Genomic DNA, 233329 nt, shown 5'->3' with positions numbered 1-233329 from the left:
GCCCTCCCTGAAACTTGTACCACGGTTCTTTCCTGACAGGCAGCAGGTCTGAGTTGCCGACTCTCGGCAGAAATTCCTCCCAAGGTGTCCCCGAGGAAAGCTGAAAGCCTTGATGGCTTTGCATTAGACGTCTAATGGCATAAGATGTAATTCTGGGCAATCTTGATATTGGGCTGTGGAAATGGAATGCAGCCTGTGTTTTGATGAATGTTTTGATACAAGCCTCTCCTACCCCAAGTGAGCATGCTGGATCCTGACCCTTAAGCACACACGCAGGTTTATGCAAACACACACCCCAGGGTGGAAAATGCCTTGATAAGGCAAATTATTTATGTTTATCTTTTTAAAATCACCCCCTGTTCCCTGCTCTCCCAAACTTTATTTCTTTTGAAGATTCCTCGACTTTTTACACTAAATATAGGTACATGTATATTCAATGCGAAGCTACAAAATTACCACTATATATAGGGTATCCTACCTTCTATTTTCAACATTTGATGTGTTCACATGTTGTTGGGAATGTATTTGACCATGATCCTCAGACATACATTTGTAATTTTTGTAAGTGTTAAATTCATCTTTTACCTGATTGGTATTGGATATCTTAAAAGAAAGGAGGCAAGGAGCTAACCACCACTATTGGGTTGGGAAACAGAAGAAAACCTACTATTAATACTCTGTCCACTTACTAACGAGAATGAGATTTGTTACTCCAAGGGATGATTATCTCCTACTGGTAGGAGAAATAAACTTAATTGTGATGATTGAAACAGAATTCTTTTTTAATCAAATATATTAAGAAGGGGTTGTTTAGATTTATTTGATGAACTTGCAACAATAATAGAACTCCTGACATAGGATTAAGTTAATGAGATTATTTTTATTATTGGCTATCTGAATACACCACCCTTTGGTTGTCCTCACTCACTGGCTGCTCCTTTGTAGTATTGTTTGCTGGTACCTTGTCCTCTGCTCTATCTGCAGATGATAGTATGTCCCGAAGCTCAATGCTGGCCCCTATTCACTTTTCCATCTAGGCCTATGGCTTCAATATCTATATGGTTTCCCAGTTTGTGACTCCAGGCTTCACCTGACACGTGAATGCCAGGTTCTTAGAAGCTACGGCATATCTGACACATCCACTTGGCTGTCTAATAGACATCTCAAACTTCACATGCCTAAAACCAGACTCTTGTTTCCCCATCCCCAAAGCTGCATCCCATCGCAATAATTGCTACCGCCATTCTCCTAGCTGCACAATCAGGAAGTCATCCCTAATTCTTCTTTTCCCCATATCTCCCTATCCAATCTACCAGCAATTTCTCTTAACTCTACTGCCAACCTACATCCTCCATTTGTCTATCTTTCTCCAACCCCACTGCTACTATCCTAATCGAAGCCGCCATTGTCTTTCACCTGGACTACTGCAGTAGCCCCCATCTGATAGCTCCACTTAGAGGCTTGCACAACTCAAATCTTTCCACACAGAGCAGCTAGAGTGATCTTTTGAAAATGTAAACGGGGACATGTCATTTCCTTACTTAAAGCCCTTCAGTGGCTTCCCATCAAACCTCAGAATAAAATCCAAACACCTCACCTTGACATAGCCCTGCCCCTGATTATGTCTTCTGCATAACATAACCCCCTTTACTCACACACTTTATCCATCTTTCTCTTCTCCAGAGAATGTTTCTCTCCCTAGAACCTCTGCTGAGAATGCTCTTCCCATGGAATTGTATGTCCTTGGCTTCTTTTGATACTCAGGTGTGAGATTAGATCTCACCTTCTAAGAGAAGCCTAGTGCTTTTCTCAATTCTTTCTATCATTGAACTTATCACTACTTGGTGATTTCTTATTTATTTACTTGTTTGTTTTCGTTTCCCTGCAACTGTATCATAAGCTTATGTGAGCTGAGGCCTTGTCTTCATGTCCAATGTTGCAGCCTAGTGCCTAGAAGAGCCCCCCTCTTCTAGTGCAGTGATGCTCAATGACTGTTGAATAAATGACAGAACCAATAAACATACTACTAGGAGCCCTGATCTGTTCTGGGATACCTGGAAAGACTTTCCTGAAGAATGTTGTCTGAGTGGAATTCTGAATGATGCACGGTAATCAATGGGAAGAATTCAGGGAGGAAAACAGGAGAGAAAAGTGTTCTAGACAGAGGAAACAATAAGTGCAAAAACCTGGAGTTGAGAGGAGCAAAGTGCATTGGTTACACCTTCATAGTAAGAAGGTACCATGTTTGGAGTGCAAGAAGGGGGACAGCAGTGTAAGCTGAAACTTACAGAAGTATTCCGGACTTCTAGGCCAAGTTGGGGATTTCAGGCTTTACTTTGAGAACTTCGGAAAACCATTGCACATTTGAACAGGCAGGTGGCATACTATTTGCTCTCCAAAAAGTTGCCTTTGGCTGCAGTGTAAAAAAAGAGGATGGGGTGGAAGTCAGTGTGGCTGTTGTCCTTCCTGCCATTAGACGGCTGCTGCAGTAATTTAGAGGAAAGATTATAGTAATTTGGACTAAACTAGTGGCGAAGGAGATGAAGAAATTAAAATAGATTCCAGAGATATTTAGGAGGTAAAATAAAATAGTGGCGTTTAATTAGATAAAAGTAGAATGATGAAGATGGAGAGAGATGGAGACGTTAAGCTTGAAGCACAGGTTTTTGACTTGGATGGAGGATAGCAACATTCCTGGAGGCAGGGACATGAAAGAGAGTTGGAATGACAAAAAATATCACCAGCTTGGTTTTCTGTATGTTCAGTTTGACTGTCTTTAAGATAGCCAATTGGGGATGTAGAGGCAGACAGTTTGATTCATCAGTAGATGCTCAAAGAAAAAGTATGTTGGGAAGGAGGTATAAATTCAAGAACACGGTGTACAGCCTATGAACACTTTGATAACAAAAACCACTCTGTATAATTTATATTTTCCATAAAGTTCAACACAAAAATATAAGCTACCGTAGCTACTGCAAATAGTAAATATGTATGAAAGGAAATGGTACAGATCATTTTAAAGAAGGAAAATAAATATTCACTGGGAAAGTGTCTTATTTAAAATATAGTTTTTAAAAGTAAATGATAGGAAGATCATATATTTAAAAACATTTTTAAATTTATTTTTTTGAGAGAAAATCTTGCTCTGCCACCCACACATGAGTGCAATGGTGTAATCTTGGCTCACTGCAACCTCCACCTCCCAGGTTCAAACGATTTTCGTGCCTCAGCCTCCCAAGCAGCTTGGACCACAGGCACACACCACCACACTCGGCTAATTTTTTGTATTTTTAGTAGAGATGGGGGTTTCATCATGTTGACCTGGCTAGTCTCAAACTCCCGACCTCAAGTGATCCGCTTGCCTAGGCCTCCCACAGTGCTGGGATTACAGGCATGAGTCACTGTGCATGGTCTATTTTAAGTTTTCTATAAACATTTTTTTTCTGCCAAAATTTGAAATTGGTTAAAAATTGTCACATTAAAAACTCCCCCAAAGCCAGGTGTGGGGGTTCACACCTATAATCCCCGCACTTTAGGAGGCTGATGTGGGCAGATCACTTGAGGTCAGGAGTTCGAGACCAGCCTGGTCAACATGGTGAAACCCTGCCTCCACTAAAAGTACAAAAATTAGCCGTGTGCAGTGGTGCATGCCTGTTGTCCCAGCTACTCAGGAGGCTGAGGCAAGAGAATCACTTGAACCCAGGAGGCAGAGGTTGCAGTGAGCCAAGATCGCACCACTGCACTCCAGCCTAGGCGACACAGCAAGACTCCCACTCAAAAAAAAAAGAAAAAAAAAATCCCCCAAAGACATCTTTGTTCATGGGCAAGTTTACTACAGTATCAAAATTAGGCTAGTAATGAGAAAAATATATGCTAAATAAAAATATTTTCTATAATCTATCACAGCTCTCTCTGGGTTGAAGAATCATAATGAAAGAGAACATTTTCCTTACTTCCAAAGCAGTGCACAAAGTAGTAATTGTCCACCTTGCAATTCTGACTAATCCTCCATGTTACTCAAAACACATACATTGATTACAGTAGGAGAGTAGGAGTGCATGAGCTTATTGTGCTTGAATTTGAATTGTTTTAAGTGAGACAGAAACCTGAGTGTGAAAGTGTGACAGAAGATACAGGAAGGATCATAAGTGTGAGGGTATCTATTTCATGAACGTGAGCTACAGTATTATTTTCCTAGGGTTGCCATACAAAACACCACAAACTGGGTGGCTTAAATATCAGAAATGTATTCTCTCTCTGGTCTGGAGTGTAGAAGTCCAATGTCAAAGTGGTGGCAGGGCCACTCTCCCTCCAAATCCTCTAAGAGAGGATCATTCCTTACCTCTTATACCCCCAGGCATTCCTTGGCTTGTGGCAGCATAACTCCAATGTGTATGCATCATCACACGGCTGTCTTCCCTCTGTGTCTATGTGTCTTTGCGTCTTCATATGGCATTTTCCTCCCTATGTTTCTGCTTTCTCTTTTTATAAGGACACCAGTCATATTGGATTAGGGCCCACCCTAACCAAGTATGACCTCATCTTAATTTATTACATCTGCAAATACCCTATTTCCAAACAAACTCACATTCACAGACACCAGGGTTTAAAACTTTAATATTTCTTTGGGGTGGGTGGCCAAAATTCAACCTGTAACATGAACCATGGATGCCAATGAAAATGTGTGTGTGAAGTTACAAGTGTGGGCTGAGTGTATGAGTGTGTGTGAGTTTTTGTGTGAAGGCGTGTGCACATAGTAAAGAACTATAACCAAGTAACCCATTCGTTGATCTCTAACCTGCTTCCAGGTTCTTGCTTTCAGTGGTTGCTTGGCTAGCTTTTATGCTGTCCCATGACTCCATTCACAATGAGTAATGGATAGTTTCCAGGCCTTCACTCCCACTTTTAATGAATACCAACGCTAATTAACTGACAGTAACATGTAGCTGCTCTTGGCTGCATGCATCTCTCACTGAGGTCATAATGGCTGTTGGTAATGTAATTTATTACTGTGTAAGGCACACTCTGGGACTCTCAATGTGAAGACTATTTTTGCAAGTGCCAAAGCATTGCAAAGCAGGCCTTTCATGGTAAGGTAATATGTTCCATAGCTTCTGGGCCTTGGCATAATGACGCATCAAAGTCACTATGACTTTGGTTCTACAGGAATCCTGTAAAGATTTCCAACCACTGTACCATCTGCTGGGAAGGACAGAAGACCACTGTTTGAAGAAGGACTATTGCTTAGATCCTGGAATCAGAAACAGCAACAGAACGTCCTAAATGATCAGAACACCACATACCATTATTATTGTTGTTGTTTGCCTTAGAATTGTTTTGAGAGTGACAAAATTACATCTCAAGGAGAAAAAACATCAAAGCAATACCAAGAATTTCTGTTTAGGGGAATAGAAGGCACTCAAGCCCTTGTATGTCCTACAATGAGGTCACTCAGGCAGCCTGCTTGAGGACCCAGCTCTGTACTCCCTGTGAACTCTACCAAATTAGCTTTACACGACGCAGCCATCTTGCTTCTCTAGAGGATCAAAGTAACTGGACCCAGGCCCAGTGTTCTGCTGATAACCAGTCACAGGATACGTTTGCACCCTGTTCTGCTCCTAGTACACCATGCTGCAGATTCCTCTGTATTTCCCAGTTTATATCCATACAGGGAACTTGGGTTCACATATTTCCTTCTATTATCTGAACTAATCTGGTGACCTGAGATCATTTATGTACCCTACACTCTTGTTACAATGCTCTGGAACTATGTAACTATTTTTTTCTCATGTATGGGGCTACTGTTCCCAACCAAGTCCTTTTATCCTTCCTATAATAACTTTTGTAATAGTAACAGCACCTCCTTGTAACACTTAAAATGCTTGTCTCACAAGGGCAGCCTGACAAGGGAAAGTATGTCAATATGATTTTTAAATGACAGCTGAATAGTGAAAAATCACAAGACTATCTAGTCAAAGTAATAACTAACAATAACAGTGAGAAAGATATATCACCATAAAAAATAAAAAATTGGAGAGAATAAGATGAGTTAGAATGGAATTTTAGCTGCTCAACAATGGGTGTCACTGGCTGATGTGCCACACTTGGCACGCTATATGAATACATAGTAACTGTGACCATAAAATATAGAAACTGACTTTTAAAAAATGCCAGAGCTTAAATATCCAAATTATTTTCCTCAACCCTGAAATCACGTGGTTTTTCCAGTGCTACTATATTTATCTAAAAGCCTTGTGAAACTACTCTTTTAGAAACACTGTTGAATTGAGTTTGTGAAAACTAAGAACAAAAAGCAGGCTCATTACTTTGTAGTCACATCTTAAATTTGTCATCAAAGTGTTTAATCATCTTGATTACTCATCATATTCAGAGAGTTAGTTCCAAGAAACCTGAAAAATCAAGCCAGATCTCTTTGAATGAACATTTACTGTCACATTTTTAACTTTATCAGATTTTCTTAATAACAAAAGTGATGTAGGCTCAGTAGAAGTCAAAAAAATGTATAAGGAAAAAATAATCTCCATTCTCTTTCCTTTTTCTAATCTTACTCTACTGAGCTAATATAATATCTATGCTAAAGAATAATTAACAGTTATCTGTATTAACCTGGAGGGATGTCAAGATATATTTTAAATAAAAAAGAAAGAATGATATATAGTCAGCACTTCACGTCTACAGGTTCCACATCTGAGGATCCAAGCAACCACAAATAAAAAGTATTTGGAGAAAAAATAAATAAAAATGACAATACAACAATAAAAATAATACAAATAAGAAAAATAAGAAAAACAATATTCTGTAACAACTACTTATAGCATTTACATTGTATTAGTATTATAAGTAATCTACAGATGATTTAAAGTATATGGGTTATATGAAAATACTATGCCATTTTATATCAGGGACTTGAGCATTGCAAACTTTGGTATCACACAGGTCCTGAAACCAATCCCCTGAGGATACCAAAGAATGACTGTATACAGTATGACTCTATGTTTTTAAAAAATTGTATCTATACATGTATAGATCTATAGTATGGATATACCAAATTTTATTCAAACACTGCCCTGTAGATGGTCAGGATATTTGCAATTTATTGCCTCTACAAGAAATGCTGCCAGAGACTTCCTTAATCATGAGCCTTTATGCCTGGGTGCCTTTATTTCTGTAGAAGAGATTCCCTAAGGTAGAATTGCTGGGTCAAAATGTACATATCATTACCCCTAGGAAGAGGAAAAATGCACAGAATTAATAAAGCGTTACTGAAATTTAATTAATAGAAAAATTTAAAGCCCAATCTGTGTTTCCCTGTGCCCATGACCAGAGAATACAAGTCATATAATTTAGTGTCTCCAACCATTCATGAGAGAGAGAATACTCTGAATACTTTGCACAATAAGAAAAGCCAAGGTCATTACTGGAGAAAGGTTCTAGTGGGCTTCATAATGTATACATACTGAGTGCTTCCTCTCTGCCAGGGATAGTCATAGGCATAAGAGACATAGAAATGGATAAACTGGTCCCTGGTCCCAAGGAGGTTAAGGGTCTGATAGAGGAGACAGACCAGGAATCACATTTACAGTACACTGTGAGAAGAGTGATGACAGAGACATGTACAGGTTGCACTGGAAACCCAGACATGGGTCACCCACAGTTCTTAAGATTGTCTAAAATACATGCAGAGTCATCACACATAGCCAAGAAAGCACATACAGCTGAATGTACAATTTGCTAAAAAGCTCAGTGATTAAGTACTAAAAGCTCAATGATTAAGTCAAGTGGCAAGACACGGGCCAATAAATGATCTAATAACAAGTTAAACTTTACAAGGTTATATTTAAGTTCTTTATTTTGAGAGGCCTAAAGACAGACTTACATATATTTATAGTGTAACTTTATAATGCTCATATTGGGGATAGGAACAAACACAACTTTCCAACTTGTAAAATCAATTTATTAAATGAAATTTTTTTTGACCCCCAGTATATCCACATCCATATAATAATAAGACATTGTATAATGGGTTTTGACCATATTTCTACAATCTTAATAAGCAAAAGTCATTGAAAACACAACTCTTACTTTATGATTTGGTTTTTGTTGACAGGAGTGGATTTCCACATGACACAACAATTACTGTTTAATTTAGCTTTAAAGATGAGCTATAAAATAAAAGAATCCAGGGAATATATTTTTAAACTGATGATGTGTTGGCTTCAAGAACATCTGCATAATCCACTTAGAAGGAAATGGTAAATGATGTGAGTGTAAAGAAGCACTTCATAAAACATTTCCATCAATGCTTTTTTTTTTTGAGACAGAGTCTCGCTCTGTTGCCAGCTGGGGTGCAGTGGCGAAATCTCAGCTCACTGCAACCTCCTCCGCCTCCCGGGTTCAAGCGATTCTCCTGCCTCAACCTCCTGAGTAGCTGGGATTACAGGCACACACCACCACGCCCAGCTAATTTTTGTATTTTTAGTAGAGACGGGGTTTCACCATGTTGGCCAGGCTGGTCTCGATCTCTTGACCTCGTGATCCAACTGCCTTGGCCTCCCAAAGTGCTGAGATTACAGGCGTGAGCCACCGTGCACAGCCCATCAATGCTTATTTTTAATCTAAAAATATATAGTGTATAAAAGCAAAAATTTAACACTTGAGCTTTTCTTTGGAAAACTCTGGTTTTCTCAGTCTCCCTGCCTATGCCCAACAGAGGAGAGAGATTTGCTCGTTTTACATTTGTTTCTATAACATAAAGAATTCTTAAATAGTTTGCTTAAGTGAAATATTGTATACCTACACTGAGCACCTTCTCACAAAGGAATTAAAAATCAGATTTTCCCCCCCAAGGTCATTTTGCAAGGACTACAGTATATCAGTGCATAGCACTTATCTACACACCCTCAGACAATTCCTTCTTCCCTCCATCTCTCCCTTTCTTCCCTCCTTCCTTCCTTGCTTCCTCTTTTTTTTCAACAGTATTAAGCAGTAACAATTGAATGCTTATCATGGTGCTATCTACACAGATTCCAAAAGCAATCTATTCCATTAAAGGGTTTCATAACACAGTGCAGTATTAGATTATAAATATACATAATTACGTTTAGAAGAGTTGAACACTTCTGGTTCAGTGTTGTTTAATAATTATATCAATAGTATGAATGATTAAATAGAAGTCTGGTTTCCTAGGAAGCAAAACTGTTCTTCTGCCCTTGAGGATAAGTTCTGAATCCCAAAAGATCATAGTAAATTGGAAATGTGGTTAGATGAAAATAGATTAAAATCAATGAGAAAAACTGCCTGCTAATTTAGAAGTAGGAAAACTATACTATTCGAATGAAATTATTCAGAATAGCTTTTTATGTGAAACAATGACAGAAAAGTATCACTTGCAGTGAATACAAAATGATTATTATAGTCATGTAGAATAGTCACTAGTCACTTTTTCAGGGTGAGCATAATAGTTTGTAGGAGTCCAGAGGTAGTTCTTGCTTGATATTCACTCACAATATTACCAAAGCACACTAATCAGTTGGGATACACTAATTCAAAGAAACACTGACAAGCTTATAGAAGACTCACAGATATGTCTATATTTGTGATATAAATATTAATTTTTTAATAGAGGCATTAAGTAGCCCCTGAGTATATTCACAGCATGACTCCACAGCGCCATTCTCTATCCCCGTTGAGGATGGACAAGGAGGTAAAGGAAACAGACAAGGAATAAAAGCTGCCTCTGTGGTTTGAGATCAGATCAATTCCTCATCTTTCTGAAATGTTTGCATGGTCCTTCCTAGAAATGGAAAGGAGCAAAAATCAAAACACTGACTTTAAAGCTATTTAATAAGCAAGCAGCTTGTCAGGAACTGTGAAAGCATAGCTATATTTCTTCCAACTTTTGATTAGAGAAATCTGTAGATATGGATTACTTACATATAACAGAGGCTTATAATGTACCCGAGGGAGAGTTTTATGTTTTATTTATTCTTTTGTTTTATAATCTTCCTTCCATCACATTGGGTTTTAAACACTTTTCAAGGATTCTGGGTAGCTGCTAGTGAGAGATGTATGGTTTTTAAATATTCTTGAGTCCTCTCATAAAGCACAGGCAGAGCAAGTATGATAGCAAAACCATAATCCCTTGGGCAATGTGCGCAGCAAACAGGTGACAAGATATCCCCTACAAACCCCTAGATACTGGGAGACGAAGCACCCACAGCTGCAAGACCAATGCAAGGTCATCCTCAATGAAGGAAGAAGTAAGGTCAACTGGGAATCGGCATCCCTGAGAATAAGAGAACCCAATGAACACTCCCTGGAGGCCCCGTGCCAGCTGAGAGAGTGGCTTAGGTTACTTTTGTTCCACCAAAGCTCCCTTCCAGGACAAAATCCCACAATGAGGAGAAATTGCTAGGGGAGAATCCAAATTGGGCAGGATGCGGCAAAAGGAACAGAAGAAAGAGAAGGTTCCGATACGTTCCATGAAAACAACAGAAAAGGGGACATTAGAGGCCTCAAATTAGAAAAGCTACCCTAACTACCATCCCACTGGAAATGATGGAAAGCTCATTTTCCTTAAAAATTAACATCCAAAAAAACATGAGAGTTGAACTTATACAAAGATATTACTTGAGACAGAGAGAGGCAAAACACCTAGGCAAACAATTAAAATGTGTCAAAAGGAATACTTACAAAAGATAAAAAGTGTAATATAATATTTAGCAGCCACTTAGATGAAACACAATAGAAGACAATAAAGAATAACAAATCAGAATTAAGAAAAACTAAAAAATGAGATAACTGAAGAAAATGAAAATTTGAAAAGGCGACAGAATTTATAAAAGATTTTAAAATAAAATAAAAATAATATCATAACGTAAGACTAAACTAGAAGGGATACAAGAACAAGTAAATACAACCAATAATACCTTTATGAATTAGATGACTCCACAAACTAGAAATAGAAGGGAACACCCTCAACCTGATGAAAGGCATTGATGAAGAACTCACAGCTAACCATACTTAATGATGAAAGACTGAAGTTTTTCCCCTAAAATAAGAAATAAGGCAAGGACATCTGCTCTTACCACTTCTATTTAACATTGTGCTGGAGGGTCCAGCCTGGAAATTAGGCAAGTGAGTAGACTAAAAGGTATTCTGATTGGACATGAAAAAATAAAACTATCTCTATTTGAAGATGACATAATCTTGTATACAGAAAATCTTAAGGAATCCATTAAAAAATGATAGAACTAATATATGAGCATAGCAAAGTTGTATGATACAAATAAGTATACAAAAATCAATTATATTTCTATAGAGTTGCAAAAAACAATCTAAAAATGAAATTAACCCAGCAATCTCATTTATAATACCATCAAAAGAATAAAATGCTCCCAATCAAAATCCAAATTACATTTTTTACAGAAATAGAAAAAAAATCCTAAATTTCATATGGAAACAAAAAGACCCTGAATAGCCAACATAATCTTGAAAAAGATGAACAAAGCTGGAGACATCACACTTTCTGATTTCAAAATAGATTGCAAAGCTACAGTAATTAAATCAGTATGGTACTAGTATAAAGACAAACATGTAGATCAATAGAACCAAATAGCCCAGAAAAAAACCATGTATATATAGTCAACTAGCCTTTGACGAAAGTACAAAGAATATATAACAAGGAAAAGATAATCTCTTCAACAAATGGTGCTGGGAAAACTGAATATCCACATGTAAAATAACAAAATTAGGCCGGGCGTGGTGGCTCACGCCTGTAATCCTAGCACTTTGGGAGGCCGAGACGGGCGGATCACGAGGTCAGGAGATCGAGACCATCTTGGCTAACACAGTGAAACCCCGTTTCTACTAAAAACACAAAAAATTAGCTGGGCGTGTTGGCGGGCGCCTGTAGTCCCAGCTACTTGGGAGGCTGAGGCAGGAGAATGGCATGAACCTGGGAGGCGGAGCTTGCAGTGAGCCGAGATCGCGCCACTGCACTCCAACCTGGGAGACACAGCGAGACTCCGTCTCAAAAACAAAAAAACAAAAAAAACAAAAAAACAAAAAAAACAAAATTAGATCCTTATCTTAAACCACACACAAAAATCAACTCAAAATGGATTAAAACTTAAATGTAAGACCAGGAATGATAAAACTACTAGAACAAAACATAGGAAAAGTTTCTTGACATTGGTCTTGGCAATGATTTCTTGGATATGACACCAAAAGGACAGACAGACAACAAAAAGCAAAAATAGATAAGCAGGACTACAGCGAAATCAAAAGCTTTGGCAGAGCAAAGGAAACAATCAACAGAATGAAAAGGCAATCTATAGAATAAAAGAAAATATTTACAAATCATATATCTGATAAGAGGTTAATACCCTAAATATATAAGGTACTACTGCAACTCATTGGTAAAAATAAAAAAAATCAAATAATCCAATTTACAAATGGGCAAAGGACGCTAACAGACATTTTTCCAAAGGCATACAAATGGCCAACATGTATGTGGAAAAATGCTCAATATCACTAATCATCAAGGAAATGCAACCCAAAACCATGATGAGATATCACCTCACACCTGTTAGGATGGCTATTATCCAAAAAACACAAGACAACAGTGTTGGTGAGGATGTGGAGAACTTTGAAACCCTGTACACTATTGGTGGGAATGCAAAATAGCCACCACGGAAAACAGTATGAAGGTTCCTCAATAATTTGAGAATAGAACTACCATATGATCCAGCAATCTCACTTCTGGGTATATATTCAAAAGAAATGAAGTTCGGATCTTAAGGAGATATCTGCACTACCATGTTTACTGCAACACTATTTACAATAGCCAGGATGTAGAAATAACCTAAATGTCCACTGATGGATAAAAGGATAAAGAAAGTGTGGTAGATGCATACAACGGAATATTATTCAGCATTAAAAAAGAAGGAAATGCTGAAATATGTGACAACATGGAAAAACCTGGAAGACACTATGCTAAGTGAAGTAAGTCACAGAAGGACAAATATTGCATGACTTCACTTATATAAGGCATCTAAAATAATCAAACTCACAGACGTAGAGAGTAGAACAGTGGTTGCCAGAGGCCGAGGGGAGGAAGAAATGGGGAGTTGCTAACCAATGGATATAGAGTTTCAGTTATGCAAGATGAACAACTTCTAGAGATCTGCTGTGCAACATAGTGTCTATAGTTAGTAATACTGTATTGTACACTTAGAAATCTATTAAGAGGATAGATCTGGTAAGTGTTCCTACCACAATAAAATGAAACTTTTTAAAGTTGCTATATCAGCAGATATTTTGTACTTGAGAATCTAAGTTGAACTCATTAGACACTACTCTCTGTATTTTGCAAAAATATTAACAAATACATATCTGCAAGAAAAAAATACACTTTTCCTAATTTTGCCCACTTGCAAATTCAAAAAAAAAAAAAAAAAGGTTAAACCAGTGTCAATAAGCTTTCTCAGAGCTTTAACTGAGATCTCTAAATACCGTGCCCCACTGAAAATAACCTGTTCTCCCTGGAGAAATGGCCAATTCCAAATCTGTAACAAAAAAGTATGACAAGCCTGGAACACCTTGTCATACCAGAATCAAAGTCATGTCAAAAGATACCAAAATACATCTTAAATAAGCTCCTGCTGACCAAAGATGGGACATTCTAAACATTACTAAAAATAATATCTGTAATACATCAAATATATGTATATTCGTAAGTATATGAGGTATAAAAAAACACTGATGGATAACTTCAGAGCATGTTCAGTAATCAGTTATTATTTTGAAAACTGATGAATAAACAGAAAGAGTCAAGCATTTAAAAGTCAAGCTCTTCCTATATGAATTATACATTAGTTAACCAAATAAGGGGATGTTTTCCTTTACAGAACTATTCCAGCTAAGAAATGATAAAGGAATTCTAGAGTCAGATGAAAATTATGCCAACATTAATAAAGTAATGGATCTAGGAAATAATTATTAATGGTGGCTAGCATAGTGGGAGGGTGGGGTGGATAGAAAGAGAGATTAAGACAGAAAGAGAGAGAGAGAGGGAGAACTGAAATTAAATAACATGGACATACCTATGAAGTAATCTTGCTTAAAAAATAAAACAAATCTGAATAAGCTCTAGATTTAACTATCAATCTATGAAAAATATAAGAAACATAGAAACACACACTAAACAACATTTCATGGATGAAATCAACAAAATCAAGACTGCAGGACACTCTACAGTACAAATGGCCCAATTTGTCAACAGAAAATTGCAAGGAAAAAAAAAGAAGAAAGAAAAGGAGGAGGGGGAACCAAGAAGTCAAAGGAGACTTGAGAGACCTATTAAGCAATCTCTATGTATAGACTGTATTTGGACCTTGAATCAAACAAATTGTTAAATACACACACACACACACACACACACACACACACACACACGGCAATTTGCAAAATGTGAACATTGAATATTTGATAAGAAATTTCTTATTTTTAGGCATGAGAATAATATTGTCATTATATAGTTTTGAGTCCCTATCTTTAGAGAAACATTCTAAAATATTTATAATTTATATAATGTCTAGATTTTGTTTCAAAATAATCAGCATGAGAGTGGAAATGGGGAGATGGCTGAAACATGATTAGCCATGTGTTGATCATTGTTAACACTGGGTGGCCAGCACATGGGCATTTCTCATACTATTGTCTCCACACTCAGATGTGTTTTAATTTTTGTATAATAAAAAAGCTCCCAAAAAATAAAATTACTAGAAAATAAAAAATACATTAAATGCGCAAAAAATTGCTTACAAGGATATACAAATGATGAGAAAGCATATAATAAAGTTAGACAAACAAATGAGGAAAAACAAGAATGACACAGAAAACAAGCAGGAACAAAGCTTAAAATGTATATCATAAGGACCTCCACATAGGCTACTGGTGGGTCACGTATTTGCCCAAAAGTTTTTAGTAGTTAATGTAAAAAGTGAAACTTTTGGCCAGGCATGGTCAGACATGTGCCTGTAATCCCAGCTACTTGGGAGGCTAAAGCGAGAGGATCTCTTGAGACCAGGAGGTCAACGCTGCAGTGAACTATGATTGTGCCACTGCACTCCAGCCTGGGCAACACAGTGAGACACTGTCTCCAGAAAAAAAAAAAAGTGAAATATTTGAGTTACAAAGTTTTTAATGTCAGATAAATATTAATCGCTCCGGAAAAGCTGCTTGCTCAGTAGTTTAAGCATGCTTAAAGTTAAGATTTTACCAGAATTTCTCTGGAAGAAGTCTCTTGAAGGGGACATAGTGTGCTTATTCATTCATACATTCATTCATTTATTCACTCGTTTTTTCAGCAAACATTTTTTGAGCACCTAGCACATACCAAGCTCTGTGTTAGAAGCTGGAGTCATGATGATGAACATGAAGACAAAAGGGACTCCTGCCTTCACAGTGCTCACAGTTCAGTGAAGAAAATGACAAAACAAGGAATTAAGATGAAGCTGTGATGGGCAGAACTCAGCAAGGAGACCTAATCCCAACCAAGGATAAAGGAAGAATTATTCCCTGGAGAAAGCAACAGTTTTCTTAGTTGATATCTGAATTGAGGGGCAGGAATTAACTAGGAAAGGGTAGTAGGAGGGAAGAAGTTCTCAGATGGTGAGAAAAACCAAGATGGATGGAGAAAACAGAGAAGAATAAGTTGGTGGTGATGAGGCTGAGGAGGCAAGCATCAGTCTGAATGTGTCCACAACCAACTCCTGATTTTCTCCAAGAATTTGCTCCACTTCCAGTCTTCTCATGTCAGTAATGACAACTACATCCTTTTAGTTGCTCAGTCCAAAAATCTTGGGGTCATTTTGGTGCCTGTTTTTTTGTGTGGCGGTGTGTGTGTGTGTGTGTGTGTGTGTGTGTGTATGTGTGTTTTACAATGAACATTCAATCCCTCAGCAAACCCTATTTGTTCTCAAGTAAATCCAGAATCCAACCCCTTCCCACCACCTCCACTGCTACAGTCATTGCTTCTCACCTGGATTATTTAAACAGCCCCCTCCCAAGTGATCTTTCTGCTTCTATCCTTGATTATCCACCACAATCCCCTAACCCCAGTGGCTAGTGGGATTTTTTTAAAATAAATATCTTAATTCAAACCTCAATGGCTTCTATGCTCAGAATAAAATCCGAAGTCCTTACAAGGTCCTGTATGTCCCTACACTATTGGGCCCTCACTGACCTGGTTTCCTGCTACTCTTCCCCAGCTCACTAATGGCCTCCTTGCTCTTCTTCAAATGCACCAAGCACATGTGTCCACTAGATATAGCATTTGTTCTTGCTGGTCCCTCTGCTTGGAAGGCTCTTCTCCCGGATACCCCCAAGCTTTCTTTCTCATTTTCTCAGGTGTCTGCTTAAATACTTATTTGCAAGTGACACTTTCTCTGACCATTGCATATGAAATAGTAATACCCCCTTTCCTGAATTTTTCTATATAGCCCTTGAATTAATTGAAGTAGCCATTTGCTATTGCAACAACTTCAAAATTTCAGTAGTTTAATACAACAAAAGCTTATTTCTTACTCATGCAACAGTCCAATAGGATGTTTTTTATCGAACAACATTTCTAAGTAGTTCATCTTTTAGCAATGATTCAGGTCTCAGGCTCCATTCGTCCATGACTCTTCCATCACTTTGGTCCTCTGAGTCCACTGATACTATTTGTTGCATCTGCTATCAGATAGGTGAAGAGGAGGCAATAGAGGATAACAGGGAAGTTCATTTTATGGGCCAAACTTAGGAGTGGCACACATCTCTTCTGCCCATATTCCACTGGCTACAGTCACACAGCTGCATTCACTGCAAAGGAAGCTAGAAAATGTAGCCCAGCTCTGTGCCCAGGGGAGAAAAAAGAGAGTGTGGTGAACACTTAGCCAGTCCTAGCCACAGCCTGTCTTTCATTTATGGACACCAAACACTTGTTTTGCTCATCCTGTGATATGTAGAACACTTTGCCCTTTTTCCATGGGAGGCAATTCTAGTCCCATTGAGTTACTGTATCCAGCTCAAGTCCAGGACTTCTGGGTGATGTGAAGTCCTCTCCATAGGGCTCTGTGAACCACAATTTAAATGACAAGTTACCTATCCTTTCACCTAATATTCACTTGGGAACAGGAATGGGATAATCACAATTTTTTCCTTTTCTTTGGAGAAAGTTGAATTTTAGAGCCTAATTCCTGTTGGTACAAGTATGGGGCCCAAAGATGTTTTCAGTTACAAACAGTCAAAAGTTTTGGTTTTTAATCTAGGATCATGCTTTCTTCGGTTATTAATCTTTTCAAAAACTTAGTAAGTTTTTGGTTCATTTGCTTCGAATGAGTTCCATATGCAAATAAGGACACTCATCGTTCTTTCTTAGGGATCATTCTCAAGCCTGATTTATTCCCAAGCTTTCTCACTCCATGCCTCTATTTTTCAACATGTTGGCAGTGATCCATGGTTATCTGAAACAATAGGTGGGAAAGCCACATTTTAATTTGATCTTTTCTCTAAGTCTAAGTCATTTTGTTTAATCAAGAAGTTTTACTGGTTCTTTATCTCTCAGAGCCTTTTTTGTTTCTACATCTTACTGTTGGGTTATTTAGCAGCAATTGGTCTTTCCAATGTTTCAGCGCACCAAATTTTAGGACTGAGTGTTTCATTTCTGCTTATAAACAGGTCCTTGTCTCATCTATTAATTGCAATACTTTGTCAAAGACAGCCGATGGTAGTCAACATACTTCGAACACTGATATCTTCCAATCACTTTCTCCAGAGCTACCAGTTAAGTAGGCACAAGGTTTGTCTTCCAAGTTTTCTTAGGTAATAGCTTTAACAAATGGTGAACCACTGTATAATATGGGTCATCTTAGCTTCTACCTCCAATATCAATGTTAATATTGCCCAGTAACTGGCTGCTAGGATAATGCTGCACATTCTAGTTTCTTGGTGATAGCAGCCCCCAATTCCTGGTGCTAAGATGTGTATTTGTCAGGGGATATTAACTTTCACAGAAAAAAAAAAAAAAACTCCAAAATTTAAATGGCCTAACAACATAAAAGTTTATTTCTCACTCCTACAGCAGTCTAAGATAAGTGTTTTTGGCTAGATGGCTTTTCTTTAGGGGTGATACAGGGGGTGATACAGGCTCTTTCTGTATCCAAGCTCTGACATTGTACAGAGCCTCGGAGTCCTTCAATACATTTATCCATCTGACTGGCAGAGAGGGAGAGAGAGAGATAGAGAGAGCACAGTGGAGGAGGCTTAGATAGGAGGGTTTATGTGGCCCGGGCTAAAAGTTGTGCATATCACTTTAGCCCATCTTTCAATGGCCTACTACATGGTTTATTATTTAAAATTGAAATTATATATGACAAAACTGCAGAAACTCAATGAAGTGATAGACACAAAATTCCAGATGGAAGCTACCTATGGGGATGGGAATGGAAGTGGATGAGATTTGGAACAACACTCAAGGGTCTTGCTAGGGGTTAATAACATTCCATCTCCAAAGTTTGGTCATGGAGATCCAGATGTTTGTATTGTTCATCTTTGTACCTGTCAAATATACTGAAAATATTCTATCGTGGGTGTGTTCAATATTTCTAAAAGCAATTAAATTGACTAGTACTCTGAGGCAGCATCTAATAAATGTCTAACAAAGAACACAGACAAAGTGGGGAATATTACCCAGCAGTGAGGGTGTGAGTGTTTGAGCAGTGTAATAATGTCTAATAATTGTTGAGTTCTTATATATAGCAGGCAGTATCTAGAGTATCTTATATTTAACTAGTTTAATTTTCTGAATAATCCTATGAGGTAGGCACTATTATTTTGCCCATTTTGCAGATCAAGAACCTAAGGTACAAGGTTCAGTACGCTGTGTAGGGTCACACAGTGGGTTGGTAACAGACTGGAATTTCGATCCAGACCTCCTGGTTTTAGAGTCCATGTCTTTAATTCTCAATATGCCACTCTCTCTGGATCTGCTTAGGCAGGGAATGGCGAGGTTGTGCTGTAGCAAGGTTGGGAGTCATGCCAGCTATTCAGAAGGACCAGAGGGGGGAAGGTCAGAAGTCTCATCATTCTTAACTTTCCACAGCCTCCCATTCTCACGGTAAGGCAAGAGCAGCCTGAGAAGGGCAGCTCAGAGATGAGAGCAAGCAGCTGCAAGAGCAAGAAGAGTATCTCTTGAAACGGGCTTAACACATGCCCTCCTGCTACAATCCCATCTCGGGGGACCAGGTGACACGACTCCTCATGGACAGGGGTTAGGAAGAGAAGGGCTTCCAGCTGCACCTGCAAGCAGAAGCACTATTGCAGTAGTCAAAACATAGGCAATCTAAACCCCAGTTATGGGGGTGGATATGGGAAGGAAGGAAGGACCTGACATGAGATCACAATGACTGACTGGTTATGAAATGAAGGAGCTAAAATCACCAAAAATGAGAGTTTTGAGCCAAAAAAAATAGAATAACAGTACTGAGAGAACTATGAAAACCAGAAAGAGATGTTTGCTTTGAGTAGGGTGCTATTGTGCCCCCTTTTTTTGAGGCATGGTAGTATAGCAAAGCTCACAAAATTTAAATAAAATTTCAAGTTCCTGATGTACCACCTTGAAGGCTTCAATGAAGGCTAATGACTCAATGCACAATTTTCCCTATACATTCATGGGGTTTTTTGTTTGTTTGCTTGCTTGTTTTTTGAGACAGGGTCTTGCTCTGTTGCCCAGGCTGGAGTGCAGTGGTCCAATCTTGGCTCACTGCAACCTCCGCCTCCTAGGCTCAAGCCATCCCCCCACATCAGCCTCTGGAGTAGCTAGGACTATAGGCATGCATCACCATGCCTGGCTAATTTTTGTATTTTCTGTAGAGACAGGGTTTCTCCATGTTGCTCAGGATAGTCTTGAACTCCTGAGTTTAAGCAATCTGACCTCCTCAGCCTCCTATAATGTTGGGATTACAGATGTGAGCTACCATGCCTGGCCCCACCCAGATGCTTTTGAGAGACTTTTATTGCTTTTTGGTATGTGGAAGGGATTGTATATGTAATCTACTCATATACTTTTTCATGGGATGTAATAACTAATGATATGGATTTCTTAATAAAAATAATAGTATTTATTTCTTATTTATTTTGTTCCGAGCATTATGTTAAGCACTTTATACACATTCCAGGAATACATGCTGACCATAGCACTGCACAGGCTACTATTGTTCTCATTTTGCTGATGAGGAAATTTAGACACTGAGGAGTTAAAAATGCTAAGAAACTTGTCCTAAAACACATGACTAGTAAATGGCCAATCCATGCTTTAAGCACAGGTCCCACTCCAACACATCTTATCTGTGGTTACAAATAGTTTACATTGCTTCTGATTTCACTTTTTAGTATCTGTATGAAGCTCTTGCTTTTAACTACAAGTTTTTCTCTAAAAATTAGCAGGTGGCCTTTTAACTCACTCCTGACTCACTGGCTATTTAACTGAATTGCTAATCGACCAGTTTAGCTGGCACCCTGAAGTCCTTCTTTATTTGTGTAAGTCTCTTATTAATTGAACATTTACCACGTGCCAACCTCTTCAATCTGTTGGAGAAATTGAAAACAGGGACTTTCCTTCCATATCCATAGTTCATTAACTGTAGAGAAACATATTTTGAGAAATAAAATATAGCACTCTAAAACGATGTGGACATTTCATTACACAGCAAACCAACTAGACCCATATTACAGTAAAAAATCTATTCTGGAGTCTCCACCCATTTGATTCCAGTTTGGAGAAAAGGCTACACCTTGTACACAAAATGACAGCAAGAACTGGGATGATAATCTAATGTTGTGTATTGTTTCCACCCCCAATACTTGCAAAGAAACTAAGGCAATAAATTTAAAAATAAAAATAAAAATGATATAGCACCTCAATGGATACAAACCAAAAAACAAATAATTGAGATGATTTTTTAGAATTAGTCAGGTAGAAAGCTGTTTTTTAATTGAATAATTCAAGTACTTCAAGTCTCAAATAATCATTTAAGTCTGAATGACACATGTAATTGCCTCAATTGTCTACCTTGCTTCACCCGTGGAGATTTAGAAAGAGAAGAACATTTCAGATGAAAGTTTGGGAAATAAAGGCAGAAAGGAAAAGTTACAGCCTGGGTTACTTCATCTCGAACTAGGAGCAATAATTTAGTAAGTCCTCAAATACACTAGAGGTTGATGACCACCATTCTTCACCTACACAGAGCACAGAACTAGCATATTACTTGGTATGCCGGGGCTGCACAAACGAGGCACAGGGAATGAACTGCCCATTGATAATAACAAGGTTCCTTCCAAACAGGGACAATGTAGCCAAAGGTAACTCGGTGAGAATTGTCTCTTCCCTGAAGTCTTTAAAAACTAAGAATCTAGGCCAGGTGCAGTGGCTTAATCCTAGCACTTTGGGAGGCCAAGGCAGGAGGATCAGTTGAGGCCAGGAGTTCAAGACCAGCCTGGCAACACAGTAAGACCTTATATCTACAAAAAATTTAAAAATTAGCCTGGTGTCATGGCACACGCCTGTAGTCCTAGCTAGTCAGGAGGCTAAGCAAAGAAGATAGCTTCAGCCTAAAAGTTTGAGGCTGCAGTGAGCTGTGATCGTGCCACTGCACTCCAATGTGCGAGACAGAGCCAGACCCTGCCTCTAAAAAAAAAAATAATAATAAATTAAGTAGTTAGAATAGTTTAGATTTAGGCATATTTCTTAAAAGCAGTTAAAGGACTTGAAACTAGAGTTTAAATGCTCCTAAAGTAGCATGGGACTAGAGCTTTCTCCCAGATCACAACGTTAGCCCTCTCCCCACATCCTTTTACTCCATCAGCAGGACTTCTCAAAGGGGAGCCAGTTCTGCTCTCAGCCATACCTTAGGCCCTAAGTACTATTCCCTCATGAACATTTGCCACAACGGTTAGTTACTCCCACCCATTCCATGTTCTGTCATCTCGAGAAATGAATTCACACTCCAAAATCAATTGTCAGATAGGGATTTTAGACCTAAGTGCCACTAAACTCAAAGAGAAAAAGACAGTGATTTCTTAACAGTTCTTAGTATTTTTCTCTCCAGCTTTATCTTAAAAGTGCACCTCTTAATAATTCAGGATGAATATAGAATACTTAGCAAGCCATTTTACGAATGTTCAGACTTTTGGCATTAAAAATAAAATCAATGTGATGAGGTAAATGGCTTGCTAAGAGACACGATGACTTAGAAGTAAGTTCAATGGCTTACATCTGCCTAATCTCAGTCCAGGTAATACTTTAAAAATTGTCTCAAGTTACCAGGAGAACATATCTGGTGACGTTGTCCCACTTAATAGGACATTAAATATCTGAATATCATTATTCAGAAGCATCACTGAACTAAACTCACATCCTACTATAACGGATCCCAATGTAGCTTTCAAATTAGTCATCCAGAGAAATACACTATGGATTGAAACACACCATTTTTTTGCGTGTGTTGTAGAACACAGAAGCTATTTTGTTTCACAAGTACAACATGATGGTTTTTATGGGGGAAGTGAAGAATAATTTATCCAGTGGGGGAGGAATGTAATTAGCTTGAATACAAAGTATGGGAATTTGGCCAGGACAGTAGCCCAGTTATTTTTTCTAAAAGACTCCATTATGGATTATACCAAGAATTAAACTTAAAATAGTGCCCCCTGTAGAAGCTAGTATTCTCATTGTTATTATTTTTTTTCTTTGTCCTGCAAATATAGTAAGGGAACAGATCGGTAATAGCATTTGCTGAGCATTCATTGTGTGCTAGGCACTTTGCTAAACGTTCTCATTGTTCATGGTGTCTATATGCCAGTTTGTACAGCCAAGCTCCTTCTTCATCCTCTACAAAATGCCTGCTCTTTGGTCCTCTCTTGGGCCTATGAGTGGTCCGCCAGTGATGCAAGGCACTTTCAGAACAGAGCTGGCAAAAGACCTGAACAGGTCAGGAATAGACTGGGCTATTTGGCCAGGAAACTCCACAGTCCCTGGTACCTGGACTGTGACCTAAAAGGTAAAGTGGGTGCAGGGAGCACAGGCTCCACCGGATGCTGCCCTAGACCCTGCCTGATTCTAAGCCCACAAGCCGGGAAATGGAGCCTGGTGCAGGTCCTTATGTGCCTTCTCACCTCCTGCCATGGTGAAAGCCTTGTGCTACCAACTTGAGGCTGACTCCAAAGATTTATGCTCTTAACGACTAGGCTAAATAAGCTCCATAGAACACAATAGGAAAACTGCTAACTGAACAAATGATTGCACAGAGACATGGTACTTGTCCTCTTGGAGTTTCATAGCAAAAGACTTGTATATTATCTATGAAACAAAAGTTTAGGCCAGGCACATTGTCTCATGCCTGTAATCCTAGTATTTTGGGAGGCTGAGGTGGGAGGATCACTTGAGCCCAGGAGTTAGAGACAGCACTGAGCTATGATTGCTCTCCAGCCTGGGTGACAGAGTAAGACCCTGACTCAAAAAAATAAAAATTCATTTAATTTAATTTAAAAATAAAAATTTTTAAAATGCTGTTCTAGAGAAGTAAAAGAGCTCTGGCTCTGATTATCACCAGTTTTCATACCTGTGACACTTGATTAGACTTTCCATGAGGAGCACCTGTGGCTTAGCTATTCGGCTAAGACGGCTTTTCACAGTACACAGGCTCCAGCATGCTGGCTTCTCTGCCACAGTTCAGGACTCAGCATTCTATCCATGATAATCTGTCTCAAACAAGCCCATAGGCAATACTGGGATAACAATATACACAAGAGAAGAATAAATCCAGGTTAGGTTACTTAATCTGTTGTACTCTTTCAGGAACTAAAAATCAGTCTAATCAGCATCAAAAATTATCCTCTGATGATCTCAGCAGGGCCTCCTGGTAAAAGGTTAAGGTGTTGAGTCATTGGATTGTGTTTAAGTAAAATAACCGCTACATGTAAGGGAAGTGGAAATTTAGAGTCTTTATTATTCTTTTTACGACAAAAGAAAGAAGTTTTTTTTTCTTTTTTTTTTTTTTTTATTATACTCTAAGTTTTAGGGTACATGTGCACATTGTGCAGGTTAGTTACATATGTATACATGTGCCATGCTGGTGCGCTGCACCCACTAACGTGTCATCTAGCATTAGGTATATCTCCCAATGCTATCCCTCCCCCCTCCCCCGACCCCACCACAGTCCCCAGAGTGTGATATTCCCCTTCCTGTGTCCATGTGATCTCATTGTTCAATTCCCACCTATGAGTGAGAATATGCGGTGTTTGGTTTTTTGTTCTTGCGATAGTTTACTGAGAATGATGGTTTCCAATTTCATCCATGTCCCTACAAAGGATATGAACTCATCATTTTTTATGGCTGCATAGTATTCCATGGTGTATATGTGCCACATTTTCTTAATCTAGTCTATCATTGTTGGACATTTGGGTTGGTTCCAAGTCTTTGCTATTGTGAATAGTGCCGCAATAAACATACGTGTGCATGTGTCTTTATAGCAGCATGATTTATAGTCCTTTGGGTATATACCCAGTAATGGGATGGCTGGGTCAAATGGTATTTCTAGTTCTAGATCCCTGAGGAATCGCCACACTGACTTCCACAATGGTTGAACTAGTTTACAGTCCCACCAACAGTGTAAAAGTGTTCCTATTTCTCCACATCCTCTCCAGCACCTGTTGTTTCCTGACTTTTTAATGATTGCCATTCTAACTGGTGTGAGATGATATCTCATAGTGGTTTTGATTTGCATTTCTCTGATGGCCAGTGATGATGAGCATTTCTTCATGTGTTTTTTGGCTGCATAAATGTCTTCTTTTGAGAAGTGTCTGTTCATGTCCTTCGCCCACTTTTTGATGGGGTTGTTTGTTTTTTTCTTGTAAATTTGTTTGAGTTCATTGTAGATTCTGGATATTAGCCCTTTGTCAGATGAGTAGGTTGTGAAAATTTTCTCCCATGTTGTAGGTTGCCTGTTCACTCTCATGGTAGTTTCTTTTGCTGTGCAGAAGCTCTTTAGTTTAATTAGATCCCATTTGTCAATTTTGGCTTTTGTTGCCATTGCTTTTGGTGTTTTGGACATGAAGTCCTTGCCCACGCCTATGTCCTGAATGGTAATGCCTAGGTTTTCTTCTAGGGTTTTTATGGTTTTAGGTCTAACGTTTAAATCTTTAATCCATCTTGAATTGATTTTTGTATAAGGTGTAAGAAAGGGATCCAGTTTCAGCTTTCTACATATGGCTAGCCAGTTTTCCCAGCACCATTTATTAAATAGGGAATCCTTTCCCCATTGCTTGTTTTTCTCAGGTTTGTCAAAGATCAGATAGTTGTAGATATGCGGCATTATTTCTGAGGGCTCTGTTCTGTTCCATTGATCTATATCTCTGTTTTGGTACCAGTACCATGCTGTTTTGGTTACTGTAGCCTTGTAGTATAGTTTGAAGTCAGGTAGTGTGATGCCTCCAGCTTTGTTCTTTTGGCTTAGGATTGACTTGGCAATGCGGGCTCTTTTTTGGTTCCATATGAACTTTAAAGTAGTTTTTTCCAATTCTGTGAAGAAAGTCATTGGTAGCTTGATGGGGATGGCATTGAATCTGTAAATTACCTTGGGCAGTATGGCCATTTTCACGATATTGATTCTTCCTACCCATGAGCATGGAATGTTCTTCCATTTGTTTGTGTCCTCTTTTATTTCCTTGAGCAGTGGTTTGTAGTTCTCCTTGAAGAGGTCCTTCACATCCCTTGTAAGTTGGATTCCTAGGTATTTTATTCTCTTTGAAGCAATTGTGAATGGGAGTTCACCCATGATTTGGCTCTCTGTTTGTCTGTTGTTGGTGTATAAGAATGCTTGTGATTTTTGTACATCGATTTTGTATCCTGAGACTTTGCTGAAGTTGCTTATCAGCTTAAGGAGATTTTGGGCTGAGACGATGAGGTTTTCTAGATAAACAATCATGTCGTCTGCAAACAGGGACAATTTGACTTCCTCTTTTCCTAATTGAATACCCTTTATTTCCTTCTCCTGCCTGATTGCCCTGGCCAGAACTTCCAACACTATGTTGAATAGGAGCGGTGAGAGAGGGCATCCCTGTCTTGTGCCAGTTTTCAAAGGGAATGCTTCCAGTTTTTGCCCATTCAGTATGATATTGGCTGTGGGTTTGTCATAGATAGCTCTTATTATTTTGAAATACGTCCCATCAATACCTAATTTATTGAGAGTTTTTAGCATGAAGGGTTGTTGAATTTTGTCAAAGGCTTTTTCTGCATCTATTGAGATAATCATGTGGTTTTTGTCTTTGGCTCTGTTTATATGCTGGATTACATTTATTGATTTGCGTATATTGAACCAGCCTTGCATCCCAGGGATGAAGCCCACTTGATCATGGTGGATAAGCTTTTTGATGTGCTGCTGGATTCGGTTTGCCAGTATTTTATTGAGGATTTTTGCATCAATGTTCATCAAGGATATTGGTCTAAAATTCTCTTTTTTGGTTGTGTCTCTGCCCGGCTTTGGTATCAGAATGATGCTGGCCTCATAAAATGAGTTAGGGAGGATTCCCTCTTTTTCTATTGATTGGAATAGTTTCAGAAGGAATGGTACCAATTCCTCCTTGTACCTCTGGTAGAATTCGGCTGTGAATCCATCTGGTCCTGGACTCTTTTTGGTTGGTAAACTATTGATTATTGCCACAATTTCAGAGCCTGTTATTGGTCTATTCAGAGATTCAACTTCTTCCTGGTTTAGTCTTGGGAGAGTGTATGTGTCGAGGAATGTATCCATTTCTTCTAGATTTTCTAGTTTATTTGCGTAGAGGTGTTTGTAGTATTCTCTGATGGTAGTTTGTATTTCTGTGGGATCGGTGGTGATATCCCCTTTATCATTTTTTATTGTGTCTATTTGATTCTTCTCTCTTTTTCTCTTTATTAGTCTTGCTAGCGGTCTATCAATTTTGTTGATCCTTTCAAAAAACCAGCTCCTGGATTCATTGATTTTTTGAAGGGTTTTTTGTGTCTCTATTTCCTTCAGTTCTGCTCTGATTTTAGTTATTTCTTGCCTTCTGCTAGCTTTTGAATGTGTTTGCTCTTGCTTTTCTAGTTCTTTTAATTGTGATGTTAGGGTGTCAATTTTGGATCTTTCCTGCTTTCTCAGAAAGAAGTTTTTTTTTCAACAAAGATTTTATTTTATAATTATAAAAAATGTCATATGCTCTTTGGGAATAACGTTGAAAAATTAATCTCCCAGAGATTTGTTATATCAAATCTCCCTGAGCCCCAAACAATGAAAAATCAACCAAAATTCCACTGACCAAGATCATGACTATAAATATTTTATTGTACTTTTGTAAGCTAAAATCAGTGCCAGCCACTCAATTATAGCTTCTCATTTCAACTAATATTTAAATAATTATTCTCCCTTATTATTAAGAATCTTTGGAAGCATTAATTTTAATAGCTACATAGTATTCAATCATATACATCTACTTGTTAACAATTTACTTAACAGTGACTCTGTTAGTCTCATTTTGTTTGGGGCCTTTGTTTTTTCGTATTCTTTGGCTTTGCTTTTATTTTTGATCTGATGAACTATATTGTATTTATTTTCTTATCTTGCCTGGAATATAATATTATGTATATGTATAGTTAAAACATTTCTATAGGCTGGGCGCGGTGGCTCACGCCTGTAATCCCAGCACTTTGGGAGGCAGAGGCCGGCGGATTACAAGGTCAAGCAACTGAGACCATCCTGGCCAATGTGGTGAAACCCCATCTCTACTAAAATTACAAAAATTAGCTGGGCATGGTGACGCACACCTGTAGTCCCAGCTACTTGGGAGGCTGAGGCAGAAGAATTGCTTGAACCCAGGAGGCGGAGGTTGTAGTGAGCCGAGATCGCGCAACTGCACTCCAGCCTGGACAACAAAGCAAGCAAGACTCCATCTCAAAAAAAAAATTCTATAATTCATATACATACATAAAATATAAGAAGAAGGATATGAAGTCAAAGAGGTAGACCATTATGAAGGTTCTGCTATACTGCTTTCTAAAATTGTGGATCTAGTTGAAACACCATATTCTCATTCCATGTCCCCCACAAGCACGGAATACTATCATTTGTTTGAATATTTGATAACTGAAAAGTAAATGTGGCATCCCATTATTATAACTTGTACTTACAAGGAAAGCAATTTAAATAAATGGAATCATGCCACATTTTTAATTGAAATGTACTAAAAGATCATTTTATCTGATTGTTAAAAATACATCCAGCCTGGCCAACACAGTGAAACCCCGTCTCTACTAAAAATACAAAAAATTAGCCGAGCATTGTGGCAGGCATCTATAATTCCAGCTACTTGGGAGGCTGATGCAGGAGAATCGCTTGAACCTAGGAGGTGGAGGTTGCAGTGAGCCTAGATTGCACCATTGCACTCCAGCCTGGGCAACAAGAGTGGAACTCCGTCTCAAAAAAAAAAAAGAAAAAAAAATACATCCTGACTTTCAATCAGTGGTAAATACATGATACATACCTCTGAATTTCCTTTGTTCTTAAACATTTTATTTTACTTATTGCTACTTTTTTTAAAAACAGAGATGAGGTCCTACCATTTTGCCCAGGCTGCTGTCGAACTCCTAGGCTTAGGCAATAATCCTTTCATCTCAGCCTCCCAAGGTGTATTGCTACTTTTAAAAATTCAGAGTTAGAGATGTCATTGGTTTGGTTCACAGAAAAGGCAGACTTTTGATTGCGTATCTAAAATTGGAAACTGAGTTCAAATAATTCCATTTTATAGTTGAAAACTCCATTTTTAGACACCAAAATTTAATTCTTTAATAGTCACAGTGGTCTCACACTAGCTGGAATTATTATTTTTTATCCTCAAAACTTATCTCAATTTTGCTTTACATTTATGGCATTTTATTTTTATTATACATTGTTTTTCAAAGTATTGTATGCTATATTCTTATTTTTTTAAACTCAAACCTAATTTTTGGTAGGATTCTACGAGCATTTCGCATTATCATTCAAGCTAATTGTACTTAAAAACAAACAAACAAAGAAAACAGGTATGAGGATTACCAGCTTGAAGGCAGACTCGCTCGCTAGAAAAGTGTCCACATAACCAACTTTAGCAGGATGTGGGATTTTTGCCATTGACTTTTTTCCATTCATGGTCTTACTTGTGAACAGTGTAAGTGAAATGAGCTGGTTGGTGGTCTGCGCCTGTCCGGTCATTGCTGGGAAACCGTCAGGATTACAATGGTCCTTTGTTGGCTGGCTTGGCAGCTATGCCAGGAGCTGAATGGGCCACTGAGACTGAACTAGTTACGATGACTGCTCTGTCCTCTCAAACAACCAGAAGCCCTCCCCGTCTCTTAGCCCGGCCACACTGAGATGACAGCATGGATGTGGAGATGCTCCAGTTGCCCCCACCAATATGCTTCACCGAACTGCTTAATGGAAAATTCTGGCTTTCTGATGGTCACTCTCAAATTCAGGAAGAGCGCCAATCTCACCAGAAACTTGCAAAAGAATGTAGAAAAGCAAGATAAAAAGTAAATCACAAAAAAAACTGGTATGATGGTGTGCTAATCAATCTCACTGAAATCGCTTAGTGATTGTTAGCTAAATAGCTGAGAGGAGGGAGAATAAAAGATGAAAAAAAAAATCAGAAAAAATAAAAAATTTAAAAAAAGCTCCTGGAGACAGGCAGCCCAAAAGTCTGATCTGACCAATTTAGGTCATAGTGAATTTTTATTTGTTGGTTTTTGTCATATTAGATCTCCCAGAGTCTAGATTTTTAACTTTATATGCATCCCCTACTGACAGAGAGAAGGAAACTGAAGATTATGAAGCACGTAGGATAAAAAGATGATTAAATATAAAACAAGTTGCTTTCTCTTCTAACAGCTTTCTGCTCACCCAGACTTCTGGTTTTATTTAAAAAGCCACTGCCTTTGGAAACACATAGGGTCTTTTCAATAGGAAAAGATCAAATGATGTTAATCAGGCCATGAGGCCTAATGCTTTAATGCAACTGTCTCTTTACATTATACACATTCCAGCTCTATAAGGGGGAATGATTTTTATCCTAGAATTTCTTTTTTTCTCCTTCTTCTTTTCCTCCCCCTCCTCCTCCTTCTCTGTCTCTCGCTTTAAATCTTGTTTGACCAATCCGTACAGAATATGCTTGCTTCTATAATTCTTCCTTTCCAATCCCCAACAAGGAACAATCTATTGTGTCTTACAATGAAGAAAGACAAGATGATGGGACAATGCATCCCTCTTCTCTTTTCCACGTTCCTCGCATTTTTGGTTGCTCATTTTAGCCTACATTTCAATGCACTGCACGTAGCCCAGGCTTCTGTCTTCTCATCACCTTTTCTCCTCCTCAGCTATTGGTTCTGCCTGATGGATTCAGTTCCATTTAACTACAGATGTAAATGCATTTACAGCTGTTCTCAATAGCTTTTTTTGAGCCAGTCTTTTCTTCAAGAACACAACCATCATAGTTTGAATTCTGTGGCATGTTAAGCCTGAAGATGCAAATATTGAGGGGTTGGGGGAGAAGATGCGTAATAATTGTCTTCAGATATTTGACCTGCCACCCTGTTGATGTAGGATTAAACTTCTATAGGAATATAGAGCCATTGGAGCAGTGATTCTGAAAGAGGGGCATGTGGTAAGTAGAGTCACTTGGGGACTTCCTCAGGTTATAATTCCTTTCTCTGCTGAGATGCTCATGTGCCTGCTGTAGAGTGCCACTGTTACAATGGGAATGTGATCTATTTCCTAGGAGCATTAGGATGGAAAAATTGAGAGAACTAGAGAAGTGTGCTATAAATTCCACAAGATCAGGTAAACTACATATAACTTCCTCACCTTTTTATTTGTAAGCCCTCACAAGGACTGGCACATGGCAGATGCTCAAAAAAATCTTAAAGTATTGTCTTGTTTATGAATTAAAATTTAAAACTTCAGGGAAACAAATTTTGTTTTAATATAAGGATTATCTAATAATTTGAAGCATTGTCCAAGGTGAGTTGTCATGACAGACAGAAACTGGGGGTACTGGTATATCCATGGAGAGTTGACCCGATCTATGGGACTAACAGAAGGGCAGCCAGTTTGTCCCCAGGCCAAGAGAAAACCCTAACATGTTTTATTTCATGGCCGTGAAAAGATTCATGATTCGGAGGGTATAAAGAGATGCATCCTATCATATCATCAGTTTAAATCAGGGAAACAAATCCTTATGCCTTGCTTTCTGAGGATTCTATGTTAATTTGAACTACAGTTTATTAAATTCTAAATTTCAAATTTCTATGTATAACAATTTGGGGTTTATTACTAAGAATAATACTTGTACCTTTGAAAGTCTCTGAGTACTTGGGTCTCTTTCTCTAGAGCTCTACATGAATGCTGGTACATATCAGCACAAAGATGCCTTCTGCCTGCAGACAGCAAAACCTTTTAACCTCACCTCTTTGCCGTAGTAATTTGGAAACCAAATTTGGAAAAAGCTTGATAGTGGCGCACAACAAAGTCCAACATTTTCTTGAAACATTGGAAGTCTTTTGAGGTTTTGCCCTCTTCCTCTTCCTTTTTCCTGCTCCTTTGTAATTCTAAATGAAATTCATCATCCAAGGGAATGGGGTATGGTGATAACAATTTTTGATATCAATGTATTGCACAGTCATTTGCACTGAACATCTGTGGCCTATTATAAGGAAGTCATAAAGTGGGAAGCCTCCACCAGCGTTGATGTGAGGATATTTTGGTCAAGAGCGCCACCTCTCAGCAGCGAATCAAAGTGGCCCCCTGTGGGCCAAAATCAGAGGAACCATTGGCCAGCGGAAGAGTGAATAATCTAGTCACTAGTATTTTCTCACGGCTCTTCACCCAATTACCTTTTTATTAAACAGTGAGAAAGTGCCTGAGACTGTACATCGTGTCGGTTTTAGTGGAAGCACACGGGAGGTGGATAAATCTGGGCTCTGAAAAATAGCCCTGAGTGTTCTGTGTCAATAAAAATCTACTACTAAAAGACGGCAATGGAAAATTCTTAGCTACTTATTTTAAAATGTAGATCCTTACAGAGTAAAACAAGTCTTCAGACTTTATCGAGGTTAAGAATTATTCCTTAGCATTTTAGAGATCTTAGAGTTCTTCTAAGCCCTTTTGTTATAGGTGAGGAATGTGGGGTTCAGAGTGGTGCAATGACTTCTAAGACTCCCCTATTGACTCTCCAGCCACTGACTGCTGCCCTCAGGCCCTTTCTTTTGAACTCTTTTTTTTGGATTCCCAGGATTTTACAGCTTAGAGGGTACCAGAAAATTGAGACTAAATAAAAACTAATTGTGATATCTTAGACTGTATCTGAATAGAGATTTTATCTTTATACATTTGTTGCATGTGGCTAGTGCAAATAAAGTACAAATCTCTCTATCCATAACACACACAAAACACAGATGTTGATTTCTGGATAAACTTATGTAAATCACTACACATGTGTCTGAATTTATTCATGCAAAAATTTTGAAAAAGCAGTTTTAGATTCTCCTTTATAGGGAGCTTTAAAGTGATTTAAAATATACACCTGTACGTATTAATATGATTTGATGTTCATACGATATTTTCTAAGTAACTTGTCTTTGTTTTTTTTCCTGAGACAGGATCTCACTCTGTCACCCAGGCTGGAGTACAGTGGTGCGATCTCAACTTACTGCAACCTCCGCCTCCCGGTTCAAGCGATTCGCCTGCCTCTGCCTTGTGAGTAGCTGGGACTACAGGCATGCACCACCATGCGCAGCTAATTTTTGTATTTTTAGTGGAGATGGGGTTTTATCATGTTAGCCAGGCTGGTCTCAAACTCATAACCTCAAGTGATCCACCCACCTCGGCCTCCCAGTGCTGGGATTACAGGTGTGAGCCACTGCACCTGGCCACTTGCCTAACTTTTAACAGAGACTTTTGGAGATAATGTCATGTTCTGAGTGACATGGAGGAAATTTTACCTCATTTTTTTTTTTTTTTTTTTTTTTTTTTTACTGTGAAGTGGTATTGCTGTCACAGGAAAAAGGCAGTAGGCTAAGGATGAGAACACTTAGGTTCAAGTTCAGGGTCAGCCACTTAGTAGCTCTGTGGTTTAACCCAAGTCACTTAAACTCTCCTGGGGTGTGTGTGTCTGTGTCTGTGTGTGTGCATGTTAGAGGGCGGGTGTGGTAATAAGAAAATCTAAACTGCCTTTCTCATTGGATTGTTCTTAGCATCAAATTCAATAATGTACTTGAAACTTCTTTGAAACATAAATCAAGTTTAAGTTAGTATTACAATGGCCAGAGCATTTGCTCACCACCATGTAGCATGCCAAGTGGAGGCAGTGTATTTAAAGGTTAAAAGCCAAGTTCTTTGATCTGCCAGTTTGGATGGAATCCCAGCTTCACCACTCACTGGCTGTGTGACCTCTGGTGAGTGCTGAACCTGCCTAAGTTCAACATCCTGATGGAATACGAATGTAGTATTACACATATCTTGTTGGGTTGTTATAAGTACAGTGATGCATGCAAGACATGAAGTGGGAGGTCAAGCCCATAACACGTCAATGTTAGTTTGTCTTCACATTATGAGATTCCTGGCTCTTGCTTTTCCTGGGGTTCTGGGGGATAATCAGTCTAGGAGAGTTTGGCCTGTTAGCCTTTGAAACGTTTACTTAGATCTCCTTTACTTATTTACAGAGCTAAGACGTCACCTCAAATAACATAGGACAAATTAATGTGTCATGAAACAAAATCATCTTCAGCAAAGATTCAAGAGTTTGAGGGCTAAACCCGAGAATATATATTTTTTATTCTAACTTCCTCACTCTCATCTTCAGAGCTATGTCCCTTTCAGAAAAATTCTACTTCAAGAGAAGATTTGGTTTCAGGATGTCTCCTGGACTGGAGGCATGTACCTAGTAAGTGTCCCCAATAATTTCAGACCCTTTATAAACTTGATGGATTTCATATATAACTCATTGTTTTGTATTACAAATAATTTGGTTCACTTACTCTATTTTCCCTTTCCAATTTTGAACTTCACGAAGGGTTAGACTTTTTCTGTCTTTTCTCACTATACCTAATATTTAAGTCACATGAATGATTCAAAGATCATTAATGCTCTGACATTATGTAAGCTTAGACTCCTGTTGTGTCTCACTTACCTTCTCATTGGGCATCTTTGAAAAGTTTGCTTTAATTCTCTGAATCTCAGCTTCTTTGCTCACAAAATGAAGGCAACCTTACTGAGTGCTGATGAATTTGGGAAATAATACCTGGAAAGCCCCCAGTACAAAAATAAAAGCCTTCAATTAAAGTTCCCTATTTATTTTTTACAAATAAAAAAAAAATTCAGGCTTTGGGGGATTGTTGCAGAAAAAAAGGGCCAAGTACAGTGGCTCATGCCTGTAATCCCAGGACTTTGGTAGGCTGAGGCAGGATGATCGCTTGCGGCCAGGAATTTGAGACCAGCCTGGAAAACATAGTGGGAACTCATCTCTACAAATTAAAAAGCTCACTATTAGTATTTGTCTTCTTTAAGTTGTCTGTTATGGTTATTACCAGTACGATGGCCTTCATCTCTATGCGTATGCCTAAGTATTGGCTCAGATTCCCAAGAATGAAAGAAACACGTGGGAAAGGAGGAAAAAAAACACAGGAGCATGTTGAAAGCAGATCCCTTTTGCTAAACCCAAATCAGCCAACACAGAACAATAAATGTATTCCGTGGTCCAGAAGAGAAGGCGCAGCAGGTTTCAGGAGTCTGATAAAAGAGAATACTAATGAGATGGTGCCACTTAGTGGTAGTATTCTAATACTACAGGTGGCTGCTTAGTAAAGCAGTGAGGAGTTCATGGCCAAAGATGCCTCCATGTGTTTTCCCTGTTGTCTTTATTGAGTAGGTGGGAAGAGAGGCACAATGTTTCCACACTCTTCTCTCTAACCTGCCCTGAGAGGTGCCATGGACAGCACCCATGATCTGTTTAGCAGTGCTTTGCAGCTTTGCATGCTACTCCTATGTCATAGTTAGATCCTATCTGTGCATATAAATTAGCTCATTAGCAACTCATCAGCAATTAACTAATATATTAATCAATCAAAAATAACCAAGAATGATGAGATTCTTCTTGACATTTGCAAGTTAAAATGTGACCTTGATCACCATTCAGAATTCTCTTTCCCCAGTCTGAAAAGAAAGGCCGGCGGGGTGGGTGGTGGGGAATGCTTATCGTTAATTATGAAAGCATAAGGAACAATGTTTTATCTGATGGTGGCTTCTGCAGCTACTTGCTGACAATTATCTTTTACATTCAATGGTGTGGCATGAGAAGTCCTAAAGTGCTCTACAGACATTATCTGATTCAGTCCTGAATCCCTAGGAAAGAGAAAATGAGCAGATTTAATTATCCTTGTACTTTATAGTAGAATCTATGGAGGGAAACTAAGCCCACAAATAGGGAAAAAATCCAATAGCCCAAGTATAAAGCCGTGTGTCCTTCAACTGTGAGGGAATCTTGTTTTAAAGGTTAGAATTTTAGAATTAGAAGCATTTTTAAAATTAGATGGTCCCGCTCCTTCTTTTATAGATGACAAATAGTTCTATGTTTATCTCACTCAGCTTTTGGTGATTTTGTGTTTTAACACTGATTGCCATGTTTGGTTTTGTTACAGAATGATCTGGCTCTATTAACAAGTCAGGCTATAAAACACCTTCTACAATGTGTCATTTATTGGGAGAGAGTGGGCCTGGGAGAGAATTAGAAACAGCTGAGGGCACATACAGGCCCATTGTGGCTCCTGTTTTAAAGGCAGTTTAAAAGCTCAAATGAAGAGAGAATGGGGAGAAACAGAAAGTTAGAACAGAACAGATGTTGTTCAGCTGTGGCTCTGGCAATAGATGTGCCCGGGCCTTAGAGACAAGGAAGAACCATCTCTGGCAGTATAACATGCTTTCTCCCCAACTCCCTGCCACCCCTAGCCTCACCTGGACATGGGAGAAGACAGGGACAGGAGTGTCACAATTCTGAATATGCTTGCTTTATAGAAATGTCACAACCCAGCTGGACACAGTGGCTCACGCCTGTAATCCCAGCACTTTAAGAGGCCGAGGTGGGCGGATCACGAGGTCAAGAGATCGAGACCATCCTGGCCAACATGGTGAAACCCCGTCTCTACTAAAAATACAAAATTAACCGGGCAAGGTGGTGCATGCCAGCTACTCAGGAGGCTGAGGCAGGAGAATCACTTGAACCTGGGAGGTGGAGGTTGCGGTGAGCCAAGATCGCATCATTGCACTCCAGCCTGGGCAACAAGAGCAAAACTCCATCTTTAAAAAGAAATGTCACAACCCTTGGACCAGCAGCATCTATTTTTATGGAACTTGGGAAACATCTCCCAAATAGATTGGTTTTTTGAGACAGAGTCTCACTCTGTCACCCAGGCTGGAGTCCAATGTTGAGATCTCAGCTCACTGCAACCTCCACCTCCTGGGTTGAAGCAATTCTCCTGCCTCAGCCTCCCAAGTAGCTGGGATTACAGGCGCCTGCCACCATGTCCAGCTAATTTTTTGTATTTTTAGTAGAGACAGGGTTTTGCCATGTTGGCCATGCTGGTCTCAAACTCCTGACCTCAGGTGATCCACCCACCTCGGCCTCCCAAAGTGCTGGGATTTCAGTGTGAGCCATCGCGCTCAGGTAAATGAACAACTTTGAGATCCTGATTTGTGATGCTCTACAAACACCTGATGGTGCACACCTCCTTGCCTTTGGACAAGGTGATTCTGTCCCTGAAACGTGTCTCCTTTCTAAATCCACCACCATCATCACAATTTTCTTATCACCATGTCTAGAGGAGGCCATGCTAGGTTCTATGTTCTGGAGATAAAAGATGGATCAGACACAGTGTCTACCCTTAAGAATCTTTCTGTCTAGTATCACCATCATGATAAAACTGCTTGAGAAATACTCTATGAAATCAGAAATGTACTGCCAAAAAGTGAGAGAATTCTGCAACTTCATGGTTTGTCATTTGGTACTTCCACTTTCTGAAGTCAAGTCAGAAACAAGGGCAGTCATCAAAAAAGAAACTTTACCTAACATATAAGCTAAGAAAATTGTATTTTCAATTAGGATGAACCAAAGACACACATATTTCTTGAGATGCACTTTATATGGAATAACATTTCTGCTCAGTATTCCCTTGCGAGCTCTAAAATATGATTCCTTGGCAAGACAGCCACCTCAGATTCACCCAGTATTTACATGACATGACAACATTCTAGCATAGCTCCTCTCCAATTGAAGTGTTGTCCCCACACAGAAGACCCTAATGATTGCCAGAATCTCCACATTTCAATTTTGGAAAATCCAGGAGACCATGTAGGTACTAGAAAATATATAATCCATGGTGTTAACAAAGTTTAAGTCCTGACACAGGAGTGGAACATTGAGCAAGTTATTTAACCTTTCTGTGCTGTTTCCATACCTGTGGAAAGCAGATAATGCATTCTGCAGGCTTCTGTGGATTCAAATGATATGGTAGAGATCCCAGCAAAGGGCCTGGCACAAATTAGGTGTTGTGTAAAGAAAGATATTATCATTGTCATATAAATACTTCTTGTACTCGCTCCCTGAAACTCTTGGCCACTCCCGCAACTCCTGTCCTTTCATCGACAGTGCCCAACTGTCCTGTACTTTCAGTGAAGCAAAGCATTGCCATTTTAGTAGCTGCCCTTTTATTTAACTTTTTTTCCTTGTGTCAATATCTGTTACTTGCAATATTCCCCACTTGTTGCCTTTGTTGTTTGCCATTCCCCTTTCTTATTTTCTTCTCTTTTCCACCACACTTCTACACTTCGTGGCTTGCATGCTGACGTGGTTTGACTTTTATGACTCTTATAACATTGAAGTGGCTTTATCTTTTCTGGACATCAAACCACGGAAACACTAAGTGTCAAGTGTCATTTGGGCAAAATCCAAATCATGTTTTGGTTTGATGGTTTTACTGCTGGATACTCTAGATTTATTTTTTGTTAGACATACTTTTAACTCTTTTGCCCCTTTAATTTTCTGGTTTCTATGCCCTCCCAGATGCATAATATCACTGGAATTTTGGCCTCTAGGATAACTAAGATTTTGTTGCAAAACGTACATCTACTCTTCACTAGTTAGAAATGCACTAGAACAACAACAATAACAGTATTTCCTTTGGTTAGAAGTAAAGAAGAAATATTCCAAATGATTGGAAACTGAATATTTTCAGAAATTTTTCTTAGTTCTCGTTTCATGTAACTCATTCTGCGTATTACTTAACTTTGCTGCTGTTTTTTAGGAGTAACCATATTCCTTTATATAACAGGAAAATGCTACTACTGAGTGTATGCCATTGTTTCATTTCTTTTTCTCTGCTTGGAGAAGGATTACACCACCAGGTCTAAGACATGTGATGATTCATCACATAGCAGCTGCCAGAGGCAGTGGCAGGTCTCAAAGTCCTCTGTGAAATTCACCTGAAACCCTGCCTTATTCCTTATGATGCATGTAGATAAGCAGAGTCAAACCGTAGCTGTGGTCACTCTGAAAAGATAAAAGTTTGAGTCTATCCCATATGATAAAAATGGGGTTGTAGGGTAGCTAAAGCCTGCTGTATGACTAAGAAAAACTGTAGTCACTTAAGATGGTGATCCATGGAGAAGTTCCGAAGGCTTACTAAAACACTGGTGTAAGAGATTATGGACTCAGAGAATTAAAACAAAACAAAACAGTAACGTTGTTTTTATATATGCAGAACTTCTCCACTCCATAAGTGAGAGGTGTCCAGAGGTGGCTCCAACACATCTGTTAATGGTGATTGGTTTCGAGCCTGAAGGCCAAAGTGTCATTGCTTAGCTTCAAGTTAACTGGAAGGAAGACACGTCTTTTGTAGAGCAAAGTCTTCACCATCACTCTCAGCCATCAGAGACTTGGTTCACTCTGCTGCTGCTCCTTTGAACAGAAAGCCCTCCGTTGGCTCTTTAGTGAATGCCTGATTTTATGGGGAAAGTAGTGTGCACCCTTTGACTTTTTTTTTTTTTTTCTGTGCTGTAATACTTAGCCACAGGCAAGAAAGTGGCAAAACAGAACAAAGCCCAATCTCTTTCCCTTGAACAAACATTCCTTTTGTAATGTTCCTTCGCTCCCAGACTTAATATCCTACATTTATCTTCTTTGAGCTGAATTTCTCTACTATAACCTAATTACATAAATGATCAAAGCCATCCTCTAATTCCTCTCATCTTTCCAGTCTCTGTCAGGGGTAAGCTCGAGAGTTTTTCTACACTAATTAAAAGAGGAGATACTGTGTGAAACTTATTTGCTTACCTTATAACTCATTCACACAGTTACTATATAACTCATAAACATAGCATCAACTTTCTCTGGATTATAATTTATTGATGATGTAAGGAAAGTAAGTTTAGGCATCTCATTTTTAAACATATAGAGTGTAGTCTCCCAATCGTAGCATTATTGATGTTTTGTGCTGGATAACTGTTTGTTGCAGAAGGTTGTCATGTGCTCTGCAAGAATTTTAACAGCAGCCCTGGCCTCTGCCTCTCATTTGCTCCTCTCCTCCTCTGCCTCTTTTCTGCGACAACTAAAAATGTATTCCAATATTGCCAAATGTCCCTTTTGAGTAAAACAACCTGGATTGAGAACAACTGATGTAAACCTTTTTTATCAAGGAATATGCAGCAGGCCGATGCGGCACTTCTTCCTTGAATACCTTAAAGGAACAAATCTCTTTAGTAATCTCCCAGAATGGACTTATGAATATTTTCTGACAAAATTTCTCAGATCAATCTATCACTACCTATTTTCTTGCCCAATTCTTCATATAAATAAGTTTACAAAATCCATTCCAGGCATGTAATCTCATTGAATTTCCACAACATTAAGAATTGGGTACTAATAGCCACTGGGGAGCACCAAGTGCCACAAAAAGAAAGATTTGGAAGGAGACAGGCTAGAGTTTCAGTGCTTGCACCGTTTCCTGGCTCTAAAAACTGAGGCCAATTCTTTAGCTTTGGTGCACCTCAGTTTCCCCATCTGGAATGTGGAATCATTAATACCTTGGAGTGATAATGAGAGAATAAAACAAGATGAGAGATGTAACAATGCTTCACACTAACAGAGGCTCAATTAGCTGTACCTTTGATTATTATCGCTCTGAGTCCAGAGTTTTGTGTACTACATCACAGATACATAGCAGATTTCTCAATAGTGGCAGATTTTGCCCCTGTTCTGGCCACAGACCACTTTAAGAATCTTCTAAACAAAAAAAATTTCATAAGCAACACAAGTTGTAGACAATTTCAGGGTATCCACAGGTTCCCCTGAAATGTATATTGGATCCAAGTAAAGAGTCCCTCTAACGAGAGCCTTCTAATTTCAAACATCTTTCCTTCCAATTGACTCAAGTACATTGTGCCAAATCTCCTTCCTTGCTCACTGCTTTAAAATGGAACCACCTTCTGTGGAAATAAATTGATTCCTATTTCCTCTAACCTAATGCTAGAGGAAGATGCTTGACCAACACATCATTGAAATATGTCTTTGGTTTTGTGAAATAGAAACAGGCTTTCCAATTTCCCTTCTTCAGCAGAAAAGGGGAAGAAGGGTATTTGGTAAAAAGGGATTCAGGACATCCAACATGATTATCCACTGTATTAGTTTCCTATTACTATTGTAACAAATTACCATAAACTTAGCACAAACTTATTATCTTACAGTTCTGGAGGTCAAAATGGGCTGCATTAAGCTAAAATCGAGGGGCGGGCCACACTGCATTTCCTCCTGGAAGCTCTAGGGGAGAATCTAATTTTCCTGTCTTTTTCAGCTTTTAGAGTCTGCCTGCATTCCTTGGCTCATGGCCCCTTCTATCTTCAAAGCCAGCAATGGCCAGTTGAGTCTTTCTCCCATCACATCCCTTTGGCATTCACTCTTCTCCTTCCCTTTTCCATCTTTAAGAACCCTTGAGATTACATCTCACTCATTGGGATAATCCAGGATAATCTCCCTATTTAAAGTTCAGCTGATTAGCAAAGTTAATTCCATTTGCTACCATTCTCCTTTGCCATGTAATATAGAAATATTTGCAAGCTCTGGAAAAATTAGATATCCTTAAGAGGCTACTATTCCACCTTCTAGAGTCAAACATCTTGGTCTTTAATGATATAGTAGGAATAAACCTTGTTACGAACCCTGATGAACATCTTCAGTTTACAAAAGCAAGAAGTCGGCACTATATTTTGAGTTTTCACAGTAACAATTTACTTTTAGATAGTAATGTCCCCTCCAAAAATCCATATCATCTTTAAATAGTGTCCCTCAAAAACTATTTATACTCAATTCATAATTTTTCAGCAACTTGACGTCTTCCAACTTCTGATCACTTAGGAAACTGGAGAAATTCTTTACAGCTCACTACACAAAGTTAAGATAACTCACGTGTATTTTGCAAAGAAAGTTGCAAATACAGACAGAAATACCCATGGAAACTAAATCAAGCCTGCATGAATCAGGAGGAGCTCAAAGGAAATCAATGCATTGTTGGCAAAAGAAGACAAGGCTGCTCAGAAGGAACCGTAAGGGTTACACTGCACATTCACCAGCTAGCTTGCAGCCCCATTGCTTCATGGCACCTATCTCTTGAAAGCCCCTTACTACATCCTTCAGCAAATCCAACATCCTCATCTTCCTTATTCTCCTGGATCTTTTTGGTCATTTGCTTTCGTGTTCCTCCAGTGGACTGTCTGACTTTGCCTCTGATTCTTGATCCTTCTTTTTAAACCTTGATCCCTCCATTTTTTAATTTTTAATTTTTTAGAGACAGGTTCTGTTTCCCAAGCTGGAGTGATCATAACTCACTGCAGCTTCAAACTTCTGGGCTCAAGTGATCCTCCCATCTAAGCCTCCCAAGTAGCTGGGATAAAGGCACAAACCACACCTGGCTTGATATTTCCTTTATTTAGCACCACTTACCATCATAAAAATGGCTTCCAGGTCATTATCCTAACCACGTTTAATACAAGCCCCAATGTCCTTGGCATTTATTTGGTTCTTAGTCATATTTAATCTTGTTGCTGAACCAGTCTTCAAAAAAATTATTTCATGCCTTCTTTCTCCTTGTATTAGTCCATTCTTGCATTGCTATAAAGAACTACTTAAGACTAGGTAATTTATAAAGAAAAGGTATTTCATTGGCTGTACAGGAAGCATGGCTGCAGAAACTCACAATCATGGTAGAAGGTGAAGGGGAAGCAGGCATCGTCTTCACCTGGCAGAGCAGAAGAGAAAGAGAGCAAAGGGGGGAAGTGCTACACACCATTAACCAGATCCCATGAGAACTCACTCACTATCACAAGAACTGCAAGGGGGAAGTCTGCCACCATGATCCAATCACCTCCCACCAGGCCCCTCCTCCAACTTTGAGGATTACAGTTTGACATGATATTTGGGTGGGGTCACAGAGCCAAACTATATCACTCCTTAAACCTCAAATGCCTCCTCCTCTATTCACAAACATTCTAGCCTCCTTTCTTCCCAGAGGCCTAGCAAGATTGCACTCCACAGGCCCCCTTTGAAGTTAGACGTGGCAGTGTTACTTATTTCACCAATGATACGTAGACAAAAGGTCATATATCACTTCCAGAGACAGGCTTTAAGAGCCAGAGTGCCACTTTTCTTTTTTCCAATTTTGGCAAAAGAGAGCAAAGAAAGCCTCCTAGCTCCCTGAGTAAGGTTAGAGCAAGCAGCATCCTCTAGCTGATCTACAATAGACACTTAGCATGAGAGAGAAATAAACCTTTGATGTGTTAAACTGCTGAGATACAGGAAATAAGGAGGTTGTTTGTTATTATAACATCCCAGCCTATACTTTGCTTCCTAATTTGGTGAGAAAATAGAAGCAATCAGAAGAGAACTTCTACAACCTCCCATGACCACATGTGCGACTGATTAGTCACCCTATACTCTGTCCTCCTCCAATATTTGAATGAATTCTCCATATTCCTATCTAAAGCCCATCTTTTATCTTGTACACCAGATGGGAATATTTTTCCTTACTCAAGGCCGACATTCAAATATTTCTCTTCTTTGTCTCTTACATAATCAATGTTTCCCTTTCTACTAGATCCCCTTCATCAGTAAACATACATAATATCTCCTGTTTTGAAACAATCTCTCCACTAGTTAACAGCACCCCAACCCCATCTCCAATGTGCTGTAATACTTGCTCCTATTCTCTTCGGAATTATCTCACTAGGTTCTGCTTGGCCCACTACACTGAAAACTGCTTTTGTCAGGGTAACCAATAATATTGAATTTACTAAGTCTGGAAGTCAAACCTTGGTCCTCACATTGACTTGGTTGACCATATTCCTTCCTTCTTGAAATATTTTTGTACATGGCTTCCAGGACACAACTATCCTACCTACTAATCCTCTTCCTACCTCACTGGCTGTTCCCTCTTGATCTCACAAAGCCTAAATGTTGGGGTTCAGGTCTTGGGTGTCTTTTCTTCTTCATTCACACCCTCTTGCCAGGTGACCTCATCCAGTTTCATGGTTTTACACTGTCAACTGAAGAATAACGAGGTTCATAAATTTAGAAAGGAGAGCTTTATTTTTCATAAAGAGTACTGAGTGTCAAGTATGTGCCAAGCAAGGTGTCTGCCACTGACGGAGCAATGCCCAAGCAGCGGACACCAAGGCCAAGAAGGCGAAGGCTGGACAGAAGGTCCTGAGAAAACCGTGAGAATATGGAGGAGGGGGAGGAGGAATAAGAACAGGAGGAGGAGGGGGAGGAGGAATAAGAACAGGAGGAGGAGGAAGAGGAGGGGGAGAGAGGAAGAGGGGCAGGAGGAAGAGGAAGAGGAGAAAGCGGAAGTGGGGGAGGAGGAGGAGGAGTTGGAAGGGGAGGAGGAAGAGGGGGAGCAGGAAGAGGGGCAGAAGGAAGAAGAAGAGGGGGAGGAGAAAGAGATAGAAGAGTAAGAGGAGGGGGAAGAAAGACAAGGGGAAGGGGAGGAGGAGGAGGACGGGGAGGAGCTTCGCCGCGGCCTGCTCCGCCCAGCCGGGGTCGGTGGCCGCATGGCTTCGGTCTCCTCTGCGACCTTCTCGGGCCACGGGGCTCGGTCCCTACTGCAGTTCCTGCGGCTGGTAGGGCAGCTCAAGGTGAGCGGGCACCAGGCCGGGAGGCCGCGGCCGAGCGGGCGGGACTGTGGGGCGGCGGAGCTTCCGGCCTCCCCGCTCGGCCGGCGGTCTTTGCCCTTCCTGCGCCGCGTCCGCCACGCCGAATTCCGGAAAGGCCCCAGTCCTGCGGATGCGGCCGCGCGTTGCCGACGGTGGACGGAGGAAGCAGCCGGCGGGACAGGCTGGCCAGCTGGGGCGGCCCGGAGTCTGAGCCTAGAGCCTGGCGCCGCGAGGTCCGCACTGCAGCCGCGCCAGTTCCCGGAGAGCAGCCGGCCTGGCCCTGCCTGCACTGAGCTTTTCCGGGGCTCACGACCCCAGAACTCGTGTGTGTGTGTGTGTGTGTGTGTGCTCACGACCCCAGAACTCGTGTGTGTGTGTGTGTGTGTGTAAAGCGCGGCTGCTTCTGAGCACGGGTGGGAAGAACAGAATCTGTCGGCTCCTCAGATTTTAAGTGGAGCTTTTTATGTCTGTCTCACAGTTACTTCCAGAAACAAGACTTTTCTCCCGGCCACCCCCCAAACGGGATTTAATGTAATACACACGAGTTTCATCATGTGCGTCTTCCCCGTCTCTCTCCCAAGTTCAAAGTAAATTATCCGTTTCATGCCACTCTGACTACTATTTATAACATTCCTTAGAGATGTAGAATTCTGAGGAAGAAATGCAGTTTCACAAGATGAAGTTATGATGTGAATAAAAGGAAGAGTCACGGCTGGTAGCATCAAGCAATTAGAAGTGCCCTTATCCCTTGTGCCTCAGAATTTGGAAGCCTATCACTCGTTCACGTTCAGACCCTTCAATACAGTGTTTTCTGCTTGTGTAGGATTATTTGAAGGCAAAAAGCCGCAACTCTTGTTCGGAAAAATGCAGTTTTGTTTTTGTTTAAAGGACTTGCATATGTTCCATAATTATACATCAGTAACAGAATAATTTGACGAATGGACTTTGTGACTTATCTCTCTCTGTCTTCTACCCCTTTCATTCTCTGAGCTCTCTAGTTCATTTGATTCCAGATGTCTATCATTTTAGCTAGTTTAGCAAAACATTTTGTAATAGGTTCTGAAATTATGACCCGGCTTCTGTGTGTTATATCCTGGACATCTCTTGAAGAGCATAGCAGATAGTTAATATTTGTTCTTTAAAACTTCTTTTTCTTCTTCATATTTATCAGAGAGTCCCACGAACTGGCTGGGTATACAGAAATGTCCAGAGGCCGGAGAGCGTTTCAGATCACATGTACCGGATGGCAGTTATGGCTATGGTGATCAAAGATGACCGTCTTAACAAAGACCGGTAAGCTGAGCTGGACTTTGATGCTCGTGAGAGATTCTGGTCTATGGGTGTGCACCCGTTTTTACTACTGAGACCCATGTCAAATCCTTGTAGGTTAGTTTATAGGTCAAGAAAAATTATTTGAAGCAAACCATACAAATTTAGGATGTGGGTTATGTTGCCTCAGTTGTTGTAAACTGCAATCTGGGGTTTCTGTTGGCAAGTGATAGAGCCTGCCTAGGGTATCAGGGGAAACTTAAGTGTGATATTGGGGCCTTGAAGGTGAGTGTGTTATGTCTAAAATTCTAGCATTGTATTAGTACACTGTGTGCTCTTTCCTAGTGCCTTTTATGGATAGTAGTATCCATTCGTGAGGCTTCCTTTTGGAGTTGTGTGTGCAAGACATAGCTGAGAAAGAGGTATCTTCTCCCCCTTCATTTAATCGACAAGTGTTAAAATGCTTTTTGAGCACAGAACAAAAGTTTACTAGCATGTAAGAGAGTAAATAAATCCCAAGTGAATTACGCAGGCCCAAAATAGCTTCTGTAAGAAGTGAAATGTAAGTTATGGTCGAAAATGTTAAGTATTGTAAGAGCAGGGGAGATCACCTGTTCTTGGTTGATCTTAATGGAGGAGGTGCAATCTGAGTTGAGCTCAAAAGGGTTAACGTAGCCAGAGAGGTAGGAGAAGTCACTGCATGCAGAGAGAAGGGCAGATAAACCAAAGCCCTGAGTGTAGGAAAGTAAAGGAGTATTTTGCAAATGAGAAATTAATCAACTTGACTGCAGCAAAGAGTTCATTTGGGAAGCCTGAGGAGTCCTCTGTTACTCAGCAGATGAAGTGGAACTGAGGAGGTTTTTGGCAAATGGTACAAGGTGAAAATGAAGTCCAATAGAGATGCAGTTTGGAGTAGTCTGGGATTTGAACTGGACCAGAAAGAGACTAGAGGCAGGGAAATCTCAGAGGACACTGTTGGGCCTTGTACTGCCTTGGTAGTGTGGGGAGCCTAAAACATACTGGCCCTATGGGGCATTTATCTCATTACTTGACTTCCTGTTTTGATGATGAATTATCACAACCACTATTCCTTAACCGCTAATAATCATAACCACTTATTGAATGATTCACATGTGTCAGGAACATGAAAGTTGTCAAATGTAATCTCGTTTTTTTTTGTTGAGACAGTCTCACTCTGTCGCCCAGGCTGGAGTGCAGTGGTGCAGTGTCAGCCAACTACAACCTCCACCTCCCAGATTCAAATGATTCTCCTGCCTGAGCCTCCTGAGTAGCTGGGATTACAGGTGTGTGCCACCACACCCAGCTAATTTTTGTATTTTTAGTAGAGATGGGGTTTCACCATGTTGCTAGGCTGGTCTCGAACTCCTGACCTCAGGTGATCCGCCACCTCGGCCTCCCAAAGTGCTGGTATGACAGGCGTGAGCCACCGCACCTGGCCTATTAGCCTTTTAAAGTGAGATTTCAGAGATAAACCATTTAAGAAAAAAAATTAATGCTAACAATTTCCCCTATACTCACATGTATTTTATTGAATATGAACTAACAGTTTTGATCAGAACTGTTGTAGGCTGGCAGAATATAACTACTTTAGAAAATACTACATTAAAATACTCTGTGAGGGTGGAGAAAAAATATATATATTATATAACTTTGGAAGAGTATAGAGAAGGAACTTGTAGTAAATATAATTCTGTGTAATTATTCGACATTTCTTGCCTGATCAGATGTGTACGCCTAGCCCTGGTTCATGATATGGCAGAATGCATCGTTGGGGACATAGCACCAGCAGATAACATCCCCAAAGAAGAAAAACATAGGCGAGAAGAGGTCAGTGTTGACTATTGACTGTGCAAAAAACCACCAGAAAAACCTCTTGCTGAAGCAAAGCTAAGTTTATGAGACCTGTTACAGTTAGGGAGAATACCGCCTTGATAGTCTTAGTAGTGTCTTAGGAAGGGGAAGGTCAGGGGAAGATATTTTTAGAGATTCAGGGCCTGGGCTGGAGAATATTAAGATGGATCTGACAAGTTAGGCAACTAGCTGGGATTGCACAGTTTAGGATATAATAGATTTAGATTGGTAAACATGTGAAGGAAGGTCGTAATGAGTTTTGAAGAATAAACTGTTAGTGTTGACCCAGTTTTAGGGGGTTTACAGCCTTATCTTCCAGAAGCAGGGATTTCCTGGAATAAGCAGCAGATTGGATTTTGCTTGTTGTGTTAGTCTGTTCTTTTGTAGCTTTTATAAAGAAATACCCGAGGCTAGGTAATTTTTATTTTATTTTATTTTTGTTAATTTCACCTTTTATTTTAGTTACAGGGTACATGTGTAGATTTGTTACATGGGAATATTGTGTGATGCTGAGGTTTGGAGTACAGATCCTGTCACCCTGATAGTAAGCCAATAGGTAGTTTTTTTAACCCCCCTCTCCCTCCACACTAACTTTCATTAGAATAATGAAAATAGCTGGAATTTAAATGAATTTGTAGGAATTCTCCATGCTAAATAAGCTTTTTGGAGAGAAGTTCTATAAATCACAAATCGAATCATTATTGTAATTATTATTTAGTAAATTTTAAGTTACTCCTTTAACTTAGGGGTTGAAGGTAAAGAAAAGTCAAGTATTTGTATTAGAAAGAAATGAATAACATCAATAATGTATTAAATTAACATCAGTTTGGACTCTAAACCCAAAGCCCAGGGCAAACGAGGAAGATATGTTTGAAGCAGAAGCTGGAAAATGAAGGAAGCCTTTTTTGAATGCTGAGTGGTTGGTTTTCAATTCAAGAGTTATTGCTAGCTACTTTTATTAGAGGCCTAAGAGATTGGTCCTAAATTGCTGAGTAGTAGGAGTCTTTATTGAGATGGTTTAACAGGGCAAGTGTGTTTAAATGTCTATTCTCAGAGCTGGGGAGACTGGAGCTTGTGGGGGAAAAGAAAGAGACATCAGACTGTTACTGTGTCTTTGTAGAAAAGGAAGACATAAGAAACTCCATTTTGATCTGTACACCTGTAGACTAACGGGCTCAGTAGCCAGCAGGATTTTTGCCCTTCAAAGGTAAGAAGAGCCACAAGGAACGAGAGTCCCAGTTTAAGAGTTCCAACCTACCCAAAAGTGTAGGCACAAGGGGAATAGTATAAGGAATGTGTTCTTCCTGCCAAAGTTTAGGTCCAAGATACAGGCTGACCAAGACAGGAAAAGGGGAGGAGTCTAAGGAAATGTTTCTCTATATGAATCTGCACTGCCATGAATAAAGAACTGTTCTGTTGACTGGCAGAATTAATATAAAAAGAAACCAATTAGTTCGAGATTCTTAGTTGCAGAAAGGAATTAGCAGCTGAACCAGAGGATGGTGAGTAATGAAGTATAACACAGAGGGAAAGGAAGGGAAAAAAATTCCTCAATTACACAGCTCATTGTAGGATAGTTTTATTCAAGGGTAAATCTGGACATTGTGGACGAGAAATCATATTCTAAAGTACCAGTGAGTCATTGAAGACCTTAAGGTGAAGAGAAGGCAAGGAAAAATGGGGCCTAGAGGAAAAAGACAGACTTCCCTCTGGAAGCACACAGTGAATTTGAGATTCACTCCGCAGAGGAGCAAGTCAAAACCTTCTGGAGAAGAACCAGTCAGTGTGAACCATCTCCAACAACTGGAAGTGAGGAGGACCTACGACTGTCCCTACAAGAGCTGAGTCCTGGCTGGTGACACCCCATGGACAGGCACAGAGGGGACCTGAGCAATCAGAGAGGATACTGCTGCCTTCTAGGATGCTATATCCTGGCTTTGATGAAAAACCTTTCCAGCCTCATTAAACCTCCTGACTGCTGCCCACTCCTGCTGATTCACAGGGGAATAAATGTCATAAGCAGAAGGCAATGGGGAAACATCTTAAAGAACCACAAGTTCTTGGACAAGAAACCAAAGGCTTGGAGAGCACTGATGTTCTATTGCCTCTTCCTGCTGCTGGTCAGGATTTGGGAAGAGAGAAGAAAATCAGGGAGGTGAACAATTCTTTATGCAGATGGTGTTTATGAACAAGATTTGGATGTCTGAACCATGCATTAAGATAATTAAATGAGGGTTTCTTGGCTCTGAGTGGAATTTGCCTAATGAGAACCAGGAAACCTCATTTGCCCTTGCTGGCTACATCAGTGAGCCTCTAAACTAAAGTAGGAGGGAGAAAAAATACAGTGGTCCCTCAGTATCTATGGGGTATTGGTTCCAGGACCCCCATAGATAACCAAATCTGCAGATGCTGAAGATAAAATGGTGTCGTATTTGTATATCACCTGCACATACCCTTCCATATACTTTGTCATCTCTGTATTACTTATGATACCTAATATAATGCAAATGCTATGTAAATAGTTGATAACACTGTATTGTTTTTTATTTGTATCTTTTTTTTTAATTTTTTTTTTTATCTATGGTTGGTTGAATCCGTTAATGCAAAACCCACAGATATGGAGGACCAACTATACTTGATAAACCTGGAAGGCTGATTGTTTTGGAGAAAAGTAGGTATTAAGATGAAAGGGAGAATGAGGGCATAGAAGAAACAAATTTAGAAAGGAGCCAAAAGCAATACTTGTAGTCTGGCCTCATTCCTAAACATATTAACATACACTTGATATTATGCAGGTTGATAATGCAGGTTGATAAATGATGTCTGATAAGGATCACTGTGATCTAGTGAGGTGGAACTTGAAGCTGGAATATAATGGTGGCAGGTCATATTCCTTTGCAAAGGGGAAACCTTATTGAAACAGAGGGCAGAGTCGTGGTATGCCTGTGTCTGGGAGGGTTAAAGTTGCTAAAGAACTTGGAGATTACAAAGAGAATGGAACTTTATCATAGAGTAAGTATGACAAGAAGGAGAAAATGAAAAACACAGCAAACATTTATAGAGTGCTTATTATGTGGCAGATTTATAAAGTGCTTATTATGTGCCAATAATAAGCACTTTATATGTGTATTAACTGTTTAATCCCTATGATCCCTTTAGGTAGGTACCAATATTTAACCCCACTGTGTAGATGAGAAACCTGAAGGACAAAGAGGTCAAATGACTTGCTCAGGGTTCCACAGCTAGTATTAATAAATGGCGAGCCGGGTTTGAAACCCAGTCTGGATCTGGTCTTCAGTTGACTACTACACTCTTCAGCCTCATCAGTGTCTGAATGATGAATAATACCTTCCAGTTACTTGTCACAAAACTGACACAAAATATTTGCTGAAAGCTTCATTCAGCTCGGCACTTTAGGCAGATTTTTGACATATTTTGCTAACAGAGGAAGAGGCTAGGGAAGCTGTCACTCTAAATCTATGACTGAACAACAAGGTGAAACTCAGTATAGAAGTGGAAGTGTCAGGGCTCATCGCTTGCCAGGAAGGGAAAGGCTGGCATACTCAGCTGTGTACCCTGGACCTCAGCCATGTTGATTTCAGAGGGTTCAATTAAAAAGGCATGATTCTGGCATGTGCTGCCAAACAAAGAATATTAACTCTCTACAAGGTTTCAAAAATGCTATTCTGATTGTGTGATTAACAAATATCAATCAGCCTAGATTCAGAAAATCATAGTTCAGTTTCAGGAAGAGAGCAACAACGTATTTGCTGTTTTGTTTTTTAAAGAATATGGTGATTTTGAACAAAAAGAAGCCTATTAATAACTTAGTAATTGGATGTGATCACCAAAAAGCCAATTCAGTCTTACACTGCACTTAAAGGAATATAGTATCTAGCATGAGGAAGGTGATGATTCCATTTTCTTCCACCTTGGTCAGATCATACATATATCACTGTATTCAGTTCTAGGTGTGTCATTTTAAAGAGAATAAAATAGTCTCCTGTCAGAGCAGGACTTTCATGTTTGCATTCTACAGTTGAGATGTTCATATACCTGTATGTACATATGATTTAGTTCATTCTTTTCAACTGGAAGTAATTGGCAAACTTGTGTTTCTGCAATAGTGTAGAGAAAAGGAATCTATAAAGACACAGTTAATTTGTGAAAATATAAAGTATTTTCTCAAGTATTCTTGCTGAAATTTATGAAAAAGAAACAAGGGAGAATGCATGTACAACATAAGCTAAATTCCTTCCTACTAAGGGTAGTGTGATGCTACCACTCTGTAACTGAACAAGCCATTCAAGATGGTGATGTTATTTATAAGAGTGGATTGTTGACATTGGCAAATGTGGTTTGCTCTGGAAGTGGTTGTATTCTGTAACATTTTTTTTCTCCCAGTAATAAATAAATATACACACAAATGTCCAATTTTATTTTCACTGCTTTCCTGCAACTCACTATTTTATTTTATGTAAGACCTTTATATTGCCAAAAATGGTTTTTATAGCCATATTCCGTTCAAAGAGCCTAACCTCTGTGGTTAGAAGAACTGAGGCTGATTAAAAGGTATGGGATGAAGGTGGTGAAGGAATTTGAAGCTTTTTGAGAGTACTGGAGTAATTCAGAAATAAAGGAAGGATACTGGAGTAACTCATAAATAAAGGAGAAGACTGGAGGATAAGGGTAGCTCCTGGGATCTTTGAGACCAGAAAGTACAGAAAGCCTAGAAGTACAGGACACCCTCTACTCTTATTTTGTCTCTGCTTTTCATTAGGTTTTGGCTAACTCTCAACGCTTCTCCTTGTGGTGGGGAATATGGCTTCTCTCCTAGCCTCTGCTTGACAAATGCAGATGGCCCCTGAATGCCTGGTTTGAATTATAAGATTATCTCTTAGACCAGTCACTGTGGCCACAGATAGTCCAGCCCAGCGGGGTCACTGTCCACCTGTTTGACGTTGTGTTTGTGGGTTAGAGAGGAAAGCAGGAGGGATGGGTTAGGTGTGGTAGAAGAACTACAGGGAAAATTTTCAGCTTGATATAAGAAAATAATTTCTGCCAGTACTGTCTAAGGCAGCCTCTTGAGGTACTAGGCTCCCTACCAATGCACACATTTTTGGAAAGAGGATAGAACTGTTCCATGATGCTATTGAAGGGTTCAGATACTACATGGATGGTTTAGCTAATTGCCGTTTAATATCCCTTTTCAGCCTGTGAGTCTGTGAGCCTACAAAATTCTATCATGTAACTTCGTTTATGTTAATGGCAATAATCGCTCATTTGTATTGTACTTTACATCTTGCAATAAAAACATGTTAACAATAGAAAATGAATATACAAAAAATCTCTTTGAGCTTTGTAATTCAGTATTCCTTTCCCATTCTCCCCACTCAGGTTTGTTTTGAACTCTCATATGCTTATGATTGAAATGTATGTGGGTATGTTGTGATTTATCCACAGATGTAAAATCCTTGAACACCTCTGATATTTCTGTAATTGTCTCATGACCTCCTCATTGTCCTTTTCTATGTCTGTTGTGTTGTAGACCACAAAAGAGGTGCTAAGCGAAGCCCATATGAATGATTACACTTATTTATTTAAGGTATACAACTGCCTGCCTTCCTCACAAGCTATAAATATTGTCCAGTATAGGCCAATTTACTCTGCTGCCCCTGTGAGAGTTGTTTGTAAGAATCCGAACCTATTTGTCTGTTGCAGAGTGGTTGTTAACTGTGATAAATGTCAATATAATTAAAGATAATGGTTTAATATTTCAGGAAGCTATGAAGCAGATAACCCAGCTCCTACCAGAGGACCTCAGAAAGGAGCTCTATGAACTTTGGGAAGTAAGTATATATGGTACGTTACTGTTTTTAATTTGTATCTGAATTTATATGGCTCCCTGATGTTGTACTTGACTTAGATGATCTTAACAAGCGGTCCCTAACTTATTACTGTCTGGTTTGTGTCTGTTTCTCACTTCCCAGCTGCTGCAGAAATTTCTCCTGATGGATAGAAATTTTGTATCTCTCCAAGTTCCCCATTTCCCTCGCCACCCCAACTCCTGGCACTTGACTCAGCCCTTGAGTTCTTGCTGCTTTGCCCACACCCACCCATTTTTGGTCCTTGAAAAGAACATGGACTTGGGGATAGTTCAGAGCTGGGATTGAATCCCACCTCTCCACTTTGAGGTTCTGTGACCTCGGCACGTTTCCCTCACTGAGTCTGTTGCTCATCTGTAAGACCCTGGAGGGTTGCTAGGGTTGGATGAGGTCAAGGTGAAGTGCCACAGAGATGCCTGGCATGGAACAGGGCTCTACCAGTGCTCACTCCCTTCCCAGTGCTGCTCCCTTCCCAGTGCTGCTGACAGTGAAGGGAGGTTAGGCTGGAAGGAAAGGGCAGGTTCAGCTGTTGTTTCCCATTGCTTCCCTCTTCTACTGTTGTCTTTCATTTGTGAAGGGAAAAAAAAATTCCCCTTTCCAATTACAGTTTCTCTCTTCCAGCCAGTCCACAATGGCCCTTCCTTGCTTGAGCCCTAAGCCTCCCCTTATTCATAGATAGCCTTTTCCTCCCACTCTCACTTTTCACATCTTCTTCAAAGTCCATATTCATCCTCCTGTCTTAAAGCTTGATCTTCTACCTTCCCTTTCTACTTCCTTACTCAGGCCCCTTCCTGCTTTGCCTCTGCCAAAGCTGGCAGAGTTTCATGTCTTACTCCCTCATGTGCTGGGTCAGGTTGTCCCTTGTCTTAGGAGTGTGAGGGGAAGTGCCCAGGGTTGAAACCCTGCACAACTCCTTCTAGAAATGCCATGTAACGCTCAGATTCTGTATGGCACTGTCATTTTCTGTGGTTTGGGTTGATGGTGGGATGAAATAGCCATTTTAAGGCATTCAGGTGTGGTGCAAAGACCAGAGCCTTGCAGCCAGAGAGACCTGAGTTTGGATCCAACTCCTATTTACACACCCATGTGTGAGTTACTTGACTCTATTTAACCACATTTTCTCCTCTAGAAAATGAGAATCATACAGGTTCCCACACCCTTATCCCCAGTTATGAAATTCAGAAACCTCAGAGGACCAGTTTTTAGGAAATTTGACCTGACCTGAACTCATTAGGCAGCAAATCTTACCTGAAACAACATCAGGCTATTTAGAGTCCTCATCCATCTCTCTTGGTGTGGAAATGGGTATGCTTTGATGCAGAAATCTTCATCCGGCAACTGAGTGCTGTCCCAGACCTCACTAGAGGCATGACTTAGTGTACACCATATGTACCATATTATTTTTCTAAAATAAGGAAATGCTGAAAGCCAAAAGCTCTGGCCCCAGGGTTTAAGATGAGAGATTATAGGCCTTCAATACCTATCTCGTTGAATAATCATGAAAATTAAACCTGGCAAAGTATGTGTAGTATCTAGCTTGGAGCCTGGCTCAGACAGTACCTGTTACTACCCTGTTACTACACTTTAGAAAAGTGTGCCTCGTCTCAAAGTATATACTTTCAAATGAACTTTCAGAACACTCCTTATATGTTGGGAAATAATGGAGTGGAGTTAGGTTGCATCTCATTCATAAAAGAAAAAACAGTAGCACCTCATGTATTGTCGCCTAAGGGGGAAACACTCTTGTATTATTAATTTGAAAAACTTCTACAATAGTTTGTACCTTTGTGCCTAATTATTGTAGACATGGTGGCAGTTATCTATTAAATTATTTTCTTAGCCATCAGTAACTGGTGAAAAACTTTACTGCAAAATTTACTTGCAGTAGTATCTTCCAAAGATAAATGCTACAAAAGCTATTTAGAACGGCTTTGAATTTGAACAAATATAAAACAGAGAATTAAAACACTTGATAACCCCTAAAGAGGTAATAAGTTTACTATCTTATAAATGTCATTGGTTGAATTAATGAAGCCTGATAAAGATTTCTCTCCAAAAGCAAAAGGAGGATTCTTCCTTGCCTCTTTCTAGCTTTTGGTTATTGCAGTCCTTGGTTCGCAGACACATCACTCCAGTCTCTTCCCTGTAGTCACATGGTATTGGCCCTACGTCAGAACCCATGTCCAAATTTCTCTCTATTGAATAAGGGTCCGCTCTCATCAAGTAAGACCACGTCTTAACTTGATCACTTCTGTCGAGACCCTATTTCCAAATAGGGTCACATTCACAGGTCACATTTACAGGTTGTAGGCGGACATAAATTTTTCAACATAGTATTCAACACAGTACAAGTTTCTGTAATAATTTATGCATTTTATACTTCATGTCTAATGTTGGTACATAAGTTTCAGACTTCCAAGGTTCAAATAGTGGCTCCCCTGTTTACTAGCTGTGAGATCTTGAGCAATTAATCTCTCTGTGCCTCAATTTCCTCATCTGTAAAATGGCAATAATTATAGGGTTGTAGGAATTAAAGTAATTAATATACATAAAGCAATGAGGATACTGCCTGGCACATAGTAAGCTCTATTTTTCTCTGTCTCCAGTCCATGTATCGTGGTTTTTGGTTTAAGAAAGTAGGGTCATTCTGTACTCACTGAGCTTAGAATAGCATTAGTTACATAGAAAATGACAGTTGATTGGTTTTAGAAATGCTAATTACAACTATTTATCACTTTAAAATATTTCTTAGCCCAGAGGATCACATCTATTTGCAGCCATTAAACATCCTTGATTATAATTTATCTTTTATCATAAAAAGTGAAATCACATTTCACCCAGCCAAGAAAAAACATTTTTATTTTATTTTTCTGAAAGTATCACAGAAAGATGTCTTCTCCACCACCTGCATTTTGCCTTAAAGAAATGTCCTTTTGAGCCCCAAGGCGTGAGGGGAGCCTCTCCTGCATGTGAAATGCCTAGTACACCCCACCGTCCTTGGATTGTTTCTAACCCCAAGTTTTCTCTCCACATTGTCAGAAGTTCAGTCAATTGGAGATACAGTTAGGTTAACAAGTACCCTTTTAAAAATGTCTCCCCCCAATTCATTCTTCAAAGTACAGGTGGGGCTTGATGTAGAGCAGCATAAGGACCCCAGAACCCTGGAGGGAGAGTCACTAGGAGGTTGGAGAGGGGAAGATGCAAAAGATAAACTTCCAAGAGATCAGCACTTCACTCAGGGCCAACCTTTTCCCCAGGAAGAAGGAAATGTTTTTTTTTTGTTTTTTTTGTTTTGTTTTGTTTTTTTTAATTTTTTTTTTTTTATTATACTCTAAGTTTTAGGGTACATGTGCACATTGTGCAGGTTAGTTACATATGTATACATGTGCCATGCTGGTGCGCTGCACCCACTAATGTGTCATCTAGCATTAGGTATATCTCCCAATGCTATCCCTCCCCCCTCCCCCGACCCCACCACAGTCCCCAGAGTGTGATATTCCCCTTCCTGTGTCCAAGTGATCTCATTGTTCAATTCCCACCTATGAGTGAGAATATGCAGTGTTTGGTTTTTTGTTCTTGCGATAGTTTACTGAGAATGATGGTTTCCAGTTTCATCCATGTCCCTACAAAGGACATGAACTCATCATTTTTTATGGCTGCATAGTATTCCATGGTGTATATGTGCCACATTTTCTTAATCTAGTCTATCATTGTTGGACATTTGGGTTGGTTCCAAGTCTTTGCTATTGTGAATAGTGCCGCAATAAACATACGTGTGCATGTGTCTTTATAGCAGCATGATTTATAGTCCTTTGGGTATATACCCAGTAATGGGATGGCTGGGTCAAATGGTATTTCTAGTTCTAGATCCCTGAGGAATGGCCACACTGACTTCCACAATGGTTGAACTAGTTTACAGTCCCACCAACAGTGTAAAAGTGTTCCTATTTCTCCACATCCTCTCCAGCACCTGTTGTTTCCTGACTTTTTAATGATTGCCATTCTAACTGGTGTGAGATGATATCTCATAGTGGTTTTGATTTGCATTTCTCTGATGGCCAGTGATGATGAACATTTCTTCATGTGTTTTTTGGCTGCATAAGTGTCTTCTTTTGAGAAGTGTCTGTTCATGTCCTTCGCCCACTTTTTGATGGGGTTGTTTGTTTTTTTCTTGTAAATTTGTTTGAGTTCATTGTAGATTCTGGATATTAGCCCTTTGTCAGATGAGTAGGTTGCGAAATGTTTAATCTTCCTGTTTTCCTTTCCTCTGCCTATTTAGTCCTCCATTTTCAGGACCTAGAATTTGAATCTCCATCCTGCTTGGACTCCTTGTCCCTCTGTTGCTCTTTGAAACCCCAGTCTGAGTCCTCTCCTGTCCTACCAGAAGGCTGCGAAACACTGATTCAGAGACTCTGTGCCGTGGGGACTGGGGTCACAGCCGCCCTGGCCACCAGGCTCTGCAGAGCCTCAGGGCTGCCAGCACCCCATCAGTGGGCCTCGGGTCACCTCCCTGCCCCTTTCTCCCCCTCCCCTGTCTGTGCCCCACATCAGCTGTTCAGCCCTCTCTTCAAGCATCTATCTTGTCACTTCTCCCCTGATTTTATAGCAAGTATTCTTGCCTCTTCCTTCTTTGAGAACATAGACACTGTCAGATAGGAAGTTCTCCAGCTTTTTAGAAGCCTTGCAAATATGTTCACCAACCCTATTTCAGAATAATTTTCCCTGAATGCCACATTTCCCTACTTCTCTTCAGCACTAAACAGGTGAGGAGTTCGCTGCACTCCCCAACTCTACTTCCTCACAGCCACCATGCTGTGACTGACAGGCCCACCAGGCACTGCTCTTGCTAAGGTCACAGCCGGCCTTCGGCCTTCGTGTGGGTGTGGCTGGATCCGGCAACCCCGCTCTGCCTGTGTGCTGCCTGACACTGTGGCGGCATGAGGTGTTGCCACTCTCCTGCTGAAAACCTCATCCCTCCGGTTGTGACATTGCCCTCTCCTGGTTTTCTCTGAGCCTTTCTGGCTGTTTCTTTTTTCAAATGTTCCCCTCCTTCAACCTACATCTTCAGAACCTGTGTCTTCCTCTCGGGGCCATGTCCTCGGCCTTCTTTTCTCTCCACACCCCTCCTGTGCTTCAGCGATCATGTGCTGATTGCTCCATACATTCTCCTGAAAAACCTTCCTCCGAAGCCCCAGACATGTAAATCCAGCAGCCTCCTGAACAGTTACACCTAATTGTCCACAGGAACCTCGACTCAACAGCCTCATGCCTGTGCCAGTTCTCTTCTGCCATTTTTATTATTTTTAAAGCCTTTTATTGAGAAATAAAATACTCAAAACCATGCAAAAGGCCAAGAGTAGCATAATGAGTTATTAGAAAGATAACTTTCTTCTAACTACAACTCAGGTAAAGATTTAGAACTTTTTCATTCACCCCAGAAGCCCTTCTCTTTGCCCCAATCGAAACACCCTCCCCCAACAAAAGTTACCACTACCCTGATTTTCACAGACATCACTAGAATGTCTTTAAGGTTTAATCACTTAACTATTCATTTCTAGATATTTTAGTTTAATCATGCTCACTTTTTTTAAAGCTTAATGTCTTTTAAATCTCCTTTAATCTACGGTCTGCCCCTCCATTTCTTTCTTTTTCTTATAATTTACCTGTTGAATCCAGACCATTTGACCTATAGAGTTTCCCATAGTTTCCCAGTTGCACACTTGTGGTGCAGGTCACGTTCCTCTGTTCTCTTATTTTATACAGATTGGCAGCTAGTTCCACAGGCTAGATCACACTCAGGTTGGAACCTTTTGGCAAAACTATGGGGGCATATTGGGTTCTTTTGTCATGCACCACATAATGACTAGTTTTTCTTCACGCTTATATCCCTTAATACTTTGGGGCTTCAGAATGGTAATATTCTAATATTTTATTTTTGTTTTTATTTATTAGCTGAAATAATTTTGTGCTTCACTCTCATCTACTCTGATTACAGTTCACATAGGAAAAGGGGGGTAAATATGCTTCTTCGATAGCAGAAATGGCAGGGCGTTCCAGCTTCATCTTGAACATGTTCCACCCTGACCTCCTGTTTTGTTTTTTGTTTGTTTATTTTAAAATAGAAAATGGTATTCCAAGACCACATAATGAGCATTATGGATGGTCATTGCACATATAATACCTTGTGAGTTCATACTGATGTTTTCAATTCAAATTCAGTACTACAGAGTTTTTACTTAACCACTTCTCTATTGTGGTGCGTATCCTTTTTTCCACAACAGGAATCCTGGCTACGTAGTACAGAGAAGATGCTAGCATTAGAAAGTTCTATAAATACTCATTTGCTTTATCCCTCTTTACACATGAAGCAGTCTCAGAATGACAGTTGTATATACCACCATCATTAATTCTGATTACTGAAAACAATTTTAAAAATGGTTTTGCCTGTACTATCCGAGTTATTGTATTTTTTTGAATAGTTGGACTATATCTACATTGTTAAAACATTTCACCATTTCACACTATGACCTTTTCCTTTTAACTGCATTTGGTTTTACTTCTACAAGTAACCATATAGTTATGTTTATCACCAGTCCTTATGTCAGTTTCTCAACAGTTTTGTTTTTCTGAGACTTGTTGCCTAGTAGGTTCCTCATGAATGCCTCACAGAACAGTATTCCTTCTTCTTGCATGTTATTAATAGTTTCTCTGTGTTCTTTATACTTGAAAGTCAGTTTCACTGCATGTAAAATCCTTGTTCCCAGTTTCTTTTCTTGAATATCTTAAATCAGATTATTTATATCAAAATGGAACAGATTTAAGATTTAAGGTCCCGGGATCCTTATATTGCTCTACATCAAGCCCCAACTGTACTTTGAGGGACAGATGGGGAGAGACATTTTTAAAAGGGTACTTGTTAAGCCAACTGTATCTCCAGTTGACTGAACTTCTGACAATGTGGAGAAGCTGTTGAAGTCTGATCATAATTTTATTTTCCTTAAATGCCAGATACTCTTTTTACGTGGGTGTCCAAAGGATTTTTTTTCTTTTAAGTCTGGTAATTTTATTAGAATGTATCTTCATGTTGCTTATTCTGGGTTAATATCCTTAGGTATTTAGCATGAATTTTCAATATATACTCTGAATTTTTTTTTTAATTTAATTTTAAGGTTTTCTTGAGGTATAGTTTTCCTTTTGCTTTGCTATTCTTTTTTCTGGGACTCTTCTGTATCTGTATGTTGGTTCTTCTTTGCCTGTCTTCACTATTTGTCACCTTATCTCAAACTCTTTATATCATCTTCATTTCTGCTCAACTTTTAAACTTTCCATTTCTATTTCTCTTAAGGCATTATTTATCATATTTAATTACCCTTGTGTTCCTTGTGTACCCTTGCGTTCCTTATTGCTTAGTTTCTAAAACAACCTTTTATCTTACATTTCACTGTTCTTATATTGTTCTTCTATGTCTTATATCATTTTCTTTTCTTTTTTTTTATACTTTAAGTTCTGGGATACATGTGCAGAACGTGCAGGTTTGTTACCTAGGTATACATGTGGCATGGTGGTTTGCTGCACCCATCAACCTGTCATCTACATTAGGTATTTCTCCTAATGCTATCCCTCCCCTTGCCCCCCACCCCCCGACAGGCCCCAGTGTGTGATGTTCCCCTCCCTGTGCCCGTATGTTCTCATTGTTCCACTCCCACTTATGAGTGAGAACATATGGTGGTTGGTTTTCTGTTCCTGTGTTAGTTTGCTGAGAATGATGGTTTCCAGCTTCATCCATGTCCCTGCAAAGTATATGAACTCATTCTTTTTTATGCGTTCATAGTATTCCATGGTGTATATGTACCACATTTTCTTTTTCCAGTCTAACATTGATGGGCATTTGGGTTGGTTCCAAGTCTTTGCTATAGTGAATAGTGCCCCATTAAACATACGTGTGCATGTGTCTTTATAGCAGAATGATTTATAATCCTTTGGGTGTATACCCGGTAATGGGATTGCTGGGTCAAATGGTATTTCTAGTTCTAGATCCTTGAGGAATCGTCACATTGTCTTCCACAGTGGTTGAACTAATTTGCACTCCCACCAACAGTGTAGAAGCATTCCTATTTCTCCACATCCTCTCCAGCATCTGTTGTTTCCTGACTTTTTAATGATTGCCATTCTAACTGGCGTGAGATGGTATCTCATTGTGGTTTTCATTTGCATTTCTCTAATGACCAGTGATAATGAGCTTTTTTTCATATGTTTGTTGGTCACATAAATGTCTTCTTTTGAAAAGTGTCTGTTCATATCCTTTGCCCACTTTTTGATGGGGTTATTTGTTTTTTTCTTGTAAATTTGGTAAAGTTCCTGGTAGATTCTGGATATTAGCCCTTTGTCAGATGGATAGATTGCAGAAATTTTCTCCCATTCTGTAGGTTGCCTGTTCACTCTGATGATAGTTTCTTTTGCTGTGCAGAAGCTCTTTAGTTTAATTAGATCCCATTTGTCAATTTTGGCTTTTGTTGCAATTGCTTTTGGTATTTTAGTCATGAAGTCTTTGCCTATGCTTATGTCCTGAATGGTATTGCCTAGGTTTTCTTCTAGGGTTTTTATGGTTTTAGGTCTTACGTTTAAATCTTTAATCCATCTTGAGTTAATTTTTGTATAAGGTGTAAGGAAAGGGTCCAGTTTCAGTTTTCTGCATATGACTAGCCAGTTTTCCCATTTATTAAATAGGGAATCCTTTCCCCATTTCTTGTTTTTTGTCAGGTTTGTCAAAGATCAGATGGTTGTAAGTGTGTGTGTTGTTATTTCTGAGGCCTCTGTTCTCTTCCATTGGTCTATATATCTGTTTTGGTACCAGTACCATGCTGTTTTGGTTACTATAGAATTGTAGTATAGTTTGAAGTCAGGTAGTGTGATGCCTTCAGTTTTGTTCTTTTTGGTTAGGATTGTGTTGGCTATGTGGGCTCTTTTTTGGTTCCATATGAAATTTAAAGTAGTTTTTTTCTAATTCTGTGGAGAAAGTCAGTGGTAGCTTAATAGGAATAGCATTGAATATATAAATTACTTTGGGCAGTATGGCCATTTTCACGATATTGATTCTTCCTATCTATGAGCATGGAATGTTTTTCCATTTGTTTGTGTCCTCTTATTTCCTTGAGCAGTGGTTTGTAGTTCTCCTTGAAGAGGTCCTTCACATTCCTTGTAAGTTATATTCCTAGGTATTTTATTCTCTTTCTAGCAATTGTAAATGAGAGTTTGCTCATGATTTGGCTTTCTGTTTGTCTATTATTGGTGTATAGGAATGCTTGTGATTTTTGCACATTGATTTTGTATCCTGAGGCTTTGCTGAAGTTGCTTATCACCTTAAGGAGTTTTGGGGCTGAGACAATGGGGTTTTCTAAATATATAATCATGACATCTGCAAACAGAGGTAATTTGACTTCCTCTCTTCCTATTTGAATACTCTTTATTTCTTTCTCTTGCCTGATTGCCCTGGCCAGAACTTCCAATAACATGTTGAATAGGAGTGGTGAGAGAGGGCATCCTTGTCTTGTGCCGGTTTTCAAAGGGAATGATTCCAGCTTTTGCCCATCCAGTATGATATTGGCTGTGGGTTTGTCATAAATAGCTCTTATTATTTTGAGATATGTTCCATCAGTACCTAGTTTATTGAGAGTCTTTAGCATGAAGAGGTGTTGAATTTTATCGAAGGCCTTTTCTGTATCTTTTGAGATAATCATGTGATTTTTGTCATTGGTTCTGTTTATGTGATGGATTATGTTTATTGATTTGCATATGTTAAACCAGCCTTGCATCCCAAAGATGAAGCCTATATTTAGGATAGTTAGCTCTTCTTGTTGCATTCATCCCTTTACCATTATGTAATGCCCTTCTTTGTCTTTTCTTTATATTTGTTGGTTTAAAGTCTGTTTTATCAGAGACTAGGATTGCAACCCTGCTTTTTTTTGCTTCCCATTTGCTTGGTAAATCTTCCTCCATCCATTTATTTTGAGCCTGTGTGTGTCTTCGCACGTAAGATGGGTCTCCTGAATATAGCACACTAATGGGTCTTGACTCTATCCAATTTGCCAGTCTGTGCCTTTTAATTGGGGCATTTAGCCCATTTACATTTAAGGTTAGTATTGTTACATGTGAATTTGATCCTGTCATTATGATGCTAGCTGGTCATTTTGCCCATTAGTTGATGCAGTTTCTTTATAGTGTCGATGTTCTTTGCATTTTGGTTTGTTTTCACAGTGGCTGATACTGGTTTTTCCTTTCCATATTTAGTGCTTCCTTCAGGAGCTCTTGTAAGGCAGGCCTGGTGGTGACAGAATTCCTCAGCATTTGCTTCTATGTAAAAGATTTTATTTCTCCTTCACTTATGAAGCTTAGTTTGGCTGGTTATGAAATTCTGAGTTGAAAATCTTTTCTTTTTTCTTTTTTCTTTTTTTTTTTTTGAGATGGAGTCTGGCTGTTATTGGCCTGGGCTGGAGTGCAATGGCATACTCTCGGCTCACTGCAACCTCCGCTTCCCGGGTTCCAGCAATTCTCCTGCCTCAACCTCCCGAGTAGCTGAGACTATAGGCGCCCGCCACCATGCCTGCCTAATTTTTGTATTTTTAGTAGAGACAGGGTTTCACCATGTTGGCCAGGCTGGTCTCGAACTCCTGACCTCAGATGATCTGCCCGCCTGGGCCTCCCAAAGTGTTTGGATTACAGGCATGAGCCACCGTGCCCAGCCCTTTTTTAAAGAATGTTGAGTATTGGCCCCCACTCTCTTCTGGCTTGTAGGATTTCTGTAGAGAGATCTGCTGTTAGTCTGATGGGCTTCCCTTTGTGGGTAACCCGACCTTTCTCTCTGGTTGCCCTTAACATTTTTTCCTCTATTTCTACCTTGGTGAATCTGCTGATTATGTGTCTTGGGGTTGCTCTTCTTGAGGAGTATTTTTGTGGTGTTCTCTGTATTTCCTGAATTTGAATGCTGGCCTATCTTGCTAGGTTGGGGAAGTTCTCCTGGATAATATCCTGAAGTGTGTTTACCAACTTGGTTCCATTCTCCCCATCACTTTTTGGTACGCCAGTCAAACATTTGGTCTTTTCACATAGTCCCATATTTCTTGGAGGCTTTGTTCGTTCTTTTTCATTCTGTTTAATCTTGTCTTCACACTTTATTTCATTAAATTGATCTTCAGTCTCTGGTATGCTTTCTTCCCCTTGATTGATTTGGCTACTGATAGTTGTGTGTGCTTCACGAAGTTCTCATGCTGTGTTTTTCAACTCCATCAGGTCATTTTTGCTCTTTTCTAAACTGTTTATTCTGGTTAGCAATTCCTCTAACCTTTTATCAAGATTCTTAGCTTCCTTGCATTGGGTTAGAACATGCTCATTTAGCTCAGAGGAGTTTGTTGTTACCCACCTTCTGAATCCTACTTCTGTCAATTTGTCCAACTCATTCTCCCTCCAGTTTTGTTCCCTTGCTGGTAAGGAATTGTGATTCTTTGTAGGAGAAGGGGCATTCTATTTTTTTGAATTTTCAGCCTTTTTGCGCTGTTTTTTCCTCATCTTTGTGGATTTATCTACCTTTGGTCTTTGCTGTTGGTGACCTTTGGATGGAGTTTTTGTGTGGTTGTCCTTTCTGTTGATGTTGATGCTATTGCTTTCTGTTTCTTAGTTTTCCTTCTAACAGTCAGGCCCCTCTTCTGCAGGTCTGCTGGCGTTTGCTGAGGGTCCACTCCAGACCCTGTTTGCCTGAGTATCACCAGCAGAGGCTGCAGAACAGCAAAGATTGCTGCCTGTTCCTTCCTCTAGAAGCTTCGTCCCAGAGGGGCACCCCCTAGATGCTAGCCAGAGCTCTCCTGTATGAGATGTCTGTCGACCCCTGCTGGGAGGTGTCTCCCAGTCAGGAAGCATGGAGGTCAGGGAGAGAGTCTGTCCCTTAGCAGAGCTTGAGCACTGTGCTAGGAGATCTGCTGCTGTCTTCAGAGCCGGCAGGCAGGAACATTTAAGTGTACTGAAGCTGCACCCACAGCTGCCCCTTCCCTCAGGTGCTCTGTCTCAAGGAGATGGGAGTTTTATCTATAAGCCCCTGATTAGGGCCACGGCCTTTCTTTCAGAGATGCTCTGCCCAGAGAGGAGGAATTTGGGAGGTAGTCTTGCTACGGCGGCTTTGCAGCGATGTGGTGGGCTCCGCCCAGTTGGAACTTCCAGCAGCTTTGTTTACACTCAAGCCTCAGAAATGGCGGACGCCCCTCCCCCTACCAAGCTCGAGTGTCCCAGGTTGACTTCACACTGCTGTGCTGGCTGCCAGAATTTCAAGCCAGTGGATCTTAGCTTGCTGGGCTCTGTGGAGGTGGGATCCACTGATCAAGACCACTTGGCTCCCTGGCTTCAGCCCCCTTTCTAGGGGAGTGAACAGTGTGTCTTGCTGGTATTCCAGGTTCCACTGGGGTATGAAAAAAAAAATTGTAGCTAGCTCGGTGTCTGCCCAAACGGCTGCCCAGTTTTGTGCTTGAAACCTAGGGCCCTTGTGGTGTAAGCACTCAAGGGAATCCCCTGGTCTGTGGGTTGCAAAGACTGTGGGAAAAGCACAGTATCTGGGCCGGAATGCACCCTTCCTCACAGCACAGTCCCTCATGAGTTCCATTGGCTAGGGGAGGGAGTTCCCCAACCCCTTGCGCTTCCTGGGTGAGGCGACACCTCATCCTGCTTTGGCTCGCCCTCCATGGGCTATACCCACTGTCTAACCAGTCCCAGTGAGATGAACCGGATACCCCAGTTGGAAATGCAGAAATCACCCACCTTCTGCCTTGGTCTTGCTGGGAGCTGCAGACCAGAGCTGTTCCTATTCGGCCATCTTGCCCGGGAATCTCATCTTGTATCATTTTCTTAATGTCTTTTATCTCTTTTTGAAATATAGATTCGAGTTCTCTTTTTAAAATGTAATTATCTTTTTGATATGTCTTTTTGACACAAATTGCCTGTGAGATGTTATTTTGCTTCTTATTCTTTTTATCTTATGGGATAGCTGTATAGGATCTGACCTTTGTGCTTTTCTGTTGCTTATTTTGATTGGCAATTAGTTTTACTGAACTTGGAAAGGAAATTTAGTTCAAATTGCTCTTTTTCTTTGTTATTTTTAATTTATTTATTTTTAAATTGACAAATTGTTTATGGCTCACAACATGGTATTTTGAAATATATAAATGTTGTGGAATGGCTAAGCAAGCTAATTAACATGTGCATTACCTCACATACTATATTTTGTGGTGAGAACAAGTTGCATTTTTAACTTCACAGAGCTGCTTCTGCTTTTGTTGTTGTTGTTGTTGTGTTTTTTTTAAATGTAGCATTAAAAAAATATGGTGGCTTTCTTTTAGAGATGTCCTCCTGGTTTCGTTCCCCTTCCCCATTTTTATCTGGGTCTTTTCTTCATCTGTGTTATCTGTATCCCACTCAATTTTGATTTTCTTCCCAGCAGTTTCTCCTCATGTGGGCCCTCTCCTGGAAAGCAGCCCCAGCAGGTCAGATTGGAAAATTCACTAGGGCTGGGCTGTCTTTGATGTAAGCTCCTTGTGCTCATCCACTATTGGAGTGGGCAAGATCCCTCCCAGTGTCAACTACTGTTCTTAAAATGTGAGATTTCTAGAGAATACCTGTTGGCCCTTTTGAGATTCTCCTATTCTCAGGTCCATCAGACATTAATCCTCTCTTACTCCCATGCTGATGGCATGCAGGGCTTATGGCTGGAGGTGGTTTGTCTCTACTTGCACATATTTGGACTTGATGGGAATGTCATGTCTCCCAGTTTTTGTTTGGGTTTTGCTGTTTCTTTGCTGTGTCAGGTTTTGTCTGTTTCTTCTCTTTTGCTCACTATTTTATCATGAACCTAGTTACTCAAACCAGAAACTAGGCAGTCATTTTCACTTTTCCTTCTCATTTACTTTTATATTTTAGTTCACTTCTTTATCCTTAATATTTCTTAAATCCTACCACTTCTTTCCATTTTCACTGCTACTGTCTTAGACCAGATTCCTATAACGTCTCTGCTAGTGCTACAAAGTCTTAGAATCTGATTTCTCTGCTTCCAATCCAGATATTATCCACCTGTAGTTAGAGTGACCTTTCTGAAATGCAAATCTGAACCTAACTCTTCCTGACATTAAAAGCTACTTGCAATAATTTCTCCAAATGCCATGCATTCTTCTCACCCCTAGAGTTCTGTCTGTAGTATTATTTTGTGTGCTTTGCCTTTTTATTGAAGAATGCCTATATCATTAATTTTTGAGGGAAAATTTCAATAATTTATATTTCTTTTAAAAGAAATCTGTAAGTTCATGAGAACTTGTAATAAGATGTATTGTATTTCCTAATGGTCTTTAAATATTTTTCTCACTTTCAACAGAAAAAAAAATTTCTAGACTGCTATGCTTGGAGTATTCCATTTCCTTTTGTGAAATCATGAACTTGAATTTATTAAACATAAATATATAACTGTGAATGTGAATAAACAAATAAAATGAAATTATTTTTAAGTGCCTTTGAGATAAAGCAAAGTGTATTTGGTTCCATATTTAAATGATTCCCCCATACAGTTCTCAGCTTTATCAAATCCAAGTAGCTGCCTTTATAAGAATAAGCGTGTAATAAAAACTAAGAAACCTTTAATTGATTCATATCACATCACCCTGCCAAGAAACCATGACAGGTTTGTTATCTGAACACATCTGGGGTAGAATTACAAACAAGAACTTGGCAGGGAAACCAGTTGGGAGCACTTTGTTCTTAATAGGAGAATGAATCTATATAGTATTAATTGGGACTTGTGGTTGGGTGGCATGCATCATTCTATAAGAAGCAGAACTCCTGGAGCTTCTTGTTCCAAGTCTGCACTGCAGAGGGAGGGACCAGTGGGAAGGGAAAGGTAAAAAAACTGCTCCCCCCACCACATTCACCACCTCCCACCTGCAACACATGCACATACCGGTGCATGTAAAATCCTCAGATCTTGGCTCTATCCTCAATAGTCTTAACTCAGAGGGACTTAATTAAATCTACCCTATGTGGAAAGTAAGCACAGAGATTCCCAGGTAAAGTGGTAACCAAAAGTAAATGATAAAGCTAGAAATACACTTAGAAATGACAAGGAAACCTGACATGAAATGGAGAGGGAAATACAGGTTTGAGAGGCATAAGACGAAATATCAGCTTGATGTTAAAAATATCTAAACTACTTAGGTAGATTAAAGAACAATGGTCTTAAAATGAAGACACGGTATTAAACAGGAAGAAAAGATCTTGAAAGTACCTAAGATGAACATACAAGATTTCCATGGCTTCTGGTAGAATACTTAGAATGGAGAGCACATCTTTCTTGTATAGAGTCCTGGTGTTAGGCTGTGAAATTACAGAAGTGTCTCTGATGGATTTCTAAACAGTAGAGAAATGGGGCCGATACAGAATGTACTTGTAGCTGTCACTCTGATTTCGGGTACCAGAGTCAGAATTTTCCCAGGATACCCTATTATGCAGCGCTAATCATGCTGCTTTAATTGTCCCTTTACTTAGGAGTACGAGACCCAATCTAGTGCAGAAGCCAAATTTGTGAAGCAGCTAGACCAATGTGAAATGATTCTTCAAGCATCTGAATATGAAGACCTTGAACACAAACCTGGGAGACTGCAAGACTTCTATGATTCCACAGCAGGTACTCAACACCATTTTCAACAAGAGTCCATTTTAGTTTGGCTTACTCAGTGTAGTGACTAATGTTAATATTAGGGAAACCCACTGTTGGTACCTTCATCTGACCCTTTCATGTGGAGCATCTAAAAAGAAAGGGAAGGAAACATTCGGGTAAGAGGCTGAGGATAGGAAATAAATGGAATAGAGTTTAATGTGGAATGAACAGTAAGCAACAACAGACACAGGCAAGAAAAGACGGTGAGAGAAGAGATGTTGGGTTGAACAGTCCCCCATGCTAGCCGTCATGGACATACAATAGCTTAGAGCTTGGTTGCTACCAAAGCAGAAATCTGGGGAGGTCTGAGGAGCAGGGATGACAGCACAGATCAGCCAATTGAAGTGTAGAGGTGTTTACAAGAGAGACACCTGCATCCTTGTTTACATCATGAGCCAGCCTAGCCCCTCTGATCTTCCTCCTTGTCTTTTCATATATAGGTGCTTCATTCTCCTTACTTAATTGCAGGTTTGGAATGGGCAGAGATTGTCTTCAGCTTTCTGGGCTCTCACACCTGAGTTTTCCCATAGTTCCTGGTAGAGGCACTGAGGAGCCTGGTGAAGTTTCCCCTACCTCTGCCTAATTGATGATTCCTTGCCTGAGTCTCATCCTTATTCTCAGTTGCACCTGGGGTGACAGAGCGTAAATGCCAAGTGGTCCCCTTCAGCCCCTTCCCAGGACCTGGAATCTCTTTCTGCTTTGGAATGAAGTGTGGGTCAGATCGTAGACTAGAGCCCCCAGTGAACCCTGGGATCAAGCTGGGGAAATGAATATACTCTCTTGTCAATATGGGAATGTATTTTTCCCTGTTCTTTTGCTTTGCAGGAAAATTCAATCACCCTGAGATAGTCCAGCTTGTTTCTGAACTTGAGGCAGAAAGAAGCACTAACATAGCTGCAGCTGCCAGTGAGCCACACTCCTGAGACACTCTCTAAATTGCTGCACTCCTGTAACAAACATTATTTTTCCATTTCATTGTATTGTGTTTTGCCATTGTTGGTCTGTTGATTTCCCTAGATGTGAGTCTGTTTGTTTTCAATTGTCTGAACTTCAGCAAGAAATGTGATACAACTTGGGCACTAAAAGAAGCCACAGAACAGGAAGCGGTCATGAAAGTGCCATGGATGAACACTGGAGGTGGCAGTGCCTGTTTATGAACTAAATAAATAAATATTAAACACCTAAAATATTAGAATATTTATTGGAGATTTAAAATCATCTTATTCTGACTTAATTACCGATATCCCCGAAGGCTAGGTTCATTGAATAATAGAAAATTTCATTATGATTGCTTTTAAGAACAGATTCTTCAGCTGATTTAGTGATAAGAATCCAGAAAAGAAAATGTACTAGTGATGTATTCTCTCCCCAGATGAAATTGCTGCCTTATTCAGATTTACTCTCTTGAGCCAGATTTTGAATTTCACTGCAGACTGCTTCAGACTTCTAATCATAGGCTTGTAAACCTACTAATAGGCTCTGCCCCTCTTCCCAATACTTTTTGTCATTTAGAGATATAAACCGGGGCATATAAAAATGCAACTTGTATTCCTTTGTATATTTTTCCCTGTCTGACTTATAAATCTTGAGACCTTTATTGTAAAAGCATGTATCATCAGGTGAGAAATATAAATAGGAACTGGGGTCATTGAGCCTCAGGTAGGGAATATATCAACCCGATTTCTTCCTCTCTTTTCCCTTTTATAGGATAAATAATCCACCCTGTCTGCCTTTACATTGAATAGTGCAAAAAAGAATACGATTTCTGCAAACCTGCCCAGTGTTTTGGTGTGGAGCAATGATGCTTGTCCCTTTAATTCAAATGTCACTTTCCATTTGAAGGCCTTCGAGGCTGGCATGGTGAAAATTCTAGGCAGTGTTTCTTTGGAAACTCTTTGCGGTATCCATGGATACCCAATCTGCAGGAAGCAAGGTGCATGATCTTTTCAGAAGCAACACACATATGTATGTGTAATTGCTCTGTATCAAAAAGAAGAAAGAGGGTAAAGTCCATTACTGGATATATGGTTAGTAGGAAAACAACTCCATCTATTAGGATTGTGGAGTTTTTCCCTTGGCATGAAAACATACACACAAAATAACCCCAGATAAAGTTCAAGTATTTATAACCAGAAGGTGTTCTGTGGCCCTGCAGTTTTATTTTCAATGTTTTGTCTACCATAATTTTCATAAATAGCTAACAAAACAATTCACAGAGAGACTTTGGAAACTTCTACTGGGTTAGACTTTATAACTAGTCACTTAACCATTATCTCAGTTCATCATCTACCTACGAAATGGGAGTTTTCAGTTAGTCCTAAACCTTCCTTCCTGAGGAAATACATCTTTTAAAGAAAGAAAGAAAAAAATATAATAGTGTTATAAATAAAACATTTGATGATAAGAAAATAACAAAATGAAGATCAACAAAATAACAGCTCCTGAGCCTACCAGCAATGTCTATAAATGAGCATTATTACTTAAAAATGTTAGTCCTTAGAAGATACCTGCCATTTGCCTAGACTTTGTCTTCTGAATGACAACCCTATAATTACAATGCAGAGTAAATAATTATTCATGGTTTGAACTCAAGAAAAAAGAATTATTTGTTACTGTTTGTCAGATTCTAGCCCAAACTGAGGTCCAAAGGGAGTTGGTGGGCTGGTGGCAGGTAGCTGGAAAAACTTGAGGAATCGTAGGCAGTTTTGACATGGCGTTATTCTCTCTCTAGGCGCGAGCCATATGTACAGCATCAGCAGGGTAGTTAAACCTTTTAGAGACAATAATGGATCCCAGCCAAGCACAGGCTCATGTGAATGGTCACCTAATGTGCCTCACGTGGCATGGTTACATAATGTGTAGAGTTGTGTGCCTGCGTTCCAAACCCACTGAGTCATGCTGTGCCAGAAGGCTGCCTCAGCCTACTCCTGACTAAAATGCAGCCATTTCCCTTACACTCCATCCCCTAGGCTGAGAGGAGTCTTTCAGGTAGGGATACGTGCCCATAGGGTGGAGCCCTGAATCCATAACCCACAACACTACAGAGAGCAACAGCTCATTACCAGGATCCCAGCTATGCTACTTAGGACTGTAAGGGCCCAGCGTAGGCCACAGCCCAGAGATGCCCACCATCTCTGCAGGGGGTTGTCAGTAAGGCTCTCCACCACCTTAATCTCCCATGAGACCTCTTGCAGGGCTGCTGTTATGTTCTGCCAATTGTCAGGGATAAAGGTACAACATTGTGTTCCTAAAAGGGCACAGGTGCCTCCTTGTGCAGCAGGTTACTATGTCTAAGGCCATTCAGTTTTGCAATACCACCTTTCTCATCTGACCAGCCTCATCCATTAACAGGAGGAGGGCCACTTGGGTGTAATTCAGAGCCCGAGTGGTGTGCTCTGCAAGAGCAGTAACTTGTGCTTCTACAGTTGTGACACCCGCCGCAGGGATAGTCACTGTCAAGGGGTAGAACCACTGGGGAGCTCGTCGCACTCACAAAAAATGAGAGTGTAGCGCCTTCCAGTTATGCAGTGTCTGGGCAATGTGGAGAGAACAGTGGCCACCCCCAGTTCCAACATTCCGTCCAGTTCACTGGTAGGTAAGGCCACCCTGTGTGCCCACAGACCCATAAACTCCCAGGGGGCACAAAGTCCCTTGGGGCCCAAACTTGGGGGCTGCTTGTTCCAGCATACCTTCAGTATGGTGACATGTGTTATGTTTACACAGGCTGTGATGGGTACCTATCCCACAGTGGTGTTACCCCAGTGTTGCTCTATGCTCTGCGACACCTGGGCTGGGGGTACTACATGTTCCCCCGCTAGCCAGCCCCAGCCATCATAAATGCTATGGGCCAGCCACATGATGGGAGCACCATGGATCTTGCAGCGTCCTTTGTCCAAAGCTTGCTGCGTTGCATTCCAGATGTCAACCACGGGACCCCAAGTCTCCAGCCATGTCCAGTTCTCTGTAGACACTGAATGTATATGCCAAGGCAAGTCATCTGCAGCTGCTGCTGGAAGGGCAGTGCAGACCCGAAAGTTGGAAACATTGATCACCTCAGCACAGGTGTGGGCGCAGTTTACAATGCAGTTGGAGCATGTTAACCTATGGCCAAAATGACAGAGCAGGCACAGCTACTAACAGAGGTAAGTGACGTCCCTCAGGCAAAATACAGGCTAACTTTTCATCCATGGATAACAATGCAGCTGCCAAGAGCTTCTGCCCTGGGCGATGGTACCACACCTTCTCAGCTCCCCATGGTTCCTATGGGTCCGGTATCTATGCCAAAGTCAAGGGGAAGCTCATAATAGGCCACACAGACAGTACTTATGTCCCCCAGAGGAGCGTTTCTTCCCTGGCTGTTGCCCTAAGAACAATCAACCAAGGGTGACATGTATTGAATGCCCAAGGAGTGACATGCAAGTCATACTGTAGGTCTTCCCCACAGGGAGCTACAACGGCCAACCACCAGCAGTGGGGAGCCTGGAGGGTCCATGGCCAGAGCCAGGTTTTCTGTTCCCCTCCCTTCAGGGGCATTGGGGCAAGCAACAAAAGGTTACCGTTCGTCCCCATACCTGGTCGGAGGAGGTCATCCTTAGTGTGTATCTGCAACTGAATAGGGGTGGTGGCCCAGTGTAATAAAGCCTCCACCAGGGCTGGGCGGTCTTTCCATGGCTGTTCATTCAAGGTTTGAACCACCAGGTCCAGCTTGGAACTCCAGCACTGCAAAGACGGGTGTGACATGCAAGTGTAACCCATTCTTCAAGAGCCCTTTATATTGCTCAATCATACCCACAGCTTGTGGGTTGTATGGCACATGGAATCCCCACTTTATGTCCATTTGTTGTGCACATTGTTGTACCTGTTGTCCAGTGAAATGGGTGCTCTATCACTCTCTATGGCCAGAGGGCAACCATACAGGGCACATAAGTGTTGCAGGACCCGGAGGATGTGCTGTTGGTTGGCCACCCTGCAAGGGTAGATGTACAACAGGCTTGTGGCCATGTCCACAGCTGTTAGCACATGTGTATACCCTTGCAATTTTGGCAGCGGACCGATGTAGTCTACTTACCACCTGGTCAAGATCACTCGCCCTGTTGTCACTTGTGTAAAAGTGGGCAGCTGCCTCCATTTAGGGTATGACCAAGCACATACTGGGCATTTCTGACGAGCCTCCCAAATACCTTGCATGGGCAGGGACAGACCCCAACACTTATTGCCCTGTTACATCAGTTTGCCCCTGGCATGTCCCAGTTTCTGGTGTAGCCAGAAGGCCACATCTTGTGTTGGTGCCGACTAACCATTGGACCTTGGCCAAGACATCTGCCTCATCATTGCCAAAGGTGGCCAAAGGCATATGGCCTGACACATGATAAATAATTACATCTTTCTGATGATCCATTTCCCAGAGGTCTTGCCACATCACTTGGCTCCATGACATAGGTCAGTGGCTGACTAGCCAATTTTGTATTTTCCAAGTAGTTAACCACAAGGTTAAGCCTCGGTAGGCTGCCCAGCTATCGGTACAAATCACCATAGATATCTGCTCCTTAGTGATCACCATCTATACTGCTGTAAGTTCAGCCCATTGGCTACTTTGCCCACACCTGGTTTCAAACCATATGGTGTCTGTACTAGGTTGGACTGCAACAGCGGTCCAGGCAGCATTAGATCCTTGGCTAGACCCATCTGTGTACCATGCCCCATCAGGAATGGGGGGTACCCTTCCTTAAACGGTGATGGCTTGGGGTCTAGGGGTGCCCCAGGCCCTATAGCCTTCTCTTGCATTAGGACTATAGGTCCCAAGACCTCTTGCAATTCTGCTGCCAAGGGTCTTGTACTCAGCAAACTTTGCTGCTCCAAGTAGGTGCCCCACTTTGCCAAAGTAGATGTCTGTGCCATCCCAGTCCAGGGGGGCATTATCCATGAACACATCCATCCCACTATTGGGTAAGCCATCCACATGATGACTGTAGCCCATCCTGTCACACTTTCACAAGACTGAAATGCTGCATATACAGCTGCTAGCTGTTTCTCTATCAAGGACTGTTGGAGCTCAGCTCCTTTCCACAGTTAAGACCAAAAGCCTACTAGTGTTCTCAGGCACTCTGTATGCTGCCACAGGCCCCAACTGAAACCATCTGTGCTCACATGCACATCCAGCTCAAACAGGTGCCCCTGGCCAACTACCCATAGGGCTTGTGCCTGCTGAATAGCCCACTTGGCTGCCAGGAAAGCGGTCTCAGCCATATCCCAATTCCAGGTAGCTCTCTTCTTTGTTAACCGTGCAACAGTTTTGTCATTTGAGCTAAATGGGGCAGAAATGCCCCCCAGTATCCCAGGAAGCCCACAAAAGTTTGTAGCTGCTTCACCGTGGTGGGCCAGGGCTATGCCTGAATTTTGTCAATAATAGCCTCTGGTATGGCCATCATCTTACCTAGACAGGAAACTTCCAATAATTTGGCAGATAATCCAGACCCTTGGACCTTGGATTCATTGATGGCCCAACTGCATGCTGCCAAATGTTGCTGCAAGAGAGGCACCGCCACATCTAAATCTACAAGAGAATCAGAGGTTAACATATCATCAATATAATGGAATAGGTGGACCCCTTCTGCACATTGCCAAGTGGCTAAATCCATGACAACAAGACCATGACATATGGTGGGGCTATGCACATAGCGCTGCGGCCACATTGTAAAAGTCCATTGTTGCCCTTGTCACGTGAAGGCAAACTGTTCCTGGCTCTTGGAGCAATGTCGATGGAGAAAAATGCATTGACCAAGTCCACCACATAGTGGTACTGTCCCAGTTCCATTGTCAAGCAGTCCATCAAATCCATGATTGACGGTACAGCTGCACTCAAAGCGGGTGTTACTTTATTCAGTTCCTGATAGTTTACCGTCATCCGCCTAGTTCCATCAAGCTTTCTAACTGGCCACACTGGAGAATTGTAGGAGCTGTGGATGCCACACACTATCTGCACCTCCTCCAGCTTTTAAATTGTCTCAGTTATCTTCATATGCCCACCCAGCAAATGGTATTGATGGGTGGAAGTAACCAGTTGGGGTTGTGACAGGACCTGAGGCTTGTGATGCCTATGTCCTTGCAGCACCAGCTTCACCAGATGCACTAGGAGTCTGAATTCCCTGGCCGTAGTTTGTAACGCCAGGCCATGTAAAATGTCCACCACCAGGATGTATTCAGGTATGGGGGAGACATACACAGTATATAAACAGGGAGCCAAGTGGCCAATGCCGAGGTACAGAGACACAGGTTTCACTTTCAGTAACCAGCCTCCATAAACATAAATGTAACAGCCTTGCCCAGAAACTTATCTGATTCTCATACACAAGGCTACAATCTGTGCCAATATCTACCAGCACTGACACCCGCTGTACGTTAGTGGGGGACCAGTGAATTGCTAATTCTACATGTGGCCACTGGTCATCTGGTGTCCCCCCAAGCTGGGCACATTGGCCAGTTCCCTAATCAAACAGAAAAGGCTCTACATTTCAGCCTGGCTGCAGCAAGTAGTCCTTGAGTTGGAGCACCTGGGCGGGAATGGGTCACGCAGCAATGTCCTTCTTCCCCTTGGTATTTTCCAGAATTGCTTCTCTGGAGACAAGTGTCTCCACAAAGTTAAGAATACTTCATTGGGCAGTTTATTGATTTTCTCTCAGTCAACCCTGGACAAAATCAAATCTACCCACATCTGTGAGTGTGTCACTCATTGGGGCCCCCTTTTTGCCCATGCGGGAGCCCCCTGTGGGCAGGGCACCTTCCTCTTCTTTATGGTGTGGACCCCTCAGTCCCACCGATGGCCTTCTGCTTCCCCGAGAGCTGCTATAGCAGTGGTCACTTCATGTATGCGGTGCCCTACCTACAGGGTGAGGACAGCAGCTAGGAAGCCAAAGGTGCTCGGGGGTGCAGAGGTAAACATTCATCACCTGGCCCCCGGGTATTCAGGTCAAACATAGCCTGCCATATAACCATCGCCCAGATGACTTGCACCAAATCAGCATATGACTGCCATTTACTCACAGTTTCAGTTATTTCACCAATGTCATTTCACACAGTCCATATGGCTGCCCAAAGCCACTCAATCAGGGTGTGGTAACCTTGCCCTGCCACTAGCCACCTGCTTACTTGCAACCACTGAAGGAGGGAGGGGAGTCATGATGGAGGCCAGCTTTTCCATCCCAGAGGCAGAACAGGGATACTGTCTGCTCCCTCATCCCACAAATGAAGCATGCAGTTGGGCAGGGGTTCCCCTGGACACTGGCGGCACTACTTGCCTAATTCCTGCAACTCAGTTGGGGTATAGGAAATATATGAATTGTGTTGTGTTACCACTCGGGTGGGCTTCCTGGGATATTGGGGGGCATTTGTGCCCCATTAGCTCAAATGACAAAACCGTTGCACGGTTAACAAAGAAGAGAGCTACCTGGAGCTGGGGGAGGGGTGTCCCTGAGCCCACCCTTGGGGCCCCAATGGCTGTTCATGATTTACCTTCCGACAGGCCACTGAGCAAGCCCACAACAGGGGTCCTTCCTCCACGGTATCAGACTGAGTGGGGATCTCCAGCTAAGACAACAGACCCAGCCCTCGAAGGCTCTCTCCTTGTTGGTGCTCTGTGCTTCCAGCTGCTTCAGTGCCTTGTCTGTGCACTGAAGCATGACCCATCTACCACTGCCCGGGTTTCCACCAGAGCCCATCCGAGCAGTACAGCTGCCACTGGGTACCACAGCCCATGTTCTGGCCACATGGCCGACCTGGAATCAGCAGGGACCAAAGGCTCACTCACCTCATGATCCTGCTTACAGCACCAATTGTCAGATTCTAGCCCAAGCTGAGGTCCGAGAGGAGACGGTGGGCAGGTGGTGGGTAGCTGGAAAAACACTCAAGGAATCACAGGCGGTTTTGACATGGCTTTGTTCTTTCTCTGGATGTGAGCTATATGTACAGCATCAGCTGGGTAGTTGTACCTTTTACAGACAATAGTGGCTGCAAGCCAAGCACAAGCTCATGTGAGTGGTCACAATGTGCCTCATGTGGCGGGGTTACATAATGTGCACAGTTGTGTGCCTGCACTCCAAACCCTCTGAGTCATGGTGCACCAGAAGGCCACCTTGGCGTACTCCTGACTAAAGCACAACGATTTACCTTACACTCTACCCCCTAGGCCAAGGGAAGTCTTTCAGGTAGGGATACATGCCCATAGGGCAGAGCCCTGGATCCATAACCCACAACAATACAGAGAGCGACAGCTCACTACTAGGATCCCAGCTATACTAGTTATGACTTTTAGGGCCCAGCATAGGCCAGAGACCAGGGATGCCCACCGTCTCTGCAGGGGGCCATCAATAAGGCTCTCAACCAACTTAATTTCCCATGAGACCCCTTGCAGAACTGCTGTTATGTTCTGCCAATTGTCAGGGATAAAGGTACAACATCGTGTTCCTAAAAGGATACAGGTGCCTCCTTGGGCAGCAGTTAGTATGTCTAAGGCCATTCAGTTTTGCAACACCACCTCAGCTTACTCCTGACTAAAGCACAGCCATTTTCCCTACACTGTTTTCCCCTTATGGATTGGTATTTTACCAGCTATTACATAATTCTCAATGCCCTTGTATTTGAAAAATGTTGATCCACCTCAAAGCCTTGTGGTGGTGATACATGCTCTGGGGGAAATGACTGATGAAGCGCTTTGTAAAAAAAAGCATCTCTGTACTCAGCATTTTCATTTAAGCAATTTGTCAGTCTTCACATTCAAAGGTGAAATGGGATGATTTCTGTGAAAGACATGATTTTGTCATTTTTGGTTTGCTTTAATTTATATATATATATAATGGATGGATATGTATTATATATATTATATATATAATGTGTGTGTACATGAATATACCCTCTGGTGTGAACTGAAAGTCAAGCAGAAATGTAGCATAAAGAATTTTACCATGCTTAGAAGTTATCAAAAGTAGCCATAAGATTTTGCCAAATATTGTTATAGTTTGAAATTACATTTGAATGCTAGGTTTGAAGAAGTTGTTTCACATTTCATATTAAGTCACTTTTCAACCTTACCACCATCTTCCTTTATCACACTACTTCCACTCAAATTGAATACTAAGTGAGAGGAGGACGATGGGGTTGATGTTGAACAACTTTAAAGCTTACACGTAATTTTGGAACAATGAACAGTGACAGAAGAGCCGTGTAGATCCCTGGGTTCCCTCTACACTGGCCACTGTGAACGGCATGGCATATCATGAAGACACATCCTAAAGCATGCACTTTGTTCTGTTTGCTATGGTTCAAGAACAGATTTCTAACAAAATGTGTAATTTAGAGTAAGATATGCAGATTGCATTGCTAAAATGACCTGCCAATAGTTGTAATCTTTTTTTGAGACAGGGTCTCATCTCTCTGTCACCCAGGCTGGAAGGCAGTGGCAAGATCTCGGCTCACTGCAGCCTCTGCCTCCCTGGTTCGAGAGATTCTCCCACCTCAGCCTCCCAAGTAGCTGGGATTACAGGGATGTGCCATCAAGCACAGCTAATTTTTGCATTTTTAGTAAAGACGGGGTTTCACCGTGTTGGCCAGGCTGGTCTCGAACTCCTGACCTCAGTTGATCCACCCACCTTGGCCTCCCAAAGTTCTGGGATTACAGGCATGAGCCACCATGCCCAGCCAATAGTTGTAATCTTTATGTGATGTGAGTTGTGAGATAAAGTAGCACTGTAAATTTACAAATATGTTCATCATAGCAACTGTGTTTAAAATGTGGTAAATCGTTAAATTTCAGAATGGCTTACTTTTTTTAAAAGCTAGTTTGTTTTGTAATCACAATTGCATCAGAATTTTTGATAATTGAAAGAATTGACGCCTGAGCCACTCGGGGATTAGGCCTGCACAGTCAAAAATCCGATTCTAGGTTGGGAGTTGTGGCTCACGCCTGTAATCCCAACACTTTGGGAGGCCAGGGCAGGTGGATCACAAGGTCAGGAGTTCAAGACCAGCCTGGCCAAGATGGTAAAATCCTGTCTCTACTAAAAATACAAAAATTAGCCAGGCGTGGTGGTAGGTGCCTGTAATCCCAGCTACTCGGGAGGCTGAGGCAGAGAATTGCTTGAACCCAGGAGGCAGAGGTTGCAGTGAGCCAAGATTGCACCACTGCACTCCAACCTGGGCAACAGGGTGAGACTCAGTCTCAAAAAAATAAATAAATAAATAAAACAAAAATCTGATTCTAACTTTGGACACCCCCTAAACCTAACTACCAACAGCTACTGTTGACCATAAGCCTTGTTGATAACATAAATGGCCAATTAACACATATTTTTATGTTATATGCATTACATGTGGTATTCTTACAATAAAGTAAGCTCTGGAAACAAAATGTTAAAAGAAAAACAACAGAGATAATATATGTACTATTCATTAAGTGGAAGCAGATGATGATAAAGGTCTTTATCCTCATTGTCTTCATGTTGAGTAGGCTGCAGAAGGGGAGAGGTTGGTATCACTGTTTCAAGGGGTGCCAGAGGCAGAAGAAAATCTGCACATAAGTGGACCCTCACAGTTCAAACTCCTGTTGTTCAAGGGTCAACTGTACATTTTCTGTGGAGGTATCCTTTCATACACACATGGTGTTGACCTGAAGTCATTTTGGTTTGTTAGTAAAAGGTTATGTCCATTGTGTGCAATTACTTTTTAGGACTTGTGAAACACTTTAAACTACTGCTTGTGAACTGAGCCTCACTAGATGTAATTGAGAAGCTCAGCAATCAGTCCCATCAGGATGATCTTGCACACCCATGGTGAGGGAGGACCAGGCAGCTCTTAGTGATGCTCCTGAAGCTAAGAGTAGGCTCACTGCCTAAACTAGGTAAGACTGCCCACCTACCAACAAGTGTTTGATTTATCTAATCTGAGTTATTCACACACATTTTATGACAAAAATAAAAAATGCTACTTATGCCATGGCCATTATGAATATCACTTCTAGGTCAGAGTGAATAATGAAAAGCTTTTAGATGAATAGAGATGATGTGCATAAGATTCTTACCAAACTAATGAAATCAGAATTTTGATGAATGGAATAAAATAAATAGCTAAAATGTGTTGGAAGCTTTAAGATATTACCACAAGTTTTCTTGATTGTTTTTCTATCCAATTCTAATATTGTGTTTTCAGATTATAAGGCTGAGACTATGGTGTGCAGAAATTGGTTGGTGAACGGAGATATTTGTTTAAAGTACCATAACTTTATCTAATACAATGCGGTGTGCTGAATATGGTAAAAAAAGAAGGTGGCAGGGAGTTTTCACAAGTTAGCCACTTCACACTCAACAGGCAGCTATAGATTGGGCACAGAGACTGAGTACTTGTGTGCTGTGGTGGGCGAGCCAGCACGGCCTGAGAACCAGCTGGGCAGGGTTGGTTTCCTGCCTCTACTTCAACCAACAGGCTGGAAGCACAAATAAGGGAGAATGCCAGCATCCCTGCTAGTGAGCTTTCTTTGTCTACATTTGTCCACTCTGGTCAAGTTTACAGCCCCATTCTCTCTGCTAAGATTCCAGGCCTCAGAGATGATGTTGTCCTGAACCACCTTGATTTTCAGTTAGGTGTACAGATTGCACAGATTGTCATGCTCCATTAATTTGAGTAGAATTTTTCAGATGTGCTTTACTTCAAAATGTCATATATATCACTTCTATTTAATAAACACAAAACATGAACAATTAGCATGCTAACAAATATGTATATATTATATGGGCTTTTTAAATAGTGATTTTTTTTAGGTTGGATGTCTATTCAGTGTGCATTTTACAAATATATCTTAAGGCTATATCTCTGCCACCTAATAACAAATATATGTTCCCATTTAGAAAAAGAAAAGAGATACATATGATATATAAGATAAAAGTTAGTGCAGAAATCTGAGTGGATTGATAAATACCAGTTATTTTCATACATGTGAACAATTTACAAACTGAAAGGGGTTGCAGAACTCTGCTTCTCCCATTTTCTAGCTATCTCTTTTTTGGATATCCTTTATCTGACTAACTACTACTGTATGTAGATTGGAGAGAATTTTAAAATTGGAGATTATTTTAACATCCTAGGATAGCTGAGGTAATATTTATTTTCATATCCTCTCTCATGTTCACCAAATTAGCAGTAAAAGTTGACTACTTATTATTACTATTTTTGGAGACAGTGTCCCACTCTGTCACCCAGGCTGGAGTAGTGCAGTGGTGCAATCATAGCTCACTGCAGTTTCGAACTCCTAGGCTCATGCAATCCTCCTGCCTCAGCCTCTAGAGTAGCTGGGACTACAGGCAAGCAACACTATGTCTGGCTAATTTTTTTCTTTTTTTGTAGAGACAGGGTCTGTGTTGCCCAGGCTGATCTTTAACTCCTGGCCTCAAGCAATCCTCTCACCTTGGCATCCAAAATAGTTGGGATTACAGGTGTGAGCCGCCGCACCTGGCTAAAAGTTGATTTAAAATTGCATCTGTAAAATCATAACTAGCAACTTTTAAGACAAAGAAATTAAGAATTCAAAGTCATTAAAATCAATTCTTTTAATTGCTGAAATTAACATACATAATTGATGTAGGTGAGAGAGATCACAAGTAGTTGGATGAAATTTATAGTAAATCATCCTATTGCTGGAGACAGTCATGAAGAGCTCCATCCTGTTGATCTGCTGAACTGAAAGGGACTGTTCATTCAGCCTTCAAGGACATGCACATCATAAAGGAGGCCAAGCAAAAATCAAAGCAAACAATAGCTACATGTTTGGAAAAATATACATCGAATTACACAGACAGGAATTATGACCAGTTGTGTACCTGCTCAAGTGGGAACATTTTAAAATGTGACAGTCATCTATGAATACTGAAATGTGATGGTCAAGTGGTCCATCATCAACACAAATACAAATGGAAATCATTAAACTTTCTGGAGGGGCCATTTGAATAACAATGTCAAGGCCTGGGTTTTTCCCAGCGGGATTTTGGTCTTCTTATCTGGATAAGCACAGGCAGAGATGGGCTGGGTAGTGGCCGGTTTCTGGATGCAGCTGCACGCTGGCTGGACTTAGCACTGCAGCTCCTCCTCCTTGGTCCGCCGGGAGCCTCCTGCCAAGCTCTGGGCACTGGCATGGGCCGTGGAGCTGAGGACCTCCTCAAAACTGCCTCCATTAGGGTTCGTACCGCCTACTTTCGTCTGAAATGAGCAGATCCACAAAAATGCAGTTAGTTGTTACTATCATTTTTGTAATGTTTTTATAAGAATACCAAAAGCTGGATTACTTTCAAATTCAGAAATACTTTCTATCTTTAGAGACAAAAGAATGCACAGAAGTTTGTTTCCTTTAGTAGAGTGCTAGAATATTATTCATACTTGGGTTCTCGGATAGGATTCCAAACTTTAATTTTGCACACTTTTAGCAACCCTCTCTTTATCTCTCCTGTATCTAAGATTTTAATCCCTTCAGGAGCATAATCGGATCCATGGACTTGGAACAGCTATCTCCACTCACCCAGAGAACTGATCTAATCAAAATGGAATTAGATTTTTTATTAATTCCTCCAATTGTACAAATGTATAAACATCCTTACATGACCTAAACTTAGATTTTTCTACTTGGGAGTTAGCAGGGCAAACTGGATTTCTGACAAATGTCTTTTGAAAAGTCAGAGTGGCTCAATGGAAAATGATTTCTGGTTTCTGCTTTGAAAATTGAAGATGGATCAAGTCTTAATCACTGGTGATTTCACATCATCTTAGGCAACTGCCTTTTGATATGGTTTGGCTGTGTCCTCACCCAAATCTCATCTTGAATGGTAGTTCCCATAGTCCTCATAATCCTAGCAAGGAGGAACCTGGTAGGAGGTAATTGAATCATGGGGGCGGTGACCTCCATACTGTTCTCGTGATAGTGAGTGAGTTCTCACAAGATCTGATGCTTCTACAAGGGGCTTTCCTCCTTTTGTTCAGCACTTCTCCTTCCTGCCACCATGTGAAGAAGGACATATTTACTTCCCCTTCTGCCATGATTGTAAGTTTCCTGAGGCCCCCTCAGCCCTGTGGAACTGTGAGTCAATTAAATCTCTTTCCTTTATAAATTACCCAGTCTCAGGTATTTCTTCACAGCAGCGTGAAATGGAATTAATACACCCTTACAGTATGAATATTCCTTACAATGCAGTTATGATGGTTTATGAGGCTTTTTTCTTGTGTATTTGTTATTGACTAAGCATAGAAACATGAAGGAATTAACTTACAATTTAAAAATAAGGCTAAGTATTTTGAAAAATTCCTTATTAAAACTGCTAAAAATCCCTTATTAAAACTGGCTTCCTAATCTCTCATAATACAAAAAGGAAAAAAAACATGTAATGCAACTTGCCCTTTTTTTTTTTTTTTAAGGTTTTGGTCCAGGCCATGTAATGTATTTATCAAAAAGTAGATGCACTAAAAATATGGTCTGCTTGACAAGATGCAAAATGCTTAGTGCAAGTCTTATTAATAGTCACACTGGCCTTCCCTCCCATTGTTTTTCATAATGTAGAAAAAACACTTTGAAGGAAAAAGAAGATATAGAATAAATAATGTTGCTATTGCCAAACTGATTGTTGATGCCTCACTGTCACCAAAGTGATCACTCACAGACATCAGCAACACTGGGGATTGTGTCTGTGCTGCCTGGCCTGACCTTTTAAAAATGTAACCAGGGTTCAAAAGCAGTTCCATCATTACAAAACACACTTCGCTCTAATTGTCACTAAAATCTCTCTCTGCCTCTTAAATTTATTTATTAAATTGAATTTTTGTACTCTGCTTGGTGTCAGAAAACTCTACCTGTAAAGGGCCAGACAGTAAATACTTTAGGCTTGGGAACCACATTGTTGCTCTCACAGATACTCAAATCAGTTCTTGTAGGAAGTAGCCACAGCGAATACCTAAGTGAATGAGCGTGGCTTCCCTTCCCCTTCCCCTTCCCCTTTTCTTTCTTTCTTTCTTTCTTTCTTTTCTTTTCTTTCTTTCTTTCTTTCTTTCTTTCTTTCTTTCTTTTCTTTTCTTTCTTTCTTTCTTTCTTTCTTTCTTTCTTTCTTTCTTTCTTTCTTTCTTTCTTCTTTCTTTCTTTCCTTTCTTTCTCCCTCTCTTTTCTTTTTCTTTCTTTCTTTTCTTTCTTTCTCTCTCTCACTTTCTTTCTCTTCCTTTCTTCCTTTCTTCTTTCTTTCTTTTTTTGAGACGGAGTCTTGCTCTGTGGCCCAGGCTGGAGTGCAGTGGTGCAATCTCGGCTTACTCCAACCTCTGCCTCCTGGGTTCAAGCAATTCTGTCTGTCTCATCCTCCCAAGTAGCTGATATTACAGGCACCCACCATTATGCCCAGCAAATTTTTGTATTTTTAGTAGAGATGGGGTTTCAACACGTTGGCCAGGCTGGTCTCGAACTCTTGACCTCTAGTGATCTGCCCGCCTCGGCCTCCCAAAGTGCTGGGATTACAGGCGTGAGCCACCAGGCCTGGCCAAGGCTGTGTTTCAGTAAGACTTAATGTATGGACACTGAAATGTGAACTTATGTAATTTAATTTTCAAATGTCACGAAATATTATTTTTATTTTGATTTTTTCAACCATTAAAAAATGTAAAGCCATTCTCAGCTTATGTACCATTCAAAAGAAAGTGGTCAGCTTAGTTTGTGGACCTCTGGCAGAGCATTGATCTTCCTTCCCTCTGTTATCTTAACACTGGGAACAGGTCAGGGGAAGGGATGGTTTCCATTGTGTGATTTTTCACTATGCTTATTTCTTCCCTGAGAGAAACAAATAAGATTAATTCAATGTAATCTACTCTATTAATAGTTCCCTCTCTCCTCTTTTTTCTTCCATTCACATTCTCTTTTGCAATAGAAGTAACACACAATATTGAATTCAGTGAATACAAATCACTGACGTTTTCTTCTGTGCTTTGTTTCATTATTCTCTCCTGTTTCTTGATTTCCTCTAAACAGAGTAGTAAAATAAAGAAGGAATGGCTTTGTAAGAAATCAATTTGGCAAAGAAGGTATGGAATCAAAGATATTCCTAACCACGTAGGTTTAATGACTGCCTACTGCAATATCTTAGGTAAGGACCTCCTTAAGCAAAGATGTGAATGATAAAATTCTCCTGGACCCTTCTCTACATAATTGTTTTTCATCCAAGTATTTGTCACTTTGTCCCCCAAATTATAATCGTTCTTTGCATAGAATTTCATTTGAATCGCTGAGTTGGGCTTCCTAATCTCTCATAATACAAAAAGAAACAAAACATGTAATGCAACTTGCCCCCCTTTTCTTTTTAAGGTTTTGGTCCAGGCCATATAATGTATTTATCAAAAAGTAGGTGCACTAAAAATATGGTCTGCTTGACATGGATGCAAAATGGTTGGAAGAGATGTAGTTACTCATGACTCATTGGGAGATGGCAGAAGATACCAAAAGTGGCTTCACAGGAGTTCGTTCTGCATTTACTTGTTTGTTTTGGATGAAATAGGAAGCATGCTCAGTGACTGTACAGGTGACATCAGCTGCAGTGTCAAGTAATACATTGTAAGGGCGTAGGCAGAACTAAATTTTATAGGATTGGAAAAGTGTTTCATGGAAAAACAAACTACAGAATTTGGTGTAAAGAAAGACCCATGGATTTGGTACAAGTGCCACATGGTACATGACAGATTGTGTGAGAAGATGGCAGGAGTGGACCTTTATAGCAGAACCTTATTTTCTCACAGGACATAAATATGACTATGATTTCTTATCAGCAGTGTTTTCAAAAATCAAATTGAAAGCAGGGCATGTGAATGGAAATGCAGCACATAGACCTGCAAGAAATTCCACTCATCTTTACCGACTCATGAGTCATTCCCTCAGCAGAAAACAGTCTAAGGATCCTTAACTAATGAACAATATAGACATTTTGGAGAAGACTTAGAACACAAAAGTAAACTGCAGAAAATAAGCTATATAAAAAAGGGTTATACATATCTATTATTTAGTCTAGTGGGAAAAAAAAGGACAGAGAAATTTGTAATTATTTAGGAAGTGGGAGGTTTGACACAAAGCATAATTATCAGCTATTCTGCATTGCCTGTGTGGACAGAAAAAGAGGAATTAGGCTTTGGCCATGAAATAGGAAGTATGTGGCATGTGAGTCTTGTTAAACCATGAACAGTCATACAAGCATAGAATCACTTTCAGGAGGTCTTCACAAAGGCTAGTATCTAGTGGGCTGGGTTAGTTATGTGCATGTCTGAAGGAGACGGCAGGCTATACCTTCTATCCAAGTGAGGTGAGAAAAGTGAGAAGCTGAACATGTGGATCAAACACTTAAATCCTATGTGAGCCATGAGCTTACCAGAGTTTCCTAAAAGCAAATGAAAATGGGTTGTTCTTTATTCTTCTTTTGCTTCTTCATATCTCCTTCTTCTAAAGAAAACCTAAAAAGTACAACTTGTCCTTTGTCAGAACTTGTCTAACAAGCAATGGAACCCATCCTCATTGGGTCGTCTAAGGCTGAAAACCAAATGTTTAGAAACTGAATCCTGGGATTTTTGAGCCTTTCATTTTGATCTTCTAGCAAGAAGATCAAATGTTCACAACATTGGATGCTCTTCCCTTTAAAAAAATTTTCCTACTCATGGGGCTGTTTAACGGCTCCCATTGGTTCCTGTACGCTCAATAAGCGATGATGTTGGCATGCAGAGCGGTGAAACTGCACAACTGGAAACTTCTGGTGAATGAAACTGATGAAGGCATGGTAAATGCTGAGTAATAATTTCATTCCTGGGCCTTAAACACCTAATTATGGGTCTAATAAAGTAGAAGTAGACCATGTGAAAGACCCTGCCCTAAGAAAAGACTCTCCAGGTCAAAATCCACAAGAGCACCTGGAACCGCGAGTAAGGAATAACTTACAACCTCACATATACTTATCAGGCAGCACACGTGAGAGCAGCGTGAAGATACAGGATTCAGAGGCAGCTGAATAATCAGCATGGGATATGAAGGTTTTTGATCTGGTTAAAGATCACGTATATTCTTAATTTTCCCAGTTATGGTAAAATACAGAAATGGATTGTATACAAAATAGAGATAATGATAGCAAGATGTAATTAAGTCATTAAGTGATACCTTTAAAAATAATCTTAGTAGTTGTAATGATTTTTCTTGTTTTAAAAGTTCAATTTTAAGACTAGACTGATTTCATTTTACTCTTTTTATTCAAACTTACCTATGCTAGAACAATAATTCCAGTGAATTTTTAAAACACTCTGTAATAGGCACATTTTCAATTTATACCCAGGGATGAAATGCATTACTGTGTTATTATAAAATGCATTTTGTGACTCAGTTTAATTTTCCCTCTATGATAGCCATACTGTGCTGTGCTCAGTACCTGAATTTATAAACAAGTCTAGGTAGCTGACGGGTAGTGGATACGTAGTCCCCAGTTTGTTTTTGCTGGTCCATGTCCAAACCAGAGCAGCTCTGAGCTGTTATTGAACTTTCACTCACACTCTAAATTCAGAATTCATATAGCCTTTATCCTATCCACAGTCATCTCTCACATATCTACTTTTGGAGGGATAGCATTAAGAGATTAAGTGGTAAACGCATACCCCAATTCACTTTAATGAACAATTCACCCCTGAATGGTTTATACAAACAACTCTAAGGATATAGTAACACTATTCAATAGTGGTTTTATTCATAGATTTATATGTGAAAGAAAAGGTCTGACTTGATGCAAGCCTGCCTTCTTGGCCCTGCCTCGACTTTAAACTAACCGCAGCAATGGCTAAGCTGTCCTGAGTCAATGGACCCACTCACACAGAATTCACTTCATCTGTACCTTGAGGCTTGTGACAGTTGTCTCAACCCTCTCCTCAAATGATTTGAAAGTAGGAGAATTCCTAAAATAACAAAAAGAGAGAGGTCAGCTCCAAAGGCCTAGCTGTCTTAGCAACCATGCTGTTTGGTTTTCTGCTCATATCTGTAAACACGGCCTCTGCCACAGAGCTACCTGTCAGCTTGCCACCTGCACCAACCACGTTTTAAAATGTATGTCACTTCTGTTAGGTTAGGTTCAGAAACCATAACCTGACATGGAATTTTTCTAGGTAAAATGATCAGTACACAATACAGTAAATAATATGGTATTTGGCAATGACACAACTGTAATAATTCCATGGTACACTGTAAATCATTTCCAATGAGCCAGTGGAGCAATGGGTAGCTTAAGTTTTCATTTAGCATTTATTGTTTCTATCACAACACTCCTCTTCCTGACTCAGGTTTTTTAGTAAGCAATGGAAAATCCATATGATGAATGTCATGTTTGAGTTTTGCCACTTGGCATTTTTTAAAGTTATTTATTTCAGCAAATGTGAGACAATTCAGAAATAGTGCAAGGAAAAAAATGTTCATATATTTTTTCTTTTCCATGCCTTAAAAAAATAATCATTTTGACAACTTACATGAAGTGGTGTTTTGGAAAGTTAATGCTTTCATTATTTTAAGATGAAACATACCCATTACCTACCTAATGCCCAATCAAAATGGAGGTTATTAGCATGCGTTATTTTTCCTCTCAAATAGATATACCTACTTGTTCTCTTACCAAATAGAACCTTTGCAGCCTAATGGCTTTTTTTTTCTTTTTTTTGATAGTCTCGTTCTGTCACCCAGGCTGGAATACAGTGAACTGATCTTGACTCACTGCAACCTCTGCCTCCCAGGTTCAAGCGATTCTCCTGCCTCAGCCTCCTGAGTAGCTGGGACTGCAGGTGCCCACCACCACATCCAGCTATTTTTTTTGAATTTTTAGTAGAGATGGGGTTTCACCATGTTGGCCAGGCTGGTCTCGAATTCTGACCTCAGGTGGTCCACCTGCCTCGGCCTCCAAAAGTGCTGGGATTACAGGCGTGAGCCACCGTGCCTGGCCCCTAATGGCATTTTATTTGTGACTCATTCATTGTATTAAATAATCTATACATAATTTTGTTGCTTTAAGCACTAAAAACTTCATTTGGTGCTTTCTGGTTTTCTGTATTGGATTTGGCCCCATGATATTATAATTTAATGACATCACCACCATTAAAAATACCACCAGCTCCTACTAAAGAAACAGGAACTGAACTAAGTGTATTTTAAATCTTGTATCCATGTCAGCTTTCAGCAGCAACAACTGCCATCATTTTCAGATCAAATAATTCAACTAAATGTTGAATTAATAAGGCACTTGTTATTCTCTCTTGAGTGCAAAAAAAAAAAAGTAAAATAAGAGGAATGGCCTAGAAAAACTTTATAAAGGAGAACAGCTATAGAATATAGGTTTCATTATGTGGTGCAGAATGAAGTATCACTTTTATACTACTAAAAGGCAATGAACATAGATGTTTATGAGTGAATTTGGGGATTGTCTCCTGAGTCCTTGGTGCTCCACATGGTCAGAAATGTACCTGCATTCAGGCTGTACAGATTAACAATGGTGAATTCAGAGGGCCCTGACATGGCATCACATTTTGTGTACGACTCAAACACGAGTCAAATTCCTATGAGTGATCCTCCGTAATGCTGTTTCATGATGAAATGTTAGTAAAATTATACTTGCATGACTCAAAAAGTATATAGTTATTGGCACTTCATTTCCATTGCAGGTTTTATTTGGCCAAGCCTGCACACATGACTGCCTGTCATCCATCAGTTACACAGGCCCACAGTGAGGAAATGGTTCATGGGTATATGTTAGACAAGCAAAATAATTTTTTTTTAAGTTAGTTTCAGGCAAGCTCATGCAGACTACATTTGACCCATTAGCCACTACTAGATGAATTCCTGGTTCACAGGGGAAAACCATGTTAATTTTTACTAGCCTTCTTCTGACACCCAGATTTAAAATTTGACAAGTAAAGGGGAACAGAGCCTTAGGTTCCACTACCCAACTGGGGCATTCTTATTCTAGGGAGAGCAAGCCATTCAAAGATGAATTAAGCAATCTTGAATCTGTACTCTCTGTTTACCACCAAATACAGAGAACTAAATACTGAGGGTGAATTTCCAAATCAACCAATTAACCACATAACCCCAGTGTAGAAGAGCCTTCCTTCATAAAATATAATAGAACAGACATTTATCTAATTAAATTATACTAGAATACATGCTGGAGAACAGGGAGAAGCTCTTTAATCAGATTTAATCAGATGTACAACTTTAATAAGATTTAATCAGATGTACAAACTTTTTTAGCACTGCAAATGACCCTAGGAAGAATTTCTCTTCATGACAGTTAAAAAACAGAGGAAAAGATTATATATATGAAGAATTTGGCTTCGGCGGTCTCAAACTATTGAAAGTAACTAAACTCCTTCTATAATGCCTTCAAACAACAACATCAATATAAAGCAGGTAGAAGAGGCATAGCTCTGACTGAAGTGGGGGAAGATCCCAAAGGCTTCATCTCTAGGCAGCCTTAGGGCTCGGTGGGTGGAGGGGCATCTTTGACAAGCAGCTAATCTGGTTCTAGCCTCTTATTTTAAATATGATGAAGCTGATACCATTGAGGTGATTTTCCCAAGAGTGCAAAGTTAATCCTTGGCAGAGCTGGGCTAGAGCCTGCATTTTCTGATTTTCAATTTAACACTCATTCCTGTCTTGCTATTAGTTTAATTTTATCTGATTGCATCACTATGCCATGCAAACTTGAAGTTAAGAATGTCTTTCTCACCAGTTTTTATCTGGTCAGTAATTATACTGACATTTTATTATTTAACAAACATCTCACCTTAATATCCACCTTAAAAATCCTAATGATATCCTCTCTAGAACTTTAGCCTTGCATTTAAACTTGCCCCCAGGCTAGCATTTAATTCTGCGGAAATAAGAAACCCAAGTTTACCTTTGCAAGATTGCTTGGCATGTTCAGACACTGTGCTAAATGCTTTATGTAGGTTCCTTTGTTTATGCCTCACAAACACCATATGAAGTAGGTCTTATTTCTTGCAATATATGGATAAAAGAATTGAGGTTAAGTCACTTGTCTTGGATCACACAGGAAAGACTAGATTTAAGCCAGGATGTCTGGTCAAAAGCCCAAGCTACGCAATTCTTCCACAGAATTGTCAGCCTTTTCTTTTGAAGACCATCAGCAATTTCCTTTCACATAAAGCAGAGGAACCCCATAAGTAAATATAAATAAAATAACACCTTAAACACATTTCATATTAATATTACATAAAATATTTTACACACATTACCTCATAGCAGGCATACTTATGGAATGGCGAATGGAGTAACTTCAGAGCAAAAGCAGATTAAAGGGGAAAAAAGAAAAAAGAAGAGAGCACACATAAGTACATGAAAAACTCCCTATTCGTAGTTCTAAAACAGCAATTCCAAATATCTGAAATATTCCCTGCCCATCTAACCAAGATGACATTTGTTTTTGTTGGGTATAATGGGTATAGTCAGCTTTCAAGGGTATAAATGAAAAGTAGATGGTGGATCCGTGGTTGCATATTATTTTACTTTCTGCAGCCTCCTTTTGCCAGGAAATCTGAGAATGTCTGGTTTCTCCCAGGTGAGCCCAGTAGCCCATGGGCATCTTCTCCAGGCCCAACTTAGGTCTCTACTCCCTTCTGCTCAGGAAAACAGTAAGGAGCAAAAGGCAGTATCCAGGAAATAGAGCCAGGCAGGTAGAAGCTAATCATTCCATGGTAGAGAAACTGGCCAGAGGAAAGCAAGAAGTTAACATAAGACTTTCAAGGAAGCACATGCCAGGCAAACACAGTTCTCATAGGCCATAGGGACTTCTGCATCCATTCTGGTTTGATTGTCAAGATGATTGATTTGTACTAGATGACTGTCAAGAACATCTGGTACAAACACAAACATTCCTGAGAATTTTAAGAGATTTAAACTTCTCATCCCATTAATCCTAGTAGCTGATTCATCTTCCCTCTGGTTGGTTGCCTGTTACTTTCTATTGAGTTCCACTCAGAAATCAGGCTGGGCATGGGGAGGAGCACAATGGGTCCATTTTCCTGGCCTAGTGCTTGCTCCCACCTCACACTTTTCAACAGCGTCCCTGCTTTCTCTTCTCTCAAGGAGCTAATAGTTCAGGGACCAAATCTGTCACCCTTCCCTCATAATATCCACTGAGGGCATTAGTATGGGTAGCACTTTGCTAGAACACAGAAAGAAAAGGACAAACAAATTCATGGGATACTTACGGTCTTACCCTAGACACTTGATTTAGAAACTATTAGGCAGATATTTCCTCAGAAATTACACTTCAAAAGCATCACTAAAAGAGCCTCATCTGCATTACCAATTGGTGTATCTCTGTAAATATAGACCGCTTTCTTAGGAAAAAATTAAAAAAATAAAAGTATATAATAAGATTCCGGCTAAAAGAAGTTTTAATTCGGGGGCTTGGGATTAAAAATCACAAACTTCTTAACATACGTACGTGCTTTTCCGGTACCTTTCTTCCCTTCAACTTCAGAAGGCACAGAAAGTTGAAGGTGAAACATCAACACAAATTATGGGTACAAGAAATTCAGAGAAACATGACAATCTAGAGAAAATCTGTTTTTGTTTCTCAACTTTACTTTCTAGAAGTTTCAGAAAACATATATAACTTTCAATCTCCACTTTGTTTTTTTTTCTTCTTCTTTTCAATTCTAAGAAGCTCTGTCAACACCGGAAGAAATGGTGCAGAGAAAGAGACTCCTGAGAGAGAGCTCAGCAAGTGAAATGGTGTAAATGATTCAGAAATGAGATAGAGATGTACTTCAATAAGTTCAAATGTATTAAGTGCCCTATAAACTATCTTCCTGGTCACGGGAACTGTCTGGAAAACAGAGTGTAGTTTTGTTGGTTCAGGCACAGTGTGAAAGAAACAGGGAGCCCTGGAAAGCAAAGGGGCAGCAAGGGAGTGGGGAAAGCCCCACACGCAGCCCTGTGGCGCTTACCCGATGGAGTGAGACCTGCAGCCCGGAAGCACAGGAGAGAAGAGCAGGAGCAGAGTTAGCAAACAGGAGGCAGAGAAACACTGCACTGCCCTTGGTGGTCCCCTTTCAAGGGCCCCAGAGCACAGACAGGGTAGCTTCATTTACCACTCTTGATTACACTGACTTTTTAATGTCTCTGACAAATCATTTTACCAACTCAAGTTTTGCTTCTGTTATTCCTATAAGTATATAACAATGATTGGACTGTAATAAAATGACATGCCTTCTCCAAACATTTTGTCCCCAGTGGATCAGTTTGAACAAATTAACTGAGAAGTTCCCAGAAGATGCCAATGTTATTAGAAAAATGATTCCAACCGCTTGGATTTCTTCTGAGTACTTTCCTAAGTGTGACCTCATTTTAACTTCACAGGAAATATTTTGGTTAAGTGGGTATTAACAATGTTATTTTATGGATGGAGAAAGAGAGTGGGCAATTCCATGACAATCAGGTTAAAATGAGAATCTTACTTAGCTCAGAAAAATATAACTTATTTTTACAAAACATACAAATTAAATCTTAACATAAAGCTTTTTTTTCAGCTATTAAAAGGCCCAAATTCTAGGTTTTACAAAATCTGTAAATATTAATTTGGAGTTATTTTAAAGAAAAACTGAGAGGTACTGTTGTTCTTCCAAGCTATCTGAATTTTGCTGGTAATGTTTTTGAATACATTCAGAAATTTGTTACCAGAATGCACAAAAATGTTATAGTGTAACTAATAAAAATGTAGACTAATATGACACTTTTAACCAAAAAGAAGTTTAAAATAAAAGGTCTGTGACCAAATTTTAACATATTCCCCATATTTACAAATTGGCACATTAGTTTTTGAACAAACAATCAAAGCTTACTATTTTTTCCCATTTAAGGTCTTTTATTAAGTTTAAACACTTTCAAAATGACTTTTATTTATATTACTTGTTTGGGCATAATTTAAAAGTAAAAATCTTTGTAAAACTTGTTGCTTTCACAAAGAGTTATTCTCATTTATATACAAATGTTAGATATAGTTTGAGAGAAATATACACATAAAATATTATATAAATAAAGCTCTGAAATTTTCAAACTCTTCAAAATATTTCAGGATTGTATTTGATTATCTAGCAACACAGATTGTATTTTCCAATATTTTTAGCCACAGTTTATAATGAAAATGTTGTACCCTCTACATGGGATAATAACAAATGGAAAGTTTGGAAGTCCTGGAAAATAGGCCATCCACTATACTAGACAAAGCCACATTGAAACGGGAGGAAAGGCAGTCAATACAACCTTGACATTGTACCCAATTAGTGTTTGAATATGAATGCCAACATATTGCATATGTGAAACACAGTCTTCATTCTTCACTATTGGGAAAAACAATGAGCAGGGCCTTTATGAAATACAGTGGGCTCCTGTTAATGTACTCTCCCTAATTTCTACCATGTGGGGCCATCTTGTAACTGAGCTGGTCACTTAAAGATAAAAAACTGCAATTTTTTGAGTGCATAATACATGTCAGACTTTCTTCTGCTACTTTTATAACAGTCCAGTGACATTGTTATTCTTATCTCCATTTTATTAGTGAAAACCCCAGATACAGGTGAGCTAAGCTATGTCTGTCTTCCTCATAAACTGACCCTCTGAAGCCAAATTATCTGGAAGCTTGTTATAAATGCAGATTCCTAGACTCCACCTCAGACTTACTGAGCACAACCTCTGAGAGGTGCAACCTAAGAATATGTATTCTAAACAAGCTTCAGAGGTGTTTGTAAGATCTCCTAAAGATGCAGAAGCACTATTCTAGTTAGCAGTGTCATGCTGGAGTTCCCAGGGTTCAAGTGAAAGATTTCAACACAGTATGAAGAGAATCAATTTTATAAACATGGGAAAATATGTTTTCTTGGGTATAACAGGTTATAGAGGGTTTCCTATTTTAAAGGATTATTTAATTAGTTTAGATAAATGTTATAACGCCGTTAAAATTATTACAAATTTTATTTGTAATAAAATTAGGGGTAATTAATAATCCAGAAGGTTTACCTGTTTATCACACCTGCTTCTGAAGAATTTCAATTACTTTTTATTATTGTGGCATTAGTAAAAATGAAGATAAAACAATGTACTCAGATTCATGCACATGTCCTTGTGAATGCCTAGTTGTTAAAATAGTGAATGAATATTGTGGACAGTCCAGCAATTTTTGAAGTAAATAAAATTTAATAATATAATTTATAAAGATGTATCTATAAGTGTAAAGTTAGGAAGATATTTGCCTCTCAGTGTCAAAGCTTTTCCTTCTTTTTTTTTTTTTTTTTTTGAGACAGAGTCTCACTCTATTGCCTAGGCTGGAGTGCAGTGGCGTGATCTGGGCTCACTGCAACCTCTGCCTCCTGGGTTCAAGTGATTCTCCTGCCTCAGCCTCCTCAGCAGCTGGGACTACAGGCACACACAACCATGCCTGGCTAATTTTTGTGTATATATATATATTTTTTAATGGAGACAGGGTCTCACCATGTTGGTCAGGCTGGTCTCTAACTCCTGACCTCAAGGGATCCACCTGCCTCAGTCTCCCAAAATGACGGGATTACAGGCATGAGCCACTGTGCCCAGCCCAAAGCTTTTTCTTTTTAATAAAAAAGTAACAGTTTAAGAATCCAGTAAAATAAATACGCAGAGATTTTTTTTTTTTAAAGAAGAAATGTAAAATGTGCTCGAAAAGTTTTTAAAGAATAGAGGGAAAAATGAAACTGATTTCTAAAGAAAAATCCTCCAAGGCATATCAGCCAAATGCAAAATAAAACTATGACTGGTATTTAAATAAGCAAAAACTAAGAGTAATACCTCTATATAATATGGTATATAATATATTGTATATAATATTGTATATAATATGAAAAACTATGGGCAATACTACATTTTTTTTTTCCTGGTGCCTCCAGTGAGAACTTTTGGTTCTCAAGTCAAAATCAACCTTGATGGTCACCCTTATTTTATGTAACAGTGAAATATTGAAAATAATGAAAATGTGCAAGGTTACTTATCTAAAAGCATTGCTATAGCTACGCACTGGGAGATAAATTCATTAAAAATGAAGGTGCAATAAATATTTAACATACTCACAAAATAGTTAGAAAATGAAGAAAGAAAACTACCAGAAGTGTATATGTGTGGTACCTTTATGGAATAAAAGGATAAATATGTACCTATTTAACACAGAAAAAATATACTAGATGGATGTATACAAATATGCAATCTAGAATAGTTTATGGGAGTGCATTCCACTAAATGCATGTTTTAATTTATCATTTATATTACAGCTAGTAAGAATTTGCACATGCTGCATTCTTTTCAAATCTGCCTCACTACCCTGTATCTTCTATTTTTACCAGGTCGGGTCCTAGTAGAAACAGCAACTCTGGGACCAGGCCACCTAAGCCTGACCTTCAGGCAGAAAATGTCCCAGTGTGAAAATTTATCTTAGTCATCAATCATATCAGCCATATAACATTTTTATCCATTAAAATAAAAAAATACATATGTTGAGATGAGCAGCTAATAGCTAGTGCTCCCTTCAATCGGAAAGCCAAGGGCTTAGCGCCGTTCCCATGGTATTTTCCCACAGTACCTCATGTCTCCGAACTTCTTGCTGATGGCCGTTCCAACGTTGCTGAAAGCTGCAGTTGCCTTTTGCCCTGCGTGACTCAGGGTTTCATGTGTTTTCTTGTAGCTAGAAATAAAACAGAACAACATGGTTTTTATATCATGATCTCCCATAAACAATTCATCTTCCTTCTCACTCCTTACTTTGAAAATGTCCTTTCCTCAACAGATTTAGGAAGAAGATCCACAAAACCACTGTTTCCATTCATTGTCTGGGGATGATGGGTTGGCTGCTGTTCATCAGAAGGAAAGTCAGACCATTAAATCTGAATTTAGGAAGTATATACAGATACAAATACAAATACAGATCTGAATGTGCAGCTCTTTCATGACAAATAATGGAACTGCTCAGTGAGCAGAATGTTGTTCTTGAAGTGTATTAGTTCTAAAACAGACACTTGTCAATGACAGCTCTAGGCATCAAGGATGACACAGAAATTAGAGAATGCAGGTTTAGGTTTTGAAGGTACATCTAAGCTTACACTGTTAATTTGGGTAAAATAAGCCAGAAAAAGGCAAAACACAGCTAGTTATTTAGCTTACTTTTCTAGTATTTATAGCTGGGAATAATAAAAGCACATTATCTGAAGATAATATAGTGACTTTTTTTCAAAACAGTTTTAGGAATATATACTGTGAATATTTGTTGATAAGCCTATGTCATACTAGACTTGACTACTTGAGGGCAAGGAAGCCATTCATCTTTGTGTCCCTGGTCTCTGACAAAGGGATAAAGAAGAAACTCAATAAATAGTAGATGAACGAGTGGGTGATATCAAAAGGGACAACCTTTTGTGACTCTGAACTGGGAGTAGTGGCACTAGGAAAAGAAAGAGGTATGATGGATTACAGGGATAGAATGGACAGATTCAACAGGAGATGGTAAGTGATAAATAAGAGCAAGACCAAAGGTTGTCCTGAGGCTGTGAGCATCATGACAGGAAGGACAGTGATGCTACCTATAGGGATGAGAAATTTCTGAGTTGGTTATGAAAGTGGGAAATAAAAGGTACATAACTTGAGGAATAATAGTAAATCAACAAAATTTTTATACACATTAAAAAAAACCCTCAAATCTTAAAATGCATATGCTGTCTTCTTCTGATTTATGCTGCTCCCAGGTAAGTTCTCCCAAAACCCTGTTATACTTGCATGCATATGGTATCTGTAAGAAAACATTATACCCTATGAAATCAGCTATGTAGGAACTGCCCTTTTTCCTCTACCCCTTCCATCTCCCACAAGTCATCCAGTCCTAAGTATGATCTCAGGCTCTAGTGAATATTTTCAAATATGTGCCTTGGTCTTCCCTAGGACAGAAATAACTTTATTAATGTGGTATTCTTTTTGTGAGCAGAATGGAATCTGTCTATAATATTGTTAGCATTATATGTTATTTATTAACACAATGTTTTTTTAGGAAGTATAAAAACATACATTAACTAGATCATAAAACCAAATGTTCATTTACTGAACAGACATTTCCTATCAAAAATGAAAAGACCAAGCAGAATAAGGGTCAAGGAAGAATCTGGTGACTAGGGGGTAATTTGTGTCTCTGGAGAGGACTGTGTGAGGAGAACAAGGAATGTGGATGCCAGATGGCACTGGGTCAAACAGCAAATGAGACAAGATGAAAGAAATGAACAGCTTTTAGGAAGTTTGCTTAATTTCTTTTTTTCTCTGAAGGTCCAAAAAATGTCAGCTCATTCAAATTAAATTTTATTTTTACATTTTGCTACATGATTTTAGCTTTTAATTTTGGAAAAACATTTTTTGACTACATGAAACCATGGAATTTCAGGCAGTTTATACATGAAATCAAATATTATTATCAAGGAGACAGGCAGAAGATGGCAGATAGGAGACAGGGCTAATGTGCATCTTGCACTTGCTCAGACAGAATAGTGTGTGGAGACTCACATCATGAACTTTTGTTCCAAGAACCACCATAGGAACTTACCAGGAACACCGAAAGAATTCACAGATCCTTTGAAAGGAGTGGCACACCACTGCAAATTCTGAGAGACGGGTGAAAAACTGAGTTCCTAGAGTGCGAGAGGAGAGAAAACCTGCCTCTGAACCCACTGCCTCTGAACCACCTGCCTCTGAATTCCACTAGGGAATCTGAAAATCCAGATCACAGGAGAGGGATTTAACCTAAATTAGAGCTGGAATGGATTCAGGGATCTGGGTGAAATACAATAGTAGCAGCAATGGGAAAAGCCTTATAGGCACTCCCAGTTTCTCTAGCTTGAGCCCAGGGAAGGTATATAACTGTATCTCACAGAGCGCCTCCAGGAAGGCAGCCAGTGGAATTAGGGAGGGGTCATGGGGTGAAAGAAGCTTCCAACTGAATTTTATAATAATTGCCACTGGGCGTGAACTTTCTTAAGCAGAATCTGGGGGGTGAGTGGAAACTGCTGCAGATATGAGGGCAGGAGCTACCAACACTGTGGGCAGACAGGTAGGGGCGAGGCCTGAAAGCTGTGCTTGCTTTCTCAGCAGGGAAGCCTATGGCCTGGGGCAGGTCTGAGTTCATTGTGCACAGGCTGCCTGGATGGAAACTCGGCTCTATTAGCAGAGCACTGCAGGAGTGAGACTGGCCTCGCCAACTGCGTGGGAGCTGGGTGGGGCCTTTTGCTACCAGGTATCCCCCACTTCCTTGATAAACTATATGACACAGCAGAGGCAGCCATAATCCCCTTTGGAAGGTAACCTCACTGGCCTGAGAACCACACCCCCCAACCCCCACAGTGGCTGCAGCAAGCCCTACCCAAGGAGAGTCTGACCCGCCCAAGGAGAGTCTATCCCTGCCCCCACTTGATGGTATTTCTCTACCTGCCGTGGTAGCAGAACACAGAAGACATAAACTCTTGAGAGCTTTATGGACCCACCTATTGCCTGAGAAACCAGAATACCTCCCTTGGACAATTTAGTGCAAGCTTAAATCCCACTGTTACTACTGCAGCTGGTGCCTTCTTGAAAACACCACCTCCTGGCTGGAGGCAGACCAACTCAGGCCATTACTGCAACTCATGACAGAATAACCCTGATCCCAGGAAGAAGAAAAGAACAGCTAATACTGCTGCCTGTAACATCCTGGCTAACCAGAGGTCCTGAGTCTGTCCACATGACGACTTCACTGCTAGCATAACCAGCATCTGAGAAAGCCGGCACGTTAAACCCAAGGATTCTCATAGAGTCTACTTCACTCCCCTGCCACCTCCACCAGAGCAAGTACTGGTATCCACAGCTGGGAGACCTGAAGACTGGTCATATCACAGGACTTTTTGCAGACATTTGCCAGCACCAGCCTGGAGCCTGGTAGTCCTGCTGGGTGGTTAGACTAAGAAGAGAAATAACAATCACTGCAGTCCAGCTCTCAGGATGTCCCATTTCTAAGGGAAGGGGGCGAGCACTACATCAAAGGATCACCCTATGGTACAAAAGAATGTGAACAGCAGGCCTTGAGTTCCAAATCTTTCCAGTGGTGGGAAGTTTCTCATAGCAGAGACACAATTGCAGTGCTGGGCACAGTAGGGAAAGTCTGTACCTCTACCCCAAACGGCAGGCATCCCCTGTGATTGTGTAGGACCTTAAAGAAGGGGTCCTTGTTTCCCCTGGCACTCTACTGCAGACACAGTTGGGCTTCCCCCAGAAGAATGGAGGCACCTATAGACAGCCTTTCTGGAACAATCCAGGGTGAGTGCAGCCCCACAGGAGGAACACACTCCAGATTCAAGCCTGCATGAGAGGCAAAGTCACAATTCTTCCCTACTTGGAACATCAACATTTCCATAGATGAAAAGAGGTGCCTGTCTTATCCGAATAGCCAGAACACTGGGACAGGAATAAGGCTGTGAGGTGAGTAGCTTTCCTGCTGACCTGGCAGGAGAGCTGAGGTAGCTCCCACTCCTCACCTTGATGAAACCTCAGCACATCTAATTGAGAGGTCCTCCAGCCAACTTCATCAAGGCTGGGACCTCAGCCCACCATTGGGTATTACATCTACCCACCTGCCTTAGCCACAACCAGTGCCTAACCAGGGATACCTCTCCTAATGGCCTAAAGTCAACTCAGTAAATAAAACAGTGGGAAAAAAGTTAAATAAATAAATAAAGGGTACACCATGAGAGAACAAGATAAGCTTCAAGAGATACCTGCCATTCCAACTCCATAAGAGGCAGTGAACTCACCCACTCACCAAGAATGTAACAACTACAAACAGCATAAGGGAAAGCCAGCACACAAAAAAACTTTCTGTAACTAAGGATCTCATACTGAGTCTTCAACCCTACAAGCACCAAGAATTAAATTAGGCTAAAATAAACATTAAAGTCTAATCCTTAAGAGGGAATAAATAAATTTAAGTTAAAAAAAATTTTAAGCAAAAATAAATTCAAGAACAATTTTAAGAAATAGTCTACCCAAATGAGAAGAAACCAGAAAAGTAATTCTAGTAATAAAACAAACCAGGGTTCTATAACACCCATGAAAGGTCACACTAACTCCCTAGGAATGGATCCAAACCAAGACGAAATCTCTGAATTGCCAGATAAAGAATTCAGAATTGTGCTACTCAAGGAGATACAAGAGAAAGGTAAGTTGGCTGAAAACTAACTTAAAGAAACTTAAAACAAATATAGGACATCAATAAAAAATTTTCCAGAGAAATATATATCATAAGGAAAAAACAATCATAACTTCTGGAAATGAAAGACTTGCTTAGGAAAATAAAAAATGCAGTGGAAAGTTTCAACAATAGACTAGAACAAGTAGAAAAAAACTTCAGAGGTCAAAGACAAGGCTTTCAAATTAACACAATCCAACAAAGACAAAGAAAAAAAATGAACAAAGCCTCCTCCAAGAAATTTGGGATTATGTTAAATGGCCAAACCTAAGAATAATTGCTGTTTCTGAGGAAGAAGAAAAATTTTAGTTTGGAAAACTTATTTGAGGAAATAATTGGGGAAAACTTCCCTGGCCTTGCCAGAGATCTAGACAATGAAATACAAGAAGCTCAAAGAACTCCTGTGAAATTATTCACAAAAAGATCATCACATAGGCACACAGTCATCAGGTTATCTAAAATCAAGACAAAGAAAAGAATCTTAAGAGCAATGAGGAAAAAGCATCAGGTAACCTATTAAGGAAAACCTATCAGATTAACAGCTGGTTTATCAGCAGAAATCTTACAAGCCAGAAGGGATTAGGGTCCCATCATTAGCCTCCTTAAACAAAATAATTGGCAGACAATTAGCCAAGAATTTTGTATCCAGCAAAACTAAGCTTCATAAATGAAAGAGAGAGAAAGTCTTTTGCAGACAAACAAATGCTGAGAGAAATTGCCACTACCAAGCCAGCCTGACAAGAAATGCTCAAGGGAGTTCTAAATCTTGAAACAAAACCTTGAAATACACCAAAATAGAACTTCATCAAAGCGTAAATCTCACAGGACCTATAAAACAAGAACAAAATGAAACAAAACAAAACAGTATTTAGGCAACAACTAGCATAATGAATAGAACAGTACCTCACATCTCAATACTAACTTTGAACGTAAATGGCCTAAATGCTCCACTTAAAAGACGCATGATGGCAAAATGGATTAAAAACCACCAACCAAGTATCTGCTGTCTTCAAGAGACTCACGTAACACAAAAGGAATCACATCAACTTAAGGTAAAGAGGTGGAAAAAGATATTCCACACAAATGGAAACTAAAAGTGAGCAGGAGTAGCTATTCTTATATCAAGCAAAACAGACTTTAAAGCAACAACACTAAAAAAGACCAAGAGGGACATTATGTAATGATGAAAGGATTAGTCCAATAAGAAAATATCACAATCCTAAATACATATGCACCGAATACTGGAGCTCCAAAATTCATAAAACAATTACTACCAGGCCTGAGAAATGAGATAGATGGCAATGCAATAATAGTGGGGGACTTTAATACTACAATGACAGCACTAGACATGTCATCAAGATGGAAAATCAACAATGAAACAATGGACTTAAACTCTACACTAGAACTAATGGACTTAACATATATTTACAGAACATTCTACCAAACAATTGCAGTATACACTCTTTTCATCAGCACATGAAACATTCTCTAAGATAGACCATATGATAGGCCACAAAACAAGTCTCAATAAATTTAAGAAAACCAAATTCATATCAAGTATCCTGACTCCAAAAGGAAGCCTCAAAACTATACAAATATATAGATATTAAACAATCTGCTCTTGAATAATCTTTGGTCAACAATGAAATCAAGATGGAAATTAAAAAATTCTTTGAACTGAATGATAATAGTGAGACAACTTATCAAAACCTCTGGGATACAACAAAAGCAGTGCTAAGAGGAAATTTCATAGCATTAAATGACTACATCAAAAAGTCTGAAAGACCCCAAATAGACAACCTAATGTCACATCTCAAGGAACTAGAGAAACAGAAGCAAACCAAACCCAAACCCAGCAGAAGAAAAAAAAAAATAACAAAGATCAGAGTAGAACTAAATGAAACTGACAAAAAAAAGATATAAAAGTTAAATGAAACAAAAAGCTGATTCTTCAAAAAGATAAACAAAATTGATAGACCATTAGCAAGATTAACCAAGAAAACAAGAGAGAGAATCCAAAGAAGCTCAATTAGAAATGAAATGGGAGATATCACAACTGATACCACAGAAATACAAACATTCAAGGCTACTACAAATACCTTCATGCACACAAACTAGAAAATCTAGAGGAGATGGATAAGTTCCTGGAAATATATCAATACAACCCTCCTAGATGAAATCAGGAAGAAATAGAAACTCTGAACAGACCAATAATATGTAGCGAGATTGAAACAGTAATAAAAAAATTGACAATAAAAAAAAGTCCAGGGCCATATACATTCACAGCTAATTCTATCAGACATTTAAAGAAGAATTGGTACCAATCCTACCAGAACTATTCCAAAAGACAGAGAAAGAGGAAATCCTCCCAGATCATTCTATGAAGCTGGTATCACCAAATGTAATGCCAAAACCAGGAAAGGACATAACAAGAAAAGAAAACATATCCCTGATGAACATAGACACAAAAATCCTCAACAAAATACTAGCTAACTGAATCCAACAGCATATCAAAAATATAATCCACCATGATCAAGTGGATTTCATACCAGGGACTCAGGGATGCTTTAACATATGCAAGTCAATAAATGTGATACATTACATAAACAGAATTAAAAACAAAAATCATATGATCATCTCAATAGACACAGAAAAGTTATTTGACAAAATATGGCATCCCTTTATGATTAAAGATCTCTGCATAATCAGCATAGAAGGGACATATTTCAAGATAATAAAATCCATCTATGACAAACCCACAGCCAGCTTCATACTAAATGGGAGAAAAGTTGAAAGCATTCCCTCAAGAACTGGAAGAAGATAAGGATGCCCACTTTCACCACTTCTATTCAATATAGTACAGGAAGTCTTAGCCAGAGCAATCAGACAAGAAAAAGAAATAAAAGCCATCTAAATTAGAAAAGAGGAAGTCAAACTGTTGCTGTTCACTGATGATATGACTGCATACCTAGAAAACCCTAAAAACTCATCCAAAAAGCTACTAGATCTGATGAATGAATTCAGTAAAGTTTCAGGATACAAAATCAATGTACACAAATCAGTAGCACTGCTGTACACCAACAGTGACCAAACTGAGAATCAAATAAAGAACTCAATCCCTTTTACGATAGCTGCAAAAAATAAAAAATAAAATACTTAGGAATATACTTAACCAAGTAGGTGAAAGATACCTGCAAGGAAAATGACAAAACACTGCTGAAAGAAACCAAAGATAACACAAACAAATGAAAACTCATGCTCATGAATGGGTAGAATCAGTATTGTAAAAATGACCATACTGCCAATAGCAATCTACAGATTCAATGCAATTCCCATCAAAATATCATTATCACTCTTCACTGAACTAGAAAAAACAATTCTAAAATTCACATGGAACCCCCAAAAAAGCCCACATAGCCAAAACAATACTAAGCAAAAAGAACAAATCTGGAGGTATCACATTACCAGACTTCAAACTATACTACAAGGCTGTAGTTACCAAAATAGCATGGTACTGGTATAAAAATAGGCACGTAGAACAATGGAAGAGAACAGAGAATCCAGAAATGAAGCCAATACTTACATAAACTGATCTTTGGCAAAGCAAACAAAAACATAAAGTGGGGAAAGGACACCCTATTCAACAAATGGCACTGGGATAATTGGAAAGTCACATGTAGAAGAACGAAACTGGATCCTCATCTCTCACTTTACACAAAAATCAACTCAAGATGAATGTGAGACTTAAATCTAAGACCTGAAACTATAAAAATTCTAGAGGATAACATCAGAAAAACTCTTCTAGACCTTGGCTTAGGCAAAGAGTTCATGACCAAGAACACAAAAGCAAATGCAACATAAATAAATATATGGGACCTAATTAAACTAAAAAGCTTCTGCACAGCAGAAGAAATAATCAGCAAACAGACAAACCAGAGTGGGAGAAAATCTTTGCAAACTATGCATCTGACAAACGACTAATATCCAGAACCTACAAGAAACTCAAAACTCAAACAAATCAGCAAGAACAAAACAACCCCATCAAAAAGTGGGTAAAAAACATTGATATGGTTTGCCTGGGTCCCCACCCAAATCTCATCTTGAATTGTAGCTCCCATAAGTTCTACGTGTTGTGGGAGGGACCTGGTGGGAGATAATTGAATCATGGGGATGGTTTCCCACATACTATTTTTGTGGTAGTAAATAAGTCTCATGAGATCTGATGGTTTTATAAGGGGTTCCCCTATCGCTTGGCTCTCATTCTCTCTTTCCTGCTGCCATGTAAGATGTGCCTTCCACCTTCTGCCATAATTGTGAGGCATTCCCAGCCATGTGGAACTGTGAATCCATTAAACCTTTTTCTTTATAAATTACCCAATCTTGGGTATGTCTTTATCAGCAGCATTAACAGACTAATACAGACGTGAATAGACAATTCTCAAAAGCAGATATACAAATGGCCAACAAACGTGAAAAAATGCCTCACATCACTAATTATCAGAGAAATGCAAGTTAAAACTACAATGAAATACCACCTTACTCCTGCAAAAATGACCATAATTTAAAAATTAAAAAAAATAGACATTGGCGTTGATGTGGTGAAAAGTGAATACTTTTACACTGCTGGTGGGAATGTAAACTACAACCACTACAGAAAACAGTATGAAGAGTCCTTAAAGAACTAGAAGCATAACTACTATTCAATCCAGCAATCCCACTATTGGGATTTCCCCCAAAGGGAAAGAAGTCATTATATGAAAAAGACACTTACACATGCATATTTATAGCAGCACAATTTGCAATTGCAAAAATATGGAACCAGCTTACATGCCCATCAACTGATGACTGGATAAAGAAAATGTGATATAAAATATAACTGTGGTAGGAAGTCCAAATTTTTCTTTATTTATTTGTAAAAAGTCCTCTTGTTTTTAAGGCCAAAACTACTACATTTAAATCTTGCTTTTAAATCTTGCTTTCTGAGTCTAGTTAATATATATTCCTACATACCATGGAATACTACTCAGCCATAAAAGAGAATGAAATAATGACATTTGCAGCAATCTGGATGGAGTTGGAGACCGAAGTAACTCAGGAATGGAAAACCAAACATTGTATGTTCTCATTTCTAAGTGGGAACTAAGCCGTGAGGATGCAAAGGCATAAGAACGATATAATGGACTTTGGGGACTCGGGGGAAAGGGTTCGAGGGGGGTGAGGGATAAAAGACTACACCTTGGGTACAATGTACACTGTTTGGGTGATGGGTGCATCAAAATTTCAGAAATCACCCCCGAAAAACTTATCCATGTAACCAAAAGCCACCTGTTTCCCAAAGACTATTGAAATAAAATTTAAAAAGATAAAAAATTATTATCTAAATTGTCATTAGTGATAAGACAGTTAAAAATACTAAAAATGTTAAAGACTAGAAATAAAAACACCAATCATCATTAGAAGATTTTAGTGAGGTGTGATCTTGAAATGTCATGTGCTAAGAATTCTTCAGAAGAAGCCTGCTACTAAATAGTTTTCCAAAGCAGTGTCTTGAACACTTGGATTAACTAGACTCAGAAAGCAAGATGTAAATGTAGTGTCTTGGCCTTAAGAACAAAATGACTTACTTACAAATAAATAAAGAAAAATCTGGACTTCCTACCACAGTTATATTTTTAGGATGCTGATGAAGGTTTCAGTAAGTAGTAACTGGGTAATGAAATCAGATCTGTGAAAAGGGCATTAAAAATGGAGTTCAAGCCTGGGCGTCGTGGCTCACGCCTGCAATCTCAGCACTTTGGGAGGCTGAGGAGGGTGGATCACCTGAGGTCAGGAGTTAGAGATCAGCCTGGCAAACATGGTGAAACCCTGTCTCTACTAAAAAAGCAAAACAAAACAAAACAAAACAAAATCAGGGCTGGGTGGCACATGCCTGTGATCCCAGCAACTCGGGAGGCTGAGGCAGGAGAATTGCTTGAACCCAGGAGGCAGAGGCTGCAGTGAGCTGAAATTGCGCCATAAATTAAATAAATAAAGGAGTTGGAAGTGAGGAAAGTACAGTATTATATGCTGATGAAACATTATTACACTATGGACTGTGATTCAGAATTAGGCTCAATCCAGGACTCTACTGACATCATAATTCTGAAAAACATCAAGAAAAACTTTCCTGTGCAAAAACTTATGTGTTTTGGTAAGAAAATAGAACAATCTATTGAATGCCCAAAATAGGAGACTAGCATCATCTTTAACCTTTCTGTTTCTTTCATTCTCCAAATCAAATTCATCAGGAAAGCCCTGTTGGTTCATTTCAACTTTCAGAATAGATGTGGAGTCTACTTTCTCACTGCTTCCACTACTCTCCACCTTAGTTCAAGCCGCCATCATCACTCACCGGGGCTCTTGCAATCACCTAACTAAACTCCATACTTCCACCTTATCCTTCTACAGTCCCTTTTCAACACCGCAGCCAGAGGGACCCATTAAAGCATTAAATTGGAGCAGGTCTCTGCTCAAAACCTTGCACTATCTCCTCATAATACTCACGGTGAAAAGCCAAAGTCCACCTGGTGGGCCTTCTGATGGCCCTACACAGTCTGGTCCCCTCTCATTTCTTCTTACTCTGCTCCAGACCTTCCAGCCTCCTCACTGTCCCTGGAACATACCAGGCCCCCTCCTACCTTAGGGTCTCTGCTCTAGCTGTTCTGCTTTGTGATGCTATCAAATATGGCACGAAAAGGGTTGTGCTGTATTTTAAATGTCCCATTTTGAAGAATTAAAAAGACTTAAGCCTGCACCCTTGAGAAGACTGTAAAAGCAACCTCTTTCTGTCTAGTCAAGGCCAGAGGTCCCTGGGGCCTTGGCCACTTGGGGTGCCTGCAGAATGGACTGAGCCCTAGGGAGAAGGGAGTGATAAGGGTAAAAAGGAAACCAGGGAAGGGTGGAGGAAAGGAAGAAAGTCTATTGAGCAACCACCTGCCACTGACTCTGTGTGGCCTGAAACGTGACTCAAGGGAAAAGTAAATAAATATTCTGCAATATCTGTGGCTTTTGCATGAAGTTGGGACTGGCTACTAGTTAGAGAATTCATTCTTGTGTTGGTTCCACATTTCTTCAAGAATTCTTACAATTAGACCCAATATTTAATTTTCTTTTAAGCTTTTCCATGTAGTTTAACTTTATATATTTGAGAATGTTTTGAACTAAGATATGATTTTTTAAACACTTGTTTGTGTGTGTGTGACATTCTGAATTTAATGCATAATTTAAATATAGCTAGCTAGAGAGAAGTATATATTGAAAATAGGTGATAGCTACATTGTGTTTTAAACACATTTCTATAGCAAAATGGGAGGTGAGCATATGCAGTGATCTGATTACTTTAGTGTGGTATTAATATTATTTATGTCCCCACCATGAAAAATGCAAGTCTATTTCTATATGAAATTTTATGGTTAAAATTCAGCTATACAGGTAGTTTAATGCAGTGTTAAAGATTTTAGGACTCCTTATTTCCAAGAATTATTTAATGTTAAATCTGAAGGGCACTGGAGCTAAATCCCTTCAGATTACAGATGATGAAACTGAGGCCCAAAAGAGTTATGTGAATCTTAGTGACACAGGTAAGTCTAGGGCCTAGTCCAGGGTGCCTGCTTTCCATTAAAATGTCTTGCTGCCTTGAAGATGATAGACATTTAAAGGTGAGTTGGGTCAGCTTTCTACAGTACCAGTGTTCAGAGAGAGAAATAATACTGTATTTCAAGAATGCTAAAATGCACATTTTCCCCCCACATTTTTACACCTCTTCCTTAGGCTAAACATCATATTCCTTTTATATATATATAGACTTGGGATCCCACTATGTTATCCAAGCTGGCCTCGAATTCCTAGACTCTGGCAATCCTTCTGCCTTAGCCTCCCCAGCAGCTGGGATTATAGGCAAGCGCCACTGAGCCCAGCTAACCATCATATTTCTTGAAAACAGTTAGTTGCTATTTTATATACATTACTTGGAAATCAACAATTGAAAGAGATTTCAAAAGGGTAAACAGTGAGAAAGGGTTATATGTCGGGAAATGATTTTCAAGAACAAAGTAATCAGAGACCCCATGAGAAATAGGCCATTGGGCTCCAAGTACTTAAAAGCACCAAGGAGCAGCACTCACACCATAGCCTAGGCCAAGCTTGTCCAACCTGCGGCCTATGGGTCACATGTGGCCCAGGACAGCTTTGAAAGCAGCCCAACACAAACTCATAAACTTCCTTAAATCATTATGAGTTTTTATTTTTATTTTTTGCAACTTTTTTTTCTTTTTAGCTGATCAGCTATCCTTAGCGTATTTTATGTGTGGCCCAAGACAATTCTCCTTCCAGTGTGGCCCAGGGAAGCCCAGATATTGGACATGCCTGGTCTAAGCAAATGGTACCTCAGGAGTTACGTATTGCACAGGCCCTGTAACCTTATGCTGCATCCTGATTGAACTTGATCTTAAAGTTGCATGAGTAAGATAGGTCCCCATCCAGAAGCTAGGAGCCTGAGTCTTGGGGAAAAAAACCCCTCCTATCAGCCAAAAGAAGTTGGTGTTTTATTATTATTATTATTATTATTATTATTATTGTTATTTGTAGACAGGGTATCACTTGGTCACCCAGGCTGGAGTGCAGTGGAGTGAACATGGCTCATTGCAGCCTCCATCTCCTGGGCTCTAGCAATCCTCCCACCTCAGCCCCCTAAATGGCTGGGACTACAGGTGCACGCCACCATATTTGGCTGATTTTTTGCACTTTTTGTAAAGATGCAGTTTCACCACGCTGCTCAGGCTGATCTTGAACTCGTGAGCTCAAGTGATTCTTTCACCTCGGCCTCCTGAAGGGCTAGGATTATAGGTGTGAGCCATGGCACTCAATGATGTATTGCATTTTACTCCCTTTATTATGCCATAGAATCTGGCACATCTTTAATACTTAAGATTGTTTTTCAACCCTATCATATAAAACTATGTGCAATAATATTCAAATAATGAAAAACAACTTAAATACTAATACCTTGATTGACTTGACAATCTTGTAACTTAAATAGAAATAGTATTTAGCATTTCAGATTGCTAGGTCTCTTACTTTAAGCTAAATATAGGTTCACCATTGCTGACTTACATAATTGATAGAGCAGAGGAACAATATGTTTTCCTTAAGTAAAAGCAGGAATGTGTAAGATATCTTTGAGTTGCCGTCAGTTGTGCATTAGGTGGCAGAAACGTTGAAAGTATATGCTTCAAGTCTGTGTTCTGTGCCTGTCCTCACTTCAGCTACAGGAGCGGAATCAGGAGTTTCCAATGTGAAGCTTCTAACTCAAGAGAACAACTGAAGCTTTCAGGTGAGTGAAGAGAAATTTGCCCTTGTGTGTTCTAAAGCCATTCTAGCAGAAAACACTGCTTTAGGGACCTGCACTTCCCAACAAGGCTCAAATCTGGTCTAGGGCTGAACATTAGCTGCCATTACTTTCATAGTTAAACATTTGCCTTTCTTTGGCAGCAATGGCAATAGCAGCTAATGTTTTTTAAAGCAATGGCAGCTAATGTTTATAGAGCACCTGATATGCATTAAGTCCTTTAAGACTGTTTACTGAGAGATGTTTGGTGTTGAGTACATGTAAACTTCCTGTTTTTCAATGAAAGTCAACAGGAAAGTGGGCTCTACTTTTCAGAAACTCAATTTGGCTGGAATGGATAGCATTTATTGGCAAGGACAGGTTAGCTGTTTGACCAGCACGCCAACAGGGGATCTTCAGTAGTGTGAGGTAAGGGTCTCTGCAAGCCAAATAAAAAGCATTCTGTTGACTTTTCATGCAAAGTCCACTTGACATGTTTTACTAATTTGAACATTGGTGTTAATAATCAAAAGGAGAAAGCATGTTGTTTTCTAAATTGTTTTGACTTAAATAAAGCATTTTTCTACATACAACTAGAAGAAATAAAAAATTCATCTTTTTAGAAGAAGATATTTTACAGCACGAATATATTTCCTCTTATGAGATTTAAAAGAAAGTGTTCCTTTAATGGTTGAATATGCAGCATTTCACCAAAGATACAAAAAAACATTTAAGATTATTTTATTCCAAAGGCTCCCTAAATATGTTATCAGAACATAAATTTACCACTTGAATCTAGAAGAAAAGAATCTACTTCCTGCCTTGTGTAATAAGATGAAAGCCTGAAGGTAAAAAGAATGAACAACCATGTGAGAGATTGGGTGTGTACATCTTTTAAAATTAGGTCTTTAATCTTCACTGGCACTCCTGAACTCAATAGTGCTACAACCAGGCTCCCTCATAAAAAGAGATAATAAGAATTCCTGACCATTAATGGCCTGGAAGTCTTAGAAGAACAAAATCAAAGAGTAAATAAATCATAAACTAACGTTCAATTTTTGAGCACTGTGCGTTTTTAAAATGCTGAATGTGAGGCTTTTCGTCCTCTTTATGTAGGATAAAATTATTAAGCTTTCAAAAAGATGGAATAGTTTAAATTCCTTTCCAAAACCTCTGCCCTCTGTCGACTTACCATTTAGATTGTGGCACGATTCAGAGGGGTTTATTAGTGGGGGGATTTCATGTTTCATGGGTTAGCAAAGCAGAATACTTGTTGAATACATGAAGCCCACTGCTTTGAATAGCCCACCATAAAGTTGTATTTCCTGATTCTACTTCTGCCTACAGAAGAGATTCAATTTCTCCTCCTTTACCCCAAAGTCACCCACCTCTCCCATGTCTCCTTGAAGTCTAAAGACAACATAAAAAGGCAGCAGAAAACCAAAAAATGGAGAGGACTTTTTTGTATGTTCTTAGATACAAATCTAGGCAAGTAAAAAACTATGACAAGAACAACAGCAACAAGAAACCCTGGATACCGATGATCCCTTGACCTTTTCCTGTATTCCTGGAATCTTTCTGTAAAGGAGGTAATTTCAGTCTGCTGTGTAATTATTCCTACTTATCAAGGCCTATTTCAATTTGAATCCTACTGCAGACTGAAATATGCCAAGATCTTTCATTAACATACCATAGATTTTCTTTTCATTATAAATCAAACTAAATAGGTCATGATTGCTTAATCAGTATGCAAAGTATTGCCTCTGGGAATCACACACATCCTCTGACAGCTAAAAATTTTTTTTAGTGCTTTGAAATCTAATTCTACCTAACCTAACCTGATCATAGCTCATCATTTCTTCACATCAAATTTTTCATCAGATGAGGTGCAGATTTTGTCCTGGAATGGGTATCATAAACAGCACTAAGAGCAGGGGTTTAATTAATTCAGAGGGATACAGATTTTATCGCTCCTCCAAACATATGATTAAGATCCGCTGCCTTCCCTCAACAACCAAGAAGAAAGGGTTGGGGACAGACCCTTTCCCCAAATTATATGGTTGATAGACTTATGCCTCCTCCTAAAGAGAGGGACTGGTTCTTCCCTACAAAGGAAAGTTCACTTCATTCCTAAAGGTTAGTGAGTTCATGACCATTTGTATTTATTAAGTAATCCCCAGGGAAATCTCATCTAGTCATCTAGTTTTCGATGTTATCTATATGCAGTTGAATCCCAAATGTCCATCTCTGCCTTAAACTTTTACACTGAGTTGTCCTCTCAGCCTATAAATCTGTTTATCTATTGGGCATTTCAGACTTTACGGAGCCAAAACGAATTATTGTGCCTCTCCTCCAGACTTGTTTCTCAGTCTTTCTCACAGCAGCAAATAATCATTTCATGCCTACAAAGTGTCAGATGCTGTCCTGCAGCCTTTACGAACATTAACTTACTGAATCTTCACTACCTATGGGATCGGCATTAAGATGATCTCACTTCATGAATGCAGCAAGGCCTAGATTTCAACCCAAGCAACCATGAGCCTAACCACAATGCTCGTAAACAGTTCCAACACTCACTCAGTAGCCCAAGTCAAAGGCCTAGACATCACACTTGGTCCTATTTCCTTCATCATCCACCTGCAAACCACTGTTGATCTGTTCTCCAAATCCTTTCTATCCCCCTTGTCCATGATTTTGTCGTATAAACAAACAAACAAACAACAACAACAACAACAACAACAAAAACTCAAACTCTGTCTTCCTAACTAGACTCTAAACTCCATAACCCCAGGGAATAAATCTAGGCTATTCATCCAGCAAAATGCTTTACATTAAGTAGACTACCTGGCTATAAAACCTATTAGTTTTTCAAACATGGAAAAACACAAATTAGACATTATCCCCTGTGGGAAGAGGCTAGAAGCCTTCCTTGAACTTGCCAGCTCTATTTCCAGTCCCAGGAGGAATATGAGTCTCTCCCCTCCCTTCCCCTGGCAGACCTTGCACAAACTTGACACTCCCTCTGCTCAGACATTCCCACCTCCCTGCCAGGCACCTCTCTCCTTCAGCAACAAAACTGCCAGCATTGCCCCACCTTCCATTTGGTTAGTTTACCTATGCAATGTGATTAGGAAGGCCATGCAGGAAGGTCTTCCTGGTACTTATACCCCACAGGGAAGTTCAGACCAGTGTTATACGAAACCCTCAGGCCTGGATTAAATACAGAGGTGACCAAACCCAGAGAATTAGAGCTTGTTCAACTTTACACTGTCAGGGCCATTAATTGGTATTGGCCACGAAAGTGGAAAGACAGAGGCCAAAACTACTGACAGATAAGCTCATTTAATTTAATGCCTAAAATCCAGTTATCCTTTCAGGAGATTGTTCATATGGTGTTGCAACTTATCTTTTAAATTGCTGCACATCAATGTGTGGTTTCTTATTTTTTCCCGTAATTGTCATCATTAGGTTGGGGAATGTTGGTTAACTTCTGGAGATAAACTGACAAGCTCCCTGGCTACATTCTGCCTGACTCTGGGCTGTGCCCTGAACCTATCTGATTGAGTCCTTAGGGTGCACAAGCATAGAGCCCAATAGGACTGCTAGGCCATATTTAGAGGGAGAAAAACATTCTCATTCTTATGGAAACTAAGGAAGTTGGGGAGATGTCATGCTCGTTTTAGACCCAATTCCTCATACAAAGGACATCTTCTCATAGGAGCAAAAAGGCTTACATCTTAGTTCTTAGGAACCAGCAGGCAAATTTGGCTGCTGGCAAAACTGAAATAATTGCTGTCAATTATTGGTACCTCTTCCTACCATCAGGCCTTTCTATGCCTAGGAGAAAGAAAAATTGACTCCCACTTAGGTATTAGGAATGCAATATCTTTACCTTCCAAAGTGTGATAGTAGAGAAGAAAATGCATAACCCAAAGACAATTTCTTAATGGTGAAATTTGGGACTAAAGTTACGGCTAGGGATAAAGCCTCTGTGATTTCCTCATCAGCCCCTAACCCCCAATACACAAAAAGAAGAAAAATCACATCACATATGTGGAGTACTCCCCTTTGGTACAAGACCCCCAGCAGGTAAAATACTTTGCAACATTAGAAAAGTACCATCATCATTAAATATTTCATGCAACTTAAGAATAATCTAATAAAAAAAGTGTGATTGTAGAATAACTGAGATTATTCTGTACCTTACCTAGCACAAGACAGGACGATAATGGCAAAGCAAAAACCATTTCTTCCTTTCTTTTTTTTGAGACAGAGTCTCCCTCTGTCGCCAGGCTGGAGTGGAGTGGCGCCATCTCGACTCATTGCAACCTCTGCCTCCTGGGTTCAAGCAATTCCCCTGCCTCAGCCTCCCGAGTAGCTGGGATTACAGGGGCATGCCATCACACCCAGCTGATTTTTTGTATTTTTTAGTAGGGACGAGGTTTCACCATGTTAGCCAGGATGGTCTTGATCTCCTGACCTTGTGATCCACCCGCCTCAGCTTCCCAAAGTGCTGGGATTACAGGGCCAAAACTGTAATCTAAACCAAGCTCTAAAACTGGTCTAAACCCAGCTCTAAATATTCCCTAGAATAGTGAGAATGAAAAGTGCAAAACAAAAGATGAAAAGTACAAGGTTTTCTTTGTAAATCAATTGCCAGCAAGTCAGTATTGAAACTGCCAACCACTTTTGGAAGACATACATAGTGAGTGTCAAGTGTGCTGAGGAGAAAACACCTTCCCATTTATAGTTTTTATGAGAAAAAGTTTTAAAAAAAGTATATTTGACAAATGTTAAAAATATAAAGAGAAAAACATTTAAACAATAAAACCTAATGAAAGTAGTCTGAGTGAAAATAGAGTTTCAGTGAACAGAGTTTTATTTCATGAAGCTACTTTATAGAATCTGCTTCACATGCAGCATACTTAATGATTATTCACATTTCTTTGCTTTGCTTTTAGAGAAAGTATTTTTTTTTCCTAGCTTCATGCACCAAATCAGCCTTGTAGGAAAAATGAAACAAAACACAACAGAGTGAGGAGACATCAGGCTGAGTTAATAAAACACTGTTCATATGATACTTACGCAGTGGTAGTCTGCATGTCATGCCAGCTTTTGCTGAAGTTCTGTTTTAATTCATTCATCAGGTTCATGCCGAGTTTTTGTTTTATCTCAACTAGATGCCTTTCTTTCGCTGACAAAACTTGTCGTAGTGTTGTAATTTCGTCTTCTAGCTACAAGGCGGAGGGGAAATGGTGGGGGAAAATGTCAGACCAGCAAAAAAGGATACTTACAGAAGCTCTGGGTATTCCAAAGCAGCCTCTGACCCTCCTATTTATACAATCCCATGTGTAGGTTTGCCAAATACACCCCATACAGATGATAGTCTAATATCTCAAAGTAGAAACAGAATTTTTCATTTTAATGATTATAGAAGTAATTTATGCTGCTTGTTAAAAAAAAAAGTGAGATTGTACAGAAAAACATAAACAAGAAAATAAAAATCACCTGTATCCTGCTAGGAAATAGCCACTGCTTATTTTTTGGTTTCTAAACTTCCAAATGTTCTTTCTATAAGTTGTATATAGACATAATTTTTGAACAAAAATTGGTTTTCTACTGTACCCTTATTTTATATAACTTCTTCTCAAGTGCCACTTTATTTATTTATTTTAAAGAGACAGGGTCTCACTATGTTGACCAGGCTGGTCTCAAACTCTTGGCCTCAAGGGATTCTCCTGTCTTGGCCTCCCAAAGTGTTGGGATTACAGACGTGAGCCACCACGCCTGGTCTCAGTGTAGTTTATTTTTTGCCAACCACACACAGTTGCATAGGTGCAGGAATGGAATTGGCAGACAATGGGGTTTTGCCAAGCTAATGCCTTAAGAAAGGAAGGAACAAGGGATTAGAGGATGTATGTAAAAGAGTGATTTGTGTTGATTTTTCTTTTTAACAGTTTCATTGACCTGTAACTGTCATACAATAAGCTGCAGACATTTAAAGTGTATATGTATAATTTGTAAGTTTTAACATATGTATCTACCCGTGAAGCCATTATCACAATCAAGGAAGTGAACATATTCATCACCTTTTACTTGCTTCTTCTTCTTCCTCCCTCCCTCTTCTTTCCTTTCCCCCAATCCACTCTCACCAGACAGCCACTGACTGACTTTCTTTCCCTAGGGTTTAGTTTGCAGATATTTACTAGAATTTTATACAAATTGAATCATAGAGTATACACTCATTTTTGCTTGGCTTTGCAGATAGTTATTTTATATTCATCTATGTTGCTGCATTATCAATGGTTCTTCCCCTTTTTTTGCAGAGTAGTATTCTATTGAATGAATATGCCAAAGTGTGTTGTTTATTTGCCTGTTGAAGGGCATTTAGGTTAGGCTAATGCAAATAAAGCTGCTATGAACATTCATGTACAAGGCTTCGTATGGACATATTTCCTCTTTCCCCTGTGCTACAGAAAAGCAGATCTCTTCAGCACTATAAAATTGCTCTTGCAAATGCAATTTCTAACAAAAGAGCTCTGTAAAGTACTCAGATTTTGGAAAGTGCTGTTCTATCCTGTGAAAATAAATCTGAATAAATCACAAAGTCTTTGATTTTAATTAGTTGTCATACTCTATAACATATTGCTCTGGTATCAGTGCTTACATTTACATCTTTGTTTTCTGAAATATGGAAAACAAATTTTGTGACTTTTCCTTGTTAAGCCGGAAAAGAATCATTAGAACTACCTTAGTATCCCACATGCATGGAGGTAATAAAACTCTGTCACTTTAGTGGATTTCTTACTAAATTTTTTTTAAAAAGGAGCAACTGTGGCTCATTTACTGTAAAGTGTCACTCTACTTCGGACCACAAGCTGCATCACACCAACCCTGTCAGGCTGTCAGTCATCTTGCAAATGCGTTCCTTGGATCACCAGAGTCACAGCTCCTGGGAAAGCAGCTCAAGAAGGGCATCTGCCTTTGCAAAAGCAAAACATGCAATAAAACCCCCCAGTCTTTCACTAGCGCCAATAGTGAACAGACAGAAATGGTTTTGCGAACCTTTATATACACAAATAATCACGTAAGCAAAACAAGCAGAAATACTGAATCACAAGCATCTTAAATACCACAGTAAGAAGTAGCAATATCTTGGGGTTTTTAATATCAGCAAAATGTCCTGGCAATTTAACATTATCCATTTCTTTATGTTCACAGAACATTTTTTATATGTACATGGACATCTTTCTAAAATCTAAAGTGAATTACATATTCTACAAACATAGTATAATCAATAGAACCCTGTCTTTCCTTGATGAGCAAGAGTCTTCAGTGTGCATACATACACTGATTACTGTAAAAGGAGTATGTTTAGGGACCAGTAAAGAGAATAATGCTTTTAGTCTCTCCATTAAATGAGAATACACTGTTATTTTAAAATTAAGCCCTTCTATTCTTTTGTTATCATGTCATATTTCTCTTTTTCATCTTTGTCAATGTGTCCTCCTCCATTTAATCTGCTGCCCAATATTTCTCATGGTTGTATCTCTTGCTCTTTTACCACAGAAAATGCTTGGGGTTCATGTCAGCCTTTTATTCTCTATTAAAAAGGCCATTTCTGCTTTCTTTCATTTAGAGTGACTGAAATTACTGGGAGTCTGGGTTTTTTCTCGGCGGGGGTGGGGGTATATTGAGTGTTACAGTATTTTCCACTGTGTAAAAAAATAAGGGGAAAATTTTAACTTGCTGAAATAAATTACAGATGTACACAAGGAGAAAGAGGCTTGAACACCTTAATATTCTCAACCTCATAGCCATGGAGCCCCATAAGTGTATTAAAAACCACGAGGGGCTGTGGATTATTCATTTGTTATCTGGAGGTGGGGAGTGAGGAAAGGATTCAGAGCTGCCATTAAATTTTTAATAAAATCTTCATCCCCCAAAAGCGATAGAAACATTAAAGTGACCAATTTAACAAAAATCATTCTTAAAAAAAAGAAATATAAAGTCCCACACTTAATAATTCAAAAATTCAGGCACACTTTCAAAGACACATATGGGGAAGAGACCTCTAATAATGAAGACATGAAGTCAGCTATTTAAGTTGGGTGTATTCTCAGATTCTATAATAAAATTCTAACCATTTCAATGCAATATAAAGACTCACACTTTTCAAAACGTTCAGAATATTTATCAGAGATCTAAATATATGCCAAAAACTAATCGCAAAAGTTGGAAAGACAGACAATCTTTAATTACATTAACGTGTAAGGTTCCAAAAGGCCAACAACCTCTCTTTGTACAGAACCAAGAGTCCTGCCACAATGAGGTCTTTACTTACAAATACCTTAAAGGCTGCTGCTGATGAACTTCAATCCTTTATTTGACTGCGATCGTTTGGTCTAGTTATCTCAGTGGTTCTCAACTTCAGTTTAAATAAGAAAGCATATTTAAAATGCAGATTCCCAGGCATCTGCTGCCTTTTAATGCCCTGAGAGTTCAAGGCCTTAGATTTGGTGGAGCCAGACTGCTTGTGTTATCAGCAAGCATCCTCAGAGATTCTGATACAAGGAGTATGGAAACTCTAAACTGTAAGTACTTCTGTAAGCCACATCCAATTTGGAATGAGATGAAGTGCAAGTAAATCATGTTAATGAATTAAAGTATTTAATATATCTTTTCCTTTTAATTTTAATTATTTCTGCATTGCAAATTAATGGTCTAGTTCTTTGGTTTCTTGACTCCCTAGAAGATCTCCTTGTAGGATGAATATTTATGCCCAATATTAGATATTTAAACTTGATTATTTAAATATGAATTAACAGGAAAATAACAAGTGTTGACAAAGATGTGGAGGCGTTGGAACCTTTGTACATTACTGGCAGGAATGTAAAATAGTTCCGCCACTGTGGAAAACAGTCGTACAGTTTCTCAGAAAGTTAAACACAGAATTAATTTCCCCAGGACTCAGCAATTCCACTGTTAGGTATATACCCCAAAGAATTGAGAACTGGTACTCAAACAAATACATGGACACACATGTTCATAGCAGCACTATTCACAGTAGACCAAAGGTGACTACAGCCCAAATGTCCATCAAGAGATGAATGGATAAACAAATTGTAGTAGATAAATAAAATGGAATATTATTCAGCCATAAAAACAATGAAGTACTAAAACATGCTACAACATGGATGAACCTCAAAAACATCAGGCTAAGTGAAAGAAGCCAGACACAAAAGGTCCCATATTGTATGATTCCATTTATATGAAATATCAAGAATAGGTAAGCCCATAGAGATAGAATGAAGACTGGCGGCTGCCAGAGGCTGGGAAGTGGGAAATGGAAGCAACTGCTTAATGAGTACAAGTTTCCTTTCAGATGTGGTGGTTACACAACACAACACTGTGAGTGCACTAAATGCCACTGAATTGGTCACTTTAAAATGGATAAGTTTATGTTATATAAATTTATCTAAAGAAAAATGCAAAAAAGTGAACTAACTAGTCTGAATTAGCTAATGAATTAGCTTCAGTATGAAATTTATAAAATTTGTTTTTCAGTTTTATCTGCTAGATTACATAAAATTTCTAACTGCAACCCAGAAGGAAAACTATTTTCATAAACTAGGCATCATCAGTATGTTATTTAGGAGTAACCACATTTGGTCTCACGTGCACGTGGCTTCAAGGCCTGCCTCTCTGGGCTACTCTTGCCTTTGGCTAAGAGACCCAAGATTAAAATGCAGATACTGACTAAGAGGTGCAAAACAATAAGATATTATGGTTATGAAGACATTAGCTGTTCACTAGCTCAGTCCAGAAAGAGTTAAGGTCTTCAGGAAGGAGCTGAGAGAGAGAGAGAGAGAGAGAGAGAGGCCCAGAGCCTAAGGCACTTCTTTGCAAGTGTAAGACACCGTTAGCTTGAGAGCACTGTGTGTTCTTGGGGACTGCACAGACCAGAGGAAGAGGAAAGAGCCAAAGGAGAGATTGAGAGAGCATGAAAATAGGCTTTACTTACTTGATAATGCTGTCTGGTATTTTTCCTATTCCTATTAATGCCTATTTCTCTTAAGTCATCTTATCTCAGGGACATTGGCAGTACTTGATTGTTATATAATCACAAATTTACAGTACTAATGCCAAAACTTTATCCTTTTCAAAAGGCAAGACACATTATGAAATACTAAACATAAAATGCAGCTTAGTGAAATTAAAGTGGGAGTGGGATGATAGTGGCACAGAATTATTGGGCAAGTGTACTTAAAGAGAGAGAGAGAGAAAAAAAAAACAGGTGTGTAAAGACTTCAGAAAAGGTGTCTGGTAATAAGACCAATGAGAATAAATATCTGAAACAAAAGATTAATTCTTTATTTACTGACAAGGTTTGTAAAAAAAAGAGCATATTCTACTTTTGGAATTTACAAATATAAATATTTGCTTAAAATATAAAATAACTCAAGCTAATTATAAATATTAATTACATTCCTTCTATGCATGAACCACTGCACCAGATCAGAGGTGATATTGGCCTCACACTTGATGAACTTTAAAAAAGATACATATTGCATGACCACAACAATAAATTAAAGATCAAGTTATGTTAAAAGAGATTCCTTTTTTTTTTTTTTTTTTTTTTTGAGATGGAATCTCACTCTGTTGCCTAGGCTGGAGTGCAGTGGCATGATCTTGGCTCACTGCAACCTCCACCTCCTGGGTTCAAGCAATTCTTGTGCCTCAGCCTCCCAAGTAGCTGGGATTATAGGCGCATGCCACCATGCCTGACTAATTTTTGTATTTTTAATAGAGACAGGGTTTCACCATGTTGGACAGGCTGGTCTCGAACTCCTGACCTCTGGTGATCCCCCCACCTCGGCCTCCCAAAGTGCTGGGATTACAGGCGTGAGCCACCACAGCTGGCCAAGAGATTCCTCTTTTAAAATGCTGAATTTGTCCAAGATGTAAGCCTTTTGGACACTACTGGCTTAGTTTACGTTTCCTACCAAAAGAAGTCTTCCTCTTGCCAGCACTTGGTAAGCACACAAAAATATGTTGGCTGTGTGAGAGAATGGGGTTATGAGATTGGTTGAAGTCTAAGGGCAACCTCATGGGAATATTATCAACAAGATAATGCAGGATAAGACAGAGGGGAGGGAAGAGAAAGAGAGCTGGGAGGAAGGAATCCAGCATAGCCAGAAAGCAGTAGGAGGTGTCAACCTGAAATAATAAAATGGATCAGAATCCAGTTTAAGAGTTAATTCAAGTGAAAAGCTAAGGATAGACATCTGGGAAACACAGACTCTAAAGGAATGTGGTTAGTGCTATGAAGCTGAAAAGTTAAGGTCTTATTTACACAGGCAGAAAACAAAGAAATTTAATAGGATTACAGCATTTTTCATATATTGCTGGTTTATGAGTTACAGCAATTTGATTAGTTACAGTTTGTTTTCTTTTTCTTTTCCAGTTTAAAAGTATATGTTTAACATTCCATCTTAGACAATCTAAGGCGTTTGTGTAAGAGAATAAAGAGGGAAGTTAATCTATAATAAAAGAGGTCTTCTCTGGTGCCCTTTAGTCTTTTATAGCATTTTACAAAACAATGTAGGTAATGAAAAGGCTAGTCTATAATCAGAGAAACAGGTTACAGCTGCCTAGGTCACAGCTGCCTGTTATGTGACTCAGGTCCCATATTCACATTCCTTCAAGGCTCAAAATAATTTAAAGTCCCAACAGCTTTTATTTTGAATTATTTATTTCACAGAAGAGACGAGGAAAGTAGGGAGAGGAAGGAAACAAAGAGGAGGCTGGACACCTGGCACACTCAAGACCTCTTTTCAGCAAAGCAGTCAGGGGTCAGAAGTCCTTGTACACACAGGTCTTGCTTTGGATCATGACCACAACTGAGTGCCTGACTCCAAGGCCGTCATCTAATAGGCTGGTCTCTGAGGTATCTTTGGTACCCAAGGAGCTAACAGACCCAGTAGGATCTCTCCTCAGACAGAAAGAGGAGTTGTCTGTGACCAGGGGCCCATAAAGAATCTCTGTGGAGAATTGGGGCAGAGGGGCTGACTCTATAGGAGGCCTCAGTTCTTCATAAGGCCAGCAGTGAGACTGCAGAGATGGCTTTCTATGTGTCCTTGTTAAAATTGAATCCTAGCATTGAAGGTAAAATCCGAATGCATACGTGCTATCAGGGAACTTGAGTTCCTGTGTCCACACATCCGCATGCACACTTGTAAAAGAGTAAGGAAAGCTGTTTTAAAAACAGAATGAGCATAAAGCAGAGGTGGCCTGACGTGGAGGAGGAGAAAGAGAAATGTGAAGAAGAAAAATCGCAAAGATACACTTTCTCTGCTTTTCACCAGGCCTGGGGCAGAGAGCTGTGCTCATGTGCCCCTGGAAGTCACGACGCTACCTTTGGCAGCATGCGGTACTTCTTCATCTCCGAAGAACCCAGAAATAAGAGCCAGGAAGCATGGAGGCTAGTGCAAAACATGAATCCTGGTAACTTGAACACAGTAACAAAGAGTCTGGTGTTATTTCCAGAAGTCAGGCTCAAAAACTCTTAGGAGTGAAATGTTCTGGAAGTGTATTACTGTGGCCAAATGAGACAGGAATTTCTGAAAACACTTCTATTTTTTCATATTCATGGGGCATCCATTTAAAACCAATACTTACTTTTTTCTTGATTATAAAAGTAGTATCATGCTCACTGTTGACATTTAGAAAATAATGTACAAAAATCAGCATGTATTAGTATATGTATGTATGTATACCCCAGTAATCCTACAGCCCAGAAAAATAAAAATCGAGGCATTTTATAGAAATTGGTCAGTTACAGACATTGTGCCTAAACTTAAACTAGCATTATCACCATGATGGAGTGAAGTTTTAGCTTAGACTCAGTTGGCTTACCCCACTCTGCAGAACATGACATTTGGACCCTGCAGTTGACATGAACTAGTCATGAGCCAGAATTTCAGGCCATAAGAATATGTGGAGTCAGTCCATTATCTGTTAATGCTAACTTTGGTCTGTGCACTCTGGTACGTGCAGCCACTCAGTGGCCACAGACAGACCCAGCTAAAGATTTGAGGCACTGTGCTTACTGAAATCATTTTTGGTTATACCAGAGGAACGTGCTGCTCTTTCATTTTGAAATGAAATTAACTTGGAGGTGTGTCTTGTAAAAGCACCTGAAAATCTTTAATATTATTCTGAGCTGTCATAGACAAACACTATCAGGAGGCTAGAACTCAGAGTTCAGAGTGGACAAAGTGGGGAGAGGGTAAGGTGGAGCTCAGAGCTGTGTCCTCAGCCTGTGGAGAGGCCAAAGCAGGAAGGCCAAGCCTTGCTTCTGTGGGAACAGGATCTTCCTGGCCTATGAGCCAGGACACAGAATGCAGAGGGAATGTTGGCCTCAGCTCCTCTGGCTCTGCTGCTTCCTCCTACTCAAGGAGCCCTTTTTACAACACTCTCCTCCTAGAAAGTAAAGGCTTGTCAGCAAAGTGTCTAAAGTGGGTATTGCAAGCAAAAGACTTGAACAAAGATGTGTATTCATAATGAGCCTGACATCCTCCTCCTCCCTAGGTCCGGATCCCCACAGCAGCTCCACAAGATCTAATTAGGCCTCGATGAAGCATTGCTTTCCTCTCTACCCCTAGAGCTTTATTTTTCTGCCAAAAAGTACACAACTTATAAATTCAGTTGCTTCTATGATTGACTTTTTCATTTAAAAAAATCATTTCAAAGTAATTGTTGAGCTAAGTTGCTGACCTAAAACCAGAACCCATCTTCAAAAGGATCTTGCACCTATAACATGGTCTGGAATGAATTCTATCAGGTTTGTAAGTAATTTATTATTCCCATAGTATTCTGACAGTAAAAAGAATAAGAAGTGTATATTTAAAACTGGTTATTATTGTTGCTTAAGCAGCACAATGATTCATTCTACAACTGTAACTAATAAGTAATATGTAACAGTAGAAAAATACCCTGGAAAAATGAATCATCTTGTAATGTATTCATTTATAAATTTTATTAAATGAAAGACAACATCATTACAATACAACATCATTACAATTATTATATCAAACTAATAATAACTCTTAAGATCCAGAGATAGAAATAGCAACAATAAGATTACTAAACATACCTGAACTAACTCTGCTTTTAACTCTTCCTTTTCCTCCTCAGAGAGCATGCTAGAGAAGTCAGCACTGGCTACTGCATCTTCGTCTGTTCCTTGCAACGGTTCAGTCTCCAACAAACCTTTAGGCAGAATTGATAAAACAGAAGGCAATTTTTAAAGTGAATTTAAACCAACTTCTGCTTCCATAGTGTGGAGGACTAGATGCACTGACAGACCCTCCCACCAAAAAACAACTAAAAATTCCAGAAAAGACAAAAATCCTCCTAAATGTGTGACGAGCTCCAAGAAAGCAAAGAATACCAAGAAGCCAAAAAAAGAAAAAAATTAAGAGAAAATGAGAAGGCAGAGATGTAAACAGGACAAGCTTTCAGGGAGGTCTACATTTACCACCTTGGTGAATTCCAGCTTAGCTCTTCACTGTCTCATGAGGCGTAAGGGCAGAGGACAAAGCCCAAGGCCCGCCCATGGAGAGGGGTTTAATGTGAGATTCCTGTGTAAATTGTAGGCCCCAAGGGCTGCACCCTGAGAGTCAGGTGAACTAGAAATAAATACCTTCATTCTTTACACAGGGATCTGAAAGGCAAGTTGCCCATCTTGAAACTCAGGACTGAATGGACAGAGAAAAAAATCCTCCCCTGAGAACTCGTGACCCTGAGTGGGACTGCATGGGAAAGCAGCTTGCAACTTGAATGCACACCACCTGGGTCGTCCACAACAACCTTGAGGTTAGAATTTAAAATATGAAGCCTTTTTTCCACTGCAGATGTGGCTCGAAGCAGTTGGAGCTGTGAGGAATCATCACTGACAAACTGACTCTGGCAGAGGAAAATATGGGAAGAGCCGGGGTTCTTGATGCCATCATTGTGCCTTGGGTTAACCCAGAATAGCTTCTAACTTGTTATGTGAGATAAATGACTTCTTATTTAAAATATAAAGAAGTTCCCTGGTAGGGCCCCTCAACATCTGGCTGACTCAAATGCCTGTGTTCTCCAGGGAACCCAGGAAACAGGTCCACACTCAGAGAGAAACTTCATCTATGACATGATTCCAGTCAGCTGGCATTTACACCTCTGTAGGGAAAGAAAATGAAACATTCAAATACAAAGGGGTCCCTGGAGAAACTCCCACCGGCCTGAGCACTGGGAGAACAGGTTGAGCCATGGAAGTTTCTGCCGGTTTTAGGGGGTAGGAGTCTGTCCTTTCTTTTTCCGGGGTGGTAACTGGGAATTCTATCTGTGAGATGGGGATCTGTTAACAGGAAGCTCTCTTGCTTTGCTGAGTTTTTTTCCTTTTCACCCAATAAATTCCATTTTTCTCACCCTTCAAAGTGTCTGCAAGCCTAATCTTTCATGGTCGTGTGACAAGGACCCGTTTTTAGCTGAACTAAGGAGAAAGTCCTACAACAGAAGAGTTTTTAATAGATTGTCCTAGAACAGTTATCTCTATAGAAAAAACACATTGGACACCTTTAAACCATTCACAGGGACAAAACTATAAACATTTTAGAAGACAATCTAGAAGTTTGTGTTTATGAACCTCTGGTTAGGAAGGGACTTCTTAAGACACAAAAAGGCAAACCATGAAAAACGGACGAACAAGATTAATAATGGCTCTTTATCAAAGACGCTATATGGAAAATGAAAAGACAAGCCACTAATTGGAAGAAGATATCTCTCACATATATAACTAAAAAGATTTGTTCCCGATATATACAGAATTCCTACAGACCCACTTTAAAACCAGAAATAATCCAATAGAAATATGGGTCAAAAGACCTGAACAGATGATTTATAGACAGAAATCACAAATGTTAATAAACCCAGGAAAGCATGCTTGACTTCACTGAAGCAAACATGCTTGACTTCACTGATGCTCAGGGAAATACAAATTAAATTAGTTCACGCTCAGTAGATTAGCAAAAATTTACAAGTCTGACATTACTAAATGTTGGTGACTGTGCAAAGATAGAAGCTCTCATATACTGCTGGCAAGAATATAAATAGATAAAAATAATTGGAAAATGATTTAGCATGGTCTACATTGTATATTAAAATTGGACATTCACATACCCTATAACCTAGCAATTCCACTGTGTATAGACCTGAGACAACCTACATGAGCATTAGATGTTATACATGCACATCAGACGCCATTAATAAAAGCTTTCATAGTGTCAACAAACTGTAAGTCACACAAAAGTTCATAAACAGGACAATACATAAGCATACTGTGGTGCATTTCCATGATAAAGACTGGACAATAGCAAAATGAATGAACTATCACTATACACACCACATGGATAAAACTTGGAAATAAGATATCGAGTGAAAAATGCAAGTTGCAGAAGAATAAGTATAATTCTACTTAATGAAGTACAAAAGCACACAAAACTAAAATATCACTTAGGAATTAAATTATAAAGAAAAGCAAAGCAATAATAAAAAATTTAGGACTGTGGTTTTCTCAAGCCAGAGAGGAAAGGAGAAAGGAATGGAGGATCCCATAGGGCAGAGGTCCCCAACTCCCGCGCCATGGACCAGTACCGGTCTGTTACCTGTTAGGAACCAGATCACACCACGGGAGGTGAGAGGTGTGCGAGCTGGCAAAGCTTCATCTCTATTTATGGCCACTCCCCACTGCTTGCATTACCACCTGAGCTCTGCCTCCCATCAGGTCAGTAGCAACATTAGATTCTCATAGGACCGCAAACCCTATTGTGAACTGCACATGCGAGGGATCTAGCTTGCGTGCTCCTTATGAGAATCTAGTGCCTGATGATCTGTCACTGTCTCCCGTTTCCCCCAGATGGGACCGTCTAGTTGTAAGAAAACAAGCTCAGGGCTCCCACTGATTTTACATTATGGTGAGTTGTATAATTATTTCATTATATATTACAATGTAATAATAATAGAAATAAAATACACAATGAAAGTAATGTGCTTGAATCATCCCAAAAACATCACCGCCACCCTTTGTCTGTGGAAAAATTATCTTCCACGAAACCAGTTCCTGGTGCCAAAAAGGTTGGGGACTGCTGCCTTAGGGAACTCTTACAGGATCAATGGTCATACTCCATTTCTGGACACTGACTTTCTGTTCATGAGTATTTTCTCCACTTTACCTTTATATTGTAAATATTCTTTTGTGTACTTATAATTATTTAATAAACAAATGAAAATGGATTTTGTCTAAAGTAAAAAGAAAAAGGCAAATAATTATCCTACAAAATCAGAACATTTTAGATAAAGAGAATAAAAATATGGCTCAAGTGTGTATAGTTCTGAAGCTGTCCCTTCTCTTGAGTCCCTGGTATTCACATCCTTATGTCTGAATCAATAGTGTGCCATTGGCACCCTGATGTCACTGCCAACACGGTAACAAACATTAGTAAACGTGGCATATTGCTGATCCACGTTCATCAGATCCTCATCCCTTCTCTCTATGCCAGAAGCCAGTTTCAATGCTAAGTAATTTCCTTTTTCATAAGTAATATCTGATCATCCTAGAAGACAGTAAAATTATCCACTATTAATTAAAATCAACATTAATCATATTACCCAAAAATTGGTATTTTGATCCTTCCTTTCTGGTATTTCTTCTGAGCATAGGTGTATTAATATTTTCATATATATATATATATATATATATATATATATATATATATATACACACACATACTGAATTTACTGTTGCAAACTTGGTTTATTTATTCAATAGGATATTATGAATATCTTTTCGTGTGTAAAGACACACATATACATTTATATATTTTCAATGGTTGTGCTTTATTTTGTCTTATGGATGATTAATAATTTACCCTGTTTGCTGGGAAGCTGCAGTGAACATCTCCTAGCTAAGTCATTAGGTGCTTCACGATGACTTCCTATCCATTGGATTTCTCAGTCAAATGGCATGGACATTTTGTAACCTACTGCTAAACTATCACCCAGAGAGGCTGTACCAGTTTTATGCAACATCAGCAACCTATGAGACTACAGACTCAAGAGAATGTAGGGAACAGCCTCTTGGTAAAACAATGTAACTTACAGGTCATTTAACATTTTAGTCAATGCTCTAGGATAACGATCTAAACCAGGAATCAGCAGCAATTCCAAGCACAGCTATGAGAGATAGACCCAGAAAGTAAGCTCCACCCCACCCCTGCAGTGGGGGTCAGCAGACAGTCCTGGGGGTACTGCAACACACTGTGGACTTCTCCCCACTCAGCCTGGCCCAAGGACTTACAGATACTGCTCAAACTTAGCTGGAACCCAAATTCTCAGTCTTCCCTATCTTCATAACGTGAGAAGACATGCTCCAGGGAATAAACAACAGTTCCAGGTCCTTAGACTTTTCAAGACATCAAACATCTTTAGTACCTTCTATATTCTAGTAAGAAAAGAAAGTTCAAAACCCTGTTTAACTGGTAATACATGAATTGGGAAACTTCGAGTGAATCTAGGGAAAGACAGACCCAGTACCCAGCCGGTAGCTTCCACTTTTCAGAGGGGGAGCGCATAAACCTTACAAAGTGAGAAACTCTGAACTGGCCTTCAGCTCTGATGGGCCAAACATCCCACTCCTCAGAGACATCACGAATCTTTCAAAGTCTCACTGCCAGAAACCACCCATTCAAGAAATCTGCCCAGAGACCAGGTTGCTAGTTAGTCTAGGTTTAAGCTCTCCTCATCCTTTCTCTACCTAGGCACATATTTTTCCCTGTTACATCTTGTCCCAGTGGTGCTCTCTGAGTTATACACAGGGTGTCACATAAACAGAGACAAAATGAAAACAAGATCTGCTATTTTTAGCAGAATATGTTCAACTCACTGAGTTAGGAAAGCAGCAATCAAATGATGAGGTCAAAGGATAATTCAAGAATCAAGAAGTAGTTAAAAAGAGGAGTTGGATTAAAAAGGTAATTAACTAGTGAAATGAAGTCAAAACCAGGAATGAAAAAAGCAAATGGTGAAAGATACCAAATGACAGATGATAATGCAAGAAGGGCAATAAAATAAGTATAAAATTACCTAGTTACCATGGAAGCAGATATTAGAAAAAGTTAAAAAAAATTTTTCAGTGAAAGCAATTATCACTGGGCAAATGCTCAAGTCACCACTTTTAGCAAGTACCAGTATATTATGAACCAATTTCATGAACTTGGTTCTCTTTTCCAAATGTGCAAACTGTGGCCCCCTGTCTGGCACAGAAGAAGGAGCACTCTAATGGGAGTCAGGAGATCTGGAATTCTAGTTGTGGGTTTGCTATTAACTAGCAGAGTACGTTTGACCTCAATTATCTCATCTGTAAAATGGATACCTTGTAGGATTGTTGCTAAGGTTAAATGATGTTAAATCAGATAATATACTTGAAAATGCTATAAAATTTTAAAATTTCCAAACAAACTACAGCAGCATGAAATTGGGGAGTAATAGTTTTTAAAAGTATTCTCTTTGCCTCTCCCAAAATGTAATATTTTCCTAGCTGGTCTAAGGCATCCATCTGCCAGTGGCAGGACAGAGAAGTTAAAGAAACACAAAGAAAAGGTTAATATTTAGGATTTTGGCATTTGAAATTGGATTTACCAGCAAGAAAAGAGATATGCAGAAAAAAGTTTTTTTTGAGGCAATGTTCTACATATCATTATTTCTCTCTTGGCATAGCAAAAGCCAAGCCCAGGACATCCAGCCCAAGCAGTTCCCCTTAGATACCCCTTAGATATCTAGGACTTACCGAGGAGGTATGTGCCTCTGGCTCTATCCCTGGTAGATTGTGGGAAGAGGAAAGGAGGAGAGAATGAGGAGAGCTAAGCCCTGAGATGTGTATGTCCCACCTTTCTCTCTGGGCATTGGCCCAGAAAGTATGAAATGGGTTACACTTAGAGAAGAATCTGCTGGAGATTCTGTTCACTCCTTCAGACCCACTCTCTACCCTCCTCTACCCTTCTCTGTGCCCAGGAGATGACCTAAGGATTATATCAATATGATTCCCATGCCCTTGGCCAATGGGAAGCCCCTGCAGGACACTGGAGGGCAGAAGCGAGTGGTTAGCAAATGTCTAGTCCTGCCTGTCTCCCTCCCTGCCAGGCTGCATCTTGCAGTTTCAGCTTTCAACTACCACAGGCCAAAGCTCCCATTAGGTAGCTCCCTTCTACAGCTCAGCCATCGTCTGGTTCCAAGAACTCTCCTCTGGCCTAAGGACTGTATTGACTTCCTACTGCGGCTGTTCCAAGGTGCTTCAACACTGTTTGATGCCCTTAACTCTTGTCATTTTTCTGATGGCCCATTCACTAAGCTTTCTGGAATCAGGCATCCCTTTTGGGCATGCCACCCATTTACATCTTTCCTGGTCCTTGAATGGTATAGGAAGCCTGCCCCAATTTCCTTTTTGAACTCTAGGAAGGAATATCCTTCAGGCTATCCCACACCAACCTGGTACACAGCCACATCACTGTAACCTTGGCAGGTCCAGGGGTGTTGGACAGAGAGGCCCCTCGTGTTTAATTCTCCAACTCACTCTTCTGCAGTCAGTTAACCATGGATAGGATTCAGAACTTCTCATGGTTCTTAGGGAGAAACTCACCAACTTGGCAAGAAGTTGGTGCTCCTGCATCAGGGGCTGGGGTTACCAGCCCTGGCCAGAGGACAAATGGAGGAAGTGGAAAGAATCTCCCTCCAATGAGAGCCAAGGCAAAGCTGAATCAGCTCGGAGGGGCTACTGAACTGAAACTCAGCTGAGGGAGACAAGATCATGAGTAGTATCTGCAAAAAACTTCAGCACCAGGGGACATCATGTTCCCAGCTACCTGAAGAGCCATACAAGCAGAACACAAGGCACTGCATAGTCCTTCAGGCTTCCATACACCAGGCACACCAGATGCCTCCCTAGCTAGGACACAGGAAAATGGGATCTGAAAAAGGAGAAATCTGAACTAGAAGATAACTTTGCTGAAGGAAATGAGTAATATTTAAAGAGGTTTTTAAAATAATTGCATTGGAATGGACTAGGCCTAATATTTTTTCCCCCACTACTCAAAGCCTAGGTGCTCATACTCACACCAAGTATAGGTTAAAAAAAATTGAGCACATATACATACCAAGCTGTAGTGTAAATAAATGTTGCTACCCTGCTATTGGAGTATTTGGTACTTAAAGATAGCCATTTTACTCTTTTACATGCAATAAAATATATAGAATTGTTTTAATAAAGGTAACAAATAATCATAGATCTGATTATAATCTAGTAATTGCACTTCTCCGTTGGCCAGGTGAGGTCTGTGGAAAACAGGTAGGCTTTAAAATATTTGTCAAATGTTACTATGTGCCTGTTTTCACTATACCTACAGTTAGCCAGTGATGACTCCATTTAAGTCTCCCATGCAGAGCTGAACAACACCACAAATTAAACCAGCTCCAACTGAGAAGTCACAATGTTCACTGTGGTCTGCTCCCAGCCTTGCTGATGAAGACCTGCATTCATGGGACCTGGGGCTCAGTCCCAAGTTGCTGGGCTTTAACTAAAGCTAGTCTGGCACCAAAGCTTATGCCCTTCCCTGTCTTAAGCCATCTGAAGAATGTAGGCAAAATCTTGGCAAGTATGAATCAAGAGATCAGCTTTAGATTAAAGTGCCTCCTTCAACCTTGCAATGAAATCACTCATTGGCATCCACACACTTCCAGCGCATGCTGGCAAGCTCTCCTGTGGAGTAGGTGGTGGCTTCATGGCCATGATTGAAACAATACAGAGGACCGGGAGTTAAAATGATTACAAACTATGATTTTGGATCAGTAGCCATATCCTGCATTGTTGGCAAATATGTAAAAGTTGCAGAATCGCTTTTGAATAGTAAAATAATCTTGCACTGTATTAGAAAATTAAATAAGTCCAACTGTGTAACCAAGCAAAGGGAGGAAAGCATACACTTTCAAAAAGAATACAAAATTATCCTAGGACTTAATAAAAGAAGGAATGCAATAAAGTAGCTTATATGAAAATTTTCCATGTTTTAAATAATAGATTTAAGACTGTAATATTTATTAATTAATTATATTTTCTTCATGATGTTTGGTAAAAATAACCTCAAGCATTCCTTAACATAAAACTTCAAAATATCTACATGTATTCCCCAAGTGAAAAATTATTGAGCTAATCATATTACTGTTGGATTTATGATTATCTTTAAGACCACAAAAAATCTAACACGAGTCAATTCTAGATGGAAATTAAAGATATAAAACAAGTTTATTTATTAGAATTGTACTTTCTGTGCATTTACTAAAAGTACTACATTAACCTAGATATTATTTCTTAAGAACGTTCATCATTGAACAGCATGCTTTTCCTTCATTTGCTAACAACTCGTATCTCGCCTATTATTGAATCAGGTGTGTAGTAGAAAAGTCTCTTAAGTGTGTTTTATTCCTGTTGCCGTGAAGTTTTGGCAGAGGCTTCAAATGCTAAGATCAATACCACGGGAGATGTATATCCCCAAATCCTAAAGCCAATGCTTGAAATCTAATGTGTGAACTCTAATGCGTGACATGCTGAAAGAGTTTAAAAGTGGTTCTCCTGGGGCTGGGGATCACCTACTTGAACCTTTGAGAGTGGGATGAGAGTGGATCAGGGAAATCTGCATACACAGACGAGCAATCATAAAACGCAAGTCATACTGTCACCTCCCGGAAATCACCACTGCAACATTCGGGCACATTTCTCTGGATCTTTTCCTACATATTGCAGCACAGACTTTTTTTTTCTCACATTTAACATCTTTGAAATCAGGATGGCTTTCATAATCAATTATGTCTTGCAATTAATTGACAGCACTTTTTCTTTCTTACAGATATATAAAACAATGGGTATTTTACATCTTTAACATATGTGTTACACGATAGATAGATAGATAGATAGATAGATAGATAGATAGATAGATAGACAGATCCATATATCTAAAAATGAAATCGCAGTATTTTGTAACTTGATTTTTTTCAAACAACTTTCTCCTTTTATCCTTCTCATCTCCTCTAAAACCTGACCATATCAAAGGTTCCCAATTGGTCCCCTAATTTATTTAGAGCTAGTTTCCTCAAACCAATATTAAATAAAAAACTACATACTTGCCTAATTATGTGCCTTAAGTGTCTTTACCTGACTAATGACTCATGGAAGAGTCCTGGCTCTGTCCTGCAGAATTCATCCCGATATTTTGCTTAATGATCCGTCGATTGCAAGATAGTATAGTGATATTGGAAAGGGTATAACTTTGGGGAACAAACCAATCTCAGGAAGAATTCCAGCTCCACCCCTTTTCAACTTTGTAACTGTGATAGTTGAAATCTCAGTCTTTTCATCTGTAAAATGGGGATAATAATGCCTACCCACAAGAATAAATTGTGAGAGATTACAGTTTTGTAAAATGCCTAACACAGTGTCTGGCATATAATAATCAGTTAGCACATTAGCTCCCAATCTGGTCATACTTGAACATTCTTCCTTGATCAGAATTATTTATAAAATTGAAGCCCTATAGAAGAAAGAACAGAAGCTATTATTCTGTCCTCAAGAAGCAAAAATATTTCACTGTGGTGCCACCCGCATATATACCTTACATGCATATACACCAGTACATGGCAGTCTGTAATTACATACAAAATGAATGCCCTGGAGAAATACAAACCCACAGGCCATGTTCAGTTTCTTATTCTGGCTTAATCTGTCTGATCCTTAGAAGGGAGCCCTATGGTCATTTGGCATTACCTTCTCTGGCTATTGCTTAATGGACTGAGATGGGCATCTGACCCAGGGGTATTCTCTGGATTCCTCTGTTGGGATTTTGGGCCAAGAGACACAGGAGAGTTAAGTGCAGTAAGATTAAGTCAGTTATTGGTAGGACAGTAGTGTAGTCCTCAGTATTCCTCTGAGCTCCCTTAGGTCATTTGTGAGTTCATTTGTTCATTCATTCATTCATTCATTCTTTTAACGAACACTTATTAAGAATCTAGTAAGTGCTATACAGGTCTCTGAGCTCATTGGAATTTATAATTCGGCCTGGCCTGAGGCCTGATTATTTGACTTCTCCTGAACGTCCATAAGCTTTCTCTTTATCCTAAAAATAAGCCTCATTTTTCATTGGCACTAGTCTGAATGTCATGTTCTTTTTTTCAAAGAAGAGCTCTGAGTTAAACAGAGACTAATAATATCATAGAATTCAGGCAAAAGAGAGATCATTATGAACTCTCTATCAAGTTTCATCTCTATGTCTTCAATGACTTGCCATGACCCCAAATTAAATTAATTAAAAATTCAATAAATTATTTGTTGCCCCAATCTGGCTTCCTCTAAGCCTGCAGAGGTCACTTTGTCTTCTGTACAGTTTTTAAGATCTTGTCTGCAATAAATGGTCTAGGAGTCTAAACCATACCTGAACAATATGACAATTTCCTTCTTTGCTTTCCCTGAGCCCAGCCCCCTTCACTCTGAAGAGAGCCAGGTGTGGGGCACTAGTGAACAGGCCACACAGTGCCCCCAGCACACCTCAACACAGCGGCATTGTTAAGGCATTTGGACTCTCTGAGACAGATGGAACTGTAGCTACCAGTTGTTGGTCTGTGGTCTCTATTTGGATTCTGAAGATAGGTCTGGTAATTAAGATGTGGCCTTTCAATAGTTTACCTGGAAACATTCTCTACATGCATAGAGAGAAGTTCAGGGATGCTGGCTCAACCACAAGAGCCAGAGACCCTTCTGGGACTATAGTGAATATCCCTGGAGAGACCAATCAGGAATTTCCTGGAGGTGAGGGTACAGGACTGGTTTCCCGGAGTCTCCTGAAGCTTGGCATAGACCTCATGACTGTGGGCTTGTCTTTAAGCTATGTTCGTCTTCCTCTGCCCTGAGAAATGCCAGATGGGCGTTCTCTACTCCAATGTTTGAGGCTGGGTTCAATGTGCCTGGCCCTTCATGGCTAGGGCCTCCTGAGAGCATAGGCCACGCTGGAACCTATGGTTTCATTTGGGTCATGTGGCCATAGATGGCAGCCAAGGGTTATATGTCTCCAAGTTGATGATAGTAGTCACTAGGGATTAAGCCTGAAGTCAAGGATCTAAAACAAGTTGGGCGGCCAGTATCAGAGATCAAGGCTGTGTATGGGAAATAAATAAAGCTGTGTCAGAGGCACATGGTAGAGATAAGATTTTGAGACTCTGAAGACAGTGCTCAGCATTGCTTGCCTCAACAGCTCAGCACAGGCTTCTACAGCTTTGAGCTACACCTTGGGCCTGCTGGCTTATTCCTGCCCTAGGGATTGAAAGGTTCTCTTCACTGGTGTGAGGGCTCAGGACCCAGACTCTCCCTGGGAGTGCTGTCACCACACAGCACTCTCTCAGCACCTGGCCCACTCTCAGGCATTTGCTACTTTTTCTCCCGGGTTATGTCTATTTGATTACGTGTCTTACCTCCCTTACTACAATGTTAGCAACTGAATGATAGAAAATCAGTTTTGTTCACCTTGAAACCTCCACATGTCCTAGCATGAGGGTGTAAGGGCAGACCACAGCTAAAGGCAAACGTACTTACTGTGCCTGGAGCCACCAATAAGAAAATGTCTCTAAAAACAGTAACCCAGGATCAGCCACCTGACTGTCATACTAAAGTGTGCCAAAAAAAAAAGGCATTAGTTGATAACAAATGTCACGAGACTGCAAGGGTGATGCTCCCTCCTCCACCAATCCCTTCTGGGAACTATCCATCCTTCTTATAGGAAGAGTTGCTTGCACCTTCTCTTTCAGATTGATGTCCTCTGACAGATAGCAGTTTTACTCCTCTTCCCCAGGCCCTAATCCTTTTTCCTCTGTCCTAGGAAACTATCTTAGATGACTGTGTTTATTCCTCCTTATCCCCAGCTGAATCCTAGTAACATGGATAAAGAATTGCTATCAGGCTACTCTTTGTTGCTCTCTAATGATATCTTGGCCTTGAGAGAAGTTAATGAGGGACTCAAGAACTTCAATTGCAACCAAGCAGTATAATAATCTACTGTTCTTAAACTTTGTTGAGTTCTTCTCTATGAGTCATGCCCAAATGTATCCTGAAACTCAGACAAAGGAACTGCCCTGACTCTGAAACTATATTGAAAAAGGGATAACTGCTGCTACCACTGCAGGAACTTTCTCGAAGCAGCTGCTCAGTTACTTCTCTTAAGGGAAGAAGTGGAATAAATGTGTGTGTTTCTTTTTAACTGCATGCTATGCTCCAGGTGTGTTACATATCTTATCTTGCCTCGTCCTCCCTAGAAACACATTAGGCAGGTGGCATCAAGCACTATAAAGGGTCTGAGATTTTGCTCAGCTTGCAAGCTAACAAGTTAGTCCACAACAGTGCCATGGATTCTGGCAGATTCCAGACTCCTAGATCAGAGACTCATGGCACAGCAAATAGCATGAACATTGTGTTCCAGTGGGTTCCCCTTGCTACCAAGTCCCATGGAGGGTGAAATGGAGGGACCTAGGTGGATACTGCACAAGCAATGGGTTTGCATCTCAGCTGAAGAAACTTGAGCTCAGGGAATCTGAATCTTTTCTAATAGGCAGTAAGCAAACCTTTGCTCTGGAGGAAGAAGCAAAACTGACTTCTGCTCTAGAAAGAGACACTGTCTCTGTCTTCCAACGTTTTTCACTATTAAGAAATTTGAATGGATAGTCCAGAAAAAAGACCATCAGTGTCTCTGCTTACAAAATGTGTAGAAACAGAAGAGATCTATGGAGAATCGTCTTCCATAGGTGGCATTTCCTCATTTTCCAAAAAGGAAATGATGGTTCAGAAAGTTAAATAAATTGCCCAAACTCACATAACTGATGAGTGGTGAACTTGAGATTTTAATGCAAATCTGTTAGGTTACAGAATTCATGCTATTTTGACTTTACCACAACACCTCATGCAGAAATTTGACAGGAACTGAAATCTCCCAATCCCACTCAAGACTCCATCTGGGCTTACTGAATGCCTAAGCCTGAGCTTTAATAGCTGCAGTTTCCCCACATCGACCACTAGGAAAGGTCCAGGGTGGCTTATGTCTCCCAAACTCTTTCTGATAGGACTTGATCAACCAATGTTTGTTGAATTAATCCCCTAAGACAAAAACAATCAAGTCTTCTTGATGCTCTTTTCATAATATCTGTGATGTTTGTTTGTCAATAGCAAAAAATAGTTAATGTTCTTGATGCATTGACTCCAGGAACTTCCTTCACTGAGCAAACTACCAGACTGCATGAGGAAAAATAAATAACCCTTTAATTTTCATCGCTATATGACAGTGATTTAGGGGTTTCATCACTACATACTCACACTACTGAAGTCTTAGCCAAATTTCATCTTCCTGCTTGTATTCTCTTTCTCCACCACCCAATCTACACAACACTGAATATTTTGAACACATTGCTTTCAACATGCCAAAACCCTGTTCAAAAAACATTCAATGGATGGATTCTCCATTGCTTCTGGCGTAGATTTGAAAATTCTTATATAATCATTCAAAGTCCTCCATAGCTGGCTGTAAGTGGTGATTCCACCTAGACTGCCTGTGATGTCCCTACCAAAGCCTCTAAGCCATGTAGGCTGTCACACACAGCATTCCTCAGTCATGTTCTATTCAGTCCTAGCTTTTAGTGCCATCTGTCACTCTAGAAAACCTCTTTTTCCTCTGTTTCTCTTGTAAGAATCCTACCAAATTGCCAACAGCACTAGAATAATGAGTATCATGTTCTGTGCCTTCATTTGATCTAAAATATTTTTTCATCTCATTATATATATACAAAATATTATATACATTACTAGATACCTTACCACTATATACTATATACAGTATAAATGACATTACAAATTGCATTATAAATTGCACTAAGACACATAATATTACCTATTACTATAGTTATGGTTAAACACTTTATGAAGAAAATATTTCAGACATCGTCCTCTAAACATTTATTGTCCTTCTGAAAATATAAAGAACACATGAGTCACCACTATTAATAGTACTGTTGTCTAAAGCTTTGGTTTCATTAATAATGTGGCTAAAAAAAGAAATTATGTCTGCAATGCTCAGCCTGAGAATGTACTAATCAGTTGACTATAGAAAGAGCTTAGAAGATGCTTCTGAAGTTGTAGCCGACCACATTAAACATCTATTCCTTTTTTGTTGTTGTTAAATATGCTGCTTAGGTGACAATCCAAATAGTTAGATGCTGATTAAAATGGACTCTAGTCTCAAAAGAAACATTTGTGGCTGTCCAAAACCTAACTTGGGCTAAAAATGGAAGTGACGTGCTATTACATATAGAGGTCAACAAATACATGGAACTCTTTCCTTCCCTTTCTCATTCTTCCATATGTACAAGGTGGCCATCTTCTGACTGCCAGGAAAAATATACCATTGATACAATAATCTCAGGTTAACCATGTATTATTAAGTCACCAAAATTCAATGTAATACTAAAGATAGCAGAAAGTATATGGTACCCAACAGTTAACCAAGTACCACATGGTCCTAAAGGGTGGAGAATCTTCCAGGAGCTCAAACCAATTAAAGGTTTCAGGAATATACATAAGCCTAAATTATTATCTCTGTGGCCAAGACCTAAGCAAGGACTCCTATTCACCTCCAGAGACAAGAATCTCAGAGAGCCTGAACTGGCTGCTTTTACCCAAGGCCTCCCTGGTCCCATCCCTAGCTTGTGCCTATACAGTATGCTCTTGAAGGCACTGGAAGCTGTGGAAATTTGGAGTGATGGGAAGGACCATCTAAGGTGACACTGCTCAGAAGCGTGGGAGTGGCTGGCTTGGGACATCATTTCACTGGGCTAACTACAGAAAATGTCCCTGCATTAAGACCCAGCTTTCATTACCACATAAGATCAGCCGGCCTTTCAGGTCGGGGTCACCAAGTTTGCTGCATATTTGAGACATATCATATTCCAAGGCTTCACCTGTGTTTTCTTAGGTCCAGAAATTGTATTCCATCAGTTTACACAATGGTGATTAGCCTCTTGGGAGATAATTTCTACTAACAAATCTGCTGGGAGACTGGTTTGACTAGTAGACCAAATACCTTAAGGTAAATTCTGTGCTCTCTTTCCTTCCTCAGAACAAAATCTACTTGAAAAACCAAATGAACAGCAAAAGATTATTTGCTAAACATTGTGGAGAATAAAGAGTTAGGTGACTTAATATTGAAGCACTTACTATGCTGTATTTTAATTCCACAATTCATTGTCTTTTTCTTCCTCTAGATTGTTAGATGCCCCATTCTTCGTATCACTGCTTCCTTGTTCACACTAGGTGTTCAATAAATATTTGGGGAATAATTTAATTAGCTATCATGCCCTTACATTTGTACTATTCAAATGCCTATAAATTAAATCTGATAGGCCTGGCGCAGTGGCTCACGCCTGTAATTCCAGCACTTTGGGAGGCCGAGGTGGGCGGATCACGAGGTCAGGAGATCGAGACCATCCTGGCTAACACGGTGAAACCCCGTCTCTATTAAAAATACAAAAAGTTACCCGGGCGTGACGGCGGGCGCCTGTAGTCCCAGCTACTAGGGAGGCTGAGGCAGGAGAATGGCGTGAACCCAGGAGGCGGAGCTTGCAGTGAGCCGAGATCGCCCCACTGCACTCCAGCCTGGGCGACAGAGTGAGACTCCGTCGAAAAAAAAATAAAAATAAAAAATCTGATAACTAGCCAGGGAAGCACATTTCTTCTTAAAGTGTTGAATATAAAATAACCAAGACTTGCAACCAATGCAATGACCATTAACAAGGGTAGCAAATAACATGTGCTAGAGAAGTAACAATCAGCACGCATCAGTATACCAGCTCTACTAGAACCATCACTCCATTTTTGTTAATGCATCTTGTTCCTTCAAGGACTACATTAAGCCAGGGTCTAGCTTTCATTCTATCAATGTTCTGCTTGAGTTTATACCTTTATATGCTCAGGTAAAACAAATGCTAAAGCCACACTTTCTCAGGAAAACGATAAGTAAGTACAGTGAAAAAGATCAAGATGAATCAGGCTCTTCATTACATTGCAGGTAACACTAGAATGTTAGTTCCACTTGGTAATTAAAGACACCTACAGCAGAATCTTATCCGCCATCCTGACAAGTTGAAAACTGATGTATATCTGGGACTATTTGCAGGAGAAAGGTGTCTCCTCATGTCATTAGGACATAGTTGTGTTATATGTTCTAAGCTCCACCTTAATTTATGTTGTTTAGAATATATCAGTAAAAGACAGCTCTACTTGACTGTGAATATTATTGAAATTGTTTATAAACTGTTTTAGAAGTAGGTCAAGGGAACAAGTATAGAAGACATCAGGTTTTCTACAATGAAAGCCAGAAATACAGAAACTTAGGTTCCTTACAGATGGGGTGGTTCCTCCAGGGTCTGTGTAGAACTTCACTCCAGGGGAGCCAACTGGATTCTCAACCAAAGAGTGAGCTGCTCAGCCCTAAGCTTTTATTCCTGACCTGAGGTCATGTGGCCTTATGCACACACCAAGGGTTTCTGCTGTGTCATTAGCATTTCAGTGACCAAACTCAAAACCATGCAGACAAACAACAGCTCTACTTTCAATGAGAAGATGTAAAATATGTGTCACAAATATCCTCAGCTCCTCCAATTTCCTACATTTCAAATATAAGATTAAAGCATTTGGGATACTCTTCCTATTTCAAACCATTATTTGTACTCTTGAAAGGGACTGTTTAATACACACAAAATAGATGCATTGTGGGTAACACTGCAAGCAAGAAAAAAACACCCCCGACAAAAAGTCACAAGAACACAGCAGCCACAAATTTGGGAAGGAAAAACTAAACAAATAGTTATGCAAAAAAACAAACAAAAATATAGTTAATGTTCCTGATGGATAGGCTCCAGGAACTTCCTTCTGTGAACAAACTCCCATAGTGTATGAGGAAAAATAAAAACTATTGCAGAAATGGGAATAGAAAAACTAAAAATAACCAGACCATCTAAACCTTTAAATCATCCTTCTCTCTGTATCCCACCCTCATTTCCCAACACTCTCCCTGACCACACAAACACATATTCAAATTCACATTTCATGGAACTGGGAAAAGGAAGCCAAACCTGACAAGATAAACCTCCACTGAGAAGCCAAGGTGGGTGGATCACCTGAGGTCAGGAGTTTGAAACCAGCCTGGCCAACATGGTGAAACCCCATCTCTACTAAAAGTACAAAAATTAGCCAGGTGTGGTGGTGGGTGCCTGTAATCCCAGCTACTCAGGAAGCTGAGGCAGGAGAATTGCTTGAACCGGGGAGGCAGAGTTTGCAGTGAGCTGAGATTGGGCCACTGCACTCCAGCCTGGGTGACAAGAGCAAGGCTCCGTCTCAAAAAAAAAAAAAAAAGATAAACCTCCAAATGTAACACTCAGCCTCCTTACATTTTTTGCCCTAAGCAAAAAGGAAAACAGTCTCACTTATTATATTATAAGAAAACTCCAGGGTAATAAATTATTCTGAATTCAAGCTCATTAATAAAAAGTCACTCATTTCAATTAAAATGAGAAGTAATCTCTTCTTCTTCTCCTTCTCCTCCTCATCCTCCTTCTTCTCACACCATCAAAAATAGACCAGAGAACTGATTTTCCACTCATTTCTTTGGTTAGCTGAGTAGCTGCGAGGCACCCAAGCTAGAGTTGAGGGCTGTGGGACCAGTTTCTTATCTCCTTCAACTCCTGAGGGAGTGAGGTGAACACGACCTGTGCATGCCTTGAGCTTCACTGGACAGGATACATTCCATCTTAGGTCATTCCTTAAAGGCTCACTGATCTTATAAAGTGCTGAGTCATCTTTCAGAGCTAGTTCAGGAAAAAATTTTCTTGACAATGAAAGATATTCACTATGAACACAAAGCAGGACAAAATGTAGCTTTTTTTTTCAAGGCATGTTTAAAGAAAGGGATAGATAGTAAGAAAGACTTCCTCAGACAGGCCTGAGATTTTTACAGTTCTCTAATCTTTGCACAACTTCAATGCAAAGGCGAGGGTTAGACAGCGATGCCATGATGCAACCACAAACACATCACGCCTGGACCCATGCCTACTGGGACTGCAGCCAGATTCAGGGGCCTGAACATTCAAAAAGCATTGGTCAGACGTATAGACAGTCTTCCCTTTACTTTAAGCAAATCGGTTCAGTAACATTCACATTTCTTCAATGTCTCTTATCAAATCTTTAGCATTCCAAATAGCTACTACTGACAATGCCCAGGAAAAAAATCCTTTTTCCTTCTGAAATCTGAGTAGCAAAATAAATGCTAAAGGAGATGGAAATATGTGTTTCTGAGTCGTGACATGTTGAGCAAGAATAAAATATGCAAGAATTAGAAAAGTTTCACTCAAGTCACAGACAAGAAAATGCAATGGTGAGATGAAATATGAAAAGACACTTATCCTCACTAGCAATAGGGAAAGCACAAATTAGAATCACAGAGATACTGTTTTTCATCTAAGATATTTGCAAAGAAGCCAAAATGGGATAAGAGCCTGTGTTGGCAAGATTGTGAAAAAATGGATCCTTTAACCACACATTGTTGGCTTTTGCACTGTGACACCTGATTGGGAGAGCCTTTGACACTGCCATCCCACTTTTGAGAATCAATCTTACAGAAAAAAAGGTGCAAACCTAAGGAGAGAGTATAAATCATTGTTGGTAGTGGTAGAAAACTACAAAAACCTAAACGTCCATCAGTAGGGCACCAGTATTCAAGTATAATATACCCACACTGTATACTATTTTTCAGTTATTAAAATTTGTGAAAATAAATATAATGCAAAAGTTGTTGCGACCCCCAAAGCACTTTAAGTCTTGAGAAAGATGTGACTGTGATCTGAGTCACATATGGTTATAATTTCTGTTTCTCAGATTATACATTAACTCACTTTCTTATTTTTCTCGTTCTCTACAATGGCTAGAGATAATTAAATGTCCAGGACAAAAATCTCCTGCCTTCTTAATGACCCTTGCTATAGATTGACTTCCTCTTTGGTACCTTGCTTTGCTAAGACCACATGACAGAAAACCCATGACTACTATGCCCTCTGTAATGAATGTTAAATGTAACTTTTCCAAAAAGAAACGCTGCCTATAAACCAATCAAATTGCTGTAACAATGTGCCAACCCTGTCTGAAAAATGAAATATGCTAAAAACTTCCCTGTCCCTGACTACATAAATGAAACCTTAATTTCCCTACTTTAGAACGCTGACTCCATTCCTTTGGAGTTGGCATGTTTGAGTTGGCCACCCTCACAATATGCACTTAAATAACCTCTCCTTAAATTGGATTCTGACCCTTATGACTACCTTAGGTTGACAAAATAATGAATTGGATTGACATGTATTGACTAGGAGGAATTTTCATTGTATATTGTTGAATGCAAAAATCAAGTTACTGCATCATATTTGCATCTGCACCATTTGGGGGAGGAATAAAACACCATTTTTATGTGAACATGAACATCCATGCATTTGTATGAGCATTGAGAAAGTTGAGAAAGGATATGTACCAAATTGTTAATGTTGGCTGCTGCAAAAGGGTGAGGTTGGACAGGGAGAAGATGATTCACTCTGTTTTATATTCCTCTGTATTACTTGACTGTTTACAATAAGCACGTATATAACTGTTAATTTTTTTAAAATTTGTATTTACTTGCTCTGCAGATAAATGACTACTGAGGGACATTTAAAAATTAGGACATGCTAAATTATTCAAAAAACCATGTATATCTTTTGTCTCTAGTTCCTGAAAACATTTCCAATATTTCAAATAGATTCTTTACAAAGAAAATACCTACGAAAATCTGTTTGTGGCTAGTGCAATTATAGACAATCTTGAACACATTTTTTTAACAACTGACTGAATCTAGAGCTATTTTTTTAAATAGATCAAACGATCTTAAGAATTCATTAATGCAATTCATGGCATGCTGAACATAAAAGCAGGAAGAGGCCTATGTTCTCTTTCAAAATCCTTCCCAGATGGCAAACAAAGCTCAAAAATGAAAGTCTGCAAATAAGATGACTGAAAGAGGGGTTTAATAATCAGTGGCTTTGAAAATGCATGTTCCCTTTTTAAAAGGTGGCTTTTCAGAAGTTTAGCACAGTAAAGCACCTGTGAAAGGTAGCAATGACCCTGTGTCCCTGCTTACCCAGTCTAGGCAATGAGGTGATGAGCCACTAAGGAGGCTTCCCCTAATGTAATGGAACAACATGGAAATACAATGAAAGTCAAGCTTTAACAGGTGCTCTATGGCTCCAAAGCATCTTTATGTATTTTCTGCATTTTTATGACCTAAGTAATTTTTAATTTTTCACTATCTTATTTCCTATAATTTGTGCTATAAGTGCTCAATTCTAGCACATTTAATTTGTATATTGCAGGCAAGCTAAACTTAATATCTCCTTTACTTTTATTTTGATTTTTTTTGAGATGGGGTTTTGCTTTTGTTGCCCAGGCTGGAGTGCAATGGTGCAATCTTGGCTCACTGCAACCTCCGCCTCCCAGGTTCAAGTGATTCTCCAGCCTCAGCCTCCCAAGTAGCTGGGATTACAGGCATGTAGCACCACGCCTGGCTAATTTTGTATTTTTAGTAGAGATGAGGTTTTACCATGTTGGTCAGGCTGGTCTTGAACTCCTGACCTCAGGTGATTCTGCCCGCCGCAGCCTCCCAAAGTGTTGGGATTACAGGCGTGAGCCACTGCGCCTGGCCTCTTTTACTTTCATTTGACTGAAAATAATTATCTCTGTACACAGAATTTAACATGTGACTTTTTCTTGATCCTACATGATATGCAAATATCAATAATTATTTAGTAAATCATACAAGTCTAGCAAAACATTTTTTATACTACATTACTGGTAAAAATTAAAATCAACAAAATCCAGCTTAGCTCCTTCAATCTATTGTCCAATAAACAAATCGAGTCATTAGAATTATTTAAGTCAAAACCACAAAAACCTTTTACTTTCTCTTGAGAATCAAGGAAGACTTTTCTCTCACAAGAATCAGATTTTGTTTCATAGCAAGGTTTAGATTTGATAGGCTTTTTGTCCTTTAAGTGCTGGTAGAGGTCAATAATGTTAATATGTTAACATGTTCTTATTCCTAAGGATGAAGGAAATCAGCTAAACTCATCTCATCTTGCTATGACCATTTCGCCGGATTTCTCAGCCTCAGCACTATGGAATTTCAGGTAGGGGAACTCATTGTTGTGATTGTAGGGAACTGTGTGTTCACTGCAGGATGCTCAGCAGTATATCTGGCCTCTGCCAACTAGATACGAGTAGTACTCATCCCGTAAGTTGTGGCAATCAGCACTGTCTCGAGACATTGCCCGTTTCCAAAATTGAGCCATTGACAACACATTGAGGAAGCTCTGCTCAACAGACACAGAGACAGCTGCATGCTCATAATTTTGGCTGACACTTGTGTTCACAATGTGTTAGGCACTGTGCCAAAGATTTTATGCACATTATTTTATACACATCCCTAATTTATAAAGAGGAAAATTGACGTTCATAGACAGAAAGTGGTTGAGCTGGGTTTCCCTGCTTTTTCTATACTCAGGTGACCAATAACTTCCATGTGTCCTTGGCATTCTCAGCTTTGGAAGCTGGTCATGTGTTTGTGGTCACGTGTTTGTAAATAGATCTCTCTTACCCCATGCATGCAAGTATGTATGCAGGGATAGAACTGGGTATAACTCTACCCAAATGAGTAAAGATGGACAATGAAGGAAAGGACTTTGAAATTCTCCCATCTCTAGTAAGTAGCTGAAAATCACTTATCACTATAGGTTTCCAACACTATACAAGATGCCTGTGAAGACAATAGACACAGAAGACTCAAATTGCCTGAAAGGGTTTAGAGCACTGTAAGAACCTCCCAGTATCTGATGGCCTCTTGGGTTGTTCCTGCTGTAATCAGGAAACTAACTCCAGACCTCTGTCCCTGAAGGTAGACAGAGCTTCGGCTCCTTCTCTCAGAGGGCAAAGCAGAGTTCAAGATCACACTCAGATCAGCCAGAGTGCCCTGGTCTTGGCTTGAAGCCCAGGGTATAATCCTAGTTCCTGGTAGGGCTTTGACTGTGTTGACCTTCCCAGATCTTGGCTGCTTCTTATTTAACTGGAGCCAAGGACTCACTCAGAAGTTCCAGGGCTAACCGATCCCTTGGCCTGCCTCACACTGACCTTGAGCTGCAGCATTTACCCAGCCTTTCCTGAGTGAACTCCAGCAGTGAGCTGCTATTAATCACACCCTGTTGTAACATCCCCTGCCTCCCTCTTCCATTTCCTTTTCTCTGGAGACACTAGCGCCTGTGCTGTTTCAGGTAATGGACACCCAGATGCCTCTTTTAGACTCTGAAAATTGGATGGGGCAACCCCTCACCTCTGACGCTTAGTGGGCTGTTATTTTATAAATAACATGTTTGTATAACTGATTAGTACTTTATATTATATTCCACCTTGGGTGAAAAATAGACTTTGCTTAAAAAAAAATCCTTCTGACTGTTCTTCCTCTTAGAGTTCTAAACTCTGCACTTTTCAAAAGAGTCTGTTCTTTTGGGCCTAGCAAGCAGAAAGAGGAGAGTGTCTCTTGATCTGGGGGCAAACATTTCCCTAAAATTCTCCTGGTAGAAAAAGAACTCAAAATAGAAGTGAAAATGAGTTGCCGAAAAATAAGAAAAGTTATATTTCTTGCCCTTCTGAGTTTGTGAACTCACTGGATACCTGCTTGATATTGAACTAGATATGTGGTGGATATGTGCAGATTAGAACTATTAAATTAGATTATAGAGAGAACAGACCTACCAAGATGAAAACGTAAAATCATTCAAGGGATTGGAAGGTCAACATGATAACACATAAAACAGATTTTCATCTGGAAAAGGGACATCTCTAGAGACTGTTCATACAAGGAGGCTTATTCAAAGAGAAAGGACAGCCAGCTCTTTTCTCAGCAAGCAAGAAGGCTGGGCTAAAATTTCAGCAAGCATGATTATGAGTCTGTTTTAGGGGATACTTTCAGGTTATAAATTAAATGTAGCTCTCCGTGGTATAGAAAAGCTTGGGAAAAATCTTTTCTGACAACCCCAGTGGGAGATTCAGGACATGATTATTCTGATGAAAGGCACAGATCCGGCCAGATGTCTCTGAGTAGTTTTTCTTTTATTTTCTTTTTCTTCCTGCCTAATGATCTAGGAATATGACTACACTTTTGATACTATGGGAGAGGAATTCCAATGCTGGATCTGCAACTAATTGGCTCTGAGCAAGATTCTTATTCACGCTCACCTCCATACCTCATGTATAAATAAGGGTGACAGCATGTCATACTTATAAGTCCGTAGACACCATGGTGATGAGTGAGGTGGAGAGTCTAAGAATAGTCTGATATCAAATACAGGGATGTGAGGAAAAAAGAAAGTTCTATTTTCAAGGAAATTTGCTACACAGTTTGAACAGAATCTGATAAACACCAAAGTATATATTACAGATAAAATAAGCATTTCTTTGCAAGTTATTAAATGTCATGTGCTTTATATAAGCTAACAGAAAACATAATTCAATAACTTTTTAATGTAGTCCATGTCTTAAAAATAATTTGGCGATCATTGGTCTTGCGTTGAGACAGGAGCCACGACAATAATTATTTAGACTTTTTTGCATTTGCAGGGCACATGCCAAAAGTTGTTTATACATTACAACTATAGTTAAGCTTTTACATTAATGAAGCAGTAATTAAAACTTTGGAACTGCCCCAGGTGTTTCTGTGGCTAATGTAAGCTCATGCTTGATCTTATTTTCTCTCTGTGGCAGTCACAAGGCTTAAGGATATGGGATGAGAGTTTAAAAGAAAATATAAACAATTTTAAAAACAGCTACAACTTTGGAAGCTACAGAAAGCTTATCTTTCCTTGTTTTCCTGAGTCTTTGATGATTAATACATTTAGAGCCAAATTTAAGGGCATCACTCAAGTCCTACTGAATTAGAATCTTTGAGGTTAACCTTGCACATCTGTGTTTTGTTAATCCCCACTGGTGACACTGATGGGCAGCCAATGTCAAAACCCACTGATTTTAAATAATATAGTATGATGTAAGGGGCATTACTGTGAGCTCAGCACTATTCTAGGTCCTGGAGATACAATGATTATCAGAGCAGACAGGGCCTCTGCTCTCCTGAAGCTTAAGAGATGCATATGATGAGCAAGTGGGCAACAACTGGCCTGGCTGTGATAGCGCGAACAGGGCACTGTGATGGAGTGACTGGAGACAGGCTTTGTCACCATGCAAAACCAACAATGGTCTGAGAAGTTGCAGAAAGCCTCTCTAAGATGGGTCAGTGCACTTGGCCTTAAGAAGGAGTTGCTATGTGACATTCCAGAATAAAAGAGATTTCCAGGGAGAGGTAACAGCTAGGTCAGATGCCCTAAGGGTAAAACCTGCTTGGTACCTCAAAGGATCAAAAAGATGCCTGTTGACTGGACCAAGACAACAATGCAATTTGTTCAGTATCATCAGAGAATTTCACGTAAGTGCCTTTTCCATAGATCTAAAATTTACTTAATCTTATACCACTCAAAAATTTACTCATTTTATATAAAACCTTTCTCTCATGGATGGGTGACACAAAATGCAGAAGACATGCTTCTTACTCTCAAAGGACTTAGCGGTCCACAATGTACCCAGTGTGAAAATAAATATGATTTAAAACCTGTTGGAACCCTGAAGACACTTTAAGCCTTGAGAGAGATGTGATTGTGATCTGAGCCACACAGGGTTGTGACTTCTGTTTCTCAGATTATAGAACAACTTGTTTCTTATTGTTCTTGTTCTGTACAGTGACTAGAGAGACTCAAACAACAACAGGGACAAAAACCTGCTGCCATCTTAATGACCCTTGTTACAGATTAACTTCCCCTTTCTTGTCCTGCTTTGCTTAGGCCAGTTGACAGAAAACCCATAACCACTATACCCTCTGTAACAAATGTTATATGTATCCTTCCCAAAAAGAAACACAGCCTATACAACCAATCAAATTGCTGCAATTGTGTGCCAACTTTGTCAGAAAAATGTTGTAATCCTGCTAAAAACTCCCTGGTCTCTGACTATATATAAATGAAACTTTAACTTCCCTACTTCAGAACACTGACTCCATTCCTTTGGAGCTGGTGTTTATAGGTGGGCTATCCTCAAACTTTGCCCTTGAATAAACTCTCTCTAAGTCAGATTCTGACCCTTTTGATTATTTTAGGTTGACACCAACTAACTATAAATAAGAAAAGAAAACATTAAATGCTTTAACCAAGGTTTAAACTACGTGCTATTAACACAAATAAGGAATATTTAATTCCAATAGCTGACACCAAAGATCTTCATAGAGGTAATATTGTCTGAGTTTGGTCTTACAAAGTAGGAAGATTTCATTCTCGTTTCGGCAGCACATATATTAAAATAAGATTTAGACAGAGGTAGAGAGGGCATCTTATATGGAAGATCATTGGCAAAGTATCAGGTACATTGAAAGAACCAAGAGCTGCTTGATTGCCTGGGGTCAGGGTTCCAGGGGAACCTAAGGATAGTATGAAATACGCCAAAAAGGACATTTGGTCCAGATCATAGAGGACGTTGAATTCCATGGTAAGGAGTCTGGAAGCAGTAGAGAAGCACAGATTTTTGAGCAGAAGAATGATGGGATAAGAGATGTGTTTAAGGAAGAAAACACTACTTTCTTGGTGCTGCGATGTATTTCATGAATGACCTGAGGGGTTGTTGAGTTATAAACGGCCTTAACCTTTAAACAGAAAGCTCAGTAATGCTGAGACTGTAGAGTTAATGGTGAGTTAATGGTTCTTCTGGATCTTAGCCTGCTGTCAGCTGGCATTTCTAATTTATTGCAAACTAGACGCTTCCAAAGGAAATGGAAAAAGTCACACCTAAAACTAATCCTATAATTAAGTAAAACAAAAACAAAAACTCAAAATCCACAAGTAGTTCCAGTCCACTACTATTAGAAACTAAAAAGCATGGGGCCTTGTCCTTTTATCAGCCTTTTGTTTTTTTAGAAAAAAAAAAAAAAAAAAAACTATTCAGAAGACTTTTCCACAAAATTCTCTATTTATCTGAATCATTATGATTGAAGAGACTTGATCTATAAATTGAACCATCAGTGTTAGCCTCAAGAAAAGCAAAAACCCACTGGGTTGTGAGCTCCTTGAAGCCCCGGGCCAGGGCTTCATGACCACCAAAGCCCCAGCTCACTCTGCAAGGCTCCTAGCAGTTGCTCAGTGAAAACCAGTTGCATAATGAATGTATAACAGCTTGCACTCTTACCAACACTGATGCTGGAATTGGGAGAGGAGGACATATATACACACATGAATTAATATATTTGTTTTTCATATATTTTTAAAATATATGCATATATTTTTCATCTGTATGTGTGTTGCATAGGTATCTTTTCATGTATATATTTTCATATTTGTAACAGGCATATGTTTTCCATATATATGGCTATTTTCTGCCCTTCCTCAGCACCCACAGCAGTGTGGTGGCCTGTGAAGTTCTGCCATCACAGAGAGAGCACCAAAGGCAATAATTCACAGAAAAGCTGCTTGGGACTTTTGCAACCATTCTTGAGTCTACTGGTTCTCAGCTATTTTCCCATCCCAATACTCCTGAAGGCTATGGCACACCCATGAGGAACAGTGACTCAGTGTGACAGCAACGGACACACCTCACCCCACCCTACCCAGAAAGCATATCAGAAGAGGGAGAAGGAAAGGATGAGGGAAAGGAAAGGAGAACATAAACATAAGCAGTTTGAACAAAAAAGCCCCGAAGTCCTTCTGCTATACCCCACCAGGGACAGGTCTTAGCCACAGCCTCCATCCCCCCAACTTGAAAATCAAGTATCATTTAAGTGGTTGGCTTTCAGAGTTAGAGGGGCCTGAATCTAGTCCTAGCAACACAATTATCAGCAGAGTGATCCCAGTCATCACAGTTAGCTTCTCTATGCTTCACTTTCCTCATCTGCAAAAGAAAGATAATAGTAACTATCTCAAATAGCTACTTGGAGGATTAAATGAGACTAAATTGTATAAGCTGTTGGGCACAATGCTTAACACATAAGGATAATAAATAGATGTTAGCAATGATTATTATCAACAACCAGCCCTTATAATTAAATGTTTGCCATGGAGGACATGGATGCTAATCAAAGCTTCCAAGAAATCAGGTGGGACATTTGTGATAGATCCAGCTGTCACTGGGCTTTATCAACAAGGTATATGTGCAAGTCAGGTGCAGATGTGAGACAGGTGAGTCCATATGGGTCCATCTGGGTGCAGACTCAGGCCCGCCACCAAAGCCGACCGTATGCAGCAAAGTGCTTGGTTGGTATTTGGAACCACGACTAATGTTCCCTTTTCTTTCTTGGTTCTTATTAATTCAGAAAAGCGGGCTCAGCCCTAGTTGGAAAGTCAACAAAGGGAACAAAAAACTGATGCTGGTTTTCTTAGGAATGAAGATGGGGCTCTCTGTTAAGGTGCTACTTCCTGCCTCAGGACTTGCGGGCAGATAAAATCAAGGGCTCTCTGGCAACAGCACAACCCCTGGTGGCCAGATGATGTCACTGCAGGTTTTTCTCCATTAAAAGAACATAGTATGAATGAGTCACATCACAGCTGCAACTCTGTTTCTCCTCCCCTGCATAGACTATGCTCTAAGCTACCAGCAAGTACATTCGGGGATCCTGCTGAGGCAACACCAGATAAAAAAAAAAAAAAGATTTTTTTTGTTGTTGTTCTCAAAATTCTGATTGCTGCAGATTGAACCCAAAGAACTTTATTCTGCTCAGGTCAGCCGGGTTCTGAAACTCTTGGCATTAAAAGCAGAGTGGGTGACAATCATAAACCTACAGTTAAATGTCTAGTGTCCTGAGTGCCAGGCTCATCAGGAAAACAAAAATTTCCACTTGTAGTCAAAGCCAACCTCAGCCCCTCCCACTATTCTCCTACAACAAAGGCCCTAAGGGAACAGTGAGGAAAGAACGTGGCTTTCTTCCCCCCTGGCATGCTACAGAAGCTATCGTGAAAGCTGGTGACTATTTAGTAGATATGTCAGGGTCCTTCATTCATAATTTTGTTCAAATCTTTTGATTCTACTTAGATTCTGCTTTAGAATAGCAAAGTCCATATGCTATTACACAGTATGAATACTGGCTCTTTTTCATTTCTTCTTGAACTTACCTTGTTAAAAAATAATAATAGCTTGTAATGACAAGGTATGTCAGTGCCCAATGAACAGAAGGGAGGGGGAGAAAAAACAGAGGTATCTGAAGGCCACTGAGGATAGGGAGACATTCCACAGTTGTTCACTTCTTCCTTCACTCCCAGCTCTCTCTCTCCTCAGATGATAGGGAGGTAAACATGCTTAGAGTTCATTTGGTCTTACACTCAGAATGTCTGCACCCTGTTTCTCTATTTTGATGAACTATATGCCAGGATAGCCAGCCAAGTAGAAAACACTGCCGTTCTTGCACATCTACAATGCTGCACAAGTAACATTTCACAATGGGTAGGTTCCTCTGCACTGTTTCAGTTAGAAGAAAGAACACAATTCACCCAATTTTAAACACATCATTATCCCTTCACCATTTCCTTTCAAAATCAAAGAAAAGGAATTAAGTCCATATTTTGATGGGAGCTGGAAAAAAACGTTTGGACTCTCCCTTCTTCATTTAGAAAAGGAAAAGCTGCCCCCTTTCACAGAAACACATCAAGCAAGTGGACAATGAGCGACATACAGGTGCAAATGCCAAAGGACAATTTGTTCTTCTGCAAAATCATTCAGCAGGAAATTGGGCTAAGAGTATTACTGAGAATAAAGAAAGCGTGGCTGGAACAAAATAAACAACAACGCAACTCCACAGCAAGAAAAGAAAACCCAAGATCAGCAAGGAATGATTCCATGTAAGAGAGAAATGTTAACTGTAGTTGTGAGGACAAGTGAATTTAAAATCATATTAAGATTCCACATAATGTTACACGATATACAAATCACTATAGTTAATATGTAGAGTCAAGACAACAAGAGTAGATGGTGCCATTGTTACCTTGATGTAGCAACAGAGAATGATATATTCAGTACAACATACTCTAAAGCAGGGGTCCCCAACCCCTGGGCTACATACAGGCGGTTAGGAACAAGGCCGCACAGCAGGAGGTGAGTGGCAGGCAAGCCAGCAAGGCTTCATCTGTATTTACAGTGGCTCCCCATTGCTTGCATTACAGCCTGAGCTCTGCCACCTGTGGGATCAGTGGCAGCATTTGATTCTCAAAGGAGTGCGAACCCTATTGTAAACTGCACATTGAGGGATCTAGGTTGTTCACTCCCTATGAAAATCTAATGCCTGATGGTGTCACTGTCTTCCATCACCCTCAGATGAGACCATCTAGATGCAGAAAAACAAGCTCAGGACTCCCACTGACTACATTAGGGTAAGTGGCATAATTATTTCATTATATATTACAATATAATAATAATAGAAATAAAGTGCTCAGTAAATGTAATGTTTTTGAGTCATCCCAAAACCATCCCCCAACCTTCGTCTGTGGAAAAACTGTCTTCCAGGAAACCAGTCCCTGGTACCCAAAAGGTTAGGGACTGCTGCTGTAAAGCGTGCTGGGACAGTCTTCATGGCTCTGAGTCTCATGGGTTCCCGTTATCAGTTTGGTTGTTGCAGTGACTCCCACAAGCTACCAACTTCAGTACTGTTTTCAGAAAAAAATGACCTAGAACCTAACAGAAAATGGACCACCAGGGACAACGGTCGGCTTCATTTGGGTCTGGTCACAAAATTGGGGTCATATTTTGACAGTCCTACAAACTAAGAATTCCTGCCATTCACAAAGTCACAGCTGGTAGAAATTCTTCAAATTATGATCAATATAGTTCACAGAAACTATTTCCAGTGGCACTTTTAGTTACTTTGAAGTTGTCTTCAGCCATAGAAAGACATGGCAAATGTCTTAGAAGCAGATAGCTATATCTATACTTCCTTCTGTCCTAACCACCACCGACACCCCAATGTTGGTAGAGAATTCTAGTAAAGAAAGGAAAGTGGAAAGGTGAGTTTTAGGGTTACCTATAATTTGACTTTCTGTGTCTCAAAGTACCCTTTTTTGTTATGTGTTTTGTCAAACCTAAGTTATTATTGCTATTGCTTTTACTTTATATTCTTCTCTGTGTAGTGCATACTAAACAAACCTTAAAACACAAGTGGCTCAATTTACTTCAAATATTCATGTAAAATAAAATCGAGTTCCTTCAGTATCAGATTTGGAACTACTTCAGAGTGAAAAGGAAATAACAATGAGAATAGTGAAAGGAGGCTCATGGAAAAGTACCAAGCAGAGAGAGGTTGCCAACCTTTCCCCATGTGATGAACTCTCTTTTGACAACACCCACACAATCAAAGGCATCAATGTTAATCATTCAGAAAAATAAGTTAGGTTAAAAAAATTAAGTAAATGACAGGATAGAAAAGCCTTTGTTTTCCTAGTGAATATCTAAAAATGTGTCTTATACACATCTTAAATTAGGTATATTGTAAAAGAGGCCACAGGCAGAGTCCAGTTTCCACTGGCTTTTTGAAATTCTTTGCTCCCAAATCCAGTTAGATATAACACACATCATTTTACTTTGTAGTCAAAGTATGAGCCAGATTTTCAAACACTTCCACTTTAAATGCCTGTACATAAGTCACCTCTGTTCTTATGACCCACACAAATCCTGTATTTAGAATAGTGTACAACTGATCTCTACTGATTATGAAGAATTAAGTAGTCAATATGCCCAACTGGGGTTATTATTATAAAAGAATATACTTAAGTGTTGCTTAGTTTCATATGGAAATTCTTTTTCCAACTTTAGCTTATTCTTTTAAAGCCTAAATGGGAGAGGAATCCAAGAAAGCTTAGGGCAGAGTTGAAATCAACTGAGATGCCTTCTATTTATACCAAGATGACCAGTCTTCTCATGACAGTCCCAACTGTAGGAGAAAAATCGTTAGCTAAGGCATCTACCACAGCAGTTAAAATTTATTTGCCTCTAGCTTAAGCTAATTCTCTAAAAGTATTGCAAGGCTTTGGCCCAAGGTAAACTTAAAACTACCTTAAGGAACCTGCTGTCAGAAGGTCTTTCACATAAGCTGACCTTATTGGCATATGTGAAATAAAGTAAAACATGCCTAGGTCTGTATTTGACCTCACTGAGCAACTGTCTCTCCAGTCCAGTGAAAATCTTCTGACCATGGAATGCCATGCATGCCACTTTGATAGGAGTCCTTTGATGCAGTATGTTTTCAAACTGCAGGTCACTACCCCATTTAGTGGGTTACTAAGCCAACTCAGTGTGCTGTGATCAGTATTTTTTAAATGAGATAAAATAAAGTAGACTAGAAGAGAGTAGGAATTGTTTGGAATGCATATAATAAGAACAAGTAACATTTCATAAAATTTTGTTCATTATTTTATATGCACACACACACAGGCATGCACACACCAACACAACTCAATGTGATATAAAATGTATTTGTTACCCTGTGTCAGTTTTTGAGAAGTCTGAAAACCACTTCTAAGAAGGATATTTAATTTTATTGTTTCACATTGTATCTAAATGTTCACATACTACCAATCTATTCCCTCTTTTCAAGAAGGTAAGGGTAGGAGTAAACAGGATGGGTGCACCCACTTTTAGCTACACTAAGAACACAGCTGTGGGAGGAAGAATCAGCTCTTACTAGGTGAAGAAGACAGATCCACTGAAGGATAAAAATGTGCCTTTCCACTTGGATAACAAGCTGATGACGTGGATATCTTAACAGAGGAGAGAAGCACTGTAAAGTTTCCATTTGAGTCACTGGTTTTTTCCAAATATGGTAACTGGTTCCAAAACCTAAGAAGCTGAAGGCTTTGGCGGAATGTACTAATTAATATATGCTTGGCTAACTATGGGATACTCCCATTCAATAGGTGATGCCATAAAACCAGGACCTCTTCTCAATAGAAACGTCTAAAACAAGATCTCTATTAATTATTCTTAAATGTAAATGCTCTCCCACTCTCCACCATACCCCAGCTAATGCTGTGTTCCTCGACATCATTAAAAAAAAAAAAATCTCAGTTTAGTTTCCCAGTGTTTGAGAGGGTAGTTTAACTAATATCTTCTCTTTAAGGGGGGATTACAAATAAAAGTGCATCTGACACTTTCTGGATTTAAAATAAAACAAGATTTCATTTATTCTTTGGCAATGTGTGTGTGTATGTGTGTACATACACATTTACAACATAATTATACATACACACTACAGTATATATAATTATACATACACATACCAGAGTCTTTGCCACTGTTTGACAAAAATGATTTCATATTCTATAAACTCCTCTCCATCTTGTTAATCTTCACCATTCATACTAAATGTATGTGCCAAATGTTGGAGTTAAAATTCATTCTTTTAAAAGACTGCTGAATATTTCATGGTAAGCAAATACCGCATGTATTCAAACATTGCTCTTTTGATGGATATTTATTTTATTTTATTTTTTTCTGAAGAGAGGGTCTGCCTACCCTACTATAACCAGTGCTGCAATGCATAATTTTTGTACACGTATCATTACTTAAGCTAATTTTAGTTCCAGGAGAAGAATTTAAATTTTATTAGCTGTTGCCTGATTATTTTCCAAAAAGAGTGTAGTAATTCACATTTCTACCAGCAAGACATGAAACTACTCTTTCTCTATCCTTGTCAGCAATTGGAATTATCATACTTTTAATATTTTGCCTGTCCAAGGGATATAGCATAATGCCATATTGTTACTTAAATCTGCATTTCCTTATATAGTTAAGACTTTTCATACACGGCTGGCCAGTTATTTTTGCTCTCTGTAAATTACTCATTCAAATTATCTGCCTATTTTTCTATTGCTCTATCAAATTATTAGATTTTTTTCATATTGTATTGATATTAATCTATTAACTGGTATATGCAATGCAATCCTTTCTCCCACCTATTGTTTGTCTATTAAATTTGATGATATATTTTTTCTTGCAAATATTTAACATTTTCATAAAGGATAAAATGCCTATTTTTTTCTTTTGTACCTTTGCATTTCCAATCCCTTGGCTGAAACAGTCACCCCAATTACTACGTTGTACTTGATCATCTCATTTTTCTGTGAATATTTACATTGTGTTATAGTTTTTGGTTAAGATTTTAATCTATATAAAATTAACTTTATAAGGCATACAATAAAAGTCACATTTTGACTTTTCTGTGGCTGAGGTCCCAGTTTTCTGCCCCTAACTATGTGGTGTCACATAGTGCTTAGCTATGGTGTCAACGTCACACCGTTTTGATAAAGATGGCTTTATGGTACATATTAACAGCACATAAGGCAATTTCTTCCGCTTATAGTTATCATAACACTTTGTCATGTGTCACAGTTTATTCTTCAATAGATGCTCTAAGAGCACAATCTAATTTCAAAATATCTTTGTTGGGACTTTAACTGAAATTACACTAAATATAATATTAATTCATCTATTCAAGTTTTAAATTTTCCCTAGCTCAATTTTGGTAGTTTATATTTTGCTATACTGGGTTCCTCTGGTCCAGGGTTTGACAAACTATGACCTGCAGGCCAAATCCACCCATGGCCTATTTTCATAAATAAAGTTTGTTGGATCACAGTCATACCCATTTGATATTACAATGTCTAAGTCTCCTTTTGTGCTACAATGACAGAGTTGAGTGGTTGTGACAGAGGCGGTATGATCCAAAAAGCCTAAATCGTTTACTCTCTGGTCTTTACGGAGAAAGTTTGCAGATCCCTGCTCTAGGTTTAAAAATCTAGTTTCCAGGCCAGCCACGGTGGCTCATGCTTGTAAGCCCAGCACTTTGGGAGGCTGGGGCAGGTGGATCAGGAGTTCGAGACCAGCCTGATCGACATGGTGAAACACCGTCTCTACTAAAAATACAAAAATTAGCCGGGCGTGGTGGCACGCATCTATAATCTCAGCTACTCAGGAGGCTGAGGCAGAAGAATTGCTTGAACCTGGGAGGCAGAGGTTGCAGTGAGCCGAGATCATGCCACTGCACTCTAGCTGGGGCGACAGAGTGAGACTCTGTCTCAAAAAAAAAAAAAAAAATCAAATTTCCAAAAAGTTATACATGGTATTCTCTATCTTCTAGAATTTCTTCAATATTTTGGTTATGTTTGTTTTCTCATTTCTAACTTTTCTCTAGAGAAAGGTTTCAGAGGGGGTTTGTATATTACCCCAAATTAACTTTTGAATTTATTTATCCATTCTACTATTTTAGTTGTTGCTATTTTCCATTTCATTAATCTCTGCTTCCATCTTTTTAAATTATCTTTTCTTTTGGTGTATTTTTTTTCTAGTTTCTTATGTATCAACTTTTATTATTGGCAGTCTCTCTTCGTCTCATAGATTTTGAAGTGTTCTCCTTTTCATTGTTTTCTAGATAGTTCAGAATTTCATTCTGATTTTATCTTTGTCCCAAGTGTGTTTCTTAATTTCCAAGTTGTTAAAATTTTTGGTTATATTTTAATACTTATTTCTAGTTTTATTGGGCAATACTTAAAGAATGTGGTCTGTAAACGCTCTTTTGAATTTTTCAAGCTATTCTCCAGGCCAAGTACTTGACTAATTTTTCTAAATGTTTCATGGCACTAGAAAGCTAGAGAAAGGACATGAAATTCTATATAAAATTCTGTGATATATACCTACTAAGTCAGTTTCTAAATTGGATCATCAAAGCCTCTCTGTCCTAACCTGTTATCTACTATCTACTCATTAAAATATACCACTATAAAACCAAATTATTAATCAATTCTTCCTGCATTGTGACAGTTTTTAAAAATGCATTTATAGTTGCTGTGTTATTTGGACATGGAAGTTTATGACTTTACAAATTGCTCCTCTTTCTACTATTTTATGCTTTCATTCCAATACAAATTGCTCTTAGTGTTTTTATTTTGTTTGCTCTTTGTCTTGTATATTTCTGTTCATCTTTTCACTTCCCTAACCTTTAAGAAATATTGCTTATAGTTTTTGTAAGCAACTCATGTGTGCTTTTATTTTGATCCAACACATTCCTAATCTTTCTTTACATGGGGTATTTAGTCCTTTTACATTTTAATGTAGCAATGGTGCACTTGATTTTTTTTCATTTTTTTTTCTTATTTTATATTTACAATTTAGTTTACTTTGTTGGTTTCTCCTCTTTTCCTCTACTATTTGCTGGCTAGGTAGAGTTTCAGCTTATTACCTTTTTTTCTCTTGTTAATGTAAACGTTCCATCATTGTTTTCAATTCTATAAGTTGTTACCTTCCCTTCACAAATAATTGTATTAAAATGTTCTGAAAACAAAATGCCTAATACTAGGAATCAAATGAAACCAGTGTTTGTTATCATATGCAAACAAAATACCAACTATTTCTTCCTTCCAGATACTTGCTGCTACATTGCTTCTCCCTCTCTGTGTGGACATACCTGCCTTTGCTGCAAAGTGCTGGAAGCTGGCCTCTTTGGAGCCACAGACCAAAAGGTAACTTTGGCTTGGTCAGTGAAATGCCTTCCTAAGAGATTTGTGAGAGAGCAGCCACTTCTGCTGTTCCTACAGTCAAGCACAGTCTTGGAGGCATCAGTTTTCTGTGGCTGAGGTCCCAGTTTTCTGCCCCTAACTATGTGGTGTCAAAAAAATCCCATCCATTTTGCTAGTGCAGACAGGAGCAGTTATGGAGCCGATGAAAGGATCCACTGCTTGGTGCCGAGGCAGGTCCTGATGGCAGTGCCTTCCTGATCCTAATAGCTTCTTAATAAGTTGCTATGGTAGCATCAATGTGGGGCCCCAGTTCTGGGAGCAGCTTTGAGTTTGAGAGTTGTTCATGAAAGCTCAGTTTAGAGTCTACTACTTCAGCTGTGCAATGGTTCTGAGGCCCACTTACCATGGCTCTGTAACAAATTCCTTCTTGTTTAAAATAGACGGGTGGATTCCATCCTCTGCAACTGGACCCTGATTGATAGATGCTCTCCCTATCTCCCCATAGAATCTCCAGATTTTACTGAGACAATAATAATTTAATATTTTTAATTTTAGACAAAGTTTTTCTTTCAATATGTCTCTTCTGTATCAAGAATCTATATTTTAGCTCATATCGTATACATTCCCAATCACTATCATAATCCATTTATTCCATTTATGTTTATCCAACATTTCAGTGTCAACCATGTTGCCAGGAATTGGACTTTGCGGAAAAAAGGTTGCTAAAAGTTGATCTCTTTCTTATTGTTTTATATTAGTCACCTTCACAGATTTTATGTTTTCCAGTTCTAATCTCATGTAATCGTGATGCTTTTTGTTCATCGTTTTCATTAAAAATACTTCCCTTAAGAACCTGGTGAGTCATGAAGAGAATATGAACTACATCATGTGCTTCTACTCAAGGCCCTTCACGGACTGGGCACTCTTCATCTATCTGTGCTTCTTCTGAATACATATAGCCTATCATTTCATTTCATTTCTTTTCTTTTTTCTTTTTTGAGATGGAGTCCCGCTCTGTCACCCAGGCTGGAGTGAAGTGGCACAATCTCAGCTCACTGCAACCTCCGCCTCCTGGGTTCAGGCCATTCTTCTGCCTCAGCCTCCCATGTAGCTGGGTTTACAGGCACACACCACTATGTCCAGCTGATCTTTTGTATTTTTAATAGAGACAGGGTTTTGCCATGTTGGCTAGGCTGGTCTTGAACTCCTGACCTCAAGTGATCCACCCACCTCGGCTTCCCAAAATGCTGGGATTATAGGTGTGAGCCACCACACCTGGTCTCCATTTCTAACTACAAAAACTGGCTCCAATCTCACCGCTCAAAAGTTCTCCTGCATAGCCCTGTCCCAGGCTGGCCACACTGAAATCTTCTGGGTGCTTCAGTGTTCTTCATGCATTTTTAATGTTGCTTTTATTCTTTTCATTCCTACTTATTGTATAAAGACTGGTCATATTGGAAATTCCTCAAAAAAGGGGAATTTGTCTTTTGGCTGTCCTCACAGTTTATAATACTGTGACTGGAATAAAGGACTCAAAAAATAACATTCCTTGCATTCGTAATCCCCACCATCTATGTGTGTGTGAATTCATATGTGATATGTAAACACACAGTAATTTTTAAATACTTGGCACACAAGCTGCTTAAGTTCCCTGGGCCTCTGTTTACTCGTCTGTGAAATGATGATGCCATCACCTACTGCACAGTTGTGGTTTGGAAAAGATTAAATGGAATCGATCCTGTATGGCAATATTTACTGACAGTTCTTCAGGGCTGGGAGGCCAAGAAACTGTAGGGAGAATGGTATCTGACAGCTAATCAAGTGCTCTCAACAGCCTGGCTCTCTCAGCTTCTCTCAGTCAAGTTAACTAAATGTCCCCTTTTTTCATTTACTCCAGAAGCAAAGGCCACTTTAAGAAGCTGTACCCAATGCCTGGAACATCATCACACTTCCAGATGGCAGGTTCCCTCCCTTTCTACCTTAAACCAACTCTCAAAAACCACCCCCTCAATGATCCTCTCCTGACTACCAGAGAGGGTAACACTCATCAGCACCTCACTCTCCTGAAAAATGCTACTCCTGCAACACTTTGCTCACGACTCCAGCTCACGATTCCTAAAAAAGGCAGCTGTGCTTATACATCATGAAAAGTGACAAAAGTCACACAGCGCTGTGCACTTGATCAGTGTTTGCATGCTTTCCCTGGGCTCTACATGCTTCTGATGTTTGCACATCTGCCCTAGAGAAAGCACAGAATTGGTTTAAATTGGTTTGTATGATGCCCAGCCAAGTAATATATGTTTATAAATATTAGCTTTTAAAAGGCCCCAGGCAGTTACTCATCATCTATACCTACCTGCCTTTCAAGTGGCTCTTGGTCATTATCCTTACCTGGTTTCTAGAAAGTACAGCTGCAGAGAAGTACATCTGTGCCTCCCTAATGCCAGAGGTATCCGAGGGGAAGCCTTGTCCATAAAAACTGACATGAAGGGGTGATCTAGACCAGGGCCATCTGGGGAGTGGCTGTGCAAAGCCAACTTTCCAAATCAAACTCCATTGCCCTAAAATTATCCTAATATCCCTGAAACACCTTGGTTCGTGGAGTCAGTGCAGAATCTAATACTGACTTGCTCCCAGTTATCCTGGAAAATCTTGGCCTTTGATGATCTGGGAGAAGACAATATGTCCAAAGATCTATGGCTTGCACCACGCCAATGTAAACTGGCAAGTCCTAGATATTCAGAGTTATCTGTGCTGATACAATTTAGCATCCATTCTAGTTCATCAGAAAAACACTATGTATCCCCAGAATCTATGCATGGCCTAGCACAAGGAAGATGTTTACCAAATGTTTGTGAGTAAATAAATATTATCGTAAAATAACACATGCTTCAATTTAGGTCTTTCCTCAGTACTCGTGTAAAACACATGCATTCTTTATCTGTTCATAGTTTGATATTTAAATCCCATGATGTTGATTAAGTCTCAGTTTTGTTTCCTCTATCTCTATGCTCTCTAGAAAATGGACAGCATATACATAATAATGTAAAACAGCGAGCACCTCTTGACACCATCGCCAAACCCCTCAAATGTCTTAGTTCTTTGTGTATCCTGGCGTAAATGTTTCTTGGTGCTCTTAGAGAGGTCATTCAGTTCTCTTGGTTATTCCTACATCCTTCTGCGTGAGTATCTTATGTTCTGACCTCTTAGTCATCCTGAATTTTGATCTTGACATAGTTCTTTATGCTAATCATTTAGATCAGATATTATCAGGTTTACTACTTAATTACTACAAATTAATTACTATAGTATATAAGTAAATAAAATAAATAACATTATAATATTAACATCGTATTCATTACTGGGTTCACTGCCATCAGATTCTTCACCTTTCCAGATCTTAAAGAGAAAAACAAACTGTAGGCTCGAACCCAACTTCTAAGAATGCCTTAAGCCATCATTTCTTCCCCTTCCTCTGGTTCTAGCTTTGTAATCTGCACAAGAGCAACACCAGCCTCCTTCATGCCACCAGAAAGGGCTGTGAATACAATCAGATATACTGAAAAGCATTCAGCAAACATAAAGACCTATGATAATAGCAAGTCATTTGGCTGCAACTCTGTGGGCCTCCGAAGCAGGAAGCTGCTGTGATTTTCTTCCTTTATTTAAAATAATTCTGAACAAGTAAATAGAAAACATTTTTCATACCTGAATGCATCATTAGAAGGACCAGGAAACAAGTGTTTTATGCAGATGTTAAACAGCTCTCCTTCATGTTTTCCATTGTAAGTTGAATTCTCCAGAATGGGGTAATTAACACTCTCCTTTACGTCCTCTATCAAGAAAAGGCTAAATAGCTCTCCCTCTCTGTGTGTGTGTGAGTGTGTGTGTGTGTGTGTGTGTGTGTATATATAATATATGTGTGTGTGTGTATGGTAAATGTATATTTAAAAACTGTGTGCCACATTTAATTTGCAAATTCTTATATGTGTCAGTAATTTCAGGACCTTCAAAGTTAGGGTAATTTTTGATCAATTTTAAAAAGTTATAAACTGTGCTTGGCATTAACTGTGTCAAACTGACCATAAGAGGTGGTAGATAATTCTGGGAAAGACTCAATTTCAAATAAATCTGTGAAAATGTAATAGTACGAGCCTGACTTTCTTTTCCTATCTTCCTTCGCTTCCACCTTCTCCCCAAAAAAGAATCAAATTGGCTTATAACATCATATATGATGAAGTAATAATTACATAGAAATAAACAAGGGCTGTGCAGCAGTTTTTAAAATGACAGAGGGAAAGTGAGACATTTGAGGACTCCCAAAGCCTCTGAGTACAACAGTTACCCATGTGATAGAGTGAGAACTGAGGAACAGTGATGACCAGAGCCACAGGTTAAGGTCATGAAAGGGCATTGTCAGGACAGCATCAGAGTTCCGTCCAGTGATGGATACAGGTGCACTCAGACTCCAGGTAGAAAGTAAGTTTTCTAGTTGAAGTGGCTTTCAAACACCCTCCCTTAACAAGATTGTCAAGATGATGCTCCCCAGAGCAACACAGCCCTCTTAAAAAACCACTCCTGAATTTTCCTTAGAATGCCCAAATAATGGTATAGTGCATGAGAGCAGAAAAAAACTCCCTTTAAGTAAGAGCTGCCTTCTTCACATTTCCATCTATAAAGAGAACCCTGGTATTTAGAGTGGGATAACTGAATGAACAGAAAAAGAATTTAGTTAGTTCTATTGAATGAAAATAAATAAATGAAAGTTCATCCTGACATATTGAAGCTATCCTGTGAAAAAGAACTTACACCTGAATATACAACAGGCATGATAAAATGATCAGTATTGTAAAAATAAAACAGTGGTACCGCTCATATTATCCTGAAGCCTAAATACAAAGGGAAAGGGACTATCTGCTTGTGAAATGCTTTGAGGGATTTTTAAAATAAGCATTAAACCATTAATAGTAAGGAAAACTAGCATTCATAGAGTGGTTCTTAGTTTAGACAGTGCTTTGGGACACATAGGGATTCTTATAATTCCTTTTCACACTTGAGGAAGTCCAGTTTTTGAGCAGTTGCCTGCAATCAAGAGGCTGAGTGGGACATGACCCTATGTCATTGAGCTGCACTATTCTGCTTTAAACAACATGTATTGAGGGACTACTTGGGTAAACCCATTGTGTTCTGCAGGACACAGTAATAAATGAGAAACAAAACAGAGCTAAGACATAATAGTATTTGTCCTCTTGAAGTTCTCCATCCTCTTGGAGAGCTAAAATTAATCAGGAAAGTGACTGGGAAAATTGTGTCCACATTTCAGGACAAAACCAAGAGGGATGCCCAGAATTCAGCCAGATATGTCTGTTAAGACTGAGTGGTCTGAAGAATCTGAAGGACTTCAGGGCTGTGTCAAAGGTAGTTCCACTTGGGTGGGAAGTCTGTTTACATTATTTTAAGAGCCAAAGACATACAAAATCCAATCAAATAATGTAGGGCTACAAGTTTCCCTTTGGAAGTCAGGGAGTTGTGGACAAACAATAATAAGTTCAGAGTATTCACCAGAGTCACCAGTGGGAATCCAGTCAACATAACAAGCCAAATCTCCAGTCCTTGTACAACCTCAAGTGTACTCAGAATGTAACACCTCTCTATTGGGAAGTAGCCTAAATTAATTAATAAGGTCTTTGTGCAGAGTATTAATCCTAGAAAAAGGTAGCATCATCTGCAACCACCATTCCACCCATCCCTCACATTTCACATCCTGCCTTCATTGATTTTTTCTTTAACATTTACCCAAATATATATATATATATATTTTGTTTTGTTTTGTTTTGTTTTGTTTTGTTTTGTTTTTAGATGGAGTCTCACTCTGTCGCCCAGGCGGGAGTGCAGTGGTGTGATCTTGGCTCACCACAACCTCCACTTCCCGGGTTGAAGCGATTCTCCTGCCTCAGCCTCCTGAGTAGCTGGGACCACAGGCATGTGCCACCACGCCTGGCTAAGTTTTGTATTTTTAGTAGAGACAAGGTTTCACCATATTGGCCAGGTTGGTCTTGAACTCCTGACCTTGTGATCCTCCTACCTCAGCCTCCCAAAGTGGTGGGATTACAGGCATGAGCCACCACACCTGGCCTATGTTTTTTACTAATTTATGTTGCTTACTATTTGCCCCTTCCTTAGAATTTGAGCCTCACAAGAATAGAAATTTTTATTTTGTTTGCTAATGTTTATCTAGAGCCTAGAGTATTGCCTGGCACACAGGTATATTTTAGATAATTATTGAATGAAGAAATAAATAAAGCAAAATCATAGAACTAGTCGTTTTGTGACAAGGCACTTGAATATTTGTTATTTTATATTATGATCGAAAGAATATGGTCTATTGAGAGACTATCAGGCTTATAATTATAATTTTAAATGTTTAATTTGGTTAATGGCTTAAACTTGGGATTTTTAAGTGGAAATGTTACTAAATTTGTAAGTAATATTGAAACAGCTAAAGAGAATTTTTAGATTCACTTTTTATATACTTAGCTTTTAAATTTATAAGATTTAAGTACTTAGGAAGGCTAGTCAAATAGAAAATTGAAGTGCTTAAATATGAAATTGAGTATATTAATTGAATGTGTATATCAGTTAATATCATACTATTTAAATATCATATTTATCAAAGTCGCTTTAAAAGTAATGGTTTGTTAATTTTATAAATAGTATAACACTTGCAAGCTTCACTTAAAAGTGGAAATTTTCTAAACCTGAAACTTTAATTTAAAAATGTTAACTTTTTAATTAAAAATAAGCCTCTAAACAGTCTCTTCAATAAGACATATGGATGAATAACTGCAATGTGCTGCAGAAGGTGAAGGGCTGATAATACAGAGAAAGGATCACAGGGCTGTAGTAAGAAAACCTCAGTTCTTTTTCTGGTTTTCCCATGTATAAGATACTAGCTCAGGCCAATCTCCTCATCCCTCAAGTGCTTACAGCTACAAAATGTGGAGATTGTATTAGAACATTCATTAAGTCCTCTCCAACTCTAAATTATGATGCTGCTTTTTAAGGACATTAAAAAGATTAAAAATGCTGTGAGAGTTGAGAAAAAAAAGGAGGATGACTTCCAGGGGAAAAATCAGGAGTTCACTGTCAACAATATGGGTGAGATCTGACAAGCTGAAATGAGGGTAACAGCAGTGCAGGTGGACAAAACCAGCTGAGCAAGTGCTCTAAATTAGGGAACGTAGAAAACGGGTTTGGAAGATTAGAAATCTGAGAAAATGGCCAATGATGAGCTAGCCATCAAGTCTGATCAAGAGTGGACTTCACCAATGTACGGGTGAATGTATCTCAAAACTCAAAAAGCTAAGTAGCAGCCGTTACTGTATCCATTAAGATGACAGAGATTCTTTTTTCATTTTTACATTTATTTATTTATTTATGAGACAAGGTCTGGCTCTGTCTCCCAGGCTGGAGTGCAGCAGCACAATCACAGCTCACTGCAGCCTCATTCTCCTAGGCTCAAGTGATCCTCCCACCTCAGCCTCCCAGGCAGCTGGGACTTCAGGCACACACCATCACACCCAGCTAATTTTTTTATTTTTTTGTAGAGATGGGGTTTCACCACATTGCCCAGGCTGGTCTCGAACTTCTGGGCTCAAGTGATCCACCTACCTCAGCTTCCCATAGTTGCTGGGATTACAGGTGTGAGTCACCACATCAGGCTGCCAGAGATAGTTTAATAATATATGATAGTATTCACACAGGACCTAAACAGTTGATTATCGGAATTTTAACATCTATTTGTATTAAGATTAGATTCTGCAGAAAGGATACGCTCTTAAATTACTCTCTCAGTTACTTACACAGAAATGATCTTATACTACTGTATTAGTATAAGGCCAGCAAGGACTCAAAGATTCATTTTACAGATTCCATCTCGAGTTCTACAAAACTAAAAGAATAATCTGCTATTTCTGAAAGTGATTTCCTCTGCCCCAAATTCTCAACAAAGCTAAAAATACTCTCCATTGAAAGGCCACTGAAATTTGGAGATGAATGGATTTGTACTCATCAATATTTCAAACCCTAGCAGGCTATAAGTGAGGACTTGGGGAGATGGCACATTCAGGGAAGGAAATCAGCCTTTTACAAGTTGAGTTCAGTGACTACTTGCAACATGCAGAATAATGTTTTTAAGCAACAAGAATACGGACATGTTTTCTCATAAATCTCGATGAACTAGCTAAGTAGAGCAGGCCACATGTGCATTATAAAAGAAAATGCCACCAAATTATTGTCATTTTTATTTCTATAAATGAGGCTTTGATTTGCCAGGTTAAAATAATTTGAACAGGTGTTGCCAATCCAAGGTCTGTGATCACCCTGAAAATCACCCTGAAGGCAATTTTAAGCTTAAGAGTCCATGGCAATCTAAGAGATCATCCCCATGGGATTCGGCTACATTGTCCCCTTTCATCTCTTCTAGTATGTTGGAACCTCCAAATCAAGACAGCAGAAGAACAGGGACACTCAAAACATATGGCTCAGCTGCATATCTCATGCTGATAGTCTGTAAGAATTTCCTCAATATTTGTTTAGTGGAGACAGGGAGAAAATGAATACCTATTTCTTTGTAAAATATACATCAGCTGTCCAGTGACCTCTTTCCTTTTAACCTCTCCCATAACAAAACTCTAATCCCATAAAAGTTTGAATGAGCAATGCAGAATTTACTAATCATTTCATAGGGGAAGCTAGGAGTTGGTTTATAGCATTTCCTGGGAAAACATTAGAAGCATCTCTTGTCCTATGTTTATCTCTCCAGCCTCCAGGCATATTGTCCTCTCTCCCTATTTATTTTTCCTTCTGGAGCTCACTCTTTGTGAATAATTTCCTCCCCAGTTCCCATATTTTCCCCTTCCTCTCTTTCTTAAGAAGGGTAACTTAGTTCTACCCTAGATTCTATCTTTATGTTGACACACTTGGACTCTTAAGCTTAAAATTGTCTTCAGGATTTCAGTGTTGGGAACAACATTTAATACCAGTGGTAGAGTACTGAAAATTCTATCACCCTAGCATTTCTTTAATTTTAGGAGCTTTTAAAATAATTTATAAAATTTTTAAACTATTCATTTCTTATAAAAGTTGAAACGTCCATGCTGCTACCACCTGCTTGGTTGGATATAATGCTATATGCACTCAATACTATTCATTCATTTATTCATTCATTCATTGTTTTCCCCGCATGTATTTATAGAGTGCTCTCCATGAACAGTCATTGTTTTAGATATGGGGATACGGCAATAAAGAAAACAATCAAAGCCCCTGCCCTCAAGGAGCTTAAATGCTAGCTAGGAGAAAAAGTAAATGATTATGCATAATATAAAATGTCATAGTTTGTGAAGAAAAATAAGGCAGAGTAAAGGTGATAGATAATGATAGGATACACACACACACACATATATATGTAAATAAACACAAACATATTAAAAGCTTTCATTTTGTGCCTTATTTTTTGAAATACCTAAAATGGCAAGAGCTGAAATCAGATCAGTTAGAGGTCTGAAGCATGGTGTTAAGCAACAGACACCAGGATTGTCAAAGTCCTGCCATGGAGGACATGCACCCTTCCCCATGCACTTTGCACTCCTTTCAGCAAGCCTGTCTTGTTATCATCAACATCCAAGCCACAAGAGACCGGAAATAGGATCTGCTAACTGAAGAGGTAAGCACTGCTGGCATTTTCCCCAATGCTCTACTAAGTTATTTTGAAAGCAGCAATGCAAATGTAAGCAAAACATTTAACCTGTTCTTCCTCAAAATGTAACCAAACAATGAACATTGCTTTGTATATCTGCTATGCAAATCTTTAAGCTTTCATCCTAGTAAATAAAGAAGGACCAAAAGCAGCAACCATTTAAAACATTTATTGTCTCATTAGCAAAATTTCGGTCTTTTTTAGTAGGTACAATTGATGCTTCAGATTTGCATGCAGGCCAGATAGCCAAATTCCGTCAACTTACATATTTATTTCTATCTTCAACCTACTCATCTTTCCTTAGCTCCAGAAAGCTATTTTTAACTTTGTGGTAGGTAGCATACAAAAGTACAACAAATTTTTGGGTAAAAGAATGCATTAAAAATAGTTACTTGACACCTAACTGCTATAACGAAAATAGGGTGGTAAACTCACAAAGGAAAGGACTTTGGTTCTTTCGTGTCTGTTTCACTAGTGCCTACTTTAGGGCCCAGCACAGGGGATATTAAATGCATATTTCATGAGAAATTGATAAATGAATCTCGCTTTTCTCTTTCATTGCCATAATAGTACCCAAGCACAGTCATAAGCAATTCATCTGCATCATGCCACTCAATCATCACAAGATCCATCGAGGGCCCCCCATTTCCACCATTTTGTAGATGAGCAAACTGAGACTTGAGGAAGTTAAAGGTCACATCGCTAATAAGGGACTGCACTGGGAAATGAATCCAAATCTTTGTGACAACATGTAGGCTCTTTGTCACTAGACTAGGATCCCTTTATGTGACAGGCCCTTTAGTTTGCTTTCTTCTGTGTTCTTCATCCTGACTTCCTTCTGTATGACCACAGTCATCTCAGATTGGAGAAATTACTTATGTGAGTATGCAGAGTCATTCTTTAAACGAGAAGTATCAGCATCTAGAATAGCATTTTAGGACTTACTTAAAAAAATGAAAATATCTAACTTGACTGCAGACTTTCCTCATAGGAAATAAAAAAGCAAACATAGTTTAAGGAATAGCTTAATACATGTATTTGTATATATGTATGTACGCATATATATATATTTAAAAAGCATCACCTATTGAAGGAGTTTAAACAGGCTTCTTAAGAACGAGCTGGGCAGGATCTCCAAGGGCGACTAATCCAACCCTCTTGGGTAAGAAAGAGGTGAGCAAACAGAGGACCTGAGAAGGGAGTGGCAGAGTGGTGGTGAAACCAAGATCAGAAGCTGCACCTCCTGGCTCTTGGGCCAGGGCACTCTCTGCATCAGGCTGCCTCTCCAAAGGGTTTAATCAAGAGAAAAATGGCAGAGAACAACAGAAAACAATTACCCAGACAAAAATTTAGATTTACAATAGGGAGGACAACCAAGCTGCTCTATAAACCATTCCTTGGACCGTGTGCCTGACTCAAAGCGGAAAGTTCTTTGGCTTAAATGATTGAGCCAGAAACAGCCTTGTAATTAAGAAAAGAGAGAAAGGAAAATGGGGCACAGATTTATAGGAAGTTGGACTTTTCTTCCTCTTGGATTCCTTCTGTGAACATGTGCTCACACACACACAAACACACAGCAGCCAGGCCACCAGGGAGTGAGAAGAGACAGGCTGATAGAAATTAAGGGTTACATTCAATTGCAATATTGATCGATAAACCAATTGGTCTTGTAAAAACAGCAAACCCAGAGTCAATGTATTATTTTTAATGGGGGAAGGGCAGGGAATGAAGTACATTTTTTCATTTGCTTACTCCTTTGTTGAAATTATTTCCTTCTCATTTATTTTTATCATTCATGCAATTACCTAATAATAAGGAAAGACAGTAGGAAAAACCTGTTGATTTCAGTGGAGCATTTACCAGGAGCCAGTAGACTTTCAAAAACATTATAGCTTACTTTATTTATTCAATAAATTCTGATTGAACCTCTACTGTGTGTCAAGCCCTGTTCTAGGTGCTGGAGAGTAAGCAGTGACCAACAGCAAAATATCTTGGGCCTGTAGAACTTACATTTAGAAGGAGTGGGAAGAGACAATGAAGAAAATAAATATATATATATACCTAATTTATTATATAGTTTATTATATAGTTATATATATATAATTATATATATTTATATATATAATTGTATATATATACCTAATTTCATGCCATATAGTATATATATTATATATATATATATATATATATATATATATATATATATAGCATGAAAGAGGGAAATAGCTGCTAAAAAAAAAACACACACACACACACACAAAAATCCAGGCCAGGTGTGGTGGCTAATGCCTATAATCCCAATACTTTGGGAGGCTGCCATGGGAGGATCATATGAGGCCAGAAGTTTAACACTAGCAGGATTGCACCACTGCACTCTAGTCTGGGTGACGAGAAAGACTCTGTCTAAGAAAGAAAGAAAAAGGAAAGAAAGAAAGAAGGAAGGATGGATGGATAGAAGGAAGGAAAAGAAAGGAAGAAAGGAAGGAAAGAGGAAGGAAGGAAAGAAAGAAAGAAGAAAGAAAGAAAGAAAGAAAGAAAGAAAGAAAGAAAGAAAGAAAGAAAAGAAAGAAAGAAAGAAAGAAAGAAAGAAAGAAAGAAAGAAAGAAAGAAAGAAAGAAAGGGAAAGAAAGAAAGAAAGAGAAAGAAAGAAAGAAAGAAGAGAAAGAAGGTGGGAGGGAGGGAGGGAAGGAGGCAGTAGGGGAAGGGTACCGTTTTAAATAGAAGGGCCGTGACAGACCATCACCAACACTTGCAGAACCCAAGGCAAGGCAAGAGCACAAAAAAAAATATACATCCCATCCTCTCCTCTCACACGGAGCCCTGCCCTGTGTTAGCTTTCAAATGCAGCATAACAAATGACCACAGAGTTAGCTGCTTAAAACAACACATATTTATTATCTCAGAGTTTCTGTGGATCAGAAATCCAGGCACAGCTTAGCTGGGTCCTCTGCCCAGGGTCTCATGAAGCTGCAGTCAAAGTGTCGGCCATACTGCACTCTCATCTAGAGGCTGGACCAGAGGAGAACTGTTTCAAGGCTCATGCAGACTGTTGGCAGAACTCACTTTCTGGAGGCACAAAACTAAAGAACCAGGTTTTTGTTGCCTTCCTTATGTCCTAAAAGACACCCAGTTTCTAGAAGCTGCCCACAGTTCCTGGCCATGTGGGTTTCTCCAACTCGACTGTTTACTTCATCGACCCACAAGGAGGGCCTCAGCTCCAGTCTGCTAAAACGAAGTCTTATTAATGTAATGTAATCATGGGAGTTACATCCCATCAGTTTGTCATATTCTGTTGTTTGGAAGCAAGTTACTGTCTTGCCCATGCTCTAACTAGGGAAATTATACAAGAATATCAATAACAGAAGCTGGAAATCACTGGGGGTCACCTTAGGGTCTGTCTGCCACAAGCATTGATAGGCGCCTTATGCACATGTATGTGGATAACCTAGTCTGTTGAGTGTACATCATATCATCAAACATAAGTGGGCATCAGAATCTCCTAGAGTGCATGTTAAAACACAAATGGCTCATTCTCAAAGTTTCCGATTTGGTAGAAACAGAAATGGGTGGGGCCTAAGAATCTGCATTTCTAACAAGTTCCCAGGTGAAGCTAATGATGCTGGTCGAGGAATCACACCTGAGAACTAGTTTCCTAGCCTGTGTGTTCAAGCTACTCTCATTGCCACCCCCAAAATCAGCCAGCCCTTGGTCATCTCTTGGGATGAGGAATACACATTCTGGCAGCATAGTCTACCCACGAAAGGCTCATGGATGCCTGGTAACACTCTCAGGGCTGTTTGGAAAGGGGATTCTGGAGTCTCAGATACCAGAACATGGTCTAGAAGAGGAGGCACAGGTTATAGGTGAGCCTACGAGCTGCTCACTCTAAACAAAGGCTCAGCTAGAAGAGGGCTAAAGTGGGGCTCTCTAAAACCAAAGGCTCTGAACAGGTGTTAGAAATAAGAAGGGTCAGAATTTTACCCTACTTGCAAGCCAAGACATTGGCCTGCCAGTTTCATGGATATTGGCAGAAGACACAAGACTTCTGGGTCATAGACAAAAGACAATTTATTACTCACAGCAATAGCAGTAGCCAGAGAAACATCCTTGTACTAGTTCTCTGAGCCCCAGTTCCAAAAGGATGATGTAACAAGGGCTGGGTATTACTTGTTAATGCAGGCTGGTGTGTTACTGGAGAGTAACACTGAGATTAGGAAACTCCGATTTATATGAGAGCTACCAGCAAATCTGCCCAACATCTGGTCTTTATCACCTTTATTATCCTGGATAGTAAATAAATCTGCCCCTAAGAGAAAAATTTCTATTTTTCTAGGCTACATAATAGCCCCTACACAACCTAATCTCGGTGTTTCCTAACCTCAGTGTTACTCTCCTGTAACACACCTGACTGCATTAATAGGCAATACCTGCCCCTTGTCACATCCTTTTGGAATTGAGCCTCAGAGAACTGGTAGAATGATGTTATTGTGGCTACTGCTATTGCTGTGAGTGACATGCAAATACCTGGAAAAGAGAGTCCAGGGAAAATGAGCTGTTCATACCTTTGATCAGAATACGTGTTGTGCAGAAACTTGACAAACCCAGAGATAACTGTCTGTCCCAACAGATCTGGGTCCAGTTGCCAGATCTAAGGGTAGTACTGACAAGCAATATTTAGGTAAAAAACCAAAGAAAGTGAGGAAGCAGGCCCAGAAGATATCTGAGGAAGCGTCTTGAAGAAGAGGGATTAATAAACTCAAAGGTTCCTAAGAGGAAGCGAAGGGAATTAAGGGAGAGAGCATTAGGAAATGAGGTCCAGGAAATAAAAGAGGAAGAAGGAAAGGCCACTGTAAGGTCTTTGCCCTTTATTCTGTGTGAATTGAAGAACTACCGGAGAACTTCAAAGGAAGGAGTGTCATGATACACCATGAGTGAAAGGATCACTCTGGTTACTATGTTGAGAATGGAGTGAAGGCAGTCCAGGACCAAGGCAGGGAGGCCTGCTAGGAGGCTCCTGCAGTAATGCGCATGGGAGATAAGGAAGGCTGGGACCAAGGCAATACCAGCAGAGGTGGTAGGAAGCTGTCCCATTCTGGCTACATCTTGAAAGTAGAGCTGGCATGACAGACTGGAAATGGGGTATAATGGAGGGAAAACAAAGCTAAACCGTGGATGATAGGTTTTGGGCTTCTGCATTTGAAATGGAGTTGTCATTAACTGAAATGAGGATGAACTTAGGAGGACTAGGGATATTTTGGAGGAGGGAGCTCAGGAGATCAGTGTTAGACATGTTGAGTTCAAGATGTTGATCAGACACCCATGCAGACGTATCATGTAGGCAGTCTGAAGTTGAGAAGTGAGGTCCAGGCAGGAAAAATAAATTTTGGAGTTGTTAGCACATGGATCCAATTCAAAATCATGAGTCATGAGATGGCAAACAGTGCTAGTGTAGATAGAAAGAAGAAGCAGGCCAAGGACGGATCCTTGGGGCAGGCCAGCAGCTAGCAAAGGAGACTGAGAAGAAGGAGGAGAACTGTTCAGTATCCTGAAAACCAAGTGAACAAAGTGCTTTAAGGAGCAGATAGTGGGCAACCCCGCCAAGATATGCTAATAGGTCAGTGAAGATGAGCACTGAGAATACAGCACTGGACTTGGTACTTTGAGAGAGAGAGAGAAAGGGAGGTGGAAAGCAGGGGTAGAGAGAGGAAGGGGAGGGCACAAAGAAAGAGGGAGCAAGAAAGCGCCCACATGCAAGTGAGTGCTGACTTTCTCTTTTTCCAACTCTAACGGAATCCAAATTCAAAGCTATTATATGGGGCCATTATGTTTGAAACATACATAACAGGTCCTACTACATAAACCAAAACATTTATTTTCCCTCAGTATGGGAGAAGGGATAAAAAGAACAAATAAAAATCTCAGAAGGCCTTAATCCCAGCACTTTAGGAGGCCGAGGTGGGCGGATCATGAGGTCAAGAGATCGAGACCATCCTGGCCAACATGGTGAAACCCCATCTCTACTAAAAATACAAAAATTAGCTGGGCGTGGTGGCGGGCGCCTGTAGTCCCAGCTACTTGGGAGGCTGGGGTGGGAGAATGGTGTACACCAGGGAGGCGGAGCTTGCAGTGAGCCAAAATTGTGCCACTGCACTCCAGCCTGGGCAACAGAGCGAGACTCCGTCTCAAAAAAAAAAAAAAAAATCTGAGAAGGACAGAAGCAAGTTCTACAGAGGCAGGTGTAGGACACCATTTGAGAGGAGAGGGGACTGAGAAGAGAGGATCCCCCTTGAGGTGAGTCTCAGGATATCATTTGAGGGGTGAGGGTACTCAGAGAAGAGGGTACTAAGAAGAGAAGATATCCCTGTGGTGGGTCTCAGGGAATCATCTGAGGGGAGAGGTTACTGAGCCCGTTATGATGGGTCAAGAGTCAAAGAACACTGGCACCAAGTTCTTTCTCTTCCTGAGGCCAGATGTCACAATAAGGTAGGTTTTGTACTTGCATATGTTGTGAATTCCTAGGTCATTGCAAACAAGCATATTTAATAGTAAGTACCCAAAACGTGGGATGAATAATTTTCTACTGTTGCTCTCCATTAGCAAAGGTCATACAAAGTTCTATTTGTGTCTAACTGAAAGATTTGAGATAGTAAGTGATAAACTGGCAGTGCTTGATAGAACTGATCTATTTCCCCATCACTTAATGAAAGAAGTCACCAACCCCATAATCAAATGAATTTAATTTGAGGTGGCAAATATATTGTGACTTTAATTCTTTTCTAAAGTATGTCTGAATCTCTTTTCAGATGTATATTTTATGATAGTTTACTGTTACTCAACCCACCCCATTTTTTTGTTTTTTTTTTTAGTACAAGATTTGCTTTGCAAATGTATAAAATTGCTCACTGCTGAGTATGGGGCTTTCCTACCCTGTGGATGCCACAATGACTTCTGTAAAGGAGGACCTGGAGTCTTGGTGTCTTCTCCTACTGGTAGGAGGACCTGTAAAGTGCATGTGTTAAGCACTGCACGATGTAATCACATGTCTTCTGACTGATGAATAGCACCCTCATATTTTCTACATGCAGGTTTCTTTGAAAATTGTAAAAATTCAGAAACATTTGTAACAATATTTCAAACACGTTCTGAATGTGTATTCTTATTTCTACATATTCTCTAAATTGTCACGTGAAAATTACAAGTCCTAATCTCAGAATATACTTCCTTCTTTGAAGGCTACTGTTGTTGAGAATGGGCTACAAGAGCCTGGTGGAACATCTTATAAATGAATGAAGCCACACCAGATACACAGTAGGCCAAGAGTAAACAGGTATTTTCCTTTCCGGTAATGCCCTTCATATATTGGGTAAAACATGAGCAAATGATGCGTGCTGAAAGGAATCAGCGTTTTCCACCCCAAAATATGCCACTTTGCCATAAGAGGTGTTTTTTTGTTTTTTGTTTTATTTGTGTTTTTTGAGACAGGGTCTTGCTCTGTCACCCAGGCTGGAGTGCAGTGGGACAAACACCTCCTAAGCTCAAGTCACCCTCCCACCTCAGCCTCTTGAGTAGTGGGACTACAGGCATGCACTACCACGCCTGGCTAATTTTTAAAAATTATTATTTTTAGTAGAGACGAGGTCTTGCTATGTTGCCTGGGCTGGTCTTGAGCTCCTGGGTTCAAGCAGTCCTCCTGCCTCGGCCTCCAAAAGTGCTGGAATTACAGGCATGAGCCACCCTACCCAGCCCATAAGAGTTATTTTGAGCTGAAGGCATTTGAGTTCCCGAAATCCTTTATCTGACTAAAAGCAGAGGTTCCCAAAAGAACTCAGCTGTCACAAATTCCTCCCACTGGGAGCAACTCTTTCTTCTCTTCTAGACATTGTCACAAACTGTCATATCTCCCATCTATTCTCCTAAGGACCCATTTATCTTTTTTTTTTTTTTTTAAAGAAGTCATTTGCTCTCTCAATATTGCCTTTTCTCCACCTCCCTTTCCTGTAGTAAAATGATACAGAAAATCAAATCTCATCACTCCTTGGGGTATTCATTTCTTTCTATGACACCCTTGTGCAAGCAAAATTTAAAATAAATAACTTTGTAAGCTTTTTCTCCTGCTAGTCTGTCTGCTGTAAGTTTAATTCACAGGCTCCTAGGCACTTCACCTAAGAGGGTAGAAAAAAAGTTTTTCTTCCCCTCCAATGCTTATGAGAGCCTTCCAATCATTTTAAATAAACTTTACAGGTAGTGCAGGTATCTTGTAACTTCCTGTTGGAACCCTGGGATATCTAAAGAGGAATAACAGGAGCCAAGGTCTATACTTCTTCCCAGGGCTGACCTAACCCTTCAGGAAGAAAAACCATCTTTCCATGACGTCTTTATGTAGAAATGAGTCCATTTTGGAAAACAAAATGTTGGAAAATATTTATAGACAATGAGCTATTAGCTCTTTATGCAGAGAGAAAAATCAGTGAAAAACTACAAATATCCAACCATCAGAGACTTTAAAACTGAGAGATCTGAAGAGATCTCCTCCCACTACCCCCATCCCAAATTGGCTTTTTCTTTTGAATGAATCAGTTCTGCTTCCGTGAATATGCTTGGGAGATGGTTAAATGAATAAAACATATCCATGTAAACAAGTAATTATAATACTCATGAGGCAATAAAAAGCTTTCTTTTTTTGGGTACTCATTGAAATTAGTCCTTTCAGCCAACATCTAAAGGATACAAATCCTACTTTCTGGAAACAAGCACGCAGATCCTATGACTTATTTATTTTAAAATACTGAGATTACTGGGTATGGACGAACACCAAGTAGAATAACATATTTGAACCATTCCATATTTGAACTGACTTTTCCTAGCAGCTGGTGATAAAACTCTATACTGGTTCTAAGAATTACATCTCATGTGACTTTTACGGATCTTTTTAATCTTGAATCAGTTCTGCTTCCATGATCCTTGACAAGACGCTCTTGCTATTAATGGACAAAAGAAATGTCTAATTATAAGAAAAATGTATTTCCAAGGAGTTGAAGAGTTTTCCATATTTTAGATATATGTCAGGGAAACTGTAATTTGTATAAGATACAAATAACCATAGGTAAGTTTGGAGATGAGGTGTAACATATACATGCATTTTTCATGTGTGGTACATGATCTGGCTACAGCAAAGTGCTAGATTTTTGCCTTTTGAGAAAGAAGCAATATGTTGGTGACTAAGGGTATTCTTGGAGATTTGTGGTTTTATTCTGGGAACTTCACTTCCTCTGCATCAAAATGCATCACTTATAAACGATTCACACTGTGAGAAATTGCTTAAAATTCATCTTTCCTTGAGGACCCAAAGCTTCCTTTTAGCCATTTCAAATTCATTAAAATATTCTCCTGCCTTCCCTGGTACATTAACAATGCTTCTCAATTTAATGCATATATTTCAAATCATTACACTTTATTGCTTAAATATTCAATGAAAAGTAGGATGACAGATGTGAATATCCACATTTTGAGGTCACCTTTTATGTGTTCTTAACTGTGTAGTAACTCAGTAAATTTTTTCTTGTTTTACTTTTTTCTTTTAGTTTTATATATGTATACAAAACTATATATATACAGTTAAAATATATATATATATCTTTTTTTTAAGAGACAGGGGTTTTGCTTAGCCTGGGTTTGAACTCTGGAGCTCAAGTGGTCCCACTGCCTCAGCACCTTGATTAGCTGGGACTATAAGCACTCACCACCATGATCAGCTTAACTCAGTAAATTGAAGAAGTGACTGGCTTTACGGTGTTGTTGGGGACATTTCGCAACAGAAGTAATGGTGAACCTCTGCCTGCATGGAGAGCATGCCAGCTGATCAATGACTGAGGCAGATGCCCTCTTTTCTGCAGTTGCTGCTTCAAACCGTGAAAATTCAACACAGAGATGGCTAGAGTCGCTTAAGGACAAATCCATTGATGGCTCATTTTTTTCAACAGTTTTACTAGGTATTTTCTTAAAGTAGTTATTCTGCTAGTATGGTTGGGAGATGGTTAAATGAATAAAACATATTCGTGTAAACAAGTAATTATAATGTTCATGAGGCAATAAAATGCTTTCTTTTTTGGGGTACTCATTGAAATTAGCCCTTTCAGCCAGCATCTAAAGAATACAGATTCTACTTTCTGGAAAGAAGCATGCAGAGCCTGTGACTTTTATTTATTTTAAAGTCCTGAGATGACTGAATATGGATGAACACCAAGTGGAATAACATATCTGAACAGACTTTTGTTTGAGCTGGTGATAAAATTCTGTATTGGTTTAAGAATCACATGTCATGTGATTTTTATAGAATTCTTCATCTTGAAAACAGAACAAAAATAGCAAGCTGTTGATAAATGAGCATCCTCCACCCGCAACTTGACATGTCGCAAGGCTTACTCTTAAAGATCTCCAGTCCCATTCATATTCCCAGACTTAGACCCTGCCCACATATGAAATGAACTGTACAATTAAATTCTGCCCGTTTAAAGCCTCTTTGATCATATAGAAAATAAAGCAAAACCATTATTTAAAACTTTGCACACTGACTGCTTGTGCATACAAAGTACCTATAGAATGGTAATTGAAATCTCAAGATATGAAGTCAAACTTTCTGATTTCAAATCCCAACTCCAACACTTCCAAGTTGTATGAGTTGGAGAATGTTGTGTAACTAGTCTGTCATTCAGTTTCATCATCTGTAAAACCAAAATGTTACCTTCCTTGTGAGTTTGTTATTATTATTGGTTTTTTTCTTTTGTTTTCTTTTTTTTTTTTTTTGAGACAGAGTGTCACTCTGTCACCCAGGCTGGAGTGTAATGACATGATCTCGGCTCACTGCAACTTCTGCCTCCCAAGTTCAAGTGATTCTCCTGCTTCAGCCTCCCAAGTAGCTGGGATTACAGGTGCCCGCCAGCTAATTTTTGTATTTTTAGTAGAGAGGGGGTTTCACGATGTTGATCAGGCTGGTCTTGAGCTCCTGACCTCAGGTGATCCGCCCACCTCAGGCTCCCAAAATGCTGAGATTACAGGTATAAGCCACCACGCCCGGCCTGTTGTACTTATTAAATAACATGTTTGGAGTTTTTTGTTTTTGTTCTTTTTTTTTTTTTTTAGACAGGGTGTCACTTTGTCCAGCCCAGGCTAGAGTGCAATGATGCAATCATAGCTCACTGCAACCTCAAACTCCTGGGCTCAAGCAATCCTCCCACCTCAGCCTCCCAAGTAGCTGGGAATACATGCATGCATCACCATGCCCAATTTACTTCTTTATTTTTTGTAGAAGCAGGGTTTTGCTATGTTGTCTGGGCTGGTCTTGAACTCCTGGGCTCAAGTGATCCTCCCGTCTTGGCCTCCCAAAGTACCAGGAGCCACTGCACCTGACTAAATAACATGCTTTTTAAAAAAGTGCATGCCATGGTATTTGACATTTGTAAAAACACTAAAATGTTATTGCTATTATCACCCTCAATGTGAATTAGCTCTAATTAGCACATTAGCACTCAAAAAATCCCATTGGGATGGAAATATGTCCTCTCATTAGTTCTAGGTGTTAACCCACAGGAACGACTCTCAACTCTTTTTTGCCTATCCTCCTGAAAAGATGACACCATGTCAAGTTCATCTTAGCTTCCCCTTTGCACGTGTGGCACAGCACACATTAAGGCACAGTGCAGTATAGTAGTTAAGCTCATTCTCTGGACTCAATTAAACTTGGAGTTGAATCCTGTCTTCTTCATTTAATTTTTCTGACTCGTAGTTCCCTGTTTATAAAATGAGTTAAAAGTAAAGGTATCTACCTCATGATGTTATTATAAGGTTTTGATAAAATAATGGATGCAAAGTTTTCAGCATATGCTAATAAAAGCAACAGCAAACATTTATATACTACTTACCATGTGCTAGGCCCTGCTTTAAGCACTTTGCTTGTATTAACATGTTAAATCCCCATAACAATCCTATGATATTGGAGCTATTACTATCTTCACTTTGCATATGTAGAAACCAAGATTGAGTGAAATGAATAACTTGTTCATGGTCATATTAATGGTAAGTAACATGTCAGAATTAAAATCCAGGCAGTTTACCTTCATCCTGGGATCTTAATCACTATGCCCTTTTCCCTCCCAATAGTATGTGCTTGTCAAATATTTGCTATTACTGCAGTAATCAATAAGTATTTATTAAAATATTTAATGAATCAATATCTGCTGAAGTATTTGTTTATTATTTACTATAAATTACTAAGTAGCACATCTTCTTATAGGCCACAAAAATGGACTCCTTTGCTTATAAGTTTTTGAAGAAATTCTCAGATTCTGCCTACCCAGATAATTAATAAGGTGTATAACAGGGAAGGCAATTCAAAATATGTTCCCATCTACTACAACAGCTGCCATTTGTATAATTAGATTTTAAAATAATTTAAAATAAAACAGTGGTATATGATTTGTTGCAAATGACTGACTTCACCTAAAATATGCATCATCACCTATTTCAAAACCTTTACTTAAACAGGAAACAAAACTACAGGAGGTAACTTTGAAAATTGTATGAATAGTCTTAATAATACTCTTAAAAATCATAAATCAAAATATATAACAGCTTGCTTCCATAGTTTGAGGTTTATTATTATATTGCCTAAACTTCAATACAAAATTTTAAATATGAAACATAAAATGCAAAATAATTTTTTCCTTGGATAATTTAATAGTTAGAGACATACCTCACTGCACTTCACTTTATTGTACCTCACAGATATTATTTTTACAAATTGAAGGTTTGTGGCAACCCCAGGTTGTGCAAGTCTATTGGTGCCATTTTTCCAACATGGGCTCATGTCATGTCTCTGTGTCACATTTTAGTAACTCTCACAATATTTCAAACTTTTCCATTATTATTAAATCGGTTATGGTGATCTGTGATTGGTGATCTTTGATGTTACCATCAGAATTGTTTTGGAGAACCATGAACTATGCCCATATAAGATGGTGACCTTAACCAGTAAATCCTGTGTGTGTTCTGACTGCTCCACCAGCCACCCATTTCCCTATCTCTCTCCCTGTCCCTGGCCCTCTCCACTCTCTGAGACACAACAATATTGATAGTATGCCAATTAACCCTATAATAGTCTCTAAGTATTCAAGTGAAACATAGAGACACAAATCTCTCACCTTAAGTCAAAAGCTAGAAATGATTAAACTTAGCAAGGAAGGCACAGTGAAAGCCAAGATAGATCAAAAGCAGGCCTCTTGATTCAAGTTGTGAATGTGAAGGAAAAGTTCTTGAAAGAAACGTAGCATGCTATTCCACTGAACACACAAATGATAAGAAAGTGAAATAGACTAATTGCTGATAGGGAGAAAGTTTGAGTGGTCTGGATAGATCAAACCAGCCACAACATTTCTTTAAGTGAAAATCTAATCCAGAGAAGGTCCTAAGTCTCTTCAATTTATGAAGGCTGAGAGAAATGAGAAAGCTGTGCAACAAAAGTTGGAAGCTAGCAGAGATTTGTTCATGAGGTTTAAGGAAAGAAGTCATCTCAGGCCTGGCATGGTGGCTCATGCCTGTAATCCCAGCACTTTGGGAGGCTGAGGCAGGTGGATCACCTTAGGTCAGGAGTTCCAGACCAGCCTGGACAACATGGTGAAACCCCATCTCTACTAAAAACACAAAAATTAGCAGGGCGTGGTGGCACGCACCTGTAATCCCTGCTATTCAGGAAGCGGAGGCAGGAGAATTTGCTTGAACCCAGGAGGTGAAGGTTGCAGTGAGCCAAGATCGTGCCACTGCACTCCAGCCTGGGTGACAGAGCAAGACTCCATCTCAAAAAAAAAAAAAAAAAAAGTCATCTCTGTAACATAAAAGTGCAAGGTGAAGCAGCAAGGGCTGTTGCCAAAGCTGCAGCAAGCTCTCCAGAAGATCTGGCTAAGATAGTTGATGAAAGTGGCTAAACTAAACAACACATTTTCATATAGATGAAACAGCCTTACACTGGAAGAAGATGTCAGCTAGGACTTTTATAGCTAGAGAGGAGGAGTCGATGCTTGGCTTCAAAACTTCAAAGTACAGGCTGACTCTCTTGTTAGGGGCTAATGTAGCTGGTGACTTTAAGTTACATGCTCACTTACTATTCAAAAAGTTCTAAGGCCCTTATGAATTATTCTAACTGTAACCAGATGCAGTGGCTCATGACTGTAATCCCAACACTTTGTGAGGCCAAGGCAGGAGGATTGCTTGAGCCCAGGAGTTCAAGGTGTCAGTGAGCTATGATGATCCCACTGTACTTCAGCCTAGGCAACCGAGCAAGACCTTTCATCTATGAAAATGCAAATACAAATAAATAAATAATTATTCTAAATCTATAGATTTAGAAAATGTGCTCTATAAATAGAATAACAAAGCCTGGGTAACTGTTTACAATATGGTTTCTTGAATATTTTAAGTCCACTATTAAGAACTACTGCTCAGAAAAAAAATATTTCTTTCTGAATATTACTTCTGGTTGATAACACACCTGTATTAGTCCATTCTTATGCTGCTAATAAAGACATACCCGAGACTAGGAAATTTGTAAAGAAAAAGAGGTTTAATGGACTCACAGTTCCGCATGGCTGGGGAGGCCTCACAATCATGATGGAAGGCACATCTCACATGGTGGCAGGCAAGAGGACATACTCAGGGGAACTCCCCTTTATAAAACCATCATGTCTCGTGAGACTTGCTATCATGAGAACAGCATGGGAAAGACCGGCACCTATGATTCAATTACCTCCCAATGGCTCCCTCCCATGACATGTGGGAATTATGGGAGCTACAATTCAAGATGAGATTTGGGTGGGGACACAGCCAAACAATATCATACGTGGTCACCCAAGAGTTCTGATGGAGATGTACAAAGAGATTAACATTGCTCACACGTCTACTAACACAACATCCACTCTTCAGCTTGTGGATCAGGGAGTAATTTTGACTTTCAAGTCGTATTATTTAAGAAATACATCTCATAAGAAAACAGCTGCCATAGATAGTGATTTTTTTGTTGGAACTAGGCAAAATAAATTGAAAACATTCTGGAAAGGATTCACCATTCTAGATGTCATTAAGAACATTCGTAATTCATGGGAGGTGGTCAAAATATCAACATTAACAGGAGTTTGGAAGATGTGGACTCCAACCCTCCTGAATGAGTTTGAGGTGTCCAAGATGTCAGTGGAGGAAATGAAGTGCAGATGTGGTAGAAACAGCAAAAGAAGCAGAAGTGGAGCCTGAAGATGTAACTAAATTTATGACATTTTAATCTCATGCTAAAACTTGAATGAATGAGGTGTTGCTTCTTATGGATGAGCAAAGAGTGGTTTCTTGAGATGGAATCTACTCCCAGTGAAGATGTTCACAGCACTGTGTAAATGACAACAAAGGATTTAGAATTATATAAATTTAGTCGATAAAGCAGTGGCAGGGCTTGAGAGGATTGATTCCAATATTGAAAGAAGTTCTATCGCAGACAAAATGCTACCAAACAGCATTACAGGCTATATATAAATCTTCTTGAAAGGAATAGTCAATCTATGTGACAAACTTCCTCGTTGTCTTACTTTAATAAATTGCCACAGCCACCTCAGCCTTCGGCAACCACCATTCGGATCAGTCAGCAGCCATCGACATCCAGGCAAGACCCTCCACCAGTAAAACACTTACCACTCAGTGAAGGCACAAATGATCGTTAGCAATTTTTAGCAAAAAGTATCTTTTACATAAAGGTATGTACCTTTTCTTAGATAGCATGCTATTGCACATTTAACAAACTACAGTATAGTATAAACATAACTTTTATATGCACTAGAAAACCAAAAAACGTGTGTGACTCGCTGTATTCCAATATTCACTTCTTTGGGGTGATCTGGAACTGAACCCACACTATCTCCAAGGTATGCCTGTATAAGAGACTGGACCTGCTGCTGTTTGACAGAAGGAAGAATGGTTCTTTTATCATTTTATAACAAAATGCCATACTTCCTTTATAAAGTAAGAATTTATCTTCCATGCAATATCAATAAAAGTAATGTGATTATATTCATTTTTCTAGAGCTTCATCCCTTGCTTCCTTTTCTCTTCTTATCCTCATTTATTTTCTTTCATCTATTTTTAATTTACATTATCTTGTTGCATTTCAAGTATCCATATAAACTGCCTTATGTACTTCCTGAAACAAGATAAAATTATATAAATGTTCTGTGAGCAAAGTATAATGTAAGGTATAAAGTATAATGTAAAGTATAATGTATAATGTAGAATGTATACTTATAATGTAAGTATAAAGTATAATGTAAAGTATAATGACATTTTCATTTAAAGGACTTTGCAAACAGTAGGGTTAATCTGATATTTATTGCTTTATTTCATTCATGGACATCTGAGACTCTTCTTGAGTGGATATAAAAAATAGTTATTATAGTAAACTGAATGATGGCCCCTAAATATATCCTAATTCCTGGAACCTGGAAATGTTACCTTTTGCAGGTGTGATTAAGTTAAAGGTCTTGAGAGAGAGAGAGATTATCCTGGATTATCTAGGTAGGTGCTAAATGAAATCACAAGTGTCCTTATAAGAGAGAGGCAGAGGGAGGTTTGATGCGAACAGAACAGAAAGCAGCATAACCACGGAGACAGAGAGATTGGAGTGATGCAGCCCAAGAATGTCGGCAGCCACCAGGAACTGAAAGAGGGAAAGACGATTTCTTTCTTAGAGCCTCCAGAGGAAGGACAGCGCTGCCGACACCTTGATTTCAGCCTAGTGATAGTGCCTTTGGAATTCTAACCGCCAAACAATGAGACAGCACATGTTAATTGTTTTAGGCCACGAAGTTTGTGGTAATTTTTACAGTGGCCTTGAGAAACTAACATAGTTATTAATTTGAATATATGCAAATGTTAAAAGGAGACAGTTTTCCTTGTAACATTAAAGACGTTGGGAAAGGTGAAAACAACAAAGTTATTTCCATTTAGAATAATAAAATATTGAAGGGTAGTTTAAAAGGATCAGGAAGTTTTTATTTTAAAGGACTACTGTATGTTTCGGGAAAATGCTACATTTCCAACCCAATTCCCTCTCTAACATATCAGTTGTCTTAAAGCAAAATTATCTGGTACCAGAGGAAAGCAAATAGGAATGCCATTCTCCTGTGGACATCTCTCTCCACGTTGTTCTCCAGCCCTCCTCAGTGAACAGCTCCACCCATAATCCCACTTCCTGTTTAGTGTCCTACCACCTCCCCTGAGAGTCCTCTTGTTTTGCTGGAAGTAATCTATTATTTTACAAAGTCAAAGAACATATTTGCATAATTTCACTTATGGGAAAGTTTCTAGTGCAGTAAGTTGCTGCACTTACTGAGCTATATGGGCGAATCATGTCCATAACACCTTGGTGTCTTCCTGGACAATATGAGGTACAACTCATCAGCAACTGCCTGCTTAATCTCACTTATCTTTACCTGTCTCTAGATTAGCAGGCAGAAAGACAAGCCATCTCCACTCTAGGTAATTCTAAAATAAACTGTGCTGAAGGTGGAAACTTACACTTTAAAAATCACAGAACTGTCTTATCTAGAATCTAAGAGGCAAATCATTCATTTAGCCAGAAAAAATGTGCAAGTGGAAAAAAGATTTCCCTTTAATATATGCTATAAACAGTTTGTGAGAAGTTTTTTCTTAAATAACTCAATATCTCTGCTTTATAAATAACAAAAAGTCTGAAAATGAAAATCTTAAAATGCTAGGCAAATAAAGATTTAAGAGGTAATTATCCTCCATTTGATTGTACAAGTAGGAAGCTGGTCATCCTTGACACTGCCCTCCTTCACATTCAATCCAATTTTGACTTTTCTTAAGTTTTTTTGTTGTTATTCTCTTTTTGTTTATCTGTTTTTGAGACAGAGTCTTGCCCTCTCGCCCAAGCTGGGGTGCAGTGATGTAATCACAGCTCACGGCTGCCTCCACCTGCTGGGCTCAGGTGATCCTCCCACCTCAACCTCCCAAATAGCTGGGATACAGGCACGCACCACCACACCCAGCTAATTTTTGTATTTTTTGTGGAGACAGCGTTTCACCATGTTGCCCAGGCTGATCTCAAACTCCTGGGCTCAAAAAATCTGTCTCCTCCAGCCTCCCAAAGTGCTGGAATTACAGGTGTGGCTGGCCTTTTTTGTATCTCTCTCTTTTTTTTTTTTTTTTTGAGACAAGGTCTCACTCTTGTCCAGACTAGAGTGCAATGCTGGGATTTTGGCTCACTGTAGCCACAAACTTCTGACCTCAAGCAATCCTCCCACTCCAGCCTTCCAAGTAGCTAGGCCTACAGGCACATGCCACCACACTCAGCTAATTCTGTTTATTTTTTGTAGAGATGAGGTCTCTCTATGTTGTCCAGGCTGGTCTCGAACTCCTGGGCTCTAAGTGATCCTCCTACCTTGGCCTCCCGAAGTGCTGGGATTACAAGTGTAAGCCACTGCACCTGGCCTCTTAAGTATTTATTAAATCTGTTCACTTTTCTCATATCCATTTGCCTTTTTACTAGTCCTCTTTACACCTAAAGTTTCCATCCAGTCATGAGGGGAAAGGAAGAGCACCACAGGACAGCTGGAGATTCAGGTGGGGACTGAAGTTTTACCTTTCCTCCAAAAGTCATAGGCTTTGAGTGAGAATGGGTCCCTCACAGCATCCACTTTGCTACTTTTTACCTATCTGGCTGTAAACAAGGAACTTATTAAAAAGTCATGGCAAAAATTGCAATTACTTTTGCACCAACCTAATACCTTCCATGCTTGTTTCCTCTCTGTAGAATGGGAATGAGAATATGAACTACCTCATGGGACTGCTGCGCACAGGAAATGAGTCCATCAATACATGCAAAGCACGAAGAACAGAGACAGGGACACAATAAACAATCTGCTCTTCTGATTATTGCATACTAGGGTTATAGTTTTTCAGGCTCTCGCTGCACTATGAGGCCCTTTCTTAGCATCAGCATGGCAGTGATTTTACATGTTATTTTTCAAATAGCTATCAAATTAATATTTGTCTCTTCCTCTACTGTAAATTTTATGAAGCAGATACCAAGTCTGTCTTTGCTCTTCTTAGCACAGTGCTTGGCAAAGGAAAGCACTGAAATATTTGTTAAGTAAATCTTGGAAGTAAAGCAAAGCAATAAAGCAAACCAGTGACACCAGTGGTTACCAGTCTGTAGTTTCGGATGTCTTCAGAAGTTGTATGAATGTTTCCTATCTGCTATAGTTCTTCTCCATCCTCACTAATATAAGCTTTCAAATATACCCATGTTCAGGTTCCAAAGATTCCAGTTTGACTGGGATGGGGTTGGCCAAGGCCAGTAATGAAGACTCTCTAAATAATTCTAATATGCAAGTCAGGTTGGAAAGCTCCGGTGCTGCTCCCACCAGCTTCAGTTCTGGCGTGAAGGCCTCCAACCTGACCTCTGCTTTTGAATTTGACCAACTGCCCTCACCCTTGGTTGAATTATCATTTCCTATCTACATAATAGAGGAAAAAATATGGGAAGCGGCAGCTTTACGGGCAGGACTTAGGAGGATGGAACAAACGAGTAAGGTTCGTGCTGTTCAGACAATTGTAATCCTGGCAGCAAACCTGTTGGGCGACTCCAGGCCCACGCAATCGCCAACCCACTCTCATTCAGGGCGTTCTGCCCCTAGAGGGCGAGCGCATCAGGTCATGAACCTTTTTTTTTTTCTTTTTAATGAGATTTTATCTATACTAAGAGCCAACACAGAGTTTCCTACTGTGTAAAAGAATGGTGGCTTTGATTGCCTTAAAGGCTGAACTCCGCAAGCCATCCCTTCTGGGCGTTGCTCCCCAAGGTAGATCACTGAGTCCGTTTCCTTCCCACTTGTCTCTCGCTCCACATCCGCCCACCTCTGCCCCTTTCCACGGTCCGTTTACCCCCATTCTTGAACGATTCCATCGGAATTCCCCAACCCTGTTCCAAGTGTGACCCCAAGATATGAGGCCGCCCTTCCTGAAGCCACCGCAGGCTCCTCCAGCAGGCAGCCCCGGGAGCAGGGAGCTGGGCGGCCGGGGGCCCCGCGCGCCACGGGAGGCAGAGGTCGCTCCCCGATCGCGGAAACCGGGACTCACGTGTGGATCTGCTGGAGGTCAGGGGGCCGGTAACGTTCACCTGGCCTCGGAAGGCGGGTCCCCGAGCGGGAAGCGTCTCGCGCAGCCGGGCTGCGGAGCCACCCCCTCGGCGGGCGATCCTCTCACTCCCTAACTTGGGAGCCACAAGCCGCGAGTCCACGGCGCTGGGCGAAAAGAGTCACATTCCCTCCCCACTCCCTCAAGGGAAAGGGAGCGAAACACGCTTTCCGGACCCGGCACAACAGGTCCTTCGGGCAGCCGCGAGGTTGGGAAGGCCAGGGGCGACTGGCTGCGGAAGAGGGTAGAGCATTCCACGGGCGCATTTCCTGAGGAGGGGCCTCTCCACTTACGGATCCCCTGTCACTTTATTGATCCCCAGACCCACAGCAAATCCTGAGTTTGGGCAGCAGGCATTATACCAAAGGCGCGGGTGGGAGTGGAGTTCTGGATGTGCAACACGGCACCAATCTGTTCTGTCCGAGAGCGAAGTTAGGTGGTGCAGGAAAAGAGCCTTTATGCGCGCCCCAGGACCTGACTCTCGGGGCGATCGGCGACCACTCACCTTGTGCCTGCGCCTCCATGGTGGCTGACTTCGAGCTGAGGGCGGCGGGGACACCCTGGTGCTTCCCAGAGCAGATGGCAGCTGCGCCCAGGCTCAGAACGCAGCTGGCCCCGCCGCTCGCTCCCACTCCTGGCACGCGTGTCGCGAGCGCTGCGCGGAGGGGGTTGGGGACGCAGGCAGCCGCCACTAGCCGCTTCTGGTTACCTCCGCCCCTTCCAGTCCACCTGGCCCAAACCAAGCTGGAACAAGCTCGCCGCTGGGCGCCACCTGCCGGCGCTCTGTACAGCCGGCGGAAGGCACCCACTCCCGGCGCTATAAGGGCATAACGCAGAGATATTGCAGGTTAGGTTCCAGACCCCCGCAATAAAGCGAGTATTGCAACAAAACGAGTCACACGAATTTTTCAGTTTCCTAATGCATATAAAAGTTACGTTTGCACTATGCTGTAGTCTGTTAAGTATGCAATAGCACGATGTCTAGAAAGAGCAATGTACCTACCTTAACTTAAAAAGATATTTTATTTCTAAAAAATGCTAAAGATCATCTTCACCTAATGGGAATCTTTTTGGTGGTGGAAGGCATTGCTTGGATGTTGATGGCTGCTGATTGATCCTGGTAGTGATTGCTGAAGGCTGCAATAGCTGTGTCAATTTCTTAAAATGGGACAACAATGAAGTTTGCTGCATCAATTGACTCTTCCTTTTATGAAAGATTTTTCTGTAGCATGCAATGCTGGTTGATAGCATTTTATCTACATTATAACTTTTTTCAAAATTGGAGTCAATCATCTCAAACCCTGCCATTGCTTTATCAACTAAGTTTATATAATTATAAATCTTTTGCTGTCATTTCAACAATGCTGTGAACAACTTCACCAGGAGTAGATTCCATTTCAAGTAACCATTTTCTTTGCTTGTCCATAAGAAGCAACTCCTCAACCATTCAAGTCTTATGAGATTGAGCAATTTACTCACATATTCAGGCTCCACTTCTAATTCTAGTTCTCTTGCTATTTCTACCATATCTGCAGTTACTTCCTGCTTTGAAGTCCTGAACTCCCAAAGTCATTCAGGAGGGTTGGAATCAACTTTTTCCAAACTCCTGTTAATGTTGACGTTTTGACTTCCTCCCACGAATTATAAATGTTCTTAATGGCATCTAGAATGGTGAATCTTTTCCAGAAGGTTTTCAATTTACTTTGCCCACATCCAACAGAAGAATCACTATTAATGGCAGCTATCTATTTATTTCTTAAATAATAAGGCTTGAAAGTCAAAATTACTCCTTTATCCATGGGCTACAAGATGAATGTTGTTTTGCCAGGCATGAAAACAACATTAATCTCTTCGTACATCTCCATCAACTGTTGAGTGACAAAGTATATTATTAACCAATATTAAGCAATAATATTTAGAAAGAAACATTTTTTGAGCAGTAAGTCTTAATAGTGGGCTTAAAAATATTCAATAAACCATGCTGTAAACAGATGTACTGTCATTCAAGTTTTGTTGTTCCATTTATAGAGCACAGGTGGAATATATTTAGCATAATTCTTAAGGGCTTTAAAATTTTCAGAATGGTAAATGAGCTTTGGCTTCAATGTAAAGTCACCAGCTACTTTTGCCCCTAACAAGAGAGTCAGTTTGTCCTTTGAAGCTTTGAAACCAGGTATTGACTTCTTTGTAGCTGTAAAAGTCCTTGGTAGCATCTTCTTCCAATATAAGGCTGTTTCATCCGTATTGAAAATGTGTTGTTTCGTGTAGCTACCTTCATCAATGATCTTAGCCAGATCTTCTGGAGAACTTGCTGCAGCTTTGACATCAGCCCTTGCTGCTTCACCTTACATTCATGTTATGGAGATGACTTCTTTCCTTAAGCCTCATGAGCCAGTCTCTGCTAGCTTCCAACTTTTCTTCTACAGATTCCTCACCTCTCTCAGGCTTTATAGAATTGAAGAGAGTGAGGGCTTTGCCCTGGATTAGGCTGTGGTTAAGAGAATGTTGTGACTGCTTTGATCGGGTTTGATCCAGACCACTCAAACTTTCCCCATATCAGCAAGAAAACTGTTTCACTTCCTTATCGTTTGTGTATTCACTGGAGTAGCACTTCTACTCTCCTTCAAGAAGTTTTCTTTTGCATTCACAGCTTGAATAACTCGTACAAGAGACCTAGCTTTTGGCCTATCTCAGCTTTCAACATGCCTTCCTCACTAAATTTAATCATGTCTAGCTTTCGATTTAAGGTGAGAGACATGTGACTCTTCCTTTCATGTGAATATTTGGAGGCGATTGTAGGGTTATTAATGAGCGTAACTACAATATTGTTGTGTCTCAGAGAATGGAGAGGCCTAAGAAGAGGGAGAGAGATGGGGAAATGGCTGGCTGGTGGAGCAGTCAGAACACACACAAGATTTATTGATTCAATTCACTGTCTTATATGGGCATGGATCAGGGTTCCCCAAAATAATTACAATGGTAACATCAAAGATCACTCATCCCAGATCACCATAACAGATATAATATAATGAAAAAGCTTGAAATATTGTGAGAATTACCAAAATGTGACACAGAGACATCAAGTGAGCACATGGCATTGGAAAAATGGCACCAATAGATTTGCTCAACATGGGGATGCCACAAACCTCCAATTTGTTAAAAACGCGATAGCTCACTCCTGTAATCCCAGCACTTTGAGAGGCCAAGGTGGGCGGATCACGAGGTCAGGAGATCAAGACTTTCCTGACTAACATGCTGAAACCCCATCTTTACTAAAAATACAAAAAATTGGCCAGGCGTGGTGGCACGCGCCTGCAGTCCCAGCTACTCGGGAGGCTGAGGCAGGAGAATCGCTTGAACCTGGGAGGCAGAGGTTGCAGTGAGCCGAGATTAGCCTGGGCAACAGAGCAAGACTCCATCAAAAAAAAAAAAATGCAGTGTCTGTGAAGCACAGTTAAGAGAAGCGCAATAAGACGGGTTGTGCCTGTAAAGGTCTGATACTATGCCCTGGACAGAGGAAGAGAACATGGTTTTACAATACTGAGCCATCACTCTTAGTGGAGATACGAAGGTAGGTTTCCACAAGCCGTGGTTCTAACATTTTTGTCAACTGATCAATACACAATTTTGTTTCTTTATATATTTTAGTTTAAAGACACCTTATTTCATGTATATCATGTATATTGTTGTTTCATTAACATTGAGCTAACAGCCAACAGCACTAAAACTCATACCAGAATCAAGTTTATTAAGCTTATTTAACATATATATTTTCTCTCTAAGGCACATCACAACCTTCTTGCACCTAGGAACACTAGACAGTACTTCAATGCTATCCTGGGGGGCCCAGAAAAATCACCAAAAAAAAAAGGTTTGTTTATAGACTGGAGAGATGAAACAAGAAGGCAGAGCTGCCTTGCTTTTCCTCAGCAGGAAACTTGAATCTTCTGGGGTCTCTATCCATGAGTCCCTGTAGGTTGTACTTGCAGGTTGATGAGACAGTCATGTTTTCAGACAGGACTAGAAATTCACAGCCCTGTTCCAAGGCTTTCCTGGTAATGAGATTAGAAAGCATGACAAGGAGTAAGAAATATCAGCTCCCATCTCTACTCCTCTGGCTTTGGATGTTACAGATCTCCCCTTTTTCTCAACATCTACACGATCTTCATCTGTAAAATACAATGTGGTACTTATTTACATTTGGTCTTGAATAGTTTGCCACTTGGGTTTTTGTTTCCTCTTCCTTTCTTAAAATAGATGGTAAAGTCTGTCAGGTTTGAGTGTGGATATTATGTTAAACCTCCCATAATTCCTGACAAAAAGTCTTATAAAAATTTCATAGCTCAAAAAGATTTATTGAATAAACAATTAACTAACCAGTAGGTTATATTTTATCCATGCCCAAGTTTGCACAGTATAGACTAATAAACATAAATGGAGTCTTACATTTTTTTCTTGAAAGAAGGAATACTACTCATGGTTTCCTGGCACATGTACGAGCACCTCAGTGTGGTTTTTGTTATGTTGAAGATCTCACTGATTTGTAATCATTGCCATTAAAATTACTATGTAGAACACTAAGCATAAGGCTTTTAAATGACTTTTGGTAATAGTGACCAGGGATGCATGAAGTGAAGAATCAGTGATTAAATCACTTTTAAAGTCTATTCCGTTGTTCTGGTCTTCTATACCCTGGAAATTAAACACCAGGTTAGGGTTGACTCCCTGCTGCTAAAACGAGCTAAAAATAGTTAATGACTTCCCAGCTTGAGTCATCTAACCTTCATCTACACTCTGACTCATTTTTCTGATTTATAACATTTTAAGTTGCTACCCTTTTAATTTTTCAATCATTATTTATAATAATAAAATATTGGTATTCATTCCAAAATAGTTATTGAACATCTATATGCCAGGGACTGTGCTAGATGCTAAGGGTATGGGTTAAGGACATGCTCCTTCCTTACCAGGGAGTTCATGATCTGGTGAGAAGGAGGGATAAACAGGTTTTTTATAAAGCAGCGCCTCGTGGTAAGCGCTGTGCATAAAGGGTAAGCCCAGTGCGTCTGTGAGCACTGAGGGAAGCCTCCTAACTCAGGCTGGTGAGAAGTACAGAAATGTTTCTTTCAAAATGCTTGCCTCAGCTGTGTCTTAAGAGTAAAGGAATTAGTCAGGCAAGTTTGTGTTATCCCCCTAATAATGGTTTAGCCAAAGAAGACTATTATTGAAGTTAACATATTATAAAAATGAAGATTTTTCTATTTTGTCTTTTCTTTGTCTTTTCCTTGTCATTTAAGATGGTGAACTTTCTTAACTTCTTTAAAGCTTATTAAAACAGCCACCTTCACCCTCTCCTTTGTCTCTATGGCCACTCCAGATGCAAAACGCTGTGCAAGTGTTTGATTGAATCAATGAAATTCTGTTTAAAAATACCTTACTTAATGTATTTTGTTGCTTTAACATTAACATTGGTGTTGACATTAACATTAACATGAGACAGTCATGTTTTCAGACAAGACTAGAAACTCACAGTCCTGTCCCAAGGCTTGCCTGGTCATGCGATTAGAAAGCATGACAAGGAGTAAGAAATATCAACTCAGGTCTCTACCGATAGCACTATAACTCATATAAGAACGAAGTTTGTTTAGAAAGTTGATCATTCTATAGGGGTGAAATGCAGTAGAAATCTCAACTGTCCAAAGGAAATGTGTATTCAACAGTTTTTACTTACACCAGTTCCCGGTCACTTGTAATGTATGGGTCTGAAGGCATCGTGGGAGGTGGACAGGGCACAGAAATGAGAGGAAGGAGTAGAAAGGACAGGTGAAGTGTGCTGCTCTGGCCTATGAACTTTACAAATACATTGAAAGAGAACATGAGCTTTGGGGCTCCATTAGATTCCCACTCTGAAAACTACCAGCTGTATCACCTAAAGGAATTGTCTCAGTCTCTCTGTGCCTGGCTTTCTGCATTTGTGTCACGATGCTATATGAGGTATTAATGGGCATGTTCTTTCCCTCCTATCCCACTGGGCACCTGTGCTTTTAAAGCAGTGGTTCCCAGTCATCTTCTACATCAGCACCACATGAGTGGCTTTTAAACATTTCTGATACCTGGGTTCTACCCCACAAGTATTCTGATTTGTCTTTTTAAATCTCTCTCGGTGATACTGATGTGCTTCCAAGATTGACAATGACCATTTCAGAAACTGTCCACAACAAAGATGAAAGGTTCTATAGTCTCAGCTTTTAAATTAAAACGTTGTCACCCAAGTAAACAGAAAATAATGAAAAAGAAATATGAGCAGGCAGCACAAGAATTTTTACCCCTAATTCCAGGGGAGTTGGAGAGGAAAAAAACATTGGGGAGGGCAGAGAAGTATGAAAGATTTAGACATGGCTCTGTCTACAGATTTCACCCTTCTTCTCCTTACTCCCATGAGAGCAAAGAGAACCTGGCCTCGACAATTGCATTGAGAACTCTGATGGCCAGATAGTTTTGAGAAACCTTAGGGATAGAACAAGTGCTCTTTGTCACTTTGAATTTTTCACCCTCTCAAGTGGTGTAGGAAGCCAGAGAGGAGTTTCCTTGAAGCCCCAGGTAGGGGGTGGAAGTTAGTGAGGAGAGAGAACTAGCTAGTAAGCCAATATCCCCAGGAGGCTGGAGAAAGGCAGCTTCCATTTCCTGAAGCCACATGAAGAAAAGGGTGCAACAGAATCTTTCATGAGGGTAGGAGGGGCTGCACAAAGGGAGAGGCATTCAGAACTCAGCCTAGCTGGAGGACTTACTGACCTCACCCCACATCATACTACTAAGCTGGGCAAAAGGAATGAGGAGAGATAGTTTGATTGCTCAGAAAGGGGACCAGCACCACCTTTTTTCCACCTCTACCAACTTCCCAGTTCTCAGGAAACATGGAAATTGGAGTCTACCCACCAGAGAGTTGGCTTTGGAGGAGGCCAGGGGAGATTAGTTGGCTGAATACTAGCTAGGACCACTGAAGCCGAAAGCTAGAGGTGAAGTGGACATCAGAGAGGTGCAGCACAAGGCCTGGCTAGGTTCCACCAGGGCCTGCAGGAGCTGCTGGTGAGTGAACACACTGTCAACCTCATCCATCTGGATATGGGGTCATTTGGGTTTTCTTTTCCCCTTCCTCTCAATTCCCATCCCACACACTTAGTCAAGAGGAGCTGGTTCCCAGAAGTGACAGGGTCCATAGACACCCAAAAACTAACTTTTGCATCATAACCTTCCAACACACACACACACACACACACACACACACACACACACACACACATGTTCCAAGCAGTGCTGAGAGAAGAAAGGAAAAGAGATTGTTGAGGCTCAGAACACTATACACCAAAGTATGGCACATTGGCATGCCAAATACTAGGTCCCTTTCCTTCACTTCAAAGCATTCAAATACATTCCTCTAACCTTGCCCCACCTTTCTGTGTAGGAGCTGGCCATAAATTATTTGGCCTACCTTGACTGATAGTAGGTCACAAGACCCTCATTCTAGAGTGGTTCTGCCCCACACCCTGGAGGGAGGAGCACCACACCAAGAGGCCAAGAAGCATCCAACAGCCAAGCCTTGCTTGGTGTGTTAGGATGTTCTTGCATTGCTTTAAATACTTGGGACTGGGTAGTTTATTTTAAAAAGAAGTTTAATTGACTCTCAGTCCTGCAGACTGTACAGGAAGCATGTCTTCAGCATCTGCTTGGCTTCCGAGGAGGTCACAGGGAGCTTTTACTCACAGTAGAAGGTGAAGCAGGAGTCGGCATATCACATGGCAAGAGAGGGGCAAGAGAGAGAGAGTAGGAGGTGCCCCACACTTTTAAATGACCAAATCTTCCGCGAACTCACTTATCAGAAAGGGGATGGTGCTAATCCATTCATGAGGGAGCCGCTTCCGTGAGCCAAGGACCTCGCATTGCACCCTACCTCCAACACTGGGTATTACATTTCAACATGAGGTTTGGTGGGAACACAGATCCAAACCGTATCACTGGGTTTCCCCTCTCAACCTATGACCATTAGATCATACCCCTTCTGTTCAATCACATTTCCTCATGGCTGTCCATTCTTCACTGAACATAAAATTAAGCATAAAAATAGAGTTTTCTTAGGTCTTTAGGTCTTCATTTATGAAGACTCCCCGTCACATAAAGCTTTGATTAAATAAGTTGCTTTTGGTTAAATAAATGTGCTTTTCTCCTGTTAATCTGTCTTTGTCGGTTTTTATTTCAGACCGAGCCAGGAGCCCTAGGAGGTTTGAGGAAACTTTTCCTTCCCTATAAGATTTACTTTGCACTTTGGGAGGCCGAGGTGGGTGGATCTCCTGAGGTCAGGAGTTCGAGACCAGCCTGACCAGCATGGCAAAACCCCGTCTCTACTACAAATACAAAAATTAGCCGGGCATGTGGTGGGCACCTGTAATCCCAACTACTTGGGAAGCTAAGGCAGGAGAATTGCTTGAACCTGGGAGGCAGAGGTTGCAGTGAGCTGAGATTGTGCCATTGCACTCCACCCTTGGTGACAGAGCAAGACTCTACCTCAAAAAAAATAAAAGATTTACTTTGACATTGAGAAGACTAAATCATATAGATCATATACCAATATGAGACTGTTCTAATTACTAAAAACTAACAAAAATTAATAAATCTTGACCAGATGCCTGAAAGAGAGCCCCTATTCAGCCAGTTGAAAGAACAATTATTTCATAAAGTACAAACATTTCATGTTTATCCCTCAAAAAGTTGTAGCTTCCCAACAAATTGAATGCATTACATGAAATGCTTTACACAAAGCTTAATGAATAAATTTTGTCTTTTCTACATTCCACTAAAGTTTCTAGACATATTCACTGGATCTGTAAATAATGCATGGATATTCAGAGAACTTGGAGGATAAAGGTGCTTATTTTCATTACAAAAGGACATATTATTTAGTTGTATCCTGAGGTTCCCATATACTAAAGCTTATTCCTTTACCCTTGAAAACTTTTTGAGAAATATATAATTGCTTTTACTAACAATCTCTAAAATGCATTTAAAATTTATTAGATCTCTGAGATTTTAATGCAGGGTTTCTCAACATTGGCACTATCGACATTTTTGCTGGATAATTCTTTGTTGTGCTATATGATGTTTAGGAACATCACTGGCCTCTACCCACTAGAGGTAGAGAGTAGTAGCCCCATGGTCATGATGATCAAAAGTCTCCCTACATTGCCACATGTCTCCTGGAGGGCAAAATCACTCTCAGGTGAGAAACACAGCAGTACCTTTTTCTTGACAACTCAGAATCATTACAAGTAAAAGTTATTACCCTGTACAATATGGGGATCCCTACACTGAAGGAATGCCTTCTGAGCCTAGGCAGGGGTGGAGATTTTTGTCCGTCATTTCCACAAACAGCCACTCTTGGAGTTTTCCTGTTTCCCTCTGTTGTTGTTAGTCATTGTTCACCTGCTTCCTTAACACATCCTTAACATCCTTAACAGATGCCACCATAGGAAGGGAAAGGAGTGATACCTTTCCTCACCCATCATAAGGGTCAGGCTAAAACTCCTACAACAAAAGATAGGTTAGCAAGTGTGTTAGTGAGTTCTCAGAGGGATAGAACTAATTTTATATATATATATATATATATATATATATATATATATATATATATATAGAGTTTATTAAGTATTAACTCACACGATCTCCCACAATAGGCCATCTGCAAGCTGAGGAGCAAGGAGAGTCAGTCCGAGCCCCAAAACTGAAGAACTTGGAATCTGATGTTCAAGCGCAGGAAGCGCTGGGAGGCTAGGCCAGTCTAGTGTTTTCGTGTTTTTCACTGCTTTATATTCCAGCTGTGCTGGCAGCTGATTAGATGGTGCGCACCAAGAATAAGGGTGAGCCTGCCTTTCCCAGCCCACTGACTCAAATATTAATCTCCTTTGGCAACACCCTCACAGACACACCCAGGATCAATACTTGGCATCCTTCAACCCAGTCCAGTTGACACTCAGTATTAACCATCACAACAATTCAAACCATAACAAATTTATGTAATCAAAGATTTGGGTTACATGGGAGCCTTCAGAAATGAAGACCCTAGAATCCAGGGGAAACTGTTTTTAGGCTTAAGTTCAATGAAGAATGGACAGCTGTGAGGAAATGTAATTGGATAAAAGGGTATAAGTTATTGGTAACAGACTGATGGGGGAAATCCAGCAAGGCCTGGCTCTTTGAATTCTTCTAGGCTTCTCTGTATGACATTCCTTCTTTCCAGGTGGTAGGCAGGATCCCTCTGGAAACAGAGGGAGAAGAAAGAAGGGAGACTTTTGGGGATTTTAAGATTTGCTTTCTGGGACAGGGATTCTAGAATCTATGACCTACATTGGGGAAAAAAAATTTTAGTTTCTTTGACTCTCTTTGGGGAAAACAAAAGGGCAGGAAGCAGGAGAGCAGAAGAAGATCAAAGAAAACTTACTTCTGAGGCCTTCCAATCTTCTTTAGTTCGAAGTAATCAGCATGCCAAAGTGCCATACATTGAGGTATTGTGTTCTTAGCCACAACATCATTGTCCAAGAAAGGTCTTAATGATAGAGGCAGGAGGCAGAGAAATTCTAGGCAGACAGGGAAAGGTCCCTGGCAAAACCCCACCTCCAAGCCGAAAAGCCTGAAACCTGCAGCCCAAAGTGAGAACTTCTATCCTGTTTGCATGCTCTCTTCTGATTGGCTCTTTCTGAATAATGTCCTTTTACCAATCAAATGTTGCCTTTTCCAAAACTACCTATGGCCCACCCAACTCCCCATCCTGTGCCTATAAAGACCCCAGACTCAGTCGGTAGGGGGAGAAGCAGCTTGACTGGAGAGAGGGAACTTGACTTCAGAGGGACAGCTGGACTTCAAAGGGAGACAGCTTAACTTCAGTGAGGGTACTTGACTACAGGGAAGAGCCAGCCAAAGATGGCCAGACTTCAGGGAAGATTATCTGCCCGTCCCATCCCCTCTCCAGCTCCCCTCTCCACTGAGAGCCCCTTTCATTGCTAAATAAAATTCTGCACCTCGACCATCCTTCAAATGTCCATGCGACCTAATTCTTCTTGGACACCAGACAAGAGCTCGGGACCCATTGAGTGTAGGTAGTAGGCAGTACCCAAAAAAGGCTGTCACACTGGCCCTTTGCCCTCACTAGCAGAGGGCAACTGCCTCATTTGATGAGGCAAGGGGCCCACTGAGCTGATAACACACCACTGTTCACGGAAGGCAGAGCTAAGAGAGCCCTGTAACATGCCCTTTGGGGCTTTGGGGGTCACAGGCACCCCCAGCTGGGTGCCGCTGTGGGGTCTGCATGGAGCTTGCTACTGCTGGCACCCAAAGTGGCCGGATGGATCCCACACTCGCTTGCTCACGCTCTCCCTCCTGCAAGAGGTTGAGCACCATGGGCCAAATAAATGGGGCACCTCCATTGCAAGTCGGATGAAGAGTGAAGGAAAATTCCTGCATCATTAACAGGGGCTTTGCCTCTTTCCTACTGACAGAGGAGAAAAGCAAGAGAAAAATGACTGATACGGCTATTGCTCTGTAACTCTGCATTAGGATAGTACTAAAAGTTCCTTCTGTTTCTTGGTGTTGAACTGATTTACATTAGTTCTGCCCAGTGATTCATTTGACCTCAGACTGCCCTGTTTTCTGACCCAATTTCTTTTTTTGAGAGAGGAGCAACAAAGAGGACTAGGAAAACATAACTTATATGGGCCTTCAGGTTGGGATGTGAAAATCAGAGAAAAAGAATCTGAGATGTTAGGAGGAAAGGAACCCAGGCCTGCACCAATCATTCTATGGTTACCATTTGGTTCTCTTATATTCCAAAACCTGTACTTGGCAAAATTGATTACTTTCATGCTGCTTGCATCTCTTTTGTTTGTTTTTTAATATTTTTTTCTGCTTAGTTTTTATTAAACTTCCTTTAAAAACTGTTCAATTCTTTCAGTAGCACTAAGGGAGGAAAGAAAATGAATGTGTTATCTACTAGTCTTAGGCCAATACGGAGTAAGGCAAGGAAAATGTAAACAAGAGAGCTCCAAGGAGGACACAAAAAGACAGAATAAAAAGCCAAACGCCTCACGATGCAGTCAATTCCTTTTTTTTAATTCCTTAGAAGATTGGCCAGACGTGTTGGCTCACGCCTGTAATCCCAGCACTTTGGGAGACGGAGGCAGGTGGATTACCTGAGGTCAGGAGTTCGAGACCAGCCTGGCCAACATGGTGAAACCCCGTCTCTAATAAAAATACAAAAATTACCCAGGTGTGGTGGCACACGCCTGTAGTCCCAGCTACTCGGGAGGTTGAGGCAGGAGAACTGCTTGAACCCATGAGGTGAATGTTGCAGTGAGCCAAGATTGTGCCACTTCACTCCGGCCTGGATGGCAGAGCGAGATTTAGTATCAAAAAAAAAGAAGAAGAAGAAGAAGTTTTTTTACTGATTTATTCAAAGATGCCTTTTTTTTTCTTTATAGCTCCAGGATGGCTTTTTGCTGATTAGAGGATTATTATGTTGGTGGCAATGTTTTCCATGACTCCTTTTGCATAGTTTGACCTCTAAGTAAATGGATATTACTATACCATTCTCATAAAATAAAAACAGAAAGTCGTGTATCATCAGGTTCTTTTCAAACACAAATGTGCACTTCTGGACTCATTGTTTACAGATGACATAGAAAAATTAAAGAAAGCTTAAGTAGAATGTCACAAAGATTATTGATAATGTCCTTAGGGAAACTTAAAGGAGGCCGAAGGCTCATTAATTTTGGTAAGCAGAAATCTGGGTGATAGCTTGATCACGGCAAACACATCTATTGTTCGTGATCACAGAGTAGATCATAAACAACACTGCAAACCGCAAATAATTGCTTAGTGACAACAATAGCGAGTTTCTAAATCTTCAATGTGACTTTCACATGTTGACATAGCCTAAACTGGATCTTAAATAAACATGATGGACAATATAAAAATAAAAAAAAAATCTACATAGTAGTTCAATAGGAACATGGCACAGTAAGCTCTGTTACACTAGCTGATGTCAAATTCAAGGACCTGGCCTAGTAGGTAGGCTTTGTCTCAGTTAAGACCCAGTGAGAAAGTCAGCTCTGCTAGGGATGTAAATAAGTGAATTAATTTTTGATTTGGCAAACCATAAAATAGAATGAAAGAATTTAAACTTGAATTTGAATACTGCATATTACCCAATGTTTCAGCATATTGTGGAAGAAGGAAAAATGTCTAGCATTAATAATTATTTAAGGAATCATTTTGGAATTTATAAATTCTTATAAGCACTACAAAATTCAGTTCTTCAAATAGTCTATTATTAAATTTTTGAATAAAAGCCAGCAAAGAAAATGCACTTACCAAATTGTGCAGAGAAAAACATTTTCATGAGCTATCTCTTAGGAGTTGTTGTTTCTTGGTGGTAAGTTCCTTCTCATGAGTAATAGCTGAAGCATGGAACTCAATTTTTCAGGGAATATTTCTACAATCAGTTTATGAAGCAAATTTATATCAGAAAAATTAGATGTCAAATACATCCCATATAATACTGTTGGGGCTCAGAGAACAATACCCCAAAGAGTGGCACTTTGGCATGCTGAGTACTTTGAACCAAAGAAGGAAGTACTGGAAGGGCTCAGAAGCAGCCTCAGATGCAGTCTCCCTCTGACCTTCTCCTACCCTCCTGTCTCCCTCTCCTTTTTCTCACCCAAAGCAAGTTATAGAAACCAGAATTTCTCTTCCCCATGGTGAGTGTATTCGTCTGTTCTCACACTGCTATCAAGAGATACCTGAGACTGGGTAAATTATAAGAAAAGAGGTTTGATTGACTCACAGTTCCACATGGCTGGGGAGGCCTCAGGAGACTTACAATCATGGCGGAAGGCACCTCTTCTCAGTGCAGCAGGAGAGAGAATGAGTGCCAGCAGGGGAAATGCCATACATTATAAAACCATCAGGGCTGGGCGTGGTGGCTCACACCTGTAATCCCAGCACTTTGGGAAGACAAGGTGGGCAGATCACCTGAGGTCAGGAGTTTGTGACCAGCCTGGGTAACATGGTGAAACCCTGTTTCTACTAAAAATACAAAAAATTATCTGGGCATGGTGGCACTTGCCTGTAATCCCAGCTACTCAGGAGGTTGAGGCAGGAGTGAGCCGAGATAGCACCATTGCACTCCAGTTTGGGCAACAAGAGCGAAACTCCATCTCAAAAAATAAAAAATAAAAAAGTAAAACCATCAGATTATGTGAGAACTCACTATCATGAGAACAGCATGGGGGAAACTGCTCCCATGATTCAATTACCTCCCACCAGGTCCCTCCCATGACACTTGGGGATTATAGGGATTAAAATTCAAGATGAGATTTGGGTGGGGATGAAGCCAAACCACATCAGTGGGTCATAGAAACTAGAACCACATCAGTGGGTCATAGAAACTAGACCCACATCAGTGGGTCATAGAAACTATCCCAAAGGCAGCCATAAAACCTAGAAACATTATTCTAACCTTAACCTACCTTTCAGTATACCAGTTGGCCATAAGGAAAATGTCTAATCTACCTTGTCTTATAGTAGATAATAAGACTCTCATTCCAGAGGGGCCCTGCTTCATACCCAGGAGGAAGGAACGCCACACAGAAAGACAGAGAAGAATCTGAGCAGCGATGCCTTGCTGGGTTTCCCTCCTCAGCCTATTACCGTAAGATCATTCCCTTTTGTCCAATCACATTTCTGCATAGCTGTCTACTCTTCAATGAATATAAGCATTAAAATGGACTGTTTTACCTGGGTCTTTGTTTCTGAAGTACCCCGTGTCACGATAAACTTTGATTACATAAATTTGTTGTAATTTTTTGCCTTGTTAATTTGTCTTTTGTTATAGGAATGTTGGCTGTGACCCTTATGATGGGTGAGGAAAGGTGTCACACCTGTGCCTCCCCTACATTACTAATTAATTCAGGAATTATCTACATTTTACATTCACTAATTCCAATCAATCACACAATCTATGTAAAAAGAACTCTAAGTTTTATTTTGTTGCTCATGTTTACAGAATTGCTACATTAATTTATTAATTTCAAAATTTTAAACAATTGTTTAAGCATAAAACAATCACGTTCTCTAGTGAAAATCTGTGAGTTACTTTTAATAAGACTAAACAAAAAATTTATAAATTTTATTTAAAAATGAGAAAAAGAATCCAATAATTTTCATCATTCATTTAAGGTTCTGATATGGAACTTTGAAAAAAAATCAATTTATACATTCATTTCACTCCATACGTCCAAATTAATTCCATAGAAATTAAAATATTGAATATTTTTAAAATGTAGAAAAACTAGAATAGAATATAATTGAATATTAAGTTTTAAGGTGTGAGTGGTACTTTCAGAGTTCAAAAGTGATAGAAATCATAAAGGGAAAGGTTAACATGTGTGGCTTCAAAAATTAAAAATTCTGTCCATCAAAAATGACCAAAATTAGCAAATTAAAAAATAATTTAATAAAAAGATGTAGAGGACAAAAAAATATTTCCAGCTACCCTTCCAGGTTCTTTGGCTGGTCTATGGATTAAACTGACATAAGAAAGATCAACAGGAGAAAAACAATTTTAATTATGTCCATAGAGGAGTTCAATAAAAATGTAAGACTCACCAGATAATTTAAACTTACATATCATCCTGACCTACAGAAAGGAATAGGAGTTTAGGGATTCTAGGTAATGGTAGAGGAAAATTATGGGAGGGCAAGCGGAGGAAATGTATTGTGAATAGAGGTTGCCTTGTTAATCAAGTAAAAGTCTCTCAGGTGATACAATTGTCACGTATCTTTACTAATGAAAATTTCCTTATGGGTGTAAATTCCTGCACACAAGGGAATTTTTATGTTTTATTTTAGGAAGTTGAAGGAGAGAAAGAGTTTTTCTTGCTTTGGCTGGCTCTCAGTTATTTTTAGCTCAAAGTAATCAGTATGCCAAAGTGGCATATTTGGGGATGGCCTATTCTTATATCCTAGAGTTATATTTTGGGATGGTATGTCCTAAACTTCATCAATAGAAAATGCGCTAAATGCTCTAGACTCTAAAAGACCTTGTATAGCTATAGCCTTGATGCCAAAACCCAACAAGAACAGTCTTAGGAAAGACATTATGAAAAATTATTACTATCATTGCAAACGTTCTAAATAAAATGAAGGCAACTGAAATTCCATAGTGTATTAAGTGTGTGTGTGCATGTGTGTGTGTGTGTATGGTTGAACTGAGGAATCAATGGATGGTTTCAACTCCAGAAAATGTAGCAATGAAAGCAGTGGAGTATTGGAGCCAGCTTATACTGTCTGATGAAATCTGATTGTCAAATTTTCAAATAAAATGTGAAAGGATTTTATTCAGGCAAGAAGAAAATGAATCTGGATGAAAGGTAAAAAATACAGAATGAAATGAAAAGCAATTGAAATGGTAAATATGAGGGGTAAAGCAAAATAAACAGACTGCATAATACAATTAAAAATAGTATCATTTTGTGGTTTAAAATATGCAGGAATTAAAATATACAGCACAGAGCCCACACATCAACTCTTAAAGTGATACACAGAACAAAGGCCTGGACATTAAGCAATGAATTCCAGTTGCGTTTTGAAGGTTTTGTTTATTTGTGTGCTTTTTCTTCTGCTTCCATTTTTTTTTTTTTTCTTTAATTGGAGAAGGATTGAATTGGATTGCCTACAGCAAGCTTGTTCAACCCGCACTGGTGGGCCGCATGCTGCCCAGGAAGGCTTTGAATGCAGCCCAACACAAATTCGTGAACATTCTTAAAACACTATGAGATTTGTTTGTGATTTTTTTTTTTTTTTTTTTTTTTTTTTTAGCTCAGCAGCTATTTTTTAGTGTTAGTGTATTTTATGTGTGGCCCAAGACAATTTGTCTTCCGATGTGGCCCAGAGAAGCCAAAAGATTGGACACCCCAGCCTGGAGTTTCAAGTTTGCATACTGTGAGCAGTGCTTAAGAATCAACTGGGCATGTAATTCATCAAGGAGAATGAAACATTTTAATGCCATGGGAGGTGCGGGGAAGGAAGGAAGCACAATGGACACATATCTCTAGAGCATTAGGTGTGAGTTTTGAAAGATCTAGAGAAAGACAAGGAAAATGGTATAATTGCATCTATGTCAGGAGTTAAAGTGCTCTAAGAATCCTGGATTGTCTGGAAAGAATGTAAAACCACCATTTAATGTCATAATTTCATAAGTCAAGGATAAATGTTTTAATCACTTACAAATCAAGACAAATAGATATTAACCTAATAAAAGTGGTCAAAGGTAAGTGAGATGGTTTAGATATTTGTCTCTGCCCAAATCTCATGCTGAGATGTAATCTCCAATGTTTGAGGTGGGGCCTGGTGGGAGGTGTTTGGATGATGGGGTTGGATCCCTCAAGGCTTTTGCTGTATTTGGATAGTAAGTGAGTTCTCATGAGTTCTGCTTGTTGTAAAATGTGGTACCACCCCCTCACTCTCTCTCTTGCTGTTATTCTCACCATCTGAGACATCTGCTCCCCGTTTATCTTCTGCCATAAATAAAAGCTCCCTGGGGCCCTCATCAGAAGCCATGCAGATGCCAGTGCCATGCTTTGTATAGACGAGGGCCTGCAGACCCATGGAAAGATAAAGCCCCTTTCTTTATAAATTACCCAGCCTCAGGTATTTCTTTATAGCAATGCAAGAATGGCCTAATACAGTAATGAAAACGTGATTCAAGAAGAAACATCAATGGTCCATAAATTGATGAAAAGTACTCAAAGTCACTGGAAATCAAAGAAATGCAAATTCACATCATAAGATAATATTGCACATTCATCAATTTTTAAAAGGTAAAAAGAACTAACAATCGTGTGGGTGGGATAAGGAGAATTATAAATTCTCACCCATTATTGGTGGAAGTGTAAATTTAGATGACAGCAATGGGAGGACAATTTGGCAATATCTAGTTAAGTTGAAGAGGCAGATCTACACCCCAGACTTAAAGAAACCCTTGCCCACACGCACAAGGAGACTTGCACAGATACTGATTGCTATATTGGTTGTAATTGCAAAATGTTTTAAGCAGCCTAAATGTCTAGCAACGAAACAATGGATAAATAAGTGTATATTTCTATGAAATACAACAGATAAGTTGAAATAAACTAATTGGAGTTACAAGTAACACTATGGTTAAATCTCAAAAATATGATGATGAGCAAAAAAAGCAACTTATAAAATATTTACTATACTCTCTTTTTCTATAAAGTTTAAAAATATGTGAAACAATGCTTTATGATACTAAAGGGTATGACATATTTATCAATAGCATAAAAGGAATGAAATATAGCAAATTCATAATAATATTGAAGGAAGGGAAGAGAATGGAATCAAGTAGAAGCACACAGGGCTTTAACAATTTCAGTAGTGTTTTATTTTTAAAATCTGACACAACACTGGTAAAAATGTAAGAATTGGATAGAATTAGGTAGTAAGCACACAGGATTTCTTTTACAGTACTATCTTTATATATTTTATAATTAAATGAAAGTTGTAAAAAGATAGTTGCAGGGGTAGAAATAGATCAGAACAGACAAGGGTGATGTTTGTGAAAATGGAAAGAAGTGGAGGGATGTGAGAAGTACTTGGAAGATAAAAACAATAAGATGTAAGATGTGGTATGGATTATGTATGGGGGATGAAGGAAATGAAAGTGTCATGGGATTCACTCTGCAGGCTTGCACAACTGGTTGGAAGATGGTATCATTCACAGACTGGAGACAACATTCAAACTACGATTTCATGTATGATCCCATTTTCAAACATGAGGTTAACACTCTGCGAAATGGGAAATGAGGGAGAGTAAATTGGTGCAACCCTTTCAACATTTAGCATTAACATTTAACCTTGGCTGGGATGTTTAGAATTGTCTCAGTAATCTCATTCATAATCATCTCTCCTAAAATCATTTCTAAGCGCAGAAAAACTTTATGCACAAAATCATGTTCGAATTGTCCCAGTAATTCTACTTATAATAATCTATCCTAAAATCATTTTTAAGTGCAGAAAAAACTTTATGCACAAAATCATATTTATAGAGACACTATCATAAAAATTTGCAAAAACTAAAAAATTCCAACTGTGGGAGAATTCCTAAATAAATTGAAATATTTACTTAGAGAAACATTAAACGTTCTTTAAAATTATGATTTCAAATAGAGGTGAATAAAAAATAGATGGTATCATGAAAAAGGACATGATATAATTTTTTCAAATAAAAAACAAGTTAAAAATTATATAGAAAAATGTATTTCAACCACATTTCAAGGCAGAAAACATAAGTTTTTAAAAGACTGAAGGAAAGGCTGGGCGCAGTGGCTCACGCCTGTAATCCAGCACATTGGAAGGCCGAGGCGGATGGATCACGAGGTCAGGAAATCGGGACCATCCTGGCTAACATGATGAAACCCTGTCTCTACTAAAAATACAAAAAATTAGCCGGGCGTGGTGGCAGGTGCCTGTGGTCCCAGCTACTCGGGAGGCTGAGGCAGGAGAATGGCGCTAACCTGGGAGGGTGAGCTTGCAGTGAGCGGAGATCGAGCCACTGCACTCCAGCCTGGGCGACAGAGCCAGACTCTGTCTCAAAAAATAAATAAATAAATAAAATAAAATAAATAAAAGACTGAAGGAAAAATAACATTTTTATTATATTGAGTTATGGCTGTTTGAGTTATGGAAGTATGAGTGATTTGATTTCTGAGTTTTTCCAGTTCTCATTTAATGTCCTCTACTTTTCCAATGAACAAAATGAAAACTTTAAAACTTTAAAATTACATTAAGAAAACAAACACATGTAATTTTGGTTGGGCTAAATATGTAACACAATTTATGTATCCATTCCTCTCTTAAATGTCCTTTGAGTTATTTCCAGTTTTGTGCTATCACAAACCAGGGCTACTAAAAACATTCTTGTAAATATATTCTGGTGTAATTGTACAACATTTCTATTGACAGGTATACTTAAAAGTGGAATTGATGAATTAAAGGGAGTGCATATATTATTCAATTTTATGATATAATTCCAAATTAGTTTTAAAATTATTTGCATTCCCATTCATACTTTCTTAGCAGCATACTGTAAGAATTTCTCTTGCCCCATGTCCTTCCTGACATGTAAAAATATTTTAGAAATTGTAAATGCTGTACAAATAGAATGGACAAATATAATCAATATTGTTCTTATTATCTGCACACACTTCATCAATGTGTGTTTATTTTTATAAACATTTAAAAAAATTAAATGGAAAGTTCCTTAAGTGTTGTCAATCTAGTGGGTATAAAATTGCATTATATTCTACTCCTAATATGGATTTCCCAGAATAATAATGAGATTGAGTATATTTCATATGATTATTTGACTGTTCTGTTTCCTATTTTGTAACATATGTTCATGTCTTTTCTTCACTTTTCTATTGGATTGCTGGCATTATCTAGTTGACTTTTGGGAGTTCTTCACATATTCTACGTGTATGTTCTTTGTCAGTTACGTGGATTGCAAACGTTATCTTCACTTTGTGACTTCTCCCTTTTTTTCTTTGATTAAAAGGCATTCTCATTTTAATATGATAAACTGATCAGTTTTCACTTACTTTTTGTACTTTTGTGTTTAGCAAGGGAAAACATTCATTATCCTGGAGTTACAAATATATTCTTATTGTATTTTCTCCTAAAATTCTTAATATTTTGCCTTTCTTATTTAAATAAAATTTTCTTCCAATGTAAGTAAATTTAATTTTGCTTATAGCATGAGGAAGGGGTCCAAGTGCATTCTCCCATATATAGGCCCGGTACAATTCTATTAATAGTATAATTTTTCCTCTGAGATTTGTAATACCAACTCCATCATATATCACAATTCCACATATATGATTTTATTTCTGAAATATCTATTCTGTTTCACTGGTCAATTCGTTTACCGCTAGGTTAATATTACAACATCTTAATTAATAAAGCTTTATACTAAATTTTAATATCTGCTCAAGAATGTCTTCCAGCTTATACTTCTCCTTCAAATGTGTCTTTGCTCTCGATGGCCCTTAATCCTTTCACACACGTGTTAGAATTAGCAAGATAAATTCTACAATTAGGATTTTTATCTAAATTTTATGGAATCTACAGGTAAATTTAAAGAAATTTGAATTTCCCATCCATAAACAGAGTAACCCTATTTAAGTCTTTTTTAATGTCTTTCAATAGAATTGTATCATATTCTTAATAAAGACTTTATATATGTTTTGTTATACTCATCCCCAAGCTCCTTGTATATTTTGTTGCTATTAATAATAGAGACCCTTTAGATGACCATCTCTAGCCTTTCGATGTTTAGAAATGTTAATATTGATTTAATATTGATTTTTTTATTTACTAAATGTGCTGAGCTCTCAATTATTTTTGTAGATTCCTTTGAGTTTTCTTGGTAAATAATTATATAATTTTCAAATACAACTTTTTTTCCCTTCCAATTACTGCTATAAATGTATTTTTGTATAGATGCAAAGTGTCAATAGGCAATGTCCATTCAGAACAGTCTGTATTTCTCTTATCACATTGTCCTCATCAATAATTAATATCGAGGTTATATTAGTCTCCTAGAATCAGATGGGTAGAGTTCTCTACTTATGTATGTCAGCATGGTTGTATAAGTTTGGAATTATTTCTTTATTGACTGTAGTAGAACACACATGTAAAATCATTTGGGCCGGAAGTTTTCTTGTAGACAGACTTTGAGCTGCTTGTTCAATTTTGTTAGTTGTTTTTAGGGCAATTTTAATGTATTTCTTTTTGATCAATTTCAGTGGTCTGGATTTTTTAGGAATTTGTCGATTTCTTTGCAATTTTCAAATTTATTGGCATCAAATTATCAATCTTCTATTTTTTCTCTTTTATTAATTCCTGCTTTTATTATTATTAATGCCTTTCTTCTACATTCTTTATTCTTTTGTTATTTTTCTGACTTCTTTCATGTTTGCCTTTATTTTTTGTTACTTTTTTGATTTTTATTTTTTGAGACAAGGTCTCCATCTGTTGCCCAGGCTGGAGTGCAGTGGTGCAATTACAGCTCACTGTAATCTCAAATTCCTGGGCTTAAGCAATCCTCCCACCTTAGCCACCCAAGTAGCAGGGACTACAGGCTTGCTACCACGTCCAGCTAATTTTTAAAATTTTTTTGTAAAGGTCAGGTCTCACTATGTTGCCTAGACTGGTCTTTTTTTATACATAGAGGGTTTTATATATCCCTTCTGAGCTTTGCCATGTAATGTTTTTATTATGAAGCAGTTCTAAGTAATTTTAAATTTTTATTTTTACTTCGTTTCTGACCTAATAATTGTTTGAGAATTCTGTTTTAATTTTCTAAATATGTGGGATATTGTTGGGGTACAATTCTTTTTGTGTGTTTTTATTTCCAATTTAATTAATTTTTTTTTTTTTTTTTGAGATGGCGTCTCACTCTGTTGCCCTGACTGGAGTAAAGTGGCATGATTTCAGCTCACTGCAACCTCTGCCTCCTGGGTTCAAGCGATTCTCCTGACTCAGCCTCCTGAGTAGCTGGGATTACAGGTGGGCACCACCACACCTGGCTAACTTTTGCATTTTTAGTAGAGATGGGGTTTCACCATGTTGGCCAGGCTGGTCTCGAACTTCTGACCTCAAGTGATCCGCCCTCCTCGGGTCCCCAAAGTGCTGGGATTACAGGCATGAACCACCATGACTGGCTCCAATTTAATTTTATTGTGTTTAATAAATGTGGTCTCTAGGATAGTATTTCTCTGGAATTTGTTGAGACATACTATGTCATCTAATAGATGATCAGTTTTTATAAGTGTTTCACTTATGTTTGAAAGAAATGTGTATACTGCCACTTACAGATATGTGTATGGTTTTTAGATCAAACTTGTTCATTATGTTTAAACATCTTCAATATTCTTACTGATATTTTTCTGTACAATCAATTGCTAAGAATTGTGTGTTAAAGGTTTCTATTAAATAGCTTAGTTCCTCTTATTTAAAATAGTCAAAAATCTGTTTTGACAAGTATTAATACAGGTATACTGCATTTCTTTGGGTCTATAGTTACTTGATATAACTATTTCCAAGATTTAGTTTAAATTTTTCTGTGTTGTCTCTTATGAAAAAAAATAGCACTGGATTTTTATTTCCTTTATATAATCTGACAATCTATTCCTTCAACATCAATTGTAATTATTTATATGTATGAATTTATTTTCACCATCTTATGGTATGCATTTCCTTCTCTCTAAAGTTTACTTTCCCCAAATCTTGTCTTTTTTCTTATTCCATTTATTTCTCTGTTTGATTATATGCACAATAATTATATTCTTCTAGTGTTTGCCCTTTATATTTTAACATGCACATATAAGAAAGTCTAAAGTTAGGGCCAGACATGGTGGTTCATGCCCATAATCGCAGCACTTTTGCAGGCTGAGGCGGGAGGATCACTTGAGGCTAGGCATATCACTTGAGGCTAGGAGTTTGAGACCAGTCTGGGCCACATAGCAAGGTCCTGTCTCTGCAGAAAATTTCAAAATTAGCTGGGTATGGTGGTGTGTGCTTGTAGTTCCAGCTCCTTGGGAGGCTGAGGTGAGAGCTTGAGCCTAAGAACTTGAGGCTGCAGTGACTTATAATCATACCTCTGCATTCTAGCATGGGTAACAGCAAGACTGTGTCTCTGGAAAAAAAAAAAGTCTAAAGTTAGGTAATATCTTTATCTCTTCCTGCATGATACAAAGTATTAAAGAAATATTTCACACCAATCATTTCTTCCCCATCTTATATATAATTGTGCCCATTAACTTAGCTCTGTCATATTAAAAATTCACTCTCCTGCATTTCAGATCTTCTGGGAACATTTAACTTTGTAGTAATGAACAACTTTTAGAAATTGCTTTCTCATTTGTTTCTGAAAGATTGTTATTTAATTCTAGGTTAAAAATGGATTTCTTTCAGAATTTTAAAATATTGTTACACTGCTTTATGCCTTTAATCATTGCAGTTGAAAAGTTAACTATTAATAAAATAAAATAATGCTTTTTATTTGTAAATACTCTCTGTTTTTTCTTCCAGCTACTTTTAAGATACTCTCTGCTTCTTTGGTGTTTTACTCTGCAGTTCTTTTAACATTTATCTATGTTTGAATTTCTTTATATTTTATGCTTGGTTTTGCTATGCTGCACTTCCATCAAGTCTGAAAAATCTTTAATCATTTTGAATATTGTTTTTCTTCTATTCTCTTTGCCACCTCTATATAATTCTGGTGTAACATATAGTAATCTTTATGATCAAGCTTACATATGCTTTAAAGCTTTCTTTCATATATTTCATTTATTTGTCTCACATCCTTTTTATCTATGAAATTTATCTAGTTATACTTTCCAGTAAACAATTCTCTCTTTAGCGGTGTTTGGCCTTCTTTATTTCTTACATTTAATGTAATTCACATATTTATATTATTATATAATTTAAATTTATTGTATACTTTATATGGTCACAATATTTACATTTAATATAAATATCACTTTTAATTTGTAAAAGTTTAATTTTGTTCTTTTAAAAAAAGTCTCTTATTTTTATTGTCTCATGCTATTTAATCATTGTATTTGTTGCCTATGGCTGCTGTAAATTGCCACAAATTTGGCAGCTTAAAATGAAGAAATTTATACTTTCATAGTTCTAGAGGTCAGAAGTCCAAAATTAGTATCACTGAGTCGAAATGCAGCTGTTGGTAGGGCTGTACTTTCTCCAGAGACACTAGGAAAGAATCTGTTCTTTGCCTCTCCTAACTTCTGTGGTCGCATTACTCCCGTCTTGTCTCTGAGGTCATATTGCCTTCTTCTCTTCCCTTCTGCCTTCCTGTGTCAAATCCTCCTCTGTCTCCCTCTTAGACAGATACATGTGATGGCATTTAGGGCTCACCTGGCTAATCCAGAATAGTCGCATCTCAAAATCTTTAACTGAATCACATTTGCAAAGCCATTTTTTGGCCATATATAGTAACATTCATACCAGAGATTATAATACAGCTATCTTTTGAGGGGTCATTATTCAGCCTACCACAATCATGATTTAATTCTCCTTTTAACTTTTTTAAATGTAGTAAACATACTTACTTTGCACTGTGTCTAGTCATTCTAACAGAAGTCATTGATTCTGTTGACTCTTAGTGGTGTCTATTTCATTTTATGTTTTGTGATTTTTCATTTTGATTCCATGTTTCCTGAAACTCTATCTGTAGTATGTTTATGCCTTAGGAGCAGCATTTGTTCATCTTGAAAAAAATTGCCTTTGCTTCTGCCAGACAACTAAAGATCCACTTTAAATTACAATTCCAGGTTAGTGTTGTTTTTTTTTTTTGAACCATGCAAATGGTGTTAATTCAGTCCTCAGACCCAAATGATGACCAGCCATTGTGAATACATTCTTGGGAAAAGTGTTTTAACCTTCAGCCATAGACAGAGCTGAGTCTTGTTGTGTACTTCTGAGGCTTAGAATTTATTCAAATATTCTGATAAAAGAAAAACTTTAGCCTAATTAAATTTAAAGAAGTTTAATTGAGCAATGAATGATTTGCGAATCAGGCAGCCTTCCCACCCAAAGTTTCTGCCCATAGGCAGAAAAAGGAGAGTGACGTATAGAAAATGTAAGTGAGGTACAGAAACAGCTGGATTGGTTACAGCTGAGCATTTGCCTTATTTGAACATGATTCAAACAGTTGGCTACATTTGTTTGGCCAAAACTCAGTGATTAGCACCGGTATAGGCTATGGTCTGTTTACACCTCCACTTGTTATAGTTCATGATGTACAGGAAAACCTTGTTTTTTTGTTTGTTTGTTTGTTTGTTTTGAGATGGAGTCTTGCTCTGTCACCCAGGCTGGAGTGCAGTGGCACAATCTCAGCTCACTGCAACCAGCGCCTCCTGGGTTCAAGTGATTCTCCTGCCTCAGCCTCCTGAGTAGCTGGGATTAGAGGTGCTCCCCTCCACGCCTGGCTAATTTTTGTATTTTTAGTAGAGATGGGGTTTCACCATGTTGGCCAGGCTTGTCTCGAACTCCTGAACTCAAGCGATCTGCCCATCTCAACCTCCCAAAGTGCTGGGATTACAGGCATGAGCCACCACGCCTGGCCCAGAAAAATCTTTAGGCTTAATTTAAAATATGTAGGGAGGCAGCTTTAAGCTGAACTTGATTTAACAATTCCTCCCTTTTGGTCATTTTAATTTTGAGAGATTGACCAAAAGTTCAGTAATTGATGTCACTATCACCATTGGTCTTGAAACCCAGTGGGAAACAATAGAACAATGTTTTGCAAGGTAGAAACAAGGACTGAGTAGAGGGTACCTCTTTATGCTGAAGTGTTGTTTACAGGAGAAAAGCAAACCTGGTTCATTCTGGGACATATGTGTTTCCTTAAAGTCTTAGGACTTTAAGATTGTGATATTTTCCTGTTGGACAAGGCCTTTTACCATTATATAATGTCCCTCTTTGTCTCTTTTAACTGCTGTTGCTTTAAAGTTTGTTTTGTCTGATATTAGAATAGCTACCCCTGCTTGCTTTTGGTGTCCATTTACATGAAATGCCTTTTTCCACCCCTTTTCTTTAAGTTTATGTGAGTCCTTCTGTGTTAGAAGAGTTTCCTGAAGGCAGCAGATAGTTGATTGGTGAGTTCTTATCCATTCCACGGTTCTATATCTTTTAAGTAGAGCATTTAGGCCATTTACATTCAATGTCCGTATTGAAATGTGAGGTACTGTTGCATTCATCATGCTTTTTCTTGCCTGTGTACTTTGTTTTCATTGTTTTTGTTTTTGCTTTTTAACTTGTAGTTTTGTTTTATAGGTCCTGTGTGATTTATGCTTTAAAGAGGTTCTGTTTTGATGTGTTTCTAGGATTTGTTTCAAGATTTAGAGCTCCTTTTAGCAGTTCTTGAAGTAGCAGCTTGGTAATGTGAATTCTTTCAGCATTTGTTTGTCTGAAAAAAGACTATCTTTCCTTCATATATGATGCTTAGTTTCACTGGATATAAAATTCTTGGCTGATAATTGTTTTGTATGAGGAGGCTAAAGATAGGGCCAAAGGCTAAAGATAGGGCCAAAGGCTTGTAGGGTTTCTGCTGAGAAACCTGCTGTTAATCTGATAAATTTTCCTTTATAGGTTACCTGGTGCTTCTGTCTCACAGCTCTTAAGATTCTTTCCTCCATCTTAACTTTGGATAACCTGATTGTGTCTGGAATTGGTGGGTTCTCGGTCTCACTGACTTCAAGAATGAAGCCACGGACCCTCGCGATGAGTGTTACAGTTCTTAAAGGTGGCGTGTCCGGAGTTTGTTCCTTTGATGTTTGGATGTGTTCCGATTTTCTTCCTTCTGGTGGGTTCGTGGTCTCGCTGGCTCAGGAGTGAAGCTGCGGACCTTCACAGTGAGTGTTACAGCTCTTAAGGCAATGCATCTGGAGTTGTTCATTCCTCCCAGTGGGTTCGTGGTCTCGCTGGCTTCAGGAGCGAAGCTGCAGACCTTTGCGGTGAGTATTACAGCTCATAAAGGCAGTGTGGACCCAAAGAGTGAGCAGCAGCAAGATTTATTGCAAAGAGTGAAAGAACAAAGCTTCCACACTGTGGAAGGGGACCTGAGCGGGTTGCCACTGCTGGCTCGGGCAGCCTGCTTTTTTTCTCTTATCTGGCCCCACCCACATCCTGCTGATTGGTCCATTTTACAGAGAGCCGAGTGGTCTGTTTTGACAGGGCGCTGACTGGTGCGTTTACAATCCCTGAGCTAGACACAAAGGTTCTCCACGTCCCCACTAGATTAGCTAGATACAGAGTGTCGACACAAAGGTTCCCCAAGTCCCCACCAGAGTAGCTAGATACAGAGTGTCGATTGGTGCATTCACAAACCCTGAGCTAGACACAGGGTGCTGATTGGTGTGTTCACAAACCTTGAGCTAGATACAGAGTGCCGATTGGTGTATTGACAATCCCCTAGCTAGACATAAAGGTTCTCCAAGTCCCCACCAGAGTCAGGAGCCCAGCTGGCTTCACCCAGTGGATCCCGCACTGGGGCTGCAGGTGGAGCTGCCTGCCAGTCCCGCGCCCTGCGCCCGCACTCCTCAGCCCTTGGGTGGTCCATGGGAGTGGGCGCTGTGGAGCAGGGGGTGGGGTCAGGGAGGCTTGGGCCACACAGGAGCCCATGGAGTTTTGGGTGAGGCTTAGGCATGGTGGGCTGCAGGTCCCGAGCCCTGCCCCGCGGGGAGGCAGCTAAGGCCCAGCGAGAAATCGAGCGCAGCGCCAGTGGGCCAGCACTGCTGGGGGACCCAGCACACCCTCCGCAGCCGCTGGCCCGGGTGCTAAAGCCCTCATTGCCTGGGGCTGGCAGGGCCCGCCGGCCGGCCACTCCGAGTGCAGGGCCTGCCAAGCCCACACCCACCCGGAACTTGCGCCGGCCCGCAAGCACCACAGGCAGCCCTGGTTCCCACCTGCACCTCTCCCTCCACACCTCCCCATGAGCTGAGGGAGCCAGCTCTGGCCTGGGCCAGCCCAGGAAGGGGCTCCCACAGTGCAGTGGCAGGCTGAAGGGCTCCTCAAGTGCTGCCAAAGTGGGAGCCCGGGCAGAGGAAGTGCTGAGAGTAAGTAAGGTCTGTGAGGGCTACCAGCACACTGTCACCTCGCATGATGACAATGTGCCTAGGCAAAGATCTTTTTACGATTAATTTTCCAGGTGTTGTTTGTTCTTCTTGTATTTGGATGTCTAGATCTCTAGCAATGCTGTGAAAGTGTTCCTTGATTCTTCCCCTAAATATGTTTTCCAAGCTTTTGGAATTCTCTTCTTCGTTAGGAAAACTGATTATTCTTAATTTTGGTAGTTTAACATAATCCCAGACTTCTTGGAGACTTGGTTCATATTTTCTTATTCTTTGTGCTTTGTCTTTGTTGGATTGGGTTAATTCAAAGACCTTGTCTTCGCGTTCTGAATTTCTTTCTTCTACTTGTTCAATTCTATTGCTGAGACTTTCCAGAGCATTTAGCACTTCTAAAAGTGTTTCCAAATTTTCCTGAATGTTTAATTGTTTTTTCTTTAAGCTATCTACTTCCTTGAATATTTCTCCCTTTACTTTTGTATCTTTTTTTTGGATTTCCTCGCATTGGGCTTTGCCTTTCTCTGGTCCCTCCCTGATTAGCTCAATAACTAACCTACTGAATTCTTTTTCAAGTAAATCATGGATTTCTTCTTTGTTTGGATCCATTGCCGGTGAACTAGTATGATGATTTTTTGGGAGTGTTGAAGAGATTTGTTTTGTCATAGTACCAGCGTTGGTTTTCTGGTTCCTTCTCATTTGGGTAGGCTCTGTCAGAGGGAAGGTCTAGGGCTGAAGGCTGTCGTTCAGATTCTTTTGTCCCATGGGGTGTTCCCTTGATGTAGTACTCTCCTCCTTTTCCTATGGATATGGCTTCCTGTGAGCTTAACTTCAGTGATTATTGTCTCTCTTCTGCGTCTAACCACCCAGTGAGTCTATCCGGCTCTGGGCTAGTACTGGAGGATGTCTGCACAGAGTCCTGTGATGTGAACCGTCTCTTAGCCATGGATACCACTGCCTGTTCTGGTGGAGACAATGGTGAGGGGGTGGGAGGCAGTGTGCAATGGACTCCGTGAGGGTTCTTAGCTTTGGTGTTTTAATACTCTATTTTTGTGTTGGTTGGTCTCCTCCCAGGAGGTGGTGCTATCCAGAAAGCATCAGCTGTAGAAGTATAGAGAGGGACCAGCAGTGGGCAGGGCCCTAGAACTCCCATGAGTATATGCCCTTTGTCTTCTGCTACCAGGGTGTATAGGGAAGGACCATCAGGTGGGGGCAGAGCTATACATGTCTGAGCTCAGACTCTCCTTGGGCGGGTCTTGTTGTGGCTGCTGTGGGGGATGAGGATGACTCTCCCTGGTCACTGGAGCTGTGTACCTAGCAGGATTATGGCTGGCTCTGCTGAGTCATGCAGGTTGTCGGGAAGTGGGGGAAAGCTGGCAGCCACAGGCCTCACCCAGCTCCCATGCAAAATGAAGGGCAGTCTCACTCCCACTGTGCTCCCTCCGCAGACAGCCAAGAGTCTGTTTCCAGGCAGAGGGCACAATGGGGTTGAATACTTGCCCCGGGCTACCCACCTCCCAGCTGTGAGAGAAAAGGGCTTGGTTCTCCCCGCAACTTGTGGAGTCTGCACACCAGATTTGCACCCTCCCCCAAGTTCTGGCAAGGAAGCTTCTCTCCGCATTCAAATTGTTACAAAGTTCAGCCAGAGAGTTCCTTCTTCCTGTGTAGTTTTACCCCCTGATCCTCTGGTCACCCACCTGATGGGTCCCTGTGGTGCCAGGCAGGAATGGCCTGCCAGGGGACCCAGCGAGCTCCCAGGGCCTTTCTGCTGCTTCCTCTACCCCTTTATTTCACTTGGCTTTCTAAATTGGCTCAGCTCCAGGTAAGGTCAGAAACTTCTGCAAACAGACCTTCAGCTTCTCCAGTGGGGGTGTGTGTTCAGGAGAGGAGGGTCTCACTTTTCCACTTCTGTAGTTGGGTCCCTCACGGTATTTGGGATGTCTCTTGGGTCCTGTAGGAGCAGTCCACTTCCTTCAGAGGGTCTGCGGGTCCTCTCGGGATTGCTGGTTTGTTCTTGCAGTCAATCCGGAGCCAACATTTACAATGCGAGCTTTCGCAAGCTGCTCGGTCTGGAGCTGCAATCTAGTCCTGCCTCCCATCTGCCATGATGATCTCTCTCCTATCCTATTTAATTTAAAACAATCCTTTAACCCTCTAAACTAGGCAAAAATGTACATTCCCATGTCTTCTTATAATCTTTTACTAAAGGCACATTTCACTTTCTTCACACACCTGGCATGTAAAACTATTTTTTTAGAAGTCTCGAGTACAAGTTATACTGTTAACTCTTAGCAACTTTTGGTGAAAAACCTGGTCAGTAAGCAATTTTAATTATGTATTAGGATTGAGCCTAGGACATCAGACGGAAGTGCAGATAAGGTCTGACTCCTTCCAGCATAGCTAGGGGGCATGGCTAACCCCACACATCCCCAGGCCTTACCTAGCTGTAAAGCAGGCAAGTTGAACAATTTTCAAAAGTGAAAGCAGTTTACAACCTTAAAGCATTTAGTAAACCTAATATCTGACCTGCCTAATTTGGACCAAATGTCTATGTTTTACCAATGATCTTTAAAGCTGTTCTTATTTCCTAAAGATGATTAAAGTCACGTAAACTAAAAGGAATTATAGCTTTTAGTTTTCTTTCAAAATATTTAAGCACTTATTTTTCTTTAAGCCAATTAATTAGAGCTCTTTTATATAAACATTACACACACAACACATATATAACTATACAGACAGAAGATCTAGTGGTTGTAGGATTTTTCATTTGCCAGTTTGTAAGTTTCTTAATTGGATTACTGACTTTAGGGTGGAGTCCTTGGAGGAACAGGGTAGGAAAACAATACAGTTTCTAGGGCCTAATAAGCAGGCACAGTTGGAAGGCAAAAATAGATCTCCAAAATTAAGAGTCTCATTTTTATATCACATCCTGGATCCCCAAAAAGAAGGAAATGCTATGCTTTTACTATACATTTTATTGCAAAGCAACCCGAAGTCAATCAGCCAATCAGTAAAAGACAGTGCAATGCTTTTACTATACATTTTATTGCAAAGCAACCCGAAGTCAATCAGCCAATCAGCCCATTCTGTGATTAACCCATCTCCCATGGGAGTCTTATCTCAGTGAGGAGTGGGGACACTTTCATACTTTCTAGGTGGCCAAGAGCATGCTTCTCTGATCCAAAGGTGCAAAAGCAAAGTATTCCCTCATAACTGCCATTGGCCATTACTAAAGTATATTTCCTACCTAGGTATTGAACACCAAAGCGTTCTCATAATGAGAAGTAATTTCTGATACCCCCCAAAGTAAAAAATGGCAGAGAATGCAATGCAAAACAGAGCAGAGCCTTAAATTTTGAGAGGGGTCTATCTCGTCCCAATTCCTGGGGTTTCATGTGGAAATCAGATGTTCTTCCAAAAACAGGGTTGGTGGTACTTCCTCTGTTTTTCCCATGGAGTCCCAGGCTCCTAGAGCTTGAATACCCACTTTTAATTAAACTGACTTATAACCATAGCACTCTAAAAAAAAAAAAAGTCCTTTTAAATTTATTACTAGACTCTAGCTAAGCCAAATGGTCAATATTTCTGGCTTTTGAACTTTACCAAAGATAACCTCCCAGGTGCTTAGAGAAAGGAAAATTCAACAAGGGAAGCCAGAAGTTGTTCATGGAGGGGAAGAGAATCCACAAATGATAAAGTCACACAGATATCAACCAAAAAGTACTCGTTTCCTAAGCCAGGATTGAACCCAAGCTGCCATTGTAAAATGGCAAAGCCTTAGCTGCTGAGTTACAGCATTGGGCAGTTTCCATTGCCCTTCCCAGAAGGAGTCTACAGCAGTCCATTTTGAGCTTGCAATGGTTTTTAACTACTCAAGATAATTTTTAGAGCTAAGTATGACATTGTTATAAGCAGTTAGACAGGCATGAGCAGGGCAGGAGAGGGCTCTCCCCACCCACTAAGAATGTTGGTTGATGGCTCAGAAATGATCACATGGCCTCTCTAAAAGTGATAAATTGGCAGCCAGCACCAGGGAGAGGCCATCTCCTGATGGTCCACACCTGTTGCATTAAAGTGTTAATTGAATGCAGATGCCAGGGAGAAGCAAAAAGGGGCTTCCAATAAAATCTCAGGTATTTTGCAAGTCAGCCCAGGCATGTGCATTAAGAGACAAAATGGCAGAGTATGATCTTCCGGGTACACTCCACCAGAAAAGGGAAGAAAGCCTCAGATGGTCATGCGTACAACTTGCTAAACACCCTACGCATGCTCACCTCGCAAGTGTAAGGAGGGCCCTGCACATGTGGGCAGCCCACCCTAAGGGAAGAATCATGGGAAAGGGGCCAGCCTATAAGTCCTAGGGTCAAGGCTAAATACCACACTTGATCTCATTGCCCACTTGGGTTTTTTCCAAGCATACCTTCCTTTCTTTCCTTTCCTGTTCTAAAGCCTTTTAAATATAAAACTTCCACTCCTGCTCAAAACTTGCCTCAGTTTCTTTTTCTGCCTTATGTCCCTCAGTCGAATTCGTTTTTCTGAGAAGCAAGAATCGAGGTTGCTGCAGACCCATGGGGATTTGCTGCCAGTAACTTGGATACCTTCCACCGGTAAAAACATGATCTCCAAAATTCCCGTCCTCTGGATGGTGGAGACAAAGAGAAAGTAACCACCACGTGGTTACAAGGTCAAACTCCCAAGAACCTTATTGACCAGTTTTCTGGGCCATCTTGAACAGCAGGGTAACGGGGTCCTAAGCTCGTGTTCTATCCTAAGGCACCCCTCTTTCTGACAGAAAGATACAGAAAGACATTCATAGCACAGAGTACAACAGATTCACTACAGCTCATGACTAGCCTCACAAATCCTTTTTCCCATTAATCAAAATTTTACAGAGGAGATAAACAGTGATTTTTACCATTCATTCAGCCAGTTTGCATAGAGAGAAAGAGGCCAGAAGTCTGACTGGTAAGAAATTCTTACCGTTTTGCTGGCATGTCAGGTTTCTGGGTTCTCTTTCCCTGAGTGGCCTTAGTGACCCTGCTCACCACACCATAGCTCTGGGCGCCAAGCCGTGTCATAAAGGAAAATCTTGGAACCACAGGCAAAAACCTCTCAATTTTGCAAGTTGCTCCCCAACCAGCAGAACTGAATATACATTTTTCATTCCAGCCAGAGCAAAATACATGTGACAAAACATAGACATTAGCCACTCTGCTTAGCACCCAATATCAAATTGGCAAGTCTCAAACTTGGCCCTAGATGGGCCCTGTCATCTTTAATCCATTTAAAGTGGATTAAAAGAGTTTCAACATGTGGTCTCTGGGGAAGATGGTTGCACGGAGTAACAGAAAAGGTAAGAAAGGGAAAAGAGAGAGAGAGAGAGAAAAGCATTGCCTGTGGCAGAGTGGGGAAGGCAGGAGCTCAGGGAAGCCAGAGAAAGACCCACCCATCCCAGCAATGCTGAATCAAAAGTTCAGGCAGTTGCTTGTCAGTCGCAAAGGGATCTTTTCCAGCAGTCCCATCAGCTCTCATGTTTCCCGCTTTGGAAAGAAAAAAAGCTCCCCATGTCCAGTGGTCCTATACATGCCTAATCCTGTCACCCACAGCTGTCAGCAAAAAGTGCAAAGCAAATTTAATTTTTTAAAATCAATTAGTCGCTTAAGTTTTTTATTTGCCTTTTGTAAAGTCTTTAAATAAAAATACTGAAATCTTTTTAGAAGCTTCTGCATATCAATAGCCATGCCTACAGGAGACTAATTTGGGAGCCCTCATTTTCAAACGCACTTTAGTGCAGTTTTATTCATTTGGAACATTCCACTGTAAGTTATCTTTAGTAAGATTTCACTATTACTCTAAGACTTCACTACTTCTGGGGCCTAACACTTACGCATGTATAAGCTGGAGGGAACTCAGTTTTCCAAAAATTAAGGATCCCATTTTTTACCTAAAATATTGGTTTTGTTTCTAGGTTCCCTTGATTGACTTAATTAATGATTTTTTTCCTCCTACCTAAGCACACAAGAAAAGTGGAAAAAAAAAAAAGGTAGAACACAAAAATCCCTTTGAATTTTCAAAAGCCAAATTTTTACACCCCCTGCAATATTACTATTTACCACCAGTTTCTTTCTGACCCAGTCAGATGTGCGAGGCCTCTAACTGGATCCAAGTCAGTTAATTACTGGGTCAAATGTGATCCTGGACCCAGTCCAGTTTCTGTCATGACTTCCAAAACCAGTTTGGATCACAAATTTGCTCAAAGAAACTCAGTGAGCTCAAAACACAAATCCGTGGAGCTCTGAAATGCCAGAGAGAACTTACCACAATCCCCAGCTGCTCCAATAGATCAGTGAACACAAATGGGTCCTGTAGGTACTTCACTTGGTCGCTCAGCGCTCCTGAGGGTCGTTGGAAGCTCTACTTCGGATCCCATCCTCATTGCTATCTAATAAAAGAAAAGCTGGGCCAGGCGCGGTGGCTCAAGCCTGTAATCCCAGCACTTTGGGAGGCCAAGGTGGGCTGATCACAAGGTCAGGAGATCGAGACCATCCTGGTTAACACTGCAAAACCCCGCCTCTACTAAAAATACAAAAAATTAGCCGGGCCTGGTGGCGGGCACCTGTAGTCCCAGCTACTCAGGAGGCTGAGGCAGGAGAATGGCATGAACCCGGGAGGCGGAGGTTGCAGTGAGCTGATATCACGCCACTGCACTCCAGCTTGGGCAACAGAGCTAGACTCTGTCTCAAAAAAAAAAAAAAAAAAAAAAAGAAAGAAAAAGAAAAGCTTCAGCCAAATTGTTACAATTGTTAACTAATTTAATGAATGATTCATGAATTGGGCAGCCTTCACAGCCAGAGTAGTCTCTGAGACTCCAGAGCAGCCACATGGTAGATTTATGGACAGAAAAAGGAAAGTGACATGTAGAAAATTGAAGAGAGGTAAAGAAACAGCTGGATTGGTTATAGCTCAGTGTTTGCTTTATTTGAACAGGTTCGAACAGTTGGCTACATTTGACTGGCCAGAACTCGGTGATTGGCACAGGTGTAGGCTATGGTCTGTTTATACCTTCACTTGTTATAGTTCAAGATGTATAGAAACACCTTTAGGCCTGACTTAAAATATGTAGGAAGGAAGCTTTATGCTAAACTTGATTTAACAATTCCTTTATCTGAGGTTATAGTTCTTTTTGAGTTGAAACTTTATTAAGGATATTCTCCCATTTGGCTTTTCACCCTTTGTAATTCCAAGACTTCGCCGCCCCCCTTATTTCTCTCTTCATGGAAATAGGAAACTCTGTATGCCTCCAAGGATCCTTCTTTCTCCAGATACCCGCTGACAGTTCTCTCGGTCCTCATATTTACTTTACTATTTTTTAGTTATCTCTTTTTATGAAAAGTATATTTAACATTTTCAACAATTTAAGTATATATACATTTGTATTTAGTGGAATGGTATCAGGCTGTCTAGTCTATCATATTGTCAGAATTAAAGAATTTAAAATGTTCATTTATAAAATTCAAATTTACTATACTAATATAATATTTTCTCATTCCTAGTTTTTCCTTTCTTATTCTCTAGACATTGAAGAAGTAATAGTTGTTATCTTCAAATCTTACCCTATGGAACTAGGATGCACTGAAAGAGGAACAAAGCAGACACACATCGCCTTGGCGTGTTAATGAGGTGTCAATACAGCTCTTTGCCAAGAATAACTCCTGACTTAAGATGATGCTTGAAATCTTCCTGTGAGTCACTATTCTGGGTACCTTGAAGACAGTTGTTAAAAACCAAATATGTTCTTACAAATTGGTGATATATTAATTCATTGTCATACGTTAATGCATGTTTTGTATAAATTTATGGGATACAAATGCAATTTTGTACATGCATAGATTGTGTAGTGGTCAACTCAAAGGTTTGTATAGCATCCATCACCTGAATAACATATATTTACTCATTAAGTAATTTCTCATTTTCTACCCTCCTTTTCACACCCCCATATGCTAATACCTCAAAAAAAGAATTAAGGACTTGAATTTGGTAAGTTGGATTGAGAAAAATAAAAATAGTGTGTCATTTCAAAGTGAAGGTTCATTTGGAGTGTCTAGAGAATAGAATTTATTGAAAGCAAGAAAGATGGTTCCAAAGAGTGTTCGAGGAATGTTAAAAAAAAACTTTTGAGATATCTTTCATCATTTATAATATGATGGTTATAATTGTAAAAAATTTACAAATGTTAAGGATGATGATTGGGATTTCAAAAATTTAAGAATCAGTATGTTTAATAACAATATCAAGCAGTATTCAAGAACAAGTAAGTAGACTTCGAGCAAGACGTCATGCCATCAAATCTGTGCAGTGAGATGGTTGATGGGGAGAAGGAAAGGCTTTCTAAGGAGTTGGAAAAAAGTATGAGACAGAAACAAGAATGGCAGAGGTGGAGGAAGGCTGGTTAATAAGGCCAGCCCCACTGAAATGAGGGGTTAATTCTGAGAATTAATTATAGATAAGGTTGGATAGGTATGTGGGTAAGTGGAACCCACGGAGAATCTGGAAAGCCTGATGGTTCTATTACCAATAGTATTAGAAGTTATGTTCCAATTTTCATTTTGAAAGGAAAAACCAAAGTAATTATACTAGTTTAAGTAAATATTAGCAATTTTATTTTGACTGTGCTAAAATAATCATCATATACACACACGCATACACATTTGTGTGTGTGTGTGTGTGTGTGAGTGTGTGTTTGTAACGTCTCTTTGGAGGTTGGTATTATTATCCCCATCTTACAGATGAAGAAACTGAGTCTTAGATTATTTGACTGGCTTGGATCAAACAGCTAATAACAGTGGAGATGGGACATAAATCCAGATTAACTCCTCAGCCTTCGTTCTTAACCATTATGCCACATTGCCTCCAATTTCTAGTTTTCTTTCTCTCCATTCCTGGAAACACTTAAATAATTACTATCACAGTGCATCCTATAAAAAACATTAGCGAATATTCAGTGAAAATACAAATTAACAACCAAGGTTGGTGGATTAAATTTACTTGAAGTCAATGTTGCACCATATTGGTGGACAAACTTGCAAAAAGAAAAAATATGCAACTTCCTCTTAAATATATTGACCTCCATCTATACCAGAATGCTTTATTTTCTGCATATCTAATGATATCTGTTAAACAATCATCTGTTTTTTCAGAGGAGGAAGAAAAGGGCTGCTCTATTCATGAGCTGGGTGAACAGTTTAAAGCATTCACTAGAAAAATGAAGAAAATTAACACAATTTGACAAGCTGTAGGAACTTTCATGCGATGTGACATTTTAAACCAGTTCAGTAAGGAAAATACATAATTATTCCTCATAACTGTCACATGAATATAGCAGCCACTCTAAATGCTGGTGAAGAAAATCAATCTGAGAGCAAACAAGATCCATCAAACTGCTTGCATAATTCAATGGCCTGTAGAAAAAAGTATTCTTCCCTTTTGACTCAAATATTAAAGGAATTGTGCTTTCTACCTTATTATCTCTTCTCCATCCTCCTCTCCCTATTTCTAGCTTACCTGCACTAACACACATACACACACACACACACACACATTCACTCCCTCATCTGGTTTCAATAACTCACAATGATAATAGTCACAGTTGATTTCAACAATTCATAAGCTAGAGTGCTCCACCTAGATCTATTGTTTTCAATAAAAGCAGCAGAATATTGACATACATTATTTATTTATAATAATTATAGTTATTATATTCTGTAATTTATGCATTGTTGTGGAGCATTTATTATGTTTGATTCTATCATCACAATTCTCTATTTGCTATTACTCAAATTTGCTTAATGTTGTACTAATTTCTCCTTGGCATGTAATATTTATGTATCTTTCTATGAAGTCTGTCAGTTCTTTTTGTCTCTTGGGTAGTATCATTTCTTCCAACAAGGACCATTGCTTTATTTAATGAGTCTGTTTTTTGAAGAGCATAAACTACTGCCCTTGAATGTACTATACCCTAAATCTGTTTTTATGTTCTCATAGTTTAAAATTCATGATATACACAGTGAGTGTATTACATTTTCTACATGTGGATTAGGGGTGATCCAGCCATCATCTAGTTTATTTGGCAGCCTCTAGTTTTTTCCCCCTGAAAATCACAACCATATTGTTATCCATGATCTAATAATGTTATTACTATCACAAATCTAATCATGTTATTACTATCTTCATAAATTAAAAAAAACTCTCCATAACCCAAGGGCATTTCTCAAAATTTTATCTACCTGATGTTATCTATATTGCTTCTAAAATAAATAAAACAAATCAGATAACATTTTAAAAAGTAAACAGATTTCAAGATCAAACACATTGTGAAATATTCATATTATCACTCCCTCTTATAATTTTATTATATTATAACAATTTCTATAATAAAAACAAAATTCTGCTTAATTTGGATTAACTCAGCATTTCCCAAAGTTGACTACACACACACACACACACACACACACACACAAACACACACACCACAAATACACATATTTCAATGGTGGTGGGAATATTTCTTAAAATTTCATGAGCCTCTATTTTTGTGGAAATGATGAATCTACAGTAAGCAAATCCACAGTCTTCTGCATGACACAAGAGGCCTTGCCCAGTGGGGCCACTGCCCACTTCTCTCCCTGCATTGCCATGATGTGCCAACGAATGATGTGCCAATCATTCATTGCACTCTGGGGTCCAGCCATTTATAACAAATTGCAGTTTCCCCAAGAGGCAAGTGTTTCCACAACTCTTTGCATTCACATATACTTTAGTCTCTCTTGGGAAAGTTCTTTGTCTCCTTGCCTATCAAACTAACTTCTCATCATTCTTGCTTCCATTTTGAAAAATAACTTTTTTGTGACAGCTTCCCTGACCCCTTATACCATAAAACCTATTTATATAAAATTAGCTTTTCCAAAGTGTTGTATGAGGTATGATTCTAGTTGGTACTCAAATGAAGAATTTTTTATGTTAATAGTTATGTATTTATTTTAGCATGTATTAAAAACATACTGGTTTTCTATCATAATGATTAAAATTAGCTTGTGTAATACATTGAGTTTATCTTAAGAAGTAAGCCAACTTAAATAGAAATTTAAAATAAAAACAGCTTATTTGGATATGGCAAAATAGCATGTAAATGATCATCACTAACTGATTACATTATTAACACTTATCAACTGATTCAAAATTGCAGGGCCCATGATGAACATCAGAGGGCGCCAAATCATAAACACTTTAAGACATAAGCATGTTAAAGATGACTTTATTTCAATGGTAAATTCAATGATGATAATAGCTATCATTTCTTGATTAGCTATTTTGTTTTAAGCACTTTGTTAGGCAATTTACATATATAAACTCATTTTCTTCTCACAATATTTATTAAAAGTAACTATTATTATCTCCATTCTATAAATGAGATTATTTCAGATAATAACAATGTTTCATTGTTTTGTTTTTGTTTCGATTTGTTTTTTGCATTTAACATTGTTCAATGCACTGTGCTAAGACATCGACGTAAATGACCTCAGTTATAATCTGCAGTAACCCTGTGAGTTATGGTATATTGCATTCCTTGTTTGTAGATGAAGACACTGAAGCTTAGAGAGATGAATTAATTTGCTCAAAAGTACATGGTAAGGCAGTTATTCATGGAGATAATTATGTCTGAAGCTAAATCCTCATATTTTACTAAGGCAAATGACCTTTCAAGGATCTCAGAATAAATTCTCTCCCTTTATCTCTTTCTGCATCTTCATGTGCATTAAATACATAACATCTGAGGGTGACATCAGCAAGATGGCCAATTAGAGTTACCTGGATTTCATCCTCCCCACAGAAAGGAAAAAAACAATGAATAAACAACTATATTTCAACTAGAGTGACTGAGGAAGAAAGCTGAGAGCACCAGGGGAACAGCAACAACTCTGTGGAGTACAAAAACCCAGAAGAGTACCATAGAGAGGAAAGCAAGGCATCCTCCCTCTGCCACACTGTCTGCCACACTGTCTCCCACACAGAGATCAACTGGGAGTCAGAGGGAACTTCTTTCTACAAGGAAAAGGTGAGCTGGAGAACCCTAGTGGCCTCCATTGCTTCCACATATGCTCACAGTCCTTGCTACAGGAGAGCACCTCAGTTCTCACAGGCTCTGAATCAAGTCTGCAGTGTAGCTGGGAGTCTGCGCAGCTGCACTATTTCATAGTAAGACCCTTCTTGAGCATGCCCCTCCACCACAACCTACACTGTTATAGTTTGGTGCCATCTTGAAACTGGGACTACTATTAGAGTGTGTCCTGCTCTATGGTCACTAGCAACTGATTCCATTGCTGAGGCCCTGCTGTTGTGCCACTGTGTTCACACAAGGGCCTGCAACACCATGGTTCCAGCTGTCTAGAGTACAAACCAGATGGAATGGCCAAGAACCCAGCATATGAACCCATACAGCATATCACCCCCTCCAGAGAACAGGTGGAACTGCATACAGGAGAAGCTGCTGAACAGCCTATCAGCCACTAGGCCTGCACACACCCACACTGCACAGCTAGCAGATCCAGCAAGCTTTGTGGGCTCCCACCTGGCCTGACAGCTGGTCCTGTGGCAGCCTGACCTGCAGGATATACTGCTGCATCCTGCCCAGCTCCACTGTGCCCATGAATACCCATGCACAGCCTGACAACTGGTTCTGCAGTAACCTCATCCCTCTGGACAAGCTACCACAGAGCTACCTGGTCTTGAATGCACCCAATGCACCCACTAGCACCCCTACCTGGCCTCTTACCGCAGGTCTGGGAGTAACC

At 39.6% G+C, this 233329-nt stretch overlaps 2 protein-coding genes and 3 long non-coding RNA genes across 18 annotated transcripts, besides 8 other annotated features; 3 read left to right on the top strand and 2 right to left on the bottom strand.

Moving 5' to 3' along the window:
• Window positions 38429–39018: a transcriptional cis regulatory region, noted in NCBI's record as "candidate enhancer chr6.4554 targeted for multiplex CRISPR interference". NCBI's record gives its function as "positively regulates expression of the HDDC2 gene with high confidence and the TPD52L1 gene with lower confidence in K562 cells {active_cell/tissue: K562}" and the evidence as "EXISTENCE:mutant phenotype evidence [ECO:0000015][PMID:30612741]".
• Window positions 42518–42698: a transcriptional cis regulatory region, noted in NCBI's record as "candidate enhancer chr6.4553 targeted for multiplex CRISPR interference". NCBI's record gives its function as "positively regulates HDDC2 gene expression with high confidence in K562 cells {active_cell/tissue: K562}" and the evidence as "EXISTENCE:mutant phenotype evidence [ECO:0000015][PMID:30612741]".
• Window positions 44192–44531: a silencer, noted in NCBI's record as "silent region_17517". NCBI's record gives its function as "represses an Ori minimal core promoter by ATAC-STARR-seq in GM12878 lymphoblastoid cells {active_cell/tissue: GM12878}" and the evidence as "EXISTENCE:reporter gene assay evidence [ECO:0000049][PMID:35858748]".
• Window positions 44221–70838, top strand: HDDC2 (HD domain containing 2). Of its 3 annotated transcripts, XM_024446450.2 has the most exons (7): window positions 44428–44590; window positions 44836–44944; window positions 45529–45650; window positions 47372–47474; window positions 53279–53347; window positions 68948–69086; window positions 69945–70838. In XM_024446450.2, the coding sequence occupies exons 3-7, from the start codon at window positions 45592–45594 to the stop codon at window positions 70040–70042; spliced, it is 468 nt and encodes a 155-aa protein (XP_024302218.1). In that variant the 5' UTR covers window positions 44428–44590; window positions 44836–44944; window positions 45529–45591; the 3' UTR covers window positions 70043–70838. The 3 variants fall into 3 exon arrangements, with proteins under 3 accessions (NP_057147.2, XP_047274806.1, XP_024302218.1); NM_016063.3 differs by lacking the exons at window positions 44428–44590; window positions 44836–44944 and adding an exon at window positions 44221–44339; XM_047418850.1 differs by lacking the exons at window positions 44428–44590; window positions 44836–44944; window positions 69945–70838 and adding an exon at window positions 44221–44339 and having other exon boundaries at window positions 53279–53360; window positions 68948–69087.
• On the bottom strand, window positions 70268–78073 carry LOC124901395 (uncharacterized). Its single transcript, XR_007059736.1, has 2 exons — window positions 77923–78073; window positions 70268–75672 (listed from the first exon to the last, which is right to left on the bottom strand). It is a non-coding gene; the product is annotated as an uncharacterized LOC124901395 (long non-coding RNA).
• On the bottom strand, window positions 81781–192415 carry TPD52L1 (TPD52 like 1). 12 transcript variants are annotated; one of them, NM_001318903.2, is made up of 8 exons: window positions 192218–192415; window positions 125995–126110; window positions 116922–117070; window positions 97805–97906; window positions 94152–94166; window positions 92433–92471; window positions 89030–89090; window positions 81781–83354 (listed from the first exon to the last, which is right to left on the bottom strand). In NM_001318903.2, exons 1-8 carry the CDS (start codon window positions 192234–192236, stop codon window positions 83226–83228), a joined length of 630 nt encoding a protein of 209 aa, NP_001305832.1. In that variant the 5' UTR covers window positions 192237–192415; the 3' UTR covers window positions 81781–83225. The 12 variants fall into 12 exon arrangements, with proteins under 12 accessions (NP_001305832.1, NP_003278.1, NP_001003395.1 ...); NM_003287.4 differs by lacking the exon at window positions 94152–94166; NM_001003395.3 differs by lacking the exons at window positions 94152–94166; window positions 192218–192415 and adding an exon at window positions 191656–191942.
• Window positions 82766–83279: an enhancer, noted in NCBI's record as "H3K4me1 hESC enhancer chr6:125584055-125584568 (GRCh37/hg19 assembly coordinates)". NCBI's record gives its function as "activates a minimal SCP1, AML or CMV promoter by ChIP-STARR-seq in primed H9 embryonic stem cells {active_cell/tissue: H9 hESC(primed)}" and the evidence as "EXISTENCE:reporter gene assay evidence [ECO:0000049][PMID:30033119]".
• Window positions 83280–83793: an enhancer, noted in NCBI's record as "H3K4me1 hESC enhancer chr6:125583541-125584054 (GRCh37/hg19 assembly coordinates)". NCBI's record gives its function as "activates a minimal SCP1, AML or CMV promoter by ChIP-STARR-seq in primed H9 embryonic stem cells {active_cell/tissue: H9 hESC(primed)}" and the evidence as "EXISTENCE:reporter gene assay evidence [ECO:0000049][PMID:30033119]".
• Window positions 105298–105498: a silencer, noted in NCBI's record as "peak6105 fragment used in MPRA reporter construct". NCBI's record gives its function as "represses an SCP1 promoter by STARR-seq MPRAs in K562 erythroleukemia cells {active_cell/tissue: K562}" and the evidence as "EXISTENCE:reporter gene assay evidence [ECO:0000049][PMID:32103011]".
• LOC100126584 (uncharacterized) lies at window positions 148371–163245 on the top strand. Its single transcript, NR_149043.1, has 4 exons — window positions 148371–148406; window positions 155524–155579; window positions 161617–161714; window positions 162713–163245. It is a non-coding gene; the product is annotated as an uncharacterized LOC100126584 (long non-coding RNA).
• Window positions 191032–191619: an enhancer, noted in NCBI's record as "NANOG-H3K27ac-H3K4me1 hESC enhancer chr6:125475715-125476302 (GRCh37/hg19 assembly coordinates)". NCBI's record gives its function as "activates a minimal SCP1, AML or CMV promoter by ChIP-STARR-seq in primed H9 embryonic stem cells {active_cell/tissue: H9 hESC(primed)}" and the evidence as "EXISTENCE:reporter gene assay evidence [ECO:0000049][PMID:30033119]".
• Window positions 221360–222559: an enhancer, noted in NCBI's record as "MED14-independent group 3 enhancer chr6:125444775-125445974 (GRCh37/hg19 assembly coordinates)". NCBI's record gives its function as "activates an origin of replication core promoter dependent on BRD2, BRD4, P300/CBP and CDK7 cofactors, and independent of MED14, by STARR-seq in HCT116 cells {active_cell/tissue: HCT116}" and the evidence as "EXISTENCE:reporter gene assay evidence [ECO:0000049][PMID:35650434]".
• Window positions 222137–228561, top strand: LOC124901394 (uncharacterized). Its single transcript, XR_007059735.1, has 2 exons — window positions 222137–222303; window positions 228057–228561. It is a non-coding gene; the product is annotated as an uncharacterized LOC124901394 (long non-coding RNA).
• The last annotated feature ends 4768 nt before the right edge of the window (window positions 228562–233329 follow it).

This window comes from Homo sapiens, chromosome 6 (genome assembly GCF_000001405.40).
Source record: "Homo sapiens chromosome 6, GRCh38.p14 Primary Assembly".
NCBI lineage: Eukaryota > Metazoa > Chordata > Mammalia > Primates > Hominidae > Homo > Homo sapiens.
The sequence above is the reverse complement of the archived record's forward strand: the minus strand, read 5'-3'. Positions and strand labels throughout refer to the sequence as shown.

What these genes read in the sequence shown, in the direction of transcription:
- TPD52L1 (NM_001318903.2), bottom strand. An exon ending in ATAAGTATGCCTGCTATGAG is followed by an intron (nt 89,091 to 92,432) that starts GTAATGTGTGTA and finishes TTGTTATTTTAG; the next exon opens with GAATTCTCCTACTTTCAAAT. An exon ending in CAACTGTCACAAGCCTCAAG is followed by an intron (nt 83,355 to 89,029) that starts GTACAGATGAAG and finishes TGCTCATTTCAG; the next exon opens with ACGAAAGTAGGCGGTACGAA.
- HDDC2 (NM_016063.3), top strand. Translation starts at nt 44,256, where the DNA reads ATGGCTTCGGTCTCCTCTGCGACCTTCTCGGGCCACGGGGCTCGGTCC. An exon ending in GACCGTCTTAACAAAGACCG is followed by an intron (nt 45,651 to 47,371) that starts GTAAGCTGAGCT and finishes TTGCCTGATCAG; the next exon opens with ATGTGTACGCCTAGCCCTGG. An exon ending in CTTCTATGATTCCACAGCAG is followed by an intron (nt 69,087 to 69,944) that starts GTACTCAACACC and finishes TTTGCTTTGCAG; the next exon opens with GAAAATTCAATCACCCTGAG.